General features: G+C 41.2%; 15 protein-coding genes, 1 long non-coding RNA gene and 1 other non-coding gene across 26 annotated transcripts; 10 read left to right on the top strand and 7 right to left on the bottom strand.

The window, feature by feature from the left end:
• Nucleotides 1-7416: 7416 nt before the first annotated feature.
• On the bottom strand, nt 7417-37894 carry LOC119742491 (breast carcinoma-amplified sequence 3-like). Of its 2 annotated transcripts, XM_038218431.1 has the most exons (20): nt 37446-37894; nt 28772-28890; nt 24751-24851; nt 24099-24241; nt 22751-22858; nt 21905-22058; nt 21170-21253; nt 20217-20399; nt 19262-19492; nt 18545-18638; nt 17624-17767; nt 16588-16896; nt 15089-15254; nt 14173-14267; nt 13339-13439; nt 12293-12486; nt 11655-11779; nt 10435-10731; nt 9170-9337; nt 7417-7640 (listed from the first exon to the last, which is right to left on the bottom strand). In XM_038218431.1, exons 1-20 carry the CDS (start codon nt 37523-37525, stop codon nt 7483-7485), a joined length of 3054 nt encoding a protein of 1017 aa, XP_038074359.1. In that variant the 5' UTR covers nt 37526-37894; the 3' UTR covers nt 7417-7482. The 2 variants fall into 2 exon arrangements, with proteins under 2 accessions (XP_038074359.1, XP_038074360.1); XM_038218432.1 differs by lacking the exon at nt 10435-10731 and having other exon boundaries at nt 37446-37893.
• Nucleotides 37895-38166: 272 nt separating this feature from the next.
• On the top strand, nt 38167-42447 carry LOC119742493 (synaptosomal-associated protein 29-like). Its single transcript, XM_038218433.1, has 3 exons — nt 38167-38515; nt 40885-41284; nt 41759-42447. The coding sequence occupies exons 1-3, from the start codon at nt 38237-38239 to the stop codon at nt 41923-41925; spliced, it is 846 nt and encodes a 281-aa protein (XP_038074361.1). The 5' UTR covers nt 38167-38236; the 3' UTR covers nt 41926-42447.
• A 665-nt stretch (nt 42448-43112) lies between these two features.
• LOC119743471 lies at nt 43113-49305 on the bottom strand. Its single transcript, XM_038219880.1, has 2 exons — nt 49115-49305; nt 43113-44322 (listed from the first exon to the last, which is right to left on the bottom strand). Exons 1-2 carry the CDS (start codon nt 49171-49173, stop codon nt 43791-43793), a joined length of 591 nt encoding a protein of 196 aa, XP_038075808.1. The 5' UTR covers nt 49174-49305; the 3' UTR covers nt 43113-43790.
• A 1994-nt stretch (nt 49306-51299) lies between these two features.
• On the top strand, nt 51300-55486 carry LOC119743305 (probable glycosyltransferase STELLO1). Its single transcript, XM_038219709.1, has 2 exons — nt 51300-51452; nt 53997-55486. Exons 1-2 carry the CDS (start codon nt 51300-51302, stop codon nt 55227-55229), a joined length of 1386 nt encoding a protein of 461 aa, XP_038075637.1. The 3' UTR covers nt 55230-55486.
• Nucleotides 55487-58906: 3420 nt separating this feature from the next.
• Nucleotides 58907-60778, top strand: LOC119743045 (probable glycosyltransferase STELLO1). The gene has a single exon (XM_038219372.1). The coding sequence runs from the start codon at nt 59106-59108 to the stop codon at nt 60519-60521; it is 1416 nt and encodes a 471-aa protein (XP_038075300.1). The 5' UTR covers nt 58907-59105; the 3' UTR covers nt 60522-60778.
• Nucleotides 60779-64326: 3548 nt separating this feature from the next.
• LOC119743218 (probable glycosyltransferase STELLO1) lies at nt 64327-66966 on the top strand. The gene has a single exon (XM_038219603.1). It carries the CDS (start codon nt 64466-64468, stop codon nt 65882-65884), a length of 1419 nt encoding a protein of 472 aa, XP_038075531.1. The 5' UTR covers nt 64327-64465; the 3' UTR covers nt 65885-66966.
• Nucleotides 66967-75285: 8319 nt separating this feature from the next.
• LOC119742483 (flotillin-2-like) lies at nt 75286-87830 on the top strand. The gene is made up of 9 exons (XM_038218423.1): nt 75286-75495; nt 76980-77061; nt 77454-77668; nt 78658-78890; nt 81728-81847; nt 82766-82980; nt 83805-83988; nt 84359-84502; nt 85399-87830. The coding sequence occupies exons 1-9, from the start codon at nt 75447-75449 to the stop codon at nt 85426-85428; spliced, it is 1272 nt and encodes a 423-aa protein (XP_038074351.1). The 5' UTR covers nt 75286-75446; the 3' UTR covers nt 85429-87830.
• A 6442-nt stretch (nt 87831-94272) lies between these two features.
• Nucleotides 94273-103345, bottom strand: LOC119742676 (NFATC2-interacting protein-like). Its single transcript, XM_038218830.1, has 8 exons — nt 103236-103345; nt 101913-102057; nt 100992-101133; nt 99473-99598; nt 98587-98797; nt 96819-96963; nt 95992-96101; nt 94273-95199 (listed from the first exon to the last, which is right to left on the bottom strand). The coding sequence occupies exons 1-8, from the start codon at nt 103314-103316 to the stop codon at nt 95035-95037; spliced, it is 1125 nt and encodes a 374-aa protein (XP_038074758.1). The 5' UTR covers nt 103317-103345; the 3' UTR covers nt 94273-95034.
• Nucleotides 103346-103364: 19 nt separating this feature from the next.
• On the top strand, nt 103365-139318 carry LOC119742675 (rabankyrin-5-like). 2 transcript variants are annotated; one of them, XM_038218829.1, is made up of 24 exons: nt 103365-103437; nt 105408-105615; nt 108135-108253; nt 110634-110769; nt 111967-112090; nt 114808-114957; nt 116241-116406; nt 116562-116766; nt 117788-117856; nt 118378-118529; nt 119461-119564; nt 120445-120685; nt 121706-121958; nt 124422-124590; nt 125475-125593; nt 127979-128135; nt 129096-129296; nt 130384-130560; nt 131585-131732; nt 133720-133810; nt 135402-135521; nt 136398-136549; nt 137697-137787; nt 138683-139318. In XM_038218829.1, the coding sequence occupies exons 1-24, from the start codon at nt 103428-103430 to the stop codon at nt 138813-138815; spliced, it is 3495 nt and encodes a 1164-aa protein (XP_038074757.1). In that variant the 5' UTR covers nt 103365-103427; the 3' UTR covers nt 138816-139318. The 2 variants fall into 2 exon arrangements, with proteins under 2 accessions (XP_038074757.1, XP_038074756.1); XM_038218828.1 differs by having other exon boundaries at nt 135402-135526; nt 136403-136549.
• A 12150-nt stretch (nt 139319-151468) lies between these two features.
• Nucleotides 151469-151541, top strand: Trnaa-ggc. The gene has a single exon. It is a non-coding gene; the product is annotated as a tRNA-Ala (tRNA).
• Nucleotides 151542-155325: 3784 nt separating this feature from the next.
• LOC119742653 (TBC1 domain family member 10B-like) lies at nt 155326-192504 on the bottom strand. Of its 2 annotated transcripts, none has more exons than XM_038218798.1 (9): nt 192417-192504; nt 189714-189997; nt 181637-181736; nt 181259-181366; nt 179696-179917; nt 160773-160913; nt 158993-159107; nt 157394-157548; nt 155326-157166 (listed from the first exon to the last, which is right to left on the bottom strand). In XM_038218798.1, exons 2-9 carry the CDS (start codon nt 189932-189934, stop codon nt 155496-155498), a joined length of 2733 nt encoding a protein of 910 aa, XP_038074726.1. In that variant the 5' UTR covers nt 189935-189997; nt 192417-192504; the 3' UTR covers nt 155326-155495. The 2 variants fall into 2 exon arrangements, with proteins under 2 accessions (XP_038074726.1, XP_038074725.1); XM_038218797.1 differs by lacking the exon at nt 192417-192504 and adding an exon at nt 192015-192185.
• A 3063-nt stretch (nt 192505-195567) lies between these two features.
• On the top strand, nt 195568-227729 carry LOC119743171 (putative uncharacterized protein DDB_G0271606). Its single transcript, XM_038219547.1, has 18 exons — nt 195568-196073; nt 199284-199344; nt 203873-203929; nt 205540-205611; nt 206649-206805; nt 207354-207484; nt 209019-209113; nt 210494-210673; nt 211977-212605; nt 213080-213223; nt 213763-213812; nt 214777-215019; nt 216603-216825; nt 218716-218948; nt 219858-219984; nt 222962-223723; nt 225124-225212; nt 226054-227729. Exons 1-17 carry the CDS (start codon nt 196021-196023, stop codon nt 225171-225173), a joined length of 3267 nt encoding a protein of 1088 aa, XP_038075475.1. The 5' UTR covers nt 195568-196020; the 3' UTR covers nt 225174-225212; nt 226054-227729.
• Nucleotides 227730-228219: 490 nt separating this feature from the next.
• LOC119743172 lies at nt 228220-243965 on the top strand. The gene is made up of 3 exons (XR_005272988.1): nt 228220-228375; nt 228775-228859; nt 243837-243965. It is a non-coding gene; the product is annotated as an uncharacterized LOC119743172 (long non-coding RNA).
• On the bottom strand, nt 234001-258083 carry LOC119743170 (CUE domain-containing protein 1-like). Of its 6 annotated transcripts, none has more exons than XM_038219545.1 (11): nt 257829-258083; nt 248851-249329; nt 247343-247489; nt 245709-245852; nt 244646-244933; nt 243797-243983; nt 243406-243612; nt 242269-242341; nt 241751-241871; nt 237495-237647; nt 234001-235400 (listed from the first exon to the last, which is right to left on the bottom strand). In XM_038219545.1, exons 2-10 carry the CDS (start codon nt 249040-249042, stop codon nt 237552-237554), a joined length of 1455 nt encoding a protein of 484 aa, XP_038075473.1. In that variant the 5' UTR covers nt 249043-249329; nt 257829-258083; the 3' UTR covers nt 234001-235400; nt 237495-237551. The 6 variants fall into 6 exon arrangements, with proteins under 6 accessions (XP_038075473.1, XP_038075469.1, XP_038075470.1 ...); XM_038219541.1 differs by having other exon boundaries at nt 237495-237650; nt 257829-258082; XM_038219542.1 differs by having other exon boundaries at nt 237495-237650; nt 257833-258082.
• Nucleotides 258084-261527: 3444 nt separating this feature from the next.
• LOC119743142 (zinc finger protein 226-like) lies at nt 261528-267403 on the bottom strand. The gene is made up of 2 exons (XM_038219504.1): nt 267249-267403; nt 261528-264092 (listed from the first exon to the last, which is right to left on the bottom strand). The coding sequence occupies exon 2, from the start codon at nt 264036-264038 to the stop codon at nt 262668-262670; it is 1371 nt and encodes a 456-aa protein (XP_038075432.1). The 5' UTR covers nt 264039-264092; nt 267249-267403; the 3' UTR covers nt 261528-262667.
• A 9880-nt stretch (nt 267404-277283) lies between these two features.
• Nucleotides 277284-281488, bottom strand: LOC119742452 (zinc finger protein 208-like). Its single transcript, XM_038218383.1, has 2 exons — nt 281351-281488; nt 277284-280445 (listed from the first exon to the last, which is right to left on the bottom strand). The coding sequence occupies exon 2, from the start codon at nt 280333-280335 to the stop codon at nt 277540-277542; it is 2796 nt and encodes a 931-aa protein (XP_038074311.1). The 5' UTR covers nt 280336-280445; nt 281351-281488; the 3' UTR covers nt 277284-277539.
• A 151-nt stretch (nt 281489-281639) lies between these two features.
• LOC119742451 (28S ribosomal protein S23, mitochondrial-like) lies at nt 281640-287669 on the top strand. 2 transcript variants are annotated; one of them, XM_038218382.1, is made up of 5 exons: nt 281640-281791; nt 282631-282792; nt 283403-283483; nt 284273-284414; nt 287254-287669. In XM_038218382.1, exons 2-5 carry the CDS (start codon nt 282644-282646, stop codon nt 287392-287394), a joined length of 513 nt encoding a protein of 170 aa, XP_038074310.1. In that variant the 5' UTR covers nt 281640-281791; nt 282631-282643; the 3' UTR covers nt 287395-287669. The 2 variants fall into 2 exon arrangements, with proteins under 2 accessions (XP_038074310.1, XP_038074309.1); XM_038218381.1 differs by lacking the exon at nt 281640-281791 and adding an exon at nt 281814-282106.
• Nucleotides 287670-288358: the final 689 nt, after the last annotated feature.

Genomic DNA, 288358 nt, shown 5'->3' with positions numbered 1-288358 from the left:
TTTTTGAGCTAGCGTGTCGTCGTCCATTATCGTTCCTGTGCAAAAGTGAGGCAAATGTTCTGTTTGGACTGCCACTGCAGCCCATCGCCAAGTTTTGCTACGTGTTGCGACACAAGACACTGTTGAGGGAGAGAAAAACAATATTTCGGTTAAATCTTCTGTATAGTTTGTCTTCTTATCATGACCAATCATCTGGCCACAATTCAATTCAATGCTCCAATTAATTTTTGAGATAGCGTGTAGAGTGGACTATCGTTCCTGTGCAAAAGTGAGGCAAATGTTCTGTTTGGACTGCCACTGCAGCCCATCGCCAAGTTTTGCTACGTGTCGCGACACAAGACACTGTTTAGGGAGAGAAAAACAATATTTCGTTTAAATCTTCTGTCTAGTTTGTCTTCGTTTCATGACCAATCATCTGGCCAAAATTCAATTCAATGCTCCAATTAATTTTTGAGCTAGCGTGTCGTCGAGCACTATCGTTCCTGTGCAAAAGTGAGGCAAATGTTCTGTTTGGAATGCTTCTGCAGCCCATCGCCAAGTTTTGCTACGTGTTGCGACACAAGACACTGTTGAGGAAGAGAAAAACAATAGTTCGTTTAAATCTTCTGTCTAGTTTGTTTTCGTTTCATGACCAATCATCTGTTCGAAATTCAATTCAATGCTCCAATTAATTTTTGAGCTAGCGTGTCGTCGTCCATTATCGTTCCTGTGCAAAAGTGAGGCAAATGTTCTGTTTGGACTGCCACTGCAGCCCATCGCCAAGTTTTGCTACGTGTTGCGAAACAAGACACTGTTGAGGGAGAGAAAAACAATATTTCGTTAGAATCTTCTGTCTAGTTTGTCTTCTTTTCATGACCAATCATCTGGCCAAAATTCAATTCAATGCTCCAATTAATTTTTGAGCTACCGTGTCGTCGTGCACTATCGTTCCTGTGCAAAAGTGAGGCAAATGTTCTGTTTGGAATGCTTCTGCAGCCCATCGCCATGTTTTGCTACGTGTCGCGACACAAGACACTGTTTAGGGAGAGAAAAACAATATTTCGTTTAAATCTTCTGTCTAGTTTGTCTTCTTTTCATGACCAATCATCTGGCCAAAATTCAATTCAATGCTCCAATTAATTTTTGAGCTACCGTGTCGTCGTGCACTATCGTTCCTGTGCAAAAGTGAGGCAAATGTTCTGTTTGGAATGCTTCTGCAGCCCATCGCCATGTTTTGCTACGTGTCGCGACACAAGACACTGTTTAGGGAGAGAAAAACAATATTTCGTTTAAATCTTCTGTCTAGTTTTCTTCTTTTCATGACCAATCATCTGGCCAAAATTCAATTCAATGCTCCAATTAGTTTTAGAGATACCGTGTCGTCTTGCACTATCGTTCCTGTGCAAAAGTGGGGCAAATGTTCTGTTTTGGACTGCCACTGCAGCCCATCGCCAAGTTTTGCTACGTGTCGCGACACAAGACACTGTTTAGAGAGAGAAAAACAATATATTTCGTTTAAAACTTCTGTCTAGTTTGTCTTCTTTTCATGACCAATCATCTGGCCAAAATTCAATTTAATGCTTCCATTAATTTTTGAGATAGCGTGTAGACGTGGACTATCGTTCCTGTGCAAAGGTGAGACAAATGTTCTGTTTGGACTGCCACTGCAGCCCATCGCAAAGTTTTGCTACGTGTTGCGACACAAGACACTGTTGAGGGAGAGAAAACAATATTTCGTTTAAATCTTCTGTCTAGATTGTCTCCTTTTCATGACCAATTATCTGGCCAAAATTCAATTTAATGCTCCAATTAATTTTTGAGATAGCATGTCGACGTAGACTATCGTTCCTGTGCAAAAGTGAGGCAAAATTTCTGTTTGGACTGCCACTGCAGCCCATCGCCAAGTTGTTCTCCGTGTCGCGACACAAGACACTGTTTAGGGAGAGAAAAACAATATTTCGTTTAAATCTTCTGTCTAGTTTGTCTTCTTTTCATGACCAATCATCTGGCCACAATTCAATTCAATGCTCCAATTAATTTTTGAGATAGCGTGTCGTCGTAGACTATCGTTCCTGTGCAAAAGTGAGGCAAATGACACTGTTTAGGGAGAGAAAAACAATATTACGTTTAAATCTTGTGTCTAGTTGGCTTTTTCGCCATCAGCGAAAAAGCCTTTGTTTTGGTTCTGATTTTTTTGGCTTTGCGGAAAAGCCTTTCTTTTTGTTTAGATTTTTCTGTCTTCTTCTTCTTCTTGTCATCGTGTATTTTCGTACACTGATTTATCATGTGTTTTTTTTATTACATTACGCGGTTTAATTTCGTAAGACACTGTCTATCAATGAAGCTATTATGACCGTAACAATACAATGTTTTAAGCGCGACAAATGCAATCCGAATGAAAGTCAACGTGGATTTTTCGCTTTTAAAACACTACATTAATTGTTACGATCATATTATATTATGTATTGTTCCACGGTTTCTCGTGACATTACATCAACATTTTCTCAAGTTATCGTTCGGAAAACAAGTGTATTATTTTCCCCCCATAAAAAAAAATTGACTTTCATTGGGATTGTATTTTACGCGGTAACGCACTGGATTGTTCGACCTATAATATTTTTATTGTTTGACAATTTCTCTAAACAATCAATAGATTTGTGTTATATATCACAACCAAACAACCAGTCAAATTTCAATTCATTACATCAACATTTTCTCAAGTTATCGTTCGGAAACCGAGTGTATTGTATTTTCCCCATAAAAATTTACTTTCATTCGGATTGTATTTTACATAGTAACGCACCGTTTGTTCGAGCTATTGTATTGTATGATAATTTCTCTCAACAATTAACAGACTTGTTATATGTGTTATATATCACAAACAAACATACAGTTAAATTTCAACTCAATAGGCCTACATCAACATTCTTTTAAGTTATCGTTCGGAAAACGAGTGTATTGTTTTCCCCCGTACAAAAGTTGACTTTGATTCGGATTGTATTTTTCGCGTTGAACGCACTGGATTGTTCGAGCTATTATATTTGTATTGTTTGACAATTTCTCTCAACAATCAACAGAATTGCGTTATACACCACAAACAAATAACCAGACCAAATTCAGCCAAAACATGATAAGGTAATACTTCCTCTATCTACTTAAATAAAAGACAAATAAAAATCAAATCAAACCATAGTGCATAAGTAATGCAAATACATCCAAGATTGCAAATTTGACCACTTTTATCCATATCTGACGCTTCTTCGTTTTAATACTCCACTTGCAAATGGCAAAACAACTTGTCTTCACATATTGTAACTTCTCTTATGTCCAAAGGCTTGTGCTATGTACAACATAGTCATATATTAAATCGAACCAAATGTTACATTGATAATCAATTAAATTTGTTTTATTAAATTTGAGTAATATTTTACAAGTATTTACATCGTAGTTGACGACCAGAGGTAAAGCTATAAGAGAAATCTTGTAAATAACGTTTTTTCTTTTTTAATGCAGTCCTGAGCATGTTTCGCACATCATTCATCTTTCAACACAAGCACTGCGTCTTTCATCTTTTGGCAGTGATAAATTTTAATAATTTTTTTTTTTCAAGCTTGTTTAAAGCAAGCTGTGAGTGTTAAAGCTGTGCGGGTTGTTTTTAAAAGTTAAATTGGTAGTTTGTTGCAGCAATTTCAATTTGAAAAAAAAGAAGCTTTTCCTATCCCTCCGTGATGAGTGCAGTGGTAAAGAGCTACAGTGGTAAACATACAGGAATTTAAAAAAGAAAAGAAAAAAAAAGAGGAAGTGTTAGTAAAAGCAAGTAACACCAATGTCACAGTTTTACACACTCATAAAACAAATATCTGTGTCATGACCTTAACCCTTTGGCGCAAAGATGATGGGCCTTACTCACGAGTCGGCCATATTGAATTGAAAGTGAGGTGAAATCTTAATTTTTTGAACTTGAGAAGAGAAACGAAACCAAGTTAATTTCTAATTAATTCCAGTCTGCTTCACTGAATTAAACATTTCCTAATGTTTAAAGCCAGATTTAAATAATTATAGTAAATAAGGCTGCATTGTGCCTGCATAAATGGTCTGGTGCCAACCCATTCAACAGTGAACAATTAATGAAATACATTCAGGGAACTCGACAAAAATAACACATCTTGGGCAGTTGCTAGCAACTCCCATAAAATTAATGCCCGGCCTTTTTGAACTTATTGAAGAGAACATGGTTCTTTCGTATGGAACCTTTCCTTCTTGTGCTGTTGTAGTTATAAATGTAGTTACAAATAAATAGACATGCACACAATCTGCGTTAAATAATAATACATACATGTACACATTGCTTCATATAAGGGCGGATCCAGGAGGGGGGGGCAACGGGGGCCATGCCACCCCCCTTTTTGCCCCCCCCCCCCTCCCACAATTGTGTTCTGGATCCGCCCTTGGCTTGATAAACCACTTCTGCGAATAACCCAGCAATCCACACACTTGAAAAACCATTTTCTTAAGATTTGAAAGTTGAACAAAGAAATTGACTGGAGCGGGGTTCGAACCTGTGACCTCCCCTATAACCGTTCCGGTGCTCTACCGACTGAGCTATCCAGCCCTATGTTGGCGGTTCCCCGTTTTGTCAATGTCTTTGTTCAAGGGGCGCTAGTCAGAAGCCATAAACCTGTATATGCCATGCAGCCAGGGATCATGCCTAAAGGTGTGACGTTAGCAACATCAGCAATGCTGCAAACCTGGGAAATACCAAACTGGGATCAGTCAGAGAGGATAGGGTTTTTTATTACAAATTTTCAAATAAACCACACAGGGAAACTGACTACCAGCAGGTGAACTTAATCTCGAAGTCGAACAATCTCAACTAACAATCTCAAAGTCGAACATAGACATTTCTAAAGATTTTAAAAAGCTTGGCTTAAATATTGGCAAAATAATAATTTAAACAAATATCTTCCCTTTGTGTCATTTATAAACAAACAAGCAATAATTAAATAATTCAACTGCAGAAAGATTTTTTTTTTTAAAGTTAGTGAAACTCCTTTTTCTCAATTGTGAATCATGCTTTAATTTCTTCGTTCATCTGCTGGATTTCATTTGAGGAGAACATTGACTTTAAATAAACCAAGCATGGAAAATGAGATATAGGGATAAAAAGTGCAAACAAATCTACCTCTTTGTGAGAGTAAAGAAAAACTGCAATAAAAGAAAAGTTAAAATTTATATCATTTCATATAAATCCAACATGGCATGAAGATTTTTTTTTTTCAACTGCGGGTCCCTATTTCCAAATAACCAAAATAAATAACAACTTTCACAGGCGAAGAGTTGATAGTTAAGTTCCTTTCGTTCTGTAAGTAGGTGTCTGTTGATTTCAAAAATATTTTTTCCCAAACATGACAAAACCAAACCGAATCATTCAAATAAAATTAAACTTTCAAATAAAAACTACTTTTACTATTGTCATTTTACTGTAATTCTACTACTACAAACTTGAAATTCTTTTCCTCAAATTCCCTCAACAACAATATGGTCTGTAATGGACCTTCATACAAATCAAATTAGACTGAAAAAAAATCACTCAACGTGACAACTCTTTCAAGCTGTAAAGCACCATTCAATAACATTTTAAAAAGTATTCAAAAAGATTGTTAAAAAATCAACAAATTTACATCATTTTTTTACGGAATGACCAAGATCTTGCGTGGAACAATTTTTGTGTGTGTCATTCTCTTCCAGTTTTCAAAAGGTACAAAGCAAACTTTCCTGCTTTATTTTCTATTTTTTTTTTTTTTGGGTGTCTGTTTGTTGTCTACTTTTTTCAATTTGCTCTCTGAACAAATTATAATTTCTCAGTTTTGCATAAATCTAGGACATTTCTACAACATTAATAATTAAGATATTGCTTGAAATACAGCTGTTATTATTTTCAAAAATTTGTAAGTAATTGCAACACTTTTGAAGAAAAAAAAATCAGAAAAAATAGGAAGTTTGATGATCCAAGTTTTTGCACCTGCTTAAAACAAAATACTGTTTAGCAGATTGTCTTTCCAAGCACACATATCAGCTGGTGACAATTGTCAAGTAATGTACATCAAATGACATTTTGCTTGGTAGCCAGTTTTTGTTAAAAGGTTCTCTGTGCTAAGCTAGCTTGCTAAGCACAGAAGCTTAAATAAAAAATGGCCGCTCTTTCTGTTACGCAATTTTTTATTCTCAGCACAACAAATTTTTGTGCTTAGAAACACATGACGGAGAGACTTAATTGATATTGAAGGTAGAATGGACCATATGTCATTTTCTGCATTTTTTTCGTTTGAAGCAACAAAAGTGCTCAAACTCTAAAGACGGATGCTTAACAACTAACCTGATGTAGTTTTAACTCTGTGAATGCTGTATATTTTGAAAAAAACACAATACTCTGGATCTCGATTCCAGTTCAAAAGTTGCCCTCTCGTGAAACAATCCCGAAATCAACATTCGGGACACGATTCTTTAGCTACATGATGCCACACACTGAACAGATGAATAATAGAAGCTGCGCGTGTGTGTGCATCGTGTCAACGCTCTTGCAACCATTCACGGATTCGCCCAATTACAAAACAACCACAAACAGAAATGTGCAAAAATGTGTCATTCGACACATCTTTGGAAATGACCTTCTTTGATTGTTTTCTACAAAATGGCAGCATGCCAGTGGGAATAAATTTCACAGGAAGTTTAGTGCCATAACTATCTTCAACCCAAGTTAGCCTTTTAACGATAATTTGGTCAGTTACTTTTTGGATGGCTGCAAATGGTCCACTCTGCCTTTAAGGATTGGGCCAGCAAATTCAAGTAGGATTTTTGTAAATTACATACATGTAAAGACTGTTGCAAACAGTCCACTACAAAAATTGCACTGTAATGAACATGGTAGGATCCCCTAAAAGTTGCTATTATAACCAACAGCATAGACAAGTTGTGTCATCGCAAGTCAGTTATAAGTCACATCCCAAGTCAAGTCTTGATTCAACTCGCTAAGCTATCCGCTCCGTTCACAAGTACCCCCTCACCGGCAAAGAGAGTACAGTTGGGGGTGACCGACCGACGCCATCTTGCCTGACTGCAATTCATTTGCTGCGAAGCGAGGCCACTGCGTGTACATAGTACAAATCCCCTGGTGTATGTGCGTCACACACAAGGAACAGTGCGCGTCAACCAGCGAAATGTCCCGCCCATGGGACATTGTTGTTAGGTAAAAGGGCGCCCTCTTTGTCGGCGCACAGAGCCCATTCCAATGAACCGTGATAAAAAAACACTGCTTCTTCATTGAGTTTAACCCTGCTACTTGTAATAATACGATCAGGGATTCAACTTGGGATTGACTTGACTACGAGTCTATTGATCTGAAGAGAGACACACAAAAAGTTTGTGTAAGAATTATGCATTATGAAAAAAATTCAGAAGAATGAAGGTTAGGGAAATGTACATGCTTTTTGGGGGGCAGGGAGTTCAGTTTGAGTCTGGCGACCCGCTGGCTGGGGGGAAGACCAGTATGTGATCCATGCTGTGTGCCGGGGAACCACGCGCCTCGTAGGAATGCACAGCGCTGTCTGCCGATCCTGCACTGGAACTGAGTAGGTCCGGGTTGTCTAGTAGTACCTCCCTCTCTGGTGGAATAGATTACAAGATCAAATTTGTTAAAGGGAATGCACAACATTTGCTTTTGCTGTAATTTTCAGAAATAAATGGCTTTGGAGGAATAGTATGTTAAAGCAAATATTGTTACACTGACTTGTTTCACGTTTTGGTTCGTAGATGCTGGAAAAACCAAGAAACCCAATCATGTGCTTGTAGTCTGGTTCCCTGACCCCACTTAAGATGAGACGGAGCAATTTATAGACCTTGGGGAATTGTAAGGTCAGAGAGTCAGTCTAGAAGGCTTGTACCCCTTCACAGGTGTGTAATCAATTGCAGAGAAAATGAGGAATAACTAAATATGAAAAATAAGGAGCAGTTTTTGAAAAAAAAAGGCAGTTTTCTCCAACGCTGGTCGGCCGACCAGCATTGGAAATTGACACAAATATACCACTTTACTTAAAAATGTCAGCACACCAGGAGCCATGCTTGTAGTGGATGCTTTAGACTGTCATTCCCTAACAGTCCAGTAAAAATATTTGTGGTAATTTGATCATTTTGTTTTTTGACGTTTGCAAATGTATCTTCCCTTTAACCCTACAACACTTGTATTACATTGTACTACAGTGGAACACTGCTATACCAAACATTCAGCTATACCGAACATCAGCCTTGACTCCCGATTTTTGTGTACAAACCACACTGAGCATTGTTGCTTGAAAATGTCAATGCAAAAACCCTAAATCTACAGCGTATTCACAGACTATTTGGGCCATTTTTTAATTCTCGAACGTCAAGCGGCCAGTGCTAACATCAGGTTTTATGTTGAAGAGTGATAGGTGGCTATGATTTCCCCAAGGAATAGAAGGGGAAAGCCACCAGTTGCTGTAGATTTAAGTTGAATCGTGGACAAGTTTCGCCACTTTGCATGTTGGGTGAGAAATGCCACTAAACTATAACAATGATCAAAAGTGGGTACACTGATGTGTGAAAACCTCAAGTTATCAAGCCTCAAGCTACCTGAGCACCGACGGCTTAAAATCGCTACACCGAACGATCGCTATTACGAACAATTTCTGTGGATCCCGCGATGATCATTATAGCGGCGTTCCACTGTATTAACTCCTTGATGAGTCCATAAAACCGGAGTGTGCTTGGGGCGGTTTGGGGCGGTATAAAGAGTACACGGCCTACTTACAAAGTGTGAATATCTACCAACATAGGGGGTTTAGAAATCTCAAAGCACGGTCAAACGAGAACTATGGATTCCAGTAACTAATATTTTCGTTTACTATTGCAAACTGAGACTGGGGTTATTATTTATAATTTTTTTATTTATTTATTTCTCCCAGCCAACAGCAAATAACCGCCAATTGCAGGCCAAGTAAAAACATAAAACATACATAACAATAAAAATTGTGCGCATTATTTACAATAGTTTTAACCCTGACCCTGCCAGACGCAACACAGTGCATCAGGTGTATAAGTCTGTGGGACCTGTTAAGATTCAGCAGTTCTGTCAATATGCTAATCTGGCCTGAGCCCTTTTTAGCCTGCCCACCTTTGTGTCTTGTAGGCGGCGTTCTGCTCATCATGGGCGATTCAGCCATGGCGTCGGCGATGGTCTGCCGCAGTCTCTCCTCCACAATCTCCGAGCCTCGCTGGTAGCTGTTCTCTGGCCAGCTGCCGCAGCTGACCTCTAGAAGATTGACCGCCTGGTCAAAGGCTCCTAAGACAAAATGACCGGTCACTTGAAATGTTTATTCACAAGGCGTGCGCAATATTTACTATATTTTTAAATGAAGCTGATAGACAACAGACCTTTAACCCTTCAGTGACAACTGACCTAACGTGGTAGAATCGTGTTAGAATCGCATCAACGCAGCTTGTGAAATATTGTCTAATTACTTGATATACAAATGGATGCGAAATCCGCAATATCTGAGACAAACAAACTGAGTGTACAAAAACTCCATAGGGTTGTCTAAGGGGCGTGGCTAACTCCCAAACGGCGATAGGTCAATAGTGGACAGAAGCAGCCAGCTCTATTGCAGATGGCCAGCATTTTGAACCTTTTCGTTTTTAGCAAAACATTAAGAATTGAGGGTTTTAAGCCTGATCATACATGTAGACTTCAGGTAAAGGGCTTTGTATATATGTTTACATGCATGTGGTTGTGGTTGACATTTGAGTACATTTCAAAAAGTCTTGACATTTTGCCTCGTGGGAAATACTCTGAGACATAAAGCACTGTACACTGTAACAATAACATGCGTTCACTAAAGCATTAAACAAATGGCTTTGATATGGACAATGAGTCTTGCATCAATGTTAACATGTTAATATTTTCCAATGCTGTTAACAGTTTTAACAGCACGCCAGCACATACACACAACTAGTAGACGACAGGAATAAAAGCGGCATTTTTATAGATCCAAACAATTCCATACATTTGTTAATACTGATGAAAACAGAGAAACATTCAAGCCTGCAAGTTAAACTTTGATCATTCTGGCAAACATGTCGATGAAAAACAGGGGCAAAGCAATATCTAAATAAATAATCTTAAGAAAAATAAATTCAAATTGAAACTCTATCAAACTCAAGCAAGCAGTCACTGAAGTTAGACAGTAAATTCCGGTATGTGTGCATATGAGATATGGGTTCTGTACTACAGTCCTACGAATGTAACTGCAAACGTTGGATTTTTAATTGGAGTTGATGGGATTCAATTGGTTCTGACTACAAAATTCCTCATTCCTAAAACTCCAAACGTCAGTACTCGGCAACCATGAGACGTTTTTGTGAGTCAATCTACCCTCCTACCTTTGTGCTCAACCCTGTTCAAATCCTGTTTTGCTTTGGGATTTAAAATCTCTATTTTGTCTTCAATCTCTCGTGGGAAACACTCAGGTCCTGCTGCTAACTCTTCGGCGACGTCCCCCTCCGCCGTTTGCCTCATGTCCTTGGCCGAGTTTTTCCCCCTCTTCTTTTTCTTGCGCCTGCCCTTACTTTGCGCCTGCCTGTCTGTCTCGGGGTCTGTCACCGCGTCCGGTGGCTTTGCTGCTGCCTCACTGTCGGAAGGACCCATCGCTTTGCCCGCTTGGCTACGCTTTTTCGCATCTGCAAACACAAGTTGGTCGGCGGGTTTTTGGGTGAAAAAAATGGGTCACTGCTTTCGAAGGCAACATTACATGAGTCAGCTGTGTAGAGCTAGCAGTGACTTTCAGCCTTAATCGAAAGTCACTTAAGATGAGAAAAATTGGGGAGGGCAGGGAGTAGAAGACAGACAGACAGACGAGCGAGCAGGTTATTCCACCAAGACACCAACCTCTTCTTCTTTACATACAGGTAACTCCTGCATGCAGCTTTTTTTCATGATACTGAATTTCTACCGATGTAGAAAAATGTGCAATGTGCAAATTGACCCCTTCCAATCGCACAGGTCAATCCAGGTCGTTTTTGCTTTGGACCTTCCAGAACTTTCTGAAATCAACTGCAGAGCAGCAAACTCTAAGCGAAGGTAACTACAATAGGGAAATTTAAAGGTGGCTTCCGGCTATTTTATATTTAATATTTGACTCAAAGCCCGTTGCAAGTTCAAGACTGAAGAATGCGCAGTTGGATTTCTGCAAAGTGGTAGGGTTTGGAAGACTCAGAAAAGTCACTGGCAAAAAGGTGCATGGAGTTTTTTGTTTAATCCTTTCAGTTGTTCAACTAGGATATCTATAGGGGGTACCGAAGAGCATGTTGATGTGGATACTCACAGTTTCTATGATCTTTAGCCCAACTTTGTGTAAATGTGTAAAACAGGCGAAAGGATGATTGAAATAAATACTAGATATGAAGGAGTAACGAGAATGAATATCCATAACCGAGGGAGTGAGTTGCGTAGCCCAGTATAAGAAAGATCCACAGCAATTAGACAAGCGAGTCCTAGAGACACCGATGACAGACCAGGATAGAGCTATGCTGTAAATTGCAGGAACTTAGGATTCTACTGAGAGTTTAACACAAAGCGTGATGGAATGTTGGGATTCACATACCTGAGCCGTACTCTATACTCGTCGGCAAGGAGGAGGCTTCTTGGCTGGATGCCAGGGGCTGAGCTGACCTCTCGGATGACCTCAGCTGTGGGGTCGGGACAGGGTCTGACCTCAAGGGTTGAATCCTATCCACACAGAAAAAAAAGAGAAAAAAAGAAAGAAGAAAATCATCAAATAAATGACTGAGGAAATTGCTGTCATTCATTTCTAAGCAAAGAAATTGACACAAGTAGGATTCGAACCTGCAACTTACGGGACACTTTACTTGTTCTGCACCAACTTAGTTATCCGAGTTAAATTGGGCCCTGGCCAGAGTCACTATGCTAACGAATTCGGCAATGCAGCAAAACTAGCAACTAGAAATCAGGGAACATTCAGAGAGGATATATGTCTCACGAATGGACACACAGTACCATCTGCATGGTGTCCACAGCAAAAACTTTCTACGCTCAGCGGATATCTGTGCTAAGCATGCTCCACAAAAATTTCCCCAGTGGTAAATAATGGGGTCCAGGAAATATGTAGTAGTAGTAGTAGTAGTAGTAGTAACATTTAGTATGATATCATCATTACAATTATGTACAAACATGTATAAATTAGAAAAAGTCAGTAGTATAATATTGGATTGTTTGTCCTACCGTAGCGATTTAAGGTCCACGTCATCTTGCGTCATTTCCATGGCCGTTCGGTTGGTTTCCAGTCCGTCTGACAGCAACGCGGACGATGTAGAGGATAGTACAGTAGTGCTGCTGGGCTGAGGTACCGTCTTGAACTTAAACTGGGGACCCATCCATAGGCGTCTATGGGGGCCCGCGTGGGTCACCATCTCCACCTAGACATGCACAAAGTGAATTAGTTGTTGTAAATGTATTTAAGAGGCCACTGTAGTTCATTAATTATATTCCTCATACAAATTTGTTGCTAACTGCAAGTTTTTAGTTTGTCAATGTTTAAGTGAATCAGAGAATAGTAGGCAAGACATTGCACATGCTCTCTGTACTAACTCCTGGCTGGTTGACTGTACTTTATGTATGTGGTAATCCCCAACACTAAGGTGAGCTCCTAAACCCAACCACACAATTGTGATTCAAGTTTTTAGAAGAACCACACAAAAGCCTTCAGTGTAGACCAACTGGATGTAATATGCCTATTTAAGGAGTCTTACATTTAGTTTTCAACACTGCCTACAGACATTTCAATATTTTTTTCACTTTAAAAAAAAAAATCTTTTCAGGTTAATAATTCTTGACTTGAGCATGCAACTTGACCAAAACAACAGGAATTTGTGGCCCATATCGGCAGTGGGCCAAAACCTGTAACGTGCAGTCTCGTCTCAACTTTTTAGTGTCAGCTTTATATCTAGACCTCGTACAGGTTTTGGCCCATGGCCTAATAGAGGATTTGGTGTCCATTCAGAAGCTACAAATTGAGCAGTGTCCTACTTTCATGAATTCTTTTTTTCATTAACCCATTAGCACCTGTACTACATCATTTTACATTGTGTTTATTTTCCGATGAATCTATGAAACATTGAGTGCCCGGCGGTTTTGGGCAGGAAGTAATAGGCTGGGCAGTTTGGGGCGGTACATTGACTATAGGGTTAAAGCGACTTTTGTGACAAAAATTGCAGGTTTTTGGGCGTGTGTGAAAGGCTCAGTTCTGTTCAGTCTGGCTTGCTGCTGACCTGCGATAGCCAGGGCTCATCAAAGTCACTGTCTGGACTGCTGTGGGCTGAGCGGATACTGTCTGATGACTCACTTCTCGGAACTGAATTGAGCATCGATCCTTGGGAGACAAAAATAAACAGAAGAGTTATCAGTCTGAAACAACATGGTGTGTATTTTGAATATTTCTTATCCTGACTTGAAAATTGAAATTCACAGACTGTCCAAGAAGTCATTATGACACTGTTAAAGTTAACATGCAGTGGAAATTCAGTTCATCCTGTTTTCATGCACGTTACTATGTGTTGCAACAATACATACAAGATCTTAATACTTGTTTACGTTGGAAGTGACAAGAAAGTGGTAATTTTTCAATTATTAGCAAATCCTTTCATCAATACATGTAAGAGGGCACTATTTTGCTTTTGTCGCACAAGGTACTCCTTGTCAAAAGTGTATATGAACAGTACAGAAATTAGTCCTTCAAAACTACCCACAAATTGTCCAAACAAGCTGTTAACATGATAAACACGTAAGAAGTGGAACTTAATTACTCCAAGAAAATGAAGAAAAGTTTGATATACATTTGTACACAAAGCTATGGAGACACTACTGTTCTGCCGTGAATGACATCACGCTTTAGCTCATGAATATGGAAATATTCATAAGCATAAAAACTAAAATGTTGAAATTTCTCCCTTTTACTGCTACAAAGGAGGTGGAAAGTCATAGTTGCATGGCAAGAAAGCTGTTTTCAAAGTATTTAAGTCATAAAAATCCTATTGCATGTTTCCTTTTAACATCTTTGACAATTAAACACAGACATTAAATCTTTTGGAAGCTGTCTGCATTACCTGCTGTGTTAGCTGCTGTGTGTTTGGCATCGTTGGTCAGTAGTAGATGGTTGAGACCACTCAATGGGGGCCGGTGCTCGCACCAATTCATGCCTCTGTGACAAGCAGAAGAAACACAATACAACTTTAACTTTCTCCTTCCACAGATCTTGTCTTTTGATGTAATATTCACTATCTTAAGTATTTTACAATGAACTAAAAAAAAAAGGCTATACCACAGCAGCCTTTTTTTTGGAAAAGTATGACAACAGCAGCCCATGTCTACACACACGCATGTGACACATTAAAATTTCAGATGCAAAAAATTTATCAAGGAGAGGTTTGGCAAAATACTGATGAATTCTCAATTAGTTCCAAATAAAAAAAAAATCAGATATCCCTTAAACTGTGCACAGTCAGGGGATAAGTTGTTGCGAAACAAAACACTGCCTGCTTTTACTTGTGGTACAGTAAAACTAGCCTCCAGTGATCTGCGGAGCATTCTATTATTCAAGGGATCACTATGGGCATTTGTTTCACTACACCACTCGAAGCAGTCAATATTTTTTATATCATTCCTCCAAATGTGAAATTTTCTTTTAACCCCATGCGCTCGGGAAGCGGTCATGGCCGCGGCCGCTAATCCTCATTGGAATGCAGTTGCCAGCTGTGGTATGCCGTGGCACACGGCTAGTGGGTAGTTCCAAAGCTGCTGCTTTTGTGCAGTCCCGCTACCACACAAAGGCTGTGCAGTCATGCGGGCCACTTGCTCTATGTGTGGAGGAATGTCCCCATTATAACCCGTCCTTAAGGGGTTAAATAGTCAAGAACGAAAAACAAAAAACGTGTAATGATGCTTGAGCAAATGAAACACAACAACCCGTTACAGTGAAATTTTGTATTTTTTTGAAGAGAGCAAATTTTGAAGTCAGCTGACCTCTGAAGGCTCCAGTGAGCGTGCTCAGTGACGCTGAGCTCCAGAGCGCCATCCTCGCTCTTCTTAGCGCTCCCTGGTAGCATCTTTGGCTCCAGGAGGTGCTCCACCAAGTTGCCATGGCAACCCATGATGAAGAGTGAGTCTACCGATGTCTGCTTGCCTCCGTCTTTGGGAGACAGAGAAAGACGTTGTACAATATGAACGCTGTGTCATGTCAGAGTTGTATTCAAGTTAGTCACAAGTCCAATCTCAAATCAAATCACAACTCAATCACAAGTCTATCACAAGTCAATCATATTTCAATCACAAGTCAATAACAAGTCAATCACAAATCAATCACAAATCAATAACAACTTAATCACAAGTCAATCACAACTCAGTCATACGTCAATCATAGGTCAATCACAACTCAGTCACAAGTCAATCACAAGTCGATCATTAGTCAATCTTTAGTCAATCACAACTCAGTCACAAGTCAATCACAAGTCAATCATTAGTCAATCTTTAGTCAATCACAACTCAGTCATACCTCAATCACAAGTCAATCATAGGTCAATCACAAGCCAATCTTAAGACAATCACAACTCAGTCATATGCCAATCACAAGTCAATCTCATGTCACTCACAACTCAGTCAAATATCAATCACAAGTCAATCTTAAGTCAATCACGAAACTGTTGTTCCCACCAGGCTCCCATAAGAAAGCACACATGTAACAAAGTGTTACAGTCGACTCTCGTTATAACAAACTCGTTCGGACCTAGCCAAATTGTTTGTTATATCAGAAATTTGTATTAAGAGGAACATCAGTCCCATTCATTGTGCACATTATGCACAGTCGGGACCAAGGCCTTATGTTTGTTATAACCAGAATTTTGTATTAACAGAGTTTGTACTAACGAGATTCGACTGTACTTCATCAGTTCAGAGGCTTGTAACAAGACAATAATGGGTCAATCACAAGTCAATGAAAACTCAATCACAATTGAGCTGTGATTGGCTTTTCTTGTGCAATCCTTAGCCTGTCCTTGCCATGAAACATGCTAGGTTAGCACAATTTTGTGCTAAAACCATCAAGCAACACCACCAAAATTTACCCGAAATGTTTTGCCGCCTAGCGGTGATTATCTTGCCTAATAAACATCCATTTATTAACCTATTAGTCTTCAACACTTCTTTAACAATTGTATGGACAACCTTTCTCACGTTACAGTTCATAAGCATTCCAAACATTTCCGTAGGAGAAAATCTGAGGGGTTTCGAAGTGTAAAACATACAATTAGTTTTGATTAAAAAAGGGTTAAATCTTTTCTGTACTAAAGTAAAATCTCGATAAGTCAGACTCTGATAACTCAAAACAACTGTTAAGTCAAACAAAGAATCCATTCCCTTCAGTAGTATAACAATGATATACAACCTCTGCTTAAGTCAAATTTTGAACATGTTCCCTTGAGGTTTGACTTATCGAGATTTCATTGTACTTGCTGCCCAAACTTTACCATTTTTCTCCCTGGTCCCCTTGGAGCTGGCTACGAAGTGTCCCCTGGAGCTAGCGAAGCAGGTGCTGATGCAGACGTAGTCGCTCACAGCAGCGGTCTGGGAGGACGCGCTGCGCGGCCGGGTGGCGTTACCCGTCATGCCGGCCACAGCGCCCCCTACCGAGGCCAGGATGGCCGGCTGCTTGATCTGGACCAAGGGGGTGACGGTGACGGGAGGGGGGTAGGGGGGCAGGCGGGGGTTGCTGACGGCTACGTTGTTGAGAGCGCCGGAGTGGGAGAGGGACGAGATGGGTTCTGGAGAATGGAAACCTACGATGACACAAATAGGAAAATGTCATCAAAAAAAGGCAGCATTTGAAAAGCTGCTTCCATCAATGAACACTGGTAGCCTATCCTATGAAAAAGTAATTCAATCACAGGCTTTGCATGGTACTTCTCAACTGAGAGAAGTTTACCAAAAACAATATGTAAAGTGACCAACACTAATACGAAAATAGTTTCGAGAAGAATCAGTGGTTTTCACTTAACATTGCGGTCAGTTGGGATTTTAAGAACCATTGGTTTTTTTGCCAGCCCATGAACTGGGCTACTCTACCTCATAATTAATCCCATGCACGAGGTACCCAACCCATACCAACGAACATCCAACTCAAGTGAGGATGTGAGGATGTGAGGTTTCCGTCAGCTAATGAACTGGGTTTCTCATGAAATTATCCCATACACAGGGTACCAGCCCATACCTCTGGGTACTCAACTCACATGTAGATGTTTTGTTTTCTGCAAACCCATGAATTGGGCTACCAGTCCCATAAAAATATCCCATAGATTGAGTATCCACCCCTTGCAACTCGGTACCCCACACATGTAAGGATTTTTTTGGGCTTTCTGGCAACCCATAAATTGGGCTACCCTTTCCCATAAAAGCATCCCATGGCACCGGGTACCCACCCCATGCCACTGGGTACTTATTCCATACCACTGGGTACCTACACCATGCACTGGGTATCCATCCCATGTCACTGGGTACCCCACTCACCTGAGGAAGTTGGGCTTTCTGACAGCCCATGAACTGGGCTACCCCTTCCCGTATCAACCAACTCGTCTAGCCCAGCGCTCTTGTGGAACCGACTTTCCTTGTTAACTATCTTGGCAGGGGTGTGGGTTCTTGAGCTCACAAGGCCTGAACAAAAATAATAATAAATTTTGTGATTCAAAGTAACAAGAAGCTAATTTCTGACTAAAGAATTTCAAGGACTTCCATGTAATTCACCAAAGCAAATTTAAATACAATATTGGGTTTTGCCCTTCACTGACGTTTTATATTTTAATAAATACTGTGTACTCAGTGTTGTCTCAAGTGACGAGAGGAAAAAATAACACTCGGTAGGACTGGAACCCATGACCTGCTGCTTACTGGTGCAGACGTCTTACCACACAACAACTGAGCTTGCCGGGGTCGGCCGACTGGTTTGAATCTGATATAGCAGCGGGACAACACTGAGTATACAGCATTTATATATAAATACGTCAGTGAAAGGCAAAACCCCAATATTGAATTCACATCACCCTGACGCAAATTCCATGTTATGAACATATTTAAATAGTTTTGAATTCTTTTTTATTATACCCCTTCATGTTTAAAAAAAATTATACACTGACAATTTTAAGAGGAGTTATGATAATGTTTATGTTGGTAATATGAAAAAACAGCAGGGCTGTAAAAATTTTAACAGCACATGGCACAATTTTATCGGTGCCTGAAACCCCTCGAGGAGAACACCGTAAAAATACAAAACATTACTGCTATTTAGAGACACTTGAACATCATTTTTGCTGCCGTGACATTACAAACGGATGTACATTCAGTTGGAAATTGGTCACACACACTCCATACCACACATGCAAAAACAAGCAGACACAAGATATGTCAGTTTCTAATGCTCCTGCAGTCACTAACCTCCATAGGGCGTGATGGGGAATACGTGCGTGGTCTCTCGCATTGTACTAACTGCTACCCAGCGACTGTCGTTGGTGAACGACACATCTTGCACCTGAAATTAAAAAAAATCCATGCAAAGCATAAAAAGGCATATTCTATGGCTAAAGCAAAACAAATATTTAAAAATGAAAAAAAAAGTGATGTCTCTGACATCTATACTGAGCAGTCTTTTTATTTTCCAGTTTCTGAAACGATTCTCCAAAATTGTCTTCACAAGTTTATGGAATTAAGTGGAGCAGGATTTGAACTGTGACCTCCTAAAACAAAAGGAATGAATAGGGGGCATCTCATACCAACAAGGGAGTCAATCACTTCTCAAAAGTGGGGGGGGGGGGAACATACCTTGATCAGAACTAATGCGAGCGTAGCGCAAAGCCCAATTTAACCAATTTGTTTTAGCAAAATATTACCATTTAAACATCATTTTCAAGTTTGGAGTCATTGAATCAGCTTTTCCAAGCTGTAGAATCCTATATAGGCTACAATTTTTATTCGGGGACGAAAAAAAGTGGGGGAGGGGGGAAACTATATGATATCCCCCCCTCCCCCCCCCCCCCCCCCACTTTAATAAGTGGGGGGACTTGTCCCCTCCGTCCCCCACCGATTGACGCCCATGCATACTAAACATCCCCCCTCCCCCCTCCCCCAAAATGTGACATCCGTGCACGACATTACCTTAGCTGCAGTGTCTCCCCTGTACAACGTATAGAGGTGATGGACGGCTCCTAGGCCGGAGGAGCAAGGGTGGCTCATGAGGCGGAATAGGTGGAAGCTGTGACCTTGGGACCCGGCCGTGAAGAGCAGGCTGCCGCTGGAGTCAAAGGTCAAGGCTGAGATGGACTCGTTGATGTGGGCTGGGAAGTGGGCCACGATGCCGTCGCTGCTGGTATCCTCCGTCACGTTGAACTGAAAAACAGACCGAATCATCATTCATAATCCACATCAATTTGTGGAAAAAGAGGGAGAATTTGACATTATCAGTTATGTGCTATGTGCACAATTATTAAAAATGCTGTTGAGAAGGCTTGAGTGACGCCACCAATGACCATTTTTTTTAAATTCAGATTACATCCGAGAGTCGCTATTCAGTTGAGAATAGACTCCAAATTTATCCCACAAAAAGCGTTCAGAAAAACCTTCAGTAATTGGCTTATGTAAGGTTATTACTTTGTGTATTTTCACTAATGCATCACATAAATTACTTTTTTAATTGTCTGGACTAAAACTCGGATTGGCATTTTTTACAGGGAGTCAAGTCTTCCAAATATTACATGTGCCACTTTTTTATTTTGGAATTGATTCTATTCAATTTTAATGCAGAGTCAGTCAAGCCTACTCATGATACAAATTCCTTTTATGCATCTTAAAGTTTGTAACACCATATACTATAAATATCTAGAATTAGGATTGTGTCTTGGTGTCTTGGTTCTTCATGTAAAAATTGTATCTGACAAGATTACTCTTATGCTATGATGACCCAATGAGTCAAGATAACTTACAATGCATTTTATCACAGGTTTGTTTTAATCGTTTACAAGAGTCATCATTCGTTATGTGCTTTCCATTACAGCCTATATTACGATAGACTAGTGCTTCATAAAACAATGCCAGGTTTCACAGGCAACCTCACCTCTCCTTCCACCGAGGCAGCGTCGATGACAGTCACCACCCCCGGGGTGCCGTGCTTAGCGTTCAGGGGTGCGGCACTGGGTTTGTCAGTGGGACTCTCCTGTCTGGGTGGGGAGGTAGAGAGTTTGGAGGTAGCCAACTTGCCCAGGGACTCACTGAATGCTGATATGCCTTTTGTGATTGCCTGACAAATAAATAAAACGCAACAAGGAGATGTAAATGACTTGAGTCAATTAACTCTACTCAAGACCAACTCAAGTTGTAATTTCTGGTGGCTCCACTGAACTCGAGTCATTACATTGCGAGTAACCTCCACTACAAACTTCTGAGAGAAAACAGTCAATCTAACTGTAAACTGGCCAGCCCTCTAATCTATCTTAATCCATTGTCCAAAAACTGGCTTTATAATCCCTAACACTTAGTGTAATCAAGCCACATGTGCTGTCACACAGCTGATGTTGACAAGTGCAGGGGATTAGCAGCAGTATCTGATAACAGGGGTCGGGTTGTTGACAAAGGGATTAACAATATAAGAGTGTACCGCTAGAAGTACTGTATTCTTTCCGAGTTTACAGGCCCTAACTCGGAAAGTTACACGACATGCAAATGTATTGACTCAAGTGACTGTAAGCCAACAATTTTTGAGTGTCTCAGCAAATATCTTGCCTCGACTAAAAATTAGGGGCCTCGCAATAGTCGTCATCAACATGTTACTAAGGGCACAATAGTGTGGTAGAGCAGTTTTAAACGAGGGCGACTATCTGTGACTGGTTTTAAACATCGCCGACCGGTGTTAAACGGTGGTATAAGACCGACCACCAGACGGGCTCTCAACCAATAGAAATGGCTAAACTGTCTTAGGCATTTATGAATAAATGAGTTAATGCTCTCCTTAATTTCTGATTGGTTAGAAAATCAGCCAATGGTTTGCCAATAATAAGTCAGGTGACCTACCTTGGCTGCATGGATGACCGTCGCTTTGTATGACTGGCTGGATTCCCTGCACACTCCGCCACCGCTCTGATGACTGGGTACCAACTACGGTGAAAAATAGATTGAAAACAATGTTAAGGGTACAGTCCATCATTTTCAGTCATCCAAAAAGTAACTGACGAATTATTGTTGAAAAGCATACTTGGTTTAAAGATGGTGATGGTATTTAACTCCTTGTGAAATTATTCTTTCTGGCATGCTGTCATTTTAAAGAAAACAATCAAAGAAGGACATTTTCAAACGATGCGTCTAAAGACGCATTCTTGGAGATTTCCGTAAGTAGTTCGTTGTTATTTTGGTGAAGCCGTGAATGAGTGCGCGCACGCATTGACACGACGCACACTCGCGCACAGTTGCTATCATTCGTCAGTTCAGTGTGTGATATCACGTAGCTGCAATCTGCTGAATGAGAACGTGTCCCGGACGCTGATTTCGGGCGCAATTCAAAACATGACTCGGCAACTTTTGAATTGAAATCGAGATTCTAGAATATGGTTTTCTCGGGATATACAGCATTCACTGAGCTAAAACTTCATCAGGTTAGTTGTTAAGCTCCCTTCTTTAGATTTTGAGCACTTTTGTTGCCAAAAAAATGTACAAATGACAAATGCTGTACTCTACCATTAAGATATTTTCACGACGTTACTTTTTTATGTAGTCTCACAAAAAAAATTTCAAACAGGGATATGACCATACCTTCCTATCGGCATAGGCAAGCCACCTAGTCCCCAGGGCTAGCGGGTTGAGATTGGGCGAGCTGGCCGGGTAGCAGCTGGTGATGCAGAAGCGGCTCTTGAAGGACACCGCATCGAATGCTGCCACTTTCTCCTGCAGCGCCACCACAATCAGTCTGGGGACGAGAAACACACGACATCGTCAACAGTTCAAGACAAGGTGCCTTTACTAAGGGAATAAATGTGCGATTTGCCGGTTTTAAACACTCTGTTAAGACCGGTGGAGTCTGGATGCTGATACGTACCCAAATTGTCAGCATCCAGACTCCAACCGGTCTTAAACAGAGTGTTTAATACCGGCCAAGTACATATTATTCTCATTCATAAATACCTTTTCGGTCAAATAATCACAACTTTTCGGTCCAAAAGTCAAAAAAAGTAAAAAATTATAAATGTCCGATTTTGTTCAACAATTTTACCTCATGTTTTTGGGGACACCCCTCTAGCTATATTATGGTATGTACAGTCTTGCTCCTTGTATGAAGATTGGCGCGCGCATCGTGCGTATTGCGGGATTGGTTAATTTGGCTGCCATGTTTTTGTAATAGAACGGGTTACCCAAGACCCAATAGAAGCACCCGTTGAATGGTCAGAATCTTGAGGTCAAGACGCAGTCTCGTTTTGCATAATTAATCACCGAATCTGTGCGAATGTCATAGACGCTTGTCTGCAAGTGGCTATTCCATAGACTAAGATGTAAAAAAAATGGATCTTAAAATATAAAGAATGACCCATTTATGTAAACCTTCAAAAAAGTTTTACTCAACACAGTTCCAATATAAAACACTGGACTGGAGCATACATGTACCTTCTGTTGCAGAGGACATCGCAAACCGGTGTCTTGAAGGCGATGTTGTGGACTTGCTCGCCTGTCTTGAGGGACAAAAGGCTCACCGAGCAGAACGGCTGGCTAGAACTGTTTTGGTCACAATGAAAAAAAAATAACATGCCATTCATAAGAATCTCTTATGCACTGCACTTCGGTGAACTATTGTTTTAAGACTTCAAATGTCATCAATAAAAGTGGAACAATTCTGAGTAAGAAAAAGTTGTCAAAAGTGGACTTCCAAGGCTTCGTGGTCTGGAGCATTGAACTTGTGGTCTGCAGGTACTTCTGCACGTTGTGGGCTCGAGTCCAAGCTAGGGTCATGGTTCGTGTGCCCTTGGGCAAGGCACTTTGTCACGCATTGTTTCTCTCCAACCAGGAGTAAATGAGTACCTGTGAGGGCAGAGATGGTTATTGTGGTTGATTTTAGCTGCTTTGTGCTGAAATGGCGGCATCGAGCTGTATTCTCCACAGGGAGCTGAGATTGTATTTCGAATGTTTCATTGGCCCAGTGAGCAGGGGTAAAAATAGCGTAAGTGCTTGGATCTTAGTTAAAAGCACTATAAAAGTACCCAATATTATCATTATTACCAACTAATGTGACCTACTTTTCCTAACAAAGGAAGGGGGGGTTAAGAAGCTGTATTTTAGCACTTTTACCCTCCTATGTAGACATACATTCTGTGCAAAGTTGTCCTTTCAGTCAAAACCAATCAAGCAACTGTTTTCAACAGTTAAGAGCTCCCAGCCTACATAAAGCAGGACTGACTGGCTATGACTGTTTATGTTACTTGAAACTGCTATGCTTTGACTGTAGGTGATTGATAAGCCAGCTGTGCCTCTTTCTTGCCTGCTTTTGTCTGTTGACTGAATTTGACTAGTCACAGTGCTTGCTTGAGGTATGTTCTGACTGTTGGCGACCAGCCTGTGTAAAAGGCATGGCAGGGGAAGATGACTGCTTTTTTGACTGTCTGTGACTGTTCAAATAGCAGGAGGGTTAAACTGATACAAGTACATCTCTTTTAACATAATGCTTTGACAGTAATGGACAATCCCAGCTTAAGTGTTTTAACTGCAATAATTTCGAGAGTAATAGCTCACAAGAAGCTTTTTTTCTGATGACTTCAACCTAGTTCTGGGATGATATGTCAGGTTTAAAAAATATTTGAAAATGGCCATCAGGTTAAAATAAAAGCATTTTATCAATAAGACACTCTTTGGTCTTAAAAATGTAACAGTTCTGTCTTTATCTTCATTTTGAGAATTTAGTAAAACAGACAATTAAACAAACAGTTTAATTTTTTGTTTTATAATAATTTCCATTTTGTACCTTGCTCCATCACACAGTGCCACCAACGGTCGTTTGTCCTGTTGATGATTCCGAATGCTGTTAATGTATGGCGTCGGTAGGATGCGCAGGATTCTAACAGGACCCTGCCGTAGTGACAAGACCTCCTGGGCATCACCGCTAGGCTGAACAAATAGAAACATCTAGCATTAATTGACAATTTAATTTAAAAAAAAATATGCAGCTTTCTTGTAGTGGTGTGTGAAATCGGAGATCTCAAAATCAGGTTATCCAGTTATGACGAGTGAGGTGCCGCATGCACATGGGCATCGTGGAGGGGGCAGGCCCCCCCCCTCCCCGAAAAAAAAAAAAAACAAGAGGGAAAAAAAAAAGAAGAAAAAAAGGAAAAAGAGGTGCGAAGTCATGTTGCTGTTTATTTGATGGGGGTGGGGAGGAGGGGGAGGGTGGTAGGGCAAATGCTCCCTGCTCAGGCTCGGAAAATGATAAATTGAAAATATAATGAAAAAGTTAAGGCATTTGTTGGGAAAAATTGCTTTTGGTAGAGCACCGAAACAGTAATCTGGAGGTCGCATATTCAAGGCCCACTCTAGTCAATTTCCTTGTTCAACCTTAAAAGAAATTTAAAAATAATTGCTTTAGGGAATATTTATTTTTAAATGATTTCGAATCTTACAGGAATACTCCATATCTGGACCCCGTTGGCGTAGCCGATGACCAGGAATATTGGCTCCTCCAAACCTTCTTGGTTGACATAGTGAGGATTACTCAGGTGCCCTGCAAAATGAGACCAAAATACACATTGTAATCAAAGAGAGACAAAATGTCTGCAGTAGTAAGTAAAGTCTGTCACAAGCCAATGTGGCCCATCAGGGCAGCGATTATCTCCGGTTTCCTTGGCGTGAAACGATTCCCCCTGGATGGGATGCTTACCATCGCAGGATACTCCCCAGCTAATGCCGGAAACCGTTTACACTCCTGGGTGGAGAGGTCAAATGGGGGTGAAGTGGCTTGCCCAAGGACACAGCACATGTCCCGCAGCTGTATTTGAACCCTGGACCTTCTAATCATGCGTCACAAAATATCAACTAGGCCATACATGCATTCCCCTAAAAAATGTCTGTTCTATTAATTATTTACACTGTGGCTACTGCATTTTGTTTTTCACCAGAAGGCAAATTTTCAATAACACTCTCTTATCTAGGGATCTGTCCCATACTTGATCAGGCTAAAATTGTACCTTCAAAGCCACTAAATTGATTGCTGTGCACTGTCCATTAAAGAGAGGTTTTCCCGTTTCAAAAAAGAGGGTACCATTAACGCAGTGCAATATCATTATTACCATCAAGCGCATAACCGTACCAGTCGAGACTAATCCGCTAAGTGACCTCAATCAGCAGCCACCAAAGGTCGGGCATTGATGTGAAGATATCAAGTGGTCACAATTAAAATTAAATATATTGTTCATGTATCGGGTCTATACATTGCACAAGTTCAGTAATCAGGAATGTTCCTACCATTCGACCCTACTACAGTCTGGCCCACATAATTTCGTCACTGTTTTCACGAAGAGGCGAATTCAGTATTTCACTGTCTGAACAAACATTTGAGATAATCGTGTTTAAAGTTGGTCCCTTTTTCATTTGACAATTTGGAACTTAAAGCACTATGCATAAAATATGCAAAATTTAGGTATGAGAGGAAAGAAGAGATTGTAATCTTTCTCAATGTAGAAAACTTTAAGAAAAATATGTGATTAGTTTTGCAGAATTAATTAATTAAGAAAAGTGGCTGTTCATGAAAACGAAAAAAGCGACTTAATTAGCAAATTCGCCCCTTCGTGAAAACGCTAGAGTGATTATGTGCAGATTATGTACTGCGGTCTGAGTCAATGCATTTTTTGTACAGTTCGCGCAAATTCTGCCCCACTGTACATGCGCCTTGAAATTTGCCGCTTCGTGAAAACATTTTATGGCACGCGCCTGAAATTTGCCCCTTTGTGATAACATGTCATAATGTACGTGTATTACAATGTATATATTTACTGAAAATTTATTAATAGAGTGCGGAAATTCGCCCTTCGTGAAAACGCAAAACAGCACTTGTGGCAAATTCGCCCATTTGTTAATTAGGTTAATTAAGATTTTAATTAATTTTTTGAAAGTATAGCCTCACCAGGTTGTCGTTATTGATATATTTGTTCATTTTCACCCAAACACAAATTTCGAAAAACAAGACGATTTTCATGAAATTCGCCCCTTCGTGAAAACGGTGACGATTTGTCCATATATTCAGTTCAACATCATTACTTATGAACAGGAAAGGCATAGAGCAATTTCTTTTCTCCCTCTCGATAATATGTCACTGAAAATTTAATATGATCCAGCGAGCCCAGGAAGAGGGTGAGATTTCTCTCATTGAAGAAAAAAAAAACGATGGCGGGATAGCGCACTAGTAATACACGGGCAATGAGTATTGAACGAACAATGGATTTTTTTTTGTGGGTGATGTGTGCATAATCAAATATGCAAATGTCCCTTAGCCTAATTGAAATGTCACAATCGATTGGGATCAGGTGTAGCCATGGGTGTCAGTGCGTGTGTGTCATAAATTGAAACTAATGTGTACACGTAGGTAGTATAACTATGTTGTATTAGTTAATGTCACTGAAATCGAGAAGATGAATTCGTGTTCGAGATATTTATTTGTTTAACCAGGGAATGGACAGTTACTGAATGATTTCTAAATCTAAACACATTTTCCGGTTCTTTGAAAAGGCAATATTTCAATTCAACAAGATTCCAATCTATTATCATTTTCAGGGGGATCAATGAGTTAACCTATATTTTAATGTTTTGAAGTGACTTGAACCTGAATTTTTGGCCTAAAACAAATAAATTTGTTTGGAGATATTTCACACATTTGCTTATATAAAACACTTGATATATAACACTGTTGGATTCTCTTAAAACCCTCCTATGTAAACATACATTCTGTGCCAATTAGTCCTTTCAGTCAAAATCAATCAAGTGACTGTTTTCAACAATTAAGAATTCCCAGCCTAAAGCAAGATTGTCTGGCCGTGACTGTTTATGTAACTTGATACAGCTTTGCTTTGGCTGTGGGTAATTGATAAGGAATGTCGGACACTTCGCCCCATTTCCACGTCGCCCCATGTCACTTCGCCCCTAACCACTTCGCCCCATTCCCACTTCGCCCCATTCCCACATCGCCCCATCCCCACTTCGCCCCATTTCCACTTCGCCCCATTCCCACTTCGCCCCATCCCCACTTCGCCCCATCCCCACTTCGCCCCAGCCGTTACATGTAAAAAAAAATCTCATCTATTTTTTTGGCTTAAAAAACAATTTCAACAGATTCACTAATTGCTAACCAACGGAAAGAATTAGCCCATCACCAAATGAACAATTCATAACCAACCTTTCAAGCTAGGCTCTCCCCTACCAAGAAAAAAGCTTGAAGTAAAAGATCCAACTTTGTTCCCAACCCGGCTATACCAACCCGTCTCCCACTTATCTGAGAACGACAATACCTTTGACATCCTAATTTCACTCTTGGAGGAACCAATCTCATCTAAATGAAGTTGTAAGTGTCACATATCAGACAAATTTTGACGGAACACTTTCCTCAAGGCAGTGAGTTCCTTTTAACTCACTGACCCATACCTACGGATTCTTTTGAATCCAGCCGCTTCCAGCGGCTGATGATTCACAAGCCAATAGGAGAGGCGTCTCTGAATGGGATAGAGCCATCATTTCTCTCATCTGTGTCTCGAGCACCTCATCAGAGAGTTTGTATTTTTCCTAAGTTTCTAGAATTGGGAGCATTTATTATCTGGGGTCTTTGGCAGTTTATTTGGTCTGCACCCCTAGCCTTCACCTTTTTCATACTACATGGGGCGAAGTGGGGATGGGGCGAAGTGGGGATGGGGCGAAGCGGGGATGGGGCGAAGTGGGGATGGGGCGAAGCGGAGATGGGGCGATGTGGGGATGGGGCGAAGTGGGGATGGGGCGAAGTGGTTAGGGGCGAAGTGACATGGGGCGACGTGGAAATGGGGCGAAGCGTCCGACACCCATTGATAAGCCAGCTGTGGCCACAACTTGCCTGCTTTGTCTGTTCATGGTCTGTTGACGGTCTGGTGACTGAGTTTGACTAGTCACAGTGCTTGCTTGACATTATGATCTGACTGCTGGTGACTAGCATTTGTTAAAAGTATAGCGTGGGAAGTGGATGGATATTATAACTGTCTGTGACTTTTTAAATAGCAGGAGGGTTAATGATTATTGAATCAGCTGTCTGCAAGTTGTTGCCGACATTTTTCAGTCTACTGAAAGATAAGGGTATTGATATGTTGGGGGCGGGGAAGGGGTGGGGAGGGGGTGAATCCCTACCCTAACCAATTGAAAATGAAGGACATAGGATAACATGCAGCTGGCAAAGGATGCAAAGCATTGATACGTCAGCTTGTATCATACAAATACGACTTCGTTGCATGAACAGTGCCATCTAGTGTCACACCGTGTCCCCCTTCCCTCATTTTGTTTTGATTTCTCACAGTACGCCTCTCAAGATCCAATGGCAATTCGTAATGAAACAAAATTACTTTTTGTGACTCCCATGGCGACAGACAATATCAAAGGCCATTCGAATGCATTCTCAGGTTGTATCTGACCCACCTCGCGGTGAACACGCCCTCTCAAATTTCACCCAGAGTATCTTGTCTTTGTCCTCCGCTTTGTTGCCGCTGTAGGCGTCCTGGAGAAAATCCACCACGGTTGCCATGTAGGACTTGTCACTGCCGAGGAAAGGCAAAAAAAACGAAGAAGAAAAAATTAGGTCAATTAATTTGAATATTAAAAAAAATGCACTGAACGATGACATGCAAAGGATGGATAGGTAACAGCATTGGTTATAAAATAACAGCATCGGTTAAAAATTCCTTCTTATGAATAGTTAATACGGTATCAGCTGCTATGTACATCAGATTCGAACCAGCCAACCGATCCCGTTAGCTCGGTGGTCGAGTGGTAAGACATCTGCAATAGAAGGCAGGAGGCCGTGGGTTCGAGTCCCACCCGAGTGATTTTTTTCCAGCTTTCACTCGTGAGGTAACACACTGAGCATACAGTGTTTATAAGTCGGTGAAGGGCAAAACGTAATTTGAGCATTGGTTATAGTTGCTCAATTCAGCTGGGAAACAGTATACAAATAATGAACGTTTATGAGTGCAATGGTAAGAATAATTTTACGAACATTGCCACTGAATGAAATTACTCTATCCACTGCACGAATGTGAAACAGTCATTTGTTTTATACAAACAAATTTTTGGTGGTCAGGCCCACCAATAATTTGACCATGCAATGGAACACTTATTTACCGTGGAATGGAACTTTTACTTTGACGGAGATTTATTCAGGCATTGTATATAATGGCGTTGTATATAGAATTACCTGACATTTTGATTGGTGTCAGACCTGTTAAATATATTTCTAAATTGGACACATTTCAGTCCTACGCAGCTCTGAACATGGCAAAGAGGACTTGAAGTAAAATGTTTACCTCAACCTCACTAAATACTTTCCAACATGCAGTTTTACAAAAACAGAATTTTATAACTAAAAACAAATTGATTTCCATGAGAACCCACACTTAAGTGGGCCGTTCCCACAGGACTACACTAGAAGTAAAAGTTGAATTGGGCTTTCATATCCTAGATTTTGAAAGTGCTACATTTTTTGTATATGCAGAGCTTCCCTATAACAATGGTCCCAACATTTGAGTTTCGTTGTTTTTTTACTCACCCTGAACATGCAATTATACTGCACAGTGTACACATGTAGTGGTGCAAATTTACGGGTAGTACAGGACAGAGTTGCTGACTCGAGTCATGTGACTTGGACTCAAGTCGGACTCGAGTCACTATTTTTGTGACTTGTGACTTGACTTGTAAATACCAGCTTTGACTTGTGACTTGACTTGGACTTGCAAACAATGACTTGTGACTTGACTTGGACTTGCAAAAAATGACTTGCTGCCACCTCACTACAGGAACTGGATACCCTATTGATGTAAAACACAGGTTCACAGGTACCCGGGTACACTTTTACCTGGTGGTCTGTAAATGGAAATCAACCCCAAAATTCAAATCCTGGAAGTTGTCTGAAAGCTTTATAGCTTTACTGTTACTGCAACTTTCTCGAGCGTCATCTAGCTGTCACGCGTTAAAATGCACGTAAATCTGTTACAGGTTTTCCATGGAGACTGGTTTTCATTTTTAAACATTCCCAAAAATGACATTCGAAAGATTTCTTTTTTGTTGTATGAGCAGTTACTTAGTAATTTGTGAAGTTGATTACGGGTATCCGATCCCATAATCTGGAACCGGTTCCTGACATCAGCAGAGGGGTACTCTAGTACCCGGTTCCAATCCCCTAGGACAGTGGAAATGTTTATGTGTACGTGCACCCCAAGGGCCGAAATCACAGAGTTTCAGCAAAGAAATTTTTGCTCAGCAAAACAGGGTACTACATCTAGCCCCCCCCCAAAAAAAATGGCCAAAAAATGTGGCGTACACTGCCTGTGACTAGTGATAGCCTCATACTGAGCTGCTTTGCATGAAAAATGCACATGTTGTTCTTCATTTCTATTATCTTCTAAGGAATGTCAGACACTTCGCCCCATTTCCACGTCGCCCCATGTCACTTCGCCCCTAACCACTTCGCCCCATCCCATCTTCGCCCCATCCCCACATCGCCCCATTCCCACTTCGCCCCATTCCCACTTCGCCCCATTCCCACTTCGCCCCATCCCCACTTCGCCCCATCCCCACTTCGCCCCAGCCGTTACATGTAAAAAGAAAAAAAAAATCTCATCTATTTTATTGGCTTAAAAACAATTCCAACAGATACACTAATTGCTAACCAACGGAAAGAATTAGCCCACCAAATGAACAAGGCAAATTATGGAGGACACCAATGTACATGAGGACACCAAAAAAGCAAAATAGTACCCCACCTTGTCTGTACTACAATCCAAGCTTGAAGAAGAAAAAAAAAGCCCCCCCCCCCCCAAAAAAGCCGTGTGGCCGCGTCAATTCCGGAACTTTGGTCTGACCAGAGACCGAATATTTTATTTTTTTTTGGCCTAAAAGACCCGGCTATACCAACCCGTCTCCCACTTATCTGAGAACGACAATACCTTTGACATCCTAATTTCACTCTTGGAGGAACCAATCTACATGGGGCGAAGTGGGGATGGGGCGAAGTGGGGATGGGGCGAAGCGGGGATGGGGCGATGTGGGGATGGGGCGAAGCGGGGATGGGGCGATGTGGGGATGGGGCGAAGTGGGGATGGGGCGAAGTGGTTAGGGGCGAAGTGACATGGGGCGACGTGGAAATGGGGCGAAGCGTCCGACACCCCTTCTAAGCACCTCTGTGAAATTAGGCAATTGTGGTAAAATGTCATGCTCAAGAACACAATTATGATACATTCCTGTTAAGAGTTTGAACCCTTGTACCACCGCATGTAAGTCACACACTGTAACCAGTGGACCACAGTGCTCAAAAGTGAATGCATTCAAGAGGATACTGAGTCAACTATCAAGGTGCAACAAAACCTTCAATTTATGCATGCTGCAAGGCAAATCAGCCCTCAAGGTGCTTGATCTGTCTGAGGAAGGAAAGAAATCCTGTTCGTATTTGCTCGCGATTATAAAATGCAGTTTAAGTCACGTGACACTTATGACACCATTTTTTTTTTTGTGCTGCTGCTTTTAGGCCGAGTTAAAAATCATAGTTTCTCATCTGGGCTTTTTGAAAAAAATATTGAAGGAGACAGGCATTTGTTTTTTTTTTGTTTTTTTTTCCCCGCAAGATGGCGGATTTTCTGTGATGCCGGATGGATTCTTCCATGTTCATGACTCCTTTGGTGATGTCAAATTGTGTCCAAAGGACCCAGACCCTTTTATTTAGCTAAGTGTTGTTGGAAACAAACAATAAGACAATATGAACAAATGTTTTGAAAAAAACAGAAGCGGGTGGGGAGGAGAAACTGGTTAATTTTTTTTTCTACTTGGCCTTATATTGATCTCGCTGTTTCTTTTTGAAGTGTAGTTTGCCATCTTAACCCCCCCCCCCTCCCCCCTGACTGCACTTGAGCTTGATGTGGGAGGGGGGAGGATTGGGCTGAACAATGAGCACATGTCAAGTTTTTGGAGGGAGTAAAACATTCTGGCATTGGTCAAGTTTGGGATCCCTCCAATTGTGTTTATTTCGGACACAGTCATGACAGTGTTTATCAATCCAAAACGTGTTTTTGTTTGTTTCTAGTATATAATGTACATATCATTTGGAACTGACAGATTTAGGTTTAGAGTGGATATTTGTTCTCTTATATGGCAAAGGGGTCCCAAAATTCTTGCTTATTTTGTACAACAAATTTGAAGGCAATACGTATTGATATAAAGCCAGTGTTCTAAAAAAGGTAAAATGACTTTCTGTTTTGAAGTGGGTCATTCCATGAAGTTGAGGAACAGGCCATAGTTTTCTGAGGTCTGATTATAAAACAGTTTTTCTTTGTTAAAGAATGGATATTTCTAAAACTAATGTCATTTGACAATAAGGCTATAAGATAAGCTTTTAAATGATACCATGCTCGATGAAATTCAAAAATAACTTTCATACCCAAATTCTGTAAATGTTATGGCGTCTGGCATAAAAAAATGAGGAAAAAGTGTGACAAAGAAACCTACAGTTCAAAAATAACTCATTTTGAAAAGAAAACAAGTGGACTGGAGTTGAGGTTCTACACAAATTACAGCGAGAAGATGTACCCTTTCTATTGAAAAAATATAAATATCAGATGTTAAAATGTTTTGCCAAAATGGCATGCACAATTTAAAATTGGGTTGTGGATGTAACATATGGGTGTCCCTTGTTTCATATTATGTTACATCCACAACTGGCTTGTGCAAAGTTTTCTTTTTGCAGCAATTTAGGTCGGATTGACCCCAATATTTCATGATTGAACTGGTATTTGTAAAATAATGTGATCATAGTCTATGCAAATAAATGTTTTGGCCAAATATGAACAAAATCTATGAATGCCTGTGGGCACATGGTGTCCGTGTTACATCCACAACCGGTTGACATGGTCATGCCTAAAATAAGTATGAAAATCATGACCTGCAATCTGCAATTGCCCTTGAAACAGAGATTTGGGGACAACATTTCTAAACACAAACAACATTTAGTTCCATTCATATCGAGGTGAAGAATACCTCATTGTGATGTAGTGTTGTCCCACATGTTACTTGTACATCCACAACCATTATTTTTTGTTGTTGGAAATAACAATTTTAGCAGTTTTTTAAGTATTCAAGTATGGATATTATTAAATGAAGCTATTTGATGATAAACTCAAGTTTGGTGTGAATTTGAAGCATTTTGAAGTATTAATTATGAACAAAACAAAGTTTGGATGTAACGTGGCTTCCGGTTACATCCACAACTTCTCCATAGTCATTACATGTAAATATATATTGTGTACAAATTTACCAACTTTCCTAAATCATGTGACTTAAATTTGAAAGAATTGTTAAACCACAATACATGGGCTATCAAAAAATGCATAAACAAAACTTGTACAAGCAATTTGAAAATTTGACCCCAATGTCACACTTTGTATCTCAACTTCGTGGAATGACTCAGGTACATAAGGCACACTGTCACTATCAAATACATGTACAGTACAAAGCACACCACCATCGTCTTGATCACCACTTAGCTTGGCAAACCCTACCGGGTATCTCCAATCGTGAAGTCATGAGCATAAGGCAAAGAAACCAAACTAAATCTGTTTCTCTTCCCCAAGACTTCCCATCCACTTCCCTTGTCCAGTCTGCCTCCCTTTCATCCATACATTTGCAATATATTTTGCAAATACAATAACAGACAATACATACGTGTACTCTATTTATTTGTTTCCACCAAAATTGTAGCTGCCGATATACATTTGGTGGAGACATGACAGACATGGCAATGATTTAATTTTGGAGTGAAATTAAAAATTAAAACATGACAATTCGATTGCGCAATAAAAACGGCTTCAGCATGTTTAGTGCAGGCTGCGGAAAGATTTCCATATACGAAGTTCACTCAACACTCTGTGTACAAACCCTATGAGAGTGGACTGAAAAATTCTAAGTGTTTTCTAAGAAAATGCTTGTATTTTCTCACTGCTCAAATTGACTTTGATGACATGAAATTGCTATCTGGGGGCTTGTTAGTCAGTACAGAGGAAAATTAGTGAACTTCGCATATGGTAATCTTGCCCAGGCTGCAGTGTGCTGTGACTTCGCTGGACTTTGATGATGCGCACAGTACTGCTGCTGAATATTATGAAAACAAACTTAAAGAAGATTGCTTGAGGTTGCAAAGGTCATTTTAGAATTGTTACTCGTCTCTTGATAAGGCGTTTCACGGTAATATGCGCCATCTTGTTCGCAGGGCAAAAAGAACACGCGTTGCTAGACGCGGGCGCATTTTGGAACGAACGCATGATGACTTGGAAGCGCCAAAGCTTTCCAATGACGATGCATACACAGCAACGCGTGTAAAATTGCCCCGCGGGCAAGATGGAGCATATTACCGTGAAACACCTTATTATGAAAACTAGGCTTTTATTTAGAGCTTAAAGTAGACCCGTGAACGTGGCGTTGTATACAATGCCACGTTCTGGTTTCATTTCGAACCTGGCGTAATCGATCCGACATACATAATTCCGTATGGGTGTTGAGTACTCACCTAGAAATCTAAATTTGCCCGTCCGATTGTTTAGGCTGTGTAATTTCGACGAAATTTGCCCATCAGTAAAGACCCATTCGAACGTGTAGAAATTAGATTTTAACCTGACCCTGACAAATAACCCCGGACGCGTCTGAGTCGCTTGGACAGATTGACGGCTGTTTCATGTCGCAACCCCGAAAAAAAAAACCCCACAGACGATTGGCTGCTCGGCTCATCTCGTGTACAGTACATGTACGTGTGTGCACACACACGCGGGCGCACGTGCAACCGCGTGCGGTGCGGTGAGAGAGGAAAGGACTTGAAACTTGTCTAAAACGATGTCTGTTTTAGCTGCGACAGTAAACAGCCGTCGAATCATACGAAAATAAAACGCAATGCGCATGCGTCAGTTGGGAGAAAATGGCAGCTAGCAGTAGCGGACGGACTTCATGAACCGGGGCCAGAATTTTCCTCAATTTTCGTCAAATGCAAGTTTTGACGTACAAATAGAATTCAAGACAGCTTCATATGTGAGTACTTATTACATGGGCAAAATAACGTCCAGTGTGTGTAACGGAGGGAGTCAGAGGGACACGTTCGCCAGGTTCGAAAATAGACAACAGCGTGGCGTAGTTTACAAGCCACATTCACGGGTCTAAGCTTAAAGTAGCATTATTACATGAATTTTAATTTTTTGTTAAATATGGCCAAACTATACATCAAATTAAAGCTCTCGATGGGAGAAATTCAATGATGCAAACAACATTGTCATAGGTGCTTCCGTTCAGAAGTTATGTCCTCCCAAAGACACCATACTCCTGGAACTCTTCTGGTCGTCATTCGAGTTAATGTATTTGTTAACTAAAAACCGACCATACTATTCAGTTTTGGTTCAAATATAGTCAAACTATACATCAAATTAAAGCGCCTGATGAGAGAAATTCAATGGTGCAAACGTCATTGTCATAGCTGCTTCCGTTCAGAAGTTATGTCTTCCGAAACACACCATTATTACTCGTGAAACTATTCTGATTGTGTGTGTGTTTTTATTTCTGTAACCAGGGTGGAGCAGCACCTACTGAGGAGAAAGTGATGCCTCCAGATATTCCCTTATATCAGCATCCCAATTCCTATGCCCCCCCCCCCCACTTTTTCTGCATAAGATGGAAGAGTAATTTATATTAATGTAACCTTATTGATCTTCAATGATTAGGTCTCCTTTTGGAAGATCTTCCTGCAGCTTGTGGAGATCCACTCATGACCTTTTGTGATGAAGCATGAATCCAGAAAGACTAATTTATGTGTAAAATAAACAGGGAATATTGACACACCTTTTAAGACATTTTCCTTTCCTCCAATAATTGAAAAATTGTTGATATTCCCTGCCCTGGCTACAATCCAAAGGGCTTTGGAAAAAAATCTGACTCCACCAGAATTATGTCTGACTGCATGCACACTTACCACCCCCATCGAAGGTTACAAGTCAAGTTTTGGCAGCAAATGGAAATGCATTATTATTGCTGATGTAATTAAATTAATCCTTTAATCATGTTAATCAAGTTAATACATGATGATTTTTTTTATTATTATTAAATTAAAACAATAATTTTGAAATCAACTGAAATACATTTGTTGGTCATGAATGGACGTTTGTACGAGTTTCATTCGTAAAAAACAATGAGTTACTGGTGCAAACATGACAGCGCATCATCATCATCAACTGCGTCAAGGGCTGGCCAAACATCAGCGCGGAGATTGTCATTAGACTTTTAAACAAATACATTTCTACAGACCGCAATCAAACGCAGGAACAAAATCAAGATATTCTTACTCAGAAAGGACCAAGGAATTTAGTGATATAGGTTTACAGGAATCCCCCCATGTTCTGTATATCTAAATTGTGAAAAAAAGTGGCAAATTTGATCAAAATTTGGCAAAAATTGGCAAAAATTACCTTAAAACCTTATTTCTTGACCGTTTGAAACGAAACAAAAAGCATCGGCAGATTGTCCTATCCTATCTGATCAATAGATGGCAGTATTTATTGATTAAGAAATCAAGAGAGGGCGGTATTAATCAAAAACGGTAACCCATTTTCGAGGCATGAAAATGCCAAACTTAGTGTCAAAATGGCCGCGCTCATGACGGCCGTCCTGAAAATCACGCTCTGAAACTTCTGGTTTTGGACAAATTGAGGTATGTTTTTCCCGATCTATTGCCATTTTGTAAAAGAAGACATATTTGTCGACATGTAGGAGTGATTTGAAGCTGAAATAGCTTGATGGGACACAGTAACATTCATTTGAAAAACTTCAGTTTTGTGTGTCACCAGAATAGGAAATGTCAATATCGCGGTACCTCTAACATTGCTACTTAAAGAAGATTGCTTAAGTTGCAAAAGTCATTTTAGAACGATAATATGTAAAAACACTTCAAGAACTTAGGTGTCCTTAAACTACACAATATCTGCTGAATTCTAAGAAAGTTAGTATTTTAGTAAGATCTAATCAATCTGAAAACGAAGCACACAACAAATGAACAATGTCATTGAATTTGAAGTATTACCTGACAGGCTGAGCTTTAACCGACACACCGGCCGCTCTAGACGACGCAGCAGCTCGTTTGCTCGGTGACTGGTAGGCCATCTTGCCAGCTCAGCACTCCCGCCCAGATTCAGTGCAGGCTAACTGCGGGCTGCGGCAGGGGTCCGAGTACGGTCCTCGCAAGGTATTGTACACGGGCACAGCTGATTTGCGGAGCCCAGCTCAGCTGATCGATCATGAACTGCTCAGTCTCGGTCCTCGGTATGCGACAAAAGCGGAAGCCCAAACGCATGGCCCGAGGATGTCCACAGCAGAACAAGACTTTCCTCAAAACATTGTGCCCGCTTTGTAAGGTTTACCTGGTTAAATACTATGATAAATCGTAGAAAATGAGACTTCCTTCGTTCGTTAATCAGCAACTCCAGACGAAATGACGTTTGTTATTATTTTCCTCATCGATCAACAGTTATCTCTCAAAGGTCCGTTACAACGTCAATTTATTTAAAAAACATAGATTTTGCTTGAGAGTAATATTTACAAAAATGATACTTTTGAATATATAATGGCTATTAAGGCTCAAGATGTTTTTGTCATATTAAAATTTCAACACTGAAAATAATATCAATGAACGAGCCGTTTTTGCCCTCAATAAGATTGACCTTGAAGTTCAACTGGTATCCACACGCTTTTAATTCATTTTGCATCGGAAAATTACAGTAACCAGTGAACACCTGACTGGCCCTCACGTGACGTCAAAAATATAAATAAACAAGTCAATTACAAAAGTGCTGCTGGGTCTTTACAAAACCGAAGATGTCGAACGTAAGGCGACCGAAAAATCCTTTCGATGACGACGACGATGAACCAAATGATTTTGTCTTCGTGCCTAGGGGACCATCGAGACCCCAAGAAAAGAAATATCCCTACGGGGACTTTGGTATCGACGAGGACGACCAGGAAAAAGACGACCATGACGGGGCGGTTTCCCTGCAGACCCAAATCGAAGAGCGACAGCAAAACATGCTGCAGAGTACAAACAGGTCTCTCGGCATGATGTACGAAGCCGAGAATGTCGGAAACGAAACCGCTCACGTGAGTAGCATTGGGTAGATTTGGGGAAATGTGTTTTCATTCTTTTACTTTCATGATGTCAATTCATTAATATTTTCTTTTCCCGTCATGCCCGTCATAAATGAAGTGATTTGAATTATGATTTTTATGAATTTTCAAATTTTGGATATTTAATTTAGGCTACATAAATACAAACATGGAGGATGTTTTTATTCCTCCATGATTATGATACAAATTACAATGTAATAAAATTCAAGAAAGTCATAAAAATAGGTTTCTTAATTTTTGTATTATGATGGTGTTGACATAAACCTGTAGTTGTAAGACAAAGGTGGACAAGATGACATTAAAAAAAAAGAGGAATGATCATGAATCAGCGATGATGAGTAAACTAATGGGAATAATGAAATATGGATATTATGTTGGAGGATTATGGAGGATTCTGTTATATTTAGAAAGGTACATGTATAACTCTTTTCATAAGGCGTTTTTATAAAATAAGTTAAAGTACAAAGAATGTGCCATTCGTTTAATTCTACTGCAGTGGACTGAGTGTAGTCCGAGTAACTTGGACCCAACTTATCGCCTTTTTAAAAATTTGGACATGGTCTGGCGATAGTAGGGTCCAAGCCCATTCCTCGACCTAGACAACACAGTCACTGACAGTCCCAAAAACCAACATTTTCCAACAAAAAACATCAGATTTCACCTTCAAAACGGCCTCCAAATTACTAGATATGTCACCTGAGGTACAAGTAGACATAGATGATTAAGATGGTTGTACTTAAGTTTACTTACGATCCGGAAAAAAAGTGAAATTTTCCGTTCAATTCTGGAGACCCCCTCTGCCTAGGTTGTCGTCGTTGTGCTCACGTTCAAAACTGCATGATAATGGCGTCTGACCTCGACCTCTTGCAAATGTGGTGCGGTGCGCTTGCGCATAATGCACTGCATGCATACATGGCAGATTCCCCTGCGCCGCGCCGACGACTGTTTCCTGATGTAGAGCGCTGTGTAAGTTCGTGGTACGCCTGGGAGTCGCGCTGGCTAGCCAGGCGTACCGCGAACTTACACAGCGCTCTACATCAGGAAACAGTCGTCGGCGCGGCGCAGGGGAATCTGCCGTGTATGCTGCATTATGTGCATTATGCGCAAGCGCACCGCACCACATTTGCATGAGGTCGAGGTCAGACGCCATTATCATGCAGTTTTGAACGTGAGCACAACAACGACAACCTAGGCAGAGGGGGTCTCCAGAATTGAACGGAAAATTTCACTTTTTTTCCGGATCGTAAGTAAACTTAAGTACAACCATCTTAATCATCTATATCTACTTGTACCTCAGGTGACATATCTAGTAATTTGGAGGCCATTTTGAAGGTGAAATCTGATGTTTTTTGTTGGAAAATGTTGGTTTTTGGGACTGTCAGTGACTGTGTTGTCTAGGTCGAGGAATGGGCTTGGACCCTACTATCACCAGACCATGTCCAAATTTTTAAAAAGGCGATAAGTTGGGTCCAAGTTACTCGGACTAGACTGAGTGGAGGAGCCATACTCCTAGAACTATGAGGCTCCGCGTGAGCGGAGCCTCATAGATGTAGAAGCCCGCAAAATTGTCTGCAGCACAAAACACTAATAAAGTACAAAAATGTCCATCAAAATGCAGACATTTCACACAGAACCGCTGCACAGTTTGCCCCTATACTCCGTACTTTACCTCTTGACATACTCACGTATCATGGGCGGAACTAACATAGGTGGATTCTGTCGGTTTTTAGGCCAAAATGATGAAAAATATGCCCTTTCCGCACTGAGCCAACCGAACACTTGAAACGTGCACGCATATGATCGAGCGATGATTTTCGGTTCGCTCGGAGCGCGCCGCGGGGGGTACGGTACATGCACTTGGTTGGACGCATGCACATACTATCATTTCGCCTGTACCGTACCCCCTGCGGCGCGCTCCGAGCGAACCAAAAATCATCGCTCGATCATATGCGTGCACGTTTCAAGTGTTCGGTTGGCTCAGCGCGGAAAGGGCATATTTTTCATCATTTCGGCCTAAAAACCGACAGAATCCACCTATGTTAGTTCCGCCCATGATACGTGAGTATGTCAAGAGGTAAAGTACGGAGTATAGGGGCAAACTGTGCAGCGGTTCTGTGTGAAATGTCTGTATTTTGATGGACGTTTTTGTACTTTATTAGTGTTTTGTGCTGCAGACAATTTTGCGGGCTTCTACATCTATGAGGCTCTGCTCACGCGGAGCCTCATAGTTCTAGGAGTAGAGGAGCCAGGCAGGATTTCAGAGCGTTCCTAGCAAAACCTCATTGGAGAGTTCTGGTTAATGTTCCATCATTTCCTTACAATCAATTTTTTTTTGTGAACAGGAATTGTTGAGGCAAGGAGAGCAACTCCAAAACATTGACAAGAAATTGGACAAAATGAACACAGACATTGACACCTCCAAGAAGCACGTCACGTCCCTGCGCAGCGTCTTTGGTGGCGTGGTCAACTACTTCAGCAAGAAGCCCGAGCGGGAGAAACCTGAGGAGCAAGAGAGGGCACCGAGCAAGCTGCGGACAATGGTGGGAGACGGGCCGGGCGCGAAGAAGGAGGAGCAAGATTGTATGGACCACCCGGCCATGAGGTTACGGGACCCCAATGCAGGGAGGTACAATAGTCGATATGACACCTCAGGATTTGAGGAGACACCGTCCTCTTCCATGCGGGGTACCGGCTACAACTCAAGCAGGCAACAGTTTGAACAGAAGCTGGACAGTAATTTGGGTGAGCTAAAGAAAATTACACTGAGGCCAAAAAAAATAATAGTTCTCCTTCCGGTTTCCCTACCTACCCTATTCTGACAGCCCCTACCCTAATTTTTGTTATTGGAAAAATGAGAAAAAAAAACCAAAACCATCACTTTACACTTTTTACCCTTGACTACACGCAGACGCCTTCATATGATCATACACAAAAAAAATTGGCAAAAAAAAAATTCCCCTACCTACCTACCCTATTTTCAAATGCCATGTAATCGGAAGCAGAACTACTTGGCCTAAGCTTTTCACTTTTCAGGGGCCGGAGATAGGGGGACATTGAATTGTTGTGTCAAGTATCCACATAACTGTTATTATGCCCGAAACAGTGGTTACACCGTCACTATAATGTAATATGTGGAATTAATTTGCATTTCAAAAGGATTATGAAATAATAATAATTCAACCAGACTTTCCCTCTTTTTGTTTTTCACTTGATTAGACGAGATGTCAAGTGGACTCGGCCGTCTCAAAAACCTCGGCCTAGGCTTGGGCGACGAAATTGAACGACAGAATGACGATATCGATCGCATCACAGGGAAAACGGACAAATTGGACACTCGCATTGAGGGTGTCAATACAGACATCAAGAAGATACTGCGCAGATGAAGGCAAGGGTGGGCAAAGAAGCCTACAAACATTACATGTGTGGTGCAGCAGATATGAACGAAACACAGCAGTGAATGAAAAAGGCCAATTAAAAAATATTTTCACTAGTTTCCAGCAAAAGTGTAGCTGTGTGTGCAACTTCAAAAAAATCTTGAAGAAAGGGTGACGACTCCTTTAATTGGGCGCATTAATTTAATGTCGGCAAAAGATTCAAGGAAATTTGAAGAATCCAACCGCCATCTTGGAAAATCCTTCATCTTAAAGGGAAAAATTAAGAAGTTGCCCTCCTTAAAAAAAAAAAGCCCTGACGTGAATTTCGTGAGACGATTTTTTTTAACGTGGCCAAAACCTGACACAAAAGTAGTTGCAACTGAACCAAACAAAACGAATCACAAGTCACCTGCTCTGCTTTTTGAGTATTATTTTGTTTTTAATCAATCTAGCACAGTGAAAATCAATAAGAACAGATAACATTTTTAATCTACATATTACGTGCATATACATACTATGAAGAAAAAACTTAGATCGGTCTGGCATAATTATGAAGTATTGAGACAACAGTCTACTATTTCCCTCATCTCTTAATTGAGCTGTGTAATTAGTGGATAGGTTTTTATAGGTGACCTTCAGGACAACTGCTTGAATTTGAAGCTAAATAGCACTACTCAAGTATGTATTACCCTAGCTCAACAGTGGGCTAACCTTGCTAACTTATTATAATTGTAACGGACATTAAAGGGAAGATACAACATTTGCGAACATCACAAAACGAAATGATCAAATTATAACAAAAAACCTTACTGGATTGTTAAGGAATGGCAGTCTAAAGAATCCTGTAAAATCGTGGCTCCTGGTGAGCTGTCAATTTCAAGAAAAATTGTATTTTTCCAACACTGGTCAGCCGACCAGCGTTGGAGAAAACTGGCTATTTTCAAAAACTGCTCCTAATGTTTCATTAGTTATTCCGCATTTTCTTTGCAATTGATTACACACCTGTGAAGGGGTACGAGCCTGCTAGACTGATTCTCTGACCTTACAATTCCCCAAAGTCTATAAATTGCTCAATTCCATCTTAAGTCGGAACAGGGAACCAGACTACAAGAACACGATTGGTTTTCTTGGTTTTTCCAGCATCTACAAGCCCAAAACATGAAACAAGTCATTTTAACAATATTTCCTGTAACATACTAATCCTTTAAATCCATTTATTTCTGAAAATTTCAGCAAAAGCAAATGTTGTACATTCCCTATAATTCAAATCTACATAGCACTACTCAAGTGTGAATAGCCCTAGCTCACCCGTGTGCTAGCTTTGCTAACTTATTTTAATTGTAACGGACATTAAGTTTCTATTATGTAATTAAGTGAAATAAGTACATGTGATGGGAACATTGTTTTCAATTTTGCACAGAAATTAAAAAAGACAGGTTAGCTATAAGAAAGCTTAAATGCAAAAGCTAAACCCACTACGTGTGTATATCTTGTCAATACACCATGTATATATTCCTAAAAGGTTGTCTTAAGTTTTCTCTGATCTTTTAGAAATGCACATGTGTAAACCAAATATTGGTGTTGGCAACAAAAAGCTTGGTGCTACGGATATCAAACTTTACTTTTTTGGCCTCTTGTGTAAAACATGATATTTGAATTGTAAAAAAATTGTATTAAATATTGTCTGCCACTGTTGACGATTTGTGTAATTATTATATCCACAACTACATGTAGTTTAATAATATAATGCTGAAATACATGTCTATTATGTTGATGAGATCTAAGCTTCAGTAAACATAGGGGCAAGGTGCATTGACTGGTTTAAAATAAACTTCTGAAACTCATTAAGTCCTGAGGTCTAAATCTCGTCAATTTTACATGATGCTTTGCTGAGGCCAGTTGAGCAGTTTGAGTATCCCGTGTTGGCCCCGTGCATTGGGCGCGTACCGCCCGTATATCTCGAGTTTGTTACCCCCAGGTCGATGGGACTGCCAGCCGATCTCGCCCGCGGTGGTCAGCGGGAAGGGCCCGGTGGACGCTGCAGGGAGCTCCGCGCTGGTCGCCCCGGTGGAGATGGCCGGGAGACGTGGTGTTCCAGACGCGCCCCCGGCCCCGGACGGTCGCACCGCGAGCGGCGTGCTGGTAGACCGGCCGCCCAGGATGGACGGCAGGCGGGTGGACGAGAACCAAGGAGTGGATCTCCGCGACGAAGAAGAACACGGGGACCGGCCAGGATCGCGTTCGTCCACGGACGGGCAGCGAGTCGAGTAGACCGAGTCACCGGCCTCAGGTGTGACTCGGTCGCCGATCAGCCGCCGGTTTAGACGGGTGTACTCGCGGGTCATCAGCCCCCATTGCTCTGGCCACTTCCGTAGTGATTGTAGCTCGTGACGAACATGATCTTTCCTACAGACAATATGACATTAATTAATTTATTTGCAAATTGGATATCGTAGTCATGTGGTGTCAACTTTCAGTAAATGGTTCTCCTCTGCACTGCATGAATGCCTCTTGGAATAAGAATGGTTTAGAAGTGTTGACTGTACTGTTTAATGTGCGCTAAATAACAACAAAATGTTTTGGTTTGCCCGGATGGTTGGTTTGTCCGGATGTTGCCTGTCGGCATGACGTCACATGCAGGGCACCGGTCTGCAAACAAGATGTACACCATGACTGATTTAGAATGGCCGCTATTCACCGCAGGTGTTTTTTCTTGCGTCTGGTGTACAAATTGGGCCAGATTTAGTCCATTTATCGTGCTACGTGGTAACATGAACAAGTGACAGTGTTTGGGGAGTGGGGGAGTCAATCAGTCAGTCAGTCATTGAGGAGCAAAGAGACCGGCCCCTCTGTGCTGTACACGCGCAAAAGTGGCGCAAATTATGCATGGGTGAATTTGTGGGAGGTTATGCTCGCAATTTACAATGTATTCCCGACTACATACGTTTCTGAAATGCCCGACAGATCTCTGGCGTTTCGTCAAGGATATCACAATAGAAGTTAAGAAACTACTTTATATCTAAAATTAGAAGGAACAGTATCAATTCTAAAACATACTTGGCAAACTAAACTAGAAAGCACTCAGACAGCACAATACATGTACTAAAAAGGAGTCCCATAAATGGTGAAGAATCCTTAAAATATCGTGGATCCAGACCCAGATCACTTCCAAAATTTAATCGATTTGTACTTGTACCAAGGACCACCCCTAAAAACATTTTCATGCAAATCCGTACATAAGTTTTTGAGTTATCTTGTTCACAGACAAACCCACTCACCAACCCACCATACCAACCAACAAAATCCGATGAAAACATAACCTCCTTGGCGGAGGCAATAAACGCCTGAAAATATTTTTTTACGGTTAAAGGTTCATTTTCGCACGTCCGTCTCATGCAACGTGCGACCCCCTTGCCGGCGGCTTTTATTTTTTAGTCTCACCGCGATAAAATGGACTGTTTGTCGAACAATTGAAAAGCTATATAATTTGGAATGAGACTCGAACGAAAACAATCCGCCAACGTTTAGTTATGGAACAATAAATCAGGCAATATTATTTTGTGTGTATAATTAGAGGCGCATATTAGCTACTCCAAATAAAATGATGATGATTGCAGCGCTACGAAGACCCAGAGGGGGACATTAGTACGGTGGCCCACAACTGTCACGGCAAAAGCAAAAGCGCCACGGCAAGCGCAAAAGCGCCGCGGCAAGCGCAACAGCGCCACGGCAAGCGCAAAAGCGCCACGGCGAAACAAAAAGCGCCGCGGCAAGCGCAAAAGCGCCACGGCAAGCGCAAAAGCGCCACGGCAAGCGCAAAAGCGCCACGGCAAGCGCAAAAGCGCCACGGCGAAAGCAAAAGCGCCACGGCGAAGGCAAAAGTGCCACGGGTTTATTGGAAGGGGCGTAATCATACATGCCGCTACTACATCAAAAAATAAAATGGGAAGGAGAATGGCCGCCACCAGGAATTCTTATTAAGCACAGAATTTAATTCTTTGAGAAGTGATTTTATGGCTGAGAAAATAGCAAGGCCAAGGAAAACCGGTCAGGAAATAAATCGTCGATATTAATTTGTTGTAGGATAATTATTATTCCAAGAGAGTTGCTGCCGTGAATCAGAGTTTATCAAGGAGTGGGACTCGCTATCAGCACCATCAGGGCCGTTCCTCATTTCTTTACATTTCTTGGGATGCAAACAATTACGAGGACGGGAGGCTCTGTGAGCTGATGCATTTTTTTGAAGAGTTTTTTCCTTCCGACTAGCATGCAGAGAAGAGTTCCGTTAATTTGAGACTTAGTTCACCCATGGGCGTCGCGAGGGGGGTAAGGGGGCGCTCCCCCCCCCCCCCCCTGGAATAGCACACAAAAAAGGAAGGGGAAAAAACTGAGAGAAAAAAAGAAAAGAAAAAGAGGCGCGAAGTCATAGTGGTGTAAATTGAATGAGTTGGGGGGGGGCAAAATGTCCCTGCCCCCGTCTAAAACTGAGAAATCGAGAATTTGTTCAGAAATACAAGAATTTTTTGGGAAAAATATGTTTTGCCCCCTTTAGAAAAAATTCTGGCGACGCCCATGAGTTCACCGGTGTGTATACCAGTGTAGGCACACAATTGAGCTGCCCAGAGTTTGGATATAGAATAAGAAAGAAAGAAATTAACTCAGAACCCAGAACTCATTGGCCCACCCACCCCCGGCTCAAGAAACCAACAAGCCGAACAAGACCTCATGATGCTTAGCGATAGTGATGTTGAGTTGCCCTGTGGACAGTCTTCCACATCATCGCAGAATCAGCCTGCAGGGCAGAAAGAGGGCTTGTTTCCGGCATCAAATAGTTCCGTATTCACTCGAAACAAAGCAAACGGCTCTTTTCAGAGCCACCAAATTTTCATAGAAGAGCTTAGAACTGTGCATCTCAACGATAACACTTCTCCTTTGTTTAGTGTCTCTCCCTTACCCCCCCCTTTTTTAAAGTTAATTTCTTTCTTTCTTATTCTATATCCAAAGTCTTCGCCTGTGTTACGTTCCTTACATGAAATCCACGACCTAACCTCCTCTGTCGAAAGCGTTGCAACTGTCTAATAGAACGATCCATTTCTCGATTTGTGAGTTATCTTCAACTCAGTCGTGTTTATTGGGAAGGGGCGTAATCATACATGCCGCCACTACATCTAAAATTAAATGGAAAGGAGTATGGCCGCCACCATGAATTGAGAAGTGATTTTATGGCTGAGAAAATAGCAAGGAAAACCGGTCAGTGCAAGCAACGTTCAGCGAAGAGTTTTGAAATTCCCGCTCTCTGGGAATTTCTAACCTAATGGGCCCGCGGGCGAGTTACGTGTTGACAAGCCTTACCCACCCACTGCCGCAGCCTTGCAGGAGAGCCTTAATCGACTTCCTATAGATGTGTATGATATACTGAAAAAGAAAAAAAAAATTAACTCATACACTCTGGGCAGCTCACTTTCGTGCCTACACTGGTATACACACCTGTGAAAAAAGGCTCAAATTAACGGAACTCTTCTCTGCATGCTAGTCGGAAGGGGAAAAAAATGTTTTCAAAAATGCATCAGCTCACAGAGCCTCCCGTCCTTGTAATTGTTTGCATCCCACGAAATGTAAAGAAATGAGGAACGGCCCTGATGGTGCCGATAGCGAGTCCCACTCCTTGATAAACTCTGATTCACGGCAGCAACTCTCTTGGAATAATAATTATCCTACAACAAATTAATATCGACGATTTATTTCCTGACCGGTTTTCCTTGGCCTTGCTATTTTCTCAGCCATAAAATCACTTCTCAAAGAATTAAATTCTGTGCTTAATAAGAATTCCTGGTGGCGGCCATTCTCCTTCCCATTTTATTTTTTGATGTAGTAGCGGCATGTATGATTACGCCCCTTCCCAATAAATCCATGGCACTTTTGCCTTCGCCGTGGCGCTTTTGCTTTCGCCGTGGCGCTTTTGCGCTTGCCGTGGCGCTTTTGCGCTTGCCGTGGCGCTTTTGCGCTTGCCGCGGCGCTTTTGCGCTTGCCGCGGCGCTTTTTCTTTTGCCGTGGCGCTTTTTGTTTTGCCGTGGCGCTTTTTCTTTTGCCGCGGCGCTTTTTGTTTTGCCGTGGCGCTTTTTCTTTTGCCGTGGCGCTTTTGCGCTTGCCGCGGCGCTGTTGCGCTTGCCGCGGCGCTGTTGCGCTTGCCGCGGCGCTGTTGCGCTTGCCGTGGCGCTTTTGCTTTTGCCGTGACAGTTGTGGGCCACCGTACTACGGGGATATGAAAATGTTTTGCTTCGTATTACGTACGTACGTTCTATCACGTAGCCTATGTATACGTAATAATTTTACGGATACGTATTCGTGATAATATTACGACGTAAGTTTTACGAAACAAAACTCTTCATGTCCCCGGAGTCCCCTCTGGGTCTTCGTACAGCGCTAACGTCGGGAAAAAAAACGGGGGGGGGGGCCTTTTCCAAACTAACGCATCAAAAGTTGTTGGGGGAGGGGCAATAGAATTATAGTTGAAGAGCACGAGGAGGACAACAGTACTTATCAAGTCCTTTTGGTCTATGCATGATGTATTGACACATCAAAACTTCAGCCATCGACAATCGCGTCAGCTATGCACTCTTTTAGAATTCCGTGAAGCCCCACCCAAGCACCAGCCTCAGTCAATGGACTATAAATTCTGCACGGAGTTTAGTCCAGTAGGTGGCCATAGGCTGGGGCTATCCCCAACCGTAGCCCAGGTCGGACGAGTTGCATTTACGACTGTCCCTCCGTACGTAGGTAAGGGAGGTAAAGGGAGTCCACTGGGCTAGTCCCACCCGTAACCATGGGCGTCGCGAGGGGGGGGGGGGGGCAAGGGGGGGGGCACTTGCCCCCCCCCCCCCCCCTGGAAAAGCAAAAAAAAAAAAGAAAAAAAAAAAAAGGAAGAAAAAAAAAGAAGAAAAAAGAAAGAAAAAGAGGCGCGAAGACAAAGTGGTGTAAATTTAATGAGTTGGGGGGGGGGCAAAATGTCCCTGCCCCCTCTAAAACTGATAAATCGAGAATGTTTTGAGAAATACAAGCATTTTTTGGCAAAAATTTTTTTTGCCCCCCTCTAGAAAAAATCCTGGCGACGCCCATGCCCGTAACCCCTGCCGGTATACGGGACACGTACAATACACTTACGGCAATGTCCTTAAAAACCTTATTATGTTTGTCTTACCAAATTTCATCGTTGTGCACGAAATTGAGGTGGCTTCCAATTTTTCTCGTGCCCATCATATAGAATTCATACAAGCCCTTTGGTTTTGGCTGCTTATTCAAAATTAAAATGCGACAAGTTCGAGAAAAATTGACTTTTGGGCGAATGTTGTCTTGCGCGCTTAATCCCAACGCCAGCGTCTCTTAGTGACCGGATGTACGCTGCGTGGCCATTGTTCTGCCCTCGACGCACGTACATACGAATACGCGCACATTTGCTGTGTGACGTGGACATACCTCTTCCCAGCCTATCAATTGTTTCCCCCCCCCCCCCCCGACTGCCCAACCCAAGACGTGAGGATTGTCACTTTTGAAGTGACAAAATCCCCACCCCTCGGGCAAAATTTAAGTGACAATCCCTGACCATGCCCCGACATACACAGAAAATAAATGTCGAGTCACAAGACTCATTAAGGTGAGCCATTCATTTGTCCGTGTGGTGAGACACTTTCGGACTTAAGTGAGTCATTTGACTCACAGCATGGAATGAGTCAAGGGACTTGAGGTAGAATGATATATGTGGGTCAGGCTTTTGACTGACTCACTTTGTATCAGATAACCGAGTCATCATTTTGTCCGTGTAGCGACACACTGTCAAGTGATAAACGAGTCAAATTACTCAGAATGCAATACACGTGAGCCTTTTGACTAAGCAAATGGTTTTTGGATGAGTCATGTAATGAAACACTGTGTGAACAAGCATATCTAAGTTAATTGAGCCATATAGACCGCTTGCAGACGCGATCGATAATTGACGCGCGAAGGTGCACGACGCCATGTTATGGGACAAATGTGCATGGATAGATATACGCCTGTCCCACAACATGGCGTCGCGCGCCTTCGCGCGTCGATTATCGAACGCATCTGCAAGCGGTCTATAGGCCTATAGGCCCATTTTAATCAATTCAAATTCAATTCATTCTGATTCAATTCATTCACTTGAATGCATTAAACAATTGCAATTAATAGACATATACCCGTTGTACATATCATAGAGGCTGCACTTTGTTCAAACGTTTTGCTCATGCATGCCATAACACAAAAGAATTGCCCAAGTCGTTCCACTTCAATGCATAATGTCTTTTGCTGACTGGCCAAAAAAATAATAGTTCTGCTTCCGGTTTCCCCACCTACCCTTGTCTGGCAGCCCCTACCCGGTAATTTTTTTTTATTGGAAAAATGAGGGAAACAACACCCAAAACCTTCAATTTCTACCTTTTACCCTTGACTACCCACAAACGCCTCCATAAGGCCAAACAAAAAAGTCTCCGGTTTCTGGTATGCGCGCGCGTCGCCGTAGCAAAATGAAAAAGTTTTTTTTTCAATGAAAGATGATGTTTCAAAACCGCCAAACTCACTGGTTTGACTGGAATCCTGCTGCTGCACAATTTTAACGTGTTTTGAGATTGGGTTATGGTCGAGAATAAGATTTATGTGGCCTCTCTGGACTCCCATATATTTGCACTAAGTTTAGTCGAGGATGCAGTCATCAGCCGACATTTGAAGCAAAAGAATCAGGTAAAAAAAAAAAAACCGCGTCGCCGCACCACTTTTTGGGCAAGCTCCATACCAGAAACCGGAGACTTTTTTTTTTTGCCTATTATGATCGTACACAAACAAAATTGGCAAAAAAAAAATCATTTCCCTACCTACCTACCTACCCTATTTTCAAATGCCATGTAATCGGCCGGAAGCAGAACTATCGAGAATGCAGCATTGACATCATACAATAGTCTGACAATTTTTGTGGGGGTGGCGCGGGTAGCTGTTTCATCCATGACATTGAGCATGACCTTTTGGATAAAGGTCAAAGTATAAAAGCTGTATTGTTGTATAGCCTTGGCTGATAGTGCAGGTGACATACATCCAAATATAAATGGCTACCTCTTAATTCATTTTCAATTCATTTCAATCTCGTTCAATGAATACAATCATCTTTTAAAGAAACTGCATGGTTTTGTCTCAATGAATAAATTAACATATAAACTTTAATACATTAAGCAATAGGGCTCGCTCAATGACGGCCATTTCTGTAAGGAGATCAACTGCAACTGCAGATTTTACGCAATCAAGCACGCATTGCGCAGTGTTGAAAATTTCCAAACAGTCGTGCGCTCGTGGTGCAGTATCGCAACCCCCACAACTACATGGCCGACTTTGACAGCGAGATGGACTTGTATTACAAAGCCGAAACCCTCGTCAAATTCCTACAAGAATGGACACCGGAAAAGTCTTCCACCTCCCTGCAACAAATACTGTTACACTTGGCAATTCGACTGTATGAGTTTGATTTCTTCGGAGTACAGGATGTGACTTTGACGGAAGCTTGGATTCAAGACCTTCAGTGTCTTGGATACAAATTTCCACTTCATCCATCTCTCATCACACAAAAGTCATTGGTTGATGATGAGGCATTATCAGCAACGTATCTTCCCTTTTAGGTTATGATGGCTTTTCCAAAACCTCGAATAAGTCTGTGGCTTAGGCACTGCTTGTCTCGGACTCGAGGTTAATTCAGGAGGCTTATAACACTCGGATCAAACGAAATAACACTTTTGGTGTCGTATAATATTCAGATTTGATGTTGCACTTCACGTGCTCTTCAACTAATTGTTTTTTGTTGTTTTTTTGTCTTGTAACGAGTATTTTTTTCTTCTATGTTTGTCGTCTGCAGCAGTGTCAAGAAAAGTTTTATTTTGGGTTTGCTTTTGCGCCTGTAAGGCACTCAAGATCCCCTCCCCTGAAAAAAGGGGCCTGGGTACTTGAAAATTCGTGAAGAGAACATGAATTATTCATGTCTATTTAATCGTTTATTTTTGTCGAGTTGATACACGATATATTGTTGAAAACCACTGTGCCGAAAAGCAGAAATGCCATGTAATCGGAAGCAGAACTATTTTTTTCGTAAGACCCGCATGCAGCTGTGCCAATGACAGTAAAGCCTACTAAATAAATCGAGAATGCAGCATTGACATCACACAATAGTCTGACAACTATTGTGGGGGTGGCGGGTAGCTGTTTCATCCATGACATCGAGCATGACCTTTTGGATAAATGTCAAAGTATAAAAGCTATATTGTTGAATAGCCTTGGCTGATAGTGCAGATGACATGCATCCAAATATACTAATAGCTACCTCTTAATTCATTCAATTCATTTCAATCTCGTCCAATGAATAAAATCATCTTTTAAAGAAACTGCATGGTTTTGTTTCAATGAATAAATTAATATATAAACTGTAATACATTAAGCAATAGGGCTCGCTCAATGACGGCCATCTCTGTAGGAGAACTGCAACTGCAGATTCTACGCAATCAAGCACGCATTGCGCAGTGTTGAAAATTTCCAAATAGTCGTGCGCTTGTTGCTCGAAATTGTGTTCAAAATACGACGCAGCCGATGCGCGTTATGCAAGTTGAAGCTCAATAATGCTGATGGCATCATCAGTGATGCACGTGGTTGGTCCGTAGGAAATGACGTAATTTGAACAAGACCTAAAGCAATTGACCTTACAAATAATCTCAGAGGGTGTACTTTGTACGAACTTTTTGCTCATCACGCCATAACAACCAGTGGCGTCACCAGACTTTTCAGTCTGGGGGGGGGGGGGGGGGGGGGGGGGGGGGGGGGGGGGGCACCACAAAAACAAAATTGTGCTGTGGTACCAGCTCAGTGGCGTAGCCACGGGGGGGGGGGGGGGGGGGGCCATGAAACCTTGTCGCCCCCCAAGTCGCCCTCAACTAAGATTTTGAGTGTCTAAAAAAATTATCATTGATCTACATAACGCCCCCCTCCTCCATGGAATGTTCCCCCCCCCCCCCCCCCCCCCCCCCACCCCCCACCCCACACACACTGAAAAATTCCTGGCTACGCCACTGTACCGGCTTAAAGGGAAGATACAACATTTGCAAACATAAAAAACCCGAAATGATCAAAATTATCAAGAAATATCGTACTGGATTGTTAGGGAATGACAGTCTAAATCATCCTGTAAAGTTGTGGCTCACCTGATGTGCTGACATTTGCAAGAAAAACCCAGTTCTCCAACGCTGGTCGGCCGACCAGCGTTGGAGAACTGGGTTTTTTTTTCTCAAAAAGTGCTCCTAATTTTCCATATTTAGTTCGTCTGCATTTTCTTGGCAATTGATTACACAACTGTGAAGACTACAAACCTGCTAGACTGATTCTCTGATCTTACAATTCCCCAAAGTGTATAAATTGCTTCGTTTTCATCTTAAGTGGGGTCAGGGAATCAGACTACAAGAATATGACTGGTTTTCTTGGTTTTCCAGCATCTACGATTTAAAAATTGATTTAACACTTTTTTAACACTTTTTAACACTTAAAAGTTGATTTAACACTTTCCAAAGTGATACGAATTCCAACACTTTTAGAAAGTTACAAAGTGTCTGAACAAAAGTAAAGTGTCTGGCGCGCTGAACTCAGTATCCAATCAAATTGCCCAGTCGCCTCATACATTACTGCGCATGCGGGAAAGCTCACATTTTTTTTTAAATGTAATAAAAGCCACATCTGGAAGTTGGTTAACGTTAGCATGTCAAAGAGTTGGAATAACGTTTTGCAACATTTGAAATGTTGTTTTGGTAGTAACACTTCGAAAATGTTAAAGTTCAACACTTCAGTTTTTAAAGTGTAGGCACTTGCTTTCAAGTTGTACAAAAGCTGCAGGGCGCAATGCTTGCACCATTGAATATCGTGTACTCAGAGCTTGAAGGCCACCACACAAAAGGTCATACGTCGATCCATTTAGTATGTGGCAAAAAATGTACGTTCACGTAAGCCTGATCTGTGATTTTTTTGGGGGAGGCGTCCCTCCATAAAAGCAAATACCCCCGCACATCCAGGGGACCACGGGGAGGGTTTATCAGCTCAGCAAAGCCAGGACTTATGAAGGGAGAAGGGAGTTGGCGCCGGCGACATCGATATCCTGTAAGCCGTACAGCGCCCGAGCAGGCCGGCGCTGCGGTCGGTGGATCGTGGTAACGACCATCCACCCTTCCACGCCGATCCTCCGGAAAATCAGCTCCCTGTCCGGCTGGTGCATGGTCGTAGTGGCGGACAAGAAGGGACCGGTGACCATGGACATCCCCAACGTGGATTACCTGGATGTAGTCCAACAGGAGAGCTGTGGCTACCAAATCTGCCGCCTGTTGCCCTGGAACCACTTCGGAAGGAAGAACATCGGGTACCTGTACGCCATCGAACACGGGGCCGAGATGATCTATGACACCGACGATGACAACCAGCCACTATTTGACGAATTGCCGGCGTTTGACAACGTCGGTTACTCCAAGCAGTTACATGTAGCGGGGCACCTCTGGAATCCTTACCCTCAGTTTGGTGCCAACACCAAGATGTGGCCCAGGGGGTTTCCCCTCAGCCGCATCATGGATCCCGCCACTAAGAGGGTAAATGTGTCAAGCGGGACAGTGGCAGCAAGACGAGCGGGCGTGGTTCAGTTTTTGGCCCAACATGATCCCGACATAGACGCTATCTACCGTTTGACCAACGAGCTCCCGTACGAGTTCGACCCCGCACCCCGCCGGCTCTTCGTACCCGAGCGAGTTATGTCCCCGTACAACGCCCAGGCCACCTTACACGCACACCAGGCTTTCTGGGGGCTGCTCCTGCCAGTCTCGGTCCACGGCCGCGTTTCAGATATCTGGCGGAGCTACTTCACGCAGCGTCTGCTGTGGGACATCGGCTTGCAGGTGGCTTTCCACTCGCCCTTCGTGGTGCAGTATCGCAACCCCCACAACTACATGGCCGACTTTGACAGCGAGATGGACTTGTATTACAAAGCCGAAACCCTCGTCAAATTCCTACAAGAATGGACACCGGAAAAGTCTTCCACCTCCCTGCAACAAATACTGTTACACTTGGCAATTCGACTGTATGAGTTTGATTTCTTCGGAGTACAGGATGTGACTTTGACGGAAGCTTGGATTCAAGACCTTCAGTGTCTTGGATACAAATTTCCACTTCATCCATCTCTCATCACACAAAAGTCATTGGTTGATGATGAGGCATTATCAGCAACGTATCTTCCCTTTTAGGTTATGATGGCTTTTCCAAAACCTCGAATAAGTCTGTGGCTTAGGCACTGCTTGTCTCGGACTCGAGGATAATTCAGGAGGCTTATAACACTCGGATCAAACGAAATAACACTTTTGGTGTCGTATTATATTCAGATTTGATGTTGCACTTCACGTGCTCTTCAACTAATTGTTTTTTGTTGTTTTTTTGTCTTGTAACGAGTATTTTTTTCTTCTATGTTTGTCGTCTGCAGCAGTGTCAAGAAAAGTTTTATTTTGGGTTTGCTTTTGCGCCTGTAAGGCACTCAAGATCCCCTCCCCTGAAAAAAGGGGCCTGGGTACTTGAAAATTCGTGAAGAGAACATGAATTATTCATGTCTATTTAATCGTTTATTTTTGTCGAGTTGATACACGATATATTCAAGGGCGGATCCAGAACACAATTTTTTTGGGGGGGGGACCAACAAAAATTTTGGTCCCCCAAAAAAGTGGGTCAAAAAAATTACGGCGTGGGGTTTGGGGCCCGCTTAAGGGCCCCGAAAAAAATTTTGGATTCTAGATGCTCTGTGGTGCGATCTGAGGCAATTTCTGACCACTTTAACCAATGTTTTTTTGAGGAAAAGATGGTGGTGTACTCATTGCCTGCCTTTATTGCGATGTCACATAAAAAAAAAATTGGTTTCGTTTTTTTTTTGGGGGGGGGGGGCCATGGCCCGCTTTGGCCCCCCCCCCTGGATCCGCCCTTGGATATATTGTTGAAAACCACTGTGCCGAAAAGCAGAAATGCCATGTAATCGGAAGCAGAACTATTTTTTTCGCAAGACCCGCATGCAGCTGTGCCAATGACAGTAAAGCCTACTAAATAAATCGAGAATGCAGCATTGACATCACACAATAGTCTGACAACTATTGTGGGGGTGGCGGGTAGCTGTTTCATCCATGACATTGAGCATGACCTTTTGGATAAATGTCAAAGTATAAAAGCTATATTGTTGAATAGCCTTGGCTGATAGTGCAGATGACATGCATCCAAATATACTAATAGCTACCTCTTAATTCATTCAATTCATTTCAATCTCGTTCAATGAATACAATCATCTTTTAAAGAAACTGCATGGTTTTGTCTCAATGAATAAATTAACATATAAACTTTAATACATTAAGCAATAGGGCTCGCTCAATGACGGCCATTTCTGTAAGGAGATCAACTGCAACTGCAGATTTTACGCAATCAAGCACGCATTGCGCAGTGTTGAAAATTTCCAAACAGTCGTGCGCTTGTTGCTCGAAATGTGTTTAAAATACGACGCAGCCGATGCGCGTTATGCAAGTTGAAGCTCAATAATGCTGATGGCATCATCAGTGATGCACGTGGTTGGTCCGTAGGAAATGACGTAATTTGAACAAGACCTATAGCAATTGACCTTACAAATAATCTCAGAGGGTGTACTTTGTACAAACGTTTTGCATATCACGCCATAACAACACAAAAGAATCGCCCGCGTCGATCCACTTCAATGCATATTTATATTGCTGACTGTACATAACCACATAGCCATGCATGCAGCTGTGCCGGCCAATAACAGTAAAGCCTACTAAATTTGCATGAATTAGCACATACAAATATTTTGGATCAGTCAATTCCAAATACTGAAATCAATATTTGTACACCCGCATATAAAAACAAAATTGTGCTGTGGTACCGGCTTAAAGGGAAGATACAACATTTGCAAACATCAAAAAACGAAATGATCAAATTATCACGAAATATCTTACTGGATTGTTAGGGAATGCCAGTCTAAATCATCCTGTAAAGTTGTGGCTCACCTGATGTGCTGACATTTGCAAGAAAAACTTTATTTTTCCAACGCCGACCAGCGTTGGAGAACTTTTTTTTTTTCTCAAAAAGTGCTCCTAATTTTCCATATTTAGTTCGTCCGCATTTTCTTTGCAATTGATTACACAACTGTGATGACTACAAACCTGCTAGACTGATTCTCTGATCTTACAATTCCCCAAAGTCTATAAATTGCTTCGTTTTCATCTTAAGTGGGGTTAGGGAACCAAAATCTTGGCAAAGTGGGGTTGCTATATAAACACAACTAACCTCTGGCTAGCAGATTGTCCCACAGAAACTTAACATTCGAAAACCAACTAATAAATTTGTGTGTACATATATGGGCGCACTATAGTGATCGCCTTTCCATGGCAACAATGTAATTTGAGTGACCAAAATCCCCACCCTGGGGGGATGAAAAACGTGACCAAATCCTGACATCGGACCTGGGGAAGCGCGGGGGAGGGGGGTAAAACATTTGATAGGCGCATAATGCACTCTAAAAACTGATTTGTTAAATCTAACTTTATAAATGATAAGTTCAACACTTGCTATGAGTTCGGTCAGTGACCACACTTTAAAAGTTGATTTAACACTTTCCAAAGCCTTACGAATTCCAACACTTTTGGAAAGTTACAAAAGTGTCTGAACAAAAGTGTCTGGCGCGCTTTACTCAGTAACCAATCAAATTGCCCAGTCGCCTAATACATTGCTGCGCATGCGGGAAAGCTCACAATTGTTTTAAAATGTATTCATAAATACCTCAGACAGTTTAGCCATTCCTATTGGTCGAGAGCCCTTCACGTGGCCGGTATTAAACGGATGATAAAGACACGGCTAGCTGGTCTTTTCCAGTGTCACAATAAAATGTGGACTCCTAAAAATCCAGTGCCTCTTATCGTTTCATTGGTTGAACGTTCACAATCCTCACGTAGGCATGCGCAACACTACCAGGGAGTCAGAATTTTATAGTTCTAAATTCAAAACGCAACGCGCCAGGTGCGTTCTGCGCGACATCGCATAGAACATGATACGCGCGCGTCAATCTCCATAAAAGGATTGTTTTCATCTTACTCGCCAGCTGAACACTCCATTATTTTGCAGGAGGGATGATTCAAAAAGCATAAAGTGAATTTGTTGAACAAAATTGTGATGTTTTGAACGAATTATATGATTTTTTTTACCGAAAAGGTATTTATGAATGGGAATAAATATGTACTCCGTCGGTATTTATCACTCTGTTTAATACCACTTAGAGTCTGGGTGCTGATAATTACCCTCGCCTCCGGCTCGGGTAATTATCAGCACCCAGACTCTAAGTGGTATTAAACAGAGTGATAAAAACCTCCGGAGCACACATTTATTCCCTTAATAAAAGCCACATCTTGAAGTTGGTTAACTTTAGCATTACTAAGAGTTGGAAAAAGCTTTTGCAACATTTGAAATGTTGTTTTGGTAGTAACACTTCGAAAATGTTAAAGTTCAGCACTTCAGTTTTTAAAGTGTAGGCCCTAGGCACTTGCTTTCAAGTTGTACAAAAGCTGGCGCAATGCTTGCACCATTGAATATCGTGTACTCAGAGCTTGAAGGCCACCATAAAAAGGCCATACGTCGACCCATGGAGGAATAAGACCGTTTACGTGGCAAAAAGACATAAAATGCCCTACCCGCGCCACTAAAGTTTTACCGCATCTACGTGAATGACATATACGTGTCTAATACCGCGACATGCATTTCATGTTACCGCATAAAATGTACGTTCATGTAAGCCTGATCTGTGATTTTTTGTTTTTTGGTGGTGTCCCTCCATAAAAGCAAATACCACAGCAGCACATTTAGTTCACAATGAGTGCAGTGGTTTTCTATGAATCCCTTTCTATAGGCTAGGCTAGTGTATAGTGGATGCTAATATACATACTCATGCGCGCTGTTAAATGAAGCACAGCTGTGACGATACTATATATATAGGGGCCTAATCGATAGCGCAAAAAACTACGTTGTTCAACATTTAGGTGGATCACGGACCATTTACACATGTACAAGCTGTCGTTTAGTGCCGCATGGGATGTGGAAAGAGTTTGAAAATGAAACCTCCAAATAATTGCTGTAGAAACGCCCATACTTGGGTAGTTATTTTGATTGTTCTGTTAGCAGGACTGCTGTTTTATGTGTTACAGGATCGTCAGTTGACTGTCTTGAGCAACACTGGTCTTTTCCGCGACGAGGAAACGACGGGGCAGCAATGCCGACCGTCGCCGCACATCCAGGGGACCACGGGGAGGGTTTATCAGCTCAGCAAAGCCAGGACTTATGAAGGGAGAAGGGAGTTGGCGCCGGCGACATCGACATCCTGTAAGCCGTACAGCGCCCGAGCAGGCCGGCGCTGCGATCGGTGGATCGTGGTAACGACCATCCACCCTTCCACGCCGATCCTCCGGAAAATCAGCTCCCTGTCCGGCTGGTGCATGGTCGTAGTGGCGGACAAGAAGGGACCGGTGACCATGGACATCCCCAACGTGGATTACCTGGATGTAGTCCAACAGGAGAGCTGTGGCTACCAAATCTGCCGCCTGTTGCCCTGGAACCACTTCGGAAGGAAGAACATCGGGTACCTGTACGCCATCGAACACGGGGCTGAGATGATCTATGACACCGACGATGACAACCAGCCACTATTTGACGAATTGCCGGCGTTTGACAACGTCGGTTACTCCAAGCAGTTACATGTAGCGGGGCACCTCTGGAATCCTTACCCTCAGTTTGGTGCCAACACCAAGATGTGGCCCAGGGGGTTTCCCCTCAGTCGCATCACGGATCCCGCCACTAAGAGGGTGGATGTGATAAACGGGACGGTGGCCGCAAGACGAGCGGGCGTGGTTCAGTTTTTGGCCCAACATGATCCCGACATAGACGCTATCTACCGTTTGACCAACGAGCTCCCGTACGAGTTCGACCCCGCACCCCGCCGGCTCTTCGTACCCGAGCGAGTTATGTCCCCGTACAACGCCCAGGCCACCTTGCACGCACACCAGGCTTTCTGGGGGCTGCTCCTGCCAGTCTCGGTCCACGGCCGCGTTTCAGATATCTGGCGGAGCTACTTCACGCAGCGTCTGCTGTGGGACATCGGCATGCAGGTGGCTTTCCACTCGCCCTTCGTGGTGCAGTATCGCAACCCCCACAACTACATGGCCGACTTTGACAGCGAGATGGACTTGTATTACAAAGCCGAAACCCTCGTCAAATTCTTACAAGAATGGACACCGGAAAAGTCTTCCACCTCCCTGCAACAAATACTGTTAGACTTGGCAATTCGACTGTATGAGTTTGATTTCTTCGGAGTACAGGATGTGACTTTGACGGAAGCTTGGATTCAAGACCTTCAGTGTCTTGGATACAAATTTCCACTTCATCCATCTCTCATCACACAAAAGTCATTGGTTGATGAGGCATTATCAGCAACGTATCTTCCCTTTTAGGTTATGATGGCTTTTCCAAAACCTCGAATAAGTCTGTGGCTTAGGCACTGCTTGTCTCGGACTCGAGGATAATTCAGGAGGCTTATAACACTCGGATCAAACGAAATAACACTTTTGGTGTCGTATAATATTCAGATTTGATGTTGCACTTCACGTGCTCTTCAACTAATTCTTTTTTGTTGTTTTTTTGTCTTGTAACGAGTATTTTTTTCTTCTATGTTTGTCGTCTGCAGCAGTGTCAAGAAAAGTTTTATTTTGGGTTTGCTTTTGCGCCTGTAAGGCACTCAAGATCCCCTCCCCTGAAAAAAGGGGCCTGGGTACTTGAAAATTCGTGAAGAGAACATGAATTATTCATGTCTATTTAATCGTTTATTTTTGTCGTGTTGATACACGATATATTGTTGAAAACCACTTTGCCGAAAAGCAGAAATGCCATGTAATCGGAAGCAGAACTATTTTTTTCGCAAGACCCGCATGCAGCTGTGCCAATGACAGTAAAGCCTACTAAATAAATCGAGAATGCAGCATTGACATCACACAATAGTCTGACAACTATTGTGGGGGTGGCGGGTAGCTGTTTCATCCATGACATTGAGCATGACCTTTTGGATAAATGTCAAAGTATAAAAGCTATATTGTTGAATAGCCTTGGCTGATAGTGCAGATGACATGCATCCAAATATACTAATAGCTACCTCTTAAAGGGAATATACATCATTTGCTTTTGCTGTAATTTTCAGAAATGGATGGAATTTGGGGGTTGGAAATATATATAGCAAATATAGTTACACTGACTTTTTTGAGGTTGTGGGTTCGAAAATGCTATAAAAACTAAGAAAACAATCATTTTCCTGTAGTCTGGTTCCCTGACTCCATTTAAGAAGAAACAGAGCAGTTTACATATATTGGGGAATTGTAAGGTCAGGGAACCAGTCTAGCTGGCTTGTACCCGTTCATAGGTGTGTAATCGATTGCAAACAAGTGCGATGGTCAACTAGGGCCAGTATTTGAAAAAAAGCCAGTTTTTTCCAACGCTGATCGGCCGATCAGCGTTGGAAATTGATACAAAAATACCACTTTTCTTGAAAATGACAGTATACCAGGTGCCATGATTTTACAGGATGCTTTACACTGTCATTCCCTAACAGACCAGCAAGGTATTTCAAAATGATTTGGTAGTTTTATTTTTTGATGTTTGCAAATGTTGTATTTTCCCTTTAATTCATTCAATTCATTTCAATCTCGTTCAATGAATAAAATCATCTTTTAAAGAAACTGCATGGTTTTGTTTCAATGAATAAATTAATATATAAACTGTAATACATTAAGCAATAGGGCTCGCTCAATGACGGCCACCTCTGTAGGAGAACTGCAACTGCAGATTCTACGCAATCAAGCACGCATTGCGCAGTGTTGAAAATTTCAAATAGTCGTGCGCTTGTTGCTCGAAATTGTGTTCAAAATACGACGCAGCCGATGCGCGTTATGCAAGTTGAAGCTCAATAATGCTGATGGCATCATCAGTGATGCACGTGGTTGGTCCGTAGGAAATGACGTAATTTGAACAAGACCTATAGCAATTGACCTTACAAATAATCTCAGAGGGTGTACTTTGTACGAACTTTTTGCTCATCACACCATAACAACCAGTGGCGTCACCAGACTTTTCAGTCTGGGGGGGCACGGGGGGGGGGGCACCAGCATTTGATGGGGGGGGGGCACTTTGGTGGATACGGATCGCCGTCCTGGGGGAGGGGTCTAAGGGGAGGGGGTACCCCCCTCCCCTTTGGAAAATTTTCGCATACGGAGGATGGGCTAGATGCAAAATGGTGCCACATTTGATGCTAAATTCGATCTGAAGATATCTCCAGAAATTGCTATTTTTGAGGTAATGATTTTAACAACGCGCAGAATTTTGCAGAGGATAGGGGGGCACCAGCATTTGATGGGGGGGCACTCGGGGGGGCACTAGGTTTTCCAGGGGGGCACGTGCCCCCCCTGCCCCCCCCCCCCCCCCCTTGGCGACGCCACTGATAACAACACAAAAGAATCGCCCACGTCGATCCACTTCAACGCATAAGGTATTTTGCTGACTGTACATAACCCTAGCCTTGGTCAATGCTCTCGTCGTTATTCGTCCCGTACGCGGTCAATCGTCGGCATATATCCTCACGCGCTATGCACATGCATGTAAAAATACAGCGCGAACAGCGACCTCACGCGGCCACTATTTTTATGCAAATCAGTTGGAGACGATGTCGAGCCTTGGTTCAATCGTCGGCCAAACCTTATGTTTTTCTTTACTTTGCGCTAGATTTCCAGCGCACGACCTCGTATGCGAATACAGATAATGTAGGCGGGGCTAATATGTGGAGTGTGCAATCACACCTTGGTAAATCCGGACGTCATCAAATTATTTGCAGCTATTCCGGCTTTTGCGGACGTGACAGGAACCACAGTTTTTGTGCATTGGCGCCGTGTGCAGAGATACACAATGTGTACGTGTATGGATTAGGTGCCACGTTTCACTATGCAAGTTTCCACGCAACGATCGACCAATAAGAAAACGACATTTAAGGTCAGCTAAGGCTATTAACATAATGAGCACCACCCCCAAAACCTCACATGGACGATTGAACCAAGGCTCGACATCGTCTCCAACTGATTTGCATAAAAATAGTGGCCACGTGAGGTCGCTGTTCGCGCTGTATTTTTACATGCATGTGCATAGCGCGTGAGGATATTATAACGAAAATGCAAGTCATGATTAATTTCCAGTAAGCACACTTTATTCTTCACTCTGATAAGATACAGGTCCCTTTCATAAACTTAATTGATAGGACTTACGGAAGATAAGTAGATAAGTTTAAAGTTAATAACTTGTATTTCAATGAGAAGAATTAATGCCAATACAGTTAACTGTGTACTGATAATAGGGCCTATGATAAACTAATGGTAGAATAACTTTAAATGAAATGACTTGTACAAGTTTAATTCATCGAAGCTTTAACGACCAAGACGCTATGATTATTATGAATAAGAATAATATTTGGCGCAGTGGTTTATGGCCAATCAGAGCATTGCAAGAGACATTTTGTTATGATGCGCTAGCTCCTTGCGTTATGTACGCGCCCAAACGCTATAAAAGACGAGCCAAGTCAGGGCTCGGTGTTCAGATCGTGACTGGTTCTGGCCCGGTGAGGAAGTTCACCCAGAATAAGGAGCGCGTCGTACTCAACGTTCGATTGCAATGCACATCGGCGCTCCGCCTCATCGTTATCCACATAGACATTAGATTATACGCATTGGGCACGGTGTGTGCCAACAGTATTGGAAGACAATAAAACCATTATTATTATTTGAAGAACAACACGATCTCTCCAGTCAGAATTCTTGTCTAGTCTCTAGTCATTTAGTAGCCTACTTGAACCAGTGATTTCGCGCCCGTTACAATATAATGCCGACGATTGACCGCGTACGGGACGAATAACGACGAGAGCATTGACCAAGGCTAACATAACCCATGCAGCTGTGCCAATAACAGTATTATAAAGCCTACAATAATTTGCATGAATGAGCGCATACAAATATTTTGGATCAGTCGATTCCAAATACTGAAACCAATATTTGTACACCCACACATAAAAACAAAATTGTGCTGTGGTACCGGCTCAGTGGCGTAGCCACGGGGGGGCGTGGGTGGGGGGGGGTCCCCTCCATAAAAGCGAATACCCCAGCATATTTAGTTCACAATGAGTGCAGTGGCTTTCTATGAATCCCTTTCTATAGGCTAGGCTAGTGTGTAGTGGATGCTAATATACATGTACATACTCATGCGCGCTGTTGTGACGATACTATAATCGATAGCGCAAAAAACTACGTTGTTCAACATTTAGGTGGATCACGGACCATTTACACATGTACAAGCTGTCGTTTAGTGCCACATGGGATGTGGAAAGAGTTTGAAAATGAAACCTCCAAATAATTGCTGTAGAAACGTCCATACTTGGGTAGTTATTTTGATTGTTCTGTTAGCAGGACTGCTGATTTATGTGTTACAGGATCGTCAGTTGACTGTCTTGAGCAACACTGGTCTTTTCCGCGACGAGGAAACGACGGGGCAGCAATGCCGACCGTCGCCGCACATCCAGGGGGCCACGGGGAGGGTTTATCAGCTCAGCAAAGCCAGGACTTATGAAGGGAGAAGGGAGTTGGCGCCGGCGACATCGACATCCTGTAAGCCGTACAGCGCCCGAGCAGGCCGGCGCTGCGATCGGTGGATCGTGGTAACGACCATCCACCCTTCCACGCCGATCCTCCGGAAAATCAGCTCCCTGTCCGGCTGGTGCATGGTCGTAGTGGCGGACAAGAAGGGACCGGTGTCCATGGACATCCCCAACGTGGATTACCTGGATGTAGTCCAACAGGAGAGCTGTGGCTACCAAATCTGCCGCCTGTTGCCCTGGAACCACTTCGGAAGGAAGAACATCGGGTACCTGTACGCCATCGAACACGGGGCCGAGATGATCTATGACACCGACGATGACAACCAGCCACTATTTGACGAATTGCCGGCGTTTGACAACGTCGGTTACTCCAAGCAGTTACATGTAGCGGGGCACCTCTGGAATCCTTACCCTCAGTTTGGTGCCAACACCAAGATGTGGCCCAGGGGGTTTCCCCTCAGTCGCATCACAGATCCCGCCACTAAGAGGGTGGATGTGATAAACGGGACGGTGGCCGCAAGACGAGCGGGCGTGGTTCAGTTTTTGGCCCAACATGATCCCGACATAGACGCTATCTACCGTTTGACCAACGAGCTCCCGTATGAGTTCGACCCCGCACCCCGCCGGCTCTTCGTACCCGAGCGAGTTATGTCCCCGTACAACGCCCAGGCCACCTTGCACGCACACCAGGCTTTCTGGGGGCTGCTCCTGCCAGTCTCGGTCCACGGCCGCGTTTCAGATATCTGGCGGAGCTACTTCACGCAGCGTCTGCTGTGGGACATCGGCATGCAGGTGGCTTTCCACTCGCCCTTCGTGGTGCAGTATCGCAACCCCCACAACTACATGGCCGACTTTGACAGCGAGATGGACTTGTATTACAAAGCCGAAACCCTCGTCAAATTCCTACAAGAATGGACACCGGAAAAGTCTTCCACCTCCCTGCAACAAAAACTGTTAGACTTGGCAATTCGACTGTATGAGTTTGATTTCTTCGGAGTACAGGATGTGACTTTGACGGAAGCTTGGATTCAAGACCTTCAGTGTCTTGGATACAAATTTCCACTTCATCCATCTCTCATCACACAAAAGTCATTGGTTGATGATGAGGCATTATCAGCAACGTATCTTCCCTTTTAGGTTATGATGGCTTTTCCAAAACCTCGAATTAGTCTGTGGCTTAGGCACTGCTTGTCTCGGACTCGAGGATAATTCAGGAGGCTTATAACACTCGGATCAAACGAAATAACACTTTTGGTGTCGTATAATATTCTGATTTGATGTTGCACTTCACGTGCTCTTCAACTAATTGGGTTTTTTTTGTCTTGTAACGAGTATTTTTTTTCTTCTATGTTTGTCGTCTGCAGCAGTATCAAGAAATTTTTATTTTGGGTTTGCTTTTGCGCCTGTAAGGCACTTAAGATCCCCTCTCCGGAAAAAGGGGCCTGGGTACTTGAAATTTCGTGAAGAGAAGATGAATTATTCATGTATATTTAATTGTTTATTTTTGTCGAGTTGATACACGATATATTGTTAAAAACCACTGTGCCGAAAAGCAGAGCCGCTTTGCAGTGTAGTAGGTCTTTGCGATGGCTTTTGCATTTCTCGGGACCCTGAAAAGACTATCTACAATGTACACCGTGACTGACATTCGAAACCATGGGCCCAATATCACGGCGCTGCTTAACAGTTAGCACAAAAGTTGTGTTTAGCATAGCAGAAAAATTTGCTAACCTTAAGCACTATTTCACGGCATGTGTGTGCTAACGGTCGCGTGTGCATGGAGATTTATCTTGTAATGTCACTAAGTTAAGCAAGTTTTTCCTCTGAAGTAAGCGTGCCTTTTGCTGTGCTTATGCTTACAGTCTCCATGAAATTGACGGAGGCTCTGTTAGCAAAAAATCGTGTGCTTATACTGAGCAGCGCCGTGAAATTGGGCCCTGTTCTCGTGTTGGTTGAATAAACACGAGAACCGAGTTTCGAACTAATGACAAGAACCAACGGTGTTCGCGAACAGGATTTTCAGGATTTTCCCCACTTATAGGGGAGTAGTCTGATGAGGAACGTCAAGAACAAAGATGGCGGATTACGGCCCCGGAATTTGCGTTAATTTTTGTGCATAAAATTGAAAGAGCTCATCATTCAGTGCAGAAGCAGTAGTGATAAAATAAAACATGACACAGGGAATGGGCTTTTTACTCAGCCTTGTCTCTGCCAATTTTTATAGCTGTTACGGGATTTCAATTTTCGTATTAACTCAATTTAATTGTCCCCTCTTATCATTCGGCGTTTTTATACGGCGGCTGCCATCTTGAATTCTGGCCAAGCTGCATGTACACACTTCGGTGTTCGGCGACCCTGTGGAGACATGATATAATAGGGAAAAAGGATTGTAGAAACCACAGGGCAGTTTCTAAAGGCCTAGGTGAATAAGGGCAACCTAATTGTCTCCACAAGGTTATCACGAAATACATGTAGATGTGTGGATTTTACTCAAAGCTAGGAGTTTCCAAGGTTGATCCGTCGGAAATTGAAGTATTTTATGTAAGGCCAAAAAAAAAAGTCTCCGGTTTCTGGTATGGAGCTTGCCCAAAAAGTGATGCGGCGACGCGGCTTTTTTTTTTTACCTATTTTTTTTTGCTTCAAATGTCGGCTGATGACTGCAAATGGTGCCCGACTAAACTTAGTGCAAATATATGGGAGTCCAGAGAGGCCACATAAAGCTTATTCTCGATCATAACCCCATCTAAAAACACGTTAAAATTGTGCAGCAGCAGGATTCCAGTCAAACCAGTGAGTTTGGTGGTTTTGAGACATCATCTTGTATCGAAAAAAAACTTTTTCATTTTGCCGACGCGCATGGCTACGGCGACGCGCGCGCATACCAGAAACCGGATACTTTTTTTTTTGCCTAGGAGCACTGCCGTACATTTTACCAACATCAAAGTCTTCCAACAGAGGGCGCGCTACACAAATACTGATCACCACACCGCAAAGACTTCAACGTGGATACGATCTGCACAAACGAAATTGGCACAAGTGATGGACTTTGTGGAGACGATAACTCAAGAACAACACAGTGCACTGAATTGAAATTTCGTTCAATAATTGTTTGAGATATAGGACACGAATGGTTTGAAAATCGACGGATACCATTCAAGAATAAATTTAATATGATTTAAGGAAATACAGTGTACTAATCGCGAAAAATTTAATTCGCATTCGAGTCACTTCTAATGAAACAAAAATAAAACACTCTTTTGTGGAGACGATAACTCAAGAAAAACACAGTACACATGATTGAAATTTCGTTCAATAATTGTTTGGGATATGGGAAACAAATGGTTTGAAAATCAAACGGGAACCATTCAAGAATAAATTTAATATGAAGTAAGGAAATACAGTGTACTAATCGCGAAAAATTCACTTTTAATGGAACAAAAATAAAGCACTCTTTGTGGAGACGATAACTCCAGAAAAACAAATTGCACGGATATGAAATTGCGTCCCATAATTGACTGTGATATACAAGACAATATATTTGAAATTCGACAGAAACCGTTGAAGACAAAAATGAATACAACAAAAACAAAAACGACAATGTGTAAGAGCGCTGCCGTACATTTTACTAACATCAAATTCTTCCAACAGAGGGCGCGCTACACAAATACTGGTCACCACACCCGGCCTCGTTTCCAATAGTAAGCCCTGGATAGGAAACTTTCTTCCTGCATCCGGTGTGGACGGTAATTCTGTCCCCCGTTAAAAGTGTCCGGGGGGACAGAATTACCTAGGTAAAAGTGTCCTCCCCGGCCCGTTAATTCTGTCCCCCTTCAGGTTTTATGTCCCCCTAGTTTTGCAACGCAGAAGGCCAGTTCTCTATATTGTTTTCATGAATTCACTTTACAAGGTATACATTTGTTACTCTTTAGTCTGCCCTGCATGAAGATGAAAAAAATTAACTTTTTGGTCTCTTTCTTAGATGTGAAATGTGAACACAATGTTTCGATCGATTCGGAGTACGGTGTAGCCATATTCTACGGTGGACGCCTCATTGATATAACGCCTACTTGGATTGGTCTGCGTTCCCATCGTAGCGCGTAACGAAATTTCCTATTGGAGGAATTTCCTTTGTGTAGGGGGATACACATTGTGTAGGAGGATACACATTATGTACACATATGCGATAAACGCTGCCACAAATCTTGCAGCATGTACTTGCGGCGATGCGCGCTCACGAACACGACTCGTATCATCGCATGGGTGATACTTGCACGGGGACACATTTACCAGGGGGACAGTTTCAACGTTGGGCAGGGGGACATATTTACCAGGGAGGGGGACAGATCTACCTAGGTAAATGTGTCCCCCCGGACAGATTTACCGGGTCAAGAGCCGGTAAATTTGTCCAGGGGGACACATTTACCAGGGGGGACAGAATTACCTGCCACACCGCCAAGCCATACATCCGCACGCCGTAGAATATTTTAAGTTTTGTTCAATAGAGGGCGCGCCAGATAAATAGTGGTCTCAACAACGCATCGACACGGACGCTGCACAACTGAACAAAAAGAACAAACTCGTTTCCGATGAACTACTCAGGAAATACAAAATGGATTAAATTGAAATTTCGTGCAATTAGTTTCACGATGTGTAGCATGAGTAGTTTGAATGGCATGAGAAACCGTGGAGCTATAAATATAATATGATCGTAACAATCTAGTGTTTTAAACGTTAAAAATCCATGTTGACTTCCATTAGGATTGTATTTGTTGCAAATAAAATCCTGTATTGTTACGGTCATAATAGCTTGATTAATTAACGTTTTTTTATGAAATGAAATCTTTTGATGCCAAACATCATGACAAATGAGTGTACGAAAATTCATTTTAATGAAACGTGTATTTTTTGAGTTGTTGGCCCGAAATCGGGTTTGGTGGTGGAGATCGAGACCACTGTAATAGAGGGCGCGCCACATAAATAGTGGTCTTAACAACGCATCAAACACGGATGCTGCACAAGTGAAGAAAAAGAACGTCCTCGTTTCCGATGAACTACTCAAAAAATACAAAATGGATTAAATTGAAATTTTGTGCAATTAGTTTTCACGATACGTAGCATAAGTAGTTTGAATGGCGTGAGAAACCGTGGAGCTATAAATACAATATGATCGTAACAATCTAGTGTTTTAAACGTTAAAAATCCATGTTGACTTACATTAGGATTGTATTTGTTGCAATTAAAATCCTGTATTGTTACGGTTATAATAGCCTTATAATTTGACGTTTTTATTATGAAATGAAATCTTTTGATGTCAAACATCGTGACAAATGAGTGTACGAAAATTCATTTGAATATAACGTGTATTCAGTGGTGTAGCCAGGAATTTTCAGTGGGGGGGGGGGGGGGGGGGGGGGCTGGGGGGGGGGGGGCTGGGACATTTCATGGGGGGGGGCGTCATGTAGATCAGTGATAATTATTCTAGAAACTCAAAATCTAAGTGGGGGGGGGGGCTACTGGGGGCGACAAGATTTCATGGGGGTGGGCTATCGCCCCCCACGCCCCCCGTGGCTACGCCACTGCGTGTATTTCTTGAGTTGTTGGCCCCAAATCGAGTTTGGTAGTGGAGATCGAGACCACTATAATAGAGGGCGCGCCACATAAATAGTGGTCTCAACAACCGTACGCATCAATACGGATGCTGCACAAGTGAAGAAAAAGAGCAACCCCGTTTCCGATGAACTACTCAAGAAATACAAAATGGATTAAATTGAAATTTCGTGCAATTAGTTTTCACGATGTGTAGCATAAGTAGTTTGAATGGCGTGAGAAACCGTGGAGCTATAATTACAATATGATCGTAACAATCTAGTGTTTTAAACGTTTAAAATCAATGTTGACTTCCATTAGGATTGTATTTGTTGCAAATAAAATCCGGTATTTGTTGCAAATAAAATCCGGTATTGTTACGGTCATGATAGCTTGATTAATTGACGTTTTTTGATGAAATGAAATCTTTTGATGCCAAACATCGTGAAAATGTATTTCTTGAGTTGTTGGCCCGAAATCGGGTTTGGTGGTGGAGATCGAGACCACTATAATAGAGGGCGCGCCACATAAATAGTGGTCTCAACAACCGTACGCATCAATACGGATGCTGCAAAAGTGAAGAAAAAGAGCAACCCCGTTTCCGATGAACTACCCAAGAAATACAAAATGGATTAAATTGAAATTTCGTGCAATTAGTTTTCACGATGTGTAGCATAAGTAGTTTGAATGGCGTGAGAAACCGTGGAGCTATAATTACAATATGATCGTAACAATCTGGTGTTTTAAACGTTAAAAATCCATGTTGACTTCCATTAGGATTGTATTTGTTGCAAATAAAATCCTGTATTGTTACGGTCATGATAGCTTGATTAATTGACGTTTTTTTATGAAATGAAATCTTTTGATGCCACACATCGTGAAAATGTATTTCTTGAGTTGTTGGCCCGAAATCGGGTTTGGTGGTGGAGATCGAGACCATATATAATAGAGGGCGCGCCACATAAATAGTGGTCTCAACAACGCATCAATTATACGGATGCTGCACAAGTGAAGAAAAAGAACAACCTCGTTTCCGATGAACTACTCAAGAAATACAAAATGGATTAAATTGAAATTTCGTGCAATTAGTTTCCACGATGTGTAGCATAAGTAGTTTGAATGGCGTGAGAAACCGTGGAGCTATAAATACAATATGATCGTAACAATCTAGTGTTTTAAACGTTAAAAATCCATGTTGACTTACATTAGGATTGTATTTGTTGCAATTAAAATCCTGTATTGTTACGGTCATAATAGCTTGATAATTTGACGTTTTTATTATGAAATAAAATCTTTTGATGTCAAACATCGTGACAAATGAGTGTACGAAAATTCATTTGAATATAACGTGTATTCAGTGGCGTAGCCAGGAATTTTTTTAGTGGGGGGGGGGGGGGGGGGGTGGAAGGTCATTCTGTCCCCCGGTAAAACTGTCCGGGGGGACATTACCTAGGTAAAAGTGTCCTCCCCGGCCCGTTAATTCTGTCCCCCTCCAGGTAATTCTTCCCCCAGGGTTTTTTGTCCCCCTCTTTTGAAACCCGGAAGGCCAGTTCTCTTTATTGTTTTGATGAATTCACTCTACAAGGTATACATTTTGGACTTTTAGTCTGCCCTTCATGAATATAAAAATATTTAATTTGGTCTAATACTAGATGATATGTGAACACAACGTTTCGATTTGGAGTACGGTGAAATCTATCGCGATTCTACGAAAGCCCTGTAGTGCCATCAAGTATATATTTTGTCCAAGTTCGTTTTTATGAGATATATTTTTCCCAAAGTTCGTTTTTACGAGATACATTTTGTCGAAGTTCGTTTTTATGAGATATATTTTCTCGAAGTTCGTTTTTATGAGATACATTTTGTCGAAGTTCGTTTTTATGAGATATATTTTCTCGAAGTTCGTTTTTATGAGATATATTTTTCCCAAAGTTCGTTTTTACAAGATACTAAAGGGACATCCAAAATTATTTTTTTATCTCGTGCGCACGACATAATATCTCGTGCGCACGACATATATCTCGTGCGCACGACATAATTATCTCGTGCGCACGACATAATATATCGTGCGCACGAGATAATTATCACGTGCGCACGAGATAAAAAAATAATTTTGGGGCTCCGTAAGATATCCTGTGTCGCCCGAAAAAAAATTATCTCTTAAAAACGAACTTGGGATAAATATATCTCGTAAAAACGAACTTCGACATAATATATCTCGTAAAAACGAACTTCGACAAAATGTATCTCGTAAAAACGAACTTCGAGAAAATATATCTCACAAAAACGAACTTCAACAAAATGTATCTCATAAAAACGAACTTCGAGAAAATATATCTCATAAAAACGAACTTCGACAAAATGTATCTCATAAAAACGAACTTCGAGAAAATATATCTCATAAAAACGAACTTCGACAAAATGTATCTCGTAAAAACGAACTTTGGGAAAAATATATCTCATAAAAACGAACTTCGAGAAAATATATCTCATAAAAACGAACTTCGACAAAATGTATCTCGTAAAAACGAACTTTGGAAAAAATATATCTCATAAACACGAACTTCGACAAAATATATACTTGATGGCACTACAGGGCTTTCGTACGATTCTACCGCGAAAGGTCAATACAGCGGCGATGCATGGCGATGGCCCTCGTCTCATTGATACAACGCCTACTTGGATTGGTCTGTGTTGCCATCATAGCGCGTAACGACATTTCCTATTGGATGAATTTCCATTGTAGAGGGAGACGCATATGTACACATGTGATATCACTGCCACATATCTTGCAGCATGTACTGGCGCGCGCGACACGCTGCTGCTCTCAGTATATACTGCATAGGGACACATTTACCAGGGGGACACTTTCACCGTTGGGCAGGGGGGACAATTTTACCTGGAGGAGGACAAATCTACGTAGGTAAAAGTGTCCCCCCGGACACATTTACCGGGTCACGAGCCGGTAAATATGTCCGGGGGGACACATTTACCAGGGGGACAGAATTACCTGTCACACCGGCCTGATTCGATACCGCAATTTGCAGGGTGAGAGAGCAGGTAGTGGTGGGCGCGTATTGCTCGACACCCTGGGGACGAGGTTGCTGCAAGGCCTAGTTTGTACCGCGAATAAAACCAGATCAGACATGTAAAAAACATGGGTGCAATTCATTTTGGGAATGAAATAAAACATCTGAGTCCTTGAATTAAAATTCGCCGGACGGGACGATCTACAATGTAAAACGTCAAAAACAAAACCCTTTGAGGGATGAGGATTGGCACAATCGAGTCAAAAAAAAAAGTTGGTGAGGATATCGAATACAAAGAATAGGGCGGATTCGGTCCTCCTGGCACTGGAAAGGTTCAGTCACACGTTTGTTAAAGAGAAAAAAAGTGTATGTGTTTTGTGGTGATTGGCTTGTAATGTATAAGTATGCACTTGTACATGTAATGGCTTGGGGACCTATTTGTAAACAGCGCCCTCATGCGGCTATCGATGTACGAACTCCAAACGCGATTCGCTCGACCCCCCCCCCCCCCCGCCCTGCAAAGGGGGTACGAGCGAACAAACGCGGGCGATCATGAGGAGCGTGGGGCTAGCTGCGCCACCCCCCCCCCCCCCAACCACCACCACACGGAGAAATGTTCCCATTGTCACGTCCGTTAAAGAACGGAAAGCAGTGAGAAATTCAGAACTGGGACCAGCATCCCAAGTATTTGACTTGGGTGATCGGGCACAATTAACCCGACCTCTGTTTGAAATCGTTCTGATAAATCTTCTTTGTTTGGGTCTTTTTTCAAGTTCTTTTTCTGGACAAAACCTCTTCACGGGTTTTCTCCTAAAACGGTTTATGGTATGAACTTGTAACCTTAACATATGTCGACCCTCATCCCCAGTGGTGATTATTATTATGACGTCACGATCAATGACGTAATTGGGTGTCAAATTACAAGCAATGAAAGATTTGTAGATTTAATCTTTTGAAGATCAATATTAAATCAAGCGTGAGAGACTTGAACTTGACTAAATTGCAGGCCGGATGCGGAATCGATAGAATAATCCAGGATCTTCATTTTATCTCGTGTGTGCCTAATCACGTGACTCTACCTTCTGGTCCGATTCCGGAAGTGCCTTATAATTTGAAAGTGGAAACAGATGTTAGTCTCTGGCTAAGTTGTTCTTCAGAAAAAAAAATTACCGGTGACGTCATACAATATTAGAGCGCCCTCTAGTGGCAGGTTGAAAAATGTTTAAAATGAATAATCATTTGATGGGTACGCGTGGCGAAATTTGCTCAAATCACTTTATAATTGATGTATATGATTAGCTTCATGCTAAGAACAAGTTTAGGGGGAGAAAGATTGATGACGTCACCAGACTGGAAGTTACAATAAAAAAACCTTAAACCAGTTAAAAAGTTGCTGAAAAATCAACCGCGAGAGATATAATTATAGTTTTTACAAATAAAATTATAGGCGTACATTGCATCTTGATTGAAAAATATATTTTTTTTAAACACCGATACTCTGCCATTAATCTTTAGGAATCAAAATTTACATAACTTAAAAACTCTGGGGTTTCCTCCTTGTGTTACGTACGCGATAAATACTTGTGCTTGGAGGTGATGATTCACTGAGTGGAAAATTTTGTACATAGTGGAATAATTCCAGGTATAAAGTAAACACTCCCTCATTGCAACCTATACGACGATGCACGGAGCGTCGCACCCTGCGTCACGTGATCAACAAATTAATCATTATTCCTACTTATGCTCTGGATCACATGCATTGATTTGATTGATTTAAGCCTAATTGATGTACAAATATTAATACTCACCATAGACAATTGATTGAAAGAAACAGTGGACAATTTTATTTGAGCTAAAACTCTGAAACATTATAGATTTTTTGTTGCTGGTGTATGCCCAAGAGAGCAGTAGGAAAAGAAATTAATTATATCACGTCGGCCATCTTGCTTGTTTTCCCATTGATAGTGTGTTGTGGAAAAATTCTGGGTGGTAACGTAACGCACGTAAACTGCATCGGTGCTTGAAGCACTCTGTATTTTCAGGTCTACATTTCTATCCGAAGTGATTTTTTGCCTCACAACACCATGGGTAACATTAATACCACTGGACCCAATGAAGCAATGGTTGTTTCAGGTAAGTTTTTCATTGAAAATTCGGCGATCGTGATGTGTAGGGCCCCTGTTTTGCTTTGATCAAATTAGAGTAAAAATGTTTACACTAGCCTACACGAATGATCGCCCATGTATTACCAGGTTGGGGGTCCCAGGTTGGAAGCCCTCTTCATGCCCGTGAAGAGGGCATGAAGAGCCCGTTGCTCTTATGCCAGAATTGGTTTCTTGCAACGTACACCTACAGATACAGATGCTTCATCAGTGACAATGTTCACTGCATTTACACTGACGTCCAGTTTCTAACTAAGTTCTACTCTAAGACCTCAGTGTAGCAAATAAAACGCAAAATATAAGAATTATTTTACTCTTCTCATGCTTGTTTTTAAATGGTGTAGGACTAGGACACCTCCCTTTTTTAGACCCGTGAACGTGGCGTAATAAACAACGCCACGGGCCGTCCTCGCGTAAATACACTCGAAATCATTTTAATTTTTGATCCGCGACATATAACCACGTATAATTCTGCCCTATAGGTTAATCACTTACTTGTTAGGCTTCCTGTGAATTTACGCAAGTGTTGGAATTGGATCTAGATCTGTCATTGCCAAGAAATTTGATGAAAAATATGGCACAACGAACGTGTTCAAAACGATCGGAAAATCAAAGACATGCATGATACTCTGCCTCTGGTACCCCGAGTTCCGCATACGCCAAACATTAGAAGTCCCACCACTGGTTACCGACTACCCGTCTTACATGGCAGGATGACCTGTAATACCATGTTAAAATTCTGCTAAATCCACTTCAAAAATCTGCCAAATCACCCAGTATTATATTGCTGGGAAAGATTTCCATATACGAAGTTCACTAATTTTCCTCTGTATTGACTAACAAGCCCCCAGATAGCAATTTCATGTCATCAAAGTCAATTTGAGCAGTGAGAAAATACAAGCATTTTCTTAGAAAACACTTAGAATTTTTCAGTCCAATCTCATAGGGTTTGTACACAGGGTGTTGAGTGAACTTCGTATATGGAAATCTTTCCAAATGTGCTATTTTTCTCTAATCTTTTTCTTTTTCCTTCAGAATTACCAATCTACATAATTCTGCTGAAAAAATGTTCTGCTGAATTTTCTGTGCAAATCATTTTGTATGCAAATATTCCGTCGAATTTAGCCCAAATTCGGCTAGAACGGTCACTGGATCACAGTAACTGTGGATCACAATAGAGTATTTTTTACTGTAGATCGAAGCGTGGCTATGTATATAGCCACGTTCACGGGTCTACTCCCTTTTTCACTTATTCCATTCAAAAATGGTGCCCATCAAAAAAATGGGTTAAATAATGATATAGGCCTAGACAGCTACGATATCTTGTTAAACATACATGTATTAGCAGCAACATTAGGTTTATGGTTTATTACGTATGGGCCATTGAAGACATCCTCAATTCCAGTCTTAAGCTACTTAAGACGTAATTTTGTTGTTTTTGGTTTTTCGTTTCAGGTGGCTGCTGTGGCAGTGGCGACAAGAAGTATATCATTGGAGGCTATGCATGGTCCTGGTGGCTGGTGTCGGATGTACAGAGGTGAGAAGGGATTGCCTTTGCAAGTTGTTCAATTAGGCCAAGGGCCGCCTCCACAGACTTTTCAGATTTTGTGTTTGTACACAAAAGGCACGAGGGACTAGCGTGTTTAGATGTCACCCGGAGGCGAGTCGAGTCAATCTTGACGTTTAAACCTGTCAGCCTTGGCTGTGAACCAGGTGTATAAACACAGTCAGTACGTGTTATCTCGTCCTCCGATGCAAACTGGCTAAAAGAATGTTTTTTGTGTGTGATAGTAAACTGCATGTTTGTCATGTAATGTCTGATGTACATGTACATGTATGATTGATGAATTACACATAGGAACATAGGAAAATGAATAAATATTCTGATTGTGATAAAATACAATTTGAATTGAATTGAATATTATGCAGGATAACCTTGGAGGTCATGACATTGAATCCTCGCTGCGAGAACGTGGAGACCTCCATGGGCGTGCCCCTGACGGTGACGGGCGTAGCCCAGGTCAAAGTCATGACGGAGGAAGGGCTGCTGGCCCAGGCCTGCGAGCAGTTCCTGGGACGGTCGACCGAAGAGATTAAGGAAGTCGTGCTGCAGACGCTGGAGGGCCACCTCAGGGCAATCTTGGGTAGGTTGCACAATAATAACCCTAACTCCCTAGGCCTTTTTGCTAGGATGTAACCTCAATCCTGCAAAATCCTCCAACTGGCCTCATGGAAAAATAGCATATAGCCTCAGTCCTGCAAATTCCTCCATTATTTCTTGAATATGGTCCGTGGAGGGGTGACCACTGCCTGAATCCTGCAAAATCCTGCGGCAGTGACTGTCAATATGTTGAGGCTTGGCCAGTGACATCCTGGAGCAGTACGGAGGATTTTAAGCATAATCCAGGCCGGTATTGATGCATGGCTGAGCAAAATCAACACAAGGTCCGGCCCAAGACCTCGACAAATTGCATCCTACGAAATCAGTAACACACTTTTGCCATGTAACCTCAATCCTCCAAATTCTTGCACTTTGGCAAAGAGGATTTTGAAGGATTCAGGGCGGTTAGGGTTAATATACTATACTAATCTTTGGCTTTAAAACCTTATAAACCTTCCTACTATTTAAACAGTCACAGACAGTCCAAATTTCCATCCACTTTCCCTGCTATACTTTTAACACAGGCTAAACAAACCCTTTTGAGTCAAGCTGGACTAGGCAAGCGCCATCTTGTTTGATAGATTAACCTTAATTCCCTTAGCATTTTTGGTATGATGCAACCTCAATCCTACAACATCCTCCAACTGCCTTCATCATGCACAAATTGCATCCTCAATCCTCCCAAATCCTCCGTTATTTCTTGAATGTGGCCCTTGGAGGGGTTACCACTGCCTAAATCCTGCAAAATCCTCCAGCAATACACTGTCAATATGTTGAGGCAGAGCCAGTGACATCCTGGCGCAGTGCGGAGGATTTCAAGTGTAATCTAGGCCTAAATTTATGCACGGCTGAGCATAAACAACACAAGGTCCGGCCTAAGACCTAGACGCAGTGCATCCTCCATTTTGCAAAGAGGATTTTGGAGGATTAGGAGAAGGAACCACAGAACTTATCGACTTCTTTCCATTCAAGGTACCCTGACCGTGGAGGCCATCTACCAGGACCGGGACCAGTTTGCCCAGCTGGTACGTGAAGTGGCTTCTCCCGACGTGGGCCGCATGGGTCTGGAGATCGAGAGTTTCACCATCAAGGACGTGTACGACAAGGTGGAGTACCTGGGCTCTCTGGGCAAGTCCCAGACAGCCGTGGTCAAGAGAGACGCGGACATCGGTGTCGCTGAGGCCAACAGGGATGCCGGAATCAGGGTAAGTGGTCATATTTTGTTGTCGCAAAACAGAACTCAACCCATCAAACCCCAAACGGCATGTTTTGTTGGAATCTGTCCAGTACAGGTACAGTACCCCTAAACTGACCCTCTTTTACATTGGGTTGGCACACCTCCAGAATCAAAGTCAAAAATAATGTGTGCAGTTTCCCATATGGTGTTGGAATTTGCCAGGATGGGTATGGTTTCTAGTAAATCATGCTAGGGAGTTAGGGTGAAGCTGACCAAATCAACCCTTTTGGCTAGGATACATACCTGATATCCCTTTTCGAAAAAAATGTCTGTTCTCCACTTTAAAAAATTTTAAATTCCGTTTCAACCTTGAAACTGTGCAAGAAAATCTGTTTCCTGCTTCCTCATGCATGCCGTTTTAGTGGACATTCACTGTTACACTGAAAACAATTGAGCACAGTTTCTGTCGATCAATTTTTTTTACAGTATTTAAATAAAACAGAAAATGCCCACAGTTGTACATAATATATAATACTCGAAAATGAAATATCCTTACAGAATTCATTTAATGTCTAAAGTTTTGTATCGCTTTATGTGTGTACACACAGCTGAAATCTGTTTCTAAAGGTATGTTTTTTTTTGGTTCTGTTTTTTTTTGGTAAAGAAAAGAACGTCAGTGGCCCTACATCCTCAATCCTGTATAATCTTCCAACTGCCTCTACATAAAAATGCTACTTCAAACCTCTAAAATCCCCCAATATTTCTTGATTTTGTTTAGTGGAAGGTAGCCAATGCTTCATTCTTTCGAAATCCCCCAACATTTTACAAATCATATCACAAGGTAGGAAAGCAGTCACATGAGTTAACAGGAAAAACACAAAGGAAACCAAAACCCGGAACATCAAAGGGAAGTTCAGGTTTACCAAGTACACAAACCATAGACAACTCAAGAGGGCTGATAATTTCCTGAATGAGGCCAAAGAATACAGAAGTTTCATTCCCCTCATTATCATACTGTACATTAAGTCTGCTGAAAACGAAGATGAAAGTTCCGTGTGTGTAGTCAAAACAACACTTTCACTACGTTTTTTTTTCCTTCGGCTTTTTAAAAGACAGTTTCAGTATCAATGGTTACTCCAGTTGTGCATATTTGTCACATTCGGCAAGGGAAGTTTTTTTTCTTCCAAACTTCCTTCTGAAATTGCATGTTTAGGAAAGAAAGATTGGTTAACTCCCAATCCTCAGGTATTTTTTCGAAGTCCTATATCTAGGGAACTGAATGTCTAATTGCATTGAAACTTTGTCTGTTTATAGATAGGGTTGTGTTATAGATGAAAATTGAGGTGACATCATGGTGACGTCATCATATGATTTTATATAGATTTCTGAAATTTTTAAGATTATCGCAACATGCTAAATTTGTAATAGGTTTGTTAGGTCAGATGTTTGCACAAAAATGTGAAAAATGTGTGACGTCATCATGACGTCTTCAAAATGCGATTAAAAAAACCCCACTAAAACATGTAAGGGTACATGTAGATGCGATTGACATGAGTTTTGGTGGGAAGGTAGATAATGTTGCTGGTATGCAAAAGTCGACATGATGTCAAGAGGCCGTTATAAACGGATTTTTGATAAATGTTTAAACTTTTACATTTCTTGGCTACTAGTAAAATGTTTACATTAAATGCACTTTGTACACGAAATTATCATTTACATGACTGCACATTGCCAAAAAAAGCAACAAAATCATAATGCGGAAAAACCCTATAAATATGTTCTGTTCTCAAACAGACAAGACCTCTAGTTTATAATAGTCATTGTTTAGGCATATTCACACTTGTGGAACCCTGCCAATCTTTAGGAACCCAATTAAATGTTATGAAATTTTGGCAAGAATTTGGGGGAGTATAGCCTAGTGGTTAGGGTTCGTGTCTCATGATCAGAAGGTCAGGGGTTCAAATCCAGCTGCTGGCCATGTGTTGTGTCCTTGGGCAAGCCACTTCACCCCCACTTGCCTCTCTCCACCCAGGAGTATAAATGGGTACCGGCATTAGCTGTGGAGTAACCTGTGATGGACTGGCATTCCTTCCAGAGGGAATAGAAATATTTTCATGCCACGGAAACCGGTGTCACCATCTCACTCGTGCTAGCTTCTCCGGGTGGATTCGGCGGATAATTGAGCACGTTACAGTTACATGAGCACGATTCATGCTCATGTGTCCGCTGTGCTTACTTTTCCTCAGGCTGTATTCTGAAGTCTACCAAGCCATTAATAACACAGTGAGGGACACCCAAGAATGTGTTATGTAACACTTGAGTGCGTCAAGTCATTCCATGGTCTTGCAAGCATTGTGATTTGTGTTCCCAGTGTCATGCATGTGTGTGTGTTCATGAAGGAATAATTAAGAACGAACTCCTTGGTCCGTGTTCCTTGCTCGTTCGTGGTCCATTTTGTCTTTATTTTTTACAACCACGGCTTAAAATAAATGTGCACTGCAAGTATTTTTGGTTATTGGGAGTTGTGCACGCCACAAAAATTCTGGATTGGACTGGTACTCTATAACCATGCATACAAATATCCTAAGATCTTACGTACACCAGTACAACCCCGAAGAACTCGGCACACTAATACAGTTGACGAAAATGTACATTACTGTGCAATTTTTTGCATGCCTGTTGAAGCGAAATTTCCCTTTCGAAGAAGCTAGCACGCCGGAGAAGTGAGTTCGTGACACCGGACATAAACTCGGGCCTGCCGGGCCGTACCGGTTGAAGACTGACTTTGTTTGACATGATAATTTTTTTCAAAAGTGACACTGTTTGAGAGTGTTGACACTTGTCTTTATTCACGACGTTCTGCAGGAAGCTGAATGCGAGAAGGTCATGATGGACACCAAGTTTGACGCCGACACCAAGATTGCCGACTCGGCCCGTATGTTTCAGATGAGCAAAGCCGGCTTCCAAGCTGAAGTGAACACCAAGGTGGGTCAAGTGACTTTTAGGGTGTAGTGGAACGTAAAGTCTTGGAGTAAATATTGCATTTCCGTCCGTTGCTGCATCCTGTGAATGATGCATGAGTACTCGGTATTAGTATTGGGCATGCAGAATAATCCTATTAGGCCAAAAAAAAAATAGTCGGTCTCTGGTCAGACCGATGTTCCGGAATTGATGCGGCGACAAGGTTTTTTTTGTGTGTGTGTGTTTTTTTTTTTTTTTTCAAGCTTGTATTGTACAGACAAGGTGGGTACTATTTTGCTTTTTTGTGTCCTCATTATACATTGGTGTCCTCCATAATTTGCCTTGGTGCCCTTTATCATTTGCCTTGGTGCAATTTTTCTATTCCCTGGTGTTCCTTGGTACAAAAATTTGAGGAGGCGCAGCAATAGAGGGCGCTGTTGTAGCATCCGTGTTAATTTGAAGAAAAAAAAGAAGGTTGACGCGCATGATTAAAATCGGCCTTAGTCGCCTGTATTGATCATATTGATAACTGGTATTCATCCCATTGATAACTTGTATTGATCCCATTGATCACTCAATTAATCCTGTGGTTAAATGTATTGATCCCATAGATCTCAGTTGTATTGGTAATATTGTGATTGATTACATATGTTTACTTATATTGATCTTTTAATCCCATTGATCACCCATATTGATCCTGTTGGTCACTTATATTTATCTATCTTACCACTTATATTGATTCCACTAATCACCGTAATCCAGACGCTCACTTGTATTGATCCCAATGATCAACTTTTGAGTCTCCACTATATCTTATGCTGTTCCCATCGATGAACAGTATATTTTCCATTGGTTGCCTGTACTGATCGCATAAATCAATGTATTGATCGCATTGATCTCCTTAATCCCATTATCACCTGTATTGACTGACTTTCAATCCAGAAAGCCGAGGCTGAGCTGGCCTATGAGCTTCAGGCCGCCAAGGTCAAACAGCTGATCCGTAGTGAGGAAATCGAAATCGAGGTCGTGGAACGGAGAAAACTCATCGACATCGAGGAGAAAGAGATCGAACGCAAGGAGCGTGAACTGGTGGCTACCATCAAGCGGCCAGCCGAGGCTGAGTCCTACAAGGTGGAGACCATCGCTCATGGTGAAAGGTGAGGGGTCGGAGGTGACATTGGGCAGAGTAGCCTCACTAGAGGGCGCTCTTGACATTTTTGTTACAAATTTTTACAATGGAATAGCACTCAGCACTCATGTTAAAGATAGAAGCAAGTACCCGGATCTCAGACAAACATGCTGTACGAGCTTCTTGCGTGAAGATTACGCGCACGCTTGCAGCACCGTTTCTATGCGAATGTATGCGGCCAGTGCGCGCGTGATTGTTCAAAAGTTTGTCTGAGTATGCGCGCGTACGGCGCGGAGCAAAATTGACGTCATTAGTGCGGAGTGCTATTGAAATTGTTAATGGAACTATTTAATTTGTATATGTTTTGTTTGTCTTTTTTTGCACACTTCATAGTGTTTCCCCAAAAGCTGAGTTCTGTTTCAAAATGTGAAATACATGTATGTCAATTCGGTTCCATTAACTGGTGAAGTGGCAAATCGGTGCCATGGGCGTAGCGAGGAGGGGGCAAGGTGGGGCACTTGCCCCCCACCCCCCCTGGAAAAGCAACCAAAAAAAAAAAAGAAGAAGAAGGAGAAAAAAGAAAACAAAAAGAGGCGCGAAGTCAAAGTTGTGCAAATTTAATGAGTTGGGGGGGGGGGGGCAAAATGTCCCTGCCCCCCTCTAAAACTGATAAATCGAGAATATGTTGAGAAATGCAAGCATTTTTGGCAAAACAATTTTTTGCCCCCCTCTAGAAAAAATCCTGGCGATGCCCATGATCGGTGCCCCCCCTCCCCAAAAAAAACCCCAAAGCGAAAAAATTCTGCTGTTCCCATTTGATTGAATAGTCCCCTCTTCTTCTTAATCCACTAGAACACGGACCGTGTTGGCAGCCAGAGGCGACGCCGAAAAGATCAAGAAAGTGGGTCATGCTGAGGCCACATCTATCGAAGCCATCGGCAAGGCTGAGGCTGAACGCATGAGGATGAAGGCAGCAGCCTACAAGCAGTATGGAGACGCTGCCAAGATGAGTCTGGTGCTGGAATCCCTGCCAAAGGTACTATTGACATTATGCATGACGAAGTCAGGGTTTCTTACCAGTTGTTTCCTTACTTGGCGGTCATTTTGGTCTGGTTCCTGGAAGACTGAGATCAAAAATGTTAACTAGAACAAGCCTGCCAAAAACAAAAACTTAGGTCTGATGGATGTAATGTGTCCCACTGTGTATGAGCCATCAACTCTGACCTTCCCAAATCCTCCAAAATCCTCTTTGCAAAATGGAGGATTTTGCAGGATTGAGACTATGTGGCAAAAATGTGTGGCTGATTTTGGAGGATGCACTGTGTGAAGGTCTTGGGCCGGACCTTGTGTTGTTTTTCTCTCATTCATGATTAAAAGATTAATGATTGAATCCATTTCTATCCTAGATTGCTGCTGAGATTGCCGCCCCACTGGCCAAGACTGATGAGGTCGTCCTCCTGGGTGATGACCGGACCACATCGGAGGTCACCAAGCTGCTGGGCTCTCTGCCAGTGGCTGTCCAGGCCTTGACCGGCACCGACTTGTCTAAGGTAAAAATAACAACAACAACAAAAACATTGGAGAGATTGACGAAACCTACATCTTTGGCTGGAGAATCCCTTAGAGCCATTTAAGTCCAAACTTTGGCAACTCTTTTATACAGGGGTGTGAAATCTCAGCTTTGAAGCTGATTTCAGCTCTTTTTTTTTAGTTTTGGATTCAGCTTTTTTTCAGCTTTTTCCCTCACTTGCTGTGCACAAAAGTATAGGAGATTTCCAAAGTTCAGCCTTTTTACACCTTTTTCAGATGTTTTCAGCTATTTTTATCAGTGGTCACTCACACACCTGTTTATAAGAATTTTAAATGTTGAAAAAAGAACATGATTGGAGCAGGGTTTGAACCCGTGACCTGTGGATTACCGTACCGGCACTCAACTAGGCATAGGGCTAGATAGCTCAGTCAGTAGAACACCGGAACAGCAATCGGAAGGTCACAGGTTCGAACCCCACTCCTAGTCAATGTCTTTGTTCAACATTAAAATAATTAAAATGCACCCAGTTTATAAGATGTTAAAGGGAATATTAAACAACATTTGCTTTTGCTGTAATTTTCAGAAGTGGATGGATTTGGGGGTTTAGTATTTTATAGCAAATATTGCTACACTGACTTGTTTGAAGATTTGTGTTTGTAGATGCTGGAAAAACCAAGAAAAACAATCATGTTCCTGTAGTCTGGTTCCCTGACCCCACTTTTCCAAACAAAATGCGGACTAACTAAATACAGTCGAAGCTGAAATTGAGGCTGAGAAAGTACTTGAAGTACGAGTGTGAAATTACTAGGTTCGTTTGGAACGTTTTGATTTTCCTATATTCATTCTGTCATGAGCTTCCTGATCAGTATAATTAATTTCCTTATCATATTCAACCTTTTTTTTGGTCTTTACCAGATGATGCAAAAGATTCCAGGAATCCAATAGTCGGTGCGACGACACCTGCTTCATCCAGAGTGCGGACAGTGCAACACCTTGTCAGCTGATCAAAGACGCAGGGTGAAGTAGCCACAGGACAAGGAACAAAAACAAGTCAAGTGCATTACTCTATTACAAACCAAACTTTCTTTAAATGTCCGACCCCCTCCAATTTGTTAATAGATAAATTCCATACCTCAGGTTTGACTGCCGAGGATGAGTAGTATGATTCCCAATGGACTCCGCGTGCACAAGTACCCCCTCAACGGTGAAAATGAGAGAGGCTTGAAGGACCACTTGGGTGCCATCTTGGATATAATGCATAAGTATACGGTTCAGATGCAATCAATCTGTTTGGTTAGTGTTCACACATCATTTCCACTGGTTCCCATCTCCATAGCGGGTTCCCGCCTCCATAGCTGGCTCCTGCTTCCATAACTGGTTCCCACCTCCGTAACTGGTTCCCACCTTCATTACTGGTTCCCACCTCCATAATTATTCAGCAACAATAACACAGAAGCTGGGAACCAGGGAACCAGTCATCCACCCTTCCTTAGTATATTGTTAAAGATAGCAAATGGTACCCAACTAAGTGCAAGTTTCCTTCCTACAGGATAATGGTACTTGTTGAAAGAGCGCCCTCTCTTGTTTGCAAGTGGAGTCAATATCACTATGCTGCCTTTTATTCTGTAGTATTTCTGACCCTTCAACCCAGAGTGTTGTGCAAACATAATGATTCAAGAGAAATTGTTTTCTTTTGGTTTGTAAGTAGTGAAGTTAGTACTGAGTGAGACCAATTGTGGACCGATAGTTTTCTGGTTGTCTATTTGCCAGGCTGTCAGAAGAGGTGAAAAAATGAACCTTATACATTTCTGAATTTGAAAGTAAATAAAATTTTAGCGTTAAAAAATCAATTAAAAAATAAGGATTGATGGTTGTAAAATTTTTAAAATTTAGAGTGAAAATTGTATTTTGATAGGTAATTTTTTAAAATTGTGAAGATTTGTTGTTCACTTTTGCAGAGTAAAAAAAAATACAAAATGCAAACGTTCAATATCAGGGGCGTATTTTTCCGGGGCTACTAATAGTAGGAATCTGCTAAGCCAAGAACATGTTTGCTTAGCACAACTAGGTTACCAGTCAAGATGTCATGCAGTTACTAACAGATGTAACTGGTTTCCTGCAGATTTGTATTAAGCAAGAACATTTGCTAAGCACCGTTTTCTGCTTTGAGGCAGCGTGAAAGTTGGCCCTGGTCCTCCAAATCATGAATTATTGAATTTATGAGAAAATTGGACAATGACATGCCTGGCAAATAGACATCCTCATTTTATATTATTTTAACCACTTGTATATATACAATATGTTACTGTGACAATTGATATATCGTAATATGTATAAAACAATCACTTATTATTGAGTGTTTAGCCGTATCTAAAAAGTTAAAACCTAAATTCAAGTTTTCTTTCTATCCAAATCTCGGGTAAACAAGGATTTTATTCGTCGGGCCTTAATTATGTACATAGGTGCAATCTTCATTTTTAGCAAGCAGTTCCATTATAAGTGCCGATGTGCACCTGAGATACTTTCAGCTTTTTTGGTCGCTTAAAAAAAAATTCCACAGTACATGCACTTTATTTCCATTTCATTTCTAAACCGATTTTCAATGTGTTGCTGAAGTTGTTCCGTGTAGTGACAGTATGTGTTGGCCAATTTTGATGGAGCACTGGGCCCATTTTCATTGCTATAGTAACCATAGAATTCCGCGCTTACGATCACCATTATGTGCTAACAGCGCCAGCAGAGAATTTCTGTGCTAACTTTGTAAGCAGCGAATCCTTAGTTCACAACATGCGCAAAAGCCAAAATTTCTCACTTAACCGGTGAAATATGCTTAAATACTGTAAGCTACCGTAACCGTAAGCAGGGATTTTTCCGCTTACGGTTAGCAGAGCCATGAAGCCCTGCTAAGAACAGAAACAGTTCGCTAAACAGACTAGCGTTACTAGCCAAAACGTCACAAGGGTTGTGCATTTATGAACAATTCAGTATCTGATGAATTGAAATTGGATTCTATCGAATATTCAAATATTCAAAACACACCAGACAAAGTTTTACATGTGCAAGCCAAAACGGCATGCACCACTCGGAAATTGCACGACCTGGTTGAAATTTGCGTGCATTGATCGGGAATTAAATAGGCCACTGATCAGGATATATGTGAACGGTGAACTTAAGAAATATTAAGGACATCATGCATGTATCAATATGTTGTTGATGTACATGTAGCTGACTAGCGGATTTAGAATATAAGATTTCAAATATGCAACCTTCTACGATTAAAATGAGATCAGGAGGCATTTCTCTTCATCTTTTCGAGACCTGCTCACATTTTTTTTGAGAATTCATATCGGAAAAAAAAAAGCACATGGAAATCCGGTGGGATGATTGAATATTTGGTGATGATTAAATTTTCGAGTATTTGGTACAAGATTACCTGTGTTTGATTCTAAATTGATTTCGGCTCAGCTCAGGACTTTGCTAAGCAGTAAGTCCCTTCTGCTTAGCGGTTCCATGAATCTGGGCCTTGATCTGGCATTCTGATCAAAGCGAGCTTTCTATTACTACAATAGATGTAAATGTGAGTAACGTAATGAATGTTGGTTGTAAAATTAAGTACTTGTAATTTGTGAATAACTAAGCATGCGTATCTGTCACTGTTTTGACATTTGTTAAAAAGACAGTATGATTCACAACTAATCATATCGGTGGAAAAATGTTTTGCTTGTAACTTGTAAACCTTTGAACACAAAGTCTCAACATCGTTGACTAATCTGGTGACAGCCATTTTCTGAGGTGGCACCATGCTTGCGCGAGTCGCGCTCAGGCAGTACACACGCACTCAGTTCTCCTACCCCCAATTGGGTTACCAAAATGCGCGCGCGCCTTGCATTTTAGAATGCGTGCGACTTGAGCGCGAACCTGGTGCTTCTGATTTTGTTCTCCGGATTTGTCTATGGACGTCCATTCCAAGCACACTGGCACTATACTTTCACGGAGGCCCCCTTCAATGGCGACAGCATTGTGCATACTATTGTACAAAGCAACTTGACCTGTGACGGATTATCTGAACAATAGCTAGCACAATGCATTCCCCATTGAAGGGGGCCTTCGTGATAGAGTTGACAGCGTGCCTGGATAGTTCTCTCTCAGATGACGTCATTTCCTACAGACCAGCCACGCGCATCGGCATTTTGAGCGTCAACTTGCATAACGCGCATCGGCTGTGTCGTATTTTGAACACATTTCGAGCAACAGGCATGCATGTTTGGAACATTTTCAACACTGCGCAATGCGTGCTTGATTGCGTAAAATACTCAGTCGCAGTTCTACGGCGGAAATGGCCGTCTCTGAGAGACCTTTTAGTCTGGATACTGATTCCTGTCTACCCTGGGCAGGGACAAACAAGTTACTATCATGTAGCTTGCCCAGGGACATCACATCTACCCGGCTTGTTTGATACCGTCGTGTAAGCACACCTGTTTGCACTCTGGTCACGGAAACCACAATTCTGACGGCGGTAGGTTGTTTTCGTGCTGTATCTTTAAATGCTGTACAAAATGCAAATATGTGTTCCAAGCATGTAAAAATGCCAAAAGTGTTTTTTTAATACAGTGTCCACCACGTCATGCATTAGTAGATAATTTCAGTGTCGGTAATGATTGTGATGCATGTATTTGTAAATGGTCTTAATTAAACAATAATACGTAGAAAATGTGGCATAAAATGAATCTGTACACAAACCTGTTTTTATGTACGTTCATGTGTTAGGCTCATAGATAAAGTTTATGTTCATGTATGCACGCATTAACCTTTTGCCCATGTCCCGTGTGTATGAGGAAGTGGCGCTTACAGGAGACTTGTACACAAAACAAGTTTGTTTGGTCGGGGAACAAGACTTGGGTATTCAAACCAACTTAAGAATACTTCAAGCACACATCAATAGATTGTACAAGGGGTCTTGCATTCATAACACTTTCAAAAATTACTTTTATTTATTAACAGGGTATGTTACGTTTCGACAAATATTTGAAGGTCATGATAGTCATATTATACAACATCGATACTGTGGTAGACATTCGAATTGTAATAATTGTATTTGTTTCGTGTTCATTTCTTCCATTGACTTAATTTATCGCCGAGTACTGCTTCCTTGATTTCAGTTACAGTGATTTCAGTTGCTGTACCATCACAATAATTTTAGCGGCCTAACTGTATTTTGTAGAGTAGTTAACTCTCATATATGATGATTTAATCTTATTTGTGCTTTATCAGTATTAATTTTGTATTGTTTTATGTGCCGTATATAGACTGACGATTAGACTTCAGGACAAGTCGCTAGACAGTTGTGTTTTGTCTGTCGGCACTCCCAATATTTACTAGCACGGCGCCATGTATCGTGTGTATCCTTTGCTGGCCACAACATGTCTCATTGGTATCTACCTACGCGCTTATTGGGGCAGAGGATGCACAAAGCGTCCCTGCAAGTAAGTGCCATGCTGCGCGCTGCCTGTATAGCCCAGGACGGTATGTTGTATCTATCCACATCTGTGTGCGGTGGCCGAACTGAACCCGTCCAATTAACGACTTGATTTCAAGTCTAGCAGATGATTCGTTAGAGTACAATTATGGATGTCATCTAAAATATTGTTCCCCAAAATGTTCAATTCGTAGTTGTTTCTTGCATTGAATAGGCTCAATAGACCTAAAATCTAATGGTGTAATAGCTTTGTTTACATATGGCTTTCCTATGGGAGCGAAGTCGGGACGCCAGACGAAGTAGGGACCGTCTACCATTTTTTGGAAAGCGCACATGTAAACAAAGCATGACGTCATTAGGTCTCAGGCCTATTGTAACCACCTATCAAACTTTGGTTTTTATTCTATTTGTACATAGTGCAGGGAAAAGCAGTCAATTGTTGTTGGCACACTTTTTTCTTGATGGATTATGTTCACAAAATTCTGAATCACAATATTATTATTAAAAAAAATGCTTACATGCTTACTGCCAGCCACTGTATAGTCAATCATGTCAAATGGTTTGTTTGCATATCAAATGGTGGTTTAAATATTAAAATGACAGTGTGGTATTCATGGTTTTTTTTTTCAGGGATTGATAAATTGAAAACTGAGAACAAGTTCATTCGTCGAAAATGTGCCATGATAAACGCTTGTTCACAGAAATATCTTGTGCTATCCTTCTAGATGATTTTTATTAATCAGTTAATTCTTTGTAAATGAAATCTGTTTCTATAGCTGCAGCTTTTTTGTTTTAAATAAGAAAATAGTCTTTTTGTCGTATCATTGAAATCTGTCTTTTGCTTAATAATTAATAATCACGTGATGGGCTTGTTTGCTGAAATTGCTTTATTGTGGAATCTTTTATCTAAATCAGTTTCAATTTCGTAGTACTTTTGCTTTAGGGAGAGAAACTCTTGTACCGATGGTTTGTTGAATTAAAATTGCCACATATTGGAAATGTTGATTTCTGTACATGTAACATCGACAATGCAATGATATTATCGTTTTTTTTCTTAACATCACATTGTTGTTCGTTTGGATGAATGCTGCTTATGTAAGAAATTAAGCTAAAACCTGGGCCAAATTACATGGAACTGCTAAGCACTGAAAATTTGTGCATAACAAAACTGGCTACCAATAAATATGCCATGCAGTGTCTATTACTTCTCGCTGCACACAAATTTGCCGGGCAATATTTTTTTGCTGCACAAAAATTTGCCATGCAATATTTTTTGCTTTACAAAATTTGCCATGCAATATTTTTTTGCAGCACAAAATTTTGCCATGCAATATTTTTTGCTGCACACAATTTTGCCATGCAATATATGTTGCTGTACACAAATTTGCCATGCAATATTTTTGGCAGCACAAAAATTTGCCATGCGGTATTTTTGGCTGCACAAACATTTGTCATGCAATATTTTCGGTTTTAGTGGGTCCATGAAATTGGTAAGAGCTCTTTTTTACAATCGTACATATTTTTGAGGACTTTTTGGTCTCAAACTTATATTTTCATTCACAATATACATGGCTTTTTGTCCCAGGTGCATTATTAAAATGAACAAAAACTTGAAGTATTTTCTCGTCATCTGACAGTACCCCATCACATAATGAAATTTCTTGAAGGTTTTAAATGTCTCAAAAAATAGATATGAATTTTTATGAAAGAAATGTCAAGTTGGAATTGTTGATGATTGTGGTCTTTTATACATTTCTTGTATTATGTATCCAATAGATTTCATTTAGCTAGCTCCAATTGATGTGTTTATATATACTTCCGAGATTTTAGTAATTTTATGCACATTGTAGTGCAATAATAAAAAAAAAAAAAAAAAATTGTGAGGACTGATTTTGTGTGATTTTTTTTTTTAATTTTAAATTTTAGTCCCCCCCCCCTCTAATTTTGTTTGAACTTTTGAAAAGTCAATTCTCCAAAATGTTTTTACAGGGTGTAGATCCTGAGTTTTAAATTTAAATTTTTAGAAAAAGGCCAGGACATCCTCTATCAAATATTACATTTATTACGTCATTGTCATGGATGACTGAGCAAACATTACCAAAGACATCACTTTTAAATCATTATTTTATTGTAAAATACGAAAGGAATGAACGCATATCTTAAATATGTGCAATTTGTACATGGGAATACAATGAACAGCGCCACCACATGATATATGGTGTGAAGACATTTTATTAATTAATAAGCACCTTTGCACTTGGTCATAACCACCACAAACATGGGCACACATTTGTCATTCGTGTTTTACTATACTCTCGAGGACAACGCTTTGTGTTTCCCTTTGTCCCTGTAATATAACACTCTCCCACAGACTAAGCACATAACCGTGCGATAGAGGACCGTTTTCAACAAAGGACCCAACTCCTGAGGACTGAAAGGATCTGTTGTTCTCCCTTTATGTGTCGGTCCTCGGAGGTTATGTAAAACACGTACAGGCAATGCATGTGCTTCGACCATGGTAGCGGGTTTCCCACAATGCTGTCTGTTTCCTTCAGAAAATGTGGGTAAGATTATTTGCTGCCAGTGCCACCAACACTCTTGGATAGGGGCAGTGGGTTTTAGCAAAAATGCACCCACCCCTTCCCCAAGCTCAAACACAATTCCTGAACATGCTCGTGTGCTATCGTGAAATTACATTACTCGCAATTACCGCTTTCGATTAATCCCCTCGCGCTTACCCGTACTTTCGTCTTGGGTATAGATGCACATGCGCAACCGGACTGGGTCAAGAGGTCATGTGGTGATTAAATCCCCTTTGCAAGATGGATTCGAGCTATCGGAAGCAACCATGGTGGCCACTGTACATGCTCTTCCATACAGAACAAGAAATGCCGAGTATGTTTAAAATTAACTCAACTTTCCTCCCGTCGTCTAGTACTAGTGTGAAGTGAAGCTGAGACACTTTTCAATCCCCCACCGCCGCAGCGTTATAGACTTAGCCGACACGTTATCACATTGTATTGTGGGATACTTACCCAAGTAACGGGCTCAGCGGGACGGTTACTGGGGCCAGGCTGGAGTAAGCGCCAGAAGTCACGCGAGAGTTAAATTGAACGCAGCTGCTTGCACGAGTAAGCGTGGGGGTAGTAATCGAACGCGCTGAATAAACATGCTTTTTCATACTACTAATACAATGTCTAAGAGTTGTAAAAAACTAAATCAATGTTATATCTAAGATCTTTATGAAATGATAAACATTTTATATAAAATATCTACATTTAGACTGGCTCTTTTGCTTTTGTACAAGTATTTACAAAGTCTACATATGACAGGACTTTTGGTCACAAACATGCCATTTCTTCTCTTTGTATTGTGCATAATTTGTGAATGTTTCTCATCTGTAAAGCCCTTCAATTTGCTAAGCCCAGAATTAATTTTCTTTGGGCAAAAACAAGATTGTAACCATAACATCTTGTGAGGTACAAAATTAGATTCCTGGCTGAATAGATTACAAAATCTTCCTTTTCTGTTTTTGTTTTAAATTTTTTATTTTTTATAAATCTTTTTAACCCTATTAGCTTCCGCAGTTTTTTTTCAACAAGAATCTAGTTTGGAGAATGCATGACTTTTAACTTAAAAAATGCACAAGTATTCTGTGACAAAACCTGTGATTTTCCTGTGAACATTTCCATTTCAAAAGGCATGAATTTTCCTTAACAAAATACAGCTCGATTTGAACCCTTAAGTCACTGTAGCGCCCAAAACCGCCCTGCCTATTACTCACTGTAGCATTCGAAACCCCTTGAGCACTCTATGGTTTCACTGATTCTTTAGTGAGTAAACACAATGTATAATATAAGTCTTTACAATCTGAAGATGTTCCACTAGGAAGGAAAATGTTAAAACCCGTACATAAACTAAGTGCTTAGGCACAAAAAAAAAGTCTCCGGTTTCTGGTATGGAGCTTGCCCCAAAAGTGGTGCGGCGACGCGGCTTTTTTTTTTTTTTTAACCTGTTTTTTTTTTTTTTTTTGGCTTCAAATGTCGGCTGATGACTGCAAATGGTGCCCGACTAAACTTAGTGCAAATATATGGGAGTCCAGAGAGGCCACATAAAGCTTATTCTCGATCATAACCCCATCTAAAAACACGTTAAAATTGTGCAGCAGCAGAATTCCAGTCAAATCAGTGAGTTTGGCGGTTTTGAGACATCATCTTGTATTGAAAAAAAACTTTTTCATTTTGCCGACGCGCATGGCTGCGGCGACGCGCGCGCATACCAGAAACCGGAGACTTTTTTTTTTTGGCCTTAGCTGACTTTCCCCTATGACCTGATGCTAATAATCATGAATTTAACAAAACTCAAGAAACTCACAATATGAATGCCGGTAGATACATTCCAACTTACCTTCTATTTACAACTTAAAATGATGCATAGCGTTTCATATGTTTTTATTATATTTCCTCCCTGACTTTTTCAAAGTATCAAACTTACTACATGTACTCTAATTAAACATACTAATGAATGCATAGATCATTTTACCTGAGACTGCCAGATCTACAATGCATTATGTGATGAAGTCGAGGCCCGCCCTTTTTGCCCTACCTAATAAAACTGTCTATTTTAATTATGCAAATATGCTAATGAATAGCATGCATGCTGCATAAGTGAATGCATGCTGCACTGCCTGCTTTGCTCCACCCTTACTAAACATTTTCTATTTTTGATTAAATATGCTAATAACTTGATAGAAATAATTACCTGAGCATGTCAAATCAATTTGGATAAAAATGCCCCGCCCACTTTAACCTGCCCTACCTCACCCTATCAAACTTTGCATTCTAATTAAATATCCTAATGAATGAAAGATTTAAATCCGCTGCATGTCAATTCAGTTTGGTTGAATATGACCCGCCCATTTTGTCCCCCCCTATCTCGTCATTCCAAACTTTCTTTATCAATTAACTTTGCTAGTGACTGAATTGATATAATTACCAGAACATGTCAAACCAATTTTGGTGAATATGCTCTGCCCCGCCCACGTTGGCCTGCCCCGCCCTAACCCACCTCATAGGCTACATGAATATGGCATCGATTGTGTTTGTATCCTCCTCGAAATCCAGCGATGTGGGTGTGTCCATTGGCCTGATGACATCACCGTCAAAGGTGAATTTGATTCTATGCAGGGGTTGGCCACAGAATGTGCTATACTCCTCCATTAGCGTCTGCAAGCTGTCATTCTGGAAGGGAAAACATCAGATTGGTTTATGTCAAAGTTGTAAGCGAGTCATCACATGTCAGTAACTAGTCACCAGATGTCAAATCAAAAGTTATCACGAGTTATCACAAGTCAATCGCGAGTTATCACAAGTCAATCACAAGTTATTTACAAGTCAAACACAAGTCATCAAAAGTTATCACAATTCAAATTCATGTACATGTCATCACAAGTCAAATACAAGTCATCACAAGTCATCACTAGTCAATCAAAAGTTATCACAAGTCAATCACAAGTTATCACAAGTTATCACAAGTCGATTACAACTCATCACAAGTTAATCACAGGTCAATCACAAGTTATCACAAGTCAATCACAAGTTCACAAGTCAATCACAAGTCAATCACAAGCTATCACAAGTCAATCACAAGTTATCACAAGTCAATTACAACTCATCACAAGTTAATCACAGGTCAATCACAAGTTATCACAAGTCAATCACAAGTGTACAAGTCAATCACAAGTCAATCACAAGCTATCACAAGTCAATCACAAGTTATCACAAGTCATTCACAAGCTATCACAAGTCAACCCCAAGTTATCGCAAGCCAATCACAGGTCAACGATCACAAGCTTGCCGAGAATTCACAAGCAATTCCAACTGCATTCTATTGTAAGATTATACATGCCATGGAACTTTCTGTGCGTAACAGTTTGAGGTTCCTCAGCCAATTTGGAATTCCTAAAATTTGAACAGTTATTTTCTGTTTGCAGAAATCTTGCAATATTTACTGAGCTTGAGTAGCTTACTTACCCTGCGTATTGTGGTGGTCCTTGTGGATTTCTTCTCCATTCCTTGAATAGTCACTTCCACAATTTGTTCTGGAGCTGTGACCACACTTTCCGGCTCGACAATCAGACAGTCTGCATTTGAAGAAAAGCATAAGATGCACTGTTTAAAATACATGTCTAAACACGGAAAAATCTTCAGGCAGGTTGACAGAAATTCGCATTAAATACATGTACATCATATTCATTCATGTGATGACTACAGCACAGGTGCAAGACTAGAACGGGGAAGCTGCCATGGTTGCTGTCGAAGGCTGGAAGGAGGCTGAAGGCAGGGTTGGGCATGGGCATGATGGAAGGGGATCAGGATTCAGAATGATGTACCAAGGTGTAGGGGTTGGTGTTTTATATGCCAACAATAAAAGTCAAAGTGTGTACATGTGCGTGTTTATGGTGCAAATCGAGGACACACACGTGCAACATCATCGATGAATCGAGGACAGAAACCGAATCGAGGACTCCTCAGTTGGACAAACGTGTACAAAACCAATGAGAGCTGTTGCGAACAAGTTAAAGTACAAACAAAGGAAAAGGGAAGAGGAACAAATGAAAATCCTCGATTTACACCATAAACAAACGTGTCTGTACATGTACCACATCACCACACTTCCCCCCACTTACCCCACCCCAACTTTCTTCACGGAAGCCCTGTTGGCTTCGCATTTACAAAAATGTGAAACAGCAAGATGAATTATTATGGAGAAAAAAAAACTGTAGCTGCTCAATGACATTGAAAGGGTGCCAAAAAGTGTGCTGCAAGGAATTGTGCACTTGCCCATCTACGTCACTCACCGATGATGTCAGCGATGTGCAAGTCCATGGAGCGTGGCGTGTCAAACTCACTGACATCCTGTCCGTGTCGGGTCAGCCGGACACAAGCTCTCCTGACTCCTTCCCTGCTGGCTATCTCATCAAAGACTTTACTGAAGGCATCTGACTGAGAAATTCAAAAACACAAAACACAGGATAGCTCTGAGGCTTTGCAATGTGGAGTATCAGTATCGTTTCGGTTTGCGGTAGAGCTGCTTAGAAGATATTTAGTTCTGAAAAGATCTTGTCCTGCTTATTATCAACTTTCGCTTAGTAGTTTTTGTTCTGATAAGAACAGTCCTGCTTTAAGTTCTAAGACAAGTTCTGTTAGAACTTAAAGCAGGACTGTTCTTATCAGAACAAAAACTACTTAGCGAAAGTTGATAATAAGCAGGACAAGTTCTTTTCAGAACTAAATATCTTCTAAGCAGTAGTTATTACCACATGGTGTTACCGCAAAATGAAATGATACAGGATAGCTCCTTTAACACCGGATGCGTGCATTACTAATATTCCCAGTGTCCATTACTATGGGTTCCATGCACAGGTAGTCTTTCAATGGCCAGAAAAGGAGAGTTTGGGGGGAGACCTAGACTGGTTCCCGGTCCATCCATCCTGAACTTCGAATGTATCCGTAGTAATAAGAGACGGGGATAGGTCGGGGAGACCATCAAAATGTATCTATGAATGCATTCGCGCACCGATGAAGCCTGATGCTCACGCGAAGACGCCTCGGCTTAGCTTTGGCACATTCAGGATAAATAAGTCATCCGTACCTCGCAGGCGAAATGAGTACAGTATGCACACGTTGTGTGTCCCGTACATGGGGCTCTCAAAAGTGGTACAAAAGCACCCTCTTTTGTTGGCGCACGGAGCCCATAGTTTTGTATTTTAAAGCCACAGATTTTGGAGTGTGAAAAATTACTTTCCAAAATTGATTACATTCCATAAGTATGAAGCACGTGTTGTAGAGTTGTTAATATCGGCAGATCTGCCCAATTTGGATCACAGGTTGGCTGTGTTCTCTAAATTTTGTTTTTGTAAATTTCTTTTCTTTGGTCGTTTGTTATTGTTTCAGTAAATGACAGTCAGCCAATGAGCAAACTTTTCTCAAAAATGTTTTCACTGAGCAAATAGTGTTTAAAGGGAATATACATCATTTGCTTTTGCTGTAATTTTCAGAAATGGATGGAATTGGGGGGTTGGAAATATATAGCAAATATAGTTACACTGACTTTTTTTAGGTTTTGGGTTCGAAAATGCTATAAAAATCAAGAAAAACAATCATTTTCCTGTAGTCTGGTTCCCTGACTCCATATAAGAAGAAACAGAGCAGTTTACATACATTGGGGAATTGTAAGGTCAGGGAACCAGTCTAGCTGGCTCGTACCCGTTCATAGGTGTGTAATCGATTGCAAACAAGTGCGATGGTCAATTGGGGCCAGTATTTGAAAAAAAGCCAGTTTTTTCCCAACGCTGGTCGGCCGACCAGCGTTGGAAATTAATACAAAATACCACTTTTCTTGAAAATGACAGTATACCAGGTGCCATGATTTTACAGGATGCTTTACACTGTCATTCACTAACAGTCCAGCAAGGTATTTCAAAATGATTTGGTAGTTTTATTTTTTGATGTTTGCAAATGTTGTATTTTCCCTTTCAGTTCATCTGCTGTGGACAGCGTTCCTTAGATGGTGTCCATTCCCCCCCCCCCTTCCCCTGCCAACATCCATGAAACTGAGCCTCATACCATCTGTAGCGGGAACCTTTGGATCCCGTTCCGGGACCGGACTTTGACAGTGATAGAGTTACGGACACGGCGAGTTGGCGGCGAGGAGTCCACGTCAATGATGGCGATGGATCCACCGGGGGTCCTAGAGGCAGGGGAGAAGGCATCATCAGACTGGGAAGAGACCTCGCTCTGGATGCAGCGCACGTTGGTTAAGGCTACGTTGATGCTCCTGGTTTGAACAAAAAAAAATTGAAATCTTCAAGTAACAAATGATCTTTACTTGTTCGATGGAATTTTTGCATAAGGGAGATGGACATCATATTAATACAAACTCCCTAGGCATTTTTGCTAGGATGTAACCTCAATCCTGCAAAATCCTTCAACTGCCTCCATGTAAAAATTGTATACAGCCTCAATCCTGCAAAATCTTCTGTTATTTCTTGAATGTGGCCCTTGGAGGGGTGACCACTGCCTCAATCCTGCAAAATCCTCCAGCAATCACTGTCAATATGTCGAGGCAGAGCCAGTGACATCCTGCAGCAGTGCGGAGGATTTCAAGTATAATCTAGGCCTAAATTTACGCACGGCTGAGCATAAACAGCAAAGAGTCCGGCCTAAGACCTTGACACAGTGCATCCTCTAAAATCAGCCTCATATTTTTGCCATATAGCCTCAATTCAGTGAAATCCTCCATTTTGCAAAGAGAGTTTGGGAAGGTTAGGGTTAATAGGTTTTGACTTTGACTGACGTAGTTGTACAAGCGCTGTTCAATCTCCAAGAACTTGCTTGTAAAAAGTCACGAGCTTGCTTCGGTGAGATTTCAACCGACGACATCCTGCTTTATATCAATGAGGTATTGACCACTTGCGACAGAATTTCAACTTGTACCATCAACAATATTTACCTGAGGACCATGGAGGTTTCCCGATCAGGAACGGGCAGCCTCTGGGCCACGCTAGCCGGGTCAAAGGGCGGTGGAGGGGAGCAGGGGGAATCAACCGACCCGATATGGGTACTCGTCTTTGGGGTCCTGGAGTAGAAATTTCAATTGAAAGAGGAACATACAAAAGTATGAGCTCCGTGCGCTAATAAAAGAGGGCGCCCTTTTACCTAACAACGACGTCCCATGGGCGGGACATTTAGCTGGTTGACGTGCACCGTGCCTTGTGTGTGACGCACGTACACCAGGGGATTTGTACTATGTACACACAGTGGTACATATACGGCCGCGTGTCGCGGTAAAATTGCAGTCAGGCAAGATGGCGTCGGTCCGTCACCCCTAACTGTGCTTCCTTTGCCGGTGAGGGGGTACTTGTGAACGGAGCGGATAGGATCCATTTATAAGCACCCCCTCAACAATGATAAAAAGAAGAATATGACAGACACTTAAATGCCATTGCTGTGGTGTGTCTTGGAAACGCTGTGGATCTATGCACACAAAGCTGGAAATCGGTTGTGCGTACGTTGCGCCATACACATGCAAACAAATCTGCGCACGTGATTTCTCACGAAGGGTCACACAGAAAAATCAACTTGAGCAAATTATTACTTCACTGGTCTAGAGTTGTAAATAAATCAAGTCAATCACAAGTCTATTACAAGGGCAATTCCACGGTAACTCACGTTACACTTGCAGCAGATTTTCTGTTAACTCTGCGCTGTTATTCTATAAAGTCAAGGGTGAATTTTTCTTACAGAAGATCCCTTGAAGTTCAGTGACTAAACTACAACCCAAAAAATGAACGTCTACTGGTTTGGCATTGTTTTATCATTTTTTTAATGGTTTTCTCTTCCTTAACCCTAACTCCCCAGCATAATTTACTAGGAACCATACCCATTCAGGCAAATTACAACACTCACATGGGAAATCGTACACACACACTGTTGGACTTAGTTTCTGGAGGTATGCCAAACCCAATGTAAAAGACCATCAGTTTAGGGCTACTGTACTTATCCCAACAGATTTAAACAAAACCTGCTGTTGAACTTTGATGGGTTGAGTTCGGTTAGGGTTAAAAACAAAAACCCACAATGACACCTGATTTTGCATGTAAAAACAAGGTGCCAAAATGACTGCCTAAAATCCATATTAGGCTAAAAAAACCAGGTTTTTTTTTACCAAAACGAATACACTTCTCACTGGCATGTCATTCAAATGAAAGGTCTTGTTGTCCCCTTTAGTTTGATACCACATTGGGATTATGGCGCTTGAAAAGTTGAGAATTTCACAAATTTTTCCAGCCATTTCCACATTCTCATGGAAATATCCACAAGTCAGTTTCAAGTCAAATCTCAAGTCAGGAATGCATTTTCACATTTCATTTGAATTTTTTATTGCTTGACTTGAGACTGGAGAAACTGGCATTGAAGTGAATAAAAAGTCTAATACATGTTTACAGAATTCAATTTAATTCCTTTTTTACCCAGGATAATTCAAGCTTTCCTCATCGTCAGAGTCCAGGTAGATAGGCCTGCTTGGTTTTTTGTTCCGGGCGCTTCTCTTTTTGACGTGTCTTTTCTTCTTGTTGATTGGCTGTATGTGTAATTCCTCATCGTCCACGTCATCTGTAGACAACGATTGAAAAAAAAGAAAAAAGATGTCAAAGATTTTCATGAATTTCTCTGTTATAGTCATGTTGGTGCAGTGGTGCATTTCTTCACCTTTCACCTCTATGGCCCGGGTTCGATTCCTGCCTGGTCCACATGTGGATTGGGTTTTCAGTCCCTACCTGATTCCGTGGGTTTTCCCCAGAATATTCTTCTGGGGTTTTCCTCCCACCTCTAAAACTGTAATTTCTTCATTGTCTTCTCTCTACAGGTTTTCTTCAGGCTTGCGAGCTACAGAGCCTAGGGAGCTTTTGAGGAATCCTTGGTATTATACCAGAAATAAATAATGAAAATTGAAGAACATAAATGCTGTTCTCGTAGTCTGGCTCCCTGACTCTACTTCAGACAAAACAATTTATAGACGTCGGAGAATTGTCAGGTCAGGGAACCAGATTAGCTGGCTTGCAAACAAAATATGGATTAACTAAATTTTGGTAAATTGGGGGCAGCATTTGGAAAAAGTCGTCGGCCGACCATCGTTGGAAACTGATACAAATGTTTCACTTTTCTTTAAAATGACAGCACACCAGATGCCATGATTTCACAGCATGCTTGAGAGTATTATTCACTTATATAGTCAAGTAAGGTATTTCATCATAATTTGGTAGGTTTTTTAAAAAGTTTGCAAATGTTGTATATTACCTTTAACCATTGTTGCACATTCATTGCTGGATGAGTACGTATGTACAGGTATGGTACCCATATCAATCTAAATGCATCCAAACTTATTTTAATACCTGAATCAGCGATGTTCTCGTTGATTTCTGGGAGTTTCAAGCTCTCGGCAGCATGGGAGTAGATGTTGCATTTGACCTCCCCGACCGGCCGAATGTAATGCCTCTTCTTTGTCACAGCACGTCTCAATTTCGGAGTAATCTCCTCCTGAATCAATAAATAATACCGACTGCATGATTTTATGTACTTTTGAGAATTAAAAAAACAAACTTTATCCATAAGTTCATACCAAATTAGAAAAAGGACTGAATACAATGTAAGTGCTATAATTTATTTGGAATAACGCTAGCTTTTACTCTGATACACTCACACTCACAGATAACGTGTGCAATAATTAAAATGAGTCACACTTTCCCTTTCTCAAGGAGTATTTGTTATTACGCAAGTTTACTTTTTTTCTAGGTAAAATTATTGGAGGATAGACGTATGATTCTATATCAATAACTTCTTTCCAGTTTGCCAAAGTTGGGGTATTAAAGTCAGATCTGAAAGATTTTTCATTCAGATGCCTTTCTTGCAATTCGATCAAAATTCAATAATAAATTGATTCCCTGATCACAAACTCATGCAATGCAACACCATTTTGAACCACCCTCCCTCCCCCCAAAAAACCCTAAAATTAACTAAAAAAAACAAACAAACAAACAAACACAAAAACAAAAAGCCATCCCGTTCCCCTCCAAACAAAAAATAATATTAATATAATAATATAAAATAACACCACAGTTTTGTAAGTTTCTTTCATTTTTGTTTGCTTTGCATTAAGTTTTTATCGTCAAATCTGATCTTTTTACCGATCTGTAAAAGAAAGCCAGCATGGCTGATATGAATTATAAAGGCCTATTACTATTAGCAATTTAGAGAAAGCCTCCCTGAAAATGAAAGTTTTAGGCCTAAAGTTACTCAATTAAAACCGGCACCCGCCCAAATATCCGCTGCCTTAAACTGTTAAAATTAAGTTGATATTGTACTAAAAAGTTGTAGGCCTAGGCCTCTTCAGCGCAAATTTGGACCTCGCGCAAATTTATTGTCCTTATTTATAAAGCATGAGCAGTTCAAATGAGGGTCCAAGACTGCGTTGAACAGGCCTACAAAAGTTTAGCACGTCTAACAACATTAGGCCCCTACAAAAAAAACCAAAAATATTTAATCATGTTGTTTACTTTTGTTTTACATGATTTAGCCTATCAAATTAATCACACGTAAATAAATATTTTGTCTGGCGTTAAATGCAAATTATACTTAATTCACAATATTCTATAATACAGCCCGGTCTGTCTATAATCAATCACAACATTTGTTGGAATCACGAATTTAAAACTGACCTGTTGAAGCCCATCGTCGCATTTTGACAAGTTTGAAGAATCCGCCATGTTTACCGTGAATTTCCGCAGTCTGGTGTCCATATTCGCAGCGATGACATGTCCTAGCCACTCCGTTTACAGCGGGGAAAATGATTAGTCTAGGTACCAGTCTTCCTGTCTGTAGTGCAGGTCACGTGGGTATTAGTGAGCAAGATGTCGGACGGTGAGTATTTACTGCGCAATAGCCGTAGCCTTGTTGCCGTTTTGTGATTGGACAATAACGACGTTGTGTTCAATGGATGTACGTATCATGTACATTACGTACGGGCGTGTACATACTTATACAAGACCAGATCTTGCAGGATTTTTTTGTGACATATACGCGCAGGAACAACTTTATCATTTCACAAAACCCATACGTGTGAAGATCTTGACAGTTCGATGTAAAATGGAAATGGCATGATCTTATCCAAACACATCGCAATGATTCGTTGGACAATTGTGCATAAAGCAGTTGGGAATGGAAGAATAACTTCTTTCTTTTAGATTTTTTTATACATCTAAATTTATTAATTTTATATAGGCCTATACACATACATACTTTCTTTAGAACAAAAAAACCTTATTTTATGCATCTAAATTTATTAATTTATACATATACACGTTTGCGTATAAAATTTGATCCCTGGTTTCTTTTTAAGTATTGTTTTAATTTTAAAATAAATCAACCCCTTTCTTCATTCATTCATTCATTCATTTTTATTTTGCCAATATAAAAACCAATACATGAAACGCACGTCGTACTCGCGTACGTTGGAGTTATTCAACTGCGAACAAACGAACGTCGTTAATCGTCCAATCACAAAATGGCAACAAGGCTACGGCTATTGCGCAGTGAGTATTTGGGTGTGAGTTAAATGACCGCAGAATTGCCCCGAAAATCTGACTTTTTCTTTATTTTTCTGTCCTCAAAATTTATACAATAAGACTTGATGTTACTATGATATTATTGTTGGTTTTTCGATTTAATTGGCAAACGGAGCGACTCCCAATTTTGTCATTGAAAACGGACTCTGTACAAAATCTACTCATACTATTGGGTCTTTATTATAGTCACAAGAGGGCGCTCTACCGAATCAAAACAGTTACAGAAAAAGTAGGCTTTTGTCTTAATATTATTTATTAAGGCGTCGAATGCAGCTGTCAATAGATCTTTGAATTGTTGATAAACTGTACGGGATAACGAAATGGATTAACTTTTAGTATTGCTAAATTATCATGATTATTTCAGAAATTGATCATATGTTTTGACTTTTTTTTGGCAGTGGATATTTAGCCGGAAACCGGCTTTCTTTAGTATAAAATAGTAAACGATATTTTGTTGGATAGGCACTGAACATGCGCAGTGACCCTTTTTCTGGGGGACTTAGAAATTTTTAGTTTACCGTGGCAAATCTTAGTCTGGTTTTGCCCCAACATTGTTGTTTTGACTTTGTATCCACAAGATGGGAATCGGACCATTTTTACAATTTCAACCTTTATTTGCCTTTAAAAAAAAATCCTCCAGAGCCATGAATCAGAAAAACAAAATGTGATTTCTCTGCTATTAAATGTTGGAGTCAATTTAAAATAATAAATATTCTTAATTTTTTGGATGAAAATAGTTGAACCAGGGATCTCTCACTCATGAGCTATACGCGCTATCCGCTCAGCCACAGGTGCTGCTCAACTGATGGTAATTTAACCCTTACTCTCTGAGGGTAGTTTACTGCATGTCAGTTGGTTATGCCAATGCCCTCCAGCTGCAGTTTATTGGAGGATACTTTGATGTAGCAGTGAAGGCTCCAATTGGCAGGAGTTGGAGGCCCTGGAGGGTGCCTGATACTGACCAGCTGGGGGCACTTGATTGTTATCAGAGGACTCTCATTGTTCTCTGTGGCATGTATTGGAGTGCCTGTCCAGTTACCCTTGAAATGACATGGCAGATATTGGAGGGCCATGCAAAAAACATAGGAGATTTTCTTGAGGCACACATTGGCATGCGTTGGAGGGTCTAGTAGGGTAAGGGTTAATACCTTCTATAATGTAGGCTACTCGTGTACTCGTCAAAGAGGGCAGGTACAATCTAGTGGGCTTAATATCCAGCTAAGCATCCACTATTCTGTTTTTTTTAATCCCGATTTCTTCCCACAGCTGAGGTGGAGAAGTTGCAGCGTCATTTGGACCTGCTGCGGCAGGAGTACGTCAAGCTGCAGAACCGCCTCGTCGAGGTCGAGCAGAAGTACAATGTTGCCACGGCGACGGCCCAAGGTGGCAGGGCCGGAGGCGCTGACAATGAGGAAAACTTTGTCTCCCGGCTGCTGGGGACCATTGCTGACCTTTTCGACAAGGAGCTCTACAGGTAGGAAATAGTCCAAAAACAGGGTGACCGTAAGGTCAGAGCCAAATTCTGCTAAATGCACATCAAAATTCTGTCAGATTTATCAGAAATCTGCCAAATTCCTCAGAATCACTCGAAATACACTTTACACACTTAAAATCACATGCAGATTGGTAGTATTGCCTTAATTAATGTTCAAATTACATTATAAACAATCTATATTCACATAAAGATGTTATGAAATTATCACGTAATTTCGGGCAAAACGCGGATCTGGCCATGACGAAGTCTGTTTTTCCAGTGAGCCTCAGCACCTAGACCAGCCAACCTGTCCCATCCCCATTATGCAAGGGCTTGTTTGAAAAGGATTGAAGCTTTTTTAAACAAATGTACCATTTTTGTTATCAAATTTGCTGTTTTTCTGTCAAAAAAACATTTTTGCAGAATTCTGCCAGAAATCTACCAAAAAAATCCATTCTGTCAAATTTTCTGTCAAACTCGTTTTTAACAAAAATTCTGTCAAAGTTCAATGGTCACCCTGTCCAAAAATTAAGGTCTCTATGTGTAAATGTTGAGCGGGGTTGGTGGATCTGCGATATCAGTCAGTTGCTCAGAAATGCACTTGCGCGTTCGGTCGATCTTGTAGGAAAGCTCAGACTTTACTTCCCTTTTTCGAAACAATCCTCCAGAGCCCTGGATTAGAAATAAAAGGTATAAATCGACTGATGGCTGCGCTATCGACCGATCGGGCACATCAACTGATCGCACACAACACAAATATAGAAGAGAACAGGGTTCGACCTAAACTTTTTGTTCACTAACCAGCCGGACTACTGAAACAGACTCTTAACTAGCCCGCGGGCATTTTCACTAGTCCGCATGCTTTTCTTTTATAGAGTGTCTCATAACAACAATGTGCAGACATGTAAAAAGGTGTATCCTGAGGCAATCTTGTCAGTGTTTTTAATAAACACATCTAATAATTTAACCCTAAACATTTAATAAAATTAGACACAAAGTGATACAGGTTTTGCTTTCTGAATTTAATGATTTATTTGTTCCTGTCCTTTCATCTTTGCCGTTGCCCTATAGTTTTTGTCTAGCCAGCCAGGCTACTTAAGGAATAGTTTGATTAGCCCGCCGCTGTTTTGACTAGTACCGGTATTTGGCTAGCTGAAGCTGAAGTCTAACCCTGGAGAACTAATAGAAAAACTTGTAGAAAGGTATAAAAGCACGCAGAAAAATTTGTAATGGAAATGTGCCTACCCAGAAATGTACCTACCAATTTAAAGGGAATATACAACATTTGCAAACATCGAAAAATAAAAGTACCAAGTTTTTGCGAAATACCTTAATAGGATGTTGGTAAATGACAGTCTAAAGCATCCTGTAAAATTATGGCACCTGGTATACTGTCATTTTCAAGAAAAGTGGTATTTTTGTATCAATTTCCAACGCTGATCGTTTGCTATATATTTCTAACCCCCCAATTCCATCCATTTCTGAAAATTACAGCAAAAGCAAATGATGTATATTCCCTTTAACAACAAAATCCTTGCTCAAAGTGAAGATATGACTGGTACCAAATACCTTGTGAAATTATTCCGCCTGAAATGGTATCATTTGGAAGAAAACAATCATTGGAGGTGGTTTAAGAAAGTGTGCCCTCGGGCACGGTGTTTTTACGTGTGTTTAATAGCAATGGAATCCAGTTACAACAGCTCAGTACGTCTTCTCATTTTTTTTTCAACTGTTTAGTTTCAACTGAGCTGAAGCGTGAACAAGTTAATTGTTATTAACCCTTCTTAAGATGTTGAGCGATGTTGTTGCTTCAAACGAAAAAGAAATGCACAAAACGTAAACGATCGTATGTACCTTTAATTGCATATTTGTTCCTTTAACTGTTTAAAAGGTCACAAACAGTCAAAGTTTTGTTCCGCTTCCCCTGATATACTTTTAATACACCAATGGTCACTTGACCAATGTTGACCCAAGTAACAGCATGGCTCAGAATGCATGTTTGCATAGGAGGGTTAACTGCATACATGCATACTTTAATATTCCAGCCTTTGTATTTGGGGAATTTCATCATTTTAACAAACTTAATTGCATAACCAAAATTGTAGGGTATACTGAACACCGCTTTACCGAACATTCGGCTATACTGAACATCATCCGTGGCACCCAGTTTTACTGTTCAAAAGGAACCGAACATTGTTGTTGAAAAAAGTCAACAGGTTAACAAAAAATCTTTCGGATATATTAAATGCTTTTGAGTCACTTTTAATTCCTGAACATCAAATAAAATAAAAGGGAAAACTACCCGTTGCTAAAGTTTCGTGACGACTCCTCGTGTAGCCTTGGGATGTGAGAAATGCCAGTTCACTATTGGTCAAAAGAGCTCACTGGCGATTCAAAATCGCTATACTGAAACGATCGTTATTACGAACACTTTCTGTGGATCCCACGATATTTGTTATAGCGGCGTTCCACTGTATTTTGAAAATATTTTTATTTCCCTTTCATTTTGTGTCCTTCAGTGACTTGGTGGTGTATCTGGACGGCAAGGAGATCAAGGCTCACCGCTTTGTCCTGGCGGCCCGCAGCACCCACTGGGGCGTACCTAACCTGTCGGAGGTCAACACGCTGGACTTCACAGGTCAGTGGTTACAAGGGGTCAGAGGTCAACACACTTTGGGTGAGTTCGAGTAGCTAACCCGCATCGACTTGGGTAAAAGCAGACGGGTTAGCCACTACAGCTAAACTGCGGGCAGCATCAATCACGATCCTCACATGATGTCCATAGCAACGGCTGTAGCCACTAGGTTTTAGTTTCAGATTAACTGCTTTTCCGTCAATTGAAAAAAAATAACAAAGTTGGGCTGGAATTATAGCCTCTAAAGTCGCAATGAACTCAATAAATGATTACCTTTAGACTTCAATAAAGTACATTTTCGAGTCCACTTGAGATTTCCGTCATCCGGCTGCCATATTTGTCCGTTTTTTGGAATGAACAATGCATGTGTGTGATGTATTTCCACCACTGACTCTGCTCCATGAGCAGGGTCTGTGGTGGCTGACCCGGGTGAGCCCCAAGAATGACGGCAGAGCTAAGCGAATGGCACAGGGCTGACCCGAGTTGATCCGGGTGAGCTACACGAACGCACCCTTTGTAGGTCAGTGGGTGGGAGGGTCAGAGGTCATCACACTTTACAGGTCAGTGGGTTGTTAACCTCATACTGCAGTGTTACAGCCTAGTTACCCCTTAAAGGTACATATTTGTCAGGAGATCGTCTGTCCTAGATTCACCAGGGCCCAGAAATCTGAAATACCTACTGAACTACCATGACTACTGGATTGAGTACAGTGACTTAAGTACAAGTCAATTGCTTTCTGTGACCAGACTAGACCAGTGATCTGGTGTTTTTAAACACTTCTGATCAACATGTATTTCTACCTTTGAAGTTTCTTTTGACAAAGTCAGATATGAATCTCTTCACCTTCATTTCATATTTTCATCTCCATTGCTCTGGCAGGAGCTTGTACGTGTCTCTTGGTGGTCGGTTGGTCTGTCTGTCTGTCTGTCTGTTCCCGAAAAATGGACCAAAAGTATGGTGTTCCATATGTGCCATCGACGTCGCCTTTTTCACCAGGGCTTATTGTGCACTCGCACTTGTTAACAATAAATGAGAATGGCCTTACACATAAGTCGGCATTAACTAAATGTTTCTTGGTACCCTGCTCTACAAATTTGAATTTATATTTGAAAGGCTAAAGTCAGTGATGTAGTGCCTTGATGCTGGGCCTTGGCCTTAAGGCTGCCTTAAGGCTGGATTTTAGGGCCTTGGCCTTGGCCTCGAGGCTTGAGGGCAAAAGCCTTGGCCTTGGCCTTGGCCTTGAGGGTTCAGGGCCTTGCAATTTTGAGTCAAGGCTCTTCAAGGCCCATAGATATTTGCATTTTCCAGATAAATCTGTTCGAAATTTGCTGTTACCATTTTAATTGTATTACCATGGAGGAGGGAAGCACCCTGTAGATTTGTGTGTTGGGCACACTTCCACTTTTGTAGCATCACATTTTGTTACCATTGTATTAGATTTGCTGCAAAAATATTCCGTTCACTTGTGGGGCTAATGAGATGATCACTTTAATTGCATATAACTATGGAATAGATCTGATTGGTTGTATACATGTATGTCTCCCTGATAAGTGCTAAAGATTTGCATGTATCTGTTTTAGATAGTGCTGATATTTCTGACCATGTTAGGCCAGCAAATAAAAAATTCCCAAATCAGTTTCTTGGATCCCCCTTTTGTTACACTTGGGAGAATTGTGTGTCAATAAGTAAATCATTATTTTGTTTAGTTAAACCATATTGAAGACCTGAACTTATACTTTAATAGATACAGTGCAGTCATAAAATGGTGTAGGCCTATGCGAGCATGTTGATTGCAATTAAAGAAATGTTGTTCTTCGTAACAAGCAATTCGTGATGATAAGGGCGGATCCAGGGGGGCCAAAAGGGGCCACCCCCCCCAAAAAAAACGAAACCATTTTTTTTTATGTGACGTCGTAATAAAGGCAGGCAATGAGTACACCACCATCTTTTCCTCACAAAACATCGGTTAAAATGGTCAGAAATTGCCTCAAATCGCACCACAGAGCATCTCGAATCCAAATTTTTTTGGGGGCCCTTAAGCGGGCCCCGAAGCCCAAGCCGTCATATTTTGACCCACTTTTTTGGGGGAGACCAAAATTTCTTTGCCCCCCCCCCCCCCAAATTGTGTTCTGGATCCGCCCTTGCGTGATGATGTGTCACTCATGTGACTATAATTAGTTCTATATCAGTGGTCATTTCATAAAACAGGGCCTTTGCCTTGGCCTTGGCCTTGAGGGTTAAGCCTTGGCCTTGGCCTCGAGGCTTGAGGGTCAAAGCCTTGGCCTTGGCCTTGAGGGTCAAAGCCTTGGCCTTGGCCTTGAGGGTCAAAGCCTTTGCTCCAACACTGGCTAAAGTTGATTTTCACTTTCTATACACCCTCAGGTATACCCTACGATATCGGCATGGCGTTGCTCAAGTGGGTGTACACAGACAAGCTGGATATGAAACCAGAGGACAGTTATGTGCTGGGGCTCATGAAAGCTGCCAGCAAATTCAAGCTGGCCGTGCTGCGTGATAGGTGAGTTGTGAAAACATCCGACCAATCAGAGAAAGCCTTATAGACTCTGTTCACAGACAGTAGATGACGCTTTCTTACCACTTTCAAAAGCTCCAGTACTTAACCCTATTCCACCCCCAACCCTTCAAAATCAAACTGCATGTTTTGTTGGAATCTGTTGGAGTGAGTACTGCACTAGTCAACTGATTTTGTTTTACATGGGGTGAGGCATATCATCATAATCAGAGTCCAACAGTTTGGGTGTTGAGTTGCCATATGGTGTTGGAATTTGCAGGAGTGAGGAAGGTTCCTAGTAAATCACTCAAGGGGGTTAGGGTTAAAAGTATATAGGGCTTACTTAGAGTCATTCTTAAAAAAAACAAGCCCTTTCAACTCAAAACCTTTAACTGTTACATTTCTTTTAAAACCCTCCCTCTCAAGTGACAGGTTTTAACAGTTTTGTGAATTGGGCTCATATTGCTACAATTGACAAGCTGTGGCAATTTTGTCAACTGAAGGTACCATGCCTTGACTGACAGTAATAGATCTCTCTCATAGGACGCCATCTTCGTAGGAAAATTACAACTGCATATTCAAGGCCATCGGGTGCGTGTCCGCGCAGTGTGCAAAATGTTCTAAACACACACACGTTCAAAATTTCTTCAAATACAGCGCAGCTGAGGCGCGTCACGACAATTTGACGCACAAAATGCCAATGCTCTTTGCAATCTGTAGGAAGTGAAGTCATTTGAGAGAGACCTATAGATATGGCGGGATTAAGTACTGCTGAGAGTGCCTGGCAATGATTGATTTAATTCAGTTACAATGAAGGCACAAAGGTTCACTCATGCATCCCAGCATAACAAAGGCATTGCCCCCAGTTAGAGGGCAATGGCTGCTAAGCAAAAGGTCTATAGAATTACAGTAAAAGTTGTACCAGTATTCAAGGAAATCCTATCCATCAAACCCCTTCAACAGGTTTTGACAGTCATGTGGTTTAATCCACAGGGTTCTGGCAGTTGATGACCAGCCTGTACAAAAGCTGGAAGTGGGTTGGTTTTTGGCAGTTTGTGACAGTTCTATCAGTAGGAGGGTTAATTCATATACATTCTTAATGACAAGGGAGAAATATTGGGGAAGTGCGAGGAAATGGCAACTATGCCAACCCGACTATTAACTTAGCATTCAACAAGCTTTGTGTTTTGTTTCTATTGAAAGATGTGAGAAAGCCCTGATGTCTTCAGTCAACGTAAGGAACTGCATCCGCTACTACCAGACAGCTGAGGAGATTGGTGCTACGTCACTCAAAGCTCACTGCTCAGAACTCATCTCCACTCACTGGGTGAGTCACTTGAGGGAGTAGCTCTACATCCTTTATCCTTCAACATCTGTCATATTCCAACACAATTTTATGGTTAGGATTTTGGAAGATTTAGTATTGCGGGGCCCAGGCACCATTACTTTACATTGGGATTGCTGAAACAGATCTGTGATGTACAAAGGATGTGTTGTAGGTTTTACTGTACATTTTTTGGGTTTTGACCAATTCTGAAAAGATTCTTGGAAAAATTGCTTGTGAAGTAAGGGTTAAATGAGAGCGGTTTCAGTAAATCACAAGTCAATCACAAGTCAATCACAAGTCATCACAAGTCAATCACAAGTCAATCACAAGTCAATCACAAGTCAATCGCAAGTCAGTCACAAGTCAATCACAAGTCAATCACAAGTCAATCACTAGTCAATCACAAGTCAATCACAAGTCAATCACAAGTCATTCACAAGTCAATCACAAGTCAATCACAAGTCATTCACAAGTCAATCACTAGTCAATCACAAGTCAATCACAAGTCAATCACAAGTCATTCACAAGTCAATCACAAGGCAACCACAAGTCAATCACAAGTCAGTCACAAGTCTGTCACAAGTCAGTCACAAGTCAGTCACAAGTCGGTCACAAGTCAATCACAAGTCAATCACAAGTCGGTCACAAGTCAATCACAAGTCAATCACAAGTCAATCACAAGTCAATCGCAAGTCAATCGCAAGTCAATCACAGGTCAATCACAAGTCAATCACAAGTCCATCACAAGTCCATCACAAGTCCATCACAAGTCAATCACAAGTCAATCACAAGTCAATCACCAGTCAATCACAAGTCAGTCACAAGTCTATCATAAGTTAGCTTACAAGTAACAGGGGATGAACAATGCCAAAGGAACGCCTTTGTCACGGTTTACTAAAATACCACGTTACATGAATCGACACTGGATGACTTGAGATGGACTTGTGATTGACTTGATACCAACTCTGGTATTTCCATTTATAAATTTCTTGGGGCATTTCTGTAAAATGCAACGTACGTCCGACCACATGATGTTCATGTACAGGGTCGTTAAGGTGTGGTACCTTAGGCCAAAAAAACCACAAGTCAATCACAAGTCAGTCACAAGTCTGTCACAAGTCAGTCACAAGTCAGTCACAAGTCGGTCACAAGTCAATCACAAGTCAATCACAAGTCGGTCACAAGTCAATCACAAGTCAATCACAAGTCAATCACAAGTCAATCGCAAGTCAATCGCAAGTCAATCACAGGTCAATCACAAGTCAATCACAAGTCCATCACAAGTCCATCACAAGTCCATCACAAGTCAATCACAAGTCAATCACAAGTCAATCACAAGTCAATCACAAGTCAATCACAAGTCAATCACAAGTCAATCACCAGTCAATCACAAGTCAGTCACAAGTCTATCATAAGTTAGCTTACAAGTAACAGGGGATGAACAATGCCAAAGGAACGCCTTCGTCACGGTTTACTAAAATACCACGTTACATGAATCGACACTGGATGACTTGAGATGGACTTGTGATTGACTTGATACCAACTCTGGTATTTCCATTTATAAATTTCTTGGGGCATTTCTGTAAAATGCAACGTACGTCCGACCACATGATGTTCATGTACAGGGTCGTTAAGGTGTGGTACCTTAGGCCAAAAAAAAAAAGTCTCCGGTTTCTGGTATGGAGCTTGCCCCCAAAGTGGCTGATGACTGCAAATGGTGCCCAAATACATTTTAGTGCAAACTATATGGGAGCCCAGAGAGGCCACACAAAGCTTATACTTGATCATAATTCCATCTAAAAACATGTTAAAATTGTGCAGCAGCAGGATTCCAGTCAAACTAGTGAGTTTGGCAGTTTTAAGACATTATCTTACATTGAACAAAAACCTTTTTAATTTTGCCGACGCGCATGGCTACGGCTACGCGCATACCAGAAACCGGAGACTTTTTTTTTTGGCCTTAGTTTGGTCTGTAATTGTTTTCTACTCATTAGATGTCACATTATTAGTGATGTATCACATTCACTTTTCCAACAGCAACTCATTCAAGTGTCTGACATGTCTGTCACAATTTACGGAATTGCCCCTTGACCGTAATATATTTTTACAAGAAAAGTCAAAAATTAGTTTACATCGTTATTTATCAGTTGTAGTTTGCTAGCGAGAGTATGTTAAAGCTACAGTCCATCATTTGTAATTTGTGCATTTTGTTCGTTTGAAGCAACAAAAGAGTTCAAAATCTAATGAAGGATACTAAGCAACTAACCTGATGAAGTTTCAGCTAACCTTCAGCTGTACATTCCGAGAAAAACAGCATTCTAAGATCTCAATTTCAAATCAAAAGTTACTGAATCATGTTTTGAATTGTTTTGAATTGCAGCTATACGCGACGTCGCGCACTGATCCGACGAAATTATAACAACCACGCGCACGTGTGCGTCGTTCCAATACTTGTGCGCGCTGCGCTGAATAACAAAACGAACTACTAATTTAAATTTTCCTACGGTGCTTCTTAAGAATCACCGTTGGAAATGCCTTCTTTCGTTGATTACTTCAAAATGACAGCTTCCTGGAAAGAAAAATTTCACATGGAGTTTAGTTCCCTTACTATCTTTCATCCAAATTTGTTTTTCAACAATAATTACGACAGTTACTTTTCGGATGGCTGCAAATGATGGACTATAGCTTTAATTACGAAATGTACATTGGTTTTTCAGAACGATTTCACCAGCAACGACTTTGTCAACATGACGGCACCGTTGCTGTACAAGATGTTCAAGGCTAAGACACCGTTCCCCTTACACCATGCCATCAGGAACCGACGGGAAGACATCGTGTTCCTGTACCTCATGGAGTTTGATGCTTTGGTACGTAGGACGATTATAATATATGGGTATTAGTCCCCTAACATTTTGCTATTCAAGTTTTCTGAACTAATGCCAAACTTCTTTCTTGATGAGCTTGAGCATCAAATGAGTTCAGAAAGGTTTTGGTACTGTAACCTTAACCCTAACTCCCTAGGCCTTTTTGCTAGGGTGTAGCCTCAATCCTGCAAAATCCAATTGGCCTCATGGGAAAATAGCATATTGCCTCAATCCTGCAAATTCCTCCATTATTTCTTGAATATGGTCCGTGGAGGGGTGACCACTGCCTGAATCCTGCAAAAACTTGCGGCAGTAACTGTCAATATGTTGAGGCTTGGCCAGTGACATCCTGGAGCAGTACGGAGGATTTCAAGCATAATCCAGGCCTATATTTGTGCATGGCTGAGCAAAAACAACACAAGGTCCGGCCCAAGACCTTAACAAAGTGCATCCTACGAAATCAGTAACGCACTTTTGCGTGTAACCTCAATCCCCCAAATTCCTCCGCTTTGGTAAAGAGGATTTTGAAGGATTCAGGACGGTTAGGGTTAATCAAATTTGCAATGGAAGCCTTGTGAATTACTGTAAATTTAGTGTCTGAGATGAATTTAGAACTGAGATGTGTAGCAAACAGTTTTGTAGTGGGATACCAAAATGTTCATTGCATTGTGTTTAGTTTTGTTTTCATATGCTGTTTCCACAAACTTATACTTATTCATGATACGTGCCATGAAATGTATCATATCATGACCTCTGCGTCATGATATGTATCATATTGTGAAAATCTTGACATATGTTGTTTATCCTGAACCGCAAATACTTATCATAAAAAAATTGCAAGGTATGGTAAAACAACCTTGTTGAATTGCAGTGGATATTTTAAGACTTACATAATATATAGTGCCGTGGCCTCGTGGTCTGGAGTATTGAATTTGTGGTCTGTGGGTAATTCTGCAGGTCGTGGGTTCGAAGCCAGCCTGGGGTTGTGGTGCGTGTGCCCTTGGGCAAGGCACTTTGTCACTCATTGCTTCTCCCCACCCAGGAGTAAATTGGGTACCAGTGAGGGCAGAGATGGTTATTATGATTGATGATAGCTGCTTTGCGCCAAAATGGCTGCATCGAGCTGTATACTCCCCAGGGAGCTGAGATGGTCTTTGGAATGTTTCATTGGCCCAATGAGCAGGGTAATAATGATGTAGCACCTTGAGCACCAATACTGGTGGATATGCGCACTTTATAAATACACATTATCATTTTAAGACTTTCTTTGTGATGTTTCCTTTCAGCTTCCAGACAAACTAGATGAGATTGACGAGCGCGGTGACCTGCCGCTTGACCTAGCCCTGTCCACCCAGCAGGAAGGCATCGCCAACGAGCTGGTCAAGCACAAAGTGGACATTGACCGGGCCGACTCCATGGGCCGGAGCCTGCTGCACAAAGCGGTCAAGAGAGGTCAGTGTATGAACCCAGGCTCTTTTTTAATTTCCAAATGTCAAACAATGGCTAACCAACTGAAAGCCTCAACTTGCCTGCCGAGTTGACATTCATTCATCGGCCCCAGGTTTTATCCCGACTCCTTACCACTCCCTGATCATTTCCTCCCGCAGGGGACAAGTTCTCAGCTTTCTTCCTGATCCAAGCCGATGCTAAAGTCAACGCTGCCACCTTACAGGATAAAGAGACAGCCTTACACATGGCGGCCTCCTACAGCCCCTTAGCCTCCCCACCGGAGCTGGTAGCCGACATGACGGAGGTTGCTACTAAGCTGTTGCAGCACGGCGCTAACCCTGATCAACAGGACTCGCGCGGAAAGTGAGTTAATATGGCATATGTATTTTACAGACTACTTAAAACAGGAATTTTGGACCCCGCTTTTCATAACCCAGGCTTCCTTGTTAAGCATGAGGAAGTTTAACATGGATTGGGGAAGTCTTTGGACCAGATGCGAAATGGCATCACGAGATAATGATGGGTTTTGTTTGTTTGCTGGAAAAAAAATCAAAGTAGGTATGCTCCTGTACGCTTGGCTCAACTTGAGTTTTAAGAATTGATAATAAATTGAAAAATACAAATCTGATATTAACTTGGATATTATTTGCAGAGATGAAACTGCATGAAAAAGATTGTATGGTAGATGTACGTAAGTAAGCCCGGATTGGAGTAGTTTACAGCTGGAAGAAGTTTAAGCATTAACCTATGACATGTCTGAAACTATTTACAGAGCATGTGGAGTTGGGCTGCAGTAAAATTCATGTGGTGTGTGATTTTTGGAGGGTTTCAGATTTAGTTGTACAAAAATGCAATGATCTTGAGGATGACGAAGAGAGCCTAAAAGATACATTTCACTGGCCAACTTTTTTTCTATGCACGTTGGTGGAGTTGTTTGGGTGAATGGTGCACTTGTCTTGAACTTTTTCTTTGACTTCCTCAAGTAAGAAGTGAACTTCTTTGTTCATGAGTCCGTTACTCTAACCTAAATTCAGGTTTTAAAACTTTTAACATCGAACATTTTTCAAATCGTAAAATTTTGTTTGGATCTAAAATAAAACAGGAGACGGTGTCTGGAAATGGGCATGAAGTGTGTTTTACATACGTACATATGTAAGTGTGGCGCGGCCCAGATTTTGGAAACAGATTTTTGTTCGGCGTCTTTTCCGATCCCCCCCCCCCCCCACCCGTACGCTGATTTCATCTCTGTATTGTAGTTGTAAAGGGATACAAAGAATTTGGGTTGGGACAAATAATTCAATAATTCGTATAAAAAAAAAAATTGAAAAATTCAACTTTGGTATTCAGTCAAGAGATTTAAATTCCTTTGTTTTTCATTTGACAGTTCTGCACTTCATCGAGCAGTTGCCAGTCGCAACCAGGAAATCTTTGATCTTCTGTTATCCCAGAAATCGTAAGTGATGACACAAAGTCGATCAGTCCGCAAATTTATGAAGTAATTTAGTTCTTTTTTGTTTTGTTTTCATGATTGAACTCTTCAACCACTTAGAATGAGGGTTTTGTCTACTTCTCCAGTGTGGTTGGAATTAGACAAATGGCATTAAAGAGCAGCGTAACTTATGATAATGTAGTAGTGTCACAAATGATGCAATTCCCAGACTCTCTGTTATTCCGAAGGCAACTTCAATATTTTAGTTTGATATGGAGTCAGTAAACAGCCTTGGCATTATTGTCCTTATGACCTCTGACGCGGTGTCAACTTCAATATTTCCATGCCTACAATTGCCACCGCATTCCACCTGTATGTGTACTTGACAAACTAAGCCAATCAGACTACACAGTACAATTGTCAAGGTGCGTAGTGAACACTACAATGTTAGAAGCTTTGAGGGTACTTCCTATCTTCGTATACATGCACAAGGGATGGTCGCCAGTCTAATTCCCTACTCCGTTTCTTGTCCGTTGTTGTCTTAGTTTGAACCTTGACCTCCAGAATGGCGACGGGGACAGCAGCCTGTGGCTTGCCCTGGACCCGACGCTAAGCAGCCAGGGTTACGGGGAAGATAGCTTTGCCGCTAAGCTGATAAGGAGAGGGTGTAGCGCTGACTCGGTCAACCTGCATACAGGTACATAATTGCTCAGCAGCAATTGAATGCTGGACCCTAATTCTCTTAGCGTTTTTGCAAGAATCTTCTTGAATCCTCCAAAATCCACCACTGTGCAGGAACCAATGCCACATTCTTTGTAATGTTGGCTGGGCTTGTCTGCCTCAATCCTGTTGAATCTTCCAAAAACCTACATCTACCGTCTGATTTTTGGAGGATCTGGGTCAGTCAAGGTTAACCTAAACTAACTGAAATATCCAAAAGCCAACCGCTAGTTTTGCAGTTTGTGATTTATTTTGGAGTGTAGTGGGCAGCTAACAGGAGTGGGTAGTTTAAGGAGCTTGCTGAGCTTTAATCTGGTAGATTCTAAAAGCTTCCCTTAATAATGTAAAGACTGAAGCAAATACGCCACCTAAATCCAACATTCGAGGAACCCACCCCCACTCCCAAAAATAATCAACAAAGACAAACACAAAACGAACAAACCAACAGATAAGCAAATTGAAAACCAGTAGACAGACCACCTGACCTCCTGACTGACCCTCTGACCGACCGAGAGACCGAATAAAGACCGCCTGACTGACCGACTGACAGACATTATAATGGTCTCTCGAAGCCAATGTTATCAAGTCCACCACAAGTCCAGTCACAGATAAATCACATGTATATTCACAAGTCCAGTCACAAGTAACATGAGATGAGCTATAATAGCAAAGGAATGACTTTGTCATCGTTCATTTGAATAGCTAGTGACTTGACTTTGGACTGTATGACTTGCTAAATTTGTGATTGCCTTGTAAGGACTTTTGATGGACTCGACTACAACACTGCCTGAAACTGCGCAAAAATAACATTCCAATCCATGAAATAGTCTAACTAGTCAGTGAACAATGTGAACTCTGAGAATTGGTAACATATTTGTAAAAGAATTGTTCTGTAAATGTGACTGCAGGGGACAGCCTCCTCCATCGGGCTTGCCGGCTGGGCCTCCCAAATGAAGATGCCGCTTTGTTTCTTGCCACCAGCGGAGCATCCACAAATCTTGCCAATTTCAAGGTACCAGTCATTTTGTATTTGTTTTAACCTCGAAATACTTCTTCTATTTCTTAAAAAAAAAACTCTGTATAAGGCCAAAAAAAAAAGTCTCCGGTTTCTGGTATGCGCGTGCGTCGCCGTAGCCATGCGCGTCAGCAAAATGAAAAAGTTTTTTTTTCAATACAAGATGATGTTTCAAAACCGCCAAACTCACTGGTTTGACTGGAATTCTGCTGCTGCACAATTTTAACATGTTTTTAGATGGGGTTATGATCGAGAATAAGATTTATGTGGCCTCTCTGGACTCCCATATATTTGCACTAAGTTTAGTCGGGCACCATTTGCAGTCATCAGCCGACATTTGAAGCCAAAAAAAAAAAAAAAAAAAAACAGGTAAAAAAAAAAAAAAAGCCGCGTCGCCGCACCACTTTTGGGGCAAGCTCCATACCAGAAACCGGAGACTTTTTTTTTTGGCCTAAAGGCACTCTAATTTGTAAGATTTTAGCCAAGTAATACTTGGTTAATGCTAAAAAATGAATCGGTTTTGCTGTGAAAATGCCTGAGATTTGCACAGGGTTCACATTTGATTTGCGCATTAACCTTAACTCCATAAGCTTTCTCAAAATCAGCCAGAACCTCAATCCTCCAATTTCATCCCGCCTCAATTGGGGCCTGCTAAACCTAGATCCTCCATTATCCTCTAGAAGCAAAATCCTGTTATGCCCTTAATCCTGCAAAATCCTTCAGTGCTTTGATTTTCAAGGCCTTCAATCATTCAAACTCCTCCATGATGCAAACAGATTTTGGAGGAATTGGGAAGGTTTAAGGTTTAATGCTTTTCAGTGATCAAAAACTGCAGACAAGGCCGAGATATAAAACTCATCTTTGTTTTTGTTATCAGGGGGAAGCCCCGCTACACAGCGCCTCCATGAACGGCCTGGCCCTCCTGGTCTCCCTGCTCCTGCAGAAGGGAGCCAATCCCAATGCCCAGACCAAGGAAGACGTCTTGGGCAAGCTGGAGCAGCTGACGACACAGGAGGACGGCCCGTCCAGCCTGATGCATGCATCCAAGCAGACACCTCTGCACATGGCCATTGCTAACCAGCACTCCGAGGTCGTCAGCGTTTTCCTGGAACACAGAAGTAAGCTAACTTATTAAGATTCATTCATTTCATTTCATTTCATCAACATTTATTTCCAATTCCATCAATCAATAGGAATACAATGTATATAAATAAATAGAAGAGGAGGATTTGGAGCACAGCCAAAAAAGCACAGCTTGTATTAGGAAGTGCCCATACAATTACAAACACCACAGTACAGACTAAATTGACAAAACACAAACAGTACATATCAAATATACGTAACAAATACACTCACGATTCCAGTGGTTGATCCAACTGTAAAAAATGAAAGAAAAATATTTAGTAAGGATAGATATAATAGTAGAAATTTAAAAAAAAATGTAAGTCAGCTCACAATATTTGCTGTTAATGGGCAGATGTGTAAGCCAAACTTTGCACAAACACCCCCCAACCCCACTCCACCACCCCCGCTTCCATCACCTTTGGTGTTCATACCGAATCATAAATACATCCATGTATGGCAGTGACCTTAAAAATGGAATGAAACAGTATTGCTAATGTGGCCAGCATTTTGACTCTGTCAGGGTTCCCACAGTCATGGAAAAAAAATGGAAAATCCTGCTATTTAAATCTTTCATGGAAAGTCGTGAAAAAGTCACAGAAATTGTTGTTCTAGGAGTCATGACTTTTCCATGGGCTTTAAATTCCAGGATATATCAATTTTTTTTCCCGTGTCTTGGGGAACCCTGACAGAGTCGCAATGCTTGATATTCCATAAAAAAAAAAGTATTGGAATTTCATTTTAAGCTTTTTGAGGGAATCTTGCTGTATGTGCAAGAGACCTGGACACATGCATATCCAGATTTAACAGCTTCAGACGAGCACTCTGTGAACAAAATAATTCGTGGATTGGGAGAAAACCAGCACAGAGCTGGGTACCTTAGTATGCAGTATTCTTGAAGCCGGAGGTTCCCATCCTGTTCCATTCAATTTTCTCCATTTCAAACTTATATTTATTGTGGAAGTTTTTTTGGTGTCTGCAAGTACCAAGTGCGTTATTGTTTCCTGCTCTCACAGCCAACGCCATGCAGAGTCAAGATGGCGTGCTGATCATCCCCGACTTCAATATGAAGGACAGCAATGACCAGACGGTGCTGGGCCTGGCTCTGTGGACGGGTCTGCATAACTTTGCCGCTCAGCTGCTGCACGGTGGAGCTAACATCAACTGTATGACTCTAGATGGCCTGACGCTGCTTCACATGGCTATCTCAAAACAAGACACACAGAGCGCCCTGTTCCTGCTGGAACACCAGGCTGATATTAATATTAGGTGAGATTTACTCTCGGAAAATGTGGTCAAGATTTTGGAAAAATTTGTTTCATTTGAAGGAGGTGTTACTGAGGGTAGGGATGTAAGGGCAGGTGTTGTTATACCACGGTAATAGAATGTGATTTTTAATTGGTCGAGAACCGAGCACGTGATGTGCCAAGGTACCCCACCTTGATCGTCCCCACTGTATGATAGAAATAGCCCGGGTAAGAGGCTTTAGATCAAACAGCGCACACACGCGCGTACGCATGTTGAATAATCGCGCGCGAAATCCCTCTCCAATCCCTCTCCAATCCATCGCCAATCCCTCTCCAATCCCTCTTCAATCAATCGCCAATCCCTCTGCAATCCTTCTGCGATCCATCTCCAATCCCTCTCCAATCCCTCTCCAATCCCTCTCCAATCCATCTCCAATCCATCTCCAATCCATCTCCAATCCCTCTGCAATCCTTCTGCAATCCATCTCCAATCCCTCTCCAATCCCTCTCCAATCCCTCTCCAATCCATCTCCAATCCCTCTGCAATCCCTCTGCAATCCATCTCCAATCCCTCTCCAATCCCTCTCCAATCCCTCTCCAATCCCTCTGCAATCCCTCTGCAATCCATCTCCAATCCATCTCCAATCCATCTCCAATCCCTCTCCAATCCATCGCCAATCCCTCTCCAATCCCTCTTCAATCAATCGCCAATCCCTCTGCAATCCTTCTGCAGTCCATCTCCAATCCCTCTCCAATCCCTCTCCAATCCCTCTCCAATCCATCTCCAATCCCTCTCCAATCCATCTCCAATCCCTCTGCAATCCCTCTTCAATCAATCGCCAATCCCTCTGCAATCAATCGCCAATCCCTCTGCAATCCCTCTGCAATCCTTCTGCAATCCCTCTCCAATCAATCGCCAATCCCTCTGCAATCCTTCTGCAATCCCTCTCCAATCCTTCTGCAATCCATCTCCAATCCATCTCCAATCCCTCTCCAATCCCTCTCCAATCCATCTCCAATCCCTCTCCAATCCTTCTGCAATCCATCTCCAATCCATCTCCAATCCATCTCCAATCCCTCTCCAATCCATCTCCAATCCCTCTCCAATCCTTCTGCAATCCATCTCCAATCCATCTCCAATCCCTCTCCAATCCCTCTTCAATCAATCGCCAATCCCTCTGCAATCCCTCTCCAATCTATCTCCAATCCCTCTGCAATCCCTCTGCAATCCCTCTTCAATCAATCGCCAATCCCTCTGCAATCCTTCTGCAATCCATCTCCAATCCATCTCCAATCCCTCTTCAATCAATCGCCAATCCCTCTGCAATCCATCTTCAATTTGTGTTCCCGTGCAGTGAAAAAAAATTATATGCGAATATTCCCGGTGCAATAATCGCGGATTTTTCCAAAATAATACTTCAGCGATTACTGCACAGAAACTGGATCGGAGAAAACCCACAATTTCAGATGGTTGCAATCTAGGCTATTACCTTGGGTGCCATTTGCACCCTCAGGTGTACAATACACCATGGACCCCATCACAACAGGCAACAATTGTATATTGTTACATTGTTGACATTTTCAGCAACATCATTGTTCTTTTTAAAATGCATACAGTCGTTAACACAACAAACTTTCAACAGAACCGTATAGGTTCAGGCATGGGACCTAACAAGTTTTGTTGACTTCTGTGGGTTAAAAAGCTGATGTCCCATTTCACATGTTTTGTTATATTGTGTCAGAATAACGAAAGTTGCAACTTGGCCTGCAAGAAATGAGTTCAATCATTTCAGTGTCACCTTGAACTGGTCGATCTGTAATTTGCTTGCGCCACGACGAAACTAGCCTTGGTCAAGGCGTTCGTAGATAGTGTCCGTGATGGTATCTGGCCGCTAAAAACATAAACACTAGCCGCTCTCTATGCACTGTACGAAATGCAAACAGTCACCTCACGCTGCTACAATATACAAATCAGTTGGCGAAGAACGAATGTTTGTTGGTTAGTTCGTTCTTCGCCAGCAACGGACGAATGCCTTGACCAAGTTTATTCCTTTGCAGCACAAGCAAATCACAAGTCGACGTGAGGCTGGCTTTAGTTTCCTTTGAGCTTTTTATTCCCGACATGAAATTATTTCCTTGGACATTACTCTTTGTATTTCATTATCTTATTGTGGTTTTTTCTCGTGTGTCCTAGATCGTATTTGGGCCCAATTATTTGGGTTTATCCGGAGAAAAAAAAAAAAAAAAAAAATGTTTACAGACTCAGGGGGTGTGCCTTACACACAAATTACACATCTGACATGCAAATTATATGCAAAATTATAATATGCAAATTATATGCAAGAAAATGATGTCACAATTTTGAACTTGACATGTGACAGTTCTAGACCAATGAAATCAGATCATCCAAGACAAAATGTTACACTGAAGTTATCTAGATATAATTGGAAGTAGTAGAATAATTTGCTTCTTCCCGCTATTTCAGGTCTCGCGACGGTGAGACCCCCTTACAGCTTGCCATCAAGCGTCATCTTCCCGTGGTCGTTGACGCTCTCTGCGTCCGCGGTGCCAACATGAACACCCCTGACGAGAGTGGCAACCCACCCCTCTGGGTAGCACTGGAGAGCGGGCAGGAAGACGTGGCCTCGACGCTGGTAAAGGAATCTCCCAAATCGTAGAGCAAACCTTGAGTTCATCCTTTCAGGAAATATTTTTTGGCTTCCTTAACTTTTCGTATACATGAAAAACAATTTAACTCCAGACTATTCTGATGATTGCCATTACTGAGGTGTCACCTTGCTCATGCATATTTCATTCACATGTGCTTAATCCTAACTTCCTAGGCATTTTTGCTAGGATGCAACCTTGATCCTGCAAAATCTTCCAACTGCCTCCTGGAAAAAATTGCATACAGCCTCAGTCCAGCAAAATCCTCCGTTATTTCTTGCATATGGTCCATGGAGGGGTGATGACTGCCTCAATCCTGCAAAATCCTCCAGCAGTCATTGTTAATAAGTTGAGGCAGAGGCAGTGACAACCTGGAGCAGTGCAGAGGATTTCAAGTATAATCTAGGCCTAAATTTATGCACGGCTGAGCATAAACAGCACAAGGTCCGGCCCAACACCTTGACACAGTGCATCCTGCAAAATCTGCCACACAATTTTGCCATGTAGCCTCAATCCTGCAAAATCCGCCATTTTGCAAAGAGGATTTTGGAGGATTTGGGAACGTTAAGGCAAAGTTGGCGTGCGTCTATTTCTGAAAATCCTACTGTGGAATGGAACACCATGTTCAAAAGTGCAATTAAATGAAGTTTGGTTGTCAGATTGGTCTGTAGAAGACTATGCCCTATTTGTCATTGTTGTCTATGGCAATGGCTGTTCGGACCAGAGTGCTAGTGTTCATGAATTTGCCATTGGTGTAACCCCACACCCCCACAGGTCTTTCGGATTTTCGTTGTTGAGGGTGGGGGAGGGGATTGGGGAAGGTGTTGACCCTAATTATGAGCCTTACATCTTTGCTTGGGTTTTGTCCTAGGTCCGGCACGGCTGTGACACCACGGCCTGGGGTCCTGGCTTTGAGGGCTGCCAACAGACGCTGCTACACAAGGCCATCGATGAGAACAATGAAGCTGTGGCCTGCTTCCTCATCAGAAGGTGAGACAATTTGCTTTCTGATTCCCAAGAACATTCGATTTAACTAGTGGAGATGAAGGATTCTTGGAGTTGTGGTTGCTGATAACAACAGCATTAACTTGACAAAATATGGACAGACTCCAAGTCATATTGGTGATTTGCCCAGCATGGCCCGTTTATCTTCAAGAAAGAGTAATTTCTTTCCAAAAGCTTGAATGTCGTCAGTGGTTTTCATGGTTAGAATTTATAAACACACCCCCCTCCGAAAAAAAGAGTATTGATTTGAATGGCAGCTTGATTGAAATGATTTTCTTTGAGTTTATCTTAAAGACCAAATTCATTTCTTTTGCCGTAATAACTCCAAACACCTTAGGACTAGTAATATGCATTATTTCCTAACCCCCTAGGCCCTCTGGCTAGGATGCAACCTCAATCCAGCAAAATCCTCCAATTGCCACCAAGAAAAAATTGGATTCAGCCTCAATCCTCCCAAATCATCCGTAATTTCTTGAATTCAGTCTGTGGAGGGTCACCACTGCCTCAAACCTCAAAAATCCTCTGCCAATTACTGCTATGGTTTGAGGCAGTGCGAATAGCATTTAAAAGCAGTGTGGATGAAATACGAGAAAAACACAGGGCTGATTTATGCATGGCTGAACGTAACCAATGCAGGATATGGCCTACTGGCTTGACGTTATGCACCCTCCACAAAAAGAGCCATACATATCTTTGCCAGTCATCCTCAATCCTCTAAAATCATCCAAAACTGGCAGGAGGATTTTGGAGGATTGAGGAGGGTTAGGGTTAAACACCTCCTTGTCTGGAATGTAAAACCCCCACGATATTGGGGAGGGGCCCTTGAGGCTACACAAGGTTTAATACCGTAATTTCCTGCGGATAAGGCGCGCGGCGGATAAGGCGCAGGTCCCTAAAATCACCCCAAAAAAATTCAAACGCCAACAGATAAGGCGCACCGCCGCATAAGACGCATGTTTGACCGCACACAGAAGAACACCAGGCGTCACCCGGTGTCGGTACATCGCCACAAAGGGGCCATTGTGTTGCCTTAGAACGATCACACTATTCGGAGGATGAATTAAGCCGTGTCCGCACTGGACTTTTTTTTTGGAAGGTTTTACCGAGACGATAGTAAAATGAGAAATGGTCAAATGTGACCACTGTCCGCACTTGGACTTTCGACACGGGAAAATTTACCCAGACCGCGTGGGAGAAGTAACCGAGCTGTCACAGTGTCAGTATAATTACTCACCGTACACAGAAAACAAATCGCCGATCACATTTTCAGCCGCCGATACGCACAGTAATATTACACACGCCATTTGCATGCACAACATAATCGTTTACACGATATTATTTCATCTTGACACGCTAAATCTTGACGAAAAGGCCTGTAATTCTGACGCATTTGTGATGCACGTCGTCGAAGCCATGCCGCTGTACGATATTCCGTGCGGCAGCAGTGCCATCAGTATTCATTGGTTCCCATCGCATGCTTACAGAATCGAAGCTATGATGTGGGCCAGGAACCAGTGACTACGGCCTACATACGGTACCGGACCATGATGTTCCGTGCATGACTACAGTAGCGTATCAGGACGAATTTGGATCGTAGAAAATAACATACATCGGTGGAGAAAGAGAATTTCCGCAAATTAATTCTCAGAACGTGATCTCTCTTCTCTGTGTATGTATTTGTCCGTTGAAATATATATTTTAACGAGATTTTACCGCTCGGACTTGATGATACACCGCAGCGTGTTTCTACAAAATGTTCGGCCACACGTGCACTGAGGTTCGCGCGGTCTCTGTATGCATAACATGGCGCTCGGCCGGAAGTACGCTTTCCTGAGCCGCTTTTACCGACTCGCACTGTTTTCATCTTGATCTTCAGGCTTGCAGACTTCGAAGATATCCTGTACAATAAACACCCTCAACGTTCACACAATAGAACTTGAGTGAATGCGATTTCCAAACGTTTAAGTAATTCTGATTGCAGCATTTTCGGAATGAAAAAACGGCCACAAAGAAAAACGTTTGTATGACGGCATTGTTGGAACGAAAGCACGATCACTAAGGGGGATCAACGCATTGCGGCATTGTTGGAAGGAAAGCACGATCATGGGGGATCAACACATCGCGGCATTGTTGGAATGAAAATATGGTCACAATGTCTGGAGAGTTGAGCCTCGGTTGACCGCATTATTGATTGCGGCATTGAAAGAATTCTTCACACAAAGACCGTCACTTTGAACTCAAGCGACACCAGATAAGGCGCACCTGTAGATAAGGCGCAGCGATGTTTTTGTGGTCTAGAAAGTCAGATAAGACGCGTCTTATCCGCAGGAAATTACGGTAAGTGCCTTTTGTCCTCTTATCGTTGTGCAGCATGTGTGACGTGAACAGTCCCCGCAGGCCGGGGCCCCACGGTGAGGGTGGCATGGAGGCAAAGGACGGGCAGGGCCCCTTACACAGAGCCTGTGAGTGGGGCCAGGAGCTGGTAGTACAGTGCCTTGTGGAACAACAAGCTGACGTCAATGCTAAGGTCAGTGGATTAGCTAGGATTCGCAATAACCTTGGACGCATCTGTTCCAATCTCCATCTTCCAAATTTGGCAAATTTGAGCACTTGGTTTTGTAGTATTTTGGAGTAATGCGTCCATACTTTACAGTAAACTGTAAACAGGCGATAATAAACATTGTTGTGGAACAACAAGCTGACGTCAATGCTAAGGTCAGTGGAACTGCTAGGATTCGCAATAACCTTGGACCCATCTGTTCCAATCTCCATCTTCCAAATTTGGCAAATTTGAGCACTTGGTTTTGTAGTATTTTGGAGTAATGCGTCCATACTTTACAGTAAACTGTAAACAGGCGATGATAAACATTGTTGTGAAACAACAAGCTGACGTCAATGCTAAGGTCAGTGGAACAGCTAGGATTCGCAATAACCTTGGACCCATCTGTTCCAATCTCCATCTCCCAAATTTGGCAAATTTGAACACCTGGTTTTCCAGTATTTTGAAGTAATCCGTCCGTACTTAACAACTTAAATAGCACAACTTGTGTTGGTTACTTTGACATAACAAAATATCTTTACTATGTTGTGTCAATCTTCACCTCACAAATTTACCTCATTTCAACATTGGCGCTTAATTTCATTGAGCTACTAATTGAGGAAAATACTTCCCAGCTAATTTACATGTAAATGAAAATCAGTTGAAAATTAGTCACAAGTACATGTGTTTCAATGATATTTTGGTTGTTAACCTATATTTGCTGAACAAATTTGTTTGTACGTAGCAGCGCTCTGGAAATGTCTTTAAATTTATGGAAATGTCTTTTTATTTTTAAAAATGTCTTTACAGTCACTGTTCTACTCTAGTCTGATATAATAATGAGTTAAACAGAAGTGTTTTAGATCTGGAAACCAACTTATAGAGATAGTAGACTGAATTATCTTGGTAGTCTTTTTTTTGTGGTAATTAAATTTTTTTCTGACCTAGGATGCTGAGGGTAAGACACCGTTACACATTGCCATCAGCAACCAGCATCCCGCCATCATCAGCCTACTGATGTCTCACCCCTTACTGGACCTGACGCTGAGAGACCGTGGCGGACTCACCCCCTTCGCTGCTGCCATGACCTTCAAGAACAACAAGGCTGCTCAGGCGATACTGGACCGGGAGCCCAGGGCCGCTGAACAGGTAAGGAAAGGGGAGGATAGAGGGGATGGACCAGGGTAAGGGGGAGGAACACTGTTATAATCCAGGTAGTTGTTATGGATCACATGTACATCACAAGTAAATGGGTCATTCTATAAATTTGGGGCCCACTTCTTCCTGTCCCTATAACATCTTCATTCTGATGCATTTCTTAATGCGGCCGTCCTCCAAGATTGATTATCAATAGCAAACTACAGATGTGTATTCGAGTCACGAAACATGGAGTCCAAGTAGGATTCTCCTTTCCCGAGTCTGAATCCTGAGTCATGCAGTTGAGTCCGAGTCCGAGTCCAATTCACAAGTCAAATTTAAGTACTGTATATTGGAAATAAATTTTGAGGTACTGCTAAAACCTCACATTGATTTCCCAAATCAATCTATCGAAAACAAGCCAGCCGCAAGCGCTGTTTATGTGCTTAAATTAGATGCATTACTTCGGCACCGCACAGACTGTATCACTTGCTCAGGAGAGGATCGTCTTCATCGTGTTATTATATTGTTGGGGAAAAAATGGTCCAATTGTCATTGTGACTCGAGTCCAACTCCGAGTCATGGAAAATGGGACTCAAGTCGGACTCGAGTCAGAGTCACAAGTCGTACAACTCTGGCAAGCTACCTACCCAACAAACAAAAAATAATTTGAAGTCATTCTTAATTATACTTGAATGGCAAATTACAAAGTACCAAAAATGTCACACTTTGGACCCTAAATTTATAGAATGACCCAAATCACAAGTCCCGTCACATGGGGACAAACATTAACAAAAGAATGCCTTTGTCTCCGTCCATTAAAACTGCTAATGAGTTGACTTGGGACTCGGCAGTGTTTTGTAATTATTGCCAAAATACTTCACCTTACAATTCATGCATGAGTAATTTTAACTTTTATTGTTAGTTGAAAAAACAAAAATGTTAACAACCTTTAACCAAAGATTAGACATTTTCTGAGAGTTGGTAACTAAAGCCACAAAGTACAAGGGCAGGTAATATTAACAACAATCTTCCAAATGTGAAGGAAAATATACAACCGTTAACAATTCAAAGGAAGCTGTTATTATTTTGGCTGCAGCTTGACAACAAGGGCAGGAACTTCCTGCACATCGCCATCCAGAAGTCGGATATCGAGAGCGTCCTGTTCCTGATCAGTGTTCACGCCAACGTCAATTCCAGCGTTCAGGATTCCACCAAACTCACACCGCTGCACCTGGCCGTCCAAGCAGGCTCAGAAATCATCGTCAGAAACCTGGTAAGAAACGTTCCCGTTTGCATGTGTGTTAAAGGGAATAAACATGATTGGCTTTTGCTGTAATTTTCAGAAATGAACTATTTGAGGGGTTAGTATAATAGATCAAATATTGTTAGACTGACATGTTTGAAGGTTTGTGTTTGAAAATGCTGGAAAAAAACAAGAAAAACAAAAATGTTCAAGTAGTCTGGTTCCCTGACTCCACTAAATATAAAATGGATCAATTTACAGATGCCGGAAACTTGTAAGGTAATGGAACCATTGTTTAACCAATGGTTTATTTGGAGCAGTAGTTGAAAAATAGTTAGGTTTTTCCAACGGTGGTCGGCCGACCACTGTTGGAAATTTTTACAAAAAATACTATTTTCTTGAAAATGACTTCATACCAGGTGCCATAATTTTACAGGATGCTTTAGACTGTCATTTACCAACATCCTAGTAAGGTATTTCGTAGAAACTAGGTAGTTTTATTTTTCGATGTTTGACAATGTTGTATATTCCCTTTAAGTGGACCTCCAAGTCAGAGGACATCAGGAAATACACATTAACAGGTCTGAAGTATTTTCTTGTACCTACAGCTCTATCTGTGGCATCCGGCAACTGTTTATCACTTGCATGACATAATACAAAGGAAATATAAAGTCAATAATAGGTTTTTGCCCTTCACCGACGAAATACAAAGCATTGTGGTACTTCGACACGATATTCTCTTTGTAACTTGCGACAGATTGGACAGACCTCAACAGTTAGCGAACAGTTTTGTTAAGACAAAGTGCATATTATTTGCATGTTAAACAGATGCCACAACAATGGCCGGATTTGCATATCATTTATATGATAAACTTTTTGTTACCACCAATCAGCTCTTAGCTGTGGCAGACATGCAGGATGTGGATGCTCATAAGCAGACAACATTCTCAGTTTCGGCACTCTAGATTTGCATATCATTTGCATACTATACTAATGTCATCATGACTACCAGTTTTACATATTGAATAATAATCTCTTTGTTTCCACCAATCAGCTGTTAGCTGGGGCCGCTGTGCAGGATGCAGATGCTCGTAAGCAGACAGCGCTCCACCACGCCGCTGCAGTGGATCAACCATCCATCATCAGCGTGCTGATAGAGAATGGCATCTTGGTGGATGCTGTTGATGACAACAGTAACAATGGTTAGTCACAGTTTGACACTGAAACCTCTCCAACCCCTCCAGCACCCCTCCACCCCCTCCCCCATCCCTTCTCCAAAGCATACCCCTTCCCCTCGCCCCACCCATACCAATCCCCACCCCTCCCCCACCAATCCCTACCCCTCCCCTAAGAATCACCATCCCTTCCTTATCAATCCCCACACCTTGCCCTCCCATCCCCACCCCTCGCCCTCCCATCCCCACCCCTCGCCCTCCAATCCCCACCCCTTGCCCTCCAATCCCCACCCCTCGCCCTCCAATCCCCACCCCTCGCCCTCCAATCCCCACCCCTCGCCCTCCAATCCCCACCCCTCGCCCTCCCATCCCCACCCCTCGCCCTCCAATCCCCACCCCTTGCCCTCCAATCCCCACCCCTCGCCCTCCAATCCCCACCCCTTGCCCTCCAATCCCCATCCCGTTCTCCCTCCCCACCCCATCTCCAATCCCTCCCAAACTAGCCAAATAAACCCCACACAGATCCCGTTTTATCCCCTGGCTTTCAAGCCAGACAGGGGGATATTGCAATCACGTATTCCTTCTGGGTGTGTAAGGGTGCTTGTACAAACACTGCCTTGTGGGGTACCGGAACAATGGGAGGTACCCCACAAGGAATACCCACCGACTTGCAGGGTACCGTTTTGGGCCCCCCACAAGTTTTTCACGAAATAGATATATGGATTTTACTCAAATACTAAGAATTTCCAAGGTGGGTTGATCTGTCGCAAATGGAAGAGTTTTAGAAAAGGGATATTAAGTCCGAATTTCAGCCCAGGAAATTAACTATGGTTAAAATAAGAACATTTTGACATAAGTGTGCGATGTTGCAAAATTTTAGTACACGAGAACAAAGGAAGTACCCCACTTCTATGCCTATGTAAGCGTGTGTGTGTGTGTGTGTGTGTGTTCCATTTCACTGTAAAGTTCAGTCATCAATCCTAACCAAACTTGACAGGTGGTCTGTGGAAATCAAACAAATCCTTTCCAATATGTATATTTACGAGGTCTCTGGATAGATACTAATGACTCTAACATATGTTAGTCTGGTGTCTCACCAAAACTCTCCATTCAACCCAAGCTCCCCATTCAACTGAGAACTGGTACCTGCCGGGTGGACAACCAAGGCCGTCACTGAAAATTATCCTTACTAACTGCCTGTACATGTACATGTATACAAACTGGTTAAGTTTGACTAATCATAGTTGGACTACTCTTATCTATTTGACTACTTGAAAACTAGACCATCGCATAGCTGGTTCTCAGTAGTTTATGTAATAATTAAAGGGAAAATACAACATTTGCAAACATCAAAAAATAAAACTACCGTATCGTTTTGAAATACCTTGCTGGACTGTTAGTGAATGACAGTTTAAAGCATCCTGTAAAATCATGGCACCTGGTATACTGTCATTTTCAAGAAAAGTGCTATTTTTGTACCAATTTCCAACGCTGATCGGCCAATCAGCGTTGGAAAAAACTGGCTTTTTTTCAAATACTGGCCCCAATTGACCATCGCACTTGTTTGCAATCGATTACACACCTATGAATGGGTACAAGCCAGCTAGACTGGTTCCCTGACCTTACAATTCCCCAATGTATGTAAACTGCTCTGTTTCTTCTTCAATGGAGTCAGGGAACCAGACTACAGGAAAATGATTGTTTTTCTTGGTTTTTATAGCATTTTTGAACCCAAAACCTCAAAAAAGTCAGTGTAACTATATTTGCTATATATTTCCAACCCCCCAATTCCATCCATTTCTGAAAATTACAGCAAAAGCAAATGATGTATATTCCCTTTAAGTAAAGAGCGAACCATTTAAATTTAAAACGATGGTGCAAAACTGCAGCATCAAACAAGGGAAGTTAGAAATGCAACCAAGGGCAGTTTGTCTGCAATGGTGTTTTTTGGTTCAATGAATGAATGAATGAATGACATAAGTAAATCTATGTTCACTTTCTTGATATTTTTCAGCGTTACACATTGCAGTGCAGCATGGGAACCTCGGCAGTAGCAGGACGTTACTGACGGAATCTCAGATTAACGCCGAGAGCTACAATGCCAAGTAAGTACCATTTTGACGTTAATAGACCCACCAACCTTAGACGATTAGACCATTTTAAGTGACATTAAAACAACACAAATATCATTCTAAACATCTCATGAGTTACAAGTTTTTCTAATTTTAGTATTTTCTAAATAATTTACTCAATGGCATTTGACGGGATGGCTTAATATATTTCAAATCTAATTGATTATTTTCTAACACGGTTCAATTTATGAGCTTTCAGATGAAACATTTAACAAAAAATTAATTTCCCACCATTACCGAATTATTTAGTTTCAAAAGATTCATTTGAGGGTTCCTGTGCGTATTCCAACAGTATTACCATGTTTACATGTATGGATACAATGATTTTTTGAAAATCAATTAGAGTTCAGTAATATTTTTCCTTCAAAAAATTGTCTGTAATAATTGATCACGACAATTCCATCACATAGATCTTTCAGGAGAACTTTCGTAATTGCCTTGAAGATGTGTTATTGTAATAACTGTGGAAATACAAAACCATTTTTTTTTTTTGCAAATAATTTTGATTTTCTGCGAAATGGTACTGTACCAACTGCAATGATTTCAATTTTTTGACAACTCAATTCCTTTTAACTCCTTAGCCCTTGTGCTGCCCCAAACCACCCTGCCTGTTACTCCTTATACCGCCCCAAACTGCCCCAGCACTCTATGGTTTATGGATTCATGGAGGAGTAAATACAATGTACAGTAAACTTCGGCTAAACCGACATCATGCAACTCGTCAAATCGCTCACATTGGCCGTCTGACTAAAGTCCCGATTGTCCGTAATGCATTTCCATTGGATTTTTTTATTTCTCAAGTCGGCTTTTATAACTTGCCATTTCGCTCAAGTCGTCTTGTTACTCTCGGTCCCTTTTCCATAAAAAGCATTACAAAATCCTTTGTGTAAGTCGGCATTCAAAAAATCACGCATTGGCATCGACTTCCTGTACTGCGGTTGGCAAGAAGTGTTGAGTGAAAAGTGGTTTGGCACGGCCCGTGATCGCTGCATACATCGGTGTCGCAAAAGGGTGTCCTACTGCATACATCACGTATGCATCGTGAGCATATCAATACCAGTACCCCCTCTAGTCTGTATGCATGCGCTCTGTCCATTTTGGGGGTTGTCTTATTGAATGACTAGTGCTGCAGTTAATGCGTGCGTGGTATACCGGACCACGCACGCATTTAATTCGTTACTGTGCACATACATATGTATACACGTGGTCTCTACTATCAATACCCCAAACGTGTTGATACAATTCAAGGATTAATTTGCTGGATTCAACTCGAGCATTAAGGAGATAAACCAGGGTAAATCGAAGCCAATTAGTGCAATGAATCATGTTTGCAAAAGGCCACTCATGACCCATGTAAGTCGGCAAAATGTGACTAACAGCAGATGTCGGCATTCGCGTAAGTCGTCACAAATTCTCGGGTCCCGAGAGTGCCAACTTAGCCGGAGTTTACTGTAATACAATTTACATGTGCTAAAGGGTTAGACTCAGTTGGCTTTCCATCAACCACTTGCTTTCTGTAAATTTGGAATGGTTTTAATGGCCTTTCATGAATGGCTTCTTGCAGGGGCAAGACTCCCATGCATATCCTTGGGGATTGCGGGAGAGACAACGCGGCGGCCATCTTTGAACTGTTCAAGGAGTGTATGCCCAACTACCCAGTCGACAAACAGGACGCTGACGGCAATACTGGTAAAGATTGGTTCTTGGTTCTTGGTTGGTTCTTCTCCTAAATACCCCGCGTGGGAGTTTATACAGGAGGCCAAAAACACCGGGGCAAACCCCTTCTCTTAGCGATAAGTGTCACTGGGTTCTTTTACATGCATTGCAATACACAACATACGGGACCTATGGCTTTACATCCCATCCGAAGGACGAAGCAATAATGGTAAAGTGCCTTGCTTAAGGGCAGAAGTGTCCGCCCGGGCTCGAACCACACCATTGTTGCCTCTGAAACACCAGAGCATGAGTCCGGTGCTCTTAACAGCTAGGCCATGAAACGCAAGATTGTTCCTTTCACAGTCAACCTTTAGCGCAGTTTCAATAATCTGTTGAAATATGGACAAAATCATGGTCATACTAGAAAATGATAGAATTGAATAAATATAGTTGTAAACATGTGGTGCCCAATTCAAGTTAACGAAGAAACAATGAATAGTAAATTTTAAAGCTAAGAATGATATGATAGTTTATTTTAATATTTACACAGATCTTATATCCCAATTTGTGTTTGTTTTGTTGGAATACAAAGAACACGTGTCATTGGGTTATTCCACAGTTTTAGAATTTTGCATGTCCAAAAAGTTTTATAGCTAAAAAGGTTATTTTTGATAAAATTATTATCTAAAATGCTAGTACGGATGAGGGTCAATTAACATATTTCTTCAGGCGAAAAAAATCTGGATTCTACCATGTTTTGCTAAACAAGCCATTTATGAAATGTCAAACTTTGTCTACTCTAAGTTTTCAAAATGAACCAGCATGTCAGTATTTTACATTAATTTTCAATTGAAATTATAAATGATATTGTAATCATTGTTGCAAGCTGTCGTTTTTGTTTCTGCACAGTCCTCTTGCTAGCCTATCAGAAGGGAAATGGCGCCCTCTGTCGGGCCATCGTCAGGAGCGGGGCCAGCCTGGGCATACTCAATAAAAATGGCACCTCCATCTTCAACGCCCAAGTGGCTACAAAACAACTCCTCTTCAGACTTCTTGGTAAGTGGGGTCGAAGCATTTAGTCGGTTGTTTTCAAGAGTCTTTGCAACATTTAGCAGCGACAGTTCGCAACAAGTTTCTGCCAAGTTAACTAGTACAAAAAACAATTCTGATAGAACACAGTAATTACCATCTTAAGTTAGTTTATGGGATGTGCAGATGCGCACGAGCCAAAATATAATAATAATAATAATATCGGAGTCTTATAAAGCACACGTATCTACCAACTATTAGGTACTCAAGGCGCTGGAGATTTGTCTATTATTAAAGAAAGGTAAATAAAGTTTATGAGAAATATGAGACCCATTATGTAGCACCTTATAAGGGTTTACAAGGTGCTGCGGCACATATTGCAGCCACTGCCAGAAACACCGGGGCAAACCCCTTCACTTAGCGATAAGTGTTACTGGGTTCTTTAATGTGCATATTCACAACACACGGGACCTACGGCTTTACGTCCCATCCGAAGGACGAAGCAATAATAGTAAAGTGCCTTGCTCAAGAGCACAAGCACCATGTTCCCACGGTCAGGATTCGAACCCATGTACCACGGCACACGAGTCGAACATCGTAACCATTGGACCACAGCACCCCACTATTCCTTGCTACACCGTGAAACATGCTTAACACCAGCACAGATTTTTCTGCCACAGGGATTTTTTTTGATTGAGATGCATAAAAGAAAATCTTGCTTTGCAATTTTGTCCGTCAAGCGAAAGAGGCCGAGAACCAGTCATAAACAGTATACTTTACATGACAGTTTGGCTGGTAACCCATTACGCTTAGCAAATATTTTTTTCACGTTTGACGTTGCGTTTCTCCCAGGATATTTTTTGAGTTTCATTCTGACAAATAGATTCCTCTTCTATTAAAGTCGCTATTTTTCTAGCAATACAATAAGTTATTTACTTTTGAATGAGACATCGACCAAAACTAAATCAGCCCATGTTTAGATATCAAATGATTACTTCACAATTTCATAATTATTGACTGCCAGACCGTATTTCCTGTGCTCACAGGGTAGGCTGGTTCCTGTCCCACACTCAGTATCAATAATGTACGGACTGGGAGCCAGTCTGCTTGCAAAGCCGATCCCCTTGGTCACAGGCTGTATTTGTAACTGTGTGTATTTTCTTGGTTGCTTCAGATATGTTGTCGTCTGAGCCGGCCTGGTCAGAGAGCGAGATTTGCCAGGAATGCCAGGTCAAATTCACCATCAAGACAAGGAAACATCACTGGTAAGGCAAAAATGTTGAGTCCAAAACAAAAATCTGTAGATGATATCTAAAGCCGGCCTCAGGTCGACCTGCGATATGCTTGCTTCGCAACAGAACTTGCCTTGGTCAAGGCATTTGTCGATTGTGTCCAAAGAACGAACATTCGGTCTTTGCCAACTGATTTGCATACTGTTCGCGCTTCGTACAGTGCATAGTGTGCGGCCAGTGTATATGTTTTTAGCAGCCAAATACCATCACGAACACTATCTACGAGCGCCTTGACCAAGGCTGGTTCTGTCGGGGCGCAACCAAAATCGCAGGTCGACCTGAGGCAGGCTTTAGAAATTTGTGGACTTGAAATGAAAACTCCAGGCTTATGTAACGTGACTGTTGTTTGAAGGAATTATCTGTTAAAATTATTTGTTAACAGCTTCATTGGGTCTTTATCCCAAGTGGACATTTTCCAAGACTTTGTTTTGGGTCACTATAGGCAAAGCCTAATTATACTTTGAAAAAAAAGGTTAAAAAACAATGATTGAGATGCATAGAGAAAAAGCGAAATTGTTTTATGGTTATTAAGGAATATATTTACTGAAAACATAAAACATGCATTAAAGGTGTTTTTTTCCCCCTGCATTTGCCTTTTGCATTTTCTGCATCATTTAAAAATGAAATGCTCTGTTGCCACTGAAGATTCAAACATCAAACTTTTCTAATTGTCACCCTCAGCATTTATTTATTTAGTTTATTCCAACTGTTCCTGAATTCAATTCAATCAAGTGATTTTTAGTTCTCAAATTACTGAGCATTCATTCAAGCCAGAAGAAAAATTGTTTAAAAAGTATCTCAAGGCAGATTTGAAATAAACTTGAAATCAAATTGGTCATGATTTTCTTTTCCATTCCTCACCCCCAAGCCGTCATTGTGGCCGGATCTTGTGCAACAAATGCTCCTCCAAGATGGTCCCCATCATCAAGTATGATCAAACCAAGCCAGTCCGTACCTGCGACGTCTGCTTTGATGTCTTATCCCTTGGTGGTCAGTCCTAAAGAAGTAGAGACGTCGTGCCGGTGCTGGGTAATAGCCGTAAGAAATAGTGGCAAAGCCATGCGCTTATTTTGAAGAAAAAAAATGGAAGTGATACTTTTTTGAAAAGTGGAAATTTTTTTCTGTTGAAATGCCGCATTAGAATTATTCAAATTAGTACCGATTAATTAGCTCTTGCCATGGTGTGTTGACCAATCACAGCCGTGATTTAGTGTCCGAAGCGTGTCCAGAAAAGTCTGACATGTGTGTATGACGCACAGTGCAGTGTGATGCTGGACAGTGCAGTGTGGCATGTAGTGTGGCATTCTTTTTTCAACCTTATGTTGATTAAACTTTAAAAGTGAATCTCCGATAGTGTTTATTTGATTAAAATATATAAAATTGTGCAATTTTTTACGTTCCTCTCTTTACGTTTGTAAAGACTAGGGTTGAACGTTGGTAATCAAGAATTTTTTTTGTTGGCATGAATTGGAGTTATCTGCAAGAATAAAACTTTTGTGAACTCTTAACTATAAGCATGATACTTTTTTTCCCACCCATTAAAGCCATCATCAGTATATGTGATGCGATCAAGCTAAACGAGTCGTTTGTCAGGAACTTCCATTTGGAGATTCAGGCCAAAATAGGGCCACTTCATCACATCACTTCATCACATCTCTTGGTGTTCCGACATCCATAATTTTGGAACTAAAGATGGTACCAGCATGTGGGTTTCACATCAGTAATGCTGAGATTGTGCTCTTTTCAAATCTGTAAAAAAAAATTGACCAGAGTCGACAACTCGTTTAGCTTAATCGCATCACATATGTTGTTTTTGGGGGTGGGGGTGGGGTGGGGATTTAAAAAAAAGAAAAAGATTTGGGAGTTGGGTAGTGTAGGGATAACTTTTTTTCTAAAATTTTGTCATCATGTGACCAAGGAGCAGTAGCTGGTAATAAGTAGTTGTCCTTGTGTCGTCATGCGAGCCCATAGTACATTCAATTTTGTTCGCGTGTGCTTGCCTTGTAAAACCTTCTTCGCTTCAACAAGCAGATTCCAATTGCAGTCAGGAATCGCTATTCATTCAGAAGCTCCATCTAGAGACCGCACTTGCTCCATCTAGAGGCCGCACTTGCTCCATCTAGAGGCCGCACTTGCCCCATCTAGAGGCCGCACTTGCTCCATCTAGAGGCCGCACTTGCTCCATCTAGAGGCCGCCCTTGCTCCATCTAGAGGCCGCACTTGCTCCATCTAGAGGCCGCACTTGCTCCATCTAGAGGCCGCACTTGCTCCATCTAGAGGCCGCACTTGCTCCATCTAGAGGCCGCACTTGCTCCATCTAGAGGCCGCACTTGCTCCATCTAGAGGCCGCACTTGCTCCATCTAGAGGCCGCACTTGCTCCATCTAGAGGCCGCACTTGCTCCATCTAGAAGCCGCACTTGCTCCATCTAGAGGCCGCACTTGCTCCATCTAGAGGCCGCACTTGCTCCATCTAGAGGCCAAAAATGCTGCATACTGTCATGCCAATAAATTGTCTTGAACCTGCATGGTTTAAAATCTGCACTCAAACTATCAAAGAGTGAATGAACCTAATTTTCAGGTACAAGTTTTTCAAACTACTAAACCTGTTTGTATTCAGTGGTACTTCTTTGTACTTAAGGCCATGCTCAAATGAACAAGAAATAGAGAGTACAACCTGAAATCCTCAAATTATTTAATCATATCATAACTTTTAGAGCAGATTTAGGAAAGGTTAATGGTGATCAAAAAACAAAGTCGGAACCAGATTTCCAAAAATTTGTTAATTTTTTTGTCTAAACATGTATGACTTCCTTTGATAACTCAGTATTTATTTTTTATTTACATAAATATATATGTGCATATAAGTACACGTATATGTATTAAAAACTATAGAATCAAACAAATTAATGATGAATGAAAGAATGCCTGTAAATGTTTTGTCATGTATAATGTTGACATGTTAAATTTGTTCCTCCTTTTTTTGGAGGGGGGGGGGGTAAAAGTTGAAAAAGGGGTCTTTTTTAAAAGTTGAAAAAGTGTCTTTTTTTTTCAAAAATTGAATCCTTTATCGTACAGTGTATATCCTCTTTGAAGTTAATGACCAAATACCATCTTTCTTTATCTAATGAAGTTCTGGAAGACAATGTGGAAGACCATCAATTTTGGGAAAATTTTTGAGCTGGTGTGGTCAACCCTGTCATCATACGACATGTAGGGTTTTGACATGGGGGTCAGCAAAGTTTGGACACATAACGGCACTTCACACAACAGTTCTTATAGAAATCAACAAAGGCCGTTACTCAAACCACGACTTCATTGCCAGCATCGGCGTTGTCTCGCGCTTGGTAACCGTGTGTAAGCAGCTAAATTTTCACACCAATGAAAAGGCTCCAAAATAAGGGAATAAATGTGTCACTCTGTTTAAGACCACTTAGAGTCTGGGTGCTGATAATTACCCGAGCCGGAGGCGAGGGTAATTATCAGCACTCAGACTCTAAGTGGTCTTAAACAGAGTGATAAATACCGACTGAGCACATATTTATTCCCATTCATAAATACCTTTTTGGTAAAAAATATCAAATAATTCGTTCAAAAAATACCGATTTGTTCAACAAGTTCACTTCATGCTTTTTTAAACATCCCTCTAGCAAAATAATGGAGTGTTCAGCTGGCGAGTAAGATGTAAACAGCCCTTTTATGGAGATTGACGCGCGCGTGGCATGTTCTGAGCGATGTCGCGCAGAACGCACCTGGCGCGTTGCGTTTTGAATTTAGAACTATAAAATTCTGACTCGCTGGTAGTGTTGCGCATGCAACACTAAACGGTAAGAGGCACTGGATTTTTAGGGGTCTACACTTTATTGCGACGCTGGAAAAGTGTTTAAGACCAGCTAGCCATGTCTTTATCATCCGTTTAAGACCGGCCACGTGACGGGCTCTCGACCAATAGGAATGGCTAAACTGTCTGAGGTATTTATGAATTGTGGTTTATATCATAGTATTCGATAATGTTCTTGTAACAAAACAAAATAAGGCCAAACCTGGAGATGAAGTCGAGATTTGAGAAATGGCCCATAGTGTGCATACATGTATGAAGTTTTTTTTCTGCTATTTTTTTAGTCAAGTTTAATCTTTTGTGTAATGTGTACATAAGCCCAACGCATGCACCTTGAAATGTGAATGATTGCTTTGCATGCCTTGGTTGTGAAAAAAAGTCTCAACTTGTTTTTTGTAAAATTGCAATATTCTGTACAATTAGTTCCTCATTGTCAAGATGTACACTGTATTTATAGTGCTAGATAGCTGTTGTTTCTAATGCTATTTCTATAAATACATTTTTCTACATCTGTTAGTAGTTTTCCTTTGTGTAAAAAAAGTATGAAACCCAGCCATTAAAAGGTTTGTTTATGAAACCTGATAAATAGAAACCCTTTGGTTTACAAATTGTGGTCTGTTTAAAATAATCACAATCGCGTCCAGGCACAAATTGAAGGACGAGTCAGCCATATTTAATCGAAAGCGAGGTAAAATCTTCATATTTGGAACTTGCAAATAGAAATGAAAGCAATGAAGAAAAGTTAATTACAAATTAATACCAGTCTACTCTAATGAAAAATGTAAGATGTGTGATTAAACATGCCCTAATGTTTTAAGCCACATTAAAAAAAGAAAAAAAAGTGAGGCTTGGAACACATAAATAGTCTGGCACCATCCCATTCCACAGTTCACAATTTATAAAATATATTCAGGGAACATGATCAGAAATGGCTTCCTCTTGAATAAGGTCTATAGAAGGGAGCCATACACTTATGTAATTGACAGGAATTTCCTTTTTCAGAAGAAATTCAGAAAGTGACGTTTCAATTTCACATTTTTCTAGTGTTGCCAAATGGTAAGTCTTTCAGCGTTTATCCATTTTAAGGTTACACTTGTCAAATTTGATGGACATTAGTAATTTTGGAAGAGTACGGAGTGTACTCAAGAGTTTTAAAAATTTGTGATCATTCACATATACAGCAGTTGTTCATAAAATAGATAAATGGCTAACATTAGAGTAAGTAAATAAAATGCCATACATATTTGACTTCAGATAAGTTGTCCAAAATTTTGCCTTGAGTAACTTGAAAAAATGTGAAAACAGACAATTGTTTTTCCAACTTTATGTGGAATAAGTCTTAAACAAATATTGTAGATGCTGCAAGTGCTCCTTTGACAGAGAAAATATGCAGCATAATTTTTCACCAGACGTTTAACTTCAAAAACATTATTCATAAAAACATTTTAAATGCTGAGATATGATATGTGTTATTGCTAGACGGCTATATTTAGACATTCTTCTCTCATGCCAGTGTGATATCACTTTTCTAAGATAATCCCGAAGAAGATGAGTGCAGTAATTGGCTGTGCGATTCCCTTCCAGAGAGCAGGTAACGAAACACGAGACATAGTGCAAAAATCGCACAAGAATGTGGCTCTATTCACCACGATTTGAGAAGGGTCTGGACATTTCTAGCACATAGTCTCCATTCATGTCGTATTGACATGATACGTGCACATGCTTTTTATTTTCTCCCATTGGAATATAGTCCCAACATTTAGTTTGATTTAGTTCGTCCCATTTTTGATACTGAAGCATTTCTTTTATATTGACACCTTTCTATGAGCACTGGCTGGTTTCAAAAGTGACCGAATGAACAGTTATTTCAAATTGTGTAACTTATGGATTCTAATTTTGGGGCGTTGCTTAGCAGCCAGCATAAAAGTAGTGCTCATTACTTAGAACAGAAAAGGTTTTTCTAACTGTTAGGTTTTTCTGTTGGTGGTGTATGTCGACAAGCTAACACTTGCATAGAGATTGCCAGAGTTGCCCAACTAATTTTTAAACAAACACTATCTCTTAAGTAAGCATACTGTTTGCTGTGCACTGCTTATGGTTACCTGAAAATTGATGTAATGCTTATTAGCAGAGAAATGTGTGCCTAGCAGTGTCATGACATTAGGACCAGACAATCGTCTTTAACCATGCAGCAATACAGGTGTATATCTATGATGTATATGTCAACCTCTGTTGATGAATAAAGTTGCATGTACAAGTATTAAATACTGATGACATCTCGAAACAAGACTACAGGCTTGTACACCAAACTGAAGATTGACTTCAAAGAAAAATCCCCGAGATGGCTGCCTTGCAAAAAGTAGTATTTTATTTAAAAAAAAAAAAAAAAGGGGGGGGGGGCACCTTAAATTATGTACTTGATCTTGATGAAAATTATTTGCTGGATAATCTTTTTTATGCTATCAAGTCCATGTCCACCAATTTGTCTTTCTGGCAAAGTGCCAAAGATTCTCAGAAGTCATGGAAACTGAGCTGTTTAAGGTGTTGCCTGTTTGCCTAAAAATTCTGGATAAAGGCATATAAAAAGGGAAAGCCAGTTTAAGCTTCTTTCCGATTAGAGGAAACAAGTTTAAACAGTATTTAGTATTGGCCAGTATCTGATATTTACAGAGAATGGCTTTCTTAATCCACATCACAATCGTGATTCCTTACAAAACACTCGCCTATAATGGGGGTATCTTTTTTATGAGTCTTTAAAAATGAAGTATTTTTTTCCCCAAAATGTATAATTCCATATGAACAGTTTAGTTTGTGTTCCGCCTTTGTCTTGTATATAATAAATTTAACGTTGCCTGAAAAAAATGCATAATTTGCAGAGATGTGTATGGTTATTGTGTTTCTTATAAATCCACGTTATTTTTCATTGTAAACAACGCCTGAATACATCCCTGCCATCTGATTGGTGGGTTGTTGACAGTGGCGTAACTTCGGGGGGGGGAACACACAGGGGCACGTGCCCCCCCCCCCCCCAGGGGCTGTCCGTGCCCCCCCCCCCCCCCCCCCCCCCATTTTAAATCTTGAAATGAAAAACAAAATATACACCGCGCGGTCGAAATGAGCGCTTGGACTGGTGTTTCAACCTGTGTATCAGCACTAATTACGTACGTGAACGCCAACGTATAATACACTTTTGTCATTCCAAAACTTTTGGCCAAACTACGTCCGCAATAATGTCCAGCGCATGCGATACACTGAATTTCAAGAACATCGATAGTTTTGAAACAGTGAATGCCATACTAATGAGCGGTTATTCGCAAGACATTTCTTCCCTGTGAGTATGCGTTAATACATGTAAGTTTATAAGCTGAATTTTTGTAGCTGTTCATAATTTCATTTATGCAATTGTTCTTGGGAGTGTGATAGTTAATGGCCTCCCACTAAGGGGCGATATAACTCCTTTTTTGACATGTTGGTCTGCCGTACTATAGTACGACAGACCAACATCCCAAATGTCAAAAAGGAGTTCTAGCGCCCCAGTTGGTGGGTCCATACTGGCCCTGCTCCAAGAGCAAAATCCTCTGTTTGAGTCATACAAAACTATATAACTCCAGCGCATATACTCATCGGGAATTCGACATTATTTTAACGCTGGAGTGCAAACATATATGTTGTATCCGTAAAGGTTAAAAATGGCAGAGTCCTAAAAAACGGACTCTACAAAAACCTCTTCCGGAAAGCACAAGAAGAAGAAAATGCAATTGTTGTAATATAATCGTTATTGGTAAGAACGGGAGCTTAACTCCCTGTGGTTTGTGTTTGCCTTTCCTCGTGCAGTATTGCCAAACCTCTCAGTAGAAAAAGTTCAAATTTATTCAGTTAAATACTGGTACTATTACCTTTAACCCTTGTTGTTGAACCTTTGTGAACAATTTATGTGTCATGAACTTAAGTTCGAAATTAAAAAAAAAGTGGCGTCCGGAAATTGGGCACAAATTCGGCCGAGTGTTCCCTAACGTGATGGCGCTCTTGAACAAATGTCGGAAAATCCCACATTTACGTCTAAGAATTTCTTTAAAGTTGATAAATTCTGAGAAATCATTATAATCTCTAATCACATACGCAACGACAAGTTTGTCAGCGAATTATTTTCTTATTTTTGGGCGTAAAGGGTTCATTGTGCCCTTCGAAGAAATATCGGAAAATCACGCCAAAATAGAATTTCCCTAGCACTTCGTAGCGGGTAGGTAAACTCAAGATTTAAGAACGGGAATGTTTAGAGCTTGATGAAATCCACTTTCTGAGAAATTTGAGGTAACAATGTTGCTTTAACAAGGTACCAGAGGCGAAAAATCAAAGTGCCGCCAATTTTTTTAGTGACGTCTCAATAAAGGCAGGCACTGCGTACACCACCATCTTTTCCTCAAAAACAAATTGGTTAAAGTGGTCAGAAATTGCCTCAGATCGCACCACAGAGCATCTAGAATAAAAAAAAAAACCAACGCCGTAATTTTTTGACCCAAAGTGTGTTCTGGATCCGCCCTTGATATACATGCAGGTAGGCCTTTATCATGCATCAGTCCAAAAACGAAAAATGGCAAGCCGCAGTTCATTTACTCTCATTGCCCCCTTGAAGAAATGTGTGCATCCTCAGATGCCCCTCGATCCAGATGTTTCACCCCAGTTACGCCCCTGGTTGTTGATCACGTGTCGTTAAGTAATGCGTCCCACCAACACGCGGCCGCACCACAAAAATAGAAGTTCCATTGCACGGTCACACGTTTGGTGGCTCTGACCAATCAGATGACGAGGATTTATTCAGGTGTTGCATAAATGTTTCACATTTTGTGCAATGGAAAGAATATTTTCATTCGGTGCCAGCTTGCATCGTGGAATGGAACATTCCATCTGTCACCTCCCGAAATTATTCTTACAATTGCACTCATAAACATTTGTTATTTGTATAATAGTCCCTGATAAGCATTTACATTGTAATAATTGATAGTCATTCACCAATCCCTGGCTTTATGCAGAGACAGTAAGCAATATACTTGACAAACACCAACCTTTTAAACTATTGTATATTTTAATCTCAAATTTGTCCAGCTCAAGGATTTCAGTGGCTAGGTTGGAACTAGTTAGCAACTAGGTACAGATCAAGCAATTCACATATCCCTCTCTTTTATAGCTGATGAAGAAAAAAATTACAGTGAGTTGTAAAAAAAAAAAAAAATTCCCCCACAAAAGCCTTTCTAAACTGTGAATGTCCATTACTGTTAGTGAAAATGAACACAAGCTGGGTATGTGGGTGGGGCTGGGTATTGAGTGGGCAGGGTCAGATAGGTGGGCAGGGCTGGGTAGGTGGATGCAGATGGGTGGGTAGGTGGGTGGTGCCGAGTATGTGGATGGTGGTAGTTTGGTATAGGACCGGGTAGGCGGGTGGGACGGGGTACATGGCTGGCTGGGACTGGGGGACGTGGGTGGGAGGGGGGGGGGGGGGCTTGGTAGGTAGGTGGGACTGGGTAAGTGGGTATGGCAGATTGAGTAGGTGCATGGACCTGGGTTCATGGGTGGGGCTGGGTAGATAAGTGTGTTGGGTAGGTCAGTAAACTGGGTATAGGTGCAGTTGGGTAGATGGGTGCTGCTGGGTACCTAGGTGTTTGGGTGTGGCTGGATAAGTGGGAGGGGGGCCTAAGTAGTTGGAGTGGCTGGGTAAATGGAACTGGGTAAGTGCGTACGACTGAGTAGATAGGTTGGGCTGGAGAGGTTGTGTGGTTGTGTACGTGGTTGAAACTAGATACAAAAGTGGGGTAGGTTCGGGTAAGTGGGACTGGGTAGTGGGTTGTACTGGGTAAGTGGGAGTGGCTTGAAAATTGGCAGGGCTGGGGAAGTGGGTTGGGTTCATACTAGGTGGGTGTAATTAGTGGGCGAGTGGGGCTAGATTAAGTAGATGGACTTAACAAAATAAATATAATTATCCTAACTAGTCAATAAATACTTCTCTTGCCAATACTTTCTTGCCTTCAATTTTGACCAACAACTCAAAAATAGTTTTACAGAATTCCGCATCCTGCATGAGGTGATATTGATTTTTTTTTTTTTTTTACAAATAATGCCCAAGAAAATGCCGAGACAAACACCGTCAGATCAAACTGCATCCACTTGTAGATTACTTAAATTAAAATCTTTGCCTCTTAATTCCGGTGGATAACAAGGATTAAGAACTGGAAACTAAAGTCACATATATTTACGTATACCATTCATATACAGAAGATACATTTTGACAAGTATTTTTTACCAAATAATATTTACATGTCCTATCTGAATTCAAAATAATCTCATCAAGCTAGGAATAAGGAAAGATGATATTTGCTCGGTAATCAGTTTCTTGATCGTGGGTTTTCCTCACCAAAAGTTCTTGGATTTTTCCTCCAACACTTTAAATTGCCTTCTCTAAGAAGGAATATTGTTGTATGGTACAAACCATGTCACCAAGTGACACCAACAACATCAGACTGAACCACACAAGTATCTTTCTTGTGTTATTTCTTCATAAAAGCTAAACCGCCCATATTTCAAATTACGTGTATGTGCACTAGGCCAGTTTGCTGTGAAAGTCGGTACCACACAACCAAAACTAACTATGACATGTTCTACAGACCCTCTGTATACAGCGGGCAGAAAAAAGTCTACTCGTGTATATCCCTGTGGAGCAAGAGCACGTCTCCTCCAAGATGGCTGCCGTGCAAACTGTCTGTATAGTGCTAGTCTTAGTCCAAGACTGCATTTTCTTTTTACTCCCCTTATACAACTGGTCCGTGACAAATAAGCGAGGTCACTATCAGTGTTGGAGGTCTCGAGGCCGGCCTCGGCCGGCCTCGAGGCCGGCCTCGAAGCCGATTTTCATGGCCTCGGCCTTGGAGGTTGTGGCCTCGGCCTTGGCTTCGGAGGTTGTGGCCTCGACTACAACACTGGTCACTATCAAGAAGATGAATCAAATCCAGTCTTTGCAATATTGGTAGTGCTACCCAAGAAATCATGAGCATACCTCACGCGCGCTGTATTATTCAAGCTAATGCATGCGCGTGAGGCGTGCTCGGAATTTCCCGGGTAGCGCTGCCAATATTGCCAAGACTGGATTTGATTCATCTTGTTGAAAGAGACCTCCACCTCAACGGCAACTTAACCGCGTTCTTCACAGGACTGGCTGCAGAATAGGGGAATAAATATTCCAATTCAGTCTTGGACCAAGTCTAGTCTAGAGCGTAAACAATTCCAGTTGCTGGAACAGCCTGAATAAGTTAACACAAAAAGTATAATTTAGCTGACATAAAAGTGTATGTCATATACCAAATAAATATTATTTTTATGGTCGTTATCACCATTATAAAGCAAGGATATAACACACAGGCAACATTAAACTGAACCAGAAAAAAAACCATTATCGATAATAGTTGTATTAAATGGTAACTATAGAAACAACCAATAAATCTGTAAAGCAGACACAAGCGACGGGATTATTTATTCTTGAGTTTAATAGGCTGCCTGCCACCAAGGCAATATAGAGCGCTACATAAATTGATTTAAAAAAAAAATATGAATAAAGGAATATACATAAAATATTTTTCATTGTATGTAATAAGTCTGCTTTTACATTACTGTTATTTAGTTAATGGTACATACATTTCCTTGTTTGTCTGTTATGTTGGACATATGCAAATTAAAGAACACTTCCGTTTCATTTTTAAAAGGGGTCCATCATGCAGTATACATGTATAGGGCTTCTGTGCACTGTTCTGTGATTAAACGGAAACATGAAATTTTCCAAACAGCGGAAGTTGCTAACACCACTAACTGGTGTGACTATAGTAACATTTGCCAAAACAGCAGTCAAATTATACCTATGAAGAGTTTGTTTCCAAAATGCGATACAGGTCATTTTGTAATGCTATACAGGCCATTTTGTAATGCCATACAAGCCATTTTGTAATGCGATACAGGCCATTTTGTAATGCGATACAGGCCATTTTGTAATGCGATACAGGCCATTTTGTAATGCGATACAGGCCATTTTGTAATGCGATACAGGCCATTTTGTAATGCAATACAGGCCATTTTGTAATGCGACACATGTCATTTTGTAATCGATACAGGCCATTTTGTAATGCGATACAGGCCATTTTGTAATGCGATACAGGCCATTTTGTAATGCGATACAGGCCATTTTGTTACCTTTTGGAATCACACCCTCTCCTGGCTGCCCCCAGTCGGTTTCGACAGGGCCGTGATATAGTTAATCGCAATTTAAGGATGCACGAAAGCGAAAAATGTAGTTTAGGAACAGCTGTTATACAGTGTATGTTCTTTTCACAACCATGCAACGTTTACTTCTTATTTTTTTCATCTTTTTTTTTACCGATTTTGGGGGAAATTACTTGAAACTTAACGAGAACATAACCACAAACAAGGAGTCAGGTTTGTGGAGTGATAATCTCCTCACCCTCCACCTTGGGTTCAAATCCCCAAGCCATCAATGGGGGGGGGGGGGAATACTTGAAACTTTGCATGAAAATATTACCACAAAGGCATGGGCGTTGCGAAGGGAGGAGGCAAGGGGGGGTTGGGCACTCCCCCGCCCCCTGGAAAAGCAAAAAAGAAAAGAAAAAAAGATGAGGTGCGAAGTCATATTGCTGTTAAATAATGCACATTTAACAACATGGCCATCTGCAGGGGTGTCAATGGGGGTGGGGTGGGCAAATATGCCCCGCCCACCCTTGAAAAGAAGTGATAAATTGAGGACTCGGATATGCTGGAGAAAGTACAAGGGTTTTGAGAGCTTTGCCCCCCTCTAGAAAAATCCTGGTGACGCCCATGTACAAAGGTGATGGGGGGGGGGGGAGGTTTGTCAGGTTTGTGGAACACAACATTTTTTGCCATCAACCTCTACGACCCATGTCTTGGAAACAAACTCTTCGTTTACAGTTGCTCAATTTAGATGATGGAATGGCGTCAACCCAAAACTTGAACTCAAGGCTAGCAAGACGACACTACCTGGGGCCAACCACAGAGAGCTGCTATACACATTTATTTTGTTTTTAACAATTAAGCACCATTTTGCATGGGCCACCACCAGTTGCCTATATTCTCCATCACTGTTGGCAACACTTTTTTGTCCAAATTTACACTCCCTGGATCTGAGAGAGAAATTTGTTTTTGTGTTTGGCAGTGTCTTTTGTATACATACAGAGTGTTTATAATTATAAAATACAATTAGTTTTTTGTTGGTTTGGAATGATGGGCGCATAGTTTGCTAACTAATAGTTTGCTGACTAATAGTTTGCTAACTAATAGTTTGCTAACTAATAGTTTGCTTACTAATAGTTTGCTTACTAATAGTTTGCAAAACCTATGGCCGTGACTCACAAAACTATGACCAAATTATATGCTTATCACAAATGCTTAGGAGCCAAAATGTCATGTGAAAAGTGTTGCCTATCTGCTCTCCTACTGATTGCTTGGTAAATATATTTGCTAAAAGAGTTTTATAAATGGACAATTTTTTTGCCAACTGTATACATTTGTTGGACATCTTGCAAAATACATGTATGCAATAGCTAATCCTAAACCATAGCAACAATGTCTTTATTGCTAAAAATTTAAAGTATAAATCTGCCTAAACATCTGAAGGAGTCAGGGTACCAGATATTGAAATTTAACTTACTTGGGACAAAGGTCATGCACAAATCGCTTAATACAAAATGGCTACTGACTATTCCCCTTTGAACAATGACACTAATGAAAATGGTGAACCGCCAACATAGGGCTGGATGGCTCAGTTGGTAGAGCACCGGAATGGCAGTCCGGAGGTCGCAGGTTCAAACCCCGCTCCAGTCAATTTCTGTGTTCAAGTTTACAAAATTAATATAAAATATCTCTAAGTTTCATTCGTCAAACCCACCACAAAAGGGAACCTGACTAAATCAACTTGTAATCAATATTAAGCAGAACAATTGTCTGGAGTGGGACTTGAACCTGTGACCTCCGTAACACTGTACCCGTGATCTAACAACTGAGCCACCCAGCCACATTGTTGGTAGTCTTCTAAATTGTCAGATACATGCACCATACAAGTCTAAAGTTGCATTCCTCATGCTATTTTCAAGTTTCGTCCCAAAAAATAGATTCTATTGCTATTTTTCTAGCAATACAATAGATATTCACTTTTGATTGAGACATCAACCGAAACAATCCGAGTAAAGCCAAGGTTTAGTTACGAAATCATTACATTACAAATCTTGAATTACTTGCTGTCCGACAGTAATTCCGTTTTCATGGGATAGGCTGGTTCCCGCCCCACAATCAGTATCGATAATGTACGGACTGGGCGCCAGTATGCTCACAAGGCAGATCAGTTTCTGCCTAAAAAGAATTTTTGTGTTGAAATGAAACATACCGGCTGAAACTTTATTGAAAAAAAAAAAAAATTTAAAGTATTTTTTGATGAGCAAGTGGAATGCAACTTTAAACCAATCCAGTCATTTTTTTTTTCAACTAGCCAATATCGGTTACAAGTTTTGTTCATTTACATGTACACTTATAAAGGGATTACCAGATGAAAGGTTTTAGAAAGGTGGGCTTTGCTTCAAAGGCAAGAAAAATCAATAAAACATTTACAGGAATATACTGAACAGAAATATAATCACTCTTTGAAAAGGATATTTACCAGAAGCACCAAGACATTATACTCGTAGGAAGGAATGTAGTTACAGGACACATACTACCGTGTGTCGCAATCTTTATACACTGATAAGGTATTCAACAATTCCAACTATTTACAGAAACCAAAAATTTAATCTACACTGGAATTCACAGCGCTATTATGCCAGTTTCGGGGAACAAAAAGCTGATCTTAATTATATATTCATTTCCATCATTTACATTTTATGTCTTTATCATGCAACATCATCTGCTAATTTTATGCAAATATATCAAACTAACGACTTGTAATCTAAAAAGAAGGCCACATAATAGAAAATACACACGTGTATAACCTATACAAATCATGAATACATACATATATACTTTTGGGACAATGAGTTTCACAAATTACATGAACACGCTTCAAACACAAATGTCCATAGATTAATGATATGTATTTAAAAATACCAATCTATTTGTAACAAAAAGACTTGTTCAAATATAATCTCCGTAATATGGGTGCACTCTACAGAATGTACTGCAACAGCCTTGATGCAAACTTGACCCATGGGCTCCGTGCGCCAACAAAAGAGGGCGCCCTTTTACCTAGCAACGACGTCCCGTGGTTAGGACATGCATTTCGCTGGTTGACGCGCGCGCACCGTTCCTTGTGTGTGACGCACGTACACCAGGGGATTTGTACTATATACATGCAATGGCCGCGAGTGCTTCGCGGCAAAATATTGCAGTCAGGCAAGATGGCGTCATTCGGTCACCCACAACTGTACTTTCTTTGCCGGTGAGGGGGTACTTGTGAACGAAGCAGATAGATTACTGGTGCATGAAGCTTTCTGGTTACCCCAAATATCAACACTGAATTTTATCAAAGAGAAATTAATTTCTCAAATTTCATGTTTTGACAAGTTTAGCTTCAGGTTTTTTAGGGGGGAAATGTAATTTAAATAAGTGGGCATGCAGGGGTGCTAAACACATTTTATTTCCAACTTGGCCTAATGGTTAGCATGTTGACAGCAAAGAAGCCAAAACAGTCCTTTTATGATATTTCCTTTTTTTTCATATTTTTTTTCCAGCAACGTTCCATGAATTGCATGAGCAAGTATGCATTGTTGTTCCGACTGGGTCTGGCCAATTTTTTTTCCACAAACTCTTTTGTCATAATGGGAGGAACCCAGATTATATGAATGAATCATTCTGACACGGTCCACAATGCGGCTTTTCGGCATATAACCACTCAACTTAAACCCACTCCTTTTGTCCACTCTTGTTTGTAACGTCAGAACGAACCCTTTGGCAAACTTTTGGAGTCCAACTTTTCATAGATCCACTTTGGTTTATCAGGGTAAAAATGTTGGTTCATACATCACACAAATGCCAATGCCTGAATGTGTGTATAAACAGCAAAGTAATATTTGTACAACAAATGCAAAAAAAAGAGTTGATCACATAGCCTACCAACTGTGCTTTGCATGCACATTTCCATGAACTATGAGTTGACTTTAAACATGTTGCTTTTCCACCCTAACTCCCTAAGATCTCTTGCCCAGAAGCAGCCTGAATCTTCCAAAAGCCTTCAATGGCAAAGACTTAACAACTCTAAGCAGCTGAATCCTTCAAAATCATCCACTTTTTGCCGCTGGAGGCCTCTGCCTGGATCCTTCGAAATCCTCCGCTGGGTTTGCTGGCATGTTATCACATAATCGGATTTGTGTTCATTAGCCTGTGTAACTTATTGAACTCCTCCATTGTTATCCTGTATTGTGGATTTGTAACGCCAAGGCCCTAAATAGCTGGTGTATTAAAAGGGGCTGTACAATAAACAGTGGTAAATGCTGGATGCCAGCCCAAGCATACATGCATAAAGCAAGTAACAACCTGAATTCTCCAAAATCATTTTGTTGTTGTTGCAAAACCAGCCAGAGCCTCAATCCTCCAATTTCATCCAGGCTCACTTGGGGCTTGCTAACCTGGATCCTCCATTATCCTCCAGGGGCAAAATTCTGTTACACCCTCAATCCATCAAAATCCTACAGTGCTTTGATTTTTCAAAAGCCCTCAATCCTTCGAAATCCAACAGTCAGGTTGGCGCAGCAGTACTTTCCTCGCCTTCCACCGCCGTGACCCGGGTTCGAATCCCGCCTGGGCCAATATGTGGATTGGGTTTTCAGTCCCTACCTGATTCCGTAGGTTTTCTCCAGAATATTCTTCTGGGCTTTTCCTCCCACCTCTAAAACTGTAACTTCTCATTGTCTTCTCTCCACAGGTTTCTTTAGGCTTGCGAGCTACAGTGCCTAGGGTGCCTTTGAGGAATCCTTGGTTTCAGTACCAGAAATGATTAATAATTATGCAAAGAGGATTTTGGAGGAATTGGGAAGGTTAGGGTTAATCTGCTTACTGCATGTAAGATTTTACTGCTTACGGATGAGATAAGAGGGCTGATCTCTCCGAGTTGCTTACTGCATAAAGCACTAAGCAGAGAACACTGAGTGACGAACGAAAAAAAAGGTTACCAGCTAAAATTTCACCTGAACAGTAATAATGAAAAGTGACCGGTTTCCCGGTTAATTTTCACTGAGAAAGTGAAGTTGCTCAGCAGAATTGCTGCGCTGTCGTTCCAAATTATCGTGATTATATTTACACTATTTTTTAGGCCAACTTTGACCAACCACATCCCGTATTTAACATAATTATTAACTAATCAATAATTTTCTTTTTCAAATATTTTGTAATAAAGATCAAATAGCTTATACATACAACCGTTTGGCTTATTAAAGGAACTGCATCTATTTACAGATCAGCCATTTAAGTAATAAAAAAGCATTGCACAGTATTCCTATTTTTTTTCATGTTCCTTTTTGTTTTTCTTTCAAAAATCATGCAACATGCGAAAAGGTTTGTCCTCTATAAAGACAATTTAATCCATTTCATCGGCATCAACTGATGCCAATATAGTGATTTTGAGTAAAAAAAAAAGAGACCTGTGTCCTTGAGCAGGATATTTTACCAGGATTTAAAGGACCACAACCACCGTTATTCAGAGTTACCGCCGATGATCCGTTCTACTTTATATGCCATCTCTTGTCAAATTCTGTAAAAGAAAACAAATTGTTACATAACAAATGATGGAATCTCTCATACAGGTGTCTCCAGGCCAAAGTGTTGTTGACTTTGGTCGTCATGGTGATCCTGATGCTGCGATGCCTGTCTGGACGATGGTGAAGTTTGTTGTTCTTCAGCCGGTGACCGTGTCGGGATACCAGGCAAATCCTCAGTGTTATTGGTTCCCGTGACAACTGGGACCGGTTCTGTTTCTGGGTGGAAAACTTCAGCATAGGGCGATAAACGATACTCTGTTATTTGTTCGGGCAGGGCCTCAGTGACGTTATCAGATCTGACAGTTTCCTTTACCGCATGGTCATTTCCGTTCGACAACCTCCTTGGTTCCTCCTGGTCGGGGCTGCCGAGCGGGGATGATGGCTGACTACTGGAATGCGAGGCTTTCTCTTTATTCTTCTTGCCGCCTTTCTCGGCCTTTTTCGCTTTCTTTCCCTTATTTTTGGATTTTTTGTCCTTTTGCTCTGTGTTTCCTGCCTCCTCCTCTGCCCAGACCGGCTCAGGGCTGGGTGTGTTCATCAACTCCGTCTTGGAGTGGGATTTCCCTTTCTTCTTTTCCACTTTCTCTTTCTTCTTTTCCTCCTTAGAGTCTTTGCTTTTTGGTGGTTTCTCGGTGTCCGGACTACCCGGGGATTCCCCTGTGCCCCTGTGCCAGTCTTTATCGTCCTTTTGCTCTGTTGTTCCGTCCACCTCCTCTCCCATGACCGTCCCGGGGCTTGGTATGCTCATCACCTCCGTCTTGGAGTAGGATTTCCCTTTCTTCTTTTCCGCTTTCTCTTTCTTCTTTTCCTGCTTCTTAGAGTCTTTGCTTTTTGGTGGTTGCTCTATGCCTGGACTACCTGGGGATTCCCCTGTGCCCCTGTGCCAGTCTTTATCGTCCGTTTGCTCTGTTGTTCCGTCCACCTCCTCTCCCAAGACCGTCTCAGGGCTTGGTATGCTCATCACCTCCGTCTTGGAGTGGGATTTCCCTTTCTTCTTTTCCACTTTCTCTTTCTTCTTTTCCTGTTTCTTAGAGTCTTTGCTTTTTGGTGGTTGCTCTATGCCTGGACTACCTGGGGATTCCCCTGTGCCCCTGTGCCAGTCTTTATCGTCCGTTTGCTCTGTTGTTCCGTCCACCTCCTCTCCCAAGACCGTCCCAGGGCTTGGTATGCTCATCACCTCCGTCTTGGAGTGGGATTTCCCTTTCTTCTTTTCCACTTTCTCTTTCTTCTTTTCCTCCTTCTTAGAGTCTTTGCTCTTCGTTGATTTCTCAGGGCCCGGACTAACTGGGGATTCTGCCGTGCCCCTGTTCCAGTCTCTCGGGGGATTGTCAACATGGACTTCGCGGACCATCTCCGTTCGTCCGCTGGTGGGGTCGCTCACGGGCGACTGAGCACGAGCAGTTCTTTCCAACACTTGGTGGTGCTCATTCCATGCCCCCATGGGCTCTTCCGGACGTTGTGCGCTCGCGCTCTGTTCGGCCGCCTTTTCTTGCGCCAGCAAGTCTGAACTTCCGAAGCCTTCCCTGTGGTCTCTGTTTGGCGGCGGTTTGACCTTTCCGCGTTTCTTCTTGCGCAGTTGGTCGATGTCGCGCTGCATGGCCGCGGCCTTCTCGGGCGCCAGCTGCCGTTCCTTGATGACCTTCCGTCTGGCCAGAGAGAGGCAGTGTTCCGCCTCCATGTCTTTCTCAAAGACTCTAAGCTTCAGCATCTGAGAACAAAACCAGAGCAAACAGCAACTCATTCAAAAAAATGACCCATTAACTAACTCCATAAATGTTCAATTTGCTCACCTGGGCCCAATTTCACGGCGCTGCTTAACAGTAAACAAAAATTGATACGTACTATAGCAGGAAATCTCTTCTAAAGGTCCCTACTGTTGCTTGGTGCCCCAACATGCAGAGGGTCCATTACTAGAAACGGAAGGATGAAACTCACCTCAGCAGCCAAGAAGTCTTCATGCGTGATTGACGCCGGGATGTTCCGCAGTACCTCCATGGTTTCATACAGACCCTGGCAGTCGCGCAGCTGCTCTGACCGGCCCAGGGTGCTCTTGAGCAAGACCAGGGCAACGCGGAATAAAACCTTCACACCTGGCAACACAAACAAATAAATAAATGACTTGCAAAACTTGACATAACCGTCACGGTAATCTTTAGTAAGCTTTACCCTTCACTGACGCATGTACATGAGGGGCAAAACCCAATTAAAAACGTATATCCCTTGACCCTCAATATTCAAAATAACAAGGGCAATTATTTCTGCTGTAAATTAATTATAAAAAGTTACTTTTTGAGTGCTGGCTTGTTTGTGTCCCATAAAAGCCAAATTGTTCTATATTTCTAAAAGCCACTGCGTGGGGGCAGCAAACAAATGCCATACATGTATAACAGCACAGAGTTCTGTTCACTGGTTTTGGTTTTAGGGCAATTGACCTATCGCAGCAGAATCGCGTTAGAATCGCGTCAACGCAGCTTGTAAAATATTGTCCAATTACAAATGGATGCGGAACGTGCACAATCTGAGACAAACAAAACTTAGTGTACAAAAACTCTATAGGGTTGTCTATAAGGGGCGTGGCTAACTCGCAAACGGCCATTGGTCAATTCCAGCATCACGTAATGTCTGTGACAGAGCATTTAAGAGATCAGTGGATAAACCTGACAATACATTTTTTCAAATCTTATACATCCATCATCTAGTAATGGTCAATGAAAGATAACAGACTAGGAGTTTTTGGATCATATCTCTGAATTATTAACCCTCCTATGCAAACATACATTCTGTGCCAAGTAGTCCTTTAAGTCAAAATCAATCAAGTGACTGGTTTCAACAGTTAAGAATTCCCAGCCCACATAAAGCAGGATTGACTGGCTGGGACTACTTAAGTAACTTGATACAGCTATGCTTTGACTCCGGGTGAGTGATATAACATCTGTGACCACAACTTGCCTGCTTGGTCTGTTGACCAAGTTTGACTAGTCACAGTGCTTGCTTGACATATGATCTGACTGCTGGTGACTAGCCTTTGTTAAAAGTATGGCAGGGGAAGTGGACGTGAATTTTGACTGTCTGGGACTGTTTAAATAGCAGGAGGGTCAATTAGATATAATGGTTAATTGGCTCTGTCGCAGACATAACACTCCTTTCCTAACACTGGAATTGCGCTTTACTGCATCAGATGATGGACTTTCCGTACACAGCCTAAAGGTACCAAAGACCATTGTTTTCATAGTTGCAGGCACTAGACAAGAAGATTCCCAAGGAAATTTATACATGCATTTGTACGTGCGCATTCCAAAAAAATAATGGAAATGTTTGAAAATAACAGTCTTCTCTACATTTTAAACGATGTTTTATAAAAAAATAAATCATTCAAAAGTCAACAACATCTGTAATCGTTTGTATTCCCAAGCAAGGGCCACAAAACTTGGTGAAGTCTGCTACGCTGCTAACATCATCGTCACAATGCCTTGAGTCACACTGCTATTTCTGTCTCATTTAGTTTTTGACGTGTAGCCTGGTCACTGTCCTCACCTTCACAGAAGAACATGTCCCAGACCCGCAGGACGGAGGGCCAGGGTAGCGTGCGGGAGAACATGCACATGAACCACTCGGTCATGTACAGGATTGGATCAATCTTGTGCTTTTTCTAAAAACGAAAGCGAGAAAAAAATCAAGAACAATTTACGTATCTTAGAGGGAGTCAGGTTAGCCCAGTGGTGCTTTTGAGAAATTCTTGGGGTTTTGTACCAGAAAAAATTAATTATAATTACTGTAGGGAGACCAAGTGCACCCTCAGTTGTTGCTCGTCCAAAGTTTGGCAAGGTGATTTGCATAGTGTGACCTTTGTGCTTCCCGCGCAAAGGCAACTTGTAACAAGTTTTCTCCTGTGGGCTTCGAACAGAGAAGACCAACATATATTTTGACTAGAAAATTCTCTCGTTTTTGTAGGTAGCAAGGCTCCTACCATGCTCCTGAAATATATCACTGTGGTAGGTTAATTTCATAGAAGATTCCCTATGAGTATTGCTCTATTTTATCATCATTTTGTGAGGGAAATTGTGTATTTTCGGGATGAGAGTTGAGACATGATTCGTTGCATTTTAGGTTTGTACTTTGATGTGTAGCATACATACCTATACAGACATGTGTTGAACTTTGACACACACTTTGTATTTATTTTGACATTTTATTGTGCACACGGGCTTGAATGCTTGAAGTGTTGTAATGTAAGAATAAATGTATTGTAGTTAGGAAGTCATAGTCGTCACATCATCATAATTGTATATTTTGTTAGAACACTCGTCCGCTTTAGTTAGAGGAGCGTTCCTCCTTCCTTCCCCCTTAATTGACGTGGGAGCTGGTTCACTTCATTAATATTAAGGGAATAAATGTGTGCTCCGGAGGTTTTTATCACTCTGTTTAAGACCGCTTAGAGTCTGGGTGCTGATAATTACCCGAGCCGGAGCCGAGGGTAATTATCAGCACCCAGACTCTAAGCGGTCTTAAACAGAGTGATAAATACCAACCGAGCAAACATTTATTCCCTTAATATTAATGAAGTGAACCAGCTCCCACATCAAACAACCCTTTTATGGAGATTGACGCGCGCGTAGCATGTTCTGCGCGATGTCGCGCAGAACGCACCTGGGGCGTTGCGTTTTGAATTTAGAACTATAAAATTCTGACTCGCTGGTAGTGTTGCGCACGCCTACGTGAGGATTGTGAACGTTCAATCAATGAAATGGTAAGAGGCACTGGATTTTTAGGAGTCCACATTTTATGTGACACTGGAAAAGTGTTTAAGACCAGCTAGCCATGTCTTTATCATCCGTTTAAGACCGGCCACGTGACGGGCTCTCGACCAATAGGAATAGCTAAACTGTCTGAGGTATTTATGAATAAATGATAAATGTTCTACATTGTATTTTAACCCCACCCTGAATCTGCCAAAATGCAATACCTGGCCACTGCTACATACATAGCAGACAATTTTGTTTGTGTCAACTTCACAGAGACCATAGCACATAGCTGTAAGCACTTCAACAAGGGGTGGGGGGTGAAGAGGAGGGTGCCCAATTTCTGTTAAAACCGTTAACCACGGTCAATGATAGGACTATCAAATTTCAAGGGGGGGGGGGCAACTGGGGGAGGGCCAATTTTTTTATGGGAAGGGAAGGGGCTCAGTGCCATTTTTTTTCTCTTACTTTACCTCCATTATGAATACATGGCATCAAAGCTTGAGGACTCAAAGGTAGAGTTTGAGAATCTGAAAGTGTTGAGGATTTGCTGGGAAATACATATTTTTCCTCACCATGTGTTTGTGGGTTGTTGGCGATTCTTTCTTCATCAGTCCAGCAAGCACCATTCCGTCTATCTGAACGGCCTCCAGACCAACGCTGTAGTAGCCGGTCAGGTACTTCTCACAAATCTGGACCAGCGCCCAAAAAGCATCCTGGATATCAAATGAAAATTTAAATGTAATTAGAATAATTTGTATTTCGTTCATTTGTTCCCGTTTGAAGCAACAAAACTGCTGAAAAAATATGAAGTAAGGTGCATTTAACAACTAACCTGTGGAAGTTAAAGGGAATATACAAAATTTGCAAACATCAAAAAAATAAACTACTAAGTTTTTAAATACCTTACTAGGATGTTGGTAAATGACAGTCTAAAGCATCCTGTAAAATTATGGCACATGGTGTGAAGTCATTTTCAAGAAAATGGTATTTTTGTATACATTTCCAACAGTGGTCGGCCGACCAACCTTGGAAAAACCTATCTATATTTCCCCAGCTCCACATTTACCATTTTTTTCAGTCCAAATTTTGTTTGCTATTGGTTACATGTTCATGAACGGATGCAGGCCAGCTACACTGGTTCCCTTACCTTACAATTTTCCGGCATCTACAAATTGATCCATTTTATCCTTAGTGGAGTCAGGGAACCAGACTACTTGAACATTTTTGTTTTTCTTGGTTTTTCCAGCACTTTCGAACACAAAACTGCACTCGTCAGTGTAACACTATTTGATCTATTATACTAACCCTTCAAATAGTTCATTTCTGAAAATTACAGCAAAAGCCAATGATGTACATTCCCTTTAACCCTAACCCACCTCAATCCTCATTGCGGTTTTGGACGATTTCAGAGGATTGAGGCTGAATGGTGTTTGAGAAACATGAGGATTTTGGAGGATTGAGGATGAGTGGTGTTTGAAGATGGGGAGGATTTGGGAGGATTGAGGATGAATGCATTTTTTTGAGGCAGGACTGTTCGACGATTTTAAAGGATTTAGGCGCTGGGTATCCTTCATTTGAACATACATGTAAGTGCAAAACGTTGGAGGATTTAGGATTGTTCCTAGCAAAAAGGGCCTAGGGGGTTAGGGTTAGAGCATGTAAATAATTGTGCCCGTGGGACCACTTTTTTAAAATCTATCTTTAATGATTGTTTTCTTCCGAAATATACCAATTCAGGTGGAATAATTTCTCAGGGTATTTGGTACCATCCTTGCCGGTATCTTCACTTTGAGCAAGGATTTTCTCAATAAATTGATACGTCCATTTCCGGGTAATGGCCAAGTTTGAATCGGAACGGATTTGAAAAACAGCCCCAAAGTGGGATGTAGATCAAAAACATGTGTTATCCTATGGGAAATGGAGTAAAAAAAAAAAAGAAGGAAAAGAAACAAGAAAATCTTAATGAAAATTAGAGCTGTTTCAGCTGGTGTGCCGAAACAGCTGATAACATTTCTTCAAAAAGATCACACCAGGAAGACAAAGAAGCATGTAAAAAGAAAATCTTAACGAAAACTAAAGCTGTTTTGGCTGGTGTGCTGAAACAGCTGATAACATTTCTTCAAAAAGATCACACTAGGAAAACAAAGAAGCCTGTAAAAAAAAAAAGACAGGCACAACACACAACCTCGAAATAAATTACCAAAAAAACACAGGAAGAATTTGAATCACTTTCTTTTGTTCTCACATTTCCTGCTATTTTTTCCCCCATTACTTCATGTACATTTAATATGTTTACAGAATGATAAATATGCAGGCAGGCAGGTCCAGGGTTATGTTTATGATCGTATTTATCTTGTCCATGTTCACAGACCTATACGCTTTCAAGTGTACATGTACACCTAACCTTCCATGACCGTACCATGTACAGAATATTGCCAGGCAGACAGGATTTTACATGTACTAGCGTTTTCACAAAGGACGATCTTGTCAAAAATTTCAATACAGGTTATTTTTATCCAACTTAAAATGAATGTCCCTTCTGAAAGCAGTGACAATATATAGCTGAGGGGAATATACACACGTCTGAAAGGATCCATTTTCAAAGGAATATAAATGGTAAACGTTTTGCAAAAGGAGACATAGGCCTAAATATATCATAACAAATCCCATAGTGCCCATTAATTTAATTACCTTGTGCAGCTGTTCTGTGTATTGAGCCATGTACACTATATGAATTTGTGTAAAAACTCAATTATAAATCCCAATATACCCAATGTGGTTACACACGAGCCACATCATTCAAATGCAAATTCCCTGTGCATAAAATAAACAGTTTTCTTCATGTCAAATACATTGTTGTGACAAATTATTAAAGAGCTTTTTTACTACAAGTTTTGTCCAAATCCAATACTTTTTTCAAGAATTTTTTTTTTCATGATGTTCCATGATACAGATGATATATTTTAAATAAAGCAACCAACTTTCTATGAGAAATATCCATCATTGTTCATGACTTTGCAACGGCAAATTCATGACAAAGTTCCCCATGAAAAATTCTATTTATTTTTTTCTAAATAAATCCAACACAAAATGCATCAATTCTCCAGATCTTCCTCATCAAAAATCCATGACAATATCACAAGAGTATTTATTACAAATCAAACTACAATGCCATGACAGATCCATAATTTTTCCATGACTTTCTCCATAACACATCCGTGCATTTTCCATGAAAAATCCATGGCTTTTCCATGGAAAATCCATGGCTTTTCCATGACAAATCAATGGCTTTTCCATGACAAATCAATGGCTTTTCCATGACAAATCAATGGCTTATCCATGACAAATCCATGTGTTTCCCATGACAAATCCACGTGTTTCCTTGACAAATCCATGTGTTTATTTCCATGACAAATCAATGGTTTTTTCATTACAAATCCGTGGCTTTCCCATGCCAAATCCACATGTTTTCCATGACAAATCAACAGATTTTCCATGACAAATCCATGTATTTGCCTTGATAAATCCATGTTTTCCATGACAAATCAATGGCTTTCCATGACAAATCAATGGCTTTCCATGACAAACCCATGTGTTTTCCTTGACCATGTTGACAAATCCACATGTTTTCCATGACGTTTAAATAAAGATGGCTGTCTATCACATCTACTTATCATTACACCAACAGGATATCTTACAGCCATCCAAAAAAAGCAAACACTATCAGGAAGTTTCTAAAAAGATCATTCTGCCCAACTACATGTAAAACCAAAAGGAAAACACAACAGAAAATGGCAACGAATTTCCCAGCATCAGTTTTTCCCAAGTAAACCACACAGACCAACTATCTATAATCCTACTTTATCTCTTCAAAAATCCCCCCCCCCAAAAAAAACTTTATCCCCAAAAATGTATACAATTTGATTCCTCTGTGTAATCTACACAATTTTCCTGAAAGCAAAAGCAAATGCTGCAATCTGTAAACGACATCAGGCCATAGAAAAATCAATGTGCATAAACAAGTATTTTAACTTGTTTAGCCTCTCAAGTGTTTACGTTAAATTACGTGTATGTGAAGGCCTCCCGAGATATACATGTAGACATCCTTTCACTTGAGAGAGGTCATACAATATTTACATGTACATGTTTGCCCTGCAGTTTGAAGTGAACATTTTGATACTGGGGAAAAAAAACCCTTAGATCTTGATTAACAGCAAGGGAATCATACTAATGCATTGCCAGATAAGGATAGGAAAAAAAATACGAAGACCAATTCCCATTTAAAATTTCTTCAAAGTTTGACTACCCCGATTGTGTTGCCCAAGGCGTTTAGGGTTGAGGGGTTATGTGTAATGGTTTTTGACAATGATCCTCTTGAAAGGTTAAAAAAGAGAAATGAAAATCTTTTGATGCGTGCGGTAGCTAGGTCTGCAAAGAATCATGAGATTGTATAGTCCCACTACACAGGCAGCGTCTCTATGTACCTGTACATGTACATGTAGACCACCAATTGCGTTGGTTCTGTGAAATGTCATGTTTCGTGGCATTATACAACTCATCATTCACGTTTGTCAGGCTCACATGGAAGGGAATTGTGCTGATTGTCAACCACGCTGACCCCAAAATGAGTTTTTTGCAACAGCCCTTTTCCTTTCTGAGTAAACACATTGTAACTCACAGAGCATCGAATCTGACAGTTGCTAAATCCTCCCTGCACGCACTTATAAAAATATGCTATGTAAACATGACAGGCTAATTACTACCAAGCCTTTGCTTTGAACACCAAATACGTTTACAATTTTTGACGAAGTCCATGTTTTTGCAATGCAATGCCTGTAGACATGTGTGCTATCATACAGTTGGGGCTACACATGTACATGTGCATACACATGTACATGTACATATGCAAATAGATCGTTTGCGCCACAGCCATGCTTTTGTTCAATGGGGTTACGCATGAGTAAACGTCATGATCAATGAATTAACATAACAAAATGTACCTCAAAGATGGCTGCTGCGAATGCAATAGATCTATAGGTACATGTACATGTACATGTGCATACATGTACATGTACATGTGCATACATGTACATGTGCGTACATGTACATAGTGTTGCGTTCCCGCAAATTGCGTAGTTTACTTCTTTCCTAACCAATCCATTCCACTCCGTGCACAGTGTAATGCTTGCAGCGATCCTGTGTGCCCTCACACAGCGCGAAGCTTTACCACGAAGTCTTTAGACACACGTTTAAGTGTGCAGCACATTGTACATACAGTACGCTATTGTATAGCGCGCAATGCATGTAGCACTCACTGCTATTGAACATGTACCGCCATGGGACATGTACTTAGGACTTAGCCATTTTCCCTCCACCTTTCCCCGGAGTCGATGCGAATTCCCCTCACACACCTTACCTCGCATCCGACCCACATTGACCCCAAGCATTTAGCGAATGTGGCTCGCTAAAACCTACCCGTGTATTCACCCCTTAGTGACCCCGTACACCCCAGCAAGTGTGTCCCGCTAACCCACTGGCCAAGACCTACGGTAGCTAGAGGTCAGGTTACGTCCTTCGTCTCATAGTTTTACTCCATAGCATTAGTGTGTAGATTCTTACCTAGTCTACAGACTAAGTCTTGTACACAAACCTATGTACCGAGAAGTTATTCCCTTTCCCTTTTCCTTGAGGATCAGTTCCCCGTAACGCACCCACGAGTGATCCTACTTCGCCCGCTAACCACTGCTCTCGGACTTTCTTCCACTAGAAGTCAGCGTGTACAAATCTCCCATAGAGAACTTTCCCCATGCCTTTGTACACGGATGCATTATTCATAACTACTAGAATCCAATGCTCCCATTGGCTAAGACGCGCCCCCAAAAGTCTATATAAAGCGCGCAGAAAGGGCAGTTCTGGTCATTGTTGTACTGGGCTCTTCCCCAGTAGATTCCTGAGCTGAGCTCTGACCTACACAGAGCTCCCGCATACCATGCATTAGATGGATGATCTGGGCTCTGACCCCGACAGAGTTCCTGGCATGTACACATGTACGCCTTAACTTTACATTGTATATAGTGCGCCCTCTATTCACCTGAGATGTAAATAATCCCGAATAAAGTACTAGAGTGTGTGTGTAAGATATTTGTATCTGACTCTTTATTTGATAATGTCTCTCACCCCAGAGAGACGTTACACTGGTGGCAAGCGCTGGGATACGAACTTACACACACCATCGAACTATACCATGACTTTTAATTAAGTCACTTCATGTACCCCTCCACTGAACGGACCTCCCAGCTTTAGACTCTGACTTTCTGCTTGTCAATATCAGCAGCCAACATGCCTGCCAAGCGAAAATCTCGCAGGTTACAGTCGTTGTATGATGATGATGACACCAACCTGTATTCAAGTCTACAGGAAGAGAGTGCAGAACTTCAAGAACTTAAAAAACAGTTCGAACTTTTCAAGCTTCGTTCAGTGGAGGCGGAGAAAGAGCTGAAACAACTCCGAGCAACTGCTGCATTACAGAGCCCATCAACGGCTGAGCAGACAGATGCCAATGTTTCAGCGAAATCGCCCAAGGACTCACAGCCAGTGATGTCCGCTCCCAGTACTGCCCCTTCCACCGTTCCACAAGCTGACGCCCCTAAACCAACAGCAGCAGAGCAAGCAGAGCCCCGTCCTCTCCGAACCCAGCCGAGTCATAAGCTGGATGTTCCTCTCCCTCGCCAAGGAGAATTTGACGGCACGAAGTCATGGGAAGGCTTCGTCCGACCTCTGATGGGTCTCGCCGAGGCTTGCGGCTGGTCCGAGGAAGAAAAGCGCTTCCGACTTGTCAGCAGTCTACGTGGAAAGGCGGCCGAGTACGTGTACCAGCAACTGGATCCCGAAGCAATCAAGTCGTCCGACACCCTGGTGAAGGAGCTTGGTAAACGATTTGGCGAACGACAATTGCCAAATTACTACATCGCTCAGCTAGAAGCGAGGAGACATCAGCCGAAGGAGAAGCTGGCGGAGTTTGTAGCCGACATTCGCCGCCTCGTCTTTCGTGGCTACCCTACGGCAGATCCAGTTACCAGAGAGAGCATCGCCCTTCGCCATTTTCTGAAGGGCCTCCCCGACCAACAGATGGCAGTTTCCGTTGGCATGACGAATCCCAAGTCCCTTGAGGAGGCAACAACGGCGGTGGAAAACTTCCTGAGCCTCCGTGACACCACAAGCTCGGGAAAATCACATCGTGTGAACACCGTACAGGCAGCATCTGAGGCTGATCCCGGGTTCGTCAACCAAAAGCAGTTTAAACAGTTCCAAGACAACCTCGACCGACGGTTAAACGGAATTGTCAAACTGATCAAAGATAAGCCCGCCTACAAGCAGAAATCCGCCAAGCCTGCTGAAGCCAAGAAACAGCAGATGGATGTTACTTGTTTCAAATGTGGCAAGCCCGGCCACTTTGCAAACAAGTGCCCCGACATAGCGGCCAAGGAGGTCGTCGTCATACAGACGGAAAACTAACGCGGACCGTGCCGTCCGGCCTGGCACCGGTCCGTCCCAATGAACAGAACACTATCCGAATGGGTAGACAGCAATTTCAAGGCATGTCTGCATTTTTGCGAGTGCAGATATGCGACCAAGACAGCGAACTTTTAGTCGACACCGGAGCGGCGGTGACCATCATTTCTTCAGCACTTTTCAGCCAGATCCCTGCTGAAAAACGCCCTGAACTCAAACCCCCGTGCAAAAGCACAAAACTAGAAACTGCAAACAAGGAACTCATTGACATTGAAGGTGTTGCCACAATCGACATGATGATTGGTGAACAGCACTTCCAATGGGATGCATTTGTCGCCCCCATCAGCGATGAAGGAATCCTTGGCTATGACTTTCTATACCACTATGATTGCATATTGGAGGCACGCAACGGCATACGAATTGCCGGTAACTGGGTTCAGTGGACAGTCCAAGGAGCCCCTCCCCGTGTAGTTAAGATCGCACTGAAGCAGAACACTACAATTCCAGCATGCAGCGAGTGGGTAGCAGAGGGTATAGCTGATCATCACAAACTGAGTTCCATGTATGCAGTCGTTGAACCTGCCAACCTTCGTCACAATGTTGTGGTTGGCAGTTCACTCATTGATCCCCGCCGAGAAGACATCGGCATACCTGTCCGACTTGTGAACACTTCACCCGAGAACATTGAACTTCAGGCAGGTACAACGCTTGGATATCTGCATGAAGTTGATGCGGTTGAACTCATAGCCGAGCAGGAAAACTGTGAAACCGATCACCTCTATCGAGTAATGCGAGTGTGCAGAGAGCATGCCCGCCCAACGTCATACGCAGTCAACCCAGTCAGTCCCGCCGTCCCCGACACCCCAAATCCTTCTGACAAGTGGTCAGAAAACCTACAGAAACTGTACGAGAGGAGTTGTGAAAACCTGTCCCCACACCAGCAGAAAGCATTGTGTGAACTTTTGGCCAGCCACGAGAACACTTTCGCCAAATCCGCGGAGGATTTGGGAAAAACGTCAATAGTGCAGCACACTATTGACACCGGCGACGCACGCCCCATACGACAGCCTCCCCGCCGTCCCCCCAAGGCATTTCAGGGCGAGGAGGAGAAAGTTCTCGAGAGCCAACTCAAGGCGGGTGTGATCCGCGAGTCAACATCCCCCTGGGCATCACCAATGGTTTTTGTTAGGAAAAAGGACGGCACAACTCGTCCGTGTGTCGACTATCGTAAGCTGAACGATGTTACGCGCCGTGACGCGTATCCCCTACCCCGTGTTGATGACTGCCTAGATTGCCTGAGTGGGGCAAAAATCTTCAGCACCCTCGATCTGCAGTCGGGCTACTGGCAGATTGAAGTGAAGAAGGAAGACCGTCCCAAAACCGCGTTCGTAACCCGAAGTGGACTGTACGAGTACGTGACCATGCCTTTTGGGTTATGCAACGCACCCAGTACCTTTGAGCGCTGTATGGAGCTAGTACTCAAAGGTTTGCAATGGCGAACTCTGCTGATATATCTAGACGATATCATCATCCTGTCATCAACATTTTCCGAGCATATTGAGCGTCTTGGTGAAGTCCTACGCCGACTAGGAAACGCTGGACTGAAGCTGAAACCGAGCAAGTGTGAACTCTTCCAGACGGAAGTTCTGTTCCTCGGTCACATCATCACACCAGATGGTGTCAAACCAGACCCTAGTAAAGTTTCTGCTGTGCAGAACTGGCCCACCCCCAAGAACATAACTGAAGTACGCTCTTTCCTGGGACTATGTTCTTACTACCGTAGGTTCATAGCCCAATTCGCCACGATAGCCAGCCCCTTACATCGTCTGTTAGAGGCCGGACAGACGTTTAAGTGGACTCATGACTGTCAAGCGGCTTTTGAGAAATTAAAGGCCGCCCTCACCGGCAACGAAGTCATGTCATACCCCAATGATGATGGGTTATTCATCATTGATACCGATGCTTCAGATAGTGGCATTGGTGCTACTCTATCGCAACTCCAGTGGTGTGATCGGACCCAGAGGGAGGAAGAACGGCCGATAGCATATGCTAGTCGGTCGATGACAAAGCCGCAGCGTCGCTACTGCACCACGAGGAGAGAGCTCCTCGCAATCGTCACCTTCCTTCAGTACTTCCGACACTACCTACTGGGCAAACAGTTCCTCATCAGAACTGACCACAGCGCTCTTCGATGGGTCATGTCTTTTCGTGAGCCTGTCGATCAGATGGCAAGATGGCTTCAAATCTTGTCTCAGTTCGACTTCAAAATCGAACATCGACCAGGGAAGAAACATGGCAACGCAGATGCCCTCTCTAGGGTGCCATGTGACCCTGACGACTGTCCGTGCTACGACGGAACGACCATACTCGCTGAACTCCCCTGCGGCGGTTGCGAGAAGTGCAAAGCCAAAAGCGAACTGTGGTCCGATTTTTCGCAAGTCGACGATGTGGTCCCCCTTTCGACCAGACGAGTAAACGCTACCTCCGCTGAAGTTCAATTCCCAAAGAGAACTTCAGCTGCTGACGATCAGCCCTCGAGCAATGACGTCAACCCTCCGGCCAAACCCGTATCCCCACGGACAGTCCTCGTACTGATGGCAACGTTGGTAACCCTCCTACTGGTTCCTGTGTGTAGCATTGGTAAACTTATTTGGCGCTCGTGCAGTGAGTTTACCTGCAGCGACTTTGACGATGGACAGTTCAAAGGTCGTTTTCCGCACACAGCCACGCCTACTGGAGAAACTCCCGGGCAAGCCAATTTGCCCACAGCCATTCGGGTAATACGGCCGAAAAAACAAACTAAACCTGCTACAAAATCCTCTGATGCAGCTGGAACAGAGTTGAACTGCAACGCGCCCTGCATCCCGCAAAAGGATGCCGATGCCGGTTCAAGTACCGGGCAGCAACTTGCAGAACAATCGAATCCAACTGGACAGCAAGACGACCAAGATGGTGAGGTCACGAGTGATCGTGCCCCTTCTAGCGCCCCCGCCGGTCTCAGCGCCGGACGAGCCACATCTTGGGTCGGTGGCTACACGACAGAGGAAATAGCTACACTGCAGAGAGCAGATCCAGACCTGAAGATCATCATTGAGTTGATGACCAAATCACCTGAGAGACCAAGCAGAGACCAGATAGCACGCGAAAGTCCCGCCACTAGGAACCTGTGGTTGCTATGGCAACAGCTGGTGCTGAAAGACGGTGTTCTTTTTAAAAGATGGGTGACTCCTGACCAGACCCAATCTTACCTGCAACTTGTGATTCCTCGAGAACTGCAGCGTGCCGTTCTTCAAGCTGCACACGACGCCGTCACCTCTGCTCACCTCGGGGTGAAGAAAACTGCTCAGAAGATCAAATGCCAGTTTTACTGGTACAGGCTTAAGGAAACAGTTCGTGACTGGGTCCGCAAGTGTGCTAAGTGTGGTGCCCGCAAAAGGCCACACACAACCCCCAGAGCACACCTCGAGGATTATCGAGTCGGCGCACCGATGGACAGACTAGTCACGGACATCCTTGGTCCATTCCCTATCAGTGACAATGGGAACAAATACATCCTTTTAGTCGGTGACCAATTCACAAAGTGGATGGAGGCTTATCCGATTCCCGACCAAAAGGCAGAGACGGTGGCTCATAAAATCGTCTACGAATATATTTCCCGTTTTGGCCCACCCCTTGACATTCACTCCGACCAAGGCCGAACTTATGAGTCTCATCTCATGCAACAAGTTTGTAAGCTGTTGGAAATCCACAAAACTCGAACTTCCCCATACCATCCATCCGCCAATGGACAGGCGGAGAGATTCAATCAAGTTCTGGTTGACATGATCGCAGTGTATGTTGACAGTGACCAACGCAATTGGGACATCCACCTCCCACTTCTAACTTCAGCGTACAGAAGTTGCCAGCATGAATCTACAGGTTACTCGCCTAATATGCTGATGTTAGGTCGAGAAACCCATCTACCAATTGCGCTTGTACTCGGTGGCCCCAACACAGAGGACCAACCTCGAGATGAATGCGAGTATGTTGCATCCGTGAGGAAACGGATGGAAACCGTCCATCATCTGGTTCGTCAACATCTTGGTAAATCCGCTGAAAGACAGAGGAAAGACCACGATCCCCGAGTTTCCCAAAGAAACTATCAAATTGGTGACTTGGTGTACATGCGAGACAGCACAAAAACCCTTGGGTTATCTCCCAAGCTAAAACGAGCTAAATGGGCAGGCCCCTGCGTCATTCTCAGAACATTGAGTGATCTTCTGTTTGAAGTCCGGTTCAAGCAACGGGGAAGAACACAAATTCTTCACCATGACCGACTTAAGCAGTATCTCAGTGACGAGGTCCCAAAATGGATGCTGGACCTTCGTAAAACTTTGATGGAGAAGGGTTCTCTTTCAAAGGATGCTGCTGTCCCCCGCAGTAACGCCAGGAAAACATCCAGCACCAAACGCGCTGATGACCCCTCATCAGCCCCGCCTGCTACAGTATCTGGTTCCCCGACACCAACTGTAGCGCCCTCTGCGACAGGAACTTCGCCCTTAACAGAGAGGAGGAGTACCCGTACTAAGAGAAGGCCAGCAAGACTGCAGGACTTTTTCTAGTACCCCCCCCCCCAACTCACAGGCCACTTGAAGGCCTAATTAATAGCCCAATATGGGTTCATGCCCTTCTCAAACTATCGAAGCAGATTTTACTTCATTATCCTGTGGGATTCAAGGAAGTAGGATGAATAATTGTCGCAACGATTAACAATGGCTCATTGACCTAACTACCATTCCAGTTAACTTGGGCCACCTGTTGCTCCTACCCCAGCCCACTTTCTCCCTTGGCACGAGTTGGTCTATTTCCACCAATCAACTCGGAGCTTGCACATAACTGTGGTTTCTTTTAACCAATGAAGTTGCGGCCGAACCAGTTGGTCAGCATAATCGTTGGGTGTACCTAGAAATCTTGAGGATTTCTCATCATCTGGTCATTTTCTTCCTGATCATCGACCGTCGTCCGTCTCTTCACCATGCGCTGTTCAATCTGTGAAATTGAGTTGGTCGATATTGCCTCTACATATCGACACTTCCAACTTCACCACATGCCGTGGTTTGCGAGGCAGTTTGCCTGCGGTACCTGCAAGAGGGGGTATCACAAGCGTTCAAGATATGAGGTACACACCCAGAAACAGCGTCACAGCAAACGGGCCCTCTCCTACCAGGGTGTTCTCCCCCCAGACGAAACCGTGCACCAGTTGCGCCAGCAGTGGCTACGCCGGCAGCAACGACGCGATGATTTCCCGTCGGAGATTCTCTCCCTCGTGATGGAGGATGGATCCATCCCGAAGACCCCCGACCCCTACCGGAGTGCCGGCGCAGACACCCCACTGCACGACGAGCTGGAGACCTGTCCCCTCGTCGATGCCCCTGATCCACCACCCTTGGTGATATCATCTCCTGGCCACCAAGACCAAGATCCGGTGCTCAGTTCCCCGTCTACCATGTCATCTGACCAGTCATCGCAGACGCTTTCGCCATCGCCCCCATCACCACTGGCGACAGATGCGGTGGTTGACGCCATGACCCAGCTGCAACAGCGCATCAATGACATGGAGCAGCGCATCAAGCTCAAAATCAAGGAGGTTGCGCAGGCCCAGTCCTGCCATCTGGCCCGCGTGTTCCGAGGACTTGCCGACTAACTTTAAACTGCGCCGATGAACTCAGTGTTTTTCCCTCCATCGATATGGACACTGAACTTTTATTTTCGTCGTTTTCGATGAATATTTACTCTTTTTGTTTTGATTATCTCTCATTTATCCGCATTTAAAGGAAATGTAACCGTTCGTTGTTTTCTTTATGTTCACTTTTAGGTTTTGCTCTTTTTGCATGTTTTTAGCGCTCCATTTATCTTTGATTTTCCTTAACTCTTGTTCTTCCATAATTCCTTTTATTACAACGAGGACGTTGTAAAAACTAGGGGGAGATAGTGTTGCGTTCCCGCAAATTGCGTAGTTTACTTCTTTCCTAACCAATCCATTCCACTCCGTGCACAGTGTAATGCTTGCAGCGATCCTGTGTGCCCTCACACAGCGCGAAGCTTTACCACGAAGTCTTTAGACACACGTTTAAGTGTGCAGCACATTGTACATACAGTACGCTATTGTATAGCGCGCAATGCATGTAGCACTCACTGCTATTGAACATGTACCGCCATGGGACATGTACTTAGGACTTAGCCATTTTCCCTCCACCTTTCCCCGGAGTCGATGCGAATTCCCCTCACACACCTTACCTCGCATCCGACCCACATTGACCCCAAGCATTTAGCGAATGTGGCTCGCTAAAACCTACCCGTGTATTCACCCCTTAGTGACCCCGTACACCCCAGCAAGTGTGTCCCGCTAACCCACTGGCCAAGACCTACGGTAGCTAGAGGTCAGGTTACGTCCTTCGTCTCATAGTTTTACTCCATAGCATTAGTGTGTAGATTCTTACCTAGTCTACAGACTAAGTCTTGTACACAAACCTATGTACCGAGAAGTTATTCCCTTTCCCTTTTCCTTGAGGATCAGTTCCCCGTAACGCACCCACGAGTGATCCTACTTCGCCCGCTAACCACTGCTCTCGGACTTTCTTCCACTAGAATGTCTAAGTCAGCGTGTACAAATCTCCCATAGAGAACTTTCCCCATGCCTTTGTACACGGATGCATTATTCATAACTACTAGAATCCAATGCTCCCATTGGCTAAGACGCGCCCCCAAAAGTCTATATAAAGCGCGCAGAAAGGGCAGTTCTGGTCATTGTTGTACTGGGCTCTTCCCCAGTAGATTCCTGAGCTGAGCTCTGACCTACACAGAGCTCCCGCATACCATGCATTAGATGGATGATCTGGGCTCTGACCCCGACAGAGTTCCTGGCATGTACACATGTACGCCTTAACTTTACATTGTATATAGTGCGCCCTCTATTCACCTGAGATGTAAATAATCCCGAATAAAGTACTAGAGTGTGTGTGTAAGATATTTGTATCTGACTCTTTATTTGATAATGTCTCTCACCCCAGAGAGACGTTACAATATACATGTGTGTACATGTGCTTACATGTGCGTACATGTGCTTACATGAGCGTATACACGTACATGTACACATGTACTTAAGGTCATAAAATAGAATTAAAAATTGAAAATGATTACATGCAATACACAATAACGAAAACACAAACACAATATTGTACACGACATGCATGATTTGCTATCAGTTATCATGCATGTATCATATACACTGACGGTAGTAGGTGTGACTTCTCGTACATGTACGAGTTAATGTACATGTACATGGACATGTCATGTACTGTTTTTTGACTGTATTTCTAATGTATTCTAATGATTGTTGTGTATACGTATGGCCATGGCTGACAATGGTTCCGGTTGAATAACTCCATACGCTCGACAAGTACAAGTTCGTTAATATTAGCATGCGTGCAGACTGCTGTGTGTATGCGTGCATTTAATCATTTTAACATGTAATTGTAGAATAATCACAAGTCAATTGTGGGATTCACAGCAAAATGTTCAGCGGCAATCAGCGTGATTGTCCGTGATTGTTATATTTAGTTTCATTTTATGGGAGTTATGTGTGTGTACATACTACTAAAACTTGCATTATTTACACAAATCGTCTTATTGGTTGATTACATGTATATTGCATATATGTACGTGGTTCGACAGTTTGTTTAAACTGGTGCTGTTAAATGGCTAGCAATGATTAATCAAAGCTATTTTTAGCTCGCCGTTGGTTGATTAACAGTGTGTGACAAGCTAATATTTATGAAAATTATAAGAAGAGATCTTCTCAAGTTGCTAACCAAATTTAAGTGCTGACATTTTTTTCAACTGACATTTTTAAAATGAAAAATTACATAATCCATGAAAGATATTTGTCAGGGCCCCAGAGCAACACTAGAGTCTATAGATTGTTTGCACTGTGTCCATCTTCGAGGTGTGTGCTTTTGTTCAACAGGGATAGGCATGAGAAAACCTCTTGCGCATTCATTGTTAATGAATAAACATAACAAAGTAAACCTCCAACATGGCTGCTGAATGTAATCGATCTATATAGAGTACGAGTATTTGCCAACAAAAAAAGGCACTCCTAAAAGCTGCCTTGCAATTCGGGCGATTCACAATGCAGTGCGCCACCAAGAGTTTGCCACAGAGAGTTCATTTTTCCCAGTGCATTGTGGGAGATGGTCGACAAATTCGCAGCGTGGGACGTTTGAAAATGCTATTTTTTTCCGATCAGTAGTTTCCTGAGCGTATGATTCAAGAATATGTTTGCCCTTTCTTTTCTTGTTATCAATATGGTGTTATGTTGTAAGGCGGCAGAACGCCATGCCCCAATCTATGACAAAGTACATGTAGCTCAAAGTTGTCTACTGACTCTCATTCAAATGGGCCATGTTTTGTCGACCGTTAACTTGAAAAATGGACTCTCCGTGGCAAACTCTTGGTGGCGCACTGCCTTGTGAATCGCCCGAAACAAAAAATACAACGACAAAGACTTCTCATTTAGGCTTTCCAATCCAAAACTTTCGGAAAAATCCAGAAAAATGTTACCCCTGTTAAAACGATGTTTGGACAAGGTGTTTTTATTTCTAAAAAAAAAATTGCGAACTTAAAAATGGTATCTGGGCCATTCTATAATTTTAGACTCCAAAGTGTGACATTTTTCCTGTCCCTGTTACCTTGGTACTTTGTAATTTGCCATTCAAGTATCACTAAGAATGACTTTAAACGATTTTTTCAATTTGCAGGGTACGAAGTTCATAATCACTCTTGGAGGACAACTGCGTTAAGGAGTGCATCAGAATTATAAAATGATAAGATGTCGGATGTAGCAGGAACAGGAAAAAAAAAAGGACCCCAAATTTACCCAATGACCCATCGGCGATTTCCTCAACCAAACTTCCCCAGCTGGGTGAGTCACACTATCCATCCTGAATTGTTTTTTTTGTTTTCCCTCCAGCCTCTCGGAGGAAATCAGGCTAATTTATTCCAAATTTGACGTCCTTGAATACGGCACTATTGTTTTTTCGCTGGGCAAACATACAGGTAGCTGATGAGTGCGTGAGGATGTTTCAATTTGCAGGGATTGCGTTTCAATTTGCAAGGGGATTGCGTTACTGTCTGGCCATTAGCCAATCTGGGGTATATTTTTTTAGACTCTAAAGCTGTGACAAAAAAAATGAGGGATGAACAACATTTGCTTTTGCTGTAATTTTCAGAAATGGATGGATTTGGGGGGTTGGTATTTTACAATTTATAGACGTCGGGGAATTGTCAGGTCTGGGAAACAGACTATAAGCTGGCTTGCACCCGTTCACTAATTTGGTAAATTGGGGGCAGTATTTGTAATGAAAAGTTGTTTGTTTTTTCCCCAACGATGGTCGGTCGACCATTGTTGGAAATTGATAAAAAATTCCACTTTTCTTGAAAATGACAGCACACCAGGCGCCATGATTCCACGCAATGCTTGACACTATTATTCACTTACAGTCAAGTAAGGTATTTCATAATAATTTGGTAGTTTTGTTTTATGCTTTTTGTTTTGCAAATGTTGTATATACATGTATTGCCTTTAAGAATTCTCTTTTTTTTAAGATGTTTTTTTTTCTTCTTTTCTTAACAGAATATTAAGAAACTCTAAGGTAGGGTGGACACTGTCTGACTCTAGATGGCGCTGTTCAATCATGAGCACATATGAACACCATGTTTTATGTCCTTCAACTGCAGTTCGTAGCGTAACATGTAATTTAACCCGAACTGAATAATGGACAAGCAATATTTTTTGTCGCAATCTAATAACGCCTTGAGCACGCTACAATCCCGACCAAAATGGTTGGGACACTTCCTGAGCCTGCCACGGTCACCCACTCCCCCGCTCCCCTGGTCAATGTTGTTCTCTCCAGCTGATGAGGCACACACCGCGCAATGAGAGACAACATTGAACGGGGGCCGGGGGGTTGGGGGGCCCAGCGAGATTTGGCCAGGATTGTAGGCTATATCCCATCCACTTTATGGGCTCAAAAATATGCAATAACAATTTTATGATTACTTTCAATTTCAATCGCCAGAACGAAATGCTCCAACCTTTGTAGTGTTTTCCCCAATATCAACAGCACCGTTCAAACACGATGAAAGCACCGTCACAAGTGCGCATATTAATTTGGACCAAGCAAAACTCGCTCCTCGCATTTCGCCCTGTGAAACCACAATGAGATCGCCGTGCTAAAAAGGGAAATTGATGTTTGGATTGTTCGGTTTCAATATACACGCTGGAAGTAATAATAAACAATATCCACCGACATTGTAAAAATGTGTTGTGGTCATGGCAATCACCGATCATTTCTCTCTTCAGGATCATTTGTGAACAATAAGTCAACATAAACCTGCCTTAGAACTTTCCATGAAACAAGGAACGCTGAAATAATGCCGGAGAAAGTGAAACAAAGGGCTTGGTTTCCAAAGGCACGCTGGACGTGTTTCTCTTGTCGTTACTTTAGTGTGACCCAATATGGTCATATGTCCTTATATATGCTTACCATCATGTATCATTTCCATACGGGTACATTACATGTTCATCAAAGTCCCCTTATTTGAGTTTTAATTGGAACACGCAGTAAATACCAGTTGTAAGTTCTGCAAGGAAATACCATCTATGAACGATATTTAAGAGAATTTGCTTTTGCTGTAATTTTCAGAAATGGATGGATTTGGGGGGTTAGTGTATTTTACAGAAAATATTGTTACACTGACTTGTTTGAAGTTTTGTGTTTGTAGATGCTGGAAAAAACAAGAAAAACAATCATGTTCCTGTAGTCTGGTTCCCTGACCCCACTTAAGATGAAACTGAGCAATTTATAGACGTCAGGTAATTGTAAGGTCACGCAACCAGTCTAGCTGGCTTGTACCCGTTCAAAGGTGTGTAACTGATTGCAAACAAAATGCGGACTAACTAAATATGGTGAATTGGGGGCAGTATTTGAAAAAAAGCCATGTTTTTTTCCAATGCTGGTCGGCTGACCAGCGTTGGAAATTGATACAAAAATACCACTTTTCTTGAAAATGACAGCACACCAGGTGCCATGATTTTACAGGATGCTTTAGACTGTCGTTCACTAACAGTTCAGTATAATTTGGTAGTTTTGTTTTTGATGCTTGCAAATGTTGTGTATTCCCTTTAACTTAGGGCAAATTCACAACAAAGATGCCTACGTGAACAAAAGAACAGCTGCACAGTCGGTGGTGCCTACTGAGTGACATGCATGAGTAATCTACAGTTGTGACAGTCCTCCCCCAACAAACACAACAACCACTAAACGTCCTGCCATACTGGTTTACGCAATGCAACTACCGTACACGTCCTGATTTACAGCAACAGTTTTTGATCTGTGGACAATAAACTGGACCGGTTTAATCCCTTCATTTCCTGACTGATGTTGAAAGCCAAGAAGTGCACATGTCGCAGCATGTCACACGCTTCAGAATTCATTCTCTGCTCAGAACTGCTATACCCAAAGTGAGGATTCACTCACAAAACAAAAGGCTCTGAAACAGAGGCTGCCACGACAAAGGCCTGAAGTCATTTTGCTGTCATTTTTCCCTTTCTTCTTAATTACAGTGGTGGATCCAGGACTTTCCACAAAAAGAAAGAAGGGGGGTGGGGAAGGGCTGGGGTGTTGAAGATTTTTCAAGGGGGGGGGGGGGTTAGTCTATGCAATAGCTGCTTGCATACAAGCGTTTTGATATTCTCGCAGATTCGGCGATTAATTATGCAAAACAAAACTGCTCTTCTGATCCCCTTTTGCATCCCTTTACCTTGAGTGGCTTAAATTTCAACATTGCAATAGGCGACTTCCATAACATAAATTTTTTTTTTAAAACCACCCCAAAAAAAACCACCCTACAAAAGCCCAACAACAAAAGCAACCTAACGTACCTCGGCCGGCATGTGCATGAGCAGCACGGCAGCGACGGGCGCCTGGGCCTGACAGTAACCATCCCGCGGGTTGTAGATACTGTACGCCTTGAGGATGCGGAACAAATCCTGCTGGCCATGGCCGTCGCGATTGGCAAACATCTCGTGGAAGGGAAACTGACGATCCAGGTCCTTCTGGATGACCTCCAGCCACTTGGGGTCGCCTTCGGAGGAGTCCATCTCCTGGGGAATCAAAGCGTAAAACAGGAAATGGAATTGGAACTTGCATCCATTTCAGAATTTACATCCATTTTGTATGAGGTGCAACTTACGCTGACCTAAATAGAATTGGGTTTCAGAAAGGCAAACTTTTTGCATTGATTCTCTGTTGACTATGTGGAGTGCCGTGGCCTCGTGGTTTGGGGCATTGAATTCGTGGTCTGCGGGTAATTCTGCATGTTGGGGGTTCGAGTCCAGCCTGGGGTCATGGTGCGTGTGCCCTTGGGCAAGACATTTTGTCACTCATTGCTTCTCTCCCACCCAGGAATAAATGGGTACCTGTGAGGGCAGAGATGGTTATTGTGATTGATTCTAGCTTCCTTGCGCCTAACAGGCTGCATCGAGCTGTATACTCCCCAGGGAGCTGAGATGTATTTGGAATGTTTAATTGGCCCAATGATCAGGGGTAATAATGATGTAAAGCGCTTTGATCTTAGTTAAAAGCGCTATATAAGAACCTGTTATTATCATTATTATTGACTAGACTTTGGAGTTGTTCCGAACGACTGCAACAGTCAGTCTTTCGACATAGCGCTCCCAACTGTTTCAAACCTCTAACTTTACATGAACCTAATTCAAACATCAATATAATATGGTTCAGTGTGACTATGGAATCCTACTCAGAAAGAATATTAACCCTCTTATGCAAACACATGATTTCATTCCAAATCAATCAAGTGACTGTTTTCAACAGTTAAGAGCTCCCAGCCTCTACAAAGCAGGATTGACTGGCTGTGACTGTTTGTGTAACTTGATATAGATATGCCTTGACTGTAGGTGACTGATAAGCCAGCTGTGCCTACCACTTGCCTGTTTGTGTCCGTTAACTGAATTTGACTACTCACAGTGCTTGCTTGAAATGTGATCTGACTGTTGGTGACTAGCCTGTGTAAAAGGCATGGCAGGTGATTTTCTGACTGTCTGTGACTGTTCAGATAGCAGGAAGGTTAACGGTTTTTAATGGAATTTGAAATCAGGAGATGTACATGTAGATTTAAATTTGGGATTTTGCCTTGTCATCAATGATATTTTACAAGCATTGTATACTCAGTGCTGTGATAGCTTGTGAGAGAACTTCGGAGGCAAAACCAAGAATTAAAATATAAATTTCCCAGATGCGAACTTCCAAAGACATATTTTGCAAAACCAGTAGATAAAACCAGCCAGCCAACCCCAGCCAGCTCTGTGGTTGAGTGGTAAGACATCTGCACTACTCGTGAGCAGCAGGTCAAGGGTGCCAGTCCCATCCGAGTAGCTTGTTCATTTTTTTTCTTCTCAGAGTATCCTTTGGTGAGGCGGACTAACCTGCCATCTTGCTTTGTTCTGCTCGTAGAGCTTCTTGCTTCCACACAGATACTGCCACGCTCTGGGGCGAATCGAACAAGGAATGCCCTTACGACATCTTTCCCGAACCTACATACAGAAAAATATACAAAAATTTCATACGAGGCTCTCATTATAAATACAAGAAAATGAAATTCATTTACCTTTCAGGCACCTTTCCATGCAATTTTCAGTCCATTTAGTGTCCATTGTGTTCTAAACTGTAAGTTTTACCACAAAATTGACAAAAAAAAACACACAAAGAAACACTCAAGTAAATCTGTGTCCACGGGGACTGGGGAAAGACGCTACAAACAAACATAGGTCTAGTTCAGTTCTTGGGACAGTTAAGTTACTTACTTTCTTGGGTTTTTTGCTCATCCACTTATCCCAGTCATCCAGCATGTCCAGCCATTTGATCTCTCGTCTCCTGATGACCTGCACCGGAGTGTTCCAGTCCCTGTAATCACAGACCGTAATCACATGAAATTGTGATATGGGGGTTACTTAACAAAGCGTACTCTGCACAGATGGGCACTTAAGTGAGCGTAATGGCTTATGAGGTCATTCTATTTTTGTTTCTACTTGACAGAAAAATTTGAATAGATAAATGTACAGTGTATGTAACCTAATTTTGCATACATGTATACATACTGTATACAGACATGTTTGTTTTACTCTATGTGGACATTCCTTTGTTTTCGTGTTAAGAAAACTCAGTCCAAAAATAACTTTACTTAAACTGTGAAAACTCTTTCAACCCCAAATTTGTTTTTTGATTTCCTTGAATGTTTCTCTTCATTCTGCGACGGATAACCCTAACCCGAAAATTCCTCTAAACCTGTTTTCAAGAGAGGGCAAAACGTTATGTGGACACGACTTAATAGTCCACATAACGTCAACACAACCTGCATTATGTGGACATCTTTGTTCACATGTCCACATAGCGACTGTAAGACAAAATCATGTATACACACGTACATGTATGTGTATGTGTACATATACTGTTGGGCAACAATACCACTTTTCAATGAATGATACAGTGTACATGTATGGGCCAGGTCACACAAGACAATTTTACAGGCAACGTGTTCCATGCAATCTCCTAGAAGAAAACCACAGGCGAATTTTAAGTCCCTACAAGGTTCTAAAAATGCCCATAAAATGTACATGTACTTCACTCTACAAAGGAGCTTAATTTTCCTTTCAGTTTGGAGTGGATTTGGTTGCTTTCAGGGTGCCAAAGGAAATTGCCTTGTGTGACGTGCTGTCCACCATTGTTAGGGTCTTGTCTCAATGTTATTCACACAGTAAGCACATACATGTACATGTATATCACAATCCACTTATAAACAAACTTTTTTTTTCTTATCATGCTGCCAAGCTCCAATCTTAAAAGACACTGGCTACAAGTCATTTATTTGATTGAACCCAAAAAATAGGACTGAAACAGTTTAAGTCACTTGCCTAAATAAAATAATGATGAAATGTAACAAGACACACAGAAAAAAATTGACATAAAAACAACAATATGACTTTTGTCGCTGTGACCTCTTGAACACCATAGAGGTGCTCGACCAACTGCGCTACAATGTATCTAACTTTATATTAGTGCTTTCCATATTTTTCCCTTCTTATAGCTCCACGGTTTTAGTGGCATTAAAAAAATCTTCATATTCCCCATTTAAAATTAATACATGCTGTATCTTGTTACATGCTCCTGCAGTATTTTTTTTGATCAACGTCACTTTCCACATTTAGTGACATATATGCCCAAGTTAATTGTACCATCGGAGCGATGTACATTTGTACTTGTTCATGAATACATGCGTACATGTACCTATTACGTTAGGTATGCTGTACGTGTGAATGCATCTGATCGGTTACCGGTTATGACTGTAAACCAAGGAAGTTGAACTTCCCGACCTTTTGGACAAAATTAGGAAGCCGACATGCCCGGCATCAGGAATTCTGTACAAACATTCTGTGCGTCCCACTGAGCTACGAGGTGAACGGATTGGTTGCAGACAACGGACTGATAATGATAATGACGGGGGTGGATTTAACAGGGCGGGGCTTGGAAGTGCAGGGGCGGGGTTGAATACGGCTTTTCAAAATAAACAAATCTGTCAGATAATAGGTCTGGGTTTAATAGGGGTTGGTATTTAGAGCCTAGAGGATAACATTAGACCCCTACAAACTGCTCACTGTAACGTGAACCAGAACAATGAATTCTGACTTGTCACACGCAGAGCGTCAGATTTTTTTTGAAAACTGACTCAAAAGGCACATTATTTCTGTATCTTATCTGCATCATATACATGTAGTCGGCAAAGCATTCCAGGGGAAACATCACACCAACTTAGAGAGAAGACAATGAGATAGTTTTAGAGGTGGGAGGAAAAACTCAGAAGATATTCTTGGGAAAACCCATAGAATCAGGCAGGGACTGAAAACCCAATCCACATGTTGGCCCAGGCGGGATTCGAACCCGGGTCACAGCGGTGGAAGGCGAGGAAAGTACCGCTACGCCAACCTGTCTCCCATTTGACAAAGAACATGTATGGTCAGAATTCAGGAAAACGTTGCATGTCTGAATACAGGTTCACCGTGAAGGGGGGGGGGGGGAGTTTTACTTGAAATTCCTGACACTCAAATTGATGTGGCAGGAAAAAAAAAGGATGTGGCCGGGAATGAAAATCTCTTATTTTTAATTTTTTGGGCCTCATACACTATACATGTATGTTCCAGACGTTCTTCAAAGGCAAGCCTATATTTGATCAACAACTTGCCCGTGTTTTTCCTAGAAGTTTGCATAAAATTAGCTAAAGTGTTTTTCCTGGCTTGTTTTGGTGACGAGCCACTTATCAGTTCTTATCAGTTTTGATTTGTTTAATGACCGTGAGCATGGTACCAGTATCAGGATATCCACAACAACAGGAACAGTATTATGAAAGATTATTGTGAACCGTTTCCTATATTCTATTTTCATCACATTCTGTTTTTTTTTTTTGCGGACTGGACCAACAAAGGCGCTTGTGTGCAGAGTACATGTACTTGTATATGTTGCAAGACTTTTGTTATTTCCTTGTGTAAACACACACATGTACATGTAGCTTTTAGCGCCCACAAAAAGTTCGTAAAGGGAAAATACAACATTTGCAAACATCGAAAAATAAAACTAACAAGTTGTTACGAAATACCTTACTAGGATGTTGGTAAATGACAGTCTAAAGCATCCTGTAAAATTATGGCACCTGGTGTGGAGTCATTTTCAAGAAAAATGGTACTTTTGTACACATTTCCAACGGAGGTCGGCCGACCACCGTTGGAAAAACCTACATGTAACTATTTTTCAACTACTGCTCCAAATTAACCATTTTTTTTCAGTCCAAATTTTGTTTGCTATTGGTTCCATGTTCATGAATGGGTGCAGGTCAGCTAGACTGGTTCCCTTACCTTACAGTTTCCCGGCATTTTTGATCCATTTCATCTTTAGTGGAGTCAGGGAACCAGACTACTTGAAGATTTTAGTTTTCCTTGGTTTTTCCAGCATTTTCGAACACAAAACTTCAAACATGTCAGTGTAACAATATTTGATCTATTATATTAACCCCCCGAAATAGTTCATTTCTGAAAATTACAGCAAAAGCCAATGATGTACATTCCCTTTAACTGTATGTGGCACACGTAGGCATGCATGTACATGTATACGTATCTAGGCGTGACTACATGTACATCACAAAACTAATAATATGATTTGTTTATAAATCCTGGGTAGGAGAAACAGTGCTGGTGTACTACTATAACTACATGTACATGTATCTGTCTTGTTTAGCTTTTTGAATTGCGGAGAAACAGTAGAGGAAAAAGTTCATTTTTCCAAACTTGAAGGAAAACTTCAAAAGCGATGGTCTGGATAAAACCTGCCAGATATTTATGTACTGGTACATTGTACATGATAGGTCTGTATGTCCTAATCAATATACCACGTGGCCCTGGCAGAGAAACACACACACACATACATGTACAGTCAATCCATGGGGGTCAGGCATCAGGGGGACAAGTCCCCCCACTTTTTAAAGTGGAGGGATATCATCTCCTTTGTCCCTCCCCCCCCCCCCCCACTTTTTCCTTCCCTGAATAAATATTGTAACCTACATTTTGATTCTATAGCTTAGAATAGCTGATTCAATGACTCTAATTTCCAAAATGATGTTTAATTAAATGATGATCTTTTGCTCAAAAAATTGGTTAAAGTGGTCAGAAATTGCCTGAGATCGCACCACAGAACGTCTGGAATCCAAACATTTTCAACTTCAACTTTATTTCAAGGGCCCATATTATGTCCTGTGTCAAGTATTGTGACTAAGCTCTATCGCATACAAAAAATCCTGAAAAATCCTACAAAACCAGGAGGACCTTGAAGGATCTTGGAGGGGAAGGACTGATCAAAGATGGTACAAAAAAAAAACTGATGACCTCACAGGAAAACAAAAACACTTGAAAGAAGGTTCTGTACAGGAAGGACTATTGTTCCACAGTTCCACTATTAAAACAAGTCAGGTGTGTTTACAAACACAAATGCCCCGCAACGGTGACAGTTCCCATGACATAACACCACTCTTTTAACATCAACTTACATGTACCTTGGTCACATGGAACATTCATTGACAGCATTAGTGTCTTCTGTAGGTTTTATATGAATTAATCCCTAATCCCTATAATCTCAGAATAAATACATGATTTCTATTGTTTTAGCCACTGTGAACTTGACCCTTGACCTTTTGGCCCCAAATTCAATAGGCTTCTTAGGATTACCAAGAACAATCCACAAACCAAATTTGAAGTTCATATGTTAAGTATTTCTCAAGTTATCGCGCTGACAAGATTTCTATTGTTTTAGCCACTGTGAACTTGACCCTTGACCCTTTGGCCCCAAATGCAATAGGCTTCTTAGGATTGCCAAGAACAATCCACAAACCAAATTTGAAGTTCACATGTAAAGTATTTCTCAAGTTATCGCGCTGACAAGATTTCTATTGTTTTAGCCACTGTGAACTTGACCTTAGGCCTTTTGGCCCCAAATGCAAAAGGCTTCTTAGGATTGCCAAAAACAATCCACAAACCAAATTTGAAGTTCACATGTAAAGTATTTCTCAAGTTATCGCGCTGACAAGATTTCTATTGTTTTAGCCACTGTGAACTTGACCTTTGGCCTTTTGGCCCCAAATGCAAAAGGCTTCTTAGGATTACCAAGAACAATCCACAAACCAAATTTGAAGTTCATATGTTAAGTATTTCTCAAGTTATCGCGCTGACAAGATTTATATTGTTTTAGCCACTGTGAACTTGACCTTTGGCCTTTTGGCCCCAAATGGAAAAGGCTTCTTAGGATTACCAAGAACAATCCACAAACCAAATTTGAAGTTCATATGTTAAGTATCTCTCAAGTTATCGCGCTGACAAGATTTGTCCGGACACACACACACACACCCCACCCACCCACACACCCACCCACACACCCACCCACACACCCACCCACCCACGGAAGGACAAGGCGGAAACAGTATGCCCCTTCGGCTTCGCCGCGGGGCATAAAAAAGTTGTAGACTTAATAGCTACATGTACATGTATTGTTCATTGACGTAATACATGTCATGAACCTACACGTACATAAGTATATATTCTATTACATTTACTTCAAATAGGCAATTTCAATATTGTCTAAATATAAGAAGCCTACTTGATTTACGTACTTATCCAGACAATTGAACAGTGTTTTACAATGTCCATCTTGCATGCCACTCTGTACATGTATTCGTACAGTATGAATCAATGTACAAACACACACATATGCCATGAACGTACATTGTACATTTCTAATCGATAAAAAACATCTGCTTATAAAAACTAACACTAACTGATTGAAACAAATCAATAAATGTTGCCAGAACTAATTTCCTCGAAAGGTGAAGTACTCTTGGCAGTATTGTATGTAATGCTGTGTTTCAGTGTTGGTGTGTCAATACATGTAGACTACTTGGACAAAGGTTTGCAAACATTGCCAATTATGACAGGGAATATCTACCTAATAAATAACTGTTTTCATTCATGCGTGTCTTGAATAGCCCTAGTTAATATTACACTGAAATAATATAATCTAGTCAACTGGAATTAGTATTTAAAGGGAATGTACATCATTGGCTTTTGCTGTGATTTTCAGAAATGAACTATTTGAGGGGTTAGTATGATAGATCAAATATTGTTACACTGACATGTTTGAAGTTTTGTTCGAAAATGCTGGGGAAAAAAACAAGAAAAACAAACATGTTCAAGTAGTCTGGTTCCTTGACGCCACTAAAGATAAAATGGATCAATTTATAGATGCCGGAAAATTGTAAGGTTAGGGAACCAGTCTAGCTGGCCTGCATCCGTTCATGAACATGTAACCAATAGCAAATAAAATTTGGACTGAAAAAAGTGTAAAGTTGGAGCAGTAGTTGAACAATAGTTAGGTTTTTCCAACGGTGGTCGGCCGACCACCGTAGGAAATGTATACAAAAATACTATTTTCTTGAAAATGACTTCACACCAGATGCCATAATTTTACAGGATGCTTTAGACTGTCATTTACCAACATCCTAGTAAGGTATTTCGTAAAAACTTGGTAGTTTTATTTTTCGATGTTTGCAAATGTTGTATATTCCCTTTAAACTTGCAATGGTCAATGTCACATAACCCAATTCCATAAAGCTGCTTAGTACTGAAATACATGTATGTGCTTAAATGCTGTGCATGATATCATTCTGTGCATAGCACAAAGATTTTGTGCCTATCCTGTAAGCAGAAAATCTTTAGCTCTCTAAGAATCCTTACGTGTCTCTTACAGAAGTTCTTTAACTATTTTCCTTCCATCCTGCATCGCAATCAATGAAGAATTTTAGTAAAGACATTGCCATGGGCTCAGTGCAAAAGTGAAAGACCATGCTAGGGACATTTCAAATAATGTAACACAAAACAGTGCATTTTTCTTTTGATGACACATTTTCATAATAGAAAATTGTGATTAAAATTTTGTGTGTGTTTTTTGGGCTCATTTTAAGTGTTCGATTTAAATTCAAATATCAGTATTTTTGAAATCATGATTGCCGTCTGCCTTTAGTTCATTTGAATAAGGCGCGAATAAAGACAAAGTTTTTGAGAAAATGTGAGCTTTAAGCATTTCAGTCATAATCTGCACACCAATTTGTATGCAAAATAATCACACTTATAACTCTGCAATACACATACACATTTCAGGGACAAAGAAAAATCCCTGCTTTAAATCAATTTTTCTTTGGTTTGCAGAATCCGACAGAATCCCAAACTTGCATTGAAAACGTTTCTTATGACTTTTTCTACAAAACAACATCAAAACCAAATGTAGAAAATTTATTCACAAACATATCAGCCTCCCTTTAAGCTACCGAGAGTCGAGACCATGTCAACTTATTTTTGGATCTAACCCAAGTTGGCCAACAAATATAAAATTTTATTCTGTAGATACGGGTACATGCAAATGTTACAATCAAAACAAAAACATCAATAGTACATGTTCCTATTATATGCTACATACAAGTATATATACATGAGCAAATGAATTTAAATACATGTACAGTATACTTGTAGATCGTGTATGGTTACCCCCGGCTGTGCGCACTATTCGCCATGATGACACATTGATACTGTCAATAAGCTATTTGATATCAACGCTGGCCGACTTATTTTCTAAATTAATTTGGTTTAGGTTACAATGCTACTGGTCTGTATGCAGGCTCGGAATAGACTGGGTAAAACCACAAAGCCTGCCGGGCTCTAACCAGCCAGACGGACCACCTTTACGAAAACTCTGACGCAAATGTTAGCAGGTAAAAATAGTTCACATGGATTAGAGCATAATTCAGAGTGTATTTTTAAGGAAAACATTTAAAAATCACTTAAAGTCCCCTCCCCACTATTTAAAGTGGGGGATATCATTTCGTTTGTCCCCCCTCTCCCCCTCTTTTTTCGTCCCCGAATAAAATTGTAGCCGAGATAAGCTCAGAATGGCTGATTAAATGACTCCAAACTCGAAAATAATGTTTAAAAGATGATCTTTTGCTCACAAAAATTGCTTTAAGTGGTCAAAACTTGCCTCAGATCTCACCACAGAGCGTCTATCATCCAAAAACTTTTCGGGGCCCGCTTGCCCCACGCCGTTAGGGCTTCCCCCTTCGCGCTCGCATTAGTATGCCCCCCCTCCCTCCCCCCACTTTTGAGAAGCGATTGACGCCCTTGGAAATCCTGAGTGTGGGATCTGAACGGATGAAAATGCATATATCCTAGGTACAGGCTGAAAGATTCGAATCCTCTCATTAAAAAAAAGAACCATTGATACCAATACTTCAACACTTACGAATCTTTCGTGAACTGCTTGCCGCCCGTGAAACCGAACCGATCCGTCTGCTCTTTGGGCCTTGTCGACGCCACCATGCCATTGGCTGTCATGCCCTGCTCATCGGCCAATGAGGACGGACTGGGCGGGGCATTATTATAATCCTCACTGGAGGCGACCGAGGCTCCGTCAATTGGAACATCCTCGACCACATCGTGTCCATTGCTCATAGCCATATCCATAACGGGGTTGCCAGAGCCACTGGTATCTTGAAGTTACGCCGCACTTACTGTCAGATCACAATGCTACGAGAAAAGAAAACAAGGCAGAAATTAATTAGATCATTTGTTGTAAATTAACCCTAAATTATCTGAATATATCAAAATCGACACTCCTGTTTTTGGAGGATTTTGTCGGATTCAGGATACCTCCATATTGAGAAAGTTTGGGAATTTTGATGGATTTAGGACAGTAAGCCTAGCGGTACTGCAGGATTTTGATAGATTCAGGACACCTCCATGTTGAGCAGTTGGGGGACTTAGATGGATTCAGGATCTCAACAGTTTAACTCCTTGGCTATGTTTGGTGTGTTACGAGGTACATGTATATGCACTACACTGGTGGATTCTGATGGACTCACTAGTGTATTCTGATGTGACTCAGGACAAAAACATTTTTTTTGCATGACAAAATACTTTCTAGTAAAAGTGCTCAAGGGGTCAGAGTTAATGCTTGGATACAATGATCAGCCAGTAATATTACCCTTCCGTCGGTGAAGGGCAAAACCTAATGTATCAAATTTACATCACCCCGATGCAAATTCCACTTTATAAATAGTTTCATTGTGGTACCCGCTGCTACCTCAGATTCGAACCAGCCAGCCGATCCCGACAAGCTCGGTGGTCGAGTGGCAAGACGTCTGCACTAGAAAGCAAGGGGTTGTGGGTTCGAGTCCCGCTGTGTGTGATTTTGCCTTTTTTAAAAATTCTTCAGGTCTTGGCCTTTTTCTTTTTTTTATCTTGAAAAAGCCGCTAATTTTTTTTAAAGGTAGTGACTTTTGTTCTGGCAGCAGTAATGCAATTTTCAACTGCTATCGTTACAACATTGCAAAATAACACAATTGCGAATCTGTATCAACTGTCTGGTTCCCTGTCAGTGATACTAGTATTCAACATCAGGATCTTTGGCTGTTGGAACCAGACAACCGAATGGTTCTCAGACCTTGTTTCCCTTTTTTAAATAATCCTCCAAAGCCACTGATTACAAAGACAAAAATGAAATCTACTCAAATAAAAAGAACGACTTGATTAAAAACATTAAAAGTTATAAAGAAAACAAAAGAAAAAAAAGGACACAAACTTTGCGCAGCGTGTATTCGATCCCGGAACCTTCGGAAAGTTTAGTAGTTGAACATTTCAATTGAGCTACCGAAGCGGTCTTGTTGAACGGGTAGCCTAGTAAATAAATGTGATATAAATTTGCAATGGTGTGTTTGCAATGCCGTAATGACAGCAGCTGAAAAAAATCGCGTTACACTTACAGCTGCCGTAGTCCGAGTAACTTGGACCCAACTTATCGCCTTTTAAACGACCATGCTGACGCTGAACATGTTGAACATTATGGTAATCCTTACTTTTAGGACACCTCTATTTTGTACGAGTTCTGTTCAAAACTGACTTTTGCAGATGACTGTCCAGTACCACAGTGACTTTTGCTGGCTAAAAGAAGTCTTTTTTCTTCAGACAAACTCATGTTAGTAATAATTTTGAAAGCACTTTCAAAGAAAATGTGACTTTCCTACCTTTTTTTGCATTTCGCCATCTTGCTTTTTAAATATATTTCCTGTTTGTCATCGTCGTCTTTAACCCCTCATAAATCAAAGCCCGGCCCTTTTTATACAAAATTAAACCTGCTGATATTCAAGAGGTGTTGCCAATGCCAAATGTTCAAATGTGCCAAGAAATATCAGAATGTCACATTTGATTGTCATTTAGTCAACTGTTTTGGTGAGTCTTTTAACCTTATATAGAAAAGGGGTCCTAAAGGTAAGGATTACCAACATTATGAGGTCACGGAACCTGACGGCCGACTGCCGTAACAATAGCCACTGCGAGTGGCGAGTAAATCGCGATTGGGAGATAGCGAGCGCACATCCGACCGATCGCGATCATGATACATTAAGCATACGCATAGCGCCTACGGCGCATAATCTTTGGCCATCGCACAGGCTCATCATGCTCATCACACAAGCCGACGGATGTTGCTGGCGGTGAAAATAATGCAGTGAAAAAGGGAAAAGATCGATATGCAAACAGTACTCACAATTTAAGGTCAACTATCACCTCTCTGAGACCCATGTTTTTGACAGTAGAAATCTCTTCGCACCCCAATCCTCCATTTTATCGAATGTTTCAACCCCAAATAACCCTTATTCAGTGTTGTATGAAAACACGTACGGAACCGAAGAAAACCTGGTGCTCTTTTACCTTGTCTTTAGTAGCGCTCCACCATGAATGTATCTGGGAGCAAGACGAAAGCGGAAGTTGCATACTGCTGGCCCATGCGCACTAATGTTTTGGTTTTAAAGAGCCAGTTGCCGTCTTTCAATAGGGAGAATTTGAAAACATGCAATGATATGTATTCCTATCGAGCTTCTGTGTACTGTACGGGATTTTTTTTACAAAAAACTGAGATGAAAGTTTTACAAAAATATGCCACACCTACCCATGTTTTTAGCTTGATTGTATTTTCAGGAACTCATGTTCGAACTTTTCTATCGACAGTGTTCGCTCTTACCGTACCGCCCTGCTGCTGTTTGCAGGGCGGGGGTGCGAGCGAATCGAGATGTCGGTTTTGAAGGGCGCCCCCGAATATCTCATGGGTCCGTCTGCCAGAGTTCTAGTTGATTTCATGATAGACTCTGGCGGCGGCTTTGCAAAGCATGCAATACACTTGTCTTATAAACCAAGAAAGTGGATGTTCGTACTGTCATATTACCCTGGAAATATCCGCGCATGTGATCACTGTATGACAAAATTCTGAAGTGTGCTATTCGCTCGTACCCCCGGCCCGAGCGAAAAGTGTGCTTGCGTGTTCAATAGTCGGGGGTATTTTCTGTACATGGGACGTTTGTAAGGCAGGTTTTGTACGTGATGACAAAAAAAGTTCTTTTTGGTGACTACAACATTGGTTTGTCTAAATATTTTAAAGGCTTATTGAACCTGTACTTAACAATGATTAACGGAAATTCCAAAACAGTACGATAAGTATTTAATGAGTTATTGTTCCAGCAGCGCGTGGGTTGTTTCTGCGTGTTCAATAGTCAGGAGTACTTTCTGAACACTGGGACGTCTTTGAAGCAGGTTTTCTCTGTGATGAAAACAAAAGTTCTTCGTGGTGACTACAACATTGGTTTGTCTTAATATTTTGTAGGCTTATTTAACCTGTCCTTAACAATAATTAAAGGGAATTCCAAAACAGTACAATAAGTATTTAATGAGTTAGTTTTAAGCAACGCGGGGATTGTTTCTGCGTGTTCAATAGTCGGGAGTATTTTCTGTACACTGGGACGTCTTTAAGGCAGGTTTTATCCGTGATGACAACAAAAGTTCTTTGTGGTGACTACAACATTGGTTTGTCTTAATACTTTATAGGCTTATTTTACCTGTACTTAACAATGATTAACGGAAATTTCAAAACAGTACGGTTCGTATTTAATGAGTTATTGTTCAAGCACGCGTGGGTTGTTTCGGCGTGTTCAATTGTCAGGAGTATTTTCTATACCGGGACGTCTTTTAGACAGGTTTTCTCCGTGATGACAAAAAAAAGTTCTTCGTGGTGACTACAACATTGGTTTGTTTTAATATTTTAAAGGCTTATTTTACCTAACCTTAACATTGATTAAACGAAATTGCAAACCAGTCCGGTATATGTATTGTTTGAGTTATTGTTCAAGCAACGCGCCAGTGAACTGTTTCTGCGTGTCTGTACACTGGGACGACTTTAAGGCAGGTTTTCTGCGTGATTACATAATTATTTATTTTGGTGACTACAACATTGATTTGTCTTAATACTTTATAGGCTTATTTAACCTGTAATTAACAATAATTAACGGTAATTTCAAAACATTACGGCTAGTATTTAATGAGTTATTGTTCAAGCAATGCGTGGGTTGTTTCTGCGTGTTCAATAGTCGGGAGTATTTTCTGTACACTGGGACGTTTGTAAGGCAGGTTTTCTCCGTGATGACAAAAAGTTCTTTTTCACGGTGACTACAACATTGGTTTGTCTTAATATTTCAAAGGCTTATTTTACCTGTCCTTAATCATAATTAAAGTAAATTTCAAACCAGTACAACAACTATTTAATGAGTTATTGTTCAAGCAACGCATTGGTTGTTTCTGCGTGTTCAATGGTCGGGCGTATTTTCCGGGCTGTACACTTAGCCATGGGACGTCTTTAAGGCAGGTTTTATCCGTTATTACAAAAAAGGTCTTCGTGGTGACTACAACATTGGTTTGTTTTAGGTTTATTTTACCTATCCTTAATATTGATTAAAGGAAATTTCAAACTAGTCCGGTGGGTAGGCCCCTATTGATTGAGTTATTGTTCAAGCAACGCGTGGGTTGTTTCTGAGCATTAAAAGTCAGGAGTATTTTCTGCACACTGGGACGACTTTAAGACAGGTTTTCTCCGTGATTACACAATTATTGTTTTTGGTGACTGCAACATTGGTTTGTCTTAATATTTCATAGGCCTATTTTAACTAATCTCAACATTAATTGAAGGAAATTTCAAACCAGTCCAGTAGGTATTGGTTGAGTTGTTGTTCAAGCAACGCGTTTGTTGTTTCTGCGTGTTCAATAGTCGGGAGTATTTTCTGTACACTGGGACGTCTTTAAGACGTTTTCTCCGTGATTGCATAATTAATATTTTTTGGTGAATGCAACATTGGTTTACCTTAATACTTTATAGACTTATTTAACCTGTACTTAACAGTAACTAACGGAAATTTTCAGACGAGTACGACAGGTATTTAATGAGTTATTGTTCAAGCAACGCATGGGTTGTTTCTGTGTGTTTAATAGGAGTATTTTCTGTACACTGGGACGTCTTTAAGGCAGGTTTTATCCGTGATGACAAAAAAAAATTCTTTTTGGTGACTTCAACATTGATTTGTTTTAATACTTTATAGACTTATTTAACCTGTACTTATAATTAAAAGAAATTAACAATAATTAACAGAAATTCCAAAACAGTACGATAATTATTTAATGAATTATATTTCAAGCAACCCATGGGTTGTTTCTGCGTGTTAAAAAGTCAGGAGTATTTTTTTGTACACTGCATGGGACGACTTTACGGCAGGTTTTCGTGATTGTTTATTGGGGACTACAACATTGGTTTGTCGTAATACTTTATAGGCTTATTTGCCTGTCCTCAACAATAATTACTGAAAATTTTAAACCAGTACGACAAATATTTAATAAATTTTTGTTCAAGCAACGCGTGAGTTGTTTCTGCGTGTTGAAAAGTCAGTATATACCCTATGGGACCGTACGTCGAAGGGAGGTTTTCTACCCAAACAAGTTTTTGGTGACTACAACATTGGTTTGTCTTAATGTTTTATGTAGGGTTTAATATACTGGAAATTAAGAATAGTTGAACATTTTAGGAATGACATTTATAAGGTCTATACTGTAAATGTTACTTCAACCATGAGCAACTGTACTGTAGTGGCGTGTTAATGTTAAGGGGGAGCCAAAATTTTATAGCGTCAAACTAAACAGCGCCCTCTTTATTTCTGAGTAAATTCTCCTTACCGTTCCATTTTTCCCTGCCAAAATGCCCGCCATTCCCTTTAACGTCTCCTTCGATTATGTGTAAATCCGCGAATAAAGTTAGGGTTCTGAAACATTACAATTTTATTGACAAATATTTCGAACTGACTTTGTAAATAACCAAACTATTACAATTTGGGGGCTATCCTGCAACACGTACATTGAATTTAGGGACAACGAACAGCTTGGAATTCAATGTGTCATTTGTTGATGTGTGTGTGATCCAATTGAAGTATATTCTTCCGCATTCGCCGTAAAGTTGGTGCAAGGGCCTGACTAATCAGGCTAAAAAATACCGACTTTTTACGCCAAAAGTTGCTCGATAACGGGGCCAAATCCTTCTGTTCCAGGACCACTGGGAGCAGCAATACATAACCCAGCCGCTATGAGCGTCTGATCTTCTTGTCTGTCCGAGAAAACAGTCAAAACACTTATTAAACCCGCCCGGTGTGTGCCGAGTGAGCAACGTAGCGATCTGTGGGGAAAGCATGCAAAACCACGGTGGTAAACGAGGTGGTCGACCAAGGGGTTCCTCCGCAAGGTGAGATTTTTACTGAGAAGGAGCAACGTTGCCGATTCCTATTTCCTCCATATTAACCATCCATACTGATCTACTAATCCTGGCAAATCGTTGAGGTGAACAGGGCGATATCATAGCTAGTTTACAGTCGGGTATTCACCGGTAAATATGGACAGTCGAGTGTTAAAACATGGCCGAGAGGACGGAGGGTCATGTGTACCGGTATTTGTGTGGAACGTGTACAACAGCACTGCGTGTGTGTGACGCGTTTGTTAAGTTTAGAATTGGATGATGTCATTTTTTTCACAAGTGACCATCTCCATGTGTGTCACTGTCACTGTCAGGATATGGATGGTGCTATTTTCAAAGAAGATGTTTCAACTTTGCTAAGCCAAACATTACTGATTATGTTTTCGTTTTCACACTGGAAATGTCTATATTAAAATGTGCAATGTGTATCGTGGTCTAACCAGCTAACTGAGTACAGAGACAGAGTAGGCCTAGATTTGATATTTTTTTTCGGTGTTTTTTACTAGGCCTAGCTTATTTCTATAAATTTTATCATAGGTGAAATTGTAATTCATTTGCATTGTGTGATGAGTCACATGTGAATATTAAACATCTCGTCAGAATTAGTTTATCCATGCCCATGGGAAAAATATGTGCATGCAAAACTGACACAATTGGATTTTTTTTTATAAGAATGAATGGCACAATCATTAGGCGTACTGGTTAAGTTTAAGTGAATAAAATGAAACATGTTAAAGGCCCCTATCACAAGAATCACTGTATGGAACATACACTGGTGGTATGGTAATCTCCAAAGTTTTCACGACACAAAGAAGATCCAGATATTTCGCCTACAAAAAAGTACAAAATAAGGCCAAAAAAAAAAGTCTCCGGTTTCTGGTATGGAGCTTGTCCAAAGAGTGGTGCGGCGACGCGGCTTTTTTTTTTTTTTTTTACCCGACTTTTTTGCTTCAAATGTCGGCTGATGACTGCAAATGGTGCCCGACTAAACTTAGTACAAATATATGGGAGTCCAGAGAGGCCACATAAAGCTTATTCTCGATCATAACCCCATCTAAAAACACGTTGAAATTGCGCAGCAGCAGAATTCCAGTCAAACCAGTGAGTTTGGCGGTTTTGAGACATCATCTTTCATTGAAAAAAAAACTTTTTCATTTTGCCGACGCGCATGGCTACGGCAACGCGCGCGCATACCAGAAACCGGAGACTTTTTTTTTTTGGCCTAAAGGTCCTATGTCAGTATGTGCCTTTTAAAAGAAACTACCTTTTGCTGAAGAAAACTTCAATCGTGTACATGTACATGCTGTATATGTAAGATGAAATTAAGTTATAGTGCTCACCAGGAATATTCTAGCTGAATTTTCGGCCTGATTAGGCCTTCATCAGGGGTCAGACAACTCGACCATTGAGACAACTCGACTCGGGACAGCTTTTTTTCTAATTTTCTATTTTCTTCTCATGTTTTAGAGAAGTAAAGTGTAAAACGCCATAGTGTACACACATTGCGGATGTCGTTTGGGGAGAAAAAAAATTCTTGGCTGGGACTCCCATTTATGCTGGGGTTTTCCAAGCCGAGAGAGAGAGAGAAGGGGGGGGGGGGGGGGGGGAGGGGGAGCATTTGGCGGTCGGTTACAGGATGGGGAGATGCTGAGTTTTTTTGGGGGGGCCGTGGGGATAGTGTTGCCGTGTCCATGCAGCCTGGGGTGGGGGTTGGGGGTAGCCTGTTTGGCTCGGTCGGATCGGGCCGGGATGATGGGGCTGGGGTTGCTGGACGGGGTCGGCTTATTTTAGTTTTGGAAAACGATGGCGCTATCCCATTCATTGGCACTTGGGATGGGCGGACATAAGGTCAGGTAGGTTTCCGATAATCAAATGTGATTGTGTTGTCTCAACGGTCGAGTTGTCCGGAGTCGAGATGTCTCAATGGTCGAGTTGTCTCGACGGTCAAGTTGTCTCAACAGTCGAGCTGTCCCGATTCGAGTTGTCTCAATGGTCGAGTTGTCTGACATTCCCTTCATCGGAGCTGGGAGTTGGACTGGCGGTTTGAATGCAGAAAATTCCACATTGAAACCGCCTGGCGTGAGCGTTCCGAGCTTGTAGATGATGCGTTGTTCCAATCTCCAAGCGCTGTGCGTTCGATGTTGTCATGGTCAGGACACACATGTACATGTACATGTTTGTAAGTGACTTACATACATGTACATGTAAACTGTCCAATAATATTCAGTCATAGGGATAGATGATAAACGACTCTAGTCTATCGGTAACTGCATGATCTGAAACTTTTTATTTTGTTTTGCATATTTCTTATAAACATTTTGCAGTAACACCTGGGCGGCTAAAATATTACATGCATGTAATCTACAGTGTATGATTGCTCAGTACATACATGTACAAATTTACATGACTTAAGGCTAAAAATCTTCTACGCTACCAGCCTAGTTGCTGAGAATTTGAGAAGATCCCAAGTCCTTTTTTTTGTGCCAAAATAAAAACCACAGGTTCACGGTCAAAATTTGCAAAAGCTGTGTAATATCGTAAAAGGGTAAGGTTAACTAAATGTACAAGAACATTCTCAAGCACGCTTGGAAATAGTAAATTGGAAACAAAATATGCAATAGACATGATTATATTTGAATTTGTTTAGTAAAAGTAGTAATAATAATAATTTATAGAGCGCCGAGTTCATTAACCCTAACCTTCCCAAATCCTCCAAAATCTTCTTTGCAAAATGGAGGATTTTTCAGGATTGAAGCTATATGGCAAAAGTGTTTGGCTGATTTTGGAGGACGCACTGCGTCAAGGTCTTGGGCTGGACCTTGGTTTATTTATGCTCAGCCGTGCATAAATTTAGGCCATGATTATACTTGAAATCCTCCGCACTGCTCCAGGATGTCACTTGCTCTGCCTCAACATGTTGACAGTGATAGCTGGAGGATTTTGCAGGATTGAGGCAGTGGTCACCCCTCCAAGGACCACATTCAAGAAATAACGGATGATTTTGGAGGATTGAGGCAGTATGCTTTTTTTACATTGAGGCAGTTGAAGGATTTTGCAGGATTTAAAGCAAAAATGCCTAGGGAGTTAGGGTTAAAGTACCAGATGTGAATCTTTGGAAACACAAATGAAATGTGTGACTGCAGTAACTGCTTGAATTGTTATCTAAATTGGAGGATTTTTTTTTTTTTTTTTCCGTTACAGGGGAGGGCGCATGGGGAGTCGAGGGCCCCCACCAATGCAGCACACTCAGAATCAAAGGGAGGTGAGTTTTACAGGAAACAAACAAACAAAAAAACAAACAACAAATATAACATTGCATAATTGAACTAGGATACTCCTTGTATACATGACATGTATTACTACCTTGGTGCCCATATGCCTACGATGGACTACATTAAAGGGAATATACAACATTTGCAAACATAAAAAAACAAAACTACCAAATTATTACGAAATACCTTACTGGACTGTTAGTGAATGACATTCTAAAGCATCCTGTAAAATCGTGCCACCTGGTGTGCTGTCATTTTTAAGAAAAGTGGTATTTTTGTATAAATTTCTAACGCTGGTCGGCCGACCAGCGTTGGAAAAAAATGCCCCTAATTTACCATATTTAGTTAGTCCGCATTTTGTTTGCAATTGATTACACACCTACGAATGTGTACAAGCCAGCTAGACTGGTTCCCTGTCCTTACCATTCCCCAACGTCTATAAATTGTTCTGTTTCATCTTAAGTGGGGTCAGGGAACCTAAGGAACATGATTGGTTGTTTTGGTTTTCCAGCATTTACGAACTCAAAACTTTAAACAGGTCAGTGTAACAATCTGAAAATTACAGCAAAAGTAAATGTTGTGTATTCCCTTTAAGAATAGACGAACAGGGGCACATGATCGCAGTACACTTACGAGGCCCCCTTCAATGGAGAGACCATTGTGCATGCTACTGTACGCAGAAACTGCCCCGTGACGGATTATCTGAACAATAGCTAGCGCAATGCTTCCGCCATTGACGGGGGCCTCAGTGACAGAAGTGATGGCATTCGTGGATCGGTCCATGCATTACATGCATCACTGCCTTGGTGCCCGTACGCCGGTGATGAAATGCAGATGACTGTGGTTGATGGTCTGGACAAGGTTTAATGAAAATCACTGAGCCGTGACCGTGATGAGCATGCATGCCTTGAGGCCTTCCCTGGGGAAACAAAAGATTTTACTATTGTGCTTCTTCTACTGAAAGGAAAAAGAATTCAGACACCGTAGATGTCAGTGAAATCTGATGTACACTTTTTTTATGCCCCGCGGCGAAGCCGAAGGGGCATACTGTTTCCGCCTTGTCCTTCCGTGGGTGGGTGGGTGTGTGGGTGTGTGTGTGGGTGGGTGGGTGTGTGGGTGTGTGTGTCCGGACAAATCTTGTCAGCGCGATAACTTGAGAAATACTTAACATATGAACTTCAAATTTGGTTTGTGGATTGTTCTTGGTAATCCTAAGAAGCCTTTCGCATTTGGGGCCAAAAGGCCAAAGGTCAAGTTCACAGTGGCTAAAACAATAGAAATCTTGTCAGCGCGATAACTTGAGAAATACTTTACATGTGAACTTCAAATTTGGTTTGTGGATTGTTTTTGGCAATCCTAAGAAGCCTTTCGCATTTGGGGCCAAAAGGCCAAAGGTCAAGTTCACAGTGGCTAAAACAATAGAAATCTTGTCAGCGCGATAACTTGAGAAATACTTTACATGTGAACTTCAAATTTGGTTTGTGGATTGTTTTTGGCAATCCTAAGAAGCCTTTTGCATTTGGAGCCAAAAGGCCAAAGGTCAAGTTCACAGTGGCTAAAACAATAGAAATCTTGTCAGCGCAATAACTTGAGAAATACTTTACATGTGAACTTCAAATTTGGTTTGTGGATTGTTCTTGGCAATCCTAAGAAGCCTATTGCATTTGGGGTCAAAAGGTCAAGTGTCAAGTTCACAGTGGCTAAAACAATAGAAATCTTGTCAGCGCGATAACTTGAGAAATACTTAACATATGAACTTCAAATTTGGTTTGTGGATTGTTCTTGGTAATCCTAAGAAGCCTATTGAATTTGGGGCAAAAAGGTCAAGGGTCAAGTTCACAGTGGCTAAAACAATAGAAATCTTGTATTTATTCTGAGATTATAGGGATTAGGGATTAATTCATATAAAACCTACAGAAGACACTAATTCTGTCAATGAATGTTCCATGTGACCAAGGTACATGTAAGTTGATGTTAAAAGAGTGGTGTTATGTCATGGGAACAGTCACGGTTGCGGGGCATTTGTGTTTGTAAACACACCTGACTTGTTTACATTTGCATCAGAAATTGCTGAAGCCATCCTGAATATTTCGAATATTTGATCATCCACCACATATTTGAATGGCTTTTAGTCAGTTTGAATATTCAGGGGGGAAAAAAATTACGAAAAAGCCCCAAACAAACAAATTACGCACATGCGCACACGACTGTGATGTTATTTTATCGCACAGTTACAGTGCTTTATTGTCAAGTGCCACTTTTTTGTGTTGAGACGGTTCATTGCTGACATCCTTTTAAGCAGGTTAAAGCCTTTTACAGTTTATAAAAATACTTACTGCATAACATTCCAGCGCTCCATATCCATCGCCGCACGCACAGTTTAACTGGCGTGCTCTTCGTGCAACTTTTTACCGGCACGCAGTTGCAGCTGGCATTTTCGAATATTCGGTCAAACGCAGTTTCTAGTAATCGAATGCTAAATTATTCCAAAATGGACAGCCCTAGAATTTACAGGGAAAAAAATGAAAACGCTTTGGAATCGAAATAAATTATGAATGTTTATACTTTGTTCTGCAGATTTTACAAGTTTTGCATCTATGGTGGTTTTCTTGCAAGTTGAAATTGATTTCAAAAGGGCAGCTCACTTAACTCAATCTGCTGTCTTCCTAAACAGATAATTATCGACAGTCCATGTAGGGTTAGAATTAAATGGGCAACATATGCCTCCACATGTTGTTTGTTCGGTAGTGGTGGGAGAAATCAGAGATTACAAAATCCGGTTATTCTAATTTTTGTTAAACCGAATAAATGGTTATCCGATTTCACCAGAAGTTCCCATTCAGCTCAAAGTCATTCCTGCAGAAAGTGAGGAGTGAGGTGTCACAGGCAAAAAATATCCCTCCCAATGACTGGGTATAGTTTGCAGGATTCAGTGATCGCTGGGCCTTTTGCAAAAACTCTTCATAACTGTATTGTTAAAAACATGGATGGGAAGTCTCTGATAAGTCGAATGGGCAGGCTATTCATGAACCCAAAAGACCACTAGCAAGTAAATGCACTTACAATCCAGTTGTCTTCCTTAGCCCTTGTCACAAAAAAATGGAAGGTTTAATTTTTTTGTTATGGTCTTGAAATAGTAGAATTCAAACCGAGTTTCAAAAAATCACCAGGCTTGACCACAGTCACTCAGTTGCATTTATGACAAATAACTTGGCAAACTACATGAGAAAAAAAAAAAACGCTTGCAGAGTATTTCTTATTTTCTCTTTATTTCAATAACACGGTCAAATGTGACAGCTCACAATTCCCAGCGAGATAAGATTACTGGTAATCCCAGCATTTGTACAAAAAGCGGGCAAGAAATATTAGAAAAACCGATTAATACAATGTACGTGTTAGACTTTTATGCAATTCAGAATCCAGGCAAGCTTGGCAGTAATGCATTATGTTTAATCATCATAAAGAATTTCTCTCCCATTATTCATTGTGGCACGCATACACTAGTGCATTGGGGAATCATCAAACGGGTCGTAACAATGTACGTGTATGCATTTTTACAACTCTTCAAATTTAATTATTCACAAATAAAAAAAATTTAACATAATTTTGCAGCATTATACATGTACATGTAGTAGATGGCTGTATTTATGGTAGAAAATGGTTGTTTGACCATATGGCGACATATCCAATATTTGCACAAAAAAAAAAAACACGTTGATGAATGTCATAAAATTGTAGTGCACTTTACATAAGGCCCAAAAAAGTCTCCGGTTTCTGGTCTGCGCACACATCGCCATAGCTATGCGCGTCGGCAAAATTGTAAAGTTTTTTTTTTCCATGTAAGATGATGTCTCAAAACTGCCAAACTCACTGGTTTGACAGGAATCATGCTGCTGCACAACTTTAACATGTTTTTAGATGGGGTTACGATCGAGATGAGTATAAGCTTTATGTGGCCTCTCTGGGCTCCCATATATTTTGCACTAAATTTAGTCGGGCACCATTCGCAGACAGTGTTGTAAATTTGTAATTGTGCGTCTGGAAGCCATACTGAGGGAGCGATGGTCGTGTATCTGGAACCTACAAATGTTTTTAATTAGCGCAATATGTAAGGGAGCAGACTAATGACCAGCCTGGCAGCACATGCACGATGTCGATGTCGCTGTATGGTCTGATGTTACCGTTTTCTCTGATTTTTGTCTTGACTATCCAAATTTCCCGAAGAATGTTTGTGTTGGTCGAGATCATAAGTGGGTGCAGAATTCTCAAGTCTTATGGCCTTTTATACTGAGGTCACCTCAAGCTCCACCCTGAAGGATATTTTTGAGAGTTTTAAGGGGATCGAAGCGTCATCTGCTACATCAGCCGATATTTGAAGGAAAAAAAAGTAGGGGAAAAATACAAAAAAGTCGCGTCGCCGCACCACTTTTGGGGCAAGCTCCATACCAGAAACCGAAGCCTTTTTCGTGGCCTAATATAAAAATTTCCTGATCATTTTGATTCCATTTTTTCCCTTAGATATTGCAAGGTGTCTACGCTAACGAGCGCTTCACCAATGTTGGTGCAACTCTCATGGTAAGTTAGTGTTCAATCGTTCATCGGCTAATGTAGGCCATCAGCCTCGGTCCAAAATTTTGGCCACTGGTATCAAATGAGGGGAACAATCGTCATAGCAATTTTTGGCAAGGTATACACCTCCAGAGTTTGAAAATATGTGATAGCATTGCAGCGGTGGCAGCTTTTTGGGTGTTATCACCCTTTTTTTTCAAAATATCCATCAAAGTGCTTGTTACCACTCTAGGGGTGGTATACCTTGTGCATGCGCACTATAATCATTTATGCCCTGATTTGAAACAGACTGACCAAACCCCCAGGCTGATGGCCTAATGCTTGAATAGTCAGATCTTCTCAACGTTTACCAGTTCAACTGTAAACTGTAGTGGCCTTCAAATCCATGATGCAGTTCCCAAAATTACCCTCATAAAAACATTTGAATTGAACTGCCATTGTGTGTAATTTACCCTAGCCCTCCTCAATCCTCCAAAAGCAACGTCGGTTGATTTTTGAAGGATGCATTGTTTTGAGGTCTTAGGGTGTACCCTGCAAAAGTTGTTTTATGCATGCGTACTTAAGATTTACATTATACTAGGAACCATCCACACTGCGTCTGGATATCCCTGGCACTACCTGATCATATTACAGTGATTGTTAGGAATTTGAAGGATTGAGAAAATGTTTCTCCACTATTTAAAACAACTTCAAAAAATAACGGATGATTTTGGAGGATTGAGGCTGAATCCAATTTTTACATGGTGGCATTTGGAGGATTTTACCGGGTTAACGATGGTTCCTAGCCAAAAGGGCCTTGGGTGGTTAGTTATTAACCACACTTGCATTTGAGTCACTATAACATCGAGTCCGAGTCCGAGTTGCTTCTTCCGAGTCCCTAGTCATGCAGGTCGAGTCCAAGTCACGAGTCAGTAGTCACAAGGGTCGAGTCCGAGTCACAAACTCAATCATCAAGCTTGCATTTATGCAACATCAAGTGTGGCACTGGGGTGCATGTTTCCATACATTGATTTCCCAAATTAACATATCAGAAACAAGCCAGCAGGACGCGCTGTGTATGTGTATGTGTCTTCTGCACCGCACAGACTGTATCACTTGCTCAGGAGAGGATCGTCTTCAAAACTGATTTTTGGTAATTTTGGTCGAGTCCCGAGTCACACAGGTCAAGTCCGAGTCTGCAGGGCCGAGTCCGAGTCATTTGTCATCGTGACTCGCTTCGAGTCCGAGTCACCGAAAATGGGACTCAAGTCCGAGTCCAAGTCGGAGCCCAAGTCCAAATCCGAGTCCAAGTCGGAGTCCGCAGGGCTGAGTCCGAGTCATGTGTCATCGTGACTCGCTTCGAGTCCGAGTCACCGAAAATGGGACTCAAGTCCGAGTCCGAGTCCAAGTCCAAATCCGAGTCCAAATCCGAGTCCAAGTCCGAGTCCGCAGGGCCAAGTTCGAGTCATTTGTCATCGTGACTCGCTTCGAGTCTGAGTCACTGAAAATGGGACCCGAGTCAAGCTTGAGTCTGAGTCCAAGTCATGCATCATACAAGCCTAGTTTGATTGTATTAAGATTTAAGAAATAAACCTAAGTTGAAACCTACCATTGCTACATCCTTTTCAATTCGACAGGGATGCTCCGTTCAGGTCCAAGTAAAAAGCAAGAAAATCTATGAAGGCATCCTGTGCACCATCTCACCACAGGTAAGAATGAGCTTGGGAAAAAAAATGGACTCCGTTTATGTTTTATTCATAAATACCTCAGACAGTTTAGCCATTCCTATTGGTCGAGAGCCCGTCACGTGGCCGGTCTTAAACGGATGATAAAGACATGGCTAGCTGGTCTTAAACACTTTTCCAGTGTCACCTAAAAATCCAGTGCCTCTTACCGTTTCATTGGTAAGAGGTTCACAATCCTCACGTAGGCATGCGCAACACTACCAGTGAGTCAGAATTTTATAGTTCTAAATTCAAAACGCAACGCCCCAGGTGCGTTCTGCGCAACATCGCGCAGAACGTGCCACGCGCGCGTCAATCTCCATAAAAGGGTTGTTTACATCTTACTCGCCAGCTGAACACTCCATTATTTTGCTAGAGGGATGTTTCAAAAAGCTGTAGTGAACTTGTTGAACAAAATCGGGATTTTTTGAAGGAATTGATTGAATTTTTTTTACCGAAAAGGTATTTATGAATGGGAATAAATATGTGCTCGGTCGGTATTAATCACTCCGTTTAAGACTGCTCAGAGTCTGGGTGCTGATAATTACCCTCGCCTCCGGCTCGGGTAATTATCAGCACCCAGACTCTAAGCAGTCTTAAACAGAGTGATTAAAACCTCTCGAGCACACATTTATTCCCTTAATAATAATACAATGGACACCCTTGTTATTTCTTATATTTCTTTTAGTTCAAGAAATATTGGCAGTAATTTCATTTTGTCAAATTTTTGACATAAAAACAAATTGGTTCCTTCTTGTCACTGCGGTCTACAATATATTGTTCCTGTTATCTAATACTTGTTATAGAGTTGTCGCTTTGCACCACGGATGTCTCATTGCCTGATTGCCATATTATTAAATTGACATTGCATGTTAACAAAGAAAATAAAATATCCTTGCGTAAATTTTCAAGGATGTTGTCTTACAGTTCTTAGTGTGTACGAAAGGTTTTTGTTGTACTTTGACTTTTTGAACTTTGACCTTTTGAACTCTGACCCTTTGAACTTTGACTTTTTTTAACAGGCTGAAACTGTCTTAGAGGCAGCGCACATGGTTGACCAAAGCGGGGAAAACTCCGGCAGTGTACCTACCATCAACAAGATAGAGTTCAAGGCCTCCAACGTTGTATCCATAACGGCCAAGCACGTGGACCTAGAGTATGGTGTTAAAGATAACGGAGGTATGCAGTATTGGTCTCCGTGTGTGTGTGTCTGGTAACTGTACCCAGCAGCTTGGTTTGTGTGCCTTGATTGCATTGCACCTGTCCGTATTCACTAAAGCCCATGATGTGTGTGCTTATGATCTTCTAGTTAACCTATCGCCCTAACCTTGCCTCCTGTGGTAAGGGCAGACAGGTTAGCCACAGGAGCCGTGCTAATCAAATGCTCAAACGCGCGCCATCATTATCCTTACAGGATGTCTGTAGCCGTGACCGTAGCCATGGTCGAAGCCATTGACAAAACACCCTTTTCGCACAGAGTCTTAGTACTGGGAGATCCACTGCATTTCTGTTAATGGCAGAAATTATGCCCTCTACAGTAGCAGTGAGGTCAATAACTAATAGGTCTCTCTCAAATGATGTCAGTGCCTCCAGATTACCAAGGTCGGTTTGCCAGCCAGAATCTGATACAACAATCAAAGTTTGCATCAGGAGATTCAAAATTTTGACCTCGAGTTTTGTCCTTCGCTGACAATGGTTTTCCTAATTTTTCTTTCTCTCTCCAGTAGACGCGTTTGTGACCGACGCCGAGATCGCCAGGAGGCAGAACGGCCAGGCAGGAGAACGAGAGCTGAAGGAGTGGCAGGGAGCACCCATAGAGGGAGACGACTTGTCCCTGGAAGCGGTCAGTAGTGACCCGGTAAGATGCTCCCCCAAAGTCGCAGTTTTCACAGACGAAACAAGGACAGCTTGCGCTGTGAATGCGCGCAGCAAGCGATGTTTGGCAGTCGGAAGTGGTGGGAACTTTGTAGAATCGTGAGCAAGAATTGGAGACCTAGAAATGGCTTCTACAAAGAGTTGATTTCGTTGCAGTTCCGATTTTGAGTCTGGAATCATTTCTGTGTCGGGGTTCCTTGGGTCATCAAAAGCCGTGTCCGCATTGGACTTTTTTTTCGGAAGGTTTTACCGAGACGATGGTAAAATGAGAAATGGTCAGATGTGACCACTGTCCGCACTTGGACTTTCGACACGGGAAATTTTACCCAGACCGCGTGGGAGAAGTAACCGAGCTGTCACAGTGTCACTTTAATGACTCACCGTACGCAGAAAACAAAATGCCAATCACATTTTCAGCCGCCGATACGCACAGTAATATTATACACGTCATTTGCATGCACAACACGATATTATTTCATCTTGACACGCTAAATCTTGACGAAAAAGCCTACATTTCTGACGCATTTGGGATGCACGACATCGGAGCCATGTCGCTGTACGATGTTCCGTGCGGCAGCAGTGTCATCGGTATTCGTTGGTTCCCACCGCATGCTAACAGAATCAAAGCTATGATATAGGACTGGAACCAGTGACTACGGTCTACATATGGTACGGTACCGGACCATGATGTACCATGCATGACTACAGTAGCGTAACAGGACGAATTTGGATCGTAGAAAATACCAAACAAACATCGGTGGAGAAACAGAATTTCTGCAAATTAATTCCCAGAACGTAATCTCTCTTTTTCTGTGTATGTATTTTTTCCGTTTAAAGTATTTATAACGACATTTTTAACCCTTTCATTACCACATTGTTTATTGACTTGGCTCTCCCCAGGACCAAATTGTTTGCTCAGTCATGCGGAAATGACTAGAGCATGAACAAAATAAGCACGAGTCGAAAACTCACTTTTTTCAACCCAGATTTTCACTGCCAAGGAGTGATTAAAATCATAGGTGTTGTGTGTAAAGTTTGTTCCTTGAATCTTACTCTTTAATGTGATGTAAAAATGACGTCCATACATGCAAATTTAAGAATGTTATGTTTTTTGTCCATCTGGTCCCATTTATCAAACTGCAAGCCATTTCATCACATGACCAAATGGCACTCCATACCTCAAATTGTGCGTGGATACTTCTGAAGCACTTTTCTCAATGTTTTGTAATGGTAAAACTATGAATAAACTACACCATTAGAAAACACTCCCATTAGAAAACACTTTCAGCTGGTATATGGTTGATGTATGGGCAACCAAACATACCAAGTAGTAAAAATACCTGTGTTGAGGGTGTCCTGTGTGTGGTTTCCTGGTCGACTTAAGTCGCCTATGGTAAGCAGCAGGGGGGTACTTCTTGTCGACTAAAGTCGCCCTTGGTAAGGAAAGTGTTAAGAGTCTGTAACTCAATTGATACAGCGTGCAATGTTATCATCACGTCTTGTTTTCTTGATTGCAGCATGCCAATGGCTGGAGTGCAGAAGAAATGTTCAAGACGAACGAGAAAAGATATGGGGTGACGTCATCGTATGATGAATCTTTGCTAGAGTACACGTGAGTTGACCACTACTGTAAGAAGTCTTTGATACATGGTGATTTTGGTTATTTTGTTTAAAGGTATAGTCCATCATTTGTAATTTGTGCATTTTGTTCGTTTGAAGCAACAAAAGTGCTCAAAATTTAAAGAAGGGTGCTGAACAACTAACCTGATGAAGTTTCAGCTCAGCTTCAGCTGTATATTTCGAGAAAAACAACATTCTAGGATCTCGATTTCAAATCAAAAGTTGCTGAATCATGTTTTGAATTGGGCCTGAATTCGGCGTCCGAGACACGTTCTCACTGCGCCGATTGCAGCTATGCGATGTCGCGCACCGATCCGACGAATCATAGCAACCGCACGCGCGTGTGCATCGTGTCAACGCTTGCGCGCACTTCACTGTATAAAAAAACGAATTACTAACGGAAATTTCTATGGAAAGACCTTCTTTCGTTGATTTCTTTAAAATGACAGCTTGCCAGAAAGAATAATTTCATAGGGAGTTTAGTCCCCTTACTATCTTTCAACCAAGTATGTTTTCAACATACTTACGCCAGTTACTTTTTGGATAGCTGCAAATGATGGACTCTGGCTTTAACATTGTAAACTGAATATCCTTTTGACTTTTTCACATGTGACCTGTCACCAGGAAATGAGCTTTAAGTTGGAAATTGCCATTTTTGAGGTCAATGGGGCAAAAACAGAATTCGAAGGGACAGCTGATTTTTGGTTTTCAGGTGAACCTTAATCTAAAGTCATTTTTTCTTTTGTTCTGTCAAAACATTTTTCAAACCTGTTCCATCCCGTTTTATTATATGTTGATGTTCATTCACTGTTACACAACTGTAGGATTTTTAAACGCCATTTTCTCAAGAATCAGTTTTTCCACCTCAAGTAAGTTGGCGGTCTATATTTTCGTTACTAAAAAATATCATAACCCCAATTTTTGGATATTTTGTAGAAAAGATGTTGGGGTATAATTTTCATTCAAGTTCATCTCATGGTCACATGATCCACAAGATCAAATTCAAGGTCAACGTAAAAGTCATTAGATTTCAAATTGTTCTGACGTGAAAGATGAGGGATAATTGCGATTCCTTACGATGTTACCTTTCCAAAGAAACCTCTATCGTCAAATTTGGCCAACAGGTTGTGGACTTATGGTCAGTTGGAAATTGGCGGACACGCCCATTTTGGTCACAATCGCAAAAACAGGCCTTGCAGTAGCGCCAAAAAACAGTCTGACGGCGCTTAAAATAAAGATTTTTACTTTTTCAGTTTAAATTACCCCATACACTAAATATGAACCAATTTGAAGGGGGCTGGGGTTTAAGTCAGTGGGTGATTTGACTCGGAATGACCCAAATATCAATTTCTCCGTCCTTGTCCAATCACAGGACCGGCTTAGACCAGTCCAGCCCTCTCTATCAAGAGAGGAAAGAGAAAGCTGAGAGGATTGCCAGGGAGATGGAAGGTAACCCTGGGTTTGCAGCATCGGCCCGGGCCGAGTCGGATGACATCACGGAGGAGGACAAGTTCAGCGGAGTCAGCAGGGGTAGTGAAAACACTGGCAATAGGTAAAGGCTAACAGTGGCGCTGTGATTAAGCCATCACAATGTCAATCACAAGTCAATCGCAAGTCAATCACAAGTCAATCGCAAGTCAATTGCAAGTCAATCACAAGTCGGTCACAAGTCCATCACAAGTCATTCACCAAACAATCGCAAGTCATTCACAAGCCAATCACAGGTCAATCGCAAGTCAATCGCAGGTCTATCACAGGTCAAATACAAGTCGATCGCAAGTCAATCACAAGTCAGTCACAAGTCAATCAGTGGTCAGTCGCAAGTTAATCGCAAGTCATTCACAAGTCAATCGCAAATCAATCGCAAGTCATTCACAAGTCAATCACAGGTCAGTCACAAGTCAATCGCAAGTCATCACAAAACAATCACAAGTCAATCACAGGTCAATCGCAAGTCGGTCACAAGTCAATCGCAAGTCAAACGCAAGTCAATCACTGGTCAATCGCAAGTCAATTGCAAGTCAAGCGCAAGTCAATCACAAGTCAATCGCAAGTCAGTCACAAGTCAATCGCAAGTCAATCATAAGTCAATTGCCAGCCAATTGTAAGTCATTTCCAAGTCAGTCACAAGTTAATCGCAAGTCAATCACAAGTGAGTTGCAAGTCAATCGTTAGTCATCACAAGACATCACAAATCAATCGCAAGTCAATCGTAAGTCATCACAAGTCATCACAGGTCAATCACAAGTCATCACAAGTCATCACAAGACAGTCGCATGTCATCAACAGGCAATCACAAGTCAATTACAAGTCATCAAAAACCATAAATTCTTAAGTCAAGTGACAAGTTGTTCAAATGAACTTTGACAAAGACACCACTTTGTCATTGTTCATCCCTGTTACCTCTGGCCTCAATTACATGGCTCTGCTAACCACAGAATTCCGCGCTTACTATCTGCTATCTGTGTCCACATAGCTAGCAAAGAAATGTTGAGCACACAATCCTTAGTTACTGGATGCGCACACACACAAGTGCTGGAACTCCTAGCTAACCTGTGAAACATGCTAACAATTAGCACAAATCTCCAGTAAGCAGGAATTTTTTGCTCTCAGTAAGCAGAGCTGTGAAATCTGGCCCAGACCTGACTTTGAAATTTACTTGTAATAGAGTTGCTAAGTACCCAATCTTGCTAGGCACAAAAAAAAATTGCTCGGAAACATTTCCCAAGTTTTCAGTCACAGAGTCATGCAGTGTCATTGATTTTGACTGCTTCTCTACCTATTATTGCAAATTGTCTAAGAAGCATGTTCTGCTTGGTTTGTTTGAGACTTTTGGTTTGTGGTTTTCCGCTCAGGTATATTCCGCCACCCATGAGGGACGGCACGCGGGGACATTCACCCCAGCACGCCTCCGTCCAGAGGAGACCCCAAGGCCCCATCCCCAGATTACCAGGTCAGGGGCGACCCCAGATGACCTCCCCCCACCATGGCCAGCCCGCGCCACACCCCTCGACACAGGCCCAGAGCCACCCTCACGCCCAGTCGCACCCATCTCACCAGCCCATGGGAGGACCACAGCAGCAGCATGTTTATCCCAATGTGCAGGCCCGCTTAGGCCAGCCTGGCCTGCAGCAGCAACAACAGCAGCTACCACTGCAGCAGCAGATGCCTCCGCAATCGCAACAGGCGTTACCACCCCACCAGTTGCAGGCAACATCTCATCAATCGCAACCACTTCAACAGCAGCAACAACAGCAGCAGGCTCAACCGCCTGTACCACAACAGAAACATTATAACCCCTTACCCCAGCAGGCCCCAGCCCATGTACATGGTGGTCCCCGTCCCCCGCCCCCTCAACACCAGGTCCAGACCCCGCCCAGGCCGGGCCAGCTGCCACCAACTCAGACGTCACCACGCCCTCCAGGGTTTGGCAGCCAGTCGCCGAGGTCATCGCCGCTTCCTAACACAGAAACAACGTCACCAAGTGAGTATATACCTGCCTTTGCTATCAACTCTTGTAATTGACTGATAGGTCAAGTCCCACCCAGTTTTTTTTTCCAACGCTGGTTGGCTGACCAGCGTTTAAAAAAAAAATGGCTGTTATTAAATACTACCCCCAATTTACCAGATTTAGTTAGTCAACATTTTGTTTGCAATGGGTTACACACCAATGAAAAGGTACAAGCCAGCTAGGCTGGTTCCCTGACCTTACAATTCCCCGACATCCATAAATTGCTCTGTTCCATCTTAAGTGGGGTCAGGGAACCAGACTAAAGGAACGTGATTGTTTTTCTTGTTTTTTTCCCCAGCATCTACAAACACAAAACTTCAAACAAGTCAGTGTAACTATTTGCTACAAAATGCTAAACCCCCCCCCCAGTCCATCCATTTCTGAAAATTACAGCAAAAGCAAATGTTGTATATTCCCTTTAATGTAATTTTCTTTTGCCCACCTTAGGCATAAGAGAAGAGAAACCTCATCCAACGCCAAGTGAGGAGCGACAACCATCAACAGAAGACAGTAGGAAAACTGAACCAAGTACAGTAGATAGAACAACGTCAGATAACACAACGGTCTCACCAGACAAGACCCACAAAAATGGTAACATTACATAGAAATACAACTCATCAATTTATTAACCCTAACGTATCTGAATCCATCAAAATCCAAACCCCTGTTTCGGGGGATTTCAGTATACCTCTATATTGAAAAAGTTGAGGAATTTTGATGGATTCAGGACATGAAGCCTAGCGGTACTGCAGGATTTTGATGGCTTCAGGATACCTCCATGTTGAGCAGTTGGGGGACTTTGATGGATTCAGGATCTCAACAGATTTACTCCCGGCTAACTGGTGGATTCTGATGGACTCACTGGCCACCAACATTTGTTGGCATGGCAAAATTGATGGATTTTGGCAGATTCAGGATACTTTCCAGTATCCCAAGGGGTTAGGGTTAATATTTATAGGTTTTTCTGGAGATTATTCCCTCCTCTTTTTATGAAATATGCATTGAGAGTGGCATTAAGTTTAAAAAAAAAAACAAGATGGGGGGGGGGGAGTAGAAGGTGTATGGGCGGTGTGGCATATTTCATATTTGATAATAATAACGGTCATTATTTTTGTCTTTCTTTCACACAGTACAAGAAAAGACGCTAGCTGATTTAAAAGAGTTCAGTAACACATTTAATGTAAGTACCTTAATATGTTGTTTGTCTGATTTTCAAATTTTTGAATATTTTTTCACATCTTAAAGGGTTCATGAATTGAATATTTGTAAGGAACACATTTGGTGCAACTTTCTGCTCTTCTTAAATGTATGAAAACTAGCTGACATCCCGTTTTGGTTAATTTTAATGGAAAGTGCACTTCTTTAAATGTTACTGTTATTTCAACCAATTTTCCCAATTGACATTACTCTTCGCCACATTTCAAACCCCCAAGACAAATACGCCTTAGCCGATCATGATCGGGTACCTCAGCTTGTTATTATAAAGCAGTTATTCATATCAGGGTAATAAGTAACAACTTCCCCATATGTGACCTGTTCTGTCAAAATGTAATGTTCTTTTTCCTTTTAATAGGTGGTTTAATATTTGAAACTGGTCATTCCTGGGCAAAGTTATGCTATTTTGAAGTTCATTGTGTTGAAAAGTAGAAAATTAAAGTTTGGGGTCTATTTTAAGACCTGTTTCAAGTGACATTTCTGTAACTGATATACCTTAACAAATCATCAAAAATACTATTTTAGTGCTCAAATGAGGGTTTTAAACTTTTATAGCATATTTTAGACATGTTCAAAATTACAAATATGCCAAAATTAGAAAATCGAAAAAAATCACCCCACAGCAGTTTTTGGTCCTATCCAAATTTCAAGCTCTGCCCAGAAGCGTCTGCTTTTGACAGAACAGGTCACATATTTATTGTTCCAATTTTTCCAACGGTAAGCATATTGCACTGGTAGAGAGGAATTTTGGCTTGTCGTGCACGTACATCTAGCAAATGACAATGAGTTTAATAGGTTTACGACAGAATTATCAGCATTAGCGCTGCAAGCACAGAATGGTGAATATGAGCTTAGAATTCCATTGTTAGCCGAGCCGTGGACTTGGGCACCGATTTGATCAACCTAACAAGCCTCTTTGTCGGTTACAGTTAGAGGGTAAGACAACGGACGAGGATGCTCCTAGTATACCCAACACGCAGGCCTCCGCAGCCTCGGACGCCAAGCCGGTAACGACAGACAAGACGACGCCAACAGTGCCACCGGTGACCGAGGACAGGGAACCAGCCAAGGAGTCGGAGACCAGCTCTGGGAAATCCTCCCCCTCCCAGCCCAACAAGGACAAGGACAAACAGTTGAACCCGCTGGCTAAGCCATTCATTCCGGGGGTTGTGGTAAGTAAACGGCAGCACTGTGGTGAACTGGACTCTAACCCTAACTCATTTTGCTAGGATGCAACCTCAATCCTGCAGAATCCTCCAACTGCCTCCATGTAAAAGGAGCGTACAGCCTCAATCCTGCCAAATTCTCCGGTTATTTCTTGAACGTGGTCCTTGGAGGGGTAGCCACTGCCTCAATCCTGCAAAATCCTCCAGCAATCACTGTCAATATGTTGAGGCAGAGCCAGTGACATCCTGGAGCAGTGTGGACGATTTCAAGTATAATCTAGGCCTAAATGCATGCACGGCTGAGCATAAACAACACAAGGTCCGGCCCAAGACCTCGACACAGTGTGTCCTCCAAAATCAGCAACACATTTTTACCATGTAGCCTCAATCCTCTAAAATCCTCCATTTTTTGCAAAGAGGATTTTGGGGGATTTGGGAAGGTTAGGGTTAAAAGAAAAGAAAGTACATCATGTATGTATCCATGTGTTTTCGAGGTATCGGAAGGTTGATATTTGAATTTAACCCTAACCCCCTAAGCTCTGTTGCCCAGAAGCAGCCTGAATCCTCCAACATCCTCCAATGGCAAAGAGTTAACAACTCTAAGTACCTGAATCCTTCAAAATCATCCGCTCTTTGTTGCTTGAGGCCTCTGCCTGGATCCTCGAAATCCTCCACTGGGTTTGCCAGCATGCTATCACATCAGATTTCGTGTGCCCCCCAGCACGTAACCAGTCACTTGGCCCATTTTTTTTTAAAACTGGGATTTTGGGCTCACTAGAAAAAAACATTGATTAAGCCTTTTGAAGGATGTACAGAATGTGGGAATCAAACAAAATCTGATGGAAAATGGGAATCAGACAAAATCTGACGGAATATGGGAATTGGAAAAAATCGGATGGAATATGAGAATCAGACAAAATCTGACGGAATATGGGAATCGGACAAAATCTGACGGAATATGGGAATCAGACAAAATCAGATGGAATATGAGAACCGGCTAAATCTGACGGAATATGGGAATCAGACAAAATCTGACGGAATATGGGAATCAGACAAAATCTGACGGAATATGAGAATCGGACAAAATCTGATGGAATATGGGAATCAGACAAAATCTGACGGAATATGGGAATCAGACAAAATCTGACGGAATATGAGAATCGGACAAAATCTGACGTAATATGGGAATAATTTGTCGTTCCAGTTTTCCAAATGAACTCCCTAGGAAATTTACAAATGAACAAAATTGAAAGCTTAATCGATTCATTATTCTAGCTTCTTACGCCTAAAGCCCGGTTCATACTTCAAGCGAAAGCAAGTGCGAAGCGAAATTTATGTCGTCAACAATTGTGGACGCACTTCGAACGCATTGTTGACGTCACGAATTTCGCTTCGCTTTCGTTTCGCGTGAAGTATGAACCGGGCTTTAATCTGAATGATTTTTGTCTGTAAACACATGGTAAAACGTATTAAAGGCTGTATCTCAAAATACGGCCGTGCGACATCCAAATAGTTTTGTGCCAGAGGGTCACAAACATATGTGAAACGCTTAATCAAGTTATTTATTTCTTTTCTTTATTCCCTTCCAGGCAACGCAGCGAGCCATGCCGACCAAGACCCCGACTCCACCCAGGCCCCAGTCCATCAGCCCCAGTCCCATCATCCTCCAACAACATCCCAACCAGTTCCCCCAGGGGCCTTACATCCTGTCTGGTAACCCGGCTTACCCGGGCACGTATTCCATGTCGCAGCAGACGGCGGTGGCCCAGGCCCACGCTTCTCAGATGGGCCCTAAGATGCTTCACAAAAAAAGTAAGATATCCTTGTTTCCTTTGTGAACCCCCCCTCAACCCCTTCCTCCCCCCTCCCCAGCATTTGATTCCACATTTGCGGCTCTAGGTAAAACTTCTGGAGGCAAAAATGGACATTTGTTTATCGATTTTAACCTAATTGTAATAGAATCATTGTAAGACTAATTCGTCGACAGCCATTTTCTGCAGTGGCACCAGGATCGTGCGAGTCACGTAATGCGCACGTACTCTGGGGTCCTCCGACAAATAGGGCTACCAAAATGCGCGCGCGGCTCATCTTTAAGATTGCGTGTGGCATGTGGGTGGCACCACCGCCAAAATGGCTTCTCATTTTGTTTGGCGATTTACACTATGGACCAGTTCATACTCCACGCAAAACAAACTGGATGCAATTTTCAGGCATGCAACTTTTCCCTCGGATCAGCTGATTTCCTCTTTTTTTACTTCCCATGTGTGGCATTGAAAATAGAAAAACACTGTACAAAGTCTGGGAAAAATTTAAATTTCCTTTTTTTTGTTGTGATTTCCCAGTTGCATGCCTGAATTTTTTGTTGTTGATATTTCATGTAAGGGAGTTGCTCTGTGGATTGGCAAAGGTTGTACACGTTTCAACTCGAAGGAGTTTTACAGGCATGCAACTTTTCCTCGGATCAGCTGATTTCCTCTTTTTGTACTTCCCAAGTGTGCCATTGAAAATAGAAAAACACTGTACAAAGTCTGGGAAAGATTTGAATTTCCTCTTTTTTTTGTGACTTCCCAGTTGCATGCCTGGTTTTACTGCGAATGTTTTGTGTCGTCAAATCGGCATAACGTCCGTACTCATGCCATGTATGAAACAACATTTTAGATAAGTCTTCACATGTAGCACAAAATGGAAATGAAGCGAATTGTTTCTTTATAGAGTACCAAATAGAGTGCAGGGATGACAGTGCATGCATTTCCATCCGAACATGGTTTTCTTTCTTTAGCAGTCCTTGTGGGGGGAAAAAATGCATTAACCCTAACTCCCTAGCATGATTTACTAGGAACCATGCCCATCCTGGCAAATTCCAACACCATATCGGAAACTGCACACACATACTTCTGACTTAGATTCTGGAGGTGTGCCAACCCAATGTAAAAGATTGTCGGTTTAGGGGTACTGTACCCATCCTGACAGATTCCAACAAAACATGCCGTTGGGGTTTGATGGGTTGAGTTCTGTTAGGGTTGAATGGAATTAACGTTAAGCAGTCTTGTTTTAATGCTAATAAACCTATTTTTGTAATGTAAAAATCTTTTTCAGTTGATACCATTTGGTTAAATCAACGTTTTTTGGGGGTTTTTTTGGTGTGCATTCACAGTGCGTCGCGGTGATCGCCATCTTTATTTCTGTGTTGCATTTTGTCAAATTGTCTTCTTCATCATCATTTCACCCAAAAAATCATCCACAACACTCCTGTTGGTTTGAAATATCGCTAACTAGTTGGATGAGTCCAATTAAACCCAGATTTTCTTTTCTAGTTATAGGAACGGGGCCGTTACTACATAAGGCCCCCCCAAATGTCGGCTGATGACTGCAAATGGTGCCCGACTAAACTTAGTGCAAAATGTACAGGAGTCCAGAGAGTCCACATAAAGCTTATTCTCGATCATACCCCCATCTAAAAACACGTTAAAATTGTGCTGCAGCAGGATTCCAGTCAAACCAGTGAGTTTGGCGGTTTTGAGACATCATCTTTCATTGAAAAAAAAACTTTTTCATTTTGCCGACGTGCATGGCTACGGCGACGCGCGCGCATACCAGAAACCGGAGACTTTTTTTTTTTGGCCTTACTACATAATCGCCTTCTTTTGAAAGTGCAAGATTCTATTTCCAAATTGTTGTCTTACATTCATTCCCCTGGTTCAGGTTACCAGTTTGCCAGCTCCACCAACATGCCCAGGCCCCAGCCCCCGACAGACCTCCCTGCCCACGTCATCCCTCCCTCGGTAGCGGCGGGCCAGCCCTTGGTCTCGCCCATCAGCTTCCAGCACCATCCCAATCCGATGATGACGTACCAGACTCAGCAGGGCGTACCGGGCGCCTTAGCGGGGCAACAGATGATCCCGCAGGCTGGGCCGTACTCAATGTATCCCCCAAAAGTAAGTCCGTTCAAACTTAAATAATAATAATTTGGGAGGCTAATTATCCTTACTCGCAGCTAAGAAGCTGCATTGCGAAGGACGCCGCTACAACGTGGTCGACCCGCTGGCATGTAAAGGCGCAATTTGCGGTATTCATCGAGGGGCCCTTGCTATTTTGTGTGACAAAATTCGACTTTGGGTTCATGTCAACTTGTCCATGTTTGATATTTGCCCTTCAGTTGACGTTTTTACGATGAGAACAGTCGTATGCTCAAAATATTTGAGGTGATCCTTTAACGATCATCTAACTAATATTCCGGTAATCTCTGTGTGTCTGTCTGTATTTTCAATTATCTCCAGAACCGGGCACTGTATGAAGTTGACAATTGGGAGGTGTAATGCTCAGCACCCAAGAATGTGCAGTGTTGCGTTCAAAGTTGTTTGGATGAGCGGTTCACGATAAAGCTGCAAAAAAGCTGCAAATTTGCCCAATTTGTCTCATATCAAAGATAAAAGATTTTGGCCTGTGTGTGTGCATAGAGCTAGTTGAACTTCACTTGGGTGGTGGGGGGGGGGTGTTATTCCATTATCAACAATGGGTACTTCATTGGGGGGCTATTCCATTATCAACAGTGGGTCAATAAACACTGGAACACTTTTCTTTCTATAATTCCAGAAATCTCTGTGTGTCTGTCTAACATGTAAAAAATGTGTGTTCAACCTCTGAGTGTGCGTTCAACAACACCATTGAATTACGTGCGTTGTTCGCATGAGCAGCTCTCGCTGCAAAGAAACCAATACCATTGCCCCTTCGTAACAGGCACATTTGCACCTGGCACTGCCCTAGTTCTTTTCAGTTTCAGCAGAAAAATTAGAAACTTGGACCGTAAAGTATTTTGGAGAGATTTTCTGTTTGTATTTTGCCAGCCACATGGAGTTCCATTCAGACCAATGCAGCCCCAGCCTAGCATTCAAGGTGTACCTCAGCCACAGCCTGCACATCATATACATGCACTGCCAGACACTAACCTGCAGGGAAACTCCCCAGTATTAGGTAAGTGGCCACTCACCTAAAGGTAGAGTAGACCATTTGTGACCTGTTCTGTCAAAAGCAGACGTCTCTGGGCAGAGGTTGAAATTAAGATAGGGCCAAAAAATGCTGTGGGGGTGATTTTTTTCGATTTTCAAATGTTTGCATATTTGTAATCCTGAACATGTCTAAAATATACTGTAAAAGTTTGAAACCCTAATTTGAACTCTAAATATAGTATTTTTGATGATTTGTTGAGGTATATCAGTGAAAGAAATGTCTGTTTTGTGACGTTCGTGGCCATTTTCTCCGTTTTCTACTTTTCGACACAATGAACTTCAAAATAGCATAACTTTGCCCAGGAATGACCGGTTTCAAAAATTAAACCACCTATTAAAAGGAAAATGTACATATTTTCACAATATGAAAAAAAATCTCATTTTCGACCTTATGCCCAGAAAAGTCTGATTTTGACAGAACAGGTCACATTTGTCATTGGTGCATTTTTTTGTTCATTTGAAGCAACAAAAGTGCTCAAAATTTAAAGACAGGTGTTTAACAGCTAACCTGATGAAGCTTTAGCTCTGTGAATGCTGTGTATCCCGAGAAAACCACAATATTCTGGATCTCGATTTTCAATTCAAAAGTTGCCGAGTCATGACACAATCTGGAAATCAGCATTTGGGACATGATTCTCATTCAGCCGATTCGTGCTATGTGATGTCATACACGGAACCAACGATTCTCGTTAATAATATCAACTGCACGCTTGTGCGTCGTCTCAATGCCATTGCACCTATTCGCGGATTCGCCCAATTACAAACCAACTGCCAATGGAAATTTCCAAAAATGTGTCACTTGACACATCTTTGGGAATGACCATCTTTTATTGTTTTCTTCAAAATGACAGCATACCAGAACGAATAATTTCGCAGAGAGTTTAGTGCCATTACTATCTTTAAACCAAGTAAGCGTTTTAACAATAACTTGGTCTGTTACCTTTTGGATAGATGCAAATGAGCTACTCTACCTTATTGGGAAAATACAACATTTGCAAACATCAAAAAATAAAACTACCAAATCATTTTGAAATACCTTGCTGGACTGTTAGTGAATGACAGTGTAAAGCATCCTGTAAAATCATGGCACCTAGTATAATGTCATTTTCAAGAAAAGTGGTATTTTTGTATCAATTTCCAACGCTGGTCGGCCAACCAGCGTTGGAAAAAACTGGCTTTTTTTCAAATACTGGCCCCAATTGACCATCGCACTTGTTTGCAATCGATTACACACCAATGAACGGGTACAAGCCAGCTAGACTGGTTCCCTGACCTTACAATTCCCCAATGTATGTAAACTGCTCTGTTTCTTCGCATATGGAGTCAGGGAACCAGACTACAGGAAAATGATTGTTTTTCTTGGTTTTATAGCATTTTCAAACCCAAAACCTCAAAAAAGTCAGTGTAACTATATTTGCTATATATTTCCAACCCCCCAATTCCATCCATTTCTGAAAATTACAGCAAAAGCAAATGATGTATATTCCCTTTAAAAGAAAAAACATTGCTGCCTTTTGTGCAAGTTTCTACTCCTGTTAAATGTGTGAAAACTGTTTCACATCCCTTTTTGGTCAATTTTATTGAAAAGTGCACTTCTTTAGGCATTCAAAATTGTCCATGCTTTTCCAGACAATTGAGGGCACTGTTGTTGTGACATCGTTTCAGGAAGACACTGCTCAGTTTTATTTTTTCCGTTAAAATTGTGAACCCAAACATTTGCCCATTGAAAACATTTTCGAGAAAAGTTTGCTCACTGGCTTACTGCCATGCACTGACACAACAAATTACCAAAGAAAAAAAGCAAATCTACAACACTGTATACACAATTTTGGAAACTTTCAGTGCAATAATAGCTGTAACATTGAGGTTTCTGCCTAAAATGACCTCACAATTTCGCTAATGAATATAGAATATTTGCATTACCATAAAGACCAAAAATGCACCAAAATACCCTTGAAAATGGCAAAACGAAAATTGAAACTAGACACACAGGTGCACTTTCAAGGATTGCATTAAAGAAAATTACATAACGTGAGCCCTTTTAGTTGTGAGTGTAACAGAACGTATAAACTTATTGAACATTTTGGGACCTTTGAATACTCTTTTAGGAAAAGACATTGACATATCAGTAGAAAATCAAACAATAGCTCATTTGGTAAAGAGGTAACAGGTTCGCATCCCACTTTAAGTAAATTTCCTTTGTTTATCTGAAAATTGGAAACGAGAATCATTTGAAGTCAGTGCTATTTTTTATTTATTTATTTTTTTACCCCATTTCATGTTACACATAAATTTAAGCATCGCATAATCAGTGTTTGTAGTTGAATGCTTTTTGACAAGTTTCAACCCTGGTTTTCAAACACTTTTGACTTATTTAAATCTTTAAAGGGAATATACAACATTTGCAAACATCGAAAAATACAACTACCAAGTTTTTGCGAAATACCTTAACAGGATGTTGGTAAATGACAGTCTAAAGCATCCTGTAAAATTATGGCACCTGGTAATCTGTCATTTTCAAGAAAAGTGGTATTTTTGTATCAATTTCCAACGCTGATCGGCCGATCAGCGTTGGAAACAAATGGCTTTTTTTCAAATACTGGCCCCAATTGACCATTGCACTTGTTTGCAATCGATTACAAACCTATAAACGGGTACGAGCCAGCTAGACTGGTTCCCTGACCTTACAATTCCCCCAATGTATGTAAACTGCTCTGTTTCTTCTTATATGGAGTCAGGGAACCAGACTACAGGAAAATGATCGTTTTTCTTGGTTTTTATAGCATTTTCGAACCCAAAACCTCCAAAAAGTTAGTGTCAATATATCTGCTTTATATTTCCAACCCCCCAATTCCATCCATTTCTGAAAATTACAGCAAAAGCAAATGATGTATATTCCCTTTAAAGTGATCAGTGATATCTTATGACTGATTTCTTGACAGTATCCAGCACACAACTGCAAGCACAGGCAGGCCAAGTGCAACCACAAATGCATGCTCAATATCAGCACCAACAAGTGCAGCAGCAGCAACAACAACAGCAGCAGCAACAAGCCCAACAGCAGCAGCAACAACAGCAGCACGCAGCCCAACAATCAACACAGCAATCCCAACAGCAGCAGCAGCAACAGCCACACCACCACCATCCCCAACCCCAACCCGTGGTGCACCTCCAACAGCAGCAGCAGCAGCAACAGCAGCAGCAGCATCAGCACCCACATGCCCAGCCGCACACCACGCCACCCCAGCAACAGAGCCACGGGGCCCAGCCCAGCGCCATGGCCCAGGCGACTCAGCAACAGCAGCAGCAACAGCAGCAGCACAGGCCCACCCCGAGTCCTGTACACCACATGCCGCTGCCACAGCACCAAGCGCACCAGCCGCCCCACGTCTCACAGACGCACCACCTCCAGCACCAACAGATTCTCTACAATCCAGCCCCCAGCACCATGCAGCAGGGTCCTCCATCCATGGCGGTGCAGTCCAGTCAGTTCCAGCAGTTTGGCGGGCCGCATCAGTACATGCCGCAGTACATCACCGCCGCGCCGCCGGCGACTAACATCACCAACGTGACGCGGATGCACTCGGAGCCGCACCCGCACCCTACGCAGGCTAACGTGACGTTAGTACCACAGCCTGGACAGACCATGAACCACATGGTGCCCAATCCTAGCCACTTCCCACATATACTGGCACAAACGCAAGGTAAGCTAGCCACACAGTACAAATTTTCTTTGAATTTACGTAGTTATCGTCTCCTGTTTCGTCCCATGTGTTCATCCTATTCCACAGTTTGATATACCCACGAACCAATTTTAACCCAAGTCCTGTGATTCCATCATTAGTTTAGTGCAATCCATGACTAAACTTATGGTTTTCATTTCATACTATGTGTCTGATTTTAGGCTTTGCATGGTGGAGTATCGGTATCGTTTCAGTTTGCGGTAACACCATGTGGTAATAACTACTGCTTAGAAGATTTCTGGTTTTGAAAAGATCAGAACAAAAACTACTGAAACGATCAGAACAAAAGCTACATGGCAAACGTTGATAATAAGCAGGACAAGTTCTTTTCAGAACTAAATATCTACTGAGCAGTATATTTATTACCACATGGTGTTACGGCAAACCAAAACGATACTATGTGTCATTAACAAAATATAGCTCAAGTTAAAAACTGTCTGCCATTTACAGAGGAATGGTCAAAAACTAGTTTGTCCACGTCTATGGCAGTCATGTAGACCTAGTTACAATTATTGCAGTTCTTTGTGCGTGCTGTGCTATTGTGTTGACCATATCTCGTAGACTTGCGTGTGGACAAACTGGTGTTTGACCAACTTTCTTTAAACCATCGCCATTTCTTAATGTAGGCTTTTTTCCCAGTGCCGTTTCACCATATACATGTACCAAGAAGATGCTGTAGTTTAAAAGGAAGATACAACATTTGCAAAAATCACAAAACGAAATGATCAAACCATCACGAATTGCCTGACTGGATTGTAAGGGAATGACAGTCTAAAGCATCCTTTAAAATCGTGGCTCCTGGTGTGCTGACATTTTCAAGAAAAACTGTATTTTTCCAACACTGGTTGGCCGACCAGCGTTGGAGAAAACTGGTTTTTCAAAAACTATTCCTAATTTTTCATTTTTAGTTATGCTGACTTTTTTTTTGCAATTGATTACACACCTGTGAAGGGGTACACGCCTGCTAGACTGATTCTCTGACCTTACAATTCCCCCTAAGGGTGTTAATTGCTCCATTTCATCTTAAGTGGGGCCAGGGAACAAGACTACAAGGACACGATAGGTTTTCTTGGTTTTTCCAGCATCTACAAGCCCAAAACGTGAAACAAGTCATTTTAACAATATTTTCTATAACATACTAATCCTCCAAATCCATTTATTTCTGAAAATTGCAGCAAAAGCAAATGTTGTACATTCCCTTTAAGAAAATATTGAAACAATTTCAAGATGTCTCCCCAATTCCAAGAAATCTGCGTCTGAAAAACTGTAAACAATATTTTGGACCACCCTGTTCATTGTCAGTGCCAAGAATGGTGTCAAGTTAATTTATCTGAGAAATATTGGATGTTTCTGTATTTCAGCAATGGGTCAGGCTCATGGACAGGTACAGGCATACCAGCACGGCAACTGAGAAGAAAAAGCCACGTCAACGGGATGGCTTCTGAAATATGTAAGTCAAAACAAAACAAAAAACTCAGTAAAAAAAAAATCAGCAAATTCACAAATTATTTATTCACATTCTTTTTCAGCTTCAAAAATAAAAAATACCAAATTGATTTGCATTCATGAATCGAGGGCTCCTCTAGCCTTGGTTCAAGCCTGGATTTGGCTGTTTTTACGCTTCTCGGTCTCTGGAACAGCCAATAAGCAGCGGCAGTAGAGGGCACCATCAACACGATGAGTCAACTCCAGTCTTTGGGAATTTTGGCACTCAGACCGGAGAAATTCCAAGCATACCTCATGCACGCTATATCCAAGCTAATGCACACAAGGGAGGAACGCTCAGAATTTCTTGGGTCCGAGCGCCAACAGTCTCAAAACCACAGACATGTAAACGCAAAGACTGCCAGTCGTGCGCGTAAAACCGTGATTTGGAAAAGTATGGGCAAAACGTTTGTTGACAGCGGGAGTAACCGCGCGACGCACTTTCAATGCAGCTACGCGCTTAGTACAGTACATACATGCACATACAGTACATACATTTTTGGTGTTAATAAAGGCTTTGTTACTCAAAAATCTGCATGAAAAAGTTGGGTACTGTCTTGTTTTTTAATCTACCGCAATCATACTTACTACTCAAGGGATTTGTTTACAATCGAAAAATAACTTCATAGAATGTTTTGATTGGAATTTTAGTCGTGCGCGTCGCAGATCACGAAATACGCATGTAGTTTTGAATAGGACGTGGTGGTCTTTGTCTGTGATCAAAACGCAGTTTTCATCATGCTGAAAACTATTTGCCTATTTTGCATTTTTACTTAATGTCTTTTTCTTTGTGTTTGTCTTAACAGAATGCTTTTTATACATACACCGAAGGGAACCACGTACCACGAAGAAGAAAAATCTACTAGCAAGCTGAACAGTGGTCGTAACAAAATTCCAAAGCTGCTCGTACAACAAAAAGAAACCTTTGACATAGCGCTTCAGTCTTTTTAAAGGTTTTCTAATATAATTTTTTTTTTTTTTATTTCTAATTGGGTGGTGGTTTCTTGGGGGAAACCTACCTCAATTTTGAAATGGCAAAACTTACATTTGTTATAATGTTCATTTCCGGTAACGTGAATTTTTTAAAGCAAAAAAAAATTACAGGCTCTTTAACGCATCGTTGGGTTGTTTACAGCCGTTGGACATAAGTGGTTTTGAGAAATGTAGGGCTGAGACATTTTCCTCAAATTTTCGAGACTGTTCCAGTTTCATAGAAGCTGCTTTTTTTAATAAGTACGATTATTTATGCCAAATCCTTAAAAAGTTGCAGTGATTTTTTTTTTTTACACAGAGTCACAGAGACGATTAGGACTTGTTGATGCAATTCCACTTTTCTGTAGAAAACTCCTGCCCCCGAGGAATAACGACTTTAATACACGTACCCTCGTATTTTGATGGAAACATTTCAATGTCGGCCTTAAAAAGTTCCAGAGACTCGCAACTAGTAATAGTTACAGGGGTGTTGACATTCATTCAGTGCGCTTTGCAAACTGATCTTATTTTCCCGGCAATAGCGCAATAAACAGATATTCAGAATAGGTGATGAGACTATTTAAAAAAATACATTAAAAAGTCACAAATGTGGAAGTCTTTAGCTCACAAGATTGATTAACCAAACGGAAGGAGAAACCAAAAAAAAGCAAGAATGCAAACATTTTTTGGACGGCAAATCCAGGCTTTTGGACAAAGCAAGAGACATTTTTGCATGTTTTTTAATTTAAGTATTTGGGGTTTTTTTTAATGAAAATTCATGAAGTTGGGTGCGTGTGCAAAACAGTGAGAGTGTGTGTGTGAGTGTAAGGAGAGAAGTGACATAGATAATTAATTAAGAACATTGCATTCAAGAATCTCTAGTTAATGAGGAGATGTTTAACTACATGTATAATTAAAAACTGTCTTAATTTTTGTTCCTTTTTCAATTTTCCCTCATAAATATGTCAACTAGGACTTAAATTTATTGAACGAGGTCCCGTAACGAGAAAATGGCTTCACAAATCCTTTTTTTTTCCCCCTCAAATTTATTTATTGGCTCAAATGTTTTTATTATTCCTTAATATGGCGATAAGTCTTCAGTTTGGTGGAAACGTTCTGTTCTGATGCGACAATCCTTCTTTAAAAAGATTCACATTCCTTCTGTGAAGCCATTTTCCTAATTATGTTTAAAAAAAAAAAATTCGGATGTCTAGATCAAACTTTTTGTCAATTTAAAAGAAACGGTCTCGCCCATTTTTCTCTTAAAAAAAAAATATCTTAATATAAAATATACTGGGCTTACATAACTGCAGTGAATACTCATGTTCCTACATAACAAAAAGTTACGCTAAGGATTTTTAATGAAAACCCCTCATTTATGGCCTCAAATTCCCCCAAATCATTTGACTATGCATCAGGTCAATTGTACTGCGTTACGTAGCGGTTTCTTTATTAAGTAATTTATAAAAGAGGAAAAAAAATGAAATAAAAAAAATTCAAAAAAAAAAAATTTAAAACAAAAATAAAAAAAACTGAAAAAAATAAAAAATACAAAAAATATAAAAACCACTTACTGTCTCTTCGTGTCAATTTGTCTAAAGTTGTTGCATTCACCAGTATTTTGTGATAGTTCTTAAAAAGCCAGTAAGAACATTGTTCAACGTCGGGCAACAATCTACTCGAGAACCGTGCTTGGAAGCGATGCCTGAAATTGTATTGTTTAGTAAGGGAGGGGGGAAAATGAAGTTGGTTTTGAATTGGTAATAAAAATGTGCCCACGGACACACTTTTTAAAAATTTGACTGCAAAGACTTCCAGTCTACAAATTATAAATTGCAGATATATTAGCTAGATTTGTACATTTTTTAAAATCGAAAATACCAGAAATGTAATCAGACCACAATTGTGCAAAGGTTTCCCTGTTTTCTAAAGTGTATCTAGACTAGACGACAACATTTTGGATGTTGTGGTCACGTGATACCAACTTTCAGCAAATGGGATTCAACCATTGAACCAAAGGATAAGATCGGAGTACATATTTCATAGGAGTACGATTTTTAACATGACACCGGGGGTTGTCGCATTGACGTCACAGGGCCCGTGGACGACGGTCGACCGTATCTACCGGGATCGAGCAGAAACTTCAAGTTAAACAGGTTAGTTTTTATCATGACGTTTTATGCATCATCCTTCAGATTTTGCGCAATTTTGTTGCCCAGAAATGTGCACAAAATACAAATGATTCTATATAGCTTTAATAGTTTCGGATATTTATTCTGGAAGTCGTGTATAGTTAGGTTAAGGATGTCTCAAATTTTTTACAAGTTTGTTCAAAAATTACTTTTGCAAATGACACTGACAGTCAATTCCAAAATGAATCTAAATCAGCTCAAGCATCTTTCTCCTCAGGATTAACTCATGTTTTTTTCATCATGTATTATCTCAGTGAAGGTCGTTCATTTCAAAGATTTTGAAAAGACATTAATATGGAACTGAGAAACATTTCTAATTTTGTTTGAAAATACTTGACTGAAAATGAACTTGACTCTCCATAGACTTTGTACACAACCAAAGAAGTGGCGTCTGGATACTACATTCTTTCCTTGACTTTTCCTGCTGGTGTCATCGCCCACTGTTTAGGTAAGTCTCAAAACATAACAGTGTCTTTTTGTTCTCTTATATGGAACGGGGTCCTAAACTACACGACTGCCATTGTTTTTTTCCAATGAATTTAAATGATGAACCCACCCCAAATCCTGCTCTTGCTGGACCTGAAGGGCCGGTGTGGTGTAAAATTAGGACTCCTATGAAAAACGGACTTATTGACTGTATTGCGCATGGCTCATTGATCAGAACAATGAGAACTCATTGCATGTGAGCCTTAGGAGCATACTCTATTTTGACAGTCAAAGACTGACAGAGTATATTTTCCTCGATTGAGACTTTCTGGTCATTCATTTCCCCTTAAAATTGTTTTAGTCGTGCTCTCCTGCCCACCCCCCCCCCCCAAACTTGAAAAATAGTGCAAGTCAAAGGGAATATATTTGCTTTTGCCGTAATTTCAGAAATAGATGGATTTGGTCGGTTAATATTTTATACCAAATATTGTTACACTGACTTGTTTGAAGTTTTGCATTAGCAGATACTGAAAAAACAATCATGTTTCTGTAGTCTGGTTCCCTGACCCCACTTAAGATGAAACAGACCAATTTATAGACGTCGGGGAATTGTAAGGTCAAGGAACCAGTCTAGCTGGCTTGTACCTGTTCATAGGTGTGTAATCGATTGCATACAAATGCAGACAAACTAAAATTGGTAAACTGGGGGCAGCTTTTTTAAAAAAAGCCAGTTTTTTCCAACGCTGCTCGGCCGACCAGCTTTCAAAATTGATACAAAAATACCACTTTTCTTGAAAATGACGGCACACCAGGTGCCATGATTTACAGGATGCTTTAGACTGCCATGCACTAACAGTCCAGTACAAATGTTTCAAAATAATTTGGAAGTTTTGTTTTTTGATGTTTGCAAATATTGTATATTCCCTTTAACCTTGCGCGATCCCCCTGCCTGGCATGCTGGCAGTATTTATACAGTCAGTTATTAAGCACCCTCTTCAGTGTACCTAACCAACAACAATGACGACATTTGACCCCTAGATGACCTTTGACCTCAAATGTCTCAAGTCATCTGAAGTTCCCCTACCCAAAGATTATTGTCATCAAGTTTGGTTGAGAGTGAAGTCCGACTTTTCATATGACGGCACTAAACAGTTAAACCTAACCAAAATGGAACACACAGACACACAGAAGGAATACACTATCGCAATATATATCCCGCTTTCTGGCTTAAACGCTAGGGGGATAAGACCAAAAAAACAAAACAGTTCTGCTTCCGGTTTCCCTACCTACCCTATTCTGGCAGCCCCTACCCTATTTTTTTATGGGAAAAATGAGAAAAAAACCCACCCAAAACCATCAATTTCTACCTTTTACCCTTAACTACACGCAGACGCCTCCATATGATCGTACACAAAAAAATTGGGCCCCCCCCCAAACAAAATTCCCTACCTACCTACCCTATTTTCGAATGCCATGTTATCGGAAGCAGAACTGTTTTTTTTTTGGTCTAAAAAGTACAGAGTTTTGGGAAGATGAAAATCACAGCTACATCAATATGAAACAAACTTTGTACAAAAGTCCTTTTTTATTATTTTTTAATTTTTTTATTTATTGGCAACTGTTCATAGTGAGTTGCGGAAATATATAATTTAAATATTCATCAAACAACCACAGAAGTCGGTTACAATGTGACGGGTGTTTATAAAACATGTTAACTTACAATTTGAGTACCTTTCCAAAATAGAGTGTAACTTTTTCCGGTAAAAAATGTTCTTAGTTCACAAAGACAGATCAAAACTGAAGCAAAATGGCTAGAAATCACATGAAAATACACCATTTTGATTAACGCAATTCAAAATGCAAAGCATCTATCTTAACTGTAAAACTGTAAAAGTGCCAAACAAAAACGCAATGCATAATTTTTTTTTGAAAATAGTTTGACCTTCCCATCACAACATAAACGTATGTGACTTTTCACAGAGAACTTGCAATTTGTTTTGGTCAACAACAACAAAAATAGATAAAAATAATCAATTTGTTATCTTTAAATATCTTAGAACAGGAGCAAATTCTACAATATTCCAACTAACTCTACTTTCAGCTCTTAAATATGTCACAATGTAGTCACTGTTTTTCTTAAAATAAAAATAGTTTATATATTTTTCAGCAATTAACTTACAGTAGGTAAATAGTCCTAACAATGAACACGAAAAGCAAGTCGTCTTCCATTAAATATCAACTCGATCAATATTTGTTCACAATTGTTTTATAATACACTATTCAACACAAATTTCACAACGGTATTTTTTGTTTTCAAATATAAGTTCAACAAACGAATTAGAGGATGATAGATATTAATCTATGAACATCAGATAAATGATATGGTGCATAAAGTTCTGTTGATCAAAATGTCTAAACTTCCGATTGCTAAAGTCTTACATTGTCAACGTTCGCAGAGACCACACAAAATGATTTTTAAAGATTGGATGCATTTGTCATTGCTTCTTATCTATTCAAAGCATTTTTTACATGTGTATTTCTCTTTCTAAATACATTTAGGGGAGTCAGGTTGGCATAGCGGTTCTTTCCTCGCCTTCCACCGCTGTGACTAGGGTTCGAATCCCGCCTGGGCCAATATGTGGATTTGGTTTTCAGTCCCTATCTGATTCCGTGGGTTTTCCCCAGACTATTCTTCTGGGCTTTTCCTCCCACCTCTAAAACTGTAATTTCTTCTCATTGTCTTTTCTCTAAGTTGGTGTGATGTTTCCCCCGGGATGCTTTGCCGACTATATGATACAGATATATAGTCGGCAATGTAAGTATACATTTAGGGGAGTCAGGTTGGCGTAGCAGTACTTTCCTCGCCTTCCACCGCTGTGACCCGGGTTCGAATCCCGCCTGGGCCAATATGTGGATTGGGTTTTCAGTCCCTGCCTGATTCCGTGGGTTTTCCCCAGACTATTCTTCTGGGCTTTTCCTCCCATGTCTATAACTGTAATTTCTTCTCATTGTCTTCTTTCCAAGTTGTGCACAGTCTTTTTTATAGAAAGCAATAAAATTAAAAATTAAAAACCTCACCAGAATGGCAACCGAAAGCGGTTACAGCTTGCCAAATTTAGTTTCCTTTAGTCAGTCACAACCAACTTGTAGATACTGACCTAATTACAAGCATTTTCTTCCTCCAACAAAAATGATAACAATATCATATATCTTCATGTTGCATGTTTACATCAATATATACATTCAGCAGTTTCTGTAAGCAATGCTTCTTAATAATATAATCAAAACCTCGCTGTACTTTTCAAGGCATGATAATCCATCTGCCAAGATATTCAGCATTTGTAAAGGTTCACTGCTTTTTCTTCACAAGGAAAGAATGATATGCCACACACTTAATAATATACATGTACACAATTCTACTTTCGTGGATGCACTAGTAGAAAGTAAATGTTAAGAAAAAGAGTAAAAGATTGTCTCTTTGACCAAGGCACTTTCCAAGTCTACATTTCAAAATCATGCATTCCAATCTGCAGCAAATTTCTCCGTTAACAATTGATGTGTCAAAACCACTCGTTGATAAGACATTCGTCTTCTTTCAATTTTTTTTAGTATAAACCTACATTTTTTCAAAACTAAGATTCTATTTTGTTTTTGTGTACTTACTTGTGGTCAAGATGCTCAAAGACTACACTAAATTGAGTCTACAACACTGTGTCATATATTCCTCAAAAGAGGTGGTATTTTCCAAATACATGTAAATACACAAAATATGGTCCAATATCTATAAATTGATCCATTGGTCTCTGTCCTGCCTAGTACTGCCTATCAGGTTCGTAACGCCAGTTCAGTTTAAAGGGAATGTACATCATTGGCATTTGCTGTAATTTTCAGAAATTAACTATTTGAGGGGTTAGTATAATAGATCAAATATTGTTACATTGACATGTTTGAAGTTTTGTGTTCGAAAATGCTGGAAAAACCAAGAAAAACAAAAATGTTCAAGTAGTCTGGTTCCCTGACTCCACTAAAGATGAAATGGATCAATTTATAGATGCCGGAAAATTGTAAGGTAAGGGAACCAGTTGTAGCTGGCCTGCACTCGTTCATGAACATGTAACCAATAGCAAACAAAATTTGGACTGAAAAAAATTTTTAAATTTGGAGCAGTAGTTGAAAAATAGTTAGGTTTTTCCAACGGTGGTCGGCCGACCATTGTTGGAAATGTATACAAAAATACCATTTTATTGAAAATACCAACATCCTAGTAAGGTATTTCGTAAAAACTTTGTAGTTTTATTTTTCGATGTTTGAAAATGTTGTATAATATTCCCTTTAAACCAGGCCCAATGCACATAGAGTAGCATTGGAACCATTGGAACCATTGGAACCTGAGGTAGTACAAAGTGGTGTGTTTAGCCAATGGGCGCTACTAATCAGTGGTGTACATGTACAGGGTTCCTTATGGGTAGAAAACACAATAGAAAAATAGACCCCATAATTAAAGGAAGTCTTCAGAAATCTATCTGCCCCATATAAGGGAAATGCTGTGGTGTTTGAAATTTCAGTATAGGAAAAAAGAAAATAACAGAAGAGCAACAAAGGTCTTCCCCACAAGTATGTACATGTACATGTAAGGCTGGGCGGGCCTTCGCTGCGTTATGGGGAAGTTTCTTATTGTCAGGCAAATTAGGACCGAGTTATTGGGAAATTATGCTGTCCCCACAGCGTCTTCGGTCCCCATAGTACCATGGGACAACTACAAAAAAAGTATGTGTGTTGGTTTGTTTATCAATGCGTTCAATGGGGGACATTGAATGGATTGGACATTGAATGGATTTACAGATTTATGAGGGAATGAATACAATGTAACATGATACTACAAGTGCTAATGAGCATGGGCGTCGCCAGGATTTTTTCTAGAGGGGGGCAAAAAAATTTTTTGCCAAAAAATGCTTGTATTTCTCAACACATTCTCGATTTATCAGTTTTAGAGGGGGGCAGGGACATTTTGCCCCCCCCCAACTCATTAAATTTACACCACTTTGTCTTCATGCCTCTTTTTTTTCTTTTTTTTTCTGTGCCCCACCCCCCTTGCGACGCCCATGCTAATGAGTTAAATTCAACTTTGTGTTTGTGCAATTAACTTTAAAAAAAAAATTTTTGCTAAGGAAAGGTGGGTTTTGGGCAAAGGGAAGACAAAAATGGAGGTATATAATCTCCAGAAAGGAAGGAAGGTAGATATTGTGCAGCCTGTTGGTCATATAAGTATTATATCCAATCAATGAAAGAATTAAGAATTGTGGATCGTAGATTAAATTCTGTTTTAATTTGGCATTAATTCAGGTACTAACAAGTTGACCACTACATGTACCCAGTGTAGTTGTATCTTCAGGCAGCCTGCAAATCAGAAATTCTTTGCCTGATTAATGCACTGAACATTGCGATCGTTATCGATTAACTCACTGTTCATTGCCATCTCATTGTTCAGTTGACTCTAGGTGCATTCATTTACGTTTCAACCAGGGCCCGATTTTCAGCCATTACAAAATTTTGCTTAAGCAGAAAACATATCTGCTTAACAAAAACACTTTACCGGCCAACAAATCATATAATGTGTTATGGCTTTTGACTGGTTCTCCAACTTCCTTTGGCTGAGCAAATCAATCTACTTAGCCAGTTTTCTCTGCTATACGAGCTTCATGGAATTGGGCTGACCCTCTTTTACACTCTGAAATTGGGCTCTTAAAAAGTCAGACAACCTGATAATTTGATCAAACTAGAAAATTTCTTGAGGCGTGAAGGAAATTCAGCTGTTACAAATCACAATTGTAATGACAGTTACATGTAGTTGTTATAAAATACCACAAAAGAATGGAGAACCAACATGAATATACATTATAAATGACTCTGAAAGAGTTGGGTACTTAATTTGAAATTTTCGTACAGACAAAAAATTCATTGTGGTATGAAAACAGAATATCATGACAAGCCCCGACAATAAAGCACAGGTTTAGATATGACACAGGGTTTTTGTAAATTGCAAAAAAAAATTGATATTTACAAATTAATGGTGTCAAATAGACCTGAGACCTAATAACATAATGGCTTTGTTTACATGCGCTTACCTATGGGAGCGAAGTCGGGACGCCAGACGAAGTAGGGACAGTATACCACATAGAAAAGCGCACGTGTAAACAAAGTGTGACGTCATTAGGTCTCAGGCTTATTTCTGGTGTCACATTCTGGTGCCAAACTTGGGAAAAAAGAGTTTATACTTCACATAAATGTGAAACATTTGTGGCAAACTTTGCCTGAGCTGAATTTTTTTTCATCCATTACTAATTTGCACTTGTTCTGAAACCACACAGTCACATTACATATTTGCGTCTGAGTATGATCTGGCCTCGTCAACTTTTAGTCCTGATTCTTGTAGTCACACCGCTTGGACTTGGTACTTCACTGACGACAAAATTAGAACTGTTGCATGATCATCCTTTGAGTTTAGTCTTCCAGTCGCTGGTGAAACCATGACAACGTATGGCAACTATTTACACCCGACTAGGCTGAAAAGTTAAAGGAAATACATAAAATATATAAGAAACCGAAAACAGGAAAGATGAGTCATTCAGGCATGCAAATTTTCCTTGGATCTGCTGATTTCCTCATTTTTGTTTACTTATCATGAATGCCATTACAAAGTCTTATGTGGTTTGGAATTCCTCGTTTTTTCAAAATTCCCAGTTGCATGCCCTGGTCATGGTTTGTCACTAATCACAAATTATTTTGAGTGGGGGAAAAATACTTTGATGTTATTTATGCATTATGAGCATGATCAATGGATGGATATAATGTAAACAAAGCGGTTACAAAATTGGGCTGTAGTGTTAGTTGGTTAATGGTAAACTAATAAACTACCAAAGCACAAACTAAGCAACTTCACGCATGCAAAACACAAATTTATGCAATATATATATACAAGTAAGGGGACTAAACTCCCTGTGAAATTGTTCCTTCTGGCAAGCTTTCGTTTTGAAGAAAACAATAAAAGAAGGCCTTTCCAAAGGTGCTTCTTAAGACGCACCGTAGGAAATTTAAATTAGTAGTTCGTTTTGTTATTCGGCGAAGCGCGTGCAAGCGTTGACACGACGCACAAGCACTGGCAGTTGCTATTATTCGTCGGATCAGTGCGCGACATCGCATAGCTGCAATCGGCTCAGTGTGAAATTCAGGCCCAATTCAAAACATGATTCAGCAACTTTTGATTTGAAATCGAGATCCTATAATGCTGTTTTTCTCGAAAAATACAGCTGAAGCTGAGCTGAAATTTCATCAGGCTAGTTGTTCAGTACCCTTCTTTAGATTTTGAGCACTTTTGTTGCTTCAAACGAACAAAATGCACAATTTACAAATGATGGACTATACCTTTAATGACGTCCCGCTTTTTGTTTACATATGTGGGCTTCCTAATTGAAAGCTTAAAGGAACCCGTCCCACCTGGCTCTCATGGGAAAGTGCACATGTAAACAAAGCGGGACATCATTATGTCTTAATTGATTACTGTAATTTTCCATGAAACCGCGACGGCATGCATCCATCTGTGCTGCCTATCCACTGCCTTTGGAGCATTTGTTGATGGCATATGGCTTTTCAATTCCTCGAGTGTCTTTCCATATTGGCTAGAACCTTAGGACAGAAACACTTTTTGTGTTGACACCTTAATTTGCTGGATACACTGAAAATCTTGTATAGTCCGCTGCCAGATTTGTCTGTGGACCTTATTTGGCACATCATGAGTGTACGCAGGGCATACAGGGCGTCCTGAAAAAAAATGGTGGATGTAAACCCCTCCATTTTTGCTAATTTACAACCAAAATTTTCTGCGGATGTTTTACACCATCTTCAAGGTAATAGATTTAGCTGGAGAATACCGTTTGTTTCATTGAGATTGCTTTTGTAAATCCAAAGATGTGTTTGAATAACGGCAAAGCCAAGAAACCCATTTTGTGCCACTTTCTGTGAAGCAGTTAAAATCAGTATAGTCATAGTCTAAAACCAAATCACTTTACTGTTAGTGATTTTAACATTTTTAAGCAGAGTGTGCAATATTTATTTATATTTAATTGATCTCTTTCATGGAAGTTTGAAGGAAGTGAACCTGTCTGTACTATTAAATTGTTTCAACATAAGAACAGAACCCTATATTGTCGTGTGAATGGAATGTTTGTCTTACACCCATAGGGATAATCTCATCAAAAGAGCCATACTGGCATTGTCTGATCTTTGAAGCACTCGCTTCCTAAAAGTGGCACAGAATGGTTTTTGGGCTTTGAGGTTATTCAAACATATCTCTGGATTTACAAGAGCAATCTTAATTAAACAAACGGTATTCTCAAGCTAAATCTGTAACCTTGATGATCGTGTAAACATTTGCAGTAAATTCCGGTTGTAAATTGGCGAAAAATGGCGGGGTTTACATGCACCGTTATTTTCAGGACACCCCGTACATATGGGAATTTAGTGCTCTTGTAAGTCCTCCAACATGAGAAAAAGACTCTTCCCACCTCAGAAATGGATTCTAAGTTTGTTAGCTGGATTAGTCCATACAGTCCCGCCCCTAATTAACACCACCACACACAGCACGGCACACATATACATACACAGCATGCGAGCGCGTGAATACACGGAGCCCCGCTTGGGCCACAAATCGGAAGAAACTAAATCTCCAGATGCAGGGCAAACTCATTGTCCTCTTGGTAGAAGATTATGGGCTCTTCCAGGTCGCGATGATGACTCTTCTTTGGATTCTTATGCTTCTGAGGCAAGAAAACATGCTTAAGTGAGCAAGTGAAATGAAACTGACATGTTGCAGATGATTGGAAAGATCCAGAGAGTTGTGGTGGGGATGCAGTTGGGAAAACATTTGATTTTTTTTGTTTCTTACATTTTTTCCAATGTTTGCATAAGTGTCTTTGCCAAATTCGAATTGCATCATTGCAATTTTTCAGAGTTGAAATAAAATCGTTACAAGTCCGTCTCAAGTCAATCACAAATCCGTCTAGTTTCAAGACACAAGCTGTTCGAAAGACTTGTGACAGAGTTTTCATTAGTCAGCTCTCATTCTCTGTTCCTTGTGAACTGATTTGCGACTTGTCTGATTTGTAAATCTTGTAGTTTTAGCTTTGTGATGGACTTTACAACATCGCTAGTGTGAATTTCGTAACTTAAAAGTTATGCTTTGTGTGCGCACCAAAATATGAATACAAAGTGTTCCAGCATTATGAAAGGCAATGTAATGTCCATGACAGAGCCAATTAACTGTGATATCTAATTAATGATTTAGAGAAATGATCCCAAACTCCTAGTCTGTAATCTCCTTGACCATTACTAGATGATGGATGTATAAGATTTGAAAAATACATTTTCAGGTTTATCCACTGAGCTCTTAAAAGCTTTGTCACAGACATTACATAATGCTGGAATTGCCCCAACACAAAAACAGCAAACTTTCCATGTTCTCTGTGTTTTTCAGTTCTATTAATTCCATTTTCATATCAACTGCATACATCCGTTCCCTGTCTGGATCCAACCATGACGTGGAGTCAACATACATGCAAACAAAAGCAACATTCTCAAAGCCTGGTCTCAATTTCATGGTGCTGCTATTAAAAAAACAATAACAGAACAAACGAAAAAACACTAACACTTATGCTTACGCTAAGGCCAAAAAAAAAAGTCTCCGGTTTCTAGTATGCGCGCGCGTCGCCGTAGCCATGCGCATCGGCAAAATCAAAAAGTTTTTTTTTAATGAAAGATGATGTCTCAAAACCGCCAAACTCACTGGTTTGACTGGAATCCTGCTGCTGCACAATGTTAACGTGTTTTTAGATTGGGTTATGGTCCAGAATAAGCTTTATGTGGCCTCTCTGGACTCCCATATATATTTGCACTAAGTTTAGTCGGGCACCATTCATGCCATTTGCAGTCATCAGCCGACATTTGAAGCAAAAAAATCAGGTAAAAAAAAAAGCCGCGTCGCCGCACCACTTTTTGGGCAAGCTCCATACCAGAAACCGGAGACTTTTTTTTTTTGGCCTAAGCATCTTTTTTTTTCCTCAGCAAAACAATAGTGACCAGCCAAAATGATGTGTGATACATATTGCTGTTGGCTGGTACTCCACTGATATGTGCTTGACTTGTTAACTTATTAAGCATTATTCTTTGTTTTATGGCACCATAAAATTTTACCCTGGTCTAGCACAGTTTTCATGTTAAAATGGTGTATTGGCCAAAAATAAAATATAAAAATATGTCAAATATGTCAAACTTGTAAAAAAAATATTTGGCCTTGATGCCACAGATGTAGTTTACATTTACAAGAAATTTGAACCCGCTGTGATTAGTGTGCATTTCCGAATAATTCAGGTTAATTATTGCAACTTGGACTTGATCAAATTTTGAATATTCACATCTGTTGAATATTCAAATCATAGAAAAGAAATTTGGATATTATTCGGAAGATTGATTATTCAAATATTCCGTTTAATCGGCACAGCCCCAATTAGCAAAAATACAGTACGAAAAGGCGATAAAAAAAATATAAAATTTGAGCTGCTTTGAGTTTCTTTTGAAAGCACACAAAGACGGAATGTGCAATATTTAACTGTGAAATTGGAGAGTTAACATGAACTGTGACCATGAAAATAATAAGGTCAATATACAATATTAATGAGTTGTCCATAATGTGATAAAATTGTTAGCAAATCCGAACCAAAACATAAAAATAGGCCAAAAGAGAAAATTGTTTGGTAATTAGAAACGTGTTGAACAATTATGGCCAAAAACAAAACGATGAAGATTTTCTGTGCACAATGAACAGCCAAATGCATGTAACGTGATATGATCAAAACGTGGACGGCATATGATGTCCAAAAAAAGGGTTGACTGCTGAACAATTGCAGCCAATTTCACAAAAACAGAAACTTCATCTGTTTCATGGTAACTGAAGAGACAAGAATTGCCTAACTTCAATTACAAATTTTGCTCAATGACCATGTTGTAGAACTTGTAGTTGTACTTGTACTCAAACCCCAGTACATTTTTTGGTACTCGTACTCGTGGAAAAAATTGCCTTGTACTCTTACTCATGATAAAGTATTCGTACTCGTTATCATGACAAAGTACTCATACCCATGGCAATGTACTTGTACGCATGGCAAAGTACTTGTGTCAAAGTACTTGCACTAATCATGGCAGAGTACTCGTACTTATACTCATGACAAAGTACTCATGCTCATGGCAAAGTACTCGTACTCATACCAATATACTTGTAATCATACTCATGGAAAAGTACTCGTACTCATACTCATGGAAAAGTACTCGTACTCATACTCATGGAAAAGTACTCGTACTCATACTCATGGCAAAGTACTCGTACTCATCATGGCAAAGTACTTGTACTCGTACTCATGGCAAAGTACTTGTACTCATACTCATGGCAAAGTACTTGTACTCATCATGGCAAAGTACTTGTACTCATACTCATGGCAAAGTACTTGTACTCATACTCATGGCAAAGTACTCGTACTCATCATGGCAAAGTACTTGTACTCATACTCATGGCAAATTACTTGTACTCATCATGGCAAAGTACTTGTACTCATACTCATGGCAAAGTACTTGTACTCATCATGGCAAAGTACTCGTACTCATACTCATGTCAAAGTACTTGTACTCATACTCATGGCAAAGTACTCGTACTCATCATGGCAAAGTACTCGTACTCATACTCATGGCAAAGTACTTGTACTCATACTCATGGCAAAGTACTTGTACTCATACTCATGGCAAAGTACTTGTACTCATCATGGCAAAGTACTTGTACTCGTACTCATGGCAAAGTACTTGTACTCATACTCATGGCAAAGTACTCGTACTCATCATGGCAAAGTTCTTGTACTCATACTCATGGCAAAGTACTCGTACTCATACTCATGGAAAAGTACTCGTACTCATACTCATGGCAATGTACTCGTACTCATCATGGCAAAGTTCTTGTACTCATACTCATGGCAAAGTACTTGTACTCATACTCATGGCAAAGTACTCGTACTCATACTCATGGCAAAGTACTCGTACTCATCATGGCAAAGTACTTGTACTCATACTCATGGCAAATTACTTGTACTCATCATGGCAAAGTACTTGTACTCATACTCATGGCAAAGTACTTGTACTCATCATGGCAAAGTACTCGTACTCATACTCATGGCAAAGTACTTGTACTCATACTCATGGCAAAGTACTCGTACTCATCATGGCAAAGTACTCGTACTCATACTCATGGCAAAGTACTTGTACTCATACTCATGGCAAAGTACTTGTACTCATACTCATGGCAAAGTACTTGTACTCATCATGGCAAAGTACTTGTACTCGTACTCATGGCAAAGTACTTGTACTCATACTCATGGCAAAGTACTCGTACTCATCATGGCAAAGTTCTTGTACTCATACTCATGGCAAAGTACTCGTACTCATACTCATGGAAAAGTACTCGTACTCATACTCATGGCAATGTACTCGTACTCATCATGGCAAAGTACTTGTACTCATACTCATGGCAAAGTACTTGTACTCATACTCATGGCAAAGTACTTGTACTCATGGCAATGTACTTGTAATCATACTCATGGCGAAATACATGTACTCATACTCGTACTCAATGAAATGTATTGGACTGCAACACTGCTAAGTGACCAAACAATATAATCTCCTTTCCTGCCCATGCATTTGCCCATAAACGTTGCAAAAATATGGTTATTGTACGCAGATTTGTTTGTCTGTTAAGCAACTCAATGAAGTTGGCCCCTGATTTCAAGCAATGCTAAATAGTAATTTTTTTTCAGATAATTACATGCGAGTCGCTGTAGAAATTCTCCTCCACTTCTGCCCTGGTGCCAAGTAGGGCGGAGTCTCCACTCTCATCGTAATCATCCAGCAGGTTCATCGTGGAGGATGCTGGCGCCGTCTCTAGTCTGCGACACACAGCTCAGGAAAAAAAACTCCACTCTATTCACTTCCATAATTACAAAAATCAGGCTAGGCAGTTTGTGTACACAGTTTGGAATAGGCTCTACATTTAACGTGTGCAAAATTGTATTTCTTATTTTCACTCCAAATATTATAATAGGGGAACAAATGCTTGGATGCACTTGCAGAACCAGTTAATTTTATACATTTTTTTTTTATCTCGCCAGGTCTATGTGAGCATACAAGAATGACTTTATGTCGGTGGAGGGACATAATCAATGTTGGACTTGCTCTCTTACATGCTCTCTTACGAACCATCCTCCAAATTTTTAATTACAATGTTGAGAATAAAAAACATTCAAAATGTAACTAAATACACCACTGATTATTGTCAAAGGATACTGTGGCTTGGATGAGGATCGCTTCTTCCTGTAGTTGAACTTTTTGGCCATCTGGGCAAACTTGAATCTTGTTGCTGCAAATTATTAGAAACATGCATGTACGTGTTTATGCTCTCTGTTTTTCCAAATCATACCAACATGGCACATTTGAAAGGAACACAGTGACCAACCAAGTCACGACAAAAACTCCCTGTGTACAAAAATTTCAGCTTTGATGAGTGCGATTTTGACTAGCACATGCCGGCTAGCGCCCTCTATTCCTGACTGATGACCAGGGCCCAATTCCACGGAATCAGAGAATGTTGCTTATCAACTTTACATGCCAAGCAAAAAGGGAGCAGGGAACCAGTCATGAGCGATGTACATAGTGTGACATTTGGCTGGTAATCAGTTTTTGCTCAGCAGATGTGGGTGCAGGCCATTTGCCTTTGTGGGCCAAATAATGATTTGTAAGACCGCAATTATATTGCTATTGGAGCATTTTGTGGGGCATAAACTTGAGGGTTTGTAAAAGAAAGAAGGGTGGACGCCAGAACAGGACAGCGACATTGTATTTCTGTGACATTTGGATGAAATTGGGTCCTAAGGTGCTCTATTTTGCAATGGAGCATATACATCATTTTTCAAAATGGCGACTTTTAGGGTGATTGTCTTCAGATGGAATTTTCTCACAAAAGTCAACGGATCACCCCCAAAAAAAACTGAAAAGAAAATGAAAGATGATGATATAAGTATTCATTTAATGGGTCTTGGAGAGTTGTGAGTATTTTTCCTGATCTTGAGAAGTAGGGGTATTTATCACCGAGGTCTATAGCAGTTTATTTGCTGGTCTGCAACCATAATCCTGACTCCCTTTCAGAGAATTCTGTAAAGGAAGCATGGCGAATTGGAAAGCAACGTTGACAGATTATCAAAATCAATGCACGTAAATTCTGTACACATTTGCTGTGTGGGAGCGGAAGCGCCGACACTGGGTCGCCTGATCAGAAACCTATCCAAGAATGAAGAGGTCACCCGCAGCCTTTGATAGGGCTATGGGCGCGAGGGAACCAACAGACCGGTTCTTCGAGAATCTAACCTGATTGAAACCCTTAAAGCAGATGGCTTATAAGGAAACTCAAATGCGAAGATTGCTTACTCTTGCCCATGTGCGTCAGCTTGTTCCTGAATTCCACGTCGTCGGTCGACACGCCTCCTGCTGCCATGGTGCCGCCCTCCCCTGGGGGTAGGGGGCTTGCGGCACCCTGATGGGGTGTGGCTTGGTTGCTGTGGGTGGTCGTGTGGGTGGTGGGGGTATGGGTTGTGCCTGGGGTACCGGATGCTGCTGTGTTGGCCTGGTTGTAATCTATGGGGAAGAAAAACTGACACTAATTAACAAAATGCCATTACGACATTCATATTATTATTGAGGTTTGTAACCTGATGGATCTTGCTACACTGAGCAGGATTGTCATTTTGAAAAGTGTTGCACGTTGCTGCGCTTAGCAGGGTTTCTAAGCAAAATTCTTGTGTTGCATGCGAGTTCTTACCTCTGTCTAACGCTGCGATGAACTCTGGGTTGTGTTGTAGTTCCCGCAGAAATTCCTCGTTCTGCAGCGTCAGGGCGAATCTCTCGTCCTCAAGCATCTGCTGCATCTCGACATCGTTGGCGTCCACGCTGCTCTGCTGCTGGACGTTACGCGCCATGCGCTCCTGAAGTTTAATGGATACCATCGGCTGTTTTGGGTTGGGGTGAGGTGGGGGAGAGGATGTTAGAAGAAAAAAGGATGGGGTAAGTAGTCAATAAATAGACTGTGTTTAAATGCACAATCTGCATTACCTGCATTGCACTGTTGGAAAAGTTGACATTTCGGCTCAGGTGCCCTGCGTCTGTTTTAATAGCAATCAGTTGTTGGAACCCAAGTCAGATATGTGAGGTTTTACACATCAGAAGTGTCGTCAGGGTTGTGGGCAGTGGTGTGTTCAGGGATGAGTCCAGAGGCGTGTCCAGGGATGAGGCTATGGGTGTGGTTAGGGGTGTGGCCAGGGGTGTGGCAAGGAAACTTGGTTTGATAACAATTGTTTTGTTCATTAAAATTTGTTGGCATTTTTAATCACTTTTTTACGAAGCGAAATATGTACTCGGCGTGAAAAAAACAAATACAATATGGTTTATTTTGGGGAAAAAATGCAACATTACTGGTTCTGGTTACTGGCTGATTTTGACTACCCGCCCCCATAGTAGTTAAAACTTCTTCACTATTCTATATTTCATTTGCATAACCCACCTGACTTGTAAAATTATACTGAAAGAGCAAAAGAAAAGTTGAAAACGGACTTTTCCGTAAAACAAAACAAAAACAACGATACAAGCTTCCGGACAAGAGCAAAATACTTGCCTGGCTCCTGGATCTCTGTCGATTTATACCAGGACTAACCACCCTCAGGAAATCAGCGGGTAGGTCTCCAAGCAGCGGTGGGTTCCATCGTGGGTGGTTGCGCCTGGTGAGGGGCGTGGTGGCGATGGTGGGTTGAGCAGGGGCCAGCCCGATGGGCTGACGGGGCTCTGGTTGATGGGGGCTGGCCATGGTGGTAGTGGAGAAGACTGGGGATGGGGTGGACTGGGGAGCGGAAGGGAGGGCCCCACGTTGGTTAGGGGTCGGTGGGAGCTGTCTGGCGCGCATATCCTGGAACCAAACGACGGATTAAAAGAGCTGAACTTCGAAGCATATATAGCAAGAAAGTAATGATATCTTGAGCCTTCAATGTTCCTATCAATGTTTTTTTTAATTTGCTAGCTTCATATCATACACTTTGATATTTCTGTAAGAAAACATTGACTGATGTTGAGCTGGAATAATCAAAGTTAGGGAGCCAAATATCAGTTGTCAGTAACTTTCGTCAGATTCAAATTAAAACATGAAGCAAAATTTTAACCTCATACGATCCCAGTGCATACTTGAGTCACAAAGTCATCCTTGAATTTCAAGTTTTCAAAACAAAAGCAATGAAAATATATAGACTCTTATTTAATTTTTTTTTTTAATTTTTTAAGAGCATGACAGGTAAATACAACCTATTTTATACCCGGCAATACCTGGGGTCTATCTGAGAGTGTCAATGAAATACATTCGGTAAACTAAAAACATTTTCGGAAACAGGAGGAATTCCTCCCGTTTTGGTCATGTGACATTGGCGGCTACCTGTCTTAAGATTCGTCAGAAGTACAAATGTAATCTTTTGGTCTGTGAGCCAGACTTGAACTACGCACAACAAATATTCATCTGAATGTGCCCAGACTCTCAATGTCTTTGCAAGGGTCCCAGATGTATAGTGGCAACGCGTTCAAGGGTCGTCTCTAACTCCGTCTCTCTGTCACCCTTGAGGGAGAACTACCAGCCAAAAACCAATGAAAATGGGAAACGACAGTGATCAGAACAAGAACAGGGAACACTGACGCACCTGTGAGAAGGGGCTGTTAGGCGCGGGTGGGGAGTACGGCGGGGGCTGGTCCCCTAGCATGATACTCCCTCTGGACACCGGTGTGACGGGTACCATTCCCGCTGGTGGACTGCTAAAGCTGTTGTTCACTGTATCGCTGTATTGCTGTGTAACGAAGGACCAAAGATAAGAGGATAATCAAAAGAAGACATTATAAAAAATCACAACTTTACAAATTTACTAGCTAAAGCCTGAGGCACTTCCAGCAAAAAATTAAAAATTATTATTTTATTTATTAAAAGTTACCACTTTATCCTCGATCTTAAATTAAGTTTGATTAAGAAATCATTAAGAGAAGTTACGTCAAAATCTGACAATTTGACATTGCCATTGAGTTCTTTCAATTTTCTTCATCATCAGACGAATGCAATTCACTGATGCAAGGAAAAGCCAGATTTTACCACGGGGCATCCCAAATTCTGCTAGAATAAACTTAACAATGATTTTAAAATAATAAAAGTTATATATTTTCAAGGTCAGACTTAGAATTTTAGTAGCAAATGCCTTACTTACCGTGACCCATTGTTAATACCTTTGGTTCCAATAAAGCCGTGTTCACATTGGACTTTTTTGGTAAACTAACGGAGACTGGTGCTAATTTAACAGAGAATGTTGTTAACCCCTTGATGCCGGTATTGTTCGGCCTCGGCCAGCCACACTTTGGGTGGAATGTGTACGTGCAGGCAATGGTTAATATCTTTGGTTCCTCTAAAGCCGTGTTCACATTGGACTTTTTTGGTAAACTAATGGAGACTGGTGATAATTTTACAGAGAATGTTGTTAACCCCTTGACACCGGTATTGTTCGGCCACGGACAGCCACACTTTGGGTGGAATGTGTACGTGCAGGCAATGGTTAATACCTTTGGTTCCTCTAAAGCCGTGTTCACATTGGACTTTTTGGGTAAACTAACGGAGATTGGTGATAATTTTACAGAGAATGTTGTTAACCCCTTGACGCCGGTGTTGTTGAGCCACGGACAGCCACACTTTGGGTGGAACGTGTACGAGCAGGCATTGGTTGTTGTGTATGAATGGATGCGCTATGCTGCATGAATGTGGCAATACCAGTCCCCTGGCTTTACTTTTGTCGAGCTTCGTCTATCACCATCAGCCAGCGTTAAGGGGTTAACTTAAAACCAAATTATGTCCCTGAGTGCAGCGTAGTGGAGTGTCATGGCCTAGCGATTAAGAACACCGGACTCATGCTTTAGTGTTTCAGAGGCAACAGTGGCGTGGGTTCGAGCCCGCCGGCGGACACTTGTGCCCTTGAGCAAGGCACTTAACCATTATTACTTCGTCCTTCGGATGGGACGTAAAGCCGTTGGTCCCGTGTGTTGTTTAATCCAATGCACGTAAAAGAACCCAGTGACACTCATCGCTAAGAGAAGGGGTTTGCCCCAGTGTTTCTGGTCTCCTGTATAAACTCCCACGCGGACTATTCAGGAGATGAACCAACCAAGAACCAAGACAGCCGGTAACCTTCTCAACTTGTCAAGTGTGGACTGTTGATTGTACGTTTTACAATCACTTGTGGTAACTTCTTACGAAAGTTGTTCTTTCTACCACTTCTCTCTGTTCCAAGTGACTACTTACAGGCAGTTGCGGTTGTTGTGGTGCTTGAGGGGCTTCTGGCATGTCTGCATTGAGGGTAAGCAGTTGGTCTATGGTTGCATCCACCGCTCCGTTGTTTGCTCTCAGTACTGTCTCTATGACGTCTCGGTCCATGGATGGAAACATCGTCTGGGAAAACAAAGCATAACAGCAAAGCACAGATTTGTGATTGTGAGATTATAAAGAAAAAAGTGTTGCAATCGGCCAAGGGTGCAGACCTGCAAATCGACTCCCATAGACGGAAAAAATGTTGCAACCTGACGCCACTTCAGCAGTTGTGTACAAAGTCTATGGAGAGTCAAGAAAATATTCGAGGTATTTCCTAACAAAATTGGAAATGTTTCTCAGTCCCAGATTCATGTCATCATCATTTTCGCAATGACTGACCTTCATTGAGATGATGACATATGAAGAAAAAAATGGCATCAGGTTGCAACAGTTTTTCCCATAGACCTCCGTGATAATTATGCATCCTACCAAAAATTATTAAAAATACTCACAACTCTCCAAGGTGTTTGAGACACCCATAAAATTAAAGCTTATTTCAGCATCTTTCATTTTCTGTTCAATTTTGGTTCAGCTATCCGATGACATTTGGGAGAAAATTCCATCCAAAGATGATCATCCCCCAAATAGTCATGTGGCCCATCGCCATTTTGAAGAATGATGCCTGCGCTCCACTGCAAAAGCAATTTTAGGGCCCAATTTTATGCGAACTTCACAGAAATACGAGCTGGCACTCCTGTGCACTGCTTCCATCCATGTTTTACAAACTTTGAAGTTCAAGGCCCAAAAATGCTCTAATAACAAAGAATTTGAGAGCAGGCAAATTAAATTTGGTTGGTGTAAGAGACTTGAAGGTTTGGGCTTATTTACAGGTCTACACCCCTAAAGCATAAAAACACCAACAAATAAACTAGGCCAAAAAAGAATAATTCTGCTACGGTTACCCTATCTACCCTATTTTGACAGCCCCTACCCTAATTTATTTTTGGGGAAAATGAGGGAAAAAACTCAAATATCATCAATTACCCTTGACTACTTGCAGACACCTCCATTACCGTACACAAAAAAATTTGCCAAAAATAAAATTTATCTACATTGTACCTACCTGCCCTATTTCAAATGCCATGTAATCGGAAGCAGATTTTTTGAGGGGGGGGGGGGAGGGGACCTAGCCACTTGTACCATACTGAAGTTGGAACGCAACAGTTGAGAATGGGCAGTACTAACTTCCTGTAAGTAAGGATTCAGTGCTTGCAGAAATTCTGTGCTACTTAGAGTGGTGATTATGGGCTCACAAATGTGTGGTTAGCAGAGTCAGGAACTTGGGCAGGGCTGGGTCTCCAGTTTTATGCAAACACACACTTTGACGACCATACATTTTTCCCCCGGTCAACACAACTCAGTGTTAAATTTGAATGAAATTTCTTTTTCACTGAAATGTTTTTAAACGTTTTTACAAAGCGTTTGGCTAAATGTGAACATACCTTGAAATCGGCCATGGCTTGATTGAACTCCAACTGTCTTGTGGGCACGGGAGCGGGAGCTCCGCCCACCGCCCCGCCCATCCCTGCGTTGTTGACTGTCTTGTGATCTGACGGCACGCTGTGGCTGCGATTCTTCTTGCTCTTTTTGCTCTTGCCTGAGGGCGGGTGTTGCACGTCTGGCGCGGTTGCCATGGTGACACAGTCCAAACTTTTCGAACACGTCTCTTTCTCGGTCAAACTACTGTTCGAGGGAAAGATTTTGGCGTCGACGGCCTTGTGATAATTTTGTGACTACACACAAATAATCAAGAAAATGAAGAGAATTGTTGGTTCTTCTTCAGGTTTTCATGTTCTCTTCATGCCCTTGTGAGTAGTTCAGAAATTGGGCTCTGTGATTTTTCCCTTGTTGGTTTGTGCTGAGCCCGTTTGTAGAATAGAGTCACATATGTTGCAGCACCAAAACTGTTTCAGTTCTAAACCTGTGATCAAAAACAAAACAAAACGGAAGAAAAGCAAAAAACAATAATGATTAATTAATTTAAAGCATCAATTTTTGGGTTGTTTTTCAATGTGCATGTGAATCTCTTTTTGAAAGAAATGGTGGATTTAAAAGAAACTGGTGGCGAATACCGTTTCTTGATTGACACAGCATGCTGTCCCAAAATTTTTGGAAACTACACAATTCTTTCAAGAAGATCCACGTAATGAACCATTACTAGATTTTAATGAAAACAGCCCCTTTTTTCGGGGGGGGGGGGGGGGGGTTCAGTGACATTTAGAGATGATACGGAACAGAATTATTACTTTGGACAATAAGAAAAGATTTCAAATAAGGTATGGTAGGACTTTCCAAACCTAGCTCCATACATGTACCGGTACGTTACAGTACAGAACACAGCGCAATGTCCATAAATATCACAAAAGCTCATGGTCCAATCATCGTCATGACATTAGCATCACTGCTATCACGACTATGGTTCATTAGTGAATTTTCTTGGGAATTTCCAATATTTGGGGGTCAGGGACTTCCCAATATTTGGGGGTCAGGGACTTCAGAAACGGTTTAGAACAGAATCACGACTTTTGGACAATGAATTGGAATTGACTCAAAAATTATAGGAGTTGCCCAAACCTATACTGTATAGTTGTACAGTACACCTACATCTGGTAACTCAATCAAAACATGTTTCATACACTCATCATAGTGGATTGTATCATGTACTATAAATCCTGTCAAGATGAGACTGCAAATTGTACATTAAAGGGAAAAAACATTTGCAAACATCGAAAAAATGAAACTACCAAGTTGTACAAAATACCTTACTAGGATGTTGGTAAATGACAGTCTAAAGCATCCTGTGAAATTATGGCACCTGGTGTGAAGTCATTTCGAAGAAAAACGATACTTTTCTATACATTTCCAACGGTGGTCGGCTGACCACCGTTGGAAAAACCTAACTATTTTTCAACTACTGCTCCAAATTTACCATTTTTTCTTCAGTCCAAATTTTGTTTGCTAGTGGTTCCATGTTCATGAACGGGTGCAGGCCAGCTAGACTGGTTCCCTTACGTACCGGTACCTTACAGTTTTCCGGCATTTTTTTTATTCATTTCATCTTTAGTGGAGTCGGGGAACCCCACTACTTGAACATTTTTGTTTTTCTTGGTTTTTCCAGCATTTCCAAACACAAAACTTCAAACATGTCAGAGTAACAATATTTGATCTATTATACTAACCCCTCAAATAGTTCATTTCTGAAAATGACAGCAAAAGCCAATGATGTACAATGTACATTCCCTTTAAAGGACTGTCATGTTTCTACATGTACATGTAATACGTCGTCATTAATGGTTTTAACACAAGACAGGAAGTGTAAAATATTAAAAACAAAACAGATTAATGTCATTACTTCCTCGTTTGCCAACTGACAAATAAAATTTATTCGGCCACACTCTTCATGATGAATTTCTGTTCTATGTATTAAAGAATTAAATGTGAAAAATCACCTTTTATACTCCTCAAATCAACCAATTTTTAATTGAATCACCTTTTTTTTTCAGGGGGGGGGGGGGGAAGGGGGTCTTTCCAAACAGGAAATTGCTTTCACATGTTATTCTTCATAGAACATTTAGGTCTACAAGAAAAACGCAAATTCCACTTTTCAGAAATGATATATTTCAATGATTTATGTATAAACAGAAAAATATTTTTGCAAGAAACAGTTTCAGGTACAGTTTCTCAAATTGGTTGACTTCCCCATTTAGTTGTGTAGTTTCACATTCAAGTGGGAGTGCTTTCCATTATTATATTTATTTTTGCAAGTACATGTAACTTCAAATTAGGTTTTGCCCTTCACCGACGTTTTTTAAACACTGTATACTCAGTGTGTTACCTCCCGAGTGAAAGTTGGAAAAATCACTCGGGTGGGACTCGAACCCATGACCTCCTGCTTTCGGTAAAAAACGTCGGTGAAGGGCAAAACCTAATTTGATTTATATCACCCCGACGCAAAAATTCCATCTTATACATGTAACTTCCCTTTGAAAAAAAGGTATTATTGATTAAATTAGTGAGACTCATACTGATGAAACAAACAAAAAAACACCTGTAGTTGAAAACAAAGTAGAATTTTCAATATTTAGAGTTGCTCGGACAAAATAAAATAAGAGAAAAGCAGGCCAGTTCAAAACGATGGCATAATCTTTTCAGAACTACCCGATGCAGCGAAACAAAAATGATGTGTAACAGTGTAAGGTAAAAAAAAGGGTATTTTTTACTTTTCTTTTCTTCAAATGTCGGCTGATGACTGCAAATGGTGCCAGACTAAATTTAGTGCAAAATATATGGGAGTCCAGAGAGGCCACATAAAGCTTGTACTCGATTGTAACCCCATCTAAAAACACCTTACAATTGTGCAGCAGCATGATTCCAGTCAAACCAGTGAGTTTGGCGGTTTTGAGACATCATCTTACATTGAAAAAACAAAACCTTTTTCATTTTGCCGACGCGCATGGCTACGGCGCATACCAAAAACCAGAGACTTTTTTTTGGCCTAAAGGGATTCAGCTGCTCATCAACACTTGAATACTGCATCCTTGCCATGAATAATTAATGACAATAAAATGACAACACAACAAAATTATGGAATAATGTTACGTTAACATGTACATGTACACTCCCCCCCCCCCCCCAAAAAGAGCAAATTACATGGGTACTTACAGAGATGCTATTAACATGGATAGCTGCCACATAAATGTCCTAAATCCTGTACACATGTACATGTAGGTCACAATTGTACACATATAGTACCCTATACATAGTACATTCTAGATATTTTGCTGTAAACACTGCGAATATTATCCGATGGCCAGTTTAACATGTACATGCACCAGTGATTCTCCAGACGGATTATGTGTGTGTGTGTGCAGTGCATGTATGCCCAGTGCATGTACTTGCACAGTGTATGCATCATGGACTCAAGCTGTACACATGACAATGGCAATTGTTATCTTTGTCAATTGCTCCTTTTGAGGCAGTGGCCCTGTGCAATGATGTCATCACTAAGGTTGCGCAGAGGTCAATATTGATCAATGCCAAACTGGGTGTAAACTGTCCCCAAAAAGATATGGGGGGTGGTTCTGTGCCTTTGGGAAACTCATGTTTAAAAATATCTTGTGACCGGAGTGGGTTTTATGCACATGTTTTTCTTCAAAGGCAAACACAATAAAAAAACCTTAGCTTTTGCTATGGATGTGATGACAAATATATGTGAAGTCCATTTAATTTGGTATTGTTTGGTTTGGAGGTTTCTGGTTGAACTGTGTTACATAAAAGAAAAAAATGACATTGTCGTTGAAGAAATTTTGTTTTTACTGTTTTTCTTGTTTTCCAAGTCTGTTGTTGGTTTGCCAATTACATGTACATGTACATGTAAAGCATGTGCACATGTGTCATGAACATGAACAGGATTGAGGCAGGCTGCTTTCAGCTTGATTATTAACGTTCTAAATTTCTAAAACTATTAGTGAGCATATTGATCAGTAAAGTGATACGTTGTTAATGTTTTTACAATTAATGTGTTTTTTTTGGAAAAGTTTAAAAACTTTCAATTACAAAGTTAGCACAAAATCAATGCTAACAAAATTGATCAATTCACTTTACAAAATAATTAAACATCCCCAAAATACTTGAATTACTACATAACAGGGTCATCTCAATTAAGAGAAGATTGCTTGAGGTTACAAAAGTCATTTGGGAATGTTATTTATTCTAGCCTAGGATAGATAATGAAAGAAGTATATTTAAAAAAAAAAAAAAATTCCCCTCAAATTTTTGGTGAAACATACAGTGAATTTTTTTTGAAAACTGAAAACTGAAAAAAGAAGCGTACATTGATCTAGTAAGCAAAATATTGCCCCACTGTAATAATGGATGCTTCCCGAGCCGCAATACCCATAGTGACCGTTTTAGCCGATTTTCGGCTAACTTTGACAGATTTTTTTTTTTAAATGAGTTTGACGGAAAATTTGACAGAACATTTGGACTTTTTTGGCAGATTTCTGGCAGAATTCTGCAAAAATGGTTATTTGACAGAAAAACATTGCAAATTTGCAAATTGCAAATAGGTTGGCTCACTGGGAACCGGACTTCGTCGTGACGCAAAAAAGCTGCGTTTTGCCTGAAATTTTTGTAATTTTATTACATGTACATCTTTATGTGACTAGCAACACTTCAACATCTGCATGTGATTTTAAGTGTTTATAGTGTATTTCGAGTAATTCTGGGGAATTTGGCAGATTTTTTATGAATCTGACAGATTTTTGAAGTGCAGAATTTAGCCATGACCTTACGGTCACCCTGGCAATACCGTACGGGTTGGCTATGGATTAGCTCTTTCTATAGAAATGTTATGCATTTCGCTTGGCGCATAAATGAATAATCGTCCAAATTCATATGAGTCAAGTCGTATTAGAAATGTCGAAGCTACGCATTAATGTAAACACGCTACACAGCGAGAGCCATATAAATTGGGGGCCCCAACAGACAAAACATGACTGTCTAATGACTAATCCTCAAGTCTAGGGTATAAGTGTAGGCCTACTGTGTGATTTCCAAAACTTCTGATAGTTAAAATATGCAACACAAGAAAATAGACTGGCACATGAAACAACCAGTCATGCCAGTCCATTGAGTCAGAAACAGCTTGTACTGCATCAGTCAACTGTGTCAAAAGAAACAACTGGTAACGGTCTCTATTTCTACACATCTGTCAATTCAATATTTATGAATTGAATATTATCCGTCTTTTGAACGTGATGACCTACTGGGTACTTGGTTGGTGGTCCTCCGAAATATTCCATCTAGGGAATTTAAGCTGGAGGTGTGGTTTGGTGACAGTGGTCAAGATAAGGTTTTGTCACAAAGAGCATTCTAAAAAGGAGTCTGAGTTGGTGAGCGCCACTGTTGAGTCCGGGAGGTCATTCCAATGTTTAAGTGTTTTTAGGAAAAATGAAGAAGCATATGTGTCGGTCCTGGCCTGGTGGAGTTGGAACTGTCTGTTGTGTCCTCGTCGTGATCTTCCAGTTTTTGGGGTGATGTACTTGGTATAGTCAATGTCCATTAGTCCATTCAGGATTAAAAAAAAAAAAAAAGTGTGGTGCTGTTTCTTCTTTCTTCCAAAGTTGTCCAATCCAGATCTTTCATGATAGCAGAGATGCTCATGTCACGTCCATAGGTGTTTGAAACGAACCTTGAAGCTTTCTTCTGGACTTTATCTCCATAGTCTGTAGTCCGAGTGACCTGCACCCTACAAAGCGCCTTTTTTACTTTTGACCTAGCCTAGGTCAAGGCATTCCTCATTATTTGTCCATGCGGTAAACGATCGGCGGCATATCCTCGCTATGCAGTGCATTAAAAATACAATGCGAACAGGATCCAGACAAACGCCTTGGTCCTTTCGTCCGCGAAAGCTTATGTTTTTGTTTTATGTTACGCTAGATTTCCAGCGCACGACCTCATATGCGAATATAGATAAGTGTAGGCGGGCTAATATGTGGAGTGTCCAATCACACCTTGGTAAATCCTGACGTCATCAAATTGTTTGCAGCTATTTGCATTTGCGGACGTTTCAGAAACCACATTTTTGTGCATTGGTGTTGTTTGTTATGTGTACACAACGTGTGTGTTATACATGTATTATGTACAGTGCATGTCACACGTTAGATATGAACTTTCACCGCTATGCAAGTTTCCACTTAACGATCAACCAATAAGAACTCAACTTTTAAGGTCAGCTTAGGCCAGTGGCGTAGCCACCGGGGGGGCGTGGGGGGCGACCGCCCCCCCATGAAACCTTGTCGCCCCCCCCCCCCCCCCCCCCCCCACTGAGATTTTGAGTTTCTAAAAAAATTATCATTGATCTACATGATGCCATGGGCGTCAATCCGGGGGGGGGGGGGGGGGGGGGGGACAGGGGACATGTCTCCCCCCCCCCCCACTTTTTGAACTTGTGTCTCATTTACAGGGCCCTATTATGTACTACAATGTATCTTTTGCTTAGAAAATATTGGTTAAAGTGGTCAGAAATTGCCTCAGATAGCACCACAGAGCATTTAGAATCTAAAGCTCAGAATTCTGGTAGCTGATTCAATGACTCCAACCCCGAAAACAATGTTCAAAAATTTTTCTTATGCCTTTAGCTGAGAAAACCTCGAAAATTATGTTTAAATTATTATCTTTTGTACTAAGATAATTATTGGTTAAAGTGGTAAGAAATTGCCTCAGATCACACCACAGAGCATCGAGAATCCAATTTTTTTCGGGGCCCTTAAGCGGGCCCTGAACCCCACGCCTACAGCTCAGAATACCGATAGCTGATTCAATGACTCCAACCTCGAAAACGATGTTCAAATAATTATCTGTTGCTAAGAAAATATTAGTTAAAGCATGGAGGAAAGTGGTAAGAAATTGCTTCAGATCACACCACAGAACATCTAGAATCAATTTTTTTTTCGGGGCCCTTAAGCGGGCCCCGAACCGTGATTTTTTTCTCATGCAAAGTAGATTTGATCAATTCGGAACTGATTAACCACTCCGCATCAGTTCTGATCAAGGTATGTCCGACCCCCCCTCCACTTTTGAGAAGCGATTGACGCCCCTTCATGACGCCCCCCCATGAAATGTTCCAGCCCCCCCAGCACCCCCCCCCCCCCCCCACTGAAAAATTCCTGGCTACGTCACTGGCTTAGGCTATTACATTAGCAAAATGAGCACCACCCCAAAAACCTCACATGGACGATTGGACCAAGGCGTTCGTCTGGATCCAAATGATTTGCATAAATAGTGGCCGCATGAGGTCGCTGTTTGCACTGTATTTTTAATGCGCTGCATGGCGAGGATATGCCGCCGATCGTTTACCGCGTACGGATGAATAATGGCAAACGCCTTGACCAAGGCTAACTTGGACCCTACAGATCGCTTTTTTTTAACATTGGGACATGGTTCGATGTCAAAAAAGGTGGTACAAGTCACTTGGACTACAGTTTGTCACACTGCAGCTGAGGTCACTCTTTTCGAACAGTTGGAGTATGGATAGCAACTTTAGCACATGGACGGTTAGGCCATTCAGTACTACCTTCAAGCATACATTCGCAAAGTGCAAAACATTGAAGAAAAGTCATCTTTTAAAATTGAATTGAAACTTCCGAGACGTCATACATTGTACCTGGAGTCATCGTGTAGCTGTGGGCATATTTTTAGTTTCCATCAAAATAACCTTTTCAACCAAAAGCAAACGTCTCTCAATTCTGATGACAACCTTTTTTATAATTTTAAACAGTTTCTTGAGGAAGAAATCACGATTTTCGTACGCGGTTTACCGGTGGTTGGCGCCATGCGATTCAGCACACCTTGCGCGTTCACTTCACGGTACATCGCGATGATTGCCATATTTATTTTCGCGCTGCATTTTGTCCTCGTTATCATCATTTTTTTACTCCCACATTTTCATACAAAATCCCAAACCCTGCATGTTCTTAATGTCACCAACTAGTTTGTGCCTATTGGGTACATCCCTTGTACCGTGTGATTTCAAATTTTTTTTCATACACTGCAGTCGTATAAACTCTTCCATCGAATGTTTTAGTTGAATCAAAATAAGTTGTAGAGTCTTTAATATTTGAAAAATTCGCCAACGAATGACCGTATGTTTTTGCCTAGTTCGGAATCACACGTGCACTTAATAAGACCCAACTACACGCGTGTTAATCAATTTTGTGTGACGTATGCTGTGCTGGGTCAAAGGTATTTGGTCCGTGCATGAGTTTGTGCCATTAGTTGCAGACAAAAGTTTCAAAATCATTGACGTTAATTCTCTTTTTATAATTTGCTGGAATTCTCTCGAATTAACTATTTTTGGAAAATTTAATTAGGCCCTATACTTGATCAGAAAATATGCCTGATTCGGGATGGTTCTGGCTGAAAAATTTATTTTCTCGCGTGATTTTTTTCTCATGCAAAGCAGATTTGATCGATTTGGAACTGATTAACCACTCCGGGGAAAGATTCCCATATCTGGCCATCACTAATTTTTCCCTTCAGTGACCCATGGAGGAATAAGAACACATTCCTCCATGAGTGACCTATTGGCCATCAGAAAGTGATAATAGGCCTATGTCAATAAAAGTCAAATTTAGCAGGGAAAATATGGAAGAATTAACTGAGAAAAGACATCTATATTCAAACCAGTCTCATGGTTTGTGCACAGGGTGACAACTTACAACTTACAAGTGATGGTACTTAACTTACATGTATGATCCATCAAGGTAAACTTTTTAACCAATGTCACTTGAATTCGTGGATTAGTTGAGCCTGAATGATGTTTGCTATCCGGAACTACATGTAGGAAAATGCACTGGCTACAGCTAGCTGAAAAGCCATTCGAAAACTGACATTGACATGCAAGCCCATACTTACGTACGTACGTTACGTATTCCTTGAGTTGAGAACCTCGCCGTATCTGTGAACATTTGGCAAAACAACTACGCAGTAGCGGTAGGCGCTATACGTATTTATAAGCAGATTCCTGGAAATCGACAGCTAGTATAAACCTTCGTTACTGTGAACTAGGAATAGGACATCCGGTTTAGCTCAGCGCATCATCGATGGAGATCGATCAAACGTCAACATTCCAAAGGCGGAACTATCGCACAACCAGTACAAGGGAAATTGTGTGATAATTTATGCTTACGTTGCTAGTAAGCGGGTCACATGACATCGCTGACATGAATTATTCATAGTACGCATGAGCTTATGGCGCATAGAAATAGCTACATAAATATTTACATATTTTATGTACGTACGTACATGAACAACGATTGCAACCATAGGGTCGCTCTCATCGATCGGACTGAAAAAAATGCTGCCCGGTGGCACTTACGGTGGGTGGCGGCTTGCACTCAATACTATACACATTATTTTGCCTCCATTTACAAAATTTTGAAAAACAACTTAACGAAATGTTACAACCAATTTTGTGTTAAGTATTTTAAATTTTTAAGTTATTGTTTTTTTTTTAAATTAACCTTTTGGTAGTGAAATGTGTTATGGGAAAGTTAAGGGCTCGTTTTTGATCAATTTTCCGGCCAGGACAGTGCGACCGACCGACGGACCACGAAGTGATTGGAGCTTGAAAAATTGATCCAATACAGCGAAAAAAATTGACACGAAAAACAGTAAACCATTTTATAATTTAAAGAATTTGAAACGGCACTGCATGTATATATTGCCATGCCGAGTCCCGGATTATCGAGACAGTAGGCACTGTGCCTATATAGGGCCTTCGAAAAATTCGGGGCCTACGAAAATACCGCACCTACCTATACTGGAATTTGTATCCTTGTGGAGACATCGCTTTGTGCATTGTGCATAAACACCCACACACATCTAGTGTAAATCGAGGATTTCCTGCTCTTTCCCCCTTTTGGGGGGGGGTTATTTAATATGTTATTTTATGGTGTTTTTTTTCATTTTATTGTCTACTTATTTACTTATTGATTTGTTCGATAGTTTGTTTGTTTACTTCTTCTTTGGTTCTTTTTTTTGTTTTGCTTAATGTTCATGTACTTGTTTTTTATTTGTCATATTTGTTTGTAAGATTTGTCCTGGTCGAATAAATAATAATAATGCACACGCACAGAAGAGTTTTTAAAAAGGCTTAGCCGTTTCTCTCGGAATTTTCGATTACACCAACGACGCTGTACAGCAATCATAATAGCATACATGTACATGTAGCCTCATCGTATCAAAATTTGGGTATATTAAAAGTATGTCATTCTGAAGCATGGTGCCAACCATGGGCGTCGATGTCGATCGGTGGGGGACGGGGGCACGTGTCGTCCCCCCCCCCCCCCTTGAGTATTTTGGAATAAAACGTTGAAGCCATGGGCCTACATGTGATCCTTTATGTTAGAAAAGCCGATTCACTGACTCCAAACTCGAAAATGATTTTTAAAATGGTAAATTTGTTGCTGACGGGGGAAATTGCCTCAGATCATCGCCGCAGAATCCATTCCCGTCCCGGGACCTTTAAGCGGGCCCCGAACCCTGCGCCGTTAATGCTTCGTACTTGCATCAGTTCCGATATTATTTAGGCCAGTCACCCCCCCCCCCCCCCGGGCCCCACGATTGACGCCAACAGGTTTTTACAGCTATAGGACCTATTGGCCTGGCTAGATTTTTGTACAGTGCTTGGTACTCAACATGAATTTGGTGCCGGTGCCTATTATATCGGGTGCAGTATAGGGCCTAAGGAACACTGTGCCTATGGCTTACGAAAAAAATAAGGTGAGTGCTCTAAAAAGCAAAATGGAAAGAATCTGTCAACAATTATTGAAACCAATTCAACGACTCGATCTAGTAAGAATACAAAGAATGGTTCTTAGGTTTTAAACTCGAACGTAACTTATAACTAGTGATAGCCTCCGAGTGGTTAAATTGCTGACCCACGGGTAGAGAATTGGTGGTTCGAATCCCGCATGTGTCATGTTAGTTTTCAACACGCGCTGTCCGACACACGGCGCTTCTAATTCTCAATGAGCTCACTCACGTGACCCATGAACTCACATTATGAACTCCTCCTTTGATTCGTGTTAGTGTTGAGGTCACCAATTTCGTGAAGCTGCTAAGCACAGAAATTTGCTGAGCATGAAAAGTCTTCCTTGGCAAAAACAAGACGTGTAACCACATTGCCCTGTGCATGTGATGTACATGTATTATTATGGCTAATGGTTGGTATTCAGCGTTGTTTGCTCAGCATGAAACTCACATGGAGCTTTGGTGGTAACCTGTTTTTACTAAGCCAGACTTTTTTTGTGCTAAGCACATTTGTGTGCTTAGCAGCTATAACGGTGTAGGCACGTATGTTTCAGCCGCTCATTTAGTTTGCGCGCATGCGCACTCAAAATATGAAATACTGATAATCAGCAAACATGGATGCCTGCAGTCGCAGTTTGACCCACTTAAGTATCGGTCAACATCACGCTCGAAGTACTTTGATAACTTTTTCTTTCCACGTGGACAGGAATATAAGGCAATTAAAGTCACTTTTGCAAACCTTAGCGCAAAAAAACATAGAGTATTTGATGCATTTCTTTTTGTTTTTCCGTGTCGTGTAGTACGAAAGTATTGGGTCACAAATTCAAAACACGACAGTTTAGGAGATAATTTTTCAGTTTTGCCGAGTAATTGTAAACTTGTCTTCACTGAAAAATGGTAAAGGATGCCACGGAAAGTGCGATGTATAAATATCATTTAAGTCGGAAACCGTTTCAATAAGAAAAGTAAGGTCTCACGTTATACGTTTTTTTCGTTGAATGTAACGTTATTGTGCACGTACCTGTACACAGACCCTGGAATCTGGCCGGTAAACATGGCTAGCCACGCGCCGCGGCGCTCCGTTTGTAATCTTTCGACGCGTTGGAAATGTATATATTTAACTGAAACGATTTACAACTGACTGGTTCCCGGCCCTGAAATGCAGTTAAGTACGATCATAGAGGGCACTGGGACCAGTTTATTTGTGCACGAAGCTTTCAAAATGGGTTTACTTGAAAAATGACGATTTTTATAAGCTACAGGTTTCCTTCTTACATCAAATCACCTGTAAAATAAAAATAATCTATCATCCTTTCCGATGGTACTACGGCTGATCTAAGGTAAACCCGGCAAATTGTCCAAATGTGTAAACCAAACTCAAACGTTTTTTGTCCATAATCATTGGTTTGTTTTTTTATATATTTGAAAGGGTTTTTAGCGCCGTTCCCACACTGTAGAGACAATTTATATCTTTGTTCATTTGGTCTACTGATAGTTTTTGGTTCGAATCATCTTTTAAGTACGTTTGAGAAGGATACATTTTAAGACAGGAAACCAGACAATCGTTCAGTGCGTCGTCTGCTACCGCTGTTTGCAAGCCGACGACGCGGTGGAAACCGTTGCGCATGCGTGAGAAGACAATGCACGCACGGTCTATGGGGCTGAAACATGCGTGTAGGGGAGGGGCCCTCAAGCCAATTAAACAAAATTATGTGGATTTATTTGACTAATAAAGTAGGAGGATTACTGAAGGGAAGGGTCTCAAAAATGAAACAATATCAATAACAATATCAGAGACAATGTCAACGATATTTCAATTTCCAAGCAAACCATATTTATGAAAAGAAACTATTTGATAAAACGTCCAGACTTACAATCATCTACATAAAAAAAAAAAAAAACCAAATCAAAATATTTATTCTGCAAGGAAAACCATGAAATATTACAGTGCAATATAAACAAAACTTTCTTTAGTACATGTACAAGAATCATTCAAATCACTCATGTACTTTACCAGTTAGAGAATTTTGAACCAAGTCAAACATTAGACTGCTCATGAACTTTCTAAAAGTAATCGTCAGAACCATTAAAATCAATCAAAACTCTTGAAAGCATAATAATAATATACATTTGACAAACAACTAAGTAAAAAGAAAAGCAATTCCATGACAAAATTTCTCTCCCAAGCTGGACACGCTATCCATTCTATCACGAAGGCCCCTCTCGATATAAATGTAATAGATCATGGCGAAGAGCCATGGTATATGACATGTGAGCAGATTCGCTGATTGAAGACAATCGCCTCTTGACCTCTAGATTTCGACCAATCAAAAAGAGTCCGCGGGCGCTTTCTATATCGGGTTTTCAGTAATTCACCCGTTATCGCGTCATAGACGTGATAAAAAAAAAACAAGACACTGCAAACAAAGGCTGTGGTCGCGCGCTATATATTATACGGATACTCGCCAAGCTTGCTATGGGTTTGATAAATCTATGCCCGGCCGTTTGTTGTGTTACAAAACACTGCATTCGAATTGACCAATCAAACTTATAGTCCTAATTGGGGAATGAAATGCTGTCAGGATTTAGTAAAGATGACTCCGCCTTGGCTGAGACTAGTCTGAGTATCACCCATTATCCACGGTCCTGTACAGTGAGTATAAAAAAATGCAAACAAAATATAGGCCTATATATAACGGAATGCCAAACGTAGAATGTGTAACCAACATAGATAATATAGGTATGGTCTGTCATGAGTCGGGATTAATATACATCCGCTGATGGTTTAGGAGCAAGAATTTTCTTGAGACCTTACCACAATTGTCACTATCAAATGGTGTCACAATCAAATGGTTTCTCATAAGACTGTGTGATCCGCCGATGTCTACGTAGGCTGCCACTAGTAGCCTTTGTCACAAATTTCACAGACATTAATGGTCTGTCATTAGTCGGGATTAGTATGGACCCGCTGGTGGTTTCGGAGCAAGATTTTTCTTGAGAAGGCCTTACCACAGATGTTACAATCAAATGGTTTCTCATTAGTGTGGATCCGCTGATGTAGACGTAGGCTGCCACTAGTTGAGAAGCCTTTGCCACATGTGTCGCAAACGTACGGTTTCTCATTGGTGTGGATCCGCTGATGTTTGATTCGGCCGCCACTAGTTGAGAAGCCTTTGTCACAAATATCACAAACGTACGGTTTCTCCTTAGTGTGGACCCTGTGATGCCGTTTAAGATGACCGCTTTGTAAGAAGCATTTGCCACAGATTTCACAAACAAACGGTTTTTCATGTGTGTGGACCGCGCTCTGATGTATTTGAAGGCCACCTTTCCTTGAGAAGACTGCACCACAAATATCGCAAAGGAATGGTTTCTCATTTATGGTGTGGACTGATTGATGTTGTTTCAGAATACTTTTCTGCAAGAACCCCCTGCCACAAATATCACAAACAAATGGTTTTTCATCAGTGTGGACCCACTGATGTTCCCGTAGTCTATTACTGTATCTGAAGTCTTTGCCACAAATGTCACAAACAAATGGTTTCTCATTTTGGTGGATCATCTGATGACTTCGTAGGCGACATTTCTGTGAGAAGTGTTTGCCGCATGTCTCACAAACAAATGGCTTCTCATTAGTATGGACGAGTCGCTTATGTATTGGTAGGCTACTCGTCCATGCGAAGCCCTTACCACAAATGTCACAAACAAACGGTTTCTCATCAGTGTGGACCTGCTGATGTATCTGTAGGCTATTTCTCCATGCAAATCCCTTACCACAAATGTCACAAACAAATGGCTTCTCATTAGTGTGGATCGGTTTATGTGCCCGCAGGCCAGCTCTAGATGAGAAGCCCTTGCCACAAATGTTACAAAGGAATGGCTTCTCACCCGTGTGGACCCTCTTATGTGACTCTAGAAGGATACGCTGAGAGAAGCATTTGCCACATGTCTCACAAACAAATGGTTTCCCATTAGCGTGGGCCCTCTGATGTATTTTTAGTGAAAATTTTCTTGCGAAGCTCTTACAACAAATGTCACAATCAAATGGTTTCTCTTTAGTGTGGACCCTCTGATGCTCTTGGAGAAGACATTTAAATAAGAAGCGTTTGCCACAAAAGTCACAAGCAAATGGTTTCTCAGTCGCGTGGACCCTCCCGTGAAGCTGAAGTTGACGTTTCCGTGTGAATTTCTTTTCACAAATCTCACAGGCAAATGCTTCGTTATAGTTGACTCTCAGATGCTTTTGTCGGTTGCTTCTCGTTTGTTTGACCTCTGGTTGAACCTTTTTCTTGTTGCTTTTATTTGTGACACTCATTGTAGCTGTTGCAGGCTTTCAATGATGATATGCAGCTTAAAACACAAGTGGGATCTGGAATGCAAAAAAAAAAAGATAAGTATGAACGACAATACACTTCCTCTTATACGCAGGGACAGTTGAATGTTGCACCATTTTGAACAATTTATTTGACTACAAAGTCATAAAATGGGATGTTACTGGTGACATGCAGGCCACTGTCAATGCCACCCTCAGCTCAAGGCACACCAGATGGTTCTGTGAGAGCCGAAACACGGCAGGAAGAGGCAGGCCTATGTGGGGGCGCTGAAGTAAGACACTGGAGTGGAGACGGCCGACGAGCTTGCCACCCTTATGGCGTACTGGAGGGAGTGGGGGGGGGGGGCAGTCGTATCGGAGCCCGGTTGTGCCCGACTTGGTGATGATGTAACAAAATATCAAAACCGCGTTCTTGACACGCTTTATTCAATCATGTTTCTGGTGCCTTTAAATGATTTTTTTCCTATCATCGTTACTCAGATGAAGTGATTGAACCTGGATGTAGAGTTTTCCCAAGTTGCAATTCCCCCTCCTCCACACCAAGAGCAACACTGGTTTCTTTATGGTCCAGCACTGCCGCCCCTCCCCCACCACTAAAAGGCATTTTCTATTTGGGTTTTTCCAATCCTCTGAAAAAGAGTCTATTAGATCTACCCTTGAAGTGTAGGCTGGTCATCAGTCACAACATTATTGATTCTGGAAGGAGTGGGAACCGAATGTTTGCCGAGAGAACAAATAAAATAGCAAGTTTGCAATAACAACTTTCGTATCGTTTCAAAAATCGCCAAAAATAAATAAGGTGGTATTTTTTTAGGGAGAAAGTTGACTGGGCATTTAGTTGAGACAGAACCGCTTCGTAGGCAGCCAATCTGTAAAAATACCCGTTCTTGCGAAAACGAATTTGTGCTAGTTTTCAATTTTGCAGACGTCACGCGCAGCTGAGAAACAACTTGCCGGTTGTTTTTTTAAGCTCTGGCAGGAGCTTCCCGTCACTTCGCGGTCGGTCGGCTGGTCAGTTGATCCCTAGAAAAATTGACCCAAAACGAGCCCCCTAAGTTTCCCATAAAATACCAAATTCTATTTTTTTTTCAAAAAAAACCCCACAACCAACAAACAAACAAAATAAATGAAATACTTCACAAACATTGTAACAATTCCAGAGGTTGTTTATGACAATTGCTGTCAATGGAGGCAAGAAATGTGCAGTAATGTTATAGTCACGTGGTACATGTATACAGCGTGGTATACAGCGCACTATGGAAAGCACGCAATATTGTATGCGAAACTTAGGGGGCCTATTATGGTCAATTTTCGGGGACCTATTTTGGTCAATGGACCTATTTTGGTCAATTTTCGGAAACAGATTAGCGCAGCGTGATTTTCGCGTGGGATGCCTCGAGGGTGCGTGCAGGGACGATGCCCGGGCTCGTAATCTCTGGTCAACGTTACATATACAAATGTACTTTCATGGAAGATGGCCACAGCTTGTCCACTCGCATTTGTTTAAATATAACTCCGGCACTAAGATAGCGCCGGCCTACTGTACACTGATTCGCCTGATCTGTTCCATGCTTTATATCATAAACACAGAGGAGGTATCCACCGTGTGGTTGCGAAGGCCGATTTCTAAAGGTTACATAATACTTTATTTTGAATGAAATTATTTTGAACGTGCACGAAGTGTTTGAAAATTAGTTTCTCCCATTTGAAGAATTTTCAGGGTTTTTTCCCTTTATAATGATCCAACTACGTGCTAAAAATCGTTTTGATCAGTTCAGTACTTTTCGTTGAAATCGGAAAAAAAGGCCTGGCTACGTGCATTTTTCAAAGTTGTAACATTCGTGCTTGCAATAGCTGTCTATCCTCACGAATATTAATAAGGTACCTATCCATTATGTATTTTGGTGTGCAGTACAAATTTGCAGACTAGCCTCCTTCATAATTCACGAGTTATTAATTAATAAAAAAATCACCGTTTTTGCCGGCTTACATTTGTCGATACCGAGACCCACGCGAAGTAACGCCGAGCGACGCTAATAAAAATGCTGATAATTATGCGCTTCGTCATTGTTGCCCCAAAATCGGCCAATCATGCATGCCAACCCGAAAACCATGCACATGAGTTTGGTCTGCAATAATCCTTGTCAAAATTTTGCTTCAGAGATAGTTCATGGTGTAACACAAGCGTTTGCAACAACAGACTAAGCTGAAAATCGGAATACACTCAGATGATAATTATGCAACAACTCTTGAAAATTGAAATAACTTAAGGAGATTCCTAGAAATTGAGATAAATAAATAGATTTGGGGGCGTTTTCGAACGATTTCTTCCCGACTTCAAGGTCATCAACTTTACCAGTAACCAGAATTGACGTTTCGGCGTAGATGACGGCGATTGTTTTTCACTGCCATAATTTAACATTTCAATCATATACTGATTCAAAAGGCCATGTTTTGGGGGCGCATGAATTTCACTGCTCTCAGATATAGCGTCTCACTCTCAGTACAAGCACGTATAATCGGATTAAATTTGCTTATCAACGGCTGACACTTGCACACGGCTGATACAAATTATGTTTGCCATTAAATAGAGCAATAACGGCGTGGTGTTGCTGAAGCCTTTCAATAGCACAGGAAACTTTCAAAAATAAATGCCAGGGGTTTAATGGACCGTGACGCGGATGCTGATGCTTGCAAGTTGAACAGTTCATAGGGGTTGTACAATGTACAGAATTTGAAGAAAGAATACTATGCACTGTACGCAGCTCGGATATGCAGCGCTATGCTTCAGCGCAGCATATCCGAACTTGGTAGAATGTAAACCACTAGTTTAAAAAAAGGAAATAAACTGTGGCTGTATTAAGCCGTAGCATGTTTAATTCAACGCAAACATGTTATTGGTACGAAGTCCAAGGCCCCATAAAAGAAAAGATAAAATGTGGTTCAAATACTGCAGCATGGGTGGTATGGGTATAGCCTGGCTCAACGGAAACTTTACACATGTACATGTACATCATGTACTGTACATGTACATGTACATGTACCTTGCTCTGTGGTAGCATGGAGGTAGGAAATAGTAACTACATGTATGCCAGTGCGCGTACTGAGTAGTGTTCGTTCGGCCCGTTCAGGGAATCAAAAATCGGGACATTTGTTAAAACTTACTCCATGTTCGCTATAAAAGCTACTTACTTCGTTTATTACCAGGAACACTAATACATTCCGTAGATCTCTAGACGTCTGTTCATTCTGTAATTTCCTACAGAAATCTACAAAGAGATTGTCCCAAATCTTCCACGTTACGTTTGTGCATATAACGACTGCCTTTCGAGGTCATGGGTCGAGTATGGCACGCCAAAGCGGAATTTATTCAACCCTGCACGGCAACTGCTAACATTATAAAATACATCACAACTTTTTTAAAAAGTATGTCAACATTGTAAAAAATATGTCAACATTTTAAAAAATATGTCAACATTGTCAACAATATGTCAACATTTCAAAAACGTATGTCAACATTTCAAAAAATATATGTCAACATTTCAAAAACGTATGTCAACATTTTAAAAATATATGTCAACATTTCAAAAATATATGTCAACATTTTAAAAAATATGTCAACATTTAAAAAAAATTATGTCAACATTTTTTAAAAATATGTCAACATTGTAAACAATATGTCAACATTTAAAAAACGTATGTCAACATTTAAAAAATATGTCAACATTTCAAAAACGTATGTCAACATTAAAAAAATATATGTCAACATTTAAAAAATATATGTCAACATTTAAAAAACTTATGTCAGCATTTAAAAAAATATATTTGTTCTGATTAATTAACTAGAAATTACATGTCAACATTTGCCAAAACTACCTACTACTTGTTGACAAATATATGTCTCAACCCATCCTGCGACAAAGTTCCACTGATCTCTATATAAAGACTGGATAGCGGATATGCATACAACATTCACACAGTAGACTTCGCATATTGACCAATTCGCCCCCGGTCTCACGAAGATGGCCGCGTATAATACGAACGTTCTACGCGTAAATACGCGCGCGTCGTATCAACAGTTGAAGCGCATTTTGGTCACGTACACATATTATGATGTTCTAAAAGGGACACATTTCCGTAGTGATTATTATTTCAAAACGCCGAAAAAGTTATATTTGCGGCATTTTAGTAACCACGACGTTAGAAAAATTGTAGTTAACCTTGGTCAGTGATGGTGGTCAAAATATAAGTCAAGTGAACCGCGACGTTACAAAAGAAATCATGCTGTCTATAAAACGGCAACTTGTCCTTTGTAGATCACCAGCCGGTCTCACCAATATGGCGTCAAATTCGTACATTGTGCGGCTCTGTATTAGCTATCCAGTCTTTATATAGAGATCAGTGCAAAGTTCACTTAAAATACGTGTCAACATTTCGTCCAAAAATATGTGTCAACACTACCCGATGAAAAATATATGCCAACACGTGACCGCCACGACGGAGTACATGCGCGAAGTATGCTGCGCTAGCACCCGGTGTCACGGTCTCACTTCTCCGGCGTGCTGGATTCTCCGGGTGAATGCGGCGGATAATTGAGCACGTTACAGTGCACGGTACATGATGAGCACGATACATGCTCATGTGTCCGCTGTGCTTACTTTTCCTCGGGTGGTGCTATGGAGTCTACCAAATCCACCCAAGAGGGTGCAGTGAACTAATTCAAGAGAGAATTTCTACGCGAGCTGATTAGCATAAAAAGTGACCCCACAGTTTCTTTTGAAAACGGAGACCGTTTGGCTTAAAAAACGGTGGAATTGTGTAAATGTAGCCAAGGATCAACTCCCTGGTTTTTGGGCTTCCATCTGAGGGCAGGCTTGATAAAATTACGGTTGAAAAATGGGTCCTATTTGCCTGAGAAAGTGGAAGGATGCCACTTGTAAAACGGCTACATGCAGGCTTGGGAACTATCACTTTTCGGGAGGTGATTTTGTACGGCGTTCCACGAGTGCCATCCACTTCTTTATTTACTCAGATAATTCATCACGTCATGTTGACATATCGCCGAGAGTAAGGCGATTTAATCACATAATTGTATCGCCCAGTCGACTTACCGAAGTTGACTTGTCCAGATGCATAATCTCTCCAAGTCGACTTCCAGAAGTCGACATGACGACTTTTCCAGAGGCATTATCTCATTATCTCTCCAAGTCGTCTTCCATAAGTCGACATGACGACTTGTCCAGATGTATTATTTCGTCAAGTCGACTTTCCGAAGTGGAGATGACGACTTGTCCAGATGTATTATCTCGCCAAGTTGACTTCTCGAAGTCGAGATGACGACTTGTCCAGATGAGATATCTCGCTAAGTCGACTTCCTGAAGTCGAGATGATGACATGCAAAAATCTCGTTCTGCATGGATATCCCGTTTTTAAAGCATTGTCGTGGATTCTTTCTTGTTCGTCGGTGCATTTCAGGTTTTCCCCACCCGTTCTTATATGAACAATAAACTGGCAGAGGAACAAGAGATAAACTGTAGGGTATATTGATTTGATCTGGGTCGAAGTTGATTTGTGTTTTTTTATTTTCATCTTGTTTTAAATTACTCCCCCAAGCTTCGTAGGAAATCACACCTCTGCCTTGTTTTCCCCTATTTATCCCGTTGAAAAAGTAATTCGCTTCACGTTAAACATTAACAATCATAAATTCACAAAAATGTCTTTATTGACAGGTTGCATAAAACTGGTTGCTTTCTTAAATGACACTAACAAATTCAAGATTTGCTTTTAATCATATTGAGATCATATTTAAGATAAAACGACTCTCATGGCTTAAATTGGTATCTTGGAAATTTAGCAAAACTCTTGTCTGATATATTACGAGAAATGATTTGATAAAGATATCACTATAAAAACTCTTATTGTCAACACTAAATCAATGTTTTATAAAGGACATTAGCTTATGATTAGCCTTAGCACACTAAAATCACACTGTGATCATCACATTATGACAAAGTTCTGTTCCTAGCAATATAGAAGTTGTTCACTTTTACAATGAGACATCGGCCTCAATATTACTGTGACGTTATTCTGATGTCACGACAGAGTTGTAACGAGTCACTGATTTTTGTGACTCGAGTCGAGTCGAGTCATTTTAAAGAAGTGACTCGAGTCGAGTCGAGTCATTAGGTCAACAAGGTCGAGTCGAGTCGAGTCGAGTCACAGAGTGTGGTCGAGTCGAGTCGAGTCGAGTCAAGTATTTAGCTCGAGTCAATTCGAGTCACAAATATTTGAACACTAAATTACAATAAAAAGCAACAAACACAAGAGAGAAAGAATACAAGGCACCAGTCTATTACGGAAATCCAAAGACATAAAGTATGCTGTATGGTACCCAACCAACAGTTTCCATTGCTAGCTCACGTCACAGATAAGAAGATGTGAAACTTCGGTCTTATAACTGGTTTGGCTTCGGGTCTAGATTTTGTTGTTCGCTGATCGCTGACAACGTAAAAACCTAATTGCATTATACAAAACTGTTTCTGATTATTTAAAGGTGGGCCCGTCCGTATCCATTTTTTTGTGTGAAATCGGGACATGAATTTAGCCAGCGTTCCACCAAGAACTTCAAAATCGCCCGAAACCAATGATGAAACCACGGATTGAGAAATGCGTTTTAAGTCTGGTTCCGGGTTTAGCATTACATGCTATAGAACCACAAGGTGGGAGTCCGCGACACGGTGTATGTTTGTTGTTTCATTATGGAGGAAGGAAACAGACTGCCGCTGTATATAAACGTACATTATTCGCGAATATTAACGTGACGTGAACAAAAACTGGCAACGCGAACGGCGCAGCGTAAGTCATTGCAAATATTTTTCGCAAGTAAGTTTTTTGCTTTTATTTTGGGACTCGAGTCTTATTAGCCTTCCTCGAGTCGAGTCGAGTCATTCTGATGAGGGACTCGAGTCGAGTCGAGTCATTTGCTCGCAGTGACTCGAGTCGAGTCGAGTCATTTACCCGTCGGGACTCGAGTCGAGTCGAGTCGCCAAAAAATGTGACTCGAGTCGGACTCGAGTCGAGTCATTGACTCGAGTCATTACAACTCTGTGTCACGAAGTATGGAATTACAAGCGATTTTAAATCACAAATTGACCTAAATCGTTAAGGCTGAGAAAATCCCTCGGGAAGAATGAAATTTTGTCAAACATGTAATTCAAATTCCCAAGAACCTAAACAATTTCCCTATTAATAAGTTAATGATACTTTTCTCCTTGACGAAAGACACCAGGTGGAAGACGTTAAAACAGAGTACTTGTTTGTTCATAGGTAATAACAGTCAGCGGCGTGAGGTTTAACCTAATTCCGGTGGGGGGGGGGGGGGGGGGGCACATGCGTGCACACAATTTTTAATGGGGCACTGAAGGCAAATGACAATTTTTTGTTCATTTCAAGATTTTAAACGGGGAGCGCCGGGCGGGGGGGGGGGGGGGTATGGCACGGACATTTGTTGTGGGGGGGGGGGGGGCACAACCCAGTTACGCCACTGATAGTACCGGTATGTTTTACCTTTTTTTTCAAGAAATGAAAAAGAATTATTACTGTAAATATATGTCAGCATGTTTTTTAATATCCTTCCTTTATCACCATGCAAACGCCGGTCATATTTTACAGCATAACCGGATAATGCGACAATATTATACTTTTATCACACCTGCCTGTGAGTTGCGCAAAAGGAACGTTTTCCCTTTGGAATGTTGTTGTCAGTCTCTCTTTTTGGAAAAGCCGAATATATTGGTTAATAGGACATGATGCAAACCGTCATGCGAGTGGTCGGTCGGTTTCAGAGTACAGGTTACTGATGAGGCTACCGTGTATACAACCATGCATGCGGTGCTCAACCGATACCGATTCGCAAGGCTTTCTACCGGCTTCTCCTTGCAGGGGAGTCAAAAAAGAAAATGACTGAATTTGAAAATATTAAAAAAAATTCTGCTTGCTCAATTTCATTATGAAAAAATGATCAAGTACATCTTATTGACTTTTAACTGTGAACATTTCACGTCATTTGCATACTTTATTCCCATGTTATGTCTAAAACAAGATAAGTTTGCGGTAGCACCATGTGAATAAATCTCTTTTGTGAGTATGTGTGGTTCTGAAAAGAACCGAGGGACTCAACGTTTCGAACAGTATATGCTCTGCCCGTCGTCAAGAGAATGTTATTCACATGGTGCTACCGCAAACTTTTCTTGTCTTAGTATCTTTCCACCATGCAGACCTTCAAATCCCACGTTATGTCTATTTGAATAAAAAGATCACAAAAACTCGGCTGTCCACCTCTGATAATTCTACGAACTGGTTAATACACATTGAGTATTATGAAACATGGACGTTTTTCCACCTCGATGAATGAACGAGAACTTACAAAGGATTTTTATATCGCTAACAACATTTCAGAAGAAAAAGAGTTGACTTGTTCTTCATATGCAAACCATTACAACTGACAGTAAAAACAATGGTTTTGATTTCAATTATTAATATCTCATTTTAATGAATGCTTGTGTGTATTATCACTACGCTCAATGGCACTCCAAGGAGAGCTATAAAAATGCTTTCTTTAAGTAAAACATGCATAACTTCTGTTGGCATAGATCAATATCAGTAACTGCTTTTTTCAGATGAGTGGAAGAACATGCTCTTATTAGACATACTTCATTGTATCAAATTTGTGTATCAAATTTGATTGCATTTGGATCACCTTGTAGACGAAAATAATTGCCGTATATGCACAACAACAATCGGGGGCGGAACCAGGAATTTTTGTGGAGGGGGGGGGGGTTCATCAGCAAATCAATACTAAAATGTAGACAGGTTTTTTTTGTCCGGACACTTGGCTCCTTAAAATCAATAGGGCTCCTTAAATCAATAGGGGGGGGGGGGGGTGGCTCGTACCATACTTTCAAAGCGGTCGCTGTTCAAATCCGAAGATTATTAACAATATGTTACGGGATATGTACAAATACCCCCTAACCCAGCAGGTTCTGTCCGTATGTTGGGGAAAGGCGTATAATACCAGTATAATTTTTTCGGGGTGTCGGAGTAGGGGCGCTGGGCAGTACTATTGTACAGGATTACCCCGTAACGTCACACGAATGGGCCATTGTGTACACAGATGCATGCAAAGGCCTCAATTGAATAGCCATTTGGAACCAGTTGAACATAATTTTTTTTATGATTTGGGAAAAGCTTTGCTAGGCTTGACTTGTCTTTTTTATTGCCACAAGAACATTTAGTTTTACCTCAAAATAAGTCATCAACTATTATTTACATGTACATCATTATGATGTTATCAAAATATAAAACAACAAACCAAAAAATTCGACGAAATTTATTTCTTTGTAGATTGTGTTTATCCAGCTTACAAACTCATGGGGCATCGAACCGGGGACATCTGTGGTTTAGTCGAGTAAACACACACAAAGACATGTAAAATTAGAACTAAAGGAAAGTTGAGTGTCAATACGTTTGTGGTACATTTTGAAACGTGTAAATTATTTTCGCAAACGGGCTTGATATTTCTTAATTATTAAATAGCATTCCTAGAAATTAATACCCGACGACACCGAGACTGAAAATTTGATCAAAATGCGGCGTGCAGAGGCAACTAATGGTTGTGTCTCTTTTGTTGATGTTCATAAAAAATGCAAAACGTCTGCTCGTCTATTTCCTTTCCACACATGAAGCGGCACAAAGACGGATGATTAATGATGTCATTAGAGTTGTTTTCATTGAAAAGGTATTGTTGCTTTGATGCAAAGCGTTTGGGTATTATCATCTATGGAGAAGCTATTAAGCTTGACGAACATGCAACGCATGATTGTATAGTTTTGGGAATTTGAAAGGTTATTGTTGGTATAATTATATACAGACTTTATGTTTGTTATAACCAGAATTTTGTATTAACAGAGTTTTGTACTAACGAGATTCGACTGTACGTGCTTTTTCAAAATTTCGATTTTTCTTTTCCGAACGAAATGTAAAAGAATATAATGTCCTGCAACAAATGCCCCCCCCCCCCGGCGCTCCCCATTTCAAATCTTGAAATTAACACAAATTTGTCTTTGTCTTCAGTGCCCCAGATTTAATGTTGGCAATAAGAGCTTTTATAGTGACTTTTTATTAAATATATCAGACAAGAGTTTTGCTAAATTTCCGATATTCCAATTTAAGCCGTGAGAGTCGTTTTATATGATCTCAATATGATTTAAAGCAAATCTTGGATTTGTAAGTGTCATTTTTAGGCAACCTGTCAATAAAGACATTTTTGTGAATTTATGATTGTTAATGTTTAACGTGAAGTGAATTACTTTTCAACGGGATAAATAGGGGAAAACAAGGCAGAGGTGTGATTTCCTACGAAGCTTGGGGGAGTAATTTAAAACAAGTTGAAAATAAAAAAAACACAAATCAACTTCGACCCAGATCAAAACAATACCCTATACAGTTTATCTCTTGTTCCTCTGCCAATTTATTGTTCACATAAGAACGGGTGGGGAGAACCTCAAATGCACCGACGAACAAGAAAGAATCCACGACAGTGCTTCAACAACGGGATATCCATACAGAACGAGATTTTTGCATGTCATCATCTCCACATCGTAAGTCGACGTGGCAAGATAATTTATCTCGACAAGTTGTCATCTTGACTTCAGGAAGTCGACTTAGCGAGATATTTCATCTGGACAAGTCGTCATCTCGACTTCGAGAAGTCAACTTGGCGAGATAATACATCTGGACAAGTCGTCATCTCGACTTCGGAAAGTCGACTTGGAGAGATAATGCATCTGGACAAGTCACCAAGTCGACTTCGGTAAGTCGACTTGGCGAGATACTACATCTGGACAAGTCGTCAAGTTGACTACGGTAAGTCGACTTAGCGATACAATTATGTGATTAAGTCGCCTTACTCGCGGCGATATGTCAACATGACGTGATAAATTATCTGAGTAAATAAAGAAGTGGATGGCACTCACGGAGCGCCGTAATTTTGTTTTGGTGTGAATATTTAAAAATGTAATCGGCTAGTCTACCCAAAATCGAAAAGAAATGAAAAGATGAAGTACAAGACAATAATTTAATTTTTGTTTGAGAAACTCCAGTGATGTCGGCTTGCATGTTATTTGGCCCTGAGCTTTGTTGATTTTACACTGTTTTCAATGGGGCTTGAATTGGTTCAGTGCACCCCTAAGGGAATTTTTGGAACCAGACTAAAGTTGCTGCAACCTCATTCCGCCGAGAGCTAGAGGTAATCGAACTCGTTGGTCCGTTATCTCTTAATATAGCTTGTATTCATAGATTTTTTAAAATGTTGACATAATTTTTTTTAAATGTTGACATATTTTGTTTAAATGTTGACATATATTTTTTAAATGTTGACATAAGTTTTTGAAATGTTGACATATTTTTTAAAATGTTGACGACATATTTTTTAAATGTTGACATACGTTTTTGAAATGTTGACATATATTTTTTAAATGTTGACATACGTTTTTGAAATGTTGACATATTTTTAAAAATGTTGACATAATTTTTTTTTAAATGTTGACATATTTTTAAAAATGTTGACATATATTTTTGAAATGTTGACATAAGTTTTTGAAAGGTTGACATATATTTCTTAAAATGTTGACATATATTTTTTAAATGTTGACATACGTTTTTGAAATGTTGACATATATTTTTTAAATGTTGACATACGTTTTTGAAATGTTGACATATTGTTTACAATGCTGACATATTTTTAAAAATGTTGACATAATTTTTTTTTCAATGTTGACATATTTTTTAAAAATGTTGACATATATTTTTTAAATGTTGACATAAGTTTTTGAAATGTTGACATATATTTTTTAAAATGTTGACATATATTTTTTAAATGTTGACATACGTTTTTGAAATGTTGACATATTGTTTACAATGTTGACATATTTTTTACAATGTCGACATATTGTTTACAATGTTGACATATTTTTTACAATGTTGACATACTTTTCAAAAAAGTTGTGATGTATTTCATAATGTTGGCAGTTGCCGTGCAGGGTTGAATAAATTCCGCTTTGGCGTGCCATAGTCGAGGCCAGGTATGGAACGCCAAAGCGGAATTACATGTAAATTCAATCAAAACCCATTTTTTTTTGTCCAACCGTAAACCGTAGACTAAATTTCTTTTCATGGATGACCAACTGTTTCGTTCAAGACCCACACTAATTTCGTCCAAGATCCATAATTATCATGAAAAACCAATTTTTTTGTGCAAGACAAAAATTGTAGTGCAAGACCAAATTTTTCATGCAAGACCAAAATTTACACACAAGACCAAATGTTTCGTGCAAGAATTTTGTGCAAGACCAACAATTTCGTGCAAGACCAAAATTTTGTGCAACACCGAACATTCGTGCAAAACCACAATTTACATGCAAGACCAAAATTTTCGAGCAAGACCAAAAATGTCCTTCAAGACCAACATGTTGCACAACACCAACAAAATCGTACAAGACCACATTTTGTTCAACACCAAACAAATTCATACAGCTACATGCAAGGCCGAAATTCTTTTGCATGATCAAGTTTTTGTGCAAGATGCACGTGACTGTTCAAGATACACATGATCAATATTAAGGTCAGAATAATTACAAAATCATCTTATTTAGAATGAACATACATATCTCCCTTAATTATTCGCACATTTACAAATACCGAAATTCAATGGCCTGTATAACTTTAACTTGGGTAAATTTATGTTTAAATTTAAACATGAGTTAGTTTCAGTAAATTTCGATATGTTCACTTTGTCTTCATCAGTACATTCACTTGGCACTCGTGGGACATCCAAGGGTAATTTCTACATCAACTACAATCGATCGTACCTCAATATCAAAGAATAAACTGACATCAAATGGTATATTGCTTTGGAACGATTTAAGGGTAGATTTGAAGAAGTCAATCACACTATACGTCCCACAGATGTTGGTAAAAGACACTTTTGTGTGAGTAGTCTTTGTCACAAATCTCGTTTCTCATCAGTGTGGACCCTCTGATGTATTTGTAGGAGCCAATGTTGTGAAAAACCCTTTCCACAAATGTCACAAGCAAATGGTTTCTTTTTGGTGTGGACCATCTTATATCTTCCAAGGTTGCTACTGGTTGAGATGTCACAACGAACTACTAGATGGTTATGCCGTGAGAAACATTTGCCACAATAGTCACAAGCAAATGCTTTCTGATTATTGTGGACCATCTTATATCTTCCAAGGTTGCTACTGGTTGAGATGTCACAAGCAAATAGTTTCTCATTAGTGTGGTCCCTCTGATAGATGTTTGGGTGTCTTAACGGGACCAAGCTTTGCCACATATACCACAAACACAGGTGTGGACCCCCTTATGCCTTCGTAGGGGGCCATTTTGTGAAGAGCCTTTGTCAATGTCACAAGTAAATGGTGTATGTTTTAGTGTGGACCATCTTATGTCTTCCTAGTTGGTTACGCCGAGAGAAGCCTTTGCCACAAATATCACAAGCAAAAGGTTTCTCATTAGTGTGGATCCTCTGATGTTGGTGAAGGTTGCTTTTCTGTGAAAAGCATATTCCACAAATGTCACAAGCAAATGGTTTATGATTATTGTGGATCATCTTATGTCTTCCAAGGTTGCTACTGGATGAGAAGCCTTTGCCACAAATGTCACAAGCAAATGGTTTGTCATTAGTGTGGATCCTCTGATGTTGGTAAAGGTTGCATTTCTGTGAGAAGCATTTTCCACAAATGTCACAAGCAAATGGTTTCTGAATATTGTGGACCATCTTATGTTTTCCAAGGGTGCTACTGGATGAGAAGCCTTTGCCACAAATTTCACACAATAATGGTTTCTCATTAGTGTGGACTCTCTGATGTTGGTGTAGAAAACCTGGTTGTGAGAAGCCTTTGTTACAAATGTCACCAGCAAGTGGTTTCTTTTTAGTGTGGACCATCTTATGTCCTACTAGATGGTTACGCCGAGAGAAGCCTTTGCCACAAATGTCACAAGCAAATGGTTTCTCATTAGTGTGGATTATCTGATGTTGGTGAAGGTTTCCTTTCTGTGAGAAGCATTTTCCACAAATGTCACAAGCAAATGGTTTATGATTATTGTGGATCATCTTATGTCTTCCAAGGTTGTTACTGGAAGAGAAGCCTTTGCCACAAATGTCACAAGCAAATGGTTTCTCATTAGTGTGGATCCTCTGATGTTGGTAAAGGTTGCTTTTCTGTGAGAAGCATTTTCCACAAATGTCACAAGCAAATGGTTTCTGATTATTGTGGCCCCCCTGATGTTTTCCAAGGGTGCTACTGGATGAGAAGCCTTTGCCACAAATGTCACACAATAATGGTTTCTCATTAGTGTGGACTCTCTGATGTTGGTGTAGAAAACCTGGTTGTGAGAAGCCTTTGTTACAAATGTCACCAGCAAGTGGTTTCTTTTTAGTGTGGACCATCTTATGTCCTTCTAGATGGTTACGCCGAGAGAAGCCTTTGCCACAAATGTCACAAGCAAATGGTTTCTCATTAGTGTGGATCCTCTGATGTTGGTAAAGGTTGCTTTTTTGTGAGAAGCATTTTCCACAAATGTCACAAGCAAATGGTTTCTGATTATTGTGGCCCCCCTGATGTTTTCCAAGGGTGCTACTGGATGAGAAGCCTTTGCCACAAATGTCACACAATAATGGTTTCTCATTAGTGTGGACTCTCTGATGTTGGTGTAGAAAACCTGGTTGTGAGAAGCCTTTGTTACAAATGTCACCAGCAAGTGGTTTCTTTTTAGTGTGGACCATCTTATGTCCTTCTAGATGGTTACGCCGAGAGAAGCCTTTGCCACAAATGTCACAAGCAAATGGTTTCTCATTAGTGTGGATTATCTGATGTTGGTGAAGGTTTCCTCTCTGTGAGAAGCATTTTCCACAAATGTCACAAGCAAATGGTTTATGATTATTGTGGATCATCTTATGTCTTCCAAGGTTGTTACTGGAAGAGAAGCCTTTGCCACAAATGTCACAAGCAAATGGTTTCTCATTAGTGTGGATCCTCTGATGTTGGTAAAGGTTGCTTTTCTGTGAGAAGCATTTTCCACAAATGTCACAAGCAATTGGTTTCTGATTATTGTGGACCATCTTATGTTTTCCAAGGGTGCTGTTGGATGAGAAGCCTTTGCCACAAATGTCACACAATAATGTTTTCTCATTAGTGTGGACTCTCTGATGTTGTTGTAGAGCACCTGGTTGTGTGAAGCCTTTGTTACAAATGTCACCAACAAGTGGTTTCTTTTTAGTGTGGACCATCTTATGTCCTACTAGATGGTTACGCCGAGAGAAGCCTTTGCCACAAATGTCACAAGCAAATGGTTTCTCATTAGTGTGGATCCTCTGATGTTGGTGAAGGTTGCTTTTCTGTGAAAAGCATATTCCACATAAGTCACAAGCAAATGGTTTATGATTATTGTGGACCATCTTATGTCTTCCAAGGTTGTTACTGGAAGAGAAGCATTTGCCACAAATGTCACAAGCAAATGGTTTCTCATTAGTGTGAACCCTCTGATGGATTTGTAGGGTGTATTTACGGGAGCAAGCTTTGCCACAAATATCACAAACGTATGGTCTCTCACTGGTGTGGACCTTCTTATGCCTTCGCAGGATGCCATTTTGTGAAAAGCCTTTGCCACAAATGTCACAAGCAAATGGTTTCTCATTAGTGTGGACCCTCTGATGGATTTGTAGGAGGCAATTTCGTGAAAAGCCTTTGCCACAAATGTCACACAAAAATGGTTTCTCATTTGTGTGGACTCTCTGATGTTGTTGTAGAGAACCAGGGTGCGAGAGGCACCAGCAAGGTGGTTTCTTTTTAGTGTGGACCATCTTATGTCCTACTAGATGGTTACGCCGAGAAAAGCCTTTGCCACAAATGTCACAAGCAAATGGTTTCTCACTAGTGTGGATTATCTGATGTTGGTGAAGGTTTCCTTTCTGTGAGAAGCATTTTCCACAAATGTCACAAGCAAATGGTTTCTGCTTATTGTGGACCATCTTATGTCTACCAAGGTTGCTACTGGATGAGAAACAATTGCCACAAATGTCACAAGCAAATGGTTTCTCATTAGTGTGGATCCTCTGATGTTGGCGAAGGTTGCCTTTCTGTGAGAAGCATTTTCCACAAATGTCACAAGCAAATGCCGGTTTCTGATTTTTGTGGACCATAGTTGCTACTGGATGAGAAGCAATTGCAGTCACAAGCAAATCAGAGGGTGGCCCCCCTGATGTTGTTGAAGGCATTCTGCAATAGAATACAGCGCAATTAAACAGGTTTCCTGGATTGTAAATAAAAAAGGCATTTCTTAGTCAAGTATGAATGGTATAATATACACGGTATCTTTACGCAGATATTATGCCATCGATCGATGGCGGCACCACGACGGATGGCCACTCCATGAAATATATGGACTCAGTAGTATTGCGCATGCGTACGTGCGATAATATGCTATTTTTAGGATGACATATAGAAGAGAGAACTGTCACGCGTGAGGGATTAATCAAATAAAAGGGAAAAGGAGTCCGATTTTCACAGGAGTCGGATTTTCATACGACAGCAGCACGATCGACCAATAGCACATAACGCGATCGATCACACTGATCGTGCCCAACAGCAAGGAACTTCTTCCATGGAGGAAGGAAAATGTTCTTCCCCAGGCCAAGGAGAGCGGAGCGGATTTACGGGATCGACCGATCGCACAAGTACATTTCTGCGCGGTTGAGTGATACTGCAGATCCACCGATAGCGCCCAACACAATGAATTTACATAGACATTGGGCTGAATACATAGATAAAAACTAGCAATTGCTTTTTCTATGCTTTTGCTTACATTTCTATACATAATAATAAGCAAAATCTTCTTCGTTTCAGCAAAACCAAAAGCTTGTTTCTTGCAGGCAAATGCTTCCCAGATTAGCAATTGCTTAAAAGCGGACACATAAAAACAAGCTTTTGCTTTGTCATTAAGCATATACTGGTAATAGTATCGCGTTCACCCTTTTCCTTGCTACTTGACACTTCTGTGCAACTCACAAAGTGTTTTTTTAATGATGTAAACCAACACTACACTCAGTTGTTGGTCATTTGACAGCAGTATGACCAACATCACTCTCTGCAGCCATTTTGGAAAGTGTGTGGGAATAAAAGCAGAACATGCGTCCATAAAATATCAGGTTGACTTACGAAACAGAATAAGTGGAATTTACGAAAGGTTGCTCCTTGCTACCTAGGCCCTAAGCTATATGTTTTCACTCTCAGTTAATTTCTGGTCAGCTCTCACTCAGCTCGGCTCTCCACGATAACTGATCCAGCGCACGTACAAATACATGTACGTAAGTACATACATGTACATGTACATGTATGTACGTGTACAGTACGTGCAATGCATTTTACAATGCAATGTGCATTTTACAGTGTACGTTGCCTAGTTCACAACCCGAAAAGCGTAAAATGTTGCGCACGCGCCTTGGTGCGCACGAGTTTTGAGCTGTGGGTGGGGCTTAATAACGACGACTGAGTCTCCCTTTTTCTTTTTTATAGCTAGCTAGGTCCAGTCTTCACTTTATTTGTTTCACCATTATCATGTGACACGGGAGTACTAGTACCAGCTAATTAAATAACCTGGTACTCACGTTGCTATGATTAATTACGTTTCTAGCGAATAGTACTTTTCATAAATTATCATGTGTACCCTTTCTCTGGTTGTGCACTGGAGCTACTTTACTGTTTGCTAAAACTGTCAACAGAGGGCGTTATTACAGTCTGCCTCTAGCTCTCAAGCAAGGCCGGAAATCATAAGCTTGAAAACACACCTGACGAGGGGAACCAGACACTACTAAAACAACTGTTTTTCGGCTGTTCTGCGCGCGGTGACACTGCACTGATTACAAAAATGACGAGTTTGAGTCGCTTAGAAAAGTTGGGTACCATTTTCACAAGGTGAGAGCGTAGACAAAACCCATACTTGTCATTTATTATATACGGCTCAGCCTAATTAGTTTAAATATAATAAAAATGTATCTAAAGTTTCATTTAGTGAGCTGGATTTTTCAACCAGTCCCCCCGTCCGTGGCGCTACTCCTAGAACTATGAGGCTCTACGTGGAGCCTCATACATAGTTCTAGGAGTACCCGTGGCGGAGGCGGAGCCACGCGGTTTTAATTTTAAAGCGGGTCGTGGTCGTTTAAAGCTCAGTCCATCATTTGCAGCCATCCGAAAAAGTAACTGGCAAGTGGCGTATTATTGTTGAAAAACATACGTGGTTCAAAGATAGTAAGTGGACTAACCTCCCTGTGAAATTAATCAACGAAAGAAGGCCTTTCCAACGGTGCATCCCAACATGGAGGAATAAGAACACAGTATTGGTATTTCCCAAATTTTTAGACTTGTGCCCCAGCCACATTTGCAGAACTTTCAATTAACGTCATCCCAATTGAAACAGCCAACTGTTAACTTTGCCACAGGGTGCGTGACCTGATGCGGGCAGGTGTCATGAAGGAAACAGACAAGCCGCTCTGGTACGACGTCATGGCCGCGTTCCCGCCCAGAGATGCACCAACGTTCAACCAAGATTACAAGAAGGATTTCCTGCCTGAGATATTATATGAAGAGGATGCCGTTCGATCGTACGCAAATGCTTCTTTTCTTGTTTTTTTTCTAGCAGTGATTGAAGAGGCACTTTCAGTTGTGAATGATTTCCAGGCAAAAAGCTTTGAATGTCACACTTTGCAGGAATGACATTTTCCGCATCTGTAGTTGATTATAATTTCCAAATAAATCTTTTATTTCCAAACAAATATTGTCTTTAATATCTGAGTATACAGTGTTTCTGTCAGTGAAGGGAAAAGCCCGATATGGAATTCACATCACCCTGGCTGAAATTCTATCTTGTGAAAATGTGGGGTTTTTTTCTCCAAGATTTTGGTATAGATTTACTTGTAACTCCCTATGTTTGGAACTGGGGCTACAGTCATCACATTAAATCACATTCAGCATTATCTTGGCAAAGTGACCCTTATATTTTAGTATGTTGTCAATGGTATGTCATTTTTGACCCTGTAGTACGGTACTCGCTTCGTCTGTTCACATTTTAAACCTTGAGAGAAAGGTGACCTTTTCAGGACAGAGCCATTGTGATATGCATACTTAATTTGCCATTATTTTATGCAAGGAATAAGTTGTTGACCTCTCACTGATATTTTTTTTTTCATTTTTATCTTGTGCTTTTTATCGCAGGCAGTTTTACAAAGTCTACAGTAACCAAACGGCCATTGATTTGACCAAGCACGAGGACATACAACTCTCACCGTGTCACAGGTACATAGAAGTCTTATCACAGAATAACAGGGTTTGTTAGTCTGACCTAGACGCAAAATGAAGTTGGTAATTGGCTGGGTTTAGTTAACCTACGCCCATGATCCTGCTACGTACCACTGGCATATACCCTGCATACCATTGCCATCCCGGGGTTCAAGTATTGTGCGGGTTTTGCACATGTGGGAACGTTTCCTGCCTCCTTGGCCCCAAAATGCGTGTACCTCGAATCCAGTGTCCCAGTCCTTCTGTTTTGAGGCGTGCGATCACACCCCCACGCCATCACACGCCTAAATGCTTCCTGAGAAGTGCGAATAATCGCACCCCTGAATCCCTCAGCACCGCACACCTCGGCATACATTTACGGCATAATAATACTTCTTAATTTTTGAAAAATAAAGTACGTCGGTGAAGAGAATATGGCTTTATTGTAAACCAAGATGAATATTTTGAAAAACAATACCAGATTGTTCAGTCCAGCTTGGACCACAGAATCACACGCCTAGAAAAATGGACCACAGAATCACACGCCTAGAAAAATCACACGCCTAGAAAAATCACACGCCTAGAAAAATCACACGCCTAGAAAAATCACACGCCTAGAAAAATCCAGGTGTGCGTTTTCCACACGCCTGTGATTTTCAAATCAGAAGTACTGATTACCGACTTGAATAATCTGAGAATTCATATAAGATCGAAATTTTAGCATATAGAAGAGCGTTTAGTCTTACTGGTGATTTAGATGGGAAAAGAAAACACTTCTTCATTGGTTTTGGTTGTCTTATGCCCCAGGTTCATCACCAAGTATCAGGAGTTGCAGAGGGAAGGCACCAGACTACCGGAGGAGTTGTTTGAGGTCACAGCGGCAGCCTTGGCGGAGGAAGGCCTTGTCCTTCGAAAGAGAAACGAGAGACGACAGCCAAACAGGGAAAAGGTGAGTGTCCCGTCATGTCCAAGACAGCTAGTGATGTCTTATTTGTTTAAGCTCTCATTGAACAGATTTGATTTAGCCAGTGGTCTGAGGTTCTGTAGTCTAAGGAATATCTCCTTGCACAGTTAGAGGCTATAATATGTGAGCAGATGTGGCTATGAAGTATGCAACTAGACTGCGTCTTGACCTCGTGATTCTGACCAGTTAACCTGCACCTTCTAAATATGTGACCCACTCCAGGAAAAGGTGATATAAATTGTAAAAAATAAAATTCAAGTTATATTACTACAAATATTGAATGCTTCGAGTGGTGTAGTAAAACTAGCCTCCCGAGGTGATAGGAAAATAGAATGGTCCATGGATCATCGAGGGAGGCTAGTTTTACTTCACCACGAGATAAAGCATTCAATAATTGTTTTATAACACTTCACCCACAGATTCTGCTTGATTTTAATATTTTAAATTATTTAAATCTGAACACAGTTGAAATAAACTTCAATTTCAATACCAAATTGGTGGAAAATGTATTTCTCTCTTCCAAACTACCCCTTCACGAAATGTTTGAACCCAAGTCTGCGGCGCGCTTCTCTTTGGAACAATACCCGCTATGCGCAACGCGCACACAGGCATCCATTTGCACACAAATACCGCGCCGTGGAAATAGCACTTTGGTTGCCAATGGTATAGTACTTTGGTTGCTACGGGTATAGTACTTTTGGCCGTGCACAGAAAGATAGCAAAATTAGAAAGTAAAATCTGACTCGCTCTTGGCCAATCAGGACACAGAATCTGTGGGTGAGGTGTTATAAACACGACTGGAAAGCCCACAATGTAAGCTTTCATTTGGTATATGACACAGCTCTATAGCCCTTCTCGTTGTGGAGATATGACGATTTGCATATTAATTAGTTCCATGGAGTTCAATTACACAACTGAGAAAACAGGCTTTGAAATAGCTGGCTCTGTTGTAGATTTGGGCATGAAAAGCTCACTTTTGATATCTTAGCAACAAACATGTTCCTGTTTTACTATCACTTTGGATATTGATTCTACAAAGATTATTTTCAATGATTTTTGAAAAAAATGGACTTTTTAAAACCAGATTACAATCTTTTAGCCAATTTGCATATTGATTAAAATTATAAATTTTGGAGTAAAATAAAGAGAACAATGCACACCAAATAAGGTTATTTTTTCCCCTCTATTCATCGAAATGAATCCTTAAACTTTAGGTATGAAAGATGTTATTTAAGACAAAAAAAGGAATTTGGATTTTGACAGAAAATTTCACCCTCTCAACTTTCAGCGGGCCATTACACGTAAAGACACAGCGTGACTTATATCACCAACCAGCGGGTCACATATGGTCTTCGCGCCGCAACCTGTTGAAATTTTAATAGTGCGCATAATGCGATTGCCATCTTGCGCGTTCAGGTCATGCCCGCGATGAGTTTATGAACGTTGTTGTGATAAAAGAACATGGCATCCAAGTTGACTAATCAACAGCTGAGTTCAAAGTTCTGAATGAAATGACGTCGTAATTTTAGTAAGGCCAAAAAAAAATTAAAATACTCGGTCGCTGGTCAGACCAAAGTTCCGGAATTGATGCGGCGACGCGGCTTTTTATTTTTTTTTTTGGCTTTTTTTTTTCAAGCTTGGATTGTACAGACAAGGTGGGGTACTATTTTGCTTTTTTAGGTGTCCTCGTGTACATTGGTGTCCTCCATAATTTGCCTTGGTGCCCTCGATCACTTGCCTTGGTGCAATTTCCCAATTAGCTGTTGGAGCTACCTCGGAACATTTTGGAAAAAAAAGGTTGACGCGCATGATTAAAATCGACGCGCGCGCTGACCAGAGACCGACTATTTTTTTTTTTTTTGCCTAAAGTCAACTGTGATTAGCTTGCCTGAATGGTCGCATAAATTGTCATGCTTAGATACATCAGATGTTAATCCAGAGACAGAGAGGGCTCCAGAGACAACAGGTGAAACTCAAGATGAGAGGTTCACTGTTTGTAGTCAGAACAATGTGGAGTACTGTGGCTTCGTGGTTAAGGGCATAGGATTCGTGGTCTGCGGGTAAAGCTGCAGGTTGTGGGTTTGAGTCCAGCCTGGGGTCATGGTGCGTGTGCCCTTGAGCAAGGCATTTTGTCACTCATTGCTTCTCTCCACCCAGGAGTAAATGGGTACCTAATAATAATCTTATATAGCGCACATATCTATCAACAATTAGGTACTCATAGCGCTGTTTAATTATGTCTATTTTTTTAAAGACAGGTATATGAAGTTTTTATGAGAAATATGAGACCCATTAGGTAGCACCTTTTATAAAGGGTATACAAGGTGCTGCGGTGCATAATGTAGCCACTGCCAGAAACACCGGGGCAAACCCCTTCTCTTAGCGATAAGTGTTACTGGGCTCTTTAACGTGCATCACACAACACACGGGACCTAGAGCTTTATGTCCCATCCAAAGGATGTAGCAATAATGGTAAAGTGCCTTGCTCAAGAGCACAAGCACCATGTTCCCTGTTTCGAACCTGTGTACCACTGCACTCGAGTTGAACAACGTAACCATTTGACCACAGCCCCCATACCTGTGAGGGCAGAGGTGGTTAGTGTGGTTGATTTCAGCTGCTTTGCGCCGAAATGGCAGCATCGAGCTGTATACTCCCCAGGGAGCTGAGATGGTGTTAAGAATGTTTCATGGGCCCAATGAGCAGGGTAATAATGATGTAGCGCCTTGAGCACCAGTCCTGGTGGATACGCGCGCTTTAACTATCATGTATGGATTGTTGCCATGAAGCTTTTATCTTTTTTGGGGTCCTTTTTCCCTCTCACAGGAAGCATTACAAGACGGAAGGCCCGTCACGAAAGGATTAGCACAACTCCTCAAACAAGCCTTGGACAACCAGAGCAAGGAGACAGATACCTCTTCCACAACAATAGGTGGCGCTTCGACAGAAGACAAAACAAACAGATGACAGGGTTTTATTCATTTAATATTTTGAATGGGATATTTCTGTAAAAAAAAAAAAGGCTCTTTTATTCAGTCAGACCAAAGTTCCGGAATTGATGCAGCATGCATTTTGGGTTTTTTTCCCCTTTGTTTTTTAAAGCTTGGATTGTACAGACAAAGTAGGTACATGTAGTATTTTGCATTTTTTGTATGCTCATTTACCTCGGTGTCCTCCATCATTTGCCTTGTTGCCTTCCATCATTTGCCTTTGTGCCCTTGTGCTCCTTGGTACGAAAATTTCAGGCGGTGCAGCAATAAAAAGCGCTGTTGTAGCTACCACAGGCAATTTTGAAGGAAAAAAAAGATAAGGCGCATGATCAGAGTTGACGCGTGCACTTACCAGAAACAAACGAGGCTAAGATGGATCTTCGGCATTTAAGATGCTTCTTAGGTGTAAGAATTATCGAGATGATATATGTGAATTTTAAATTTGTATGGAAACCTCTTTTGATGGTAATGGTGGAGATCGTCACCAGAGTCGCATTTGCTACACACTGAGGGCTGTATCTTAATAACTGCTTTTTGAAATTTGTCGATGGTAGAAAACTTTCTTGAAGGAAACTTTTGCTGTTTTGTGCAGAGGGGTGTACGGTTAGTGACAGTGGAGTTCTCGCTTGGACAGTTTCAGCATGACAGTTAAGCAGACTGGCATAAGATAACACAAATGTCGACCAATGCATTTGGTACGTTTTCAGGGTAAATTTATGACAAAACCGAAAGGAGAGTGTTTGGTTTTCGAGAACTTTATGTACATGGTTGGACATGTCTTTACTTTTTCCTTGCTCAGGTAACACTACCTATCAATAAGTATTCCAAATGTTTTTTCCTCAGAGTATATGTGAACTTAGTTTTAAGGTTTCACAGTTTTGCCCCCCAAAAATGAGCGTTTTGTGTGAGCATTTGTTTGGTATCGGTACAGGTGTCTATTT

The sequence above is a fragment of the Patiria miniata genome, unplaced genomic scaffold, assembly GCF_015706575.1.
Source record: "Patiria miniata isolate m_02_andy unplaced genomic scaffold, ASM1570657v1 HiC_scaffold_6, whole genome shotgun sequence".
Lineage (NCBI taxonomy): Eukaryota > Metazoa > Echinodermata > Asteroidea > Valvatida > Asterinidae > Patiria > Patiria miniata.
Note: the sequence above shows the minus strand (reverse complement) of the source record. Positions and strands in the feature narration are given on the sequence as shown.

What these genes read in the sequence shown, in the direction of transcription:
- LOC119743305 (XM_038219709.1), top strand. Translation starts at nt 51,300, where the DNA reads ATGGCCGACTTTGACAGCGAGATGGACTTGTATTACAAAGCCGAAACC. An exon ending in ATGAGTTTGATTTCTTCGGA is followed by an intron (nt 51,453 to 53,996) that starts GTACAGGATGTG and finishes CCTCCATAAAAG; the next exon opens with CAAATACCCCCGCACATCCA.
- LOC119742451 (XM_038218381.1), top strand. Translation starts at nt 282,060, where the DNA reads ATGACGAGTTTGAGTCGCTTAGAAAAGTTGGGTACCATTTTCACAAG. An exon ending in CAACTCTCACCGTGTCACAG is followed by an intron (nt 283,484 to 284,272) that starts GTACATAGAAGT and finishes CTTATGCCCCAG; the next exon opens with GTTCATCACCAAGTATCAGG. An exon ending in GACAGCCAAACAGGGAAAAG is followed by an intron (nt 284,415 to 287,253) that starts GTGAGTGTCCCG and finishes TCCCTCTCACAG; the next exon opens with GAAGCATTACAAGACGGAAG.
- LOC119743170 (XM_038219541.1), bottom strand. Translation starts at nt 249,042, where the DNA reads ATGGCAACCGCGCCAGACGTGCAACACCCGCCCTCAGGCAAGAGCAAA. An exon ending in CATCGCAGCGTTAGACAGAG is followed by an intron (nt 243,613 to 243,796) that starts GTAAGAACTCGC and finishes TCTTCCCCATAG; the next exon opens with ATTACAACCAGGCCAACACA. An exon ending in GCTGACGCACATGGGCAAGA is followed by an intron (nt 242,342 to 243,405) that starts GTAAGCAATCTT and finishes AATAATTTGCAG; the next exon opens with CAACAAGATTCAAGTTTGCC.
- LOC119742676 (XM_038218830.1), bottom strand. Translation starts at nt 103,316, where the DNA reads ATGGACACCAGACTGCGGAAATTCACGGTAAACATGGCGGATTCTTCA. An exon ending in GAAAGCTTGAATTATCCTGG is followed by an intron (nt 99,599 to 100,991) that starts GTAAAAAAGGAA and finishes TTTCTACTCCAG; the next exon opens with GACCCCAAAGACGAGTACCC. An exon ending in GCACATCGCTGACATCATCG is followed by an intron (nt 96,102 to 96,818) that starts GTGAGTGACGTA and finishes CTTCAAATGCAG; the next exon opens with ACTGTCTGATTGTCGAGCCG.
- LOC119742675 (XM_038218829.1), top strand. An exon ending in CAACAGGACTCGCGCGGAAA is followed by an intron (nt 116,767 to 117,787) that starts GTGAGTTAATAT and finishes TTCATTTGACAG; the next exon opens with TTCTGCACTTCATCGAGCAG. An exon ending in AAGACAAGGAAACATCACTG is followed by an intron (nt 137,788 to 138,682) that starts GTAAGGCAAAAA and finishes CTCACCCCCAAG; the next exon opens with CCGTCATTGTGGCCGGATCT.
- LOC119742653 (XM_038218798.1), bottom strand. Translation starts at nt 189,934, where the DNA reads ATGGATATGGCTATGAGCAATGGACACGATGTGGTCGAGGATGTTCCA. An exon ending in TCATGCACATGCCGGCCGAG is followed by an intron (nt 160,914 to 179,695) that starts GTACGTTAGGTT and finishes TTTGATATCCAG; the next exon opens with GATGCTTTTTGGGCGCTGGT. An exon ending in GGACATGTTCTTCTGTGAAG is followed by an intron (nt 157,549 to 158,992) that starts GTGAGGACAGTG and finishes TTGTGTTGCCAG; the next exon opens with GTGTGAAGGTTTTATTCCGC.
- LOC119742452 (XM_038218383.1), bottom strand. Translation starts at nt 280,335, where the DNA reads ATGGTCCACAAAAATCAGAAACCGGCATTTGCTTGTGACATTTGTGGA.
- LOC119743045 (XM_038219372.1), top strand. Translation starts at nt 59,106, where the DNA reads ATGGGATGTGGAAAGAGTTTGAAAATGAAACCTCCAAATAATTGCTGT.
- LOC119743171 (XM_038219547.1), top strand. Translation starts at nt 196,021, where the DNA reads ATGCAAAACCACGGTGGTAAACGAGGTGGTCGACCAAGGGGTTCCTCC. An exon ending in TGGTGTTAAAGATAACGGAG is followed by an intron (nt 206,806 to 207,353) that starts GTATGCAGTATT and finishes TCTCTCCAGTAG; the next exon opens with ACGCGTTTGTGACCGACGCC. An exon ending in AGACAAGACCCACAAAAATG is followed by an intron (nt 213,224 to 213,762) that starts GTAACATTACAT and finishes TCTTTCACACAG; the next exon opens with TACAAGAAAAGACGCTAGCT.
- LOC119742491 (XM_038218431.1), bottom strand. Translation starts at nt 37,525, where the DNA reads ATGGCCTACCAGTCACCGAGCAAACGAGCTGCTGCGTCGTCTAGAGCG. An exon ending in GGGGAGACACTGCAGCTAAG is followed by an intron (nt 18,639 to 19,261) that starts GTAATGTCGTGC and finishes TTTTAATTTCAG; the next exon opens with GTGCAAGATGTGTCGTTCAC. An exon ending in GCTCACTGGAGCCTTCAGAG is followed by an intron (nt 14,268 to 15,088) that starts GTCAGCTGACTT and finishes TGCTTGTCACAG; the next exon opens with AGGCATGAATTGGTGCGAGC.
- LOC119742483 (XM_038218423.1), top strand. Translation starts at nt 75,447, where the DNA reads ATGGGTAACATTAATACCACTGGACCCAATGAAGCAATGGTTGTTTCA. An exon ending in CCACCTCAGGGCAATCTTGG is followed by an intron (nt 77,669 to 78,657) that starts GTAGGTTGCACA and finishes TTTCCATTCAAG; the next exon opens with GTACCCTGACCGTGGAGGCC. An exon ending in TGCTGGAATCCCTGCCAAAG is followed by an intron (nt 83,989 to 84,358) that starts GTACTATTGACA and finishes TTTCTATCCTAG; the next exon opens with ATTGCTGCTGAGATTGCCGC.
- LOC119743142 (XM_038219504.1), bottom strand. Translation starts at nt 264,038, where the DNA reads ATGAGTGTCACAAATAAAAGCAACAAGAAAAAGGTTCAACCAGAGGTC.
- LOC119743218 (XM_038219603.1), top strand. Translation starts at nt 64,466, where the DNA reads ATGGGATGTGGAAAGAGTTTGAAAATGAAACCTCCAAATAATTGCTGT.
- LOC119742493 (XM_038218433.1), top strand. Translation starts at nt 38,237, where the DNA reads ATGTCGAACGTAAGGCGACCGAAAAATCCTTTCGATGACGACGACGAT. An exon ending in TCGGAAACGAAACCGCTCAC is followed by an intron (nt 38,516 to 40,884) that starts GTGAGTAGCATT and finishes TTTTGTGAACAG; the next exon opens with GAATTGTTGAGGCAAGGAGA. An exon ending in GAAGCTGGACAGTAATTTGG is followed by an intron (nt 41,285 to 41,758) that starts GTGAGCTAAAGA and finishes TCACTTGATTAG; the next exon opens with ACGAGATGTCAAGTGGACTC.
- LOC119743471 (XM_038219880.1), bottom strand. Translation starts at nt 49,173, where the DNA reads ATGATGGGCACGAGAAAAATTGGAAGCCACCTCAATTTCGTGCACAAC. An exon ending in GTGCACAACGATGAAATTTG is followed by an intron (nt 44,323 to 49,114) that starts GTAAGACAAACA and finishes TATTGTCTGTAG; the next exon opens with GAAAGATCATGTTCGTCACG.